Genomic DNA, 288,358 nt, shown 5'->3' on the forward strand with positions numbered 1-288,358 from the left:
TACGAACATCCTTTCTTCAAATGGGGCAAATGTTAAGTTGGTGTATTATGAAATGTAACAAATATTTAACATGTCTATTTCATTAGCCGTTCATTCAGGGCATTGAACATGTTTGATTATTGGGCTGAGGTTAACTGTGTAATTACCCTGGGATGAGAACGCACTAACAGGGGATCATTTGCAAATGATAAATTGGTATTCACTTTTTGGCAATGAAAACTCTACAAAACGACTTTAATTATGCAGCATCGTAAATAGTAAATGCTTTTCTTCACAGATGTGTTTTATCTGACACAAAAATTCCAGACACTCCTCCCTCTGGGACTTGGATTAACTCATCGTCTCTTCCAGATGCCAGTTTTCAGTGTCCGTCAAACTCGTAACAATGGCCATTTCCTTTCACCGTAGGTATTCTGGACAGGATGAATCACAGAGTCCCATTTGGCCCATTGAGTTTGCACCAACTCTGTCTGGCAAAGTACCTTACCCAGGCCTGCCCGTATCCTATCCCCGTAACCCCGCACATTTGCCATGGCTAACCTACACATCTTGGGATATTAAGGGGCAATTCAGCCTGACCAATCAACCCAACCCGCACACCCTTACAGTATGGGAGGGAACCAGAACCCCCGGAGGAAACCCACACAGACAGGGGGAGAACATGCAAGTCTCATACAGTCAGCCAAGACCGCAATTGATCCCTGGTCTCCGGCGCTGTGAGGCAGCAGTGCTAACTGTATAGGGCATTGGTGAGGCCGCAGCTGGAGTACTGTGTGCAGTTTTGGGCGCCGCACCTGCGCAAAGATATTTTGGCCTTGGAGGGAGTGCAGAGGAGGTTTACTAGGCTGATACCGGAGTTGAGGGGGTTGAGCTATGAGGAGAGGCTGAATAAACTGGGCTTGTACTCATTGGAGTTTAGAAGAATGAGGGGAGATCTCATTGAGACGTATAAGATGATGAATGGGATGGATAGGATAGAGGTGGAGAGACTCTTCCCGCTCAAAAAAGACAGTAGGACTAGGGGGCACAGCCTCAAGATAAAAGGGGGGCGGTTTAGAACGGAGCTGAGGAGGAACTTCTTCACTCAAAGGGTGGTGAATCTCTGGAATTCTCTGCCCGTTGAAGTGGTGGAGGCTGCCTCGCTAAATATTTTTAAGACGCGGGTTGATGGGTTTTTGATAAGAGAGGGGATTAAGGGTTATGGGGAGAAAGCGGGAAAGTGGAACTGAGCCACGACAGATCAGCCATGATCTTATTGAATGGCAGGGCAGGCTCGAAGGGCTAGATGGCCTACTCCTGCTCCTATTTCTTATGTTCTTATGTTCTTATGTTCTTAACTGCTGTGCCACTCTGCTGTATGAGTTAAACTGAAGTACAATAAAGTACAGGGTGATATGAAGAATACTGATGTGGATAATAACAGCTTTGTGATTCCAATACAATCTAACATAACTGGGAAAGAAAGGCTGCCTGTGGTGTAAAAAAGGTTCATGCCATCCATAACCTTACTGTGGACGGTTGCATTGATATGTTATTGGCTCATGGATGTTAAGACTTTTCCCCTTACTGACGGCTCCTGGTTTTGCTATGCTTTCCAGGAACTGCCCCACCCAAACCGCCATAGCGATGAAGTGATCCTTGTACCTAAACCTCACTTTGGGTTTTTCCCCTTATTCCTCCAATGCCCTCTCCTCCTGTCAGATCTCATCTTAGCCTGTTCCTGATCTCTCCTTTATCTCCCAAACCCTTCTGTTTCTCACCAAATTATCCTTTCTCCTGTCCTCTCACTGAGTGCCTCCTCATTTCCAGTCAGTTCAACCTCCACCTCATCCTCTTCTCCTCTATGTTTACTTTCCTCCTATCCTCCTATATCCTCTCCCTCCAAATGAACCCCATCATTCACAAGGCTCTCTGTCTCCATGATACATTGTGCAATCCTTTCACCGTTGCCTTCACTTCTCCAAGTCCAAAGCTGGGGCTTTCCAAATTGTGGATCATGACCCCTGAGTGGGGTCACAGAATAGGGATTCCAAATGTGATTAAATGTATTCCTGTAGGTTTCACCATGTGAATTGTCCCTTCCGACGCCAATTGGAAAACAAAAGGACTCACTGACCAATTGGATGATATTTGATTGTCAGTCCACACAGCTTTTATTTCCTAATTTCAATGTTTTTATATCTGGTGAAGCAAAATGTTTAAGGATGTTTTTTAAATGTCGGAATGATGTTTCTCCAGGAATACCACACAGCAGGATCCTGGGGATTTGTCTTCAATTCTTGGAGATTCCAGGCCAATCCTGGAGGGTTGGCAGTGCTCCTGTGTGATGATGGGAGGCAATGGCCTAGTGGTATTATCGCTAGACTTTGAATCCAGAAACTCAGCTAAAGTTCTGGAGACCCAGGTTCGAATCCTGCCACAGCAGAACACCATGAAACCATTGTCGGAAAAACCCATCTGGTTCACTCATGTCCTTTAGGGAAGGAAATCTGCCATCTTTACCTGGTCTGGTCTACACGTGACCCCAGATCCACAGCAATGTGGTTGACTCGCAACTGCCCTCCAAAGGGATGGGCAATAAATGCTGGCCAGCCAGTGACACCCCATGTCCCAAATGAAAAAAACGGTTTTGGGGTTGTGAGCCCTGAGGCAGCAATGGCTGCTGGAAAGCTGGGGAGGCCCCTTTAAATCTTCACATTGTGTTATTGGTGGGTGTGGCCCAATGGTCTGTTCTCTGAGGTTTGCTGTGACTAGGAAGGCGTCTGGGGAAACCCACCTCGTTTCATCACCTCCCTCAAAACGGAGACAGGGTGGAGTTTAAAGGAGAGAAGTGGATGTGGAGATTGGTGAAGTGGAGATAGGGAAGGCAGGATGAGGGAAGGGGAGATGGGGATCAAGGAGGGGAGGGGGGATTGGGCTGAGGGAGGGAGAGGGGGATGAAGGAGGAGAGAGATGGGGACGAAGGAGGGAGGGAGATGGGGACGAAGGAGGGAGGGAGATGGGGACGAAGGAGGGAGATGGGGATGAAGGAAGGAGGGAGATGGGGACGAAGGAGGGGGAGAGATGGGGACGAAGGAGGGAGGGAGATGGGGACGAAGGAGGGAGGGAGATGGGGACGAAGGAGGGAGGGAGATGGGGACGAAGGAGGGAGGGAGATGGGGACGAAGGAGGGAGGGAGATGGGGACGAAGGAGGGAGGGAGATGGGGACGAAGGAGGGAGGGAGATGGGGACGAAGGAGGGAGGGAGATGGGGACGAAGGAGGGAGGGAGATGGGGACGAAGGAGGGAGGGAGATGGGGACGAAGGAGGGAGGGAGATGGGGACGAAGGAGGGAGGGAGATGGGGACGAAGGAGGGAGGGAGATGGGGACGAAGGAGGGAGGGAGATGGGGACGAAGGAGGGAGGGAGATGGGGACGAAGGAGGGAGGGAGATGGGGACGAAGGAGGGAGGGAGATGGGGACGAAGGAGGGAGGGAGATGGGGACGAAGGAGGGAGGGAGATGGGGACGAAGGAGGGAGGGAGATGGGGACGAAGGAGGGAGGGAGATGGGGACGAAGGAGGGAGGGAGATGGGGACGAAGGAGGGAGGGAGATGGGGACGAAGGAGGGAGGGAGATGGGGACGAAGGAGGGAGATGGGGACGAAGGAGGGGGGGAGATGGGGACGAAGGAGGGGGGGAGATGGGGACGAAGGAGGGGGGGAGATGGGGACGAAGGAGGGGGGGAGATGGGGACGAAGGAGGGGGGGAGATGGGGACGAAGGAGGGGGGGAGATGGGGACGAAGGAGGGGGGAGATGGGGACGAAGGAGGGGGGGAGATGGGGACGAAGGAGGGGGGGAGATGGGGACGAAGGAGGGGGGGAGATGGGGACGAAGGAGGGGGGGAGATGGGGACGAAGGAGGGGGGGAGATGGGGACGAAGGAGGGGGGGAGATGGGGACGAAGGAGGGGGGGAGATGGGGACGAAGGAGGGGGGGAGATGGGGACGAAGGAGTGAGGGAGATGGGGACGAAGGAGGGAGGGAGATGGGGACGAAGGAGGGAGGGAGATGGGGACGAAGGAGGGGGGGAGATGGGGACGAAGGAGGGGGGGAGATGGGGACGAAGGAGGGGGGGAGATGGGGACGAAGGAGGGGGGGAGATGGGGACGAAGGAGGGGGAGAGATGGGGACGAAGGAGGGAGGGAGATGGGGACGAAGGAGGGGGGAGATGGGGATGGGGGATGAAGAATGGAGGGAGATGGGGATGAAGGAGGGAGGGAGATGGGGATGAAGGAGGGAGGGAGATGGGGATGAAGGAGGGGGGGAGATGGGGATGGGGGATGAAGAATGGAGGGAGATGGGACATGGTGCTCAACTCCTTTTCTGCCCAACACAACAGCTAAAACCTCCCAAACTTTCATATAGATTCTGAGACATAAATTGGGGTCACTGCAGGAATGATTTGCTGAAGCCCTATCTTAAGCTCTGAGGCTCTTCATCTCTGTCACAGTGAAGTGTAAGGTATCCTCTGATGCCATTTGATATCAGTGGTACATTGGGGATTGCACAGTGGTTGGTACTGTTGCCTCACTACAGCAGGGACTCAGGTTCAATTCTGGCCTTTGGTGTCTGTGTGGGGTTTGTACATTCTCCCCGTGTCTGCGTGGGTTTCCTCCAGGTGCTCCATTTTGCTCCCACACTCCAAAGATGTGACAATTAGGCAGATTGGCCATGTTAAATTGCCCCTTAGTGTCCAAAAATGAATAGGTAAGGTGGATTAGCCACAGCAAAGGGTGCAGGGTTACAGGGATAGGGTAGAGGGAAGGGTCTAGGTAAGATCGTCTGTCAGAGGGTCAGTGTAGACATGATGGGCCAAATGTTCTTCTTCTGCACTCTCGGAATTCTATGATTCAATTCCAGAATTTTACCATCCAGCTCGACATGGGAATTGGGGCGGGATTGAGCCGGGGGGGGGGGGGGGGGGGAGGCGGGGAGGGGCTGTCGGACCGTGCAGAGGTCTGTTGACCTTGACGGGGGGTGGATTTTCTGGTTTTGGGGTGAGCACGGCAGAAAACTCCTGGCCCATGTCTTCAGATGGAGAAGCAATGATTCATTATCATAAGATGTCTTGTGTATACTTTGTGAAAGAGCAAATTAGGTTCAGTGGTGGAAAATCAATACTGTGCCAATCTCCTTTAGTCTCTTAATTAGGTTTAAGACAAATTTTCTTTGCAAAGTAAAACTGATCTAGAGAAAGATCCATTGTAGCTCCAGAAAAGTAAAGGATCATGTAGTCTATTTCGGTCAACTGTTTCCCCCTCACGATAGTGAGGACCCCCATCCAGGGTGAGTCAGAGGACACAGAGTAAAAAAATGCTGCCTGTTTAATAAATACTAAAACTAAAACAACACACACACACACACACACACAGACACACACACACACACACACAGACACACACACAGACACAGACACAGACACACACACACACACACACAGACACACACACACACACACACACACACAGACACACACACAGACACAGACACAGACACACACACACACACACACAGACACACAGACACATACACACACACACACAGACACACACACACACACACACAGACACATACACAGACACACACACACACACAGACACACACACACACACACACAGACACATACACAGACACACACAGACACACACACACACACACACACACACACACAGACACACACACACAGACACACAGACACATACACACACACACACACACACACAGACACATACACAGACACACACACACAGACACACACACACACACACACAGACACATACACAGACACACACAGACACACACACACACACACACAGACACATACACAGACACACACAGACACACACACACACAGACACACAGACACAGACACAGACACACACACACAGACACACACAGACACACACACACAGACACACACACAGACACACACACACACAGACACACACACACAGACACAGACACACACACACACACAGACACACACACACACACACACACACAGACACACACACACACACACAGACACACACAGACACACACACAGACACAGACACACACACACACAGACACACACACACACACACACAGACACACACACACACACACACACACAGACACACAGACACACACACAGACAGACAGACACACACACACACACACACAGACACACAGACACACACACAGACAGACAGACACACACACACACACACACAGACACACAGACACACACACACACAGACACACACAGACACACACAAACACAGACACACACACACACACATACACAGACAGACACACACACACACACACAGACACACACACACACACACACACAGACACACACACACACACACACACACAGACACACACACACACACACACAGACACACACACACACACACACACACAGACACACACACACACACACACACAGACACACACACACACAGTCACAGACACACACACCAGACAGACACACACACACAAGCACACACACATAGACACACACACAGACACACACACACAGACACAGACAAACACACACAGACCCACACACACGCGCACACACAGACACACACACACACAGACACACACACAGACACACACACAGACACACACACACACAGACACACACACATACACACACATAGAGATATATATTACCAAGCAGAATTCTCCTCTCCTTATCGAGCAGGATGTGCTTCTGGCTTTAAAGGATTATTTCAAAATATAATTGGAGAACTTTGACAGGCAGCTCTCAATACCGAGTCACTGGTTTGAGAAAGTGGCAACTTGAAAAGAAATTTGGTCTTTAATTTTGTTTTCTCATGAAACTAAACACTCTGCTGAGGGACGGGGTGTTTGGGGTGGGGTTTTATCTTGGCACATGCCCCGCCGGTCAGTGGGTGGGGTGAGTCGGTAAGATTGCGGGAGAGGCGCAAATTCAAGTCCGCACCGGATTTCTCGCCTCTCGTGATCTTACCGCACCCAGATTTCCGGTAAGATCCACCTTGTGCTCGGGGAGGGTACGAGGCTGATTATAATATTTAGATCAATTTAAATGTTGATTTGTATATTATTAACCAGCCTGAGACGCAATCGTCCAGGCCCACTTACCTTCACAGACTCGCTGGTCCCCTTCAACAGGGACTTCACATGATCACATGATGGCCTCGCCAGTCAGACTGGAGGGTGGTTAGGGGTGGCTAGGGCAGTGCCAGCCTGGCACCCTGGCGCTGCCAGCCTAGCACTACCCACCAGACACCCAGTGGGTCAGAGTGAAGGAGGCATGGCCTAAGGGAGCAGGGCAGTAACCCTTGGGCAGTGCCAGTGAACAGTGTCAAACTGGCAGGGCCTAAGAGGGCGGAATGGGGGAGCTGCACACTCCGCAACCAGAGATCGGCAGGGGCGGACGTGCCAACTGTGAACTCTGCAACTGGTAATGACTGGGGTGGCGATCAACAAGCCTGGGCTGGAGTCAGCGACTGACTGAGTGGCAATCGACTGGACCAGGGGTTCAGTAGTATATGATTATTCAGTGGTGGGTGGGGAATGGCATCCGGAGGAGGGAGGTGGATGCGGGGAGGGGAGCGATTGGTTGGTAAAGCCAGCAATCACTGGGGGACGGTGGGTGATATCTTGGCCAGGGGGTAGGGGGAGGTGTGGGGAGGTGACTGATGGATCAGACCGACAGCTGCACGAAATAGAGAGATCAGCGCATGCACAATTGCGCACTCTAGTGTGAGTAGTTGGCTTTCCAACAAGCTTAGGCCCCGCCCTCTCCTCCTAGGGCCGGGATTTAGATTGTGCAAACAATGTGCCATAAGATTTAATTTGTGGCCTCACCGAGATAATTGTTCTGAAACTTTCCCGTTTTCATACTCATTCAGCACTTAGAGCTTTTAGATAAGATCGCTCCCTCTCTAAATAAAAATGTTAAAGGAAGTGACATTTTATCCCCTACCCGCACTGATCCTGTCCGAGTCAAAGACATAAGGCTGAATTTTCCTGGTACGCGGTGCGAAGGGAGGAGGGAGTACCCCTTTGAGATTCGGAGGTCAGTAACTCGATGGAGGCAACCACCTTGCGCCAGGCTGAGGGACTGCTTTTGGAACCAGAGGCTTCATGCCCCAAAGTGGGGGCCATCAGCAGGAAAAGAGGCACCCAGTGCCCAAGCGATACCCCCAGAGGCGGTTCCTCTCCGCGGACATGATGTCGACAATTTTCATTTTCAACGCATGCTTCTGAGCTTGTCTCTGGGTCAAAGTGGCAGCGTGGTGCCCAGCTGCCTCCCTGGGATAATCCAGGCTGTGCCAGCCTTCTGACTGGGCTGGCAGCTTGAGAGGTCACCCGCCATCCTTAACAGGACTACAAGGAGGGTGCCAAGGGGAAGATTGCGCTGCCAGTCACACTGGCGGCAAGTTTGATCCTGGCACCACAGTTGGTGCTGATGCCAGATCGCAAAGAAATTCCAGCAAGATCTAAAAACATCAAGTGTCAGCGGAGTTAGCCAGAAACAACGTTTAATATCAGGCCAGTTCACTACTTCAATGGCTGGATAAATATCGGAAAAGTAGGAGGTTTGGCCCTTTGCACTCTCTAAACTTTACCTCGTCAATTCCTCTCTCTCTCTGCTGATGAAAGAAGAAACCACAGATAACCTCGAAAATATATAACTTTCTGCAAAACGTTATCCAGTTTTCCCCGCTGGGCAGCACTCTCAGCTCTGAGTCAGAGGGTTGTGGGTGAAAGCCCCACTCCAGAGACTGGAGCTCAAATAAGCCATATTCCAACCCACATCATTCAAACCCAGCAACCTACATTGAGATGGCTGATGTGTGGTTTCGGCACAAGGAAAGGCTTGTGCGAAGGACATATATGTGGTTATTTTAATTGTTTCTGGTTTTCTCTCTGTCTTGAGGATCTCAATGTCTGTGGGGGGATAGCAGCAATGCTGTATTCATCTGTCTTCATTGCTGCCAACAGCAGACACAGTCTGGAGCGCCATTCCTGGACAATAAGGATGGACAGGATGGGTACACGGAAGGATTCTTCCAAGATTTATGTTGTGGTTTCTTGTTGGGCCTTGGTCTGGGTCTGCTGGCAATTGATATTGGCTGACTTTGACCTGGGGGTTGTAATGTTGCTGGAAACTTCGCAAATTCACCAATCAAACACACCGGCCACAATTTTGGCTCGCAGAACAGAATTCTCCATTGGCTTTGGGTGGGATGGCTTCACCAGAGCGAGGTTGTAAAGTAGCGGCAACCAGCTCGGTAAACTATAAATAGGTTTGATTTATTTGAAGACTCCAACTGATATATATATATGACAGGTTAGTTTAACAAACAAGTATCCTCTAGGGATTCAGCAACCCAACATTACACACAGTAGCAGCCAATGCACAGTAATATTACACACGGCTAACTGATATCTGGTCACATGCTGTTTTATATCCTGGTCTCATCATCATTTGCTTATCCTCTTAAAGTGATAATACAACAGGAAAGCCCAATACTGTTGGTGTGAGGAGCACTGTTAAGACATCATTGCTGTCACCACGGACCCAATATAGAGGGTCATATTTTTGGGGAAGCGTTGAGAAGACACTGGAGGGGATTTTCCTGTCCTGCCACCATGGGAATTGGGGGGTAGGTGGGGTGGGAGATTGTTGGGAGGGGGCAGGGGAGGGTAGGGTGGGGACAGACCATGCAAGGGTCCATTGACCTCAGGTGAGATTTTTCATTTTTGGAGCGAGTGTGGCCAGAAAATCCTGCCCTCTGTGTTAAAATGGTGGCCAGGGCAGAGTACAGAGGTTATGGCACAAATTGCCCACATATCCTCTTTTTGCTGGTAGCGGATAAGTAGGGTGGGGTGGATGTGATTCCTACACGGGGAAACTGAAGTCAACAGGGCCATTTGAACTCAGTATTGAGTTAAACAAAGCCTGTTTTGGCTGGTCCTGGGCCTCAACCCACAGTGTGGGAGTCATTATTTGAAGGAGTCTATGAAAATATCCTGACATGTATATTTAAATACCCAGGTCTTTAAACATTTAAAAAAGAACAGGCTATATCTGTCAGTAAGGGGTTAGAAATATCTTCTGGCAACTGCTTCAATTGACAGGCCTAGTTTACAAACAAGAAGTAGCATCTGGTTTTGCATTTTTAGGTTTTTTAAACATTTCCCCAAGCCTGATATCATTATGAATGCTCGGCTGAATTTCAAATGCTACAACTATCTCAATGGTAATGGGTCAGAGTTGGTGCAGTTGAGTTCACAATTTAATTGACAGTTTAAGGAAGTTATTAAAAGATTAACTTTTTTGATGTGGGCATATTTTGATAAGAATTTTGTTTTTATAGGAGATTAACCATTTAGGGAGACTCAGGTGCTTTTGAATGGATTTTATGAACGGTAGGAAGTTTTTTTTCATTATCAAGTGTGTAGGCTTGAGAGCTTTACTTGATTGTTAGTTTAATTTATTTCCAATCTCCACATAGTTCCTGAGATCTATCCACAATGGGTACTGAGTGAGTGGCTATTGGAGATGATATGAGCGGCCGGGGTGATGGAGGGGGGCTGAGGGAGGTGTGGAAGTTGAGGACTAGTGGGCCTGAAAATTTCTGTAACAACTAGGAGTATAGTCTGCTTCTGGGCCTGATTCCATCCCTCACCCCTGCCACCCCACCCCACTGATTGGAACTCGTATATTCAGGATGAGGTAGGTTTGGTGAGCCAAGCCATTTCCTGACTTGAGCGACCCACATCTGCAGCTAAAATCTGGCCCAATGTATTTTTGACAATGGGCTGGATTTTCTGGGGCCAATGGAGGTCCTTCCCACCACATAGAGAACTGATGGCACCCAATGGAATCAAGGTGCCCTTCAATCATTTAAATAGCCGACCATTCAATCTCCCCCGTAACTGAGGCCTCTAGGGGCGGAGATCCCGCCCACCAAGAGCTTTCTGCCAATCAGAGATGAGCAGCTACTTATGACCACCACAAGTGCGTCCCCCACCCCCACCCCACTTCAGGGTAACTGTCACCTTCCTCAGGGAGTCCCTTAACACTTTGGCCAATTACACATTCTGATCACTTAATGGACACTTTTAGCACCATTCTTAGCCTTTATCATCACTATTTACATTTCCTTCGTCCAATTACTTTGTTCCCTCCCCCCTCCCCCCCCACCTCACTCCCCACCCTCCCCTCCCCACCCTCATAGTACAAATCTCTGCTGATTTTCTTTGCTCTCACGCAAGGTCATCCGGACGCGAAACATTGGCTCTATTCTCTCTCCACAGACGCTGTCAGACCTGCTGAGATTTTCCAGCATTCCCTGTTTTCGTTTCAGATTCTGACATCCACAGTGTTTTGCCGTTATCCAACACACCCCGTTTAGAAGTGTCGAGGTACCCTACAATTAGGAGCGGTGCCGGTCATTGAAAAACACAGCACAGCTTGGCGGTCACTAGTTTCCTTGAGAATTGTTCTTCCTTCTACTTTCTTGCTGTACCCTAAAAGCCCCCTAAACTAAAAAGGAAGGTGGGAGGGGAGTTGATTTAACATCAGCAGGGTAGCATCATTAACCCAGGAGAACTCAGTGGCTTGGAGATATTGGAGTTGCATGTGAGGCTTAACCCCAGTACACTACAGGAGATTAACAACCCCATCAAAACTTCTCTGTTATTCTGGAAAAGAAAGAACAAACAACTAAAACAAAAACATTTGGAGCAACAGCTGAAGACAGAATCACTTGTAAATATATAAATTTTTAAAGGAGCGCTGGTGTTTTTGTCTCTCTGTCCTGGATAGAAGAATGATTGGTTTGAACTGTGCAGGACACAATGGTTCTTTGTTATCGGGTGAATGGAAATCTATTGAGCAGACATTTACCAGCTGGTTGTGAAGTGCTTCCATTTCCAAAAGTAAAACCAATTGTATTTTCCAGCTTGCAGAATATACTTTCAATTCCCCAGAAGACATGAGCAAGGGCAATGAAGGTAACACCCTCACTTGACGCGGACTGTTCGTTCATTAGTGCAGTTGGTGCAATGTAACTATCCCACCTGACTTTTGTTCAATTATGCTATTTATTTGAAAACTCATCAGACAGAAATACAGTATTTTTATTATTAAAGACATATGCGCAAGTCTGATGAAAGTTAATGCAGTAATTCCCACAATCTAATATTGCTGCTATTTGATGTGGTTTATTCCAGGCGCAAAGAAAAAGGACTTCCGCAGAATCCCCCATACAGTATGGAAGGAGGCCATTTGGCCCATCAATTCTGCACCAACTCTCCCAAAGAGCATCTTACCTAGGTCCTCTCCCTTGCCCTATCTCTGTAATTCCGCTATTTACCCAAGGCTAATCCCCCTAAACCTACACATCTTTGTACACTAAGGGGCAATTTAACATGGCTAATCTACCTAACCTGCATATCTTTCAGACTGTGGGAGGAAACCGGAGCACCCAAGGAAACCCACACAGACACGGGGGGAACTTGTAGATTCCGCACAGACAGTGACCCGAGCCAGGAATCGAACTCAGGTCCCTGGCGCTGTGAAGCAGCAGTGCTAACCACTGTGCTTCAATCAGAGCAACTGAGTATTCTTATTATTTCACCATTCCAGTCCAGAATTTCTTTTTGTGTTTTTGAAGCCATTTGCCTGTCTTGCTAATCCTCAAAATATACATTAGCTAATGACAAAATGCTTCTTTTAAGAGCTTGACTTTCAGTCGGGAAAGAATGCAGGCATGATGCCCACACAATACACTTCTCGTCAAACTGGAAGGTAGAGGGCAGATGGGGGCAAGGGGGATAATGTGGACCTGGGAGGGCTGCAGTGGGAGGAAACAAGAGGCTGGAATTAAACGGTGGTATTTAATCCAGGCGATGGGGGTCTTTCCCATTGGCTGGGGGGCTGGCGAGAGCCTTGTGTCACCTCCTTTCAGGAAAGTCTGACAATCAGACACCTAAGTGGCGAGCAGTGGGCCTTCCCCAGGATTAAGGAAACTGGGGGTAGAAGTCCCACCTTTCCCCGCCACCCCCACCACCCCCAATCCCGAGAGCTGCTGACCAGCCCATTTCACTGGGGGTGCTGGCAATGTGCCCAACTGAAGCCCAGAATTAGTGAGGGACGCACGCCAGGTGAGTGAGTGTGAGATGGGGGTTTACAGGAGAGGGGGGTTTGCAGAAAGGGAAGGAGGTGGCTTTCATTGCCTCCCCCTTGCTTCATGATGGCAGGCTGTTTGACTAGGCACCAAGTATCTGACAACAGGCGATCGAGGACCAGACCCCCAGAGTCCACAGGTAAACTACAGGCTCCCTGCAATGGTGACTTCCCTGCCTGCAGCTGGTGAGAAGGTTGTCCAGAAGTCTTCACATTCCAGACTTAATCAGGGCAGAGGCAGGAAGGTGGTCGGAGTCCTTTGCAACAGCCTCTCACCACAGTGGCATGGTGGTTAGCTCTGCTGCCTCACAGCGCCAGGGACCTGGGTTTGATGCCCAACTTGGGTCACTGTGTGGAACCTGCACATTCTCCTTGTGCCAGTGTGGGTTTCCTCCGGGTGTTCCCATTTCCTCTCACAGTCTGAAAGACGTACTGGTTAGGGTGCATTGGTCATGCTAAATTCTCCCTCAGTGTACCTGAACAGGCGCTGGAGTGTGGTGACTCAGGGATTTTGATTTTCACAGTAACTTCATTGCAGTGTTAATGTAAGCCTACTTGTGACACTAATAAATGAGCTTTAAAAACTGATTAATTACCCCCCACATCTCCAAACTCACCTCAGGAAGGAGCATTAAATCTCACCCAGAGTATGGAAAATGGACAGAACAGGCTGCAGGGAGGGGGGGAAATCTTAGATTTGGGAATAATTGTGGGAGCACTGGGATTGACATTCCCAACAATTGGTTGTAGATTGAGCCTGGAAGCTGGTTAAGGTTCAGCAAGTATCTGGCAGTGATCACGAGGAGAGGTGGTGTGACCACACAGGATTACTCATTGGGTTGGTGCAAGGTTTTGTAACACTGAGATAGAGAGAGATAATGGTATTTTATTATTTGGCATCCAGGTAAATCGTATGATTCAATGCATCCCGCTTGGGAATCAGGGAATCCCTACAGTGCAGAAGGCGGCCATTTGGCCCATCAAGTCTGCACTGACCACAATCCCACCAAGTCCCATTCCTATAACCTCACATATTTACCCTGTTAACCTCCTGACACTAGGATTAATTTAGTGTGGCCAATCAACCTCACCTGCACACCTTTAGACTGGGAAGACTATGATTGCTAAACTGGCCTAACCCTTTCATTAGCCACAAAAGTAGAATTTTAAGATTAAGCATGGAAATTATCATTGATGCTGTATTTGCACATTATGGAATGATGAGTAATAGGATTACGCACAACACAATGAATTATTCATGATCTCATTCAGCCTTGGTTAATAACACATTAGTCTTTACAAGCCTTGGTTTAGACTAATCTGGACACATAATGTTTCACATTAAACTGACCTCTAACTCGTGAAGGTTTTAGTTCAAGATCTGAAATGTCAAACGCATTTAATAGAAATTCCAACAGCTGCAGGAGATTAAGAAACTTGGAAACTATCAAGCCCTGTGGTCCAGTCGATGCACTCGGAGACACCACTGCACTCAAAGGCAAATATCGGTCCTTTATAAGGAATGTTAAAATGACTATTGTGTATCAACTGGGCAGTGAGTGTTTAAATAGCAGATTAATCTGTTGGCAATAATAATGCATCATGCCAAATTCGTAAGTGCTTTTCCGATCTGAATTTAGATGACTGAATAGTTACATTTTTTTTATCCTATGCAACATTGCTAAACCTTTTAACAGCCTTTACCTAAGATTAAACGCTCATAGTTATACACAATTTTTAATCATTAACATCAGGGCACTTTCTGCTCACCAGCCTTAGGAAGTAAATTAGTGATTCTGAGCAGAGGGCGGCTGAGTTAACGAAACAAAAAAAATCCCTTCCATTTCAGCACCAGTTAATCCTAAACCTCGCCACATTCCTGCTCGTGACTCATTGCCATGCCCCAATCATCACATCTACATCAGATAGCAAATATCCATTAGACCGAACAAGTTGTTTCTCATTTTGTCAGACAATCATCTTTAGGATCAGCGGGGCATGGCAAAGCTAAAGTGCATTCGTAGCAGGATTTGCAGAGAATGTTCAGGATCCAAGTAAAATACAATTGGGGCAAGAAAAGCCACAAAGACTGACGAAGAATAATCACATAATGAACCCTTGATTAACAAAAGGGAGAATAATTTTGGAAAATTGAAATGTTCTTTGCCAAACTCTTCCTAAGATCATTTTCTGGTAAAGATACAGATGCAGATCGCTGGCCTTTGACGGGCAAAACAACTGCTCTATTGTAGAATGCTTGCTGAGGCACAGTTTGTTGCACTGGGAGTGGTTTTTGTTCTGTCTAAACAACAGCTAACAGTATTTCAATTTTAATTCCATTTGATGTATGTTAGCATTAGTAATAGCTCAAGATTAGTTAATAGAGTAAAAGGTAGCGCTGGAATAAGGGTCGCAAGGTGCAACCCAAAGCCAAATCCTAGTCCAACAGTTAACCCTTGCATTTCCAAAATATCTGCAGTGAATCAGGTGAAACAGGAGGAAGCTCTCCAGGTGGAAGCGGCCAATGGCAACAGCATGAAGCAAATACCCCCAGTGTGATTTTTTAAAGGGGAGTCTTGAAAAATACATGAATAGGATGGGAATTGAGGGATACAGTTCCCGGAAGGGTAGGGGGTTTTAGTTCAGTCAGCAGAATGGTCAGTGCAGTCTTGGAGGGCTGAAGGTCCTGTTCCTTTGCTGTCACTTTCCTTTGTTCTTTGAAGTAGCCTCAGGGCAGAATTGGCAGCTGAAATTTCACCACACCTGCTCTTCTTTCCACTGATATTGATAGGAAGATAGTTCAGACTCTTTTCAGAGAATCATTTTCTAGTCTTACTGCCACTTTTACTTGGTTTGAAATTGTCTCACAGAGCCAGGGATCCGAGTTTGATTCCCGGCTTGGGTCACTGTCTGTGTGGAGTTTGCATGTTCTCCCCCTGCCTGCGTGGGTTTCCTCCGGGTGCTCCGATTTCCTCCCACAGTCTGAAGGATGTGCTGGCTGAGTGCATTGGCCATGCTAAATTCTCCCTCAGTGTAACCGCACAGGTGCCGGAGTGGTGACTAGGGGATTTTCATAATAACTTTATTGCAGTGTTAATGTAAGACTACTTGTGACAAATAAAAAAAATTTCAATTCCAATAAAAACTGTAGTGAAAATGGGCTGCAGATTGGCTACAAGCCTGCATTAATGGTGTGGACCAATTTCACCCCCACACACCCACACAGGGCTCACAATTTCCTCTAATCTCACTCCTTCAAACTAGAACTACATAGCTCAGGGAGGGTGGGGATTTCATCTGGCCCACCAGCCTCTGGCAGGAATCGCGACAGCCCAGTCAACCGGACATCAGGATTAAAATGGGAATCTCGCCAGACGTCAGACCATCATGATTCTCTTACTCTGCTCTGTCCCACCAGCTCCAATAGTCATTAAAACACATTTAAATGTCATTATTGGGTTTTGTAACGATTTGAATCAGACAGTTGAGATTGGCCTGTTTGAATATAAACTGCCTGATTAAGGGCCAAATTGATGGTCCAATCAGACAGCCCCATGCTCTATACTTAAACAGGAGTGTCTGTTCTTCTGGACTCTGGATGTAGACTGTGTACTGAGAGCACTCTGCATAGTGTTGTTGGATCTTATAGATAAAGGAATTTTGGTGAAGGGACTTCCGCCTCTGAGGACTCATTACAGGTTTGAAGAGGAACCTTCCAGACTCTCAGTATGCTGCCCACCACTTCTCAATTCCCCACCACCCCCCATTCTTCCCCATGCAGGTTCTGACAAACCAGATCTTGTGCCTTGGACTCAGAGTGGAGGGGGCTGCTGTTCCCATGTACCTCTCTGGCTATTGCCAGGCTGAGGGTTAGCTCAGTGGAAGGGCAAGGCATTGATCTCAAGACTCTTCCCCAGGATGGGGATCTTGTGGCTGGACTTTCTCCGAGCCCTGGGAAAAGTGGAAATCACTCTTAGCATGGTGAACTCAATCCATTCAAAATCTTCAATCCTGTCAATGAAACCTTTGAGGTGCCCTGGTCACTTTAATGTCCATGCCCCATGGACACCTGGAAGCATTCAAAATCACAGCAGCACTCTACTCTGCAAAGGATTGTCCTTTCTATCCGTCAGAAACCCCAGTTAAGAAGGTTTTTCCAAAGTCTTCAGACTAACAGGGTATGTCAGTTTCAGTTGGTTGTTCCCTTTTGTAACCTGAATGAGAGAAGGTGCAGCACAAGCTGAGTCACCTCCTGGACAGTCTCATCCCACCAACTCTGTCAATCCGCCACATTCTTTCTTCAGGTCCTTGAGCCGTTCCGGAAAGCTCAAAAGCCTTGAAAAGTTTTATGTTCATTCAATTTCGTGCTCCAATACCTTTAACTGGCCTTTGATTGACAGCTCAGATAAATTACCCACTGGCCAGAAGCTTTGTTTCTTTTCCCTTCATGGTTGATTGCATTCTAAACAATGCGGTTAAGAAAGAGAACTGAAACCTCATGGCTAGTAGGTAATTGATTTAACCTGTCAATCAAAGACAGGATGTTTAAAAACATTGTGGTTAGGAACAAAACACGCACTTGAGATGCATTCAATCCAATCCTGAAAAATTCATCCCGGGGAAGAGTCCCAAAGTCAACCCTTTGCTCCCCAGCCCACTGCCCATCCAACCTCCCAGGTCCCTGGGGGGACCCTCCATCTGAAGCCTGGCAGTGGCAGAGGGGCACATAGGCACAGCACTTAGCTCCCTGTCCCCCTCAGAGTCCAAGGCACAAGGACAGGGTGGTGGGTGCCAGTGCCAGGGGAAGTGCCAGGTTGGGACTGCCCAAGAGGGAGGGCCTGAATTGACAGCCTGAGAGAATCCCATCTCGCAGTGTTTCTCCTGTGGGGGGAGGGTGGGGTCAGGTCACCCTCACGTCTGTGTGGTGTATTGGGGGGTGGGTAACCTATTCTTTCAGTGGTCGGGGGGTGGGGTGGGGTAGAAGATGCCCCTCTGTGCTGAGGGTTTCGGAGTGCTCCTCTTGTCAGCGGGTTAGCCATCTCCATGGTGAGAGGTGGAGGGGAGGGGGAGAGGGGAGCTTGTCTCTTAGTGCCAAGATTGGGACGCCCTTTAAAAATGTGAAGCTGGGCTGGCCAGCATGTTTTGTATAAATTTAAATGGTTATCCCACCTGACTGGCGCTGTTAATGCCAGGGGAAACAGTCTGATTTTCCTGCTCGCGAGAGTACTTAAAGAGTGCAGTTGGGAGAGTCGTGCCCTATAATGATTCCCTCAGAGCAGGCACTGTCTCACTTTTATCATTGAAAGACCCATGTGGGTTACAGAGGGTCCGCAGAGCTGTCTGGCCCCAGGCAATCCATGTTGCTACATAACACTGCATTGAAATGGTGCCACACAAGTGACATTTTGGCCCATAGTGGTCTTATCACAGATGTCCTACAAAGTGCTGCAAACTTATTAAAAAATACTTAGTTGCCAAATATTTAGACCTGAATTTAATTACTCAAATACACTGTTTTTTGAGGAAGGTGAATAGCTGATATTTTATGAGTTGGCTTTAACCTTTTTTTTATTGCACACTCTTGCACAGTATAAGGTAGTCTTCACTGCGAGACTTTTTACAATTCCTCATTAACAAAGAAGCTATACATAACATTTCTAAAATGCGCTGCTATTTAATTCCCCACTCTCCTTTTGTGGGCTCTTTACAATGTGTTGCATTCCGTACTGAGGGGGCAGGAAGGAAACTTGTTTCCAGCTCCCTGCCAACACTCTGTGACCATCTGCTGGAAGGTGCTTGAGAGCAACTCGCAGGGACTCTCTTTCCAGTTTTATTTCCCCCCCTGTGGAGAGGCTCCTGGGTTCTACTCAACTTTTTTTTACAATGGCGTTGCCAATTTAATAATTTACTATATAAGGAATTGTGGGCAGAAATAAGCACTTTGCCATACTGAAATTCTTTGCTCGAACATGAATCTGTATGTCTCCAAAACACAGGATAAAGGAGATCAATCAAAGCTGTTCTTATTTTTTTTCCTCCTTATTCTGTTTTGCATTATATTCCACTAATGCAATCTACTATTCAAACTGAATGTCAAGAAACTCTCCACATTAAGTATCAATACTTGAATGGATTCATAGATGGGATAGTAGATACAACATCCTTGGAATCATTTAAGAAACAATTAGATAATGTGATGGGGGACAGTAAAGTTTTTCTGGATGGAAGACCTAAGTTGGTTCAAATAGCCTTTCCCATCTGTATCCATCTAATAATCTTGGAGGACTAATTCTGGGGGACAGCTTGACATCTGTAGTGGATGAAATTGCAACCGTCATGCCAAGAGGAAATACACTTTCACTTTTTCATATTTTACCTTGTATCTAGAATTTTGGTTTTATTTTTGTTCATGCGATGTGGGTGTCGCTGGCTGGGCCAGTACTCATTGCCCATCCCTGAGGACATTTAAATGTCACTCATATTGCGGTGAACCTGGAGTCACATGTAGGCTAGACCAGTTAAGGACAGTAGATTTCATTCCCTGAAGAATATTAGTGAACCAGATGGGTTTTTACGACAATCAACAATGGTTTTATGACCAACATTAGACATACAATTCCAGATTTTTTTATTGATTTCAAATTTCACCATCTGCCATGTTGGGATTCAAACCCAGGTCCCTGGGTCTCTGGATGACTTACTAATCCAGCGACAATACCGTACACTACTGCCTCCGCTTCCCTTAATAAATATAACTTCCATCTTCCATTAATTGATATACAGCTTTATTTTACACAATTGTATAATATGACAAAAGATCATACATTTTTAAAAATTTACAACAAATCCCTTTACAACAGCATATGAAAAATAGACATGAACAGAACACAGTCCTATCAAGTCGGCACAAACACCACCTGCAATTACTTACAAAAGTCAAATGGTACAACCAGCAGTACAAGCTTTGTTCCTTTAGTAAAACAGTGAGGTAGATATACTTTAAAGATAAAGCTGAACAAAGTACAGTATTAAGGACAGAAAATTTACAATCTCAAAATGAATTGTTACTCCAACAGCAATATAATATACAAATATCTAGATTTGCAGAAGGTATATACCCTCTGAAATTTAGATGTACCCAGAGCTGCCAATGTTCACACTAAGCCATCAGAGTGAACCTACCATTGTGTTTAAGGTAATCCAACTGCTACCTATTATTTCAGAAGTCTTTCTTACACAACAGTTAAAAATCACTCGAATACTTGAACCAATGGTAGAGTGAAAAAGCAAAGATAAAAAAGTTGCTGTCGGGCATTACATTCAATGATTTCCTTTATGCATCATTATGCTGCTAGGGCAAAATGTATTTATATATATATGCATATAATTCCATTACACAAAAGATTTTACATGCAATTTAAAAGTAGGTTAACATGAACTTTGAAAGCATAAAGTGGAAGGCACAATGTCACCCCTTTAGAGGCGGTCAGTCTAACCCTTAAATATTTTCAACTTATATCATGAAAAGAGGAAATATATCCCTGCTGGGTATTTTTTCAATTTGGAAAAAGATAAAAAAGCAAAATAATACAGTGACAGCGGCCTAAAAAAAATGTTAACTGTAATTACCACTCAATATCAGGCCATCAAAACAATCTGTACTTTTAAAAAGTAGTCAATAGGATATGCCAGAAGCTACTTTATGATGTGATATAGAGAGAGTAGTAATATATGAATGATGTCACCTTACACACCCTTTATCCAATTGCCTAACATAATGTTAAGGTGTGGGGGAAATTTTCCAACCCACCCAATAGAGGCGCAAATTCCATTATGGCCAGAAACTCTCTCTAGGGCTATAACAGGATTTTTAAAAAATTCATTTGTGGGACGTGGGCATCGCTGGATGGCCAGCATTTATTGCCCATCCCTATGGGCCCTAGTTCAGAGGGCAGTCGAGAGTCAACCATTTTGCTGTGGCTCTGGAGTCACATATAGGCCAGACTGGGTAAGAACGGCAGATTTCCTTCCCTCAAGGACATTAGTGAACCAGATGGGCTTTTCCAACAATCGAAAATGATTTCATGGTCATTAGTAGATTCTTAATTCCAGATTTTTTTATTACTGAATTCAAATTCCACCATCTCCTGTGGCAGGATTCGAATGCCAGGTCCCCGGAGTATTAGCTGGGTTTCTGGGTTAATAGTTGGGCGATAATACCATTAGGCCATTGTCTCCCTGGGTGACTGGATGATCTCAGAATGAGATCTTCACCACCTCCGGCTGGTGATGTCATCGGTGGGTGGGGGGGAGCGGTTAAACCTGATTGCTTTACATTTAAATATACTGACATCATGCTGTACCTACTGGATAGATCAGGTGTTCCCACCTGCTGGCATGACATAACGCTGGCAGTAATCACTGCTGGTCTCAAAAACAGAGACGAGACGTGATGACTACGCCAGGGGTTCAGAGGCCAATGTTGCCCCAGGTGCTCAGGAGCATGGCTAAGCAGTGCCCTTGCAATGGCACTGCTAGGGAGTGGGGTTTGAAGGGGATGGGGCCTATAGGTAACCCCATAGCAGCAGTGCATTCACATGAAGGGAGGCGTGATGTTGATAATGGTGGGCGGGCTGCAATGATGCAAGTGATGGGGGAGCGGCGGGAGTCTTTAACATTGAGACTGGATTGTACTTTAAGAACGGCGTCCCAATCTCTGAGGAGCCAGTGGGAATCACACCACATTTCCCATCCGAGATGACAACTTGTCATTTTTTTCGGATAATTCCATCCAGAGAGACTGTTTACAAAATGAGTAAATTGCCCTGGTATTTGAAAAGTTAAGAGAATTAAAGTGCTAATTTGCTCATTTATCGACATTTCTCTCAGAAATATACTGAATAAGGGAATAAAAATGAGTTGTTTAATAGCAACCAATGTTCCTGCTTTAGGGAAGTGCATTGGTCACTTTGTCTGAGCTTTCAGTGGCATTACATCCATAATGATTGGGCACACAATGGATTTTGTTAAGTTTAATCATACAATTCTGCTGGTACTCTTTAAAAATCAACTTTGAAGTCACATCTACTTCTAAAGTCCTTCAGTTACCAGCCTTGGAAAAATGCACAGACTTGCTGCAGTCTCTTCAGCTGTCAATGATGTCAGAAAAATAAAATTAAAATATGCCCTTAGTATCTCATCAAAATATAAAATGGGCCTTCCCAATTACTTTCAACAGGATTGACTCTCATTAAACAAATCAACTGCTATTACCCAAACAGAATACCTGAGGGGAATGAGTAAAAAGCTGATAGCAAAGTAGCAAAAGTACATTATAAAATTCAATGGAAAATTCACAGTTAGCAAAATTTATACACTCCTGTATAAATGAATTTAATTTACGCAATTTTGACATTAAAGGATAAATTCGGTAATCCTGCAATCCGAGTGGGAAACCACCTTCAAAGGAGATGCAGGTCAGAAATTGGGCACCAACTTCATAATTAACACCGATTATCCCACCTGTACTCACTTTGAACTTTACTCCCCATTGGCAGCAAGGGATCACTGATTCTGCCCTTAGAACACTTGCACAGAAATTCAAAATACAATAAAAAATATAGCTTATATGTTACTAAAATACTCTGTACTCTGCTCTAGAGAATTCTATAAATGTTTATATACAAGGAATACATTATTAATTCATGATGTAAAATACATTCAACTGTACATTATGCAATAATCAGTACCGTGAAAAACACAGTTTGCTGACTTTACAAAACTGGACATTCATGATACAGGACAAGTCAGGGGCACCTTCACTAACAAACACCTGCTTTAAAAAATACATACGAATAAAGTCAGGAAAGGAATTCAGAGTGTGCTTAAAATGTCCCAATTGTGTCTTAAAATATTAACTGCTGCCAAATACTTGAAAAATAATCAATTTATATATTTAAAAAACACCTGTCCAACTCATTTGAGGAAAAAAACAGCAGCAAACTTTGGCCTACATTTTTAATTCTAGATCAATTTTCTTAAAAGCAAGATTACCTTAACAACACTGCTAATATTCCTGGAAATCATGTGTCATAGTAGGCAGAATATCATAATGGGCGGGGGGGAGGGGGGCGCTCACTGGTGTTTTCACATACATATATTTACAATATTTCACTGGAATTTGTTTAACTCATACAGACTTGATCTCTATGTGATGTTTTTCTCTTATTGGAGGTTAGGTTTTTGTCTTGTTAGTCAGTACATGATGTTGCCATTTCTGCACTCAACAAGTTGCTGGTGTTTACATAAATCCCAGAAAAAAATAAATAGCTGCATTCTAGAAATAGAGCAGCATTGAAAAAGAAATCTGGTACAAATTTCACATTAAGAACCCATAAATGGTTAGCAAGTTCCCAACTCAGGGTAATTAGTAGTTTTGTCACATATAGTGTTATGCACTCGAGTTAAGTCAGTTTGCCTAAAGTATAAAGCAACTTAGATGATTTCTTGTCTTGAAAATAGATCTCTGGCTTTCAAAGAAAGATCCTCCTTTTATCCTCAGGATACTAACATCAACAATTAGCCACTTTGAACTTTGCTTCTATACTCCATTTCCTCATGACTATTTCCCTCCGGATTAGGCCGTACTGCTGCTTGAACAGGGAGTGCTTTGTGTGCTGCCAATGCTGTGAGCAGTGCTGCTGTTCTCTGATGCTGGAGGAGATGTGGGAACCTGCTGCCTCCCAGCTGCCTCACCTGCAGAAGGTAGACAATTGTCAATTTTGTTGACCAATTCACCAGACGCAAAAACCCTATATAAATTTAGTCATGCATTCATGGGACAAATAACAAGTGAACAAGAGTAAAATATTTCTCTTGAAAAGGATCATTTTGTTATGCACAGCAACAATAATTCATCAATGGTTATTATGTGAGATACAGGCTTTATGTTCATAATCATCTCCTGTATATGATTCCTTCCTCTGCAGGACCAGTCAACACTTCAACATATTAACAATTTATAAATGGATATAGCTTTTGAAAGCCATGAAGCTGTTTTTCTCTCCATCCCACTAGTGGAGGTGCTTTTGTTTAATCAGAATCCCTTTTCGAGGCCCCTCTGCTCTGAAACTCACTGCCAAGTAAAAATAATTCATCACAGATCCATGCGAAAATCAGAACAGGCCACAAACCCCTGCTGTTATCCCAGATTGGTAACTTAATTCTACATTTAACCATTTCCCAAGCTATGTATTGATGAATATTTTATTTAGAGAGGAAAATGGCTTTCAGGACTTTCACTAACTGTAAGAGATAAATTCACAGGGTGCATTACAATATATGAAAACAGCTGAGTAATACTCGAACTGTCTCCAAAACCAACCAGAATCATTGTGTTAAAAATCAAAATTAAATTTGGAAACGGCCTGGTTAACAGAGTGAAATGAACAGACCATTGAGAGTCTTTAAAAATAATCTGCACACTTTTAAATTGAAACAAATCCAACTCGGAGCTGTAAACTGCTTTTGTTTTGTCAGTATCTGACTTGAGGTATATCCTTCTCTGTTACAATTCCCTCTCCAGGAAATCTGACTGTTATTTTTCCATCTGCTTCAGTATGACTTGAATTTGCTTTGTCAGAGTATTTTAATCAGGACACGTTGAAAATTTGATAGTCGACAATTCTTCAAGGATTTAATCAACATTTCATTTTCTGCTCGTGGTGAATAAGGAATAACCAGTGCTAACAATTATTACTGAAAGAAAAAGTGTTTTTGCAGGTGTAATTTAGCACCAAAAACCTGAAGCTAGGTGCAGATAATAGATATCGAACAGATATTTACTGCCATATGTTAATACAATGAATCAGAAACATTTCACAAATGAGGTTCCAGGTCATGCAGGAAGCTGAACTCTTAATCCTAAAGATTTAGGGGAAAATGCTCACTTTTTTGAGATGAACGCATTTGGATCTTTGGTCATAATTCATAACACGCACACAGAGATGGAGGAAAACATGAATTAAATGGAACAATGTGCACTCAGTGAGTTATACTAAATGACACTGAACTGAGTTTCCACCTCCAGGGCTGAATAATAGTAATTCAGACAGCTGTTGTATCTTCTGCTGAATTTCAATGGATGTTTTAAAGGCAATGGGCTATGTTCAGTACAACTGCATTACTGTGGAATATTTTGCTATTTTCACCCTCCAGGACTTTTAAGCTTTATAAGTAAGAGAAAGTGATAACTTGCCAGCGTCATTCTCTCTTTAGGGAAACAAATATTTTTCCTCCGGTGCAGGTTTGTACATGCCTCACTGTTCCTTGTAACTTAAGAAATATTTCCGACCTACAGTCACACAGCTGTTTTGTAAAATTAGTGTCAAGAGATGTGGTATAGTTCTTACAAACTTTTGAACAAGTAACTTAATTTTGTTGTACACTTGAAGCAGAATATGGACTTGCTCTTTGCCCTGAAACAGCAGGTCAACAATGTGACCTGCTAGTTGCTCAATTATTTCCCTAAATACTAATTAATGAACAATTCAGTGTTTCCAGCCACCCTTGATAAATATGGACTTGTGCATGTAACTTTTACAAAAAAACACTGTTGAATTAATTGATTGATTACCAGCTGCACCAAGAAGAGCCAATTGAGCAGTTTTCCAGTGCTATTTGCAGAGCTTTGAATACTTTAGAGCTGAACAAGTCCCCACGTGGACAAACAAATATTCAGCCTTCCCTCAGAAAACTAATATCAATCCATCAATAGCAACACAATCAGCCCAACTCCAGGAACTGGGGAGCAATAGCAAAGGAACAGAATTTGTAGTACAGGGATACAGCCATTCTTACTCAACCATTTCATTTTAATTAATCTTGCAGATAGCATTTTCATATTTAATTGCATCTTCAGCAAGCATCTAAAACAATGGCTTAGTTATGTGCAACACATCAAGCATATGAATGAAATAGAACTTGCCCTGAATATTTGCATTTTACAGTATGGGGAACAGACATTCAACTGATTGCAATCTACTTGGTTCCATTCCACTACTCTTTTCCCAGACCCTTTAAGCTTTGTTTTCCCCTTTAACAGCTATAGTGGATTTTGGCTACAGCTCTGGCATTTCTAACAAAGCTCATTGTAACTTAAAAAAATAAAAATTATTCTAACCTCTTTTTTTGTTCTTTTGGTGGCGATCTTAAATGTAGCCTCACTAAATTGCTATTGCAGCGTCCAGTGGAACTAGTTTCTCCTGACTTACCTCCTCAAAACCCTTCACAAACCTGAACACCTCATCATCTCTTAGCCTTCTTTGAACAAAACTAAGAGAAAATAATACCAGAGATAAAAACACATCATCAGTGAATGAATTTCATGAAGAGATGTGCTTGGAAAATTCTCAAATCAATACAGGACCTCTTGTCTTTGAATACGTTGATCAATCAGGGTAACCAACACTGAATGCCACCAAAACTGGACATCTTCACAACGTGGTGTGGGTGATACCATCATATCTGCATATCCCACCTCATTTGGAAACCATGGCGGGTTTGGGGGTTGGAGGGAAGGTTGGACAACCATGAGGGAGGAAGAAAAGAAACAATTCTTTACACCTCTGTCTCATCAAGACTGAAAGAAATAAGCACAGGTCCCTCCCGGCGCTTTACTAAGGTAATTGGAGTAAGGATCAAAATATTCGATATAAGAACATAGAAAAGAGGAACAGGAGAAGGCCATTCAGCCCCTGCTCCACTATTCAACTGGGTGGCACGGTGGCGCCACTGCTGTCTCACAGCACCAGCAACTTGGATTCAATTCCTGGCTTGGGTCACTGTCTGTGCGGAATTTGCACATTCTCCCCATGTCTGTGTGGGTTTCCTCCAGGTGCTCCAGTTTCCTCTCACAGTCCAAAGATTTATCGGTTAAGTGGATTGTCTATACTAAATTGCCCCTTAGTGTCAGGAAGATTAGCAGGATAAATATGTGGGGTTATGGAGATAGAGCCTGGGTAGGAGTGTGGTTGGTGCAGACTCAATGGGCTGAATGGCCTCCTTCTGCTCTGTAAGGATTCTATGAACTAGGTCATGGTTAATCTTCTACCTCATGCCATTTTCCTGCACTATCCCTGTATCCCTTGATGTCTTTAGTATCTAGAAATCAATTAATTTCTGCCTTGAACATACAAAATGACTGAGCTTCCATAGTCTTTTCAGGTAGAGTATTCCAAAGATTCACCAACCTTTGAGTGAAGAAATTCCTCCTCATCTCAATAGCAAATGGGCACCACCACATTGTGTCACATAGCGACTCATCATCACTCTTCTGTATGCAACAGTAACTCGCCAACACGGCCTACACCAGCCCATCATCCTGGTGTCACCATAGCATGGGAGATTTCCTAGAGTTATGGTGGGGTGGGAGGGGTGGTGGGGAAACTTGTTTCCACCTGCTGCAACTCCCAGCTCAAGTGTGAATATCTGGTTGCGATTAGGGCCTGCCTCGCTGTCCTGGCATGCTGTACCCTTGCTGCCATCTGTCCTACACGGCTTGGATTGTCCTCCTCCTCCACATCCTCCTGGGCCACTTCCTACCCAATGACACGTGTGTGGTTGCCCTCCACCTCCTCCTCCTCCAGAAAGTTTCCATGTTGTTGTGTCAGTGCACGGCAAACCAGCACAATACAGGACACTTTAATGGGGTTATACTGCAGGACTGCACCAGAGTGCTCAGGGCACCGGAATCACAGCTTGAGGACCCGGTGCACTGTTCCACGATTGACCCTGTGGCAGTGTGGGCCTCAATATTATTGCGTCTTTGCCTCAGTCATTGTTTCCGCACTGGCATCATCGGCTCTCTTCTCAGTGGGCATCCCATGTTCCCCACGAGCCATCCCTGTATCTTGGGCTGTTATGATGTGGAGATGCCAGCGTTGGACTGGCATAAACACAGTAAGAAGTCTCACAACACCAGGTTAAAAGTCCAACAGGTTTACTTGTAGCAAACGCCACTAGCTTTCAGAACTGGCTGTTCCTTCATCAGGCGTTTGATAAGGTCCCCCATGCAAGACATCTTGAGAAAGTGAGAGGGCATGGGATCCAAGGGGCTGTTGCCTTGTGGATCCAGAACTGGCTTGCCTGCAGAAGGCAGAGAGTGGTTGTAGATGGGTCTTTTTCTGCATGGAGGTCGGTCACCAGTGGAGTGCCCCAGGGATCTGTTCTGGGACCTTTGCTGTTTGTAATTTTCATAAATGACCTGGATGAGGAAGTGGAGGGATGGGTTGGTAAGTTTGCTGATGACACAAAGGTTGGTGGTGTTGTAAATAGTTTGGAGGGATGTCAGAAGTTGCAGCATGACATAGATAGGATGCAAGGCTGGGCGGAGAAGTGGCAGATGGACTTCAACCCGGATAAATGTGTAGTGGTCCATTTTGGCAGGTCAAATGGGATGAAGGAGTATAATATCAAGGGTAAGACTCTTAGCAGTGTAGAGGATCAGAAGGACCTTGGGGTCCGGGTCCACAGGACTCTTAAATTGGCCTCGCAGGTAGAGGATGTGGTTAAGAAGGCGTGTGGTGTACTGGCCTTTATTAATCGAGGGATTGAGTTTAGGAGTCGGGAGATGATGTTGCAGCTTTATAAGACCCTAGTCAGACCTCACTTGGTGTACTGTGCTCAGTTCTGGTCGCCTCATTACAGGAAGGATGTGGAAGCCTTAGAAAGGGTGCAGAGGAGATTTACAAGGAAGTTGCCTGGATTGGGTGGCATGCCTTATGAGGGTAGGGTGAGGGATCCCGGTCTTTTCTCCTTGGAGAGACGAAGGACGAGAGGTGACCTGATAGAAGTGTATAAGATGTTGAGAGGTATAGATCGGGTGGATTCTCAGAGGCTTTTTCCAAGGGCTGGAATGGTTGCTACGAGGGGACACATGTTTAAGATGTTGGGGAGTAGGATCAGGGGTAAGTTTTTCACTCAGGGTGGTGAGCGAGTGGAATCGGCTGCCGTCGGTGGTGGTGGAGGCAAATTCGATAGAGTCTTTCAAGAGACTTCTGGATGAGTACATGGAACTTATTAGAATTGAGGGTTATAGGTAAGCCTAGTAAGTATGGATATCATCGGCGCAACTTGTGGGCTGAAGGGCCTGTTTGTGTAGTTTTTCTATGTTCTATGTTCAAATGGTCTACCCCTTCTATAGGAAGCCATCAAGTAACAAGAGTGGCCAGATCAAGCGAAAAGCCAGATTGCCTGGTACTAAACTAGATGTCTGGGAACCATGTTACCAGTAGAGTACTTATAAATAAATGCAGTGACAGAGTGAGTAAACTCCACTAAGTACTTTAAAGTTGCTTTTCTAACACTTCATGCTAGCTATAATTTAACTGAGTCAATGTTTGATTCAGATACTACTGAAAGATCTTTCTTACAACTGGAAACATTTTTATAATACAGATCTTGCCATTTCCTGGAGAACTTACATTGCCCAGAAGGGAGTACATTACACCAGGGGACACTGCCAATGGAACTTGTAATAAAGCAAAATAAAAGAATCTTGGATTTATATTTGGTCTGTGAACAATGTTTACATTCCCACTGTTTAGATCTCTGCTTCTGTGGTCTAATACCACAATTCAACCAGGTGGAAATGTCAATACCACTGGCCTTCTCCATAATCACCATTAATTCCAGTCCAAGACCAGATATCAGGAGCTGAATTTCCGCTGTGACTGTTTACATCAGTTTTGTAAATCTTCTCTCACTCCTGACTTTTACGAGAATTCTTTTGAAAAAAATTCTAAATCCACTTTTTAAAGGTTGGCTTCACTAAATTTAAACTTAGTGATGGAAGTCATTTTGCCTGTGGAATCAGATTTGCAGCCACATTGAGTGAAACACCAGCATCATTTTCTCCACTGCTTTTAAGGTCTTTCTTTTCCATCAACAGAGGTTCCCTGCACCTTACGCTTTGCAGGATCAGTGACCGTGTGTGTTCTATTTCACACACTTCTGCTCTCACCTCTTTGTTTCCGTCTCAAAACCACCTTTATCCTCATCTTCCACCTTACCAGTCTCTGTATTCACATTTCCACCATGTCCAGCACGATACCTCCACCAAACTTATTTTCCTCTTCCCTTTCAACAGTCAGAAGGGACTTTTCCGGCTGCAACACCCTGTTCAACACTTCAATCACCCCAACACTTTTACTATTTTCTTTAGCACCTTTCCATGTAAGGAACTTTATCGCCAACGTTTTGAGTCTGGATGATCCTTCATCAGAGCTGGACGAAGGGTCATCCAGACTCAAAATGTTGGCTCTATTCTCTCTTCACAGATGCTGTCAGACCTGCGGAGATTTGCCAGCATTTTCTGTTTCTGTTTCAGGTTCCAGCATCCGCAGTATTTTGCACTTACCTTAAGGAAGTTTATCATCAGGCAATGATTCTTATATAATAGAGTCCACCCTATCTATTCTTCATAGGCCATTTGATTTCAGCAGTTCCACAGCATTTAATTACTTGCACTTTCAATGTTTTATATTTTAAAATGTAAATGGTTTGATTAATGCACTAACGTTTTTTCTTGACAGGAAATTATTCCTTTAGTTACTTATTTCTACTTGCTCCTGAAATTCTAACAAAATGATTTATGTTTTGGATTAATTCAAGCTATGAGTGCATTGTTCTACAAATTCAGAAAAGGGATTAAAACTGTGATTTGTACACTCATTAATACTTCAAGCAAAGTTGGTTTTTACTGATTCTTCCCATCTGCATCTGAGAAAATGAACCTGCTGCAGGGCGATAACTAAGTTAAATAATTGACAAGGAACATACCTGTGTGTGAGTAAATGTACCACAAGGCTCCTGTCAGCAGTGCACCAATTACAAATGCTGCAAACGCAATTCCCACAACTGTTGGGGTATCCAGGCCATAAATTATATCTGAAATTTAAAAAGATGAGATGACACATATTTACTATGTAGAAACTAAGATAAAAAGTCCTCTAACAGGATTATCATTTAAGAAAATTAGGGGTCAGCTCTGTGTATGAATCATGCTATCATGTCTGGTGTTTAATGCAACACCTATATGTGAACAGTGGTGCAATCAATTTGATTTCAGGCTTGATTTAACTTTCTTGCGTTTTGCTGAATATTTTAAACATCTTCAAATACTTGATCATTGATACGGAAGAAGAAAAATGAAGCTTTTTCTTTATTTGCTTTGGTCAGCAAATCCAAAAAAGAATGAAACTCACAAATTTATTCCCCAAGTACTGTGTTTCCCAACATAAAGTTGCAAGTAAAATAATCTTTACAATATCACAAATGCAAGTTTTCAAATGCTGATTTATGCACGTTTTTTTTTCAATACATCAGTCTTTGTGTTTTAGAGAAGACTGTAACTTAGAAAATGCATGTAGCATAAATAATTTTCTGGTTTCCGTCGTGGAATACAGGTTGATAATCTTATTACCGATTCCTGAAAGGTTGCCTGGAGGTTTTAGCAGTTACCTCGTCTCTATATAATAAACTGATTGGATTCAGCGCTTAGTCAACTTAAATAAAATTAGGTCAAAAAATGTATTTGATTGCAAACTTATATCTCCTAACATAATGCATCAATATTGTTTTTGAAAATGCTTTACCTAAACAAATCCAGTCATCAGAGTGCAGTTCACATTAGCAGGACTTATTCAAAAGAAATAACGTAACAAATGAGACAGCCATACCAAATCAAAGTAAATCACTAGAAAACTCATATTCGCTTAAACATGTGTCGATTGTGAAGCTAAAGTAACATTTAAATCAACCAACTTACAAGGCCGGGGTCTCTCTACATTAATCTTGCTGTCAGGTGTCACTGAAAAGAACACATATAAATGTATTTAATAGAACTATTAATCAAGACCTTTACTTTTTATGAGCTAAGTATAATACAGTATTAAAATATATAATTCTATAAAGCAGTAAATAATATGTGACTCAGTGGCTATACTTCTGTACTGCATGATGGTTTTTTTCTACATTTCCATGCAATGTTTAAACACTTCACCTAGATAGATGTCGACAAAGAAGTTTATCTGCTTTATTGGAGAATAATGAGGGGAGTGAAGGACTTTGACACATCTATGCAGTAAACAATAACCTTTTGCTAATTTGAAGACATTGCGTTTCTGTTCATCTTGTTGTGAGCTCTTATTCCATTGTATAACATATAATTAGATGATGGGTTACTTCAAGATGCTCTTTAATTTTAAAGCACCTACTGTTCCTGCATCCTGCAGAACTTAACCAAACTGAGTTATTGAGATCATAACGTTTTCTCAATCAATTTAAGTTATTCAGCTCAAGCCCCCATTTATTTATATAGAATTACTCACGATGGGGCGGTGGGGGTGTGGGGGAGGGTGGGGGGTGGTGGGAAGGGAAGGAGAGAAAACTGAGAACTATAGACCTATTAGTTTGACATCAGTAGTAGGGAAATGTGAGAATCTATTACAAAGAATGTGATAAATAGACATTTAGAAAATAATAATATGACTGGGCAGAGTCAATGTGCATTTATGAAAGGGAGATCATGTTTGGAGATTTTTGAGGATGTTACTTGTAAAACAACCAGTGATGTGGTGTATTTGGATTTTTTAATTTATTTTTTAATTTATTCAGGGATGTGGACATTTATTGCCCATCCCTGAGGGCATTTAAGATCTGAAGTTACCTGAAGGCCAGATCAGGTGAGGATGGCAGAATTCCTTCCCTAAAGGACAGTAATGAACTAGATGGGTTTTTACAACAATTGACATTGGTTTCCTCATTAGACTTTTAATTCCAGATTTTTACTGAATTCAAATTTCACCATATGCCATGGCAGGATTTGATCCCAGGTTCCCAAAGCACTACTCTGGGTCTCTGGATTACTAATCTAGTGACAATACCATTACACCACTGCCTCCCCATTTTCAGTAGGCTTACAATAAGGTCCCATACAGGAGGCACGTAAACACAATTGATTGGAACACATGAGGTGGGGATAATGTACTGCTGTGGATTGAGAGTTGGTTTCAGATAGAAAACAGAAAATAGGAATAAATGGGTCATCCTCAGGATGGAGGCTGTTTCTAGTGGGGTACTGCAAGGATCAGTGCTTGGACCACAGTTGTCCATAAGCTATATAAATGATTTGGATGTGGGGACCAAATGTAATATTTCCAAATTTCCGATGACAACAAAACTAGGTGGAAATGTAAGTTGTGAGGAGGATGCAAGGGGGCTTCAAGAGAATTTGGACAGGCAAATGGATATGTTGGCATTCATATTGTGAGGATTTCAGTTCAGGAGTAATGATGTATTGCTGGAATTGTATAGAGTCTTGGAGAGACTGCATCTGGAGTACTGTGTACAGTTTTGCTCTCCATATCTAAGGAAGGACGCATTTGCCAGAGAGGGAGTACATCAGAGATATACCAGAGTAATCCTGGGATGGTGGGATTGTCTCATGAAGAGCTGAGTAGAATGGCCTGTATTCTCTAGAGTTTTGAAGCATGAAAGGTGAAATCGTTGAAGCCTATTAAATTCTTACAGGGTGTGACAGGGTGGATGTGAATAAAACATCTCACCTGACTGGTGAGACTAGAACCCGGGCACACAGTCTCAAAATAAGGGGCAGACAATTTAGGACTGAGATGAGCAGTAATTTCTTTGCTCAGTGGTGAATATTTGGGACTCTGCATCCCAGGGGTTGTGGAAGCTCAAACATTGGACATGTTCAAGACAGCAGTCAATAGTTTTCTGGATACTAAGGTCACCAAGGTATATTTGGATAGTGGGGAAAAATGGTGTGGAGACAGGTGACCAGCCATGACCTGTTCGAAATTTGGAGCACTTCCACCTAGTTTTGTTGTCATCGGAAATTTGGAAATATTACATTTGGTCCCCGACAGGCCAAATTTAAAAATAATAGAAGCATAGAAAATAGGTGCAGGAGTAGGCATTTCAGCCCATCAAGCCTGCACCATCATTCTGGTCGCCTCACTATAGGAAAGATGTAGAAGCTATTGAGAGGGTACAGAGGAGATTTACAAGGATGTTGCCTGGACTGGGAGGCATGCCTTATGAAGTTAGGTTGAGGGAGCTGGGACTCTTTTCCCTGGAGAGACGAAGGTTGAGAGGCGACCTGATAGAAGTTTACAAAATGTTGAGAGGAATAGATAGGGTGGACTCTCAGAGGCTATTTCCCCGGGTTGAAATGGTTGCTACGAGAGGACACAGATTTAAGGTGCAAGGAGGGAAGTTCAGAAGTGATGTTAGGGGTAAGTTTTTCACTCAGAGGGTGGTGAGTGAATGGAATCGACTGCCGTCAGTGGCGGTGGAGGCGAACTCGCTGGGGTCTTTTAAAAGACTTCTGGATGAGTATATGGGGTTTAATGAGATTGAGGGTTATAGATAGGTCTGTAGGTTGGTAGGTGTTGATGTGATCGGCGCAATTCGTGGGCCGAAGGGCCTGTTTGTGCTGTAGTGTTCTATGTTCTATGTTCTATCATTCAATATGATCATGGCTGATCATGCACTTTCAGTATCCCACTTCCATTATCTCTCTGTACCCCTTGATCCATTTAGCCACAAGGGCCACGCCCAGCTCCCTCTTGAACATATCTAATGAACTGGCCTCAACAAAATTCTGTGGTAGAGAATTCCACAGATATACGACTCTCTGAGTGAAGAAGCTCTTCCTTATCTCAGTCCCAAATGGCTTACCCATTATTCTTAGACTGTGACCTAGTTTTGCATATCCCCAACATTGGGAACATTCTTCCCACATCTAGCCTGACCAGCACCATAAGGATTTTATACATTGCTATGAGATCCCCTCTCATTGTTCTAAATTCCAGTGAGTACATGCCCTGTCGATCCAGTCTCTCCTCATATGTCAAATGGCCTATTCCTGGTCCTATGTTACTCTGCTCACGGTATAATCAGATGAAAGCAAAGTGCATTCGATCTTCCTCTCTTACTTCCCCTTTTTAATGTTTAAACAGCACAAACACATCAGTAAGTAGTTAAGAAGATGTTTTCCACACTAAAAAGATGCTTATTTTGCTTAGAAAACAAAGGATAAACCAAATCCATGTGTTCCAAAAAGCTGTTGCTTATAAAGGGGTGGGGTTAATCATTCCAGATGATGCTCATATGTTGTCATCGTAACAATATACTGACAAACAGATTAACTATATAGGCACTGTAATTCTCTTCATAGGATACAGAGTTTAGGACGAAACGGAGTTTAGGAGGGTTCAGGTTGGGAGGCTGGCTCGGAAACCTTTGAAAGACAGGTAGAGAATCCGATCCTATCAGTACCCCATCATACAGGCATGGTTAAAATTATCCGGAGAGGCTCTGGAATCAGAAGCTAAGCTGAGCTCGTGAACGGACCGTTCAACAGTGGTTGGTAGCAAGGTTGGAGAGTTTGCAGAGGGACAAAGGACAAATGCTTTGTTCTTCTCACTGATTACCTAGTGATAAGTATGACTCACCTAAGGCTGAACATCGGATCAGTAATCTGACATTGCAGAGGCAGTGGAGATATAATGAAGCATTAGAGATTGGGTGGTGTCAGCATAGATTTGGAAGCCAAGTCTTTACTGCAGATGATATTGTCATGGTAGAAAAGAACATCAAAAAGATGGGTTGGTGGGGTGGGTGTGTTTATCTATATTCAGCTAGGTAAGAGTGGAATCAAACAAGGAATATTTTGGACTTCCAATTGCAGGTAATTTTTGCTTCCAAGGTAAAGACCCACGTCTTACACAGTGATTTTTTTTTAACTGTCTTCACAGATTTTACTGAAAAAAATTGCTCTTTGATATCCAAATAATTTTTTATGGAGCAGATTTAAATAATAACCTTGTCCATGTCCATGTGGTTTTCACCATTAATCTTCATTTCATCGGTCCTTTTAAGCAAAGCATGCATTGCTATTACAAACTAATGAAGTCCAAATGTCAGTTAAAAAGCAGATCTAAACTTCAAACCAAAATGTTAAAATTTTCACTGAGGGGTCAATAATTTTACTTGTAAAAAAATCCTATGCACTGCTTCTAATTGTATCTTGGTATTAAGCTAAAATAACAAAGCAATTACTGTTTAATTTGTACAAATACAAATTTACCACATTGGAATTAGCTCTCATTTGAGTGGAAAATGGCCTTGGTCGTTATTATAAGATGTTTTATGTGGTCCTCTGTCTCATGAGACCATGGTTTGCGGCATGGTGGTCAACTGTGCTAATCACTGCCTGCTCAGGAGCCCCATTCTGGGTGGAAGTTTCTGCTGTATTTGCTGTAACACAGTGGGCTGAGAAGCTGCATGGTTTGCTAGCCCCTGGTTTCTCTTGGTCCTTACTTGGCCAGTTGGGCTTTTAATTTCTGAGCTGTTGTCTATCTTGTGTTAATGCTCTACAGCAAAACTGGAGTGTCCTCTCCAAGGCGCAAGCCTGGGAAATACTTATGGAGACTATGAGCTGCACATACATTAGGGACTCCCTCACAACCTCCCTGGTTAAGTTCAAAGGAATGCAAAGCACCACGTTTGACACCAGATTGGTTGCAGGAGTTGTCAGAAGGATGACGGGCTAGATTCTCTGCAGCTGGGATTCTCTGGTCCTGCTGCAATGAACGGAGATTTGGCTGAGTACCAAATTCTCTGTTCTTGTTGGCAGTGGTGGTGGGGGTTGAATAGCCGGAGAATTCCGGCTGATATGTCTGGATATCAGTCTGCCTTCGTGCTCCACTCCAGAAAATTTTTGGTCAGAGTTTGCTCCCTTAGCCATTCAATGTTTCATATGCATGAATTAAGAAATTATGTTAAAATAGGGGCAGTTCGGGTTGAAAACGCAAGAGTTCAACCCACTCAAATACATGAGTTCAACTCTCTTGCCTGTGATTCCATTCCTCTTCCTCAAAATTTACTCAAGATGCACAAAATTCTGTAACGTTGATGTCATTGTCAACCCCAAATAATGAAAGCATTATGCAAGCTGTAACCACCTCCATACTCAACTGTACCAATGCTTTCCTTGTTGGCCTTCTATCATTCACCCTCTACAAACTGTAACTTGTTTCATGTTAAGACCCATTCACCAATGTCCTTGCTGTCCTCCGATGCTGCCCTGTTCCATATACCCAATGTAAAACTCTCATCTTCACCTTCAAACCATTACATGGCTTTTATTCCTGCTTTTTTCTACAAACTTCACAAGACTTACACCATTTGACTCTTGCCTTGAAGCATTCCCCTCATCATAGTCACCTACTTTTCAGTCACCGCAGTCCAACAATCTGCAACTCGCTCCTGAATTCCCTGTCGTTCCTTTAAAACTTTCTGGAAACCCCTTGTTTTCCCCTGTCACTTCACCTACCAGCTCTAATTTGCACTTGTTCCTTGCTATTTTTCTTGGGATGTTTTGAATGCTGAAAATACTATAATTGCAATTTGTTGTCGCCAGAAACTACCTTGCAATGAAGACTACATATACTTATTCATATCAAATTGGGACAACTGAAGAATAGTTTCTATTTAAAAACAAATACAAATTGTTAAAGCAGGTTACATCTCTTTACCAGAAGGACTACTACTGCGTGCTTAGATTGTTGAGAATAATTACCTAAATCATGGTTCTTGTGCCTTACACCACAAGGAATAGCAAAAATAGCTTTCCTACCAGTCAATTTAATTATCTGTCTCAATGCAAAAATAAGAACACATCTAGTTAATGACTGGCCATAACTCCAATATATGGGAAAGATTACATATCCTTTACTGAGCATGTTTAATTTCTGTAGATTTCATTCATGTCCTTAAGACACTAGGCACGAAACTGAAAATATTGAGGACAATCTGCATTTATATAACCTATTTAATGTTGTAAAATTTTCTTAGGTGCTTCACAGGAACAGTTTGGTTTAAGGTTTGATGGAATGTCTTACAGGAGGAGAGAGACACGGTGAGGTGGGAAGGTTTAGGGAGGGAAATACAACCTTAGGGTCAAGATTGCTGAAGCCATAGCTGCTAATGGTGAGGCAAAGGGAATGGGGGTTGTATAAGGGGTCTGGACTGGAGAAATGCAATTACTGATTGCATAATTCAATGTACATTTCTGATTATGAGAATCAATAGACAGGAATTGCATGCTACATCTATACTACTTTCAGATTTTTATTGTTGGCTCACCTTGTGTGTTGGGTATTCTCCCACGAATAACAGCCAATGGCTTGGTAAAAGATTGTCTGTTTCTCATCATAGCCATTATTATTTGCAAATTCACATTGATACAAGCTTCATCAGGAGGAATGCACTGCAGCATGGAATAAACAAAACCAGTGAGGTGAAAGAAATGCAAAGCCAACAGCTGAAATGCCAATGTGCTATAATGAGCTATTTGTCTGCGCAATTCTGTACAGATGAATTGCATGCTTTACATGTGTTTAGTTAATATTTTTGATATATAGTCATATTGTAAAATAAAAATTTAATAAATCAGACCATAATCTAAACTAAACACTGTAAAGTTTCTTGGTGGTAAGGAGCCTGAGTATTGCTGAAAAAAGAAACATGCTGTCAAACTTTTCATCTTGCACTCATCAGGACAGATGCAAGAATGCCAAATTTCAAAAGGGTCATCAATTTATACTGCGTGAGAAAAGGGGTGCTGATTGATTGTCAGATCGACTCTGATTGGCTGAGATGTTGCCACAGTAAATACACCAGGGAGCTATTGCACCCCCTATGCTTGCAAACCAATCAGCAAACATACAGTAATTTGTTTAGGTTTGGCCAGGATTTTCTACTTCTGTTTGCGTTGGCCTGGTTCAGTGATGGGAGTAAAAAATATAGTGAGAAGTGCAAAGTTGCATTTATGTCGGCATTTGCACATGACGTGATTGTCCCTTCCCTGGCAGTGATGGGGCTCATCTCCATACATTGAACATCGGGAACTTTATTTGAATACATTACCATGTAATTATCAGGCCAGTGTGCCAGAACCATCCCCCAATCCGTCAAATAATCCAGCCACAGCAGTGTGATGGCAGAATGGCGCGAAGCCTGACTTGTGTCTGAAGGTATGCACCTGGTGAGCAGACCTCCCAAGGGAGCTCAGATGAATGCAATGCTCAGAGGGGAGAGGATCATGCCCAGGTACTCCCAGCACTGCCAGGCACCTTCAGACACTACCCAAGCACTCTCTTACACAACCCAGTTAGTGCTGGGATGCCCAGGTAGTGTCAGGAGAGTACCTGGATGAGAGAGGTGGGTTTTCCAGGGAGGAGTTCCAGAGTTAAATAGTTTGGTCGCTTTCTGCTACGGCAGTCTTTAAAAATGGTGCCCTGATCCTTGTTTTTTTAAGTTGCTGGCAGGGCAAATGAATCAGAGGCCATCCTTTAAGATTTTTTTTTAAACTCCTAAACTATATGGCAGAAAAAGCCATCAGCAGCTTCAAACCGCTTTTCCCACCCACCATCGGGCATTGCCAATTTCCAGAAAAATCTCGCCAGAAGGATGTATTAGTTTCAACTGGATAAGTGCTGAAAACCTTCTAACTTAGGTGTTACTGAATACAGATAAGTAAATTTGATTATTCTGACACTAATGAAACATCTAGCTTATGTAAGTAGCTTTCATTTTGCACCTTGCTTGAGTATTATATTTCAAATTCAAGAGCTGAAGTAATTTTATATTCAAAAAAATGACGAACCTTAGGAAGATTGGGAAATCCTTCGCTCTCGGTTTCCTTTTTGCTGCACAATGTAATTTCACAATGAAGAAAGACTAAGGACATGTTGTAGACCGGCTTAAACACAAAGCTGAATCTCTTTTTTTCCATCTCTGCATGAGGCACTAGGAAATCAAGCTTCTGAGAACTGTAGAATTTTACAGATTCCTCCTTTGGACAAATGTTTTCAATAATGCTGTAGTCGGAATCGGCAGCAGGGTCCGATGATGGAGAAATGTAGCAGGTCTGGATAACAAAACTAATTTCTGGGTCAGATTTGGTAACAGACACCTGGATCCATGTAATGGGAAAATAAATAATAATTTCTTATTAGAATACTTTTAAGTCACACTACAACCTCTTCTAATTAACAAGTCTGCCTTAAAGAGAAAGATAATTCCAGGGGCAAAGTCTTTCCCCACTGGTGAAAAAAAAAAGCACCCTTATCCTAATTCTCTCTTTTGCAGAAACATTAATTTTATTGTCATCATGGAGATCCTCTAGATGAATATCCCACACTGCTTGTCTGCTCCCATAATGTTACTGCTGAGAGGAGTTCGTGGAGCACCTCACAGATAACAAGGCACAACTTAAGATTGATCTTTGGGCCATTTTCATATCATCAGTTGGAGACGCAGATCAAAAGTATAATGCTTTATGCAAAGAGAGAACGTGCGAGGAATGGTGGCAGATCTCAATCATGTCTAACTCAGAAAATGACTGAAAAAAATTAATTCTACTTAAAAATTGGTGGAACAATTTGGCTGTCATAATTCTGTCGTTGATTGGAAAAAATAAATTTAAAGTCTATTTATGAGTGTCACAAGTAGGCTTACATTAACCCGGCAATGAATTATTGTGAAAATCCCCGAGTCACCACACTCTGGCGTACGTTTGGGCTCACTGAGCGAGAATTTAGCATGGCTGATGCACCAGACCAGCCCATCTTTCAGACTGTGGGAGGAAATCGGAGCATCTGGAGGAAACCCATGCAGACAAAGGGGAGAATGTGCAGACTCCACACAGTTACCTCAAATCGGGAATCGAACCCGAGTCCCTTGCACTGTGAGACAGCAATGCCAACCGCTGTACCGCTATACATACAAAGTGTGATGAACAACGTATCATTTTTAAGTTGAATAGATATATAATTTTGTGTTAAGGTAAAATTATTTCAGTTTCATTTAAGTGGTTTGTGAGCCCTGGTGTCTGGGAATCTGGCTAGACACCTGACTAAAAGGTCAGTTTTTTTGGGTTTGTTGTATATATGCATTTTAATGAGGTTTTGCAACCCTTGAAGTTAATGAGGTGAGTTAAAAGGGGTGAAAAGTTTAGTGATTCTGGAAAAAAAATTACAAAGTAGAAAATCATTTCTGTAGCCTTGTGACAATAATCAAATGGTACAGGCACAAAGAAAAGACAGGAAAAAGAATTCAGTGTGTATCAGAGAGGGGACAGGAACTTTAGGTTTGCTAATAAGAAAAACTACAAAGCCTTTGGGATAGTAGTTAACTGAATAATCAATTATAGAACTCAGTAAAATGATCAGTTTAGGAGAGGGGCTACTGGGCGACTGAGTTTGGGAAACTAATTTTGTTTGCTTTGCAGTTGAAGAAACAATAGGCAGAATTCTCCCATCTCAGACTTAGTCTCATTTTGGAGGCAGGAACGTGGAATGTTTCCTGCTGGGGGGGTGCTGGTGGGAAACCACATCATATCTTCTGGCACCGACTTCACTAATTATGCATCAGGGGCTTTAATGCCATATTCTATAGCGGGACGGGCATGATGGCATGGTACTGCCATCATATCTGGGTGCTTTATGGAAAAGGCACCCAACATCATTGACACACTATTGAATCAAGATGGGTTTCCAGGAACACTGAGACTATAAGATGGCATTGAATGACATTGAATCTGGAAGGTCCATCTGTAGATGCTCCCCCATCCATTGCTGTGGTGTTCTCATGTCTAGGGCTGCTGGCAACCTCCATCCCAAATACTAGAAGCAACCTCAAATATTGTTCAGGTGACTTCTGCATGCTACATTGTTCCAGACTGGTGTGTTTTTCCACTGCCCTCGCTGAGGAACAGGCATTGGTGGAAGATTCCGGTTGGGCCTGTGATGCAAGTCAGTTCCACGCCGGCCACCAGCAAGTTTCCTGATTTGCCACGGTAGCCGTTAGCAGAAAATCCCATGGGAAATAAAAACAATTTTTGGACTCCCACTGAATTCCACCCCCCTCTCCCCACTACCCCATCCCTTCACCACTGAACCCAGTGGTGAGGCTATAGGAGAACTCACCCCAGTGAGTTTAGCTAACTGCCCATTGATGCTCAGTTTTGGTTCTGCCAGAGTCACTCAGCGCCTGATCCCATTTCAGCCTTAGTCCAACATGGACAAAACAGCTGAACCGAACAGGTGAGGTGAGGGTAACTGCCCTGGAACTCTCTCCCAAACAGCACTGTGGGTGTACTGACACCACATGAACTGCAGCAGTTCAAGAAGGCAGCTCACTGTTATCTTTTCAAGGGCAATTAGGTATGGATAAGAAATGCTGGCCTAGCTGTGAAAGAATAAAAGAAATTGCTACTGAGCCTGTTCAGTATTTCCAGCATCTTTTGTTTTTATTTAATATCCTAAATTTTTAAAATCATTTAAGTGTAAACAAAGTATTCAGTTCAATATCATTAAATTGTAGATAATTTTGATATTTTTATAGTCTGAATACAACAGTCCAAAAAGGTGATATTTACTGTTTTTCAAAACAGACAGAGGAATGTGGTGGGCAATGCACATGGTCCCCTGTGCAAAACGTTATGCTAAACTCATAACTGTACTCCTGCACCATAATGTGCCATGCATTAACCTGCAAGTTTTAGTTCACTGGCGATGCTTATACAAATTGCCATTTGTTGTAAATGCAGATTAGACCATTGGGAGAAAGTGTGTATTATAAGTGGCTTTCATTCTCAACTCCTAGAAGCAGATAATCATTGGAACAAAAGAAAGTAAGCACATTACACTAGCAGTATTGAAATTAACCCTTCAGCAGTTTGTGGGGAAAAGTTATTTTCTCAAATACAGCATCTCAAATAGATCGTTAAGCAACTGAATGTTCAACTATTGCATTAATGTTGTTGAACATAAACTTGGTGAATTTGGGTGTTAATTGTAGCACTATTTCACACCAATCAGCAATGCTGCAAATGAGCAGAATGTAAATAATCTATAAACTGAGTATTGTATTAACAGGATAATGTAACATTTGTGGGAAAAGTCGCTAGTTTTAAAACACACTTGGAATGAAATTATAGTCAGTGTTATACTAAGAAGAAGCCTTTTGGTCAATCTCCCAATGTATTTCTGGACTTACTATTCCTACGATTTTCTTTAACAAACCAAAAAAATCTAAACCACAAGTTAACCATCTGTTCACTCAAATCGATGCATCAGTGCCAAAAGAAGAACTGAACAGTTCAGCTAAAACCACAGCCTACACAATTATTTAGCTCATTGACAAGCATGCCAAAATGATTACCTCAACAAATAATGGGCGATTCTCTGAAACAGTGTGCACTCCTTGTGAAGGCGTACGGAACAGATCGGTATTGTAAAGCTCCATGTTCAAAGTTGCATTGTTGACTTGTGTCAAAGAAGGAAAACCAGGATAGAAAGGAATTTCAGACTTCTTGCTAGGTGTGAAGTATGTGCAGTTAAACTGAAACAGAAAGGAAATTATTCCTGAAATACTCATACCAGATGCCATCAACAATTAAACTGTTTCCACAAATTCTAATATACCACAAATTCTCTCAGGTAGTTTAGCAACAAATGAAATATGATTCAAATGCTCAATTAAGTGAATAATCAAATTTGAAAGTTCCACAAAATTCTAACTGCTTCAACTTCTTTAATGTTTCTGGACTGAGAGAATTAAACACTTCTCAGGAAACACTGCTGAAGGTTCATATGCGCATATCATTGCAAGGAGGCTGGGAACAGAGGAAGCAATTGTGGAATACAAGGAAAGTGGAGAGAAACTTAAGCAAGGAATCAGGAGGGCTAAAAGGGGTCAGAAAAAGCATTGGCCAGCAGGATTAAGGAAAATCCCAAGGCTTTTTATACATATGTAAAGAGCAAGAGGGTAGCCAGGGAGAGGATTGGCCCACTCAAAGACAAGGGAGGGAATCTATGTGTAGAGCCAGAGGAAATGGGCAAGATAGTAAATGAGTACTTTGCGTCAGTATTCACCAAAGAGAAGGACTTGGTGGATGATGGGTCTGGGAAAGGGCGTGTAGATAGTTTGAGCCATGTTGAGATCAAAAAGGAGAAGGTATTGGGCTTCTTGAGAAACATTAAGGTAGACAAGTCCCCAGGGCCTATTGGGATATATCCCAGAATACTGAGAGAAACAAGGGAGGAAATTGCTGGAGCCTTGAGAGAAATCTTTGTATCCTCACTAGATAAAGGGAAGGTCCCAGAGGATTGGAGAATAGCTGATGTTATTCCTTTCTTTAAGGAGGGTAGCAAGAATAATCCTGGTAATTACAGGCCGGTGAACCTTACATTAGTGGTAAGGAAAATATTGGTGAGGATTCTTCAAGACAGGATTTATTCCCACTTGGAAATAATTGGACATATTAGTGAGAGGCAACATGGTTTTGTGAAAAGGAGGTCGTGTCTCGCAAACTTGATCGAGTTTTTCGAGGAAGTGACGAAGATGATTCATGAGGGTAGGGCAGTGGATGTTGATTACATGGACTTCAGTAAGGCCTTTGACAAGGTCGCTCATGGCAGACTGGTGCAGAAGGTAAAGTCACATGGGATCAGAAGTAAGCTGGCAAGGTGGATACAAAACTGGCTCAGTCAAAGAAGTCATGATGTGGGTATGCCGGCGTTGGACTCACGTAAACACAGTAAAAAGTCTGACAACACCAGGTTTTAGACAACACCAGGTTGGACTAAAACCTGGTGTTGTCAGACTTTTTACTCAGTCAAAGAAGACAGAGGATAGCAGTGGGTGTGTTTCTGAATGGAGTGCTGTTACAAGTGGTGTTCCTCTGGGATCTTCTTGAGAAGGTGAGATGGCATGGGATCCAAGGGGCTTTGGCCTTGGGGATCCAGAACTGGCTTGCCTGCAGAAGGCAGAGAGTGGTTGTGGATGGGTCTTTTTCTGCATGGAGGTTGGTCAACAATGGTGTGCCCCAGGAATCTGTTCTAGGACCCTTGCTGTTTGTCATTTTCATAAATGATCTGGATGAGGAAGTGGAGGGATGGGTTAGTAAGTTCGCTGACGATACGAAGGTTGGTGGTGTTGTGGATAGTTTGGAGGGATGTCAGAGGTTGCAGCATGACAATAGATAGGATGCAAGACTGGGCGGAGAAGTAGCAGATGGACTTCAACGCGGATAAATGTGCAGTGGTCCATTTTGGCAGGACCAACAGGATGCAGGAGTACAATATCAAGGGTAGGAGTCTTAGCTGGGTTGAAGAGCAGAAGGATCTTGGGCTCCGGGTCCATAGGACTCTTAAATCAGTCTCGTAGGTGGAGGGTGTGGTCAAGAAGGCGTATAGTGTACTGGCCTTCATTAATCGAGGGAGTGAGTTTAGGAGTCGGGAGGTAATGCTGCAAGTTTATAGGACCTTTGTCAGGCCCCACTTGGAGTACTGTGCGCAGTTCTGGTCGCCTCACTACAGGAAGTGGAAGCTATTGAGAGGGTGCAGAGGAGATTTACAAGGATGTTGCCTGGATTGGGAGGCATGCCTTATGAAGATAGGTTGATGGAGGTAGGTCTCCTCCCTGGAGAGACGAAGGTTGAGAGGCGACCTGGTAGAGGTTTATAAAATGTTGAGAGGAATAGGTTCACAGGTTTTAGTCAGTCCACCTCGTGTCCAACGAGGGGCATACACGCGATGGGTCGTACTGGGGCTGCTCTTGGTTGTTTGAGATTGGCCTAGTGCTTCATGTCGTTAGTGTGTGCCTAAACTGGACAAGATACTGGGCAAGATGACAGCTCAGTGACTATCGCTGATTGCTGTGCAGACACATGGATTTGGGCCGGTGTCTGTGGGAGTTTGTGCATTCTTCCCGTGCTTGCGTGGGTTTTCTCTGAGTGCTCCGGTTTCCTCCCACACCCCAAAGACGTGCTGTTAGGCTGATTGGCAGGAATAAACAAATAAATTGTCCCTAAATCAGTTTCCCTCAATCTAGATGGCCATAAAACATCAGACAGGGGTCGTGGGTAGAGAGGTGGACTGGTGGTGTTGAGATGGCGGCACAGGCTCGTTGGGCCGAAGGGCCTGTTTCCCGGGCTGATTTTGTTCTTTTGGGTGGATTCTCGGAGGCTATTTCCCAAGGCTGAAATGGTTGCTACGAGAGGACACAGGTTTAAGGTGCTGGGAAGCAAGTACAGAGGAGATGTTAGGGGAAAGTTTTTCACTCAGAGGGTGGTGAGTGAGTGGAATCGGCTGCCATCGGTGGTGGTAGAGGCGAACTTGCTGGGGTCTTTTAAAAGACCTCTGGATGAGTATATGGGATCTAATGGCATTGGGAGTTACAGATAGTTCTATGGCTTGGTAGGTATAGATGTGATCGGCGCAACTTGTGGGCCGAAGGGCCTGTTTGTGCTGTAGTGTTCTATGTTCTAACTTCATGCTGCAGGTCTAAAGTGTGGAAATTAACGTTTTAATATTAGAATTTAATAATAGAAAAAGGGAAGAAACTAATCTATTAGATTTTATTATTTTGATTCTTCAACACTATTTATGTTAGTAATAACAGCAAAAAGAAAATGGTCACATTAAATCTCACTCTGTTCCATAACCAGACTGCTTAAAGTTAGAAAAGATTCTGTGACCAGCAAGTGCAAGGTTAACGATATTATCAATTCTTATTTGTAGGAATGTGAATTTGAGAAGGCTGTTGTCCTTGCAAATATGCACATTTCTATGACCTCTAACCTGTACTGCTTGCACAAAATACTTCAGAATGTAAATAAAAATTACTTTATGCATTAGACAGCGTACCAGAACAGTTTTCAGCCTGCCTCCTACTGAGTCATCACCATCTCCAGGGAAGCCGTTGTCTCCGGATTCTTCATTATCACTATACCATCCACTTCCTTCAACAGGATTCTCTAGCTCAATCAAAATCTGTCAGGGAAAATTTCAATGGTTAGAAAAACCTTTTTTTAATTGTTGATGTCCCACAGCATTGTTCATAATCAACAAGCAAAAGATGTTTTCTTTTCCTATATCTGTACACTCTGTTCTTGCAATACGTTGCTTACTACTTATTTCACACTTTCCATCAGTAATCACTGTCATTAAGCCCTGCCAACTGTAACTTGTACCATCAATCATTTTGCCTTATCAGCTCCATAAATCCTTTCTCTCTCTCTCAACTTTTTAAAGTCCTCTTTTTACCTCCATCCTGTGTCCCCTATTTTGTTAAAAGTATTGAGATGCAACTTTACGTGCAGAATGTAAAATTATTGCTTTTCACTCTCCTCTCCTGGGGTGGCACGGTGGCAAGAGTGGTTAGCACTTATGCCTCTCAATGCAGGGACACAGGTTTGATTCCCGGCTTGGGTTACTGTGTAGAGTTTGCACGTTGTCTGCACGGTTTTCCTCTGGTAGTCCGGCTTCCTTCTACAATCTGAAAGATGTACTGGTTAGGTACATTGACCCAAACAGGCGCCGGAGTGTGGCAACTAGGGGAATTTCACAGTAACTTAATTGCAGTATTAATGTAAGCCTTACTTATGGCTAATAAATAAACATTTTTTAACTTTCTGCTTGTTTTATTTCACTCCCTATAGACCATTAACACTTTCTCTCATCTTCTTTGTAATCATTTGTCTCTCATTCTTTTACAGTATGCCTGGCAATCTCTTTCTGAGCTGAGCAGGAACAGCTGGAAAGAAAAGAGAAATAGCTTTACCATGTAACATAGTAAGCTTTGGTGAAGAGAAATGCCTTGGTTCATCTTGGTCACCATTCAGATTTCTCATCAGTTTCCTGCTGTGATTATAGAATTAATAACCCTGAATCCTAATCCTAACAAAAAACTGATCAATCCTTTTAATAAAAATAAGAGGGAGAGAGAAAATTAGCCAGTGAAAAGGGGAGAAAAGAACTCTGACACTAGTTTTCACAGGTAAAATCGAACCATTTTAATTTATATTATTATATTTTAAGAAATTAATTGTTTACAATTCTTCTATGTCGCTAAATCATTTGAAAAACAGCAGATATTTATCAGGGAAAATGCAAAAGCAAAGTAAGTTTTTTTTAAAATGTAATTATATTTCCCCAAATACAAACACTGGACATCTTTTTCTTTAGTGGAAGCTAATAACCATTAGAAGAACAAGGTAAAGAATTAATTCCACTTCAGTGATCTGAAACAAATTTTAAAAGAGCATTATCTATTGTTTTGCTTACTGAGTTCAAATACATGACGAGACCATCTGGACCAGAGTATTTAGTAGTCTTGCAGCCCGTGAGGGAAGACTCCAGAATGTAATGTGTAGAGTTTTCCTTTGCTTTGCATTTTGGATCCGAAAGAGAAACTTGTGTTACTGCAGTTGCATCAATCTAGAGAAAAGGTCACAAGATATGTTAATAATACACAACAGTCCATAATATCCTTCTCCCTCCAAATAAACATGTTCATGTTATGAATATAGACCAATCCCTTTGCATTGGTGCTTGAACAATGGCCCTTTGCACCTGTTAACTAATGCATCTTTGATTTTTATAGTGTTGGCAGTTCTAGTCTCGTGTTGTGGTGTGGTTGATGTTATAGACACTACTGGTGTTGCAGGCAGTAAATTCTGGAACACAGCATAACTCTTCTTCTCACAGATGAGACCGAATGACAAATGGCACAGCAAATGTGTTATTTAATACTTTTATAGTAAAAAAAATTAACTGATTCTTCCCAGAACTAACATTCCTTTGAGAGAGTGAAGCTGAAAATCAAAATCACATTTTCTCCTTTAAAAAAAAAGTACAAAAAACCAGAAATGACTAAAATATTAATCAGGAGTGAAAATTAGAGTACAAGAGAAAACTAGCTACAAATATAAAAATAGATAGTAAAATATAGACATTTAAAGAAGAAGATTTAACAAAGTGAATGGAGGCGATTCTTCCAGCCCGCTGCGGTCCAGGGAACTCAAGCAGAGGCCGTTTCATATGTCTCCAGCGCTGGATTTCCAGCACCGTCAGCTCTGCACCTGAAATCAGTGCCCCCCCCCACCACCCCAGAAGTACTTCACTCCAGCAGGGTTCAGTACAGCTCTCCACTTGCAGGGAACTGGTGGCCCAATCCTGCTGGAGTGAAGGGGAGCCATCGAGGCCTCCACATGGTCGGGTGCCAGATTGGGGTCAACATCAGGCAGTCCCAAGGAGTCGGGGTCTCCAGGGGAGTGGTCTGTGGGGGTGCGGGGTCCCGTTGCACTCTGCACTTGGGCTGAGTGACAGAGGGAGGGAGACCAGCAATCGGGGCTGGGCAAAGGGGAGGGGGAGATCAGCCTGCTTAGGGCATTGGTGGGGGGGGGCGGGGGGAAGGTTGGAGGGAGGGCTGCCGGTGGGGAGGTGGGGATTTGGTAGATTGGGGCTGCAGGGGTGGTCAAGGCTAGCCCAGGTGTGTTTGGGGTGTCAGCAATTGGGGGGAGGGGGAAATGCACGGCCTGCGATATGGGGTTCGTGGGGCTGGCCAGTGATCAAGCTGGCCAGCAATTGGGAGCCTGGCAAGTAGGGGCCACTGTGCATACACTGATCTCGGCACTGAAAGATCGGCACATGCGTAGTGGCCTGTTCAGCGGGAATAGGCCCTGCCCACAGCTTTTTGGACTGATTCACGCTTGTGCACTCAGCAGTGCATCGCATGGGAAACTGATTTTGAAACTCCGACTGAAAAAACCAGCATGATTTACTCCAGTTTTTACACAAATTCGATACTTAGAACTTTTTGGGGAGAATCACCCCCATCATTGGTCCTGTAGGAAGTGAGTGTGGGAAATTAATAATGGCAGCGGGCCTTGAACGACTGGAGAATTCTGGCCCTTGTATAATTAACACTATAAATGTGAAGCGACAAACATTTCTCAAATTATCATAGTGGAAAAAACATGCAATGGATTTAAACGAACCTGCAAACTGGTCTTTTCAATTGAGGCTATCATTCTTTCATTCTCACATTGAACAGATAGGACCACATTGTCAATGGTTTGAATCTCTTCTGCCTCAGATAATCCATTCATCAGTTTTTCAAATGTACTATCCTGGGATCTCTGAGGCAGCTTGTGAGGCGTATCCACCCCGTCGTAATCTTCCGGATCAAAGGGAAACGGAAAGCGAGAGACTTCTGGTAGTCGAGGAAAGGCCTGATCAGATGATTGCAATGGTTCTCTCAGAATTGAAAGTTCTGGTGGAAGAAAAGATTCTGTCGCCTCTTCTTCAGCTATGGCAGGGAGAGAAAGGAGACAATAAATAATCTTGACCTCTTTTAAATCAGGATTACATTTTCAAGATCTAATTTACTGCCAAATTATTATAAACTTGCATCTTATTATTTCACTCAGGGCACAGATGGAACTGAGCAAAATAAGATTGAACTCATTTGATTGATTTTTTTAAGGTGACTCTGTGCTGATTTTCAAATGACAAGCAGCAGTGCTACGTAATAAATAAAGATTCTGAACAGTTGGAACATAACACTATGGTACTATTTAATATTATAGTATGAAACAGTAACAGTAGTATTGCTGTACTATTATAATGCAATTCATAATGCAAAAATGCAATCTGAACAATACAGGCTTTCTCTTAGACTTAAATGAACCTATGTGAGTTTGCATCACAGATGTAGATTAAAACTTAAGAATCTAACATTTATAATTATTTTAAATCATATTTCAGTCTACTTTAGCCCATTCCTCTTTCAAACCTTTATCTGCCTGAGATAGGAACATGAGATGGTCTGGCTTGAAACTTTTTCTATGGATGGTAGTAATGATGCCTTGGGCAACATATCATTAAGATGTGACGAAGAATTGCCTGCTTCCCTCCGCAGTTGGCTTGACCAATGAGAGGCTCATCGCTAGGAAAATGCCAAGTACATGGGTCAATCCAAGGATCCAAATAAGTATTCCAGCTAAATGTCAATGATTTGCTAGCAAAAATAATGGTGTCGATCTTACCAAAAGATTTTAAGTGCTGAACAAGTGTGAAAATGGGACAGAATTGTATCCATTTTTTACGCAAACTCCCATATGCTATCTTATGGCACATAGAAAATAAGTGATCCCAAATGTGATTCTCGCCAGTAGGTGGAGTGGACAGAGTCTATTCACGCCAGGCAGCTGGCTGCTGATTTCTAGAGGATGCTATTGTTCATGCGCCCTGATCTCCCAGTGCAATATGTACAATAGCACACTGGGAATCTGTCATAACATCCCCCACAAAAACGTCACACCCACATATCCCTGATCGCGCCCCCGGCGAAACATACCAGTAAGATAGTCCCAATGTATCTTTATGTATAGAAATTCCACTATTTCACAAAATGATACTTGTTGAATCCATTAAAGCATGTACTGATATCCTCAGGAATAAGGAAATACAAAATAGCAAATTTTATATATTGTTCTTGTTATACTGTTAAAAAAATTGTTCCTCGTTTTATTACTGCTAGGACTCTTGTGTTGATTTACAGATGATTAACAAGTCATTGCCATTTGTGATATGTAATTTATCTGTAAGTGCCTTCTGCAATAGACTTGCGTCTGCAATATATTTTGAGTTGTACCATAGGTGAACTAGATGATACCACTAGGGAGACTGGAGTGTTTCTTGAACAGACTTAGGGAAAATGTGCGCAGCTGTCCAGATTCCAAAATTTCAAAATTCCCTATTGAGCAATTCCTGTGGAACAAACTCTTGTCTAAGACACGAGATGCTGATGAACTCAATCAGTCTGTCTTTTAAAAGTGAACTGAGCCTTGAATATTGCTTCAGCTCTTCGAAGGGTCATCCAGACTCAAAACATTAGCTCTATTCTTTCTCCAAAGATGCTGTCAGACTTGCTGAGATTTTCCTGTTTTTATCTCTAATATTGGAATATTTACAAGCAAATTCCTTCAGTTAATTTACCTTATTGGTCTTACTGTTTTAGCAGTTAGTTATTTTTTAAAATAATTACATTTTACAATGGATTAGGTTGTATCATAGACCTTCCAGGCACGCCTTTGTCAATTTTTTTTGACAGAACCTTCTATGTCCACAGCCGCTACCAGCTAGAAGTTCAAATGCAGGACACACATTGGAGCGCTATCACTAGCACTATCACAGGGCAGATGGTGGTGAGGGGAAATGTCATGAACTAGTAATCCCAAGACTCAGATTAATGCTCTCAGGAATGGTTCAAATTCTACTATGGCAGCTCAATAATGTGACCATGAAACTATCATCAATTATTGTAAAAACCCATCTGGTTCACAAATGTCCTTGAGGGAGGGAAATCTAGCATCCTTACCTGGTCTGGCCTACATGTGACTCTAGATCCACAGCAATATGGTTGGCTCTTAACTGCCCCCTGAAGGCAGTTCAATGGAAGTTAGGGCTGGCCAATAGAAGCTAGCCTTGCTAGGGTGTCTATATCCCATCAAAAAAATTTTAAAAACCCTCCAATTTTTTCTCTCCAAGTCACCGGCCATTCTGACTTTAACCTCTTGCTATTCCTTCATTGTTGGTCAAAAGTCAGGTTCTCTCTAGATGAATATTGTGGGCGCACCTTTACCAGATGGACTGTAGTGTTTTAAGAACGTGGCCCATCACCACCTTCTCAAAGCATTTTGACATAGGTAATCGATAAATGCCAGCCTTGCCAGTATCCCACAAATAAAGAAATAGCCAACATTTCCAAGGATGATGTTTTATCTCTCAATAAAAAGCAATGTTTGCCTTTACTGCCATTAAGCTTATTCCTGATTCATTCCCCACTTAATAATTTTCTGCATAAATTTAATACCCAGGATCTTGACACTAATTCCTCACTGTGGAGTTGCACAGAAAGTATTTCTCTTACTTTATTTGAAAAAGTAAAGGGAAAGGAAGAGCATATGTACTGTGACAGAAAGAAGCAATCGATAGAAGTGAAATGGCTGCAGGAAGAAAAACTGAAGTTGAACATCAAATTAAGATGAAAATAACAGAATGAAGTGCAAAGTCTTAGGCAGCAAAATGTGGCCTTTTAGCACCAGATTTTTCAGCACTCTGAGTGTGACACGCTTTTGGTTTGAGCCATGCAGGCTGCATTTTGGGGAGGGCTTTAATACATGTGCAGGGTGCATTAATATGCAGAGCAAGCAGTTAATAATGCCAATCACTGTTGTTACACATGCTTGTAGTCATCCAGGCACCGCCCTTATCACCAGCAACCAGTTGATTAGAAGGAGGAGGAGAAAGGGAGAAGGCAAATAATACAGCATCTTTTCAATTGAATTATTCATGAACAATTCATCCACCTATGATATCAGTCAAGTCAACCCCAATTCCCCATTCATCAAGTCCCACAACTCATTTTCTCCTCAGTTACTGACTATCCTCTTGGTCGAACTGCAAAAATAAAATTCAACACAAAACGAACATCTGAAGCCAAACTTAGAAATCAAACCATGCCATATTGCATGTAATATCAATTAATCACCCATGTACATATCCTTAGGGCCTTTCTTCCATGTGCCTTTGCCTGTCCTAGTATGCTTACACAGGTTAACCCAGTGGTTTCAGCATGGCTGATGGAAGGCTGACGATTTTAAGAATATGGGAACAAAGAATAGGAGTAAGCCATTCAGCCCCTCCAGTCTTCTCTGCCATTTAATAAGATCATGGCTGATGTGACGGTAACCTCAAATCTGCACTCCACGTACTCCCAGAAACCTATCTCCCCCTCACTTACAAAGAATCTATCCATCTCTGCCTTAAAAATACTCAAAGATGGCTCCCACAACCATTTCAGGAAGAGTTCCAAACACTCATGACTGAATGAAAAAATGTCACATCATCTCCTTTTTAAATGGGACATTTCTTATTCTGAAATAGTGACCCCTTGTACTAGACTCTCCACATCTACTCCCTAAAGAGCCCTCAAGATCATATGTGTTTCAATTAAGTTGCCTATTACTCTCCTAAACTCCAATGGATACAATCCTAGCCTGTTTAACCTTGCCTCAAAAGACAATCCATCCATTCCAATTCTAGTTTGGTAAACCTTCCCTGAACTGCATCCAATACATCTAAAATTTTCATTAAATAAGGTAACCTATACTGTTCACAGTACTCCAAATGTGGGTCTTCCTAGTATTCTGTATTACTGAAGCATAGCATCCCTACTTTTCTATTCAGTTTCTCTCGCAATAAATGATAACACTCTATTAGCTTGCCTAACTACTTGCTATACTTATATAATGACCTTTTGTGATTCATGCACTGACACCCAGATCACTCTGTACCTCAGAGCTCTGCAATCTCTCACCATTTTGATAATAAGCTTCATTTTTGTTCTTCCTGTTGAAATAGACAATTTCAAAGCCTTTCCCACATTGTCGGACCCCTCCATCCTCCTGGATGCTACTCACAGGCTTTCTAGTTCAGTTGTCAAAGCATCAGGTGTTTTGCTATGTATACCCTTCCATCATGACATGCTGGCACAGTAGTTAGCACTGCTACCTCACTGCCCCAGAGGCCAGGGTTCAATTCTGGCCTGGGTGACGATCTGTGTGGAGTTTGCACAACCTCCTTGTATCTGCATGGGTTTCCTCCAGGAGCTCCTCCCACAGTCCAGAAATGAACAAGTTCGGTGGATTGGACATGCTTAATTGCCCCTTAGTATCCCAAGATATACAGCTAAAATGGATTAACCATGGTAAATGTGTGAGGTTATGGAGAAAGGGCAGGGGAGAGGGGCTAGGTAAGATTCTCTGTCAGAGCATCAATGCAGATTTGATGGGCCAAATGGCCTCTTCTGCACCATAGGGATCCTATGACCTATGATCTGCCTTCTTCTGTAGCCTGCACATCAAAACCCCAGGCCTCATTTCAGTACCCTGCAACTGAATGCAAATGCAATCTCACCCACAGCAAGCTGGTACCTGAACTACTCTGTCTCACTGCTCTGACTGCAGGCCACTCATGTCCAGTGTTACACCCTGTGCTATGCTATCTTCTAAACTACACGCAGTGCCAGCAGCTTAGCTAGTGACAGTAAGTGACGGTAGATCTTGTGATGGATAGTGTATATGAGCTACACGGGTGTGCTGCATTGAGCTGTTTGTGAGGTTCGTGGTGCAAATGATGAGATACAGCAACTGAAGAAAAATCCACTTTCTGTCACCATTCATGTGAAATCATTGAACTTCTTGCAGCACCACTGCATTAAGGTCGGCAGGACTTGGCTGCTGGCATGGACTGCCATGGACATCTGCTCCTGTGGCCTTCACACATTTCATTTAGAATTCCCACAGCAAGAAAGTAGAGAGACTTTTACATGATCAGTTTCGGCTGAATGTAAACTCATTTTCCAGAAGTTAAAGAAATGTGCGTAATTTACTGTGGCAGGGTCCTCCTTCAAAATAACTTGGTGAACCAGAAAACACACTTCCATTCTCACAATTATCTTACACTCTCGGCTATTTAACAATTCTCTTTTTAATTACTTCCAGAGAGAATCAGGGAAATGTGATGATCAATTAAGAAAATTAAATAATACAAACAGCTTCAGTCCTTGTAATTAACAACTTAGTCCCAGAGACATAATTTACTCTGATGAACTGTGCTTTTCAACAAGCTGACCTATAATTTAATTTTGTACGACTCATAGTAGAAACAACAGAATTTTTGAATATCTTCAGAGGCCAGTTATATTCTGGCCAGCATTTGTTGCAGCAATTAGTGTCTCTCGCCAACTTAATGTTGATTTCCTATTGAGACCCAAAGACCTTTTTTCCCTGATGCTATGGTTAGAAACGACTTGTCCTCTTCTTTGTGAAGGTCTTGCACCTGTTAGGCAGCCACTTGTTCTACAACATTCTACAGCCAAATTCCCCCCCATAGCAGCTGCCATGTGTCTCTTGTCTCCATGAAGAATTTCTGAATCACTTCCAGCATTTCAGTTTCAAAAAGACCACAAACTTTATATAACTTCAACTTTCAAAAAAGAATTTACAACTGTTGAAGTAGGTAGTGCCAAACTATCAAACTCGGTTGGGAAATTATCAAAGTCACCTTCAGTACAAGGGTGTTACAATTCCATTAATGGGTAGAGTTACAGTCTGTCGCAGCTGTAGTCTCCTTCTCCATTCTTCATCTTATTCCCTCAACCACACTCTGCAGGATTGACAACCTAACTTCACTCAGAAACACTAGAATGAATTTTACAGGGCACAGTGGTCCCTGCACCTCTCCTGCAGCTAAGAAGTCAGCATGTTGGGGTTGAGCCCACCCATGATCTCAATGGCTGCCCCACAGCAATTTAAAACAAGGAGGAGTGTTTTTTTTTAAAGTGAGACTTCCACATTAATCGCCCACTCAAAGGCCTCAAATGGTGGGGGGGTAGGAAGGCCGTTCACTCCCACCTGATTAAACGTACCTCTGTAACAAAACTCAAACTGGGGAGGGCACAAGATTACTACCAATGAAATGGTCTAAAGCAGGCCCTGGAAACACATGCAGGCTTCAGCTGACAAACGGCAGGTAACATTTGTATCACATGTCTTAGACAATGAGCATCCCTAAGAAGCTGTATGGTAAAGTCGCTGTGGTCCTAGTGACCATAGGCTGCCTATGAAGGGGAGAGCTGACCTCAGGCAATGGGCAAGGTTGGGAAGGTGGGGCTTTCATGAATAACCTCATCTGCTATGGGAATTAAACTCATACTGATGGCGTCACTCTGTATCATTAACCAGCTGTCTAGCCAACTGAGCTAAGCAGACCCCAAGAAGAAAAGGTGCAACTATCTACCACTGACCACCAATGTGTCTTCCCTACTAAAGTTCTAGGTATTGCGTACCTTGAAAGGAACACTATATCAACACTGTGGCTGCTGGGGTGATGCAGAGGCTGGGCACCCTGCAACATGGTGCCTGGCCACTTCAATGTCTCACCCCTATCTTCAAAATTCATCAGGAGCATGACAGAATGCTCTTGCATCTACATGGGTGCAGCCACAACTGAACTCAATTAGCACAACAGCAGCCAAGGCAGGGTGCTTACAATGCTTTATTGATGTCTCTGCCATGGAACTAACACAGGAACAAAGTAAATGTTGCTTGTTTTACCTTGTTTGCCCCATGCACAAAGTTGGTAGTCTGCTGTTTCATCACATATACAAAAGCAAACTGAGTGTTACTTATTGCAGGAACAGGAAATGTGATTACAATGAAGTGTACTGAGTCAATTATTTATAACTAAACCTAAAGTTGATTTTCACATTAACTTCACTGCAGATTAATGTAAGTCTACTTGTGACACTAATAAATAAACTTTTAACTTTAAAATATTTTACAGTCTCATCCATGCAGAAGAATATTCATTAACCAGAATTATTACAGATTTATTTTGAATGCTCAGGGATGAGACTGTTAACAGCAGCTGATTCTAACTTGTTTTAATTCAATGTTTGTATAATGTGAATGTTTAGTTTCGATGGTGAGATTCCAGGTGCTCAGAGTACAATTCCTGGTAAATACGCTCATCAACACTTACCAGCTTCCTGAAGACTTAAATGAATTCTGTTAGCAACTGAGGCTTTCGTATATGAAGTAATTGGACTATATCCATGTTCTCGAGCCCAGCGCAAAAGATCAATCTGGGCGGACATCAGATCAGGTGATGTCTTTTTTGACACAGTCATAGACGCTTCTGTGTCTCGACTAAAGTTAATGCTGTCTCGATCCGCGATCTGGATTCAATGGAAACAAATGTTAACATAACACTAATCAAATTAATTAAGAGTGATTACTTCACATTTTTTTGCTTATGTGAATCTATTCCAGAATTCCATGCAATCAAAATTAAATGTTACAGGAAATCAAATATTTCAAAATGAATTCAACTTTTGAACAACCGTTATACACGTTTATCTTCATCTAGACCAAATGTTTATATGCTAGAATACATTTTCAGATTTCCAGAATGTGCTACTGGAAAATCATAGGACAAAATCCCAATTTTATCTACAGTTTTAGTCTTGCTGAATAATTTTGTACAGATCAATAGTTTGCTATGATAACAAAAGCATTACAGTCACCACTATAGGCTTAAATATCTATTAAATGTATTCCTGGGGTATAAGTATAAATGCAATCACCATAGCTAAAGCAAAATCTGTAGGCACTTTATTTTACCCCAATCCGAGCTCATTCCCTAATAAACAGAGTATTTGGCATTGTTCCCATTATAGTTTTTCATCCTCAAAAGACAACAGATAGCATCTCTGCAGCTGTGCACAGAGGATGTGAAATGTAGCAAATATCATAATGGCAGTGTGAAGTGAGTAACAACTTTACTGTATTTATTTTTTAAAGTTAATTTATTAGTGTCACAAGTAGACTTGCATTAACACTGCAACGTAGTTACTGTGAAAATCCCCTAGTCGCCACACTCTGGCACCTGTTCGGGTACACTGAGGCAGAATTTAGCATGGCCAGTGCACCTAACCAGCAGGTCATTTGGACTGTGGGAGGAAACCAGAGCAAGTGGAGGAAACCCACGTGACACAGTGTGAACTTTGCACAGACAGTGACCTAAGCCAGGAATCGAATCCGGGTCCCTGGCACTGTGAGGCAGCAGTACGAACCACTGTGCCACCATGCCACCACCCTGTTAGTGTATAAACCTGGTTTTCTGCATTATTCTAAAACTACACATTTACAACCAAAATATATTTCACTGTATCAATTTATATCTTTGGGATTACTAACCAAATCACACATAATATCTTCCTTTCTATATTAAAACAAATAGGCATACTGGTTTGCATTCTGCTTTGAGTCATCTAAAATTGTAGTTTCATCATTTAGTCACTTTATACAAAATAGCAGCACCACTCCACAGTTAATGTATACTAAGCCATTTTCAGCTGTACATGCAAACCAACTGACAGAGATATCAACATTTGAAGTGCAGTATACAGCTTATAATTGTATTTCTGGCAACTATATATTTTACTGATCATGAACTGGATTTTACGGCCTCTGGCTGGGAATGTTTTCAGTGGTGTAGAGGTAAGGGTGGAACACATAAAACATAAGGCGCGGCAAACCCACAGCCTTACAGCTCTCCCTCGATTCAGTCCTCATATTTGGCAGCAGGACGGGCACCAAAGTTGGCAACTGTCCCACCATTTTTAAATAAATAATAAAGATTTGAGCTTGTTAGCAATCCAATGGACGCAGCACATCGTGGAACACCAGCCCCCTCCCATTCAACAAGGTCCCCCAGCTTTGAACCTTCCCTCCTGGCCTAAAACCTGTATCCATCATGACCCCTGCCTTGGCTGTCTTGATCTCTCTCCACCCAGAAAAGCCCAACGTACTAGGCTCTAGTATCCATCTTCTCTTCTTCGTGGAGATGCTTCCAGTTCCATCATGATCCACTGCTAGGACAACAGGTTAGTTGGCAGTTCACGAGTCCAGGAGTTCCCTTCACTAAGGGGCAGAATTCCCAATCACAGCCTGTAAATCTACCAGCCAGCAGTGTGTTCATGCTGTGAGGTGGGCCTATAATGGGTCTGTTGGCTGCTGGCTGCTTCTTGCAACTTTTGAATTGTTACGGTGTTTTACACAAACGTTCTTAGTACCCCAGAGCCTTACCCTTTTATTCACTCATCTGCTGTGGAAAGGTAACACTGTTCATGAGAAAATGATACTCCCTAACATTTTTGATATTAATATTAAAAATCATGTTAAACTATGATGAGGATCATTTGAAAACTATTTCAGCAGCTTGCCAGCCATGCCCACATCCCATGACAGAATAAATTAAATATTTATCCCTCTATCAACATCACTAAAAAAACTGATTATCTGTCATTATCATATTTCTTTTTTGTCAGAGCTGTCACGTTTCCTTCATTTTTCACATTGACTATGATATAAATGTGTTTTATCAGTTGCAAAGCACTTCAGGACATCCTGAGGACGTGAAAGGCCAAACTCCTTCTTGTTGATTTCATAAATTTAGCCATCTCTTTTTGCTTCTTATACTTTTTATTTGAAAGTCTCAGCCTCTCCTAATAGCCTTTGCCTTGACCTGATATTTGCTCTCAAGCTTGTCATTCAGAGAGCTGATTCGGACTGAGCAGTCTGGCATGTGCAGTGTGCCCCATTTCCTGGTCCACTGCAGCGACTGATGAAAATGTAACACCATCCAGCACTTTCTACTCAGTAGTATTTCCATAAATAAGGCAAGAGGACAAATGTGAAAGTTTATATTGAATTACGTTTTTGAATAGAAATTGAGGTTGTGCGCGTGAAAATCAGAAAAAGCAGCAGTTTAGAAAGTTGATTAAGTTGAGGTGAAGAGAAATTGCAGCAGAATTGCAGTAGAAATACACAGAGATGCAGGGTAGGATTTTTCCCACCCCTCCTCCCAAAGAGTTGGCAGGGAACGCATCCCTGCCGATTACAGCAGTCCCAAAGCCAGTTAATGCCAAACTGATTGGCTGTCAGCTCTGTCATTCCAGCAGCACCAGTAGCCAGGACTGGGGCTACAAGCAGTGCTCAGATCCTAATGCTCCTGCCAGGGGTTTAATGGCAGGCAGGAGAAAAAAAATTCGGCGTAAGACCCAAAAATCGGTTTCTCACCATCATGAAATTCCCGCGGGATTTTTAATTCATGCTTGCAATGAAGTATCAAAAAACCCACTTTAGGTTGGCATGAAATTGACTTGCTTCCCAAGATGAAGCCCAACCGGAATCCTCTCCTCGCCCCCCCACCCAGGCTCGATACTCCTGGATACCAGCAGGAAATACACCAATGCAAAACACATCTGGAATAATGTGGCATGCAGATGTTTGGATTCACTTGAATAGTGCCTAGGTTAGCTCCAGAATTCAGAATGGAGGCTGCCAGCAACCCCTAGAACAGGGAAAACCACAGCAGTGGCTTGTGGGGGAGGGGAGAGCATCTACAAATGGATCTTCCAGATTCAGTGTCCTGCAGGGGTCCAATCTCACAATGTTCCTGGAGATCCACCTTCTTCCTCATGAAGTCCATCTTCTGGTCTCAGTACTCCCAGAGATCCATCTCAATTTTCAGAAGGTCCATCTTCTTTTTTCAATAGAGGGTCAGTGATGCTTGGCGTTTTTTCAAGATGGCACTTGGATATGATAGCAGGCTACGCATCATCAACCTGCCCTGCCACAGAACATGGTGTAATACACCCAGCTGCAAAACTAATGACTTTGGGACCTAAAGGTATGGCTCATTTGCCACAGTTCTCTGCAGTGGGAAACATTCCACATTCCCAAGCCCGTCACAGGCCCTCATCCCAGAGGAGAGAATTCTGCCCAAAATCCCTGGGTCCAGAACTGCATAACTGCAGAGAAAAGACTCATGGACTGCAGGGGAAATGAGGCCTGGGGCTGGAGGTCTTGATGGAGAGACTGGAGGAGGGGACATTTGAAGGGGGCAGACCTTGGCTTGGGGCACTGCTGTAGAAGGGGGATCCATGAGCAAGGTGTCCTTCTAGTAAGGTGACTTGGCCATTTAAGAGCCTCAATTGGGCTGCCCCAGGCCTTGCCCGCACAAGTAAAATTATGGACGGTACTGAGGAGTATTTAATGGCCACCCCAGTCACCAGCAAATCCGCTGGTGGGGGGAGTGTAAAATCCTGTCCACCAAGTGAGAGAAAGGCTGACCTATTTTCTTCTCCTTCTAATTTTTGCGTGAAAAGCATGAATTTTCAAAGGAAGAGCTCTTTCTGGGAGTTGGTGCAGGCATTAAAAGCTAAATAGCCATATCTTTGCTGCAAAATTCTGATTATATATACTGTATACCAAGTATGACTGGATGGACGCCAACATAAAGCTGATTGTAGAACTAACCATGATTTCCCAAATGATCAGAAATGACTGTTATGAACTGTTGACATTGGTAATTACTCATAGAAACATAGAAATTAGAAGCAGGAGTTGGCCATTCAGCTCTTCAAGCCTGCTCCGCCATTTATCTTGATCATGGCTGATCATCAAATTCAATATCCCTCCCCACCTCCCCGCCCCCCAACATATCCCTTGATCCCTTTAGCCCCAAGGGCTATATCTATTTTCTTCTTGAAATCAGACAACATTTAGGCCTCAACTACAATCTGTGGTAGTGAATTCTACACATTCACTACTCTCTGGGTGAAGACGTTTCTCCTCACCTCAGTTCTAAAAAGTTTACCCCTTATCCTCAAACTATAACCCTGAGTTCTGGACTCCCCCACCATCGGGAATATTGTTCCTGAATCTAGCCTGTTTAACCCTGTTAGAATTTTATAAGTTGCTATGCAATCTCCTCTCACTCTCCAAAACTCCAGAGAATAGAATTCTAACCGATTTAGTGTGTCCTCATATGACAGACTTGCCACCCCAGCAATCAGCCTGGTAAACCTTTGCCATTCTCCCTCTGTAGTAAGGATATCCTTCCTCAGATAAGGACACCAAAACTGCACACAATACTCCAGGTATGGTCTCACCAATACCCTATACAATTGTAGCAAAATACGTCTATCCCTATACTCAAATCCTTTTGCTATGAAGACCAACATACCACTTGCTTTCTTTACTGCTGTTGTACCTGTGTGCTTATCTTCAGTGACTGATGCATGAGAACTCGAAGGTCGCATTGAGTATTCAATTCTCTCAATTTACACCCATTCAAGTAATAATCTGTCTTTCTATTATTGCTACCAAAGTGGATAACCCCATATTTATACACTTAATATTGCATCTGCCAGACTGCTGCAGGAAGCTTTACAGGACGGGGGGAGGGGAAAATGCAGTTTACTGAGTTTATATTCCTTTTCAAGGAGAAATAGACAGCAAGATTTTTCAGCCATTCTGGATCTTCTGCTCTTGCCAATGGTGACCTCTGGTTGCAGGTTCTCCAACAGCGGATGGTGGGAACAACTGGAAATCCCATTGAGAGCAGTGGGACCAAAGAGATCCCGCCACCGGCCAATGGCTAGCTGCCTCTGCTACTGCAAAACTTGCTGGGGCGGGGGTGCGGGAAATCCCATGCAGTGTGTCATTGGACACAAAAGTAGGAGGCAAGAAAACAACTTATAAAATGGAGGGAAGGATTTAGAGGCCATATTGACATTACAGAGGACCAGCTTTTGTGAAGCACCTTTCTGATGCAACATAACATAACCGGTGGAACCAGAAGAAATGGCAGAGGTGCTTAATGAGTACTTTGCTTCGGTATTCATGGTGGAAAGTGATCTGGGAGGTTGTACTACAGGTTTGCAGCAGACTGAAAAGATTGAGTATGTGGATATTAAGAAAGAGGATGTGTTGGAACTTTTAAATTCTATCAAGATAGATAAGTCGCCGGGATAAGTCGCCAAGAAGGTGAATGGGATGCTGGCCTTCATAGCGAGGGGGATAGGATATAAAAGGAGGGAGGTCTTGCTGCAACTGTACAGGGCACTTGTGAGGCTGCAGCTGGAGTACTGTGTGCAGTTTTGGTCGCCGCACTTGCGCAAGGATATTTTGGCCTTGGAGGGAGTGCAGAGGAGGTTCGCTAGGCTGATGCCGGAGTTGAGGGGGTTGAGCTATGAAGAGAGGCTGAATAGACTGGGTCTGTACTTGTTGGAGTTTAGAAGGATGAGGGGGGATCTTATAGAGACGTATAAGATAATGAAGGGGATGGATAGGGTAGAGGTAGAGAGATTCTTCCCGCTCAGAAAGGACAGCAGGACTAGAGGGCACAGCCTCAAGATAAGGGGGGCGCAGTTTAGAACGGAGTTGAGGAGGAACTTCTTCACTCAAAGGGTGGTGAATCTCTGGAATTCTCTGCCCGTTGAAGTGGTGGAGGCTATCTTGCTAAATATATTTAAGACATCGGTAGATAGGTTTTTGGTAGGCAAGGGAATTAAGGGTTATGAGGAGAAAGCGGGAAAGTGGAACTGATCCACTTCAGATCAGCCATGATCTTATTGAATGATGGGGTAGGCTCGAAGGGCTAGATGGCCTACTCCTGCTCCTATTTCTTATGTTCTTAGGTTCTTATGGCCAGATGGGATGTACCCCAGGTTATTGTGGGAGGTGAGGGAAGTGATTGCAGAGCCCCTGGCGATGATCTTTGCATCGTCTATGGAGACAGAAGAGGTTCCGGAGGATTGGAGGGTTGCGGGATTGCGGATGCGGTTCCTATTTTCAAGAAAGGGAACAGGGATAGCCCAGGAAATTACCGACTGGTGAGACTGACCTCAGTGGTTGGTAAGTTGTAGGAGAGGATTCTGAGGGGCAAGATTTATGAGCATTTAGAGAAGTTTAGAATGATCAGGAATAGTCAGCATAGCTTTGACAAGGGCAGGTCGTGCCTCACGAGCCTCGTTGAGTCCTTTGAAAATGTGACTGAACACATTGACGAAGGAAGATCGGTGGACGTGGTTTACATGGACTTCAGCAAGGTGTTTGATAAGGTCCTCCATGCAAGACTTCGAGAAGTTGAGAGGGCATGGGATCCAAGGGGCTTGTGGATCCAGAACTGGCTTGCCTGCAGAAGACTCACTAGCTTTCGAGGTTTCCCTGAGGGAAACCTCGAAAGCTAGTGAGTTTACTATCAAATAAATCAGTTGGACTTAAACCTGGTGTTGTCAGACTTTTTACTGTGTTTACCCCAGTCCAATGCTGGCATAGCCACATCTTGCCTGCAGAAGGCAGAGAGTGGTTGTGGATGGGTCTTTTCTGCATGGAGGTCAGTCACCAGTGGAGTGCACCAGGGATCTGTTCTAGGACCCTTGCTGTTTGTTATTTTCATAAATGATCTGGATGAGGAAGTGGAGGGATGGGTTAGTAAGTTCGCCGACGATACGAAGGTTGGTGGTGTTGTGGATAGTCTGGAGGGATGTCAGAAGTTGCAGCGCGACGTAGATAGGATGCAAGGCTGGGCGGAGAAGTGGCAGATGGACTTCAACGCAGATAATTGTGTAGTGGTCCATTTTGGCAGGACCAACAGGATGCAGGAGTACAATATCAAGGATAGGAGTCTTGGCTGGGTTGCTGATGACACCAAGATTGGGGGAAAGGCAAATTGTGCGGAGGGTGTGGAGAGTCTGCAGAAGGATCTAGATAGGCTGGGCGAATGGGCCAGGAAATGGCAAATGGAATTTAATGTTGGCAAGTGTGAGGTGGTCCACTTTGGTAGGAAGAATGGTAGGAAGGACTATTACTTACGTGGCGAAAAACTGCAGCAGGCGACGGTGCAGAGGGACCTCGGGGTCCTTGTGCATGAGTCGCAAAAACCCAGCTTGCAGGTGCAGCAGGTGGTCAGGAAGGCGAATGGGATGCTGGCCTTCATAGCGAGGGGGATTGAATATAAAAGTAGGGAGGTCTTGCTGCAGCTGTATAGGGCATTGGTGAGGCCGCAGCTGGAGTACTGTGTGCAGTTTTGGGCGCCGCACCTGTGCAAGGATATTTTGGCCCTGGAGGGAGTGCAGAGGAGGTTTACTAGGCTGATACCGGAGTTGAGGGGGTTGAGCTATGAGGAGAGGCTGAATAAACTAGGCTTGTACTCGCTAGAGTTTAGAAGAATGAGGGGAGATCTCATTGAGACGTATAAGATGATGAATGGGATGGATAGGATAGAGGTGGAGAGACTCTTCCCGCTCAAAAAAGACAGTAGGACTAGGGGGCACAGCCTCAAGATAAAGGGGAGGCGGTTTAGAACGGAGTTGAGGAGGAACTTCTTCACTCAAAGGGTGGTGAATCTCTGGAATTCTCTGCCCGTTGAAGTGGTGGAGGCTGCCTCGCTAAATATTTTTAAGAAGCGGGTTGATGGGTTTTTGATAAGAGAGGGGATTAAGGGTTATGGGGAGAGGGCGGGAAAGTGGAACTGAGCCACAACAGATCAGCCATGATCTTATTGAATGGCGGGGCAGGCTCGTAGGGCTAGATGGCCTACTCCTGCTCCTATTTCTTATGTTCTTATGTTCTTATGTAAGAGCAGAAGGATCTTGGGGTCCGGGTCCATAGGACTCTTAAATCGGCCTCGCAGGTGGAGGATGTGGTCAAGAAGGTGTATGGTTTACTGGCCTTCATTAATCGAGGGATTGAGTTTAGGAGTCAGGAGGTAATGCTGCAAGTTTATAGGACCCTTGTCAGACCCCACTTGGAGTACTGTGCGCAGTTCTGGTCGCCTCACTACAGGAAGGATGTGGAAGCTATTGCGAGGGTGCAGAGGAGATTTACAAGGATGTTGCCTGGATTGGGAGGCATGCCTTATGAAGATAGGTTGAGGGAGCTAGGTCTCTTCTCCCTGGAGAGAAGAAGGTTGAGAGGCGACCTGATAGAGGTTTATAAAGTGTTGAGAGGAATAGATAGGGTGGATTCTCGGAGGCTATTTCCCAGGGCTAAAATGGTAGCTACAAGAGGACACAGGTTTAAGGTGCTGGGAAACAAGTCCAGAGGAGATGTTAGGGGAAAGTTTTTCACTCAGAGGGTGGTGAGTGAGTGGAGTCAGCTGCTGTCGGTACGCACTTGCAATAAAGGACTTTTTTCTGTATCAAGTGTTTTTGGAAGACAATACATTTGCCATCCTTCAAAGTTCCCTCAAGAAACCTCCATTCCAAGTTCTCACTTTTAAAATTTATTTATTAGTGTCACAAGTAAGCTTACGTTAACGTGGCAATGGAGTTACTGTGAAAATCCCCTAGCTGCCACTCTCTGGCACCTGTTCAGGTACATCGAGGGAGAATTTAGCACTGCCAATGCACCTAACCAGCATGTCTTTCAGATTGTGGGAGGAAGTCAATAGAATAAATGTTTTTAGACTGATGATATATATTTCCCTGTTTTTTTCAAAACAATCTTGCAGCTGATTTCTTCCACAATCAGTCTTCTTTAAACCCTCATGCTGGAATAGCACGCCTGCATTGGAGGTGGCTTTAAAGCCATAGAGGAGGCTGGCACTACTCCCCTTCCCACCTTATCACTGCCACAGTGACAGTGCCAAAGTGTCAGTGTCAGGGGGCAGTGCAGGGTTGGCATTGCCAAGGAGCAGGGTCTGAAGAGACCCAATATCGGAGTGTATCTTTTGTGTGTGTTTGGTGGGGGGGGGGGGGGGGCAGTAGCAGAATTGGGTCACCCGTGCCTACATGGTATTCATTTAGTGGGTGGTGGAGGGGGCCCCTCGGGTACTGTAGGGTTGGGGGTGTTCCCATTGTCACCAGGAAGGTCACTGTGTCCATAGTGAGGGGAGAGGGGAGGAGGAGAGCCTGTTTCTGAACACAGTAATCGAGGCACCCTTTTAATCCCTGTGAAGCCAGGCTGGCCAGCGTGTGTTGTGTTTTGAATACATTTACATTGTAAAGGTGGCTAAATGCCACCTGATAGGCGCTGCCAGTGGGAAACACTTAGAACAAAAATAGGAGAATCCACCCATCCATTTTCTATTCGAAGATGACTATGTTAATGGCTGCTAAAAGTAAAATGTTTTCTAAACTACTACCAATTGATGGCATTTGGTACAATAAACTTGACCATGGGAATATTACATCAAGCAAATCCTTTATAGACTGTTCTGTAGTTTATCCATTTTCAGACAAGAATACACACATTATATAAATTTCATGGTCAAAATAATTTTTCCATCGAAACGTCTGATCATTTCACAGGCATAATGAAGTGTATCTCGGCTAAATTCCCCATTTGTTCCTCATTCTGTTCCCCCTTATTGTGACCAAATTTTAATCCTTTCCCACTGAAAATTCCCACGAAATCATCAATACTCAATTCAGAGTTGCATTGTTTTAGGAACATTGCTTTTGTGCTGTGCTGTACTTTGGGAAACAAAATTACACAACTATTCAATTCAATTGCATATTTTCTATTAGAAACCTGTAAAATATCATGCTGTTACATTTCACGCCAATGTAATGTCTATCCACCAGCCCTCACTACTTCTTTCAGACACTAACTCTTCTAATTTTTAATTCATTTTTAATTAGCTATCAATTAGTATCCCGCAGGTTTGATTTCTGTATTTTGCATCTTTGTTTGCCTGCTTTGATAAATATTATGTTTGATACCTCTATACATTAATTTTACTATCAACAGCTGAAGTTATAAAAAAACTTTTTAAAAATTATTTTACAAGATAGCATTGCATTAATGTAATAACTATTTATTTTCCATCTATGTTAACGTTTCTTGCAAATAGTCAATTTCATAGATGGTATAAAGAAAATAATTTACATTTATGATGCAGGAAAAGTCTCTGCTTTCAGTGTTTTAAAATTCTTTGCCAATATAAGAAAAACATCTGTTATCACAAATAACAGCTTGGATGACAACTGTCGTAACTCGTTCAAGAGATCAGCCAAATTCCCTTAACATTGTTTAAAATATATAATTGTGACTCTAAATCAGGTTTATCTGATTTACTCTTCTGCGTGATCTTATTGATTTCACACTGTGGACTGACAGCTGAACCAATACCATTTCATAACTGCACTGTCATTACTAACACATAGAACTATTGAATCCCTACAGTGCTCAAGGAGGCTGTTTGGCCCATCAAGTCAGCACCAAAAGAGCATCTTACCTAGACCCACCCCTTTCCCATAACCCCATGCATTTAACCCGGCTAATCCACTAACCTACTCACCTTTGAACACTGAGGGGCAATTTAGCATGGCCAATCCACCTCCCCTGCACACCTTTGAACTATGGGAGGGAATCAGAGCACCTAGAGAAAAACTACTCAGGTACAGGGAGAAGATGCAAACTCTACACAGTCAACCAGTGTCAGAATCAAACCTTGAGCTCTGGCACTGTGAGGCAGCAGTGCTAACTATGCCACCATGTGGTCCCATTATAATTTTTCAAAAGTATTATACTCAGCTTCAGGCTGAATAGTTATAAACATGCTTTGATGAAACTTTTCAGAAACAAATTAATTTAAATAATTATTCAACAAGAAACCATCTATATTTTGCAAACAAACTTCAATACCAAGGAAGATGTGTAATAGGAATACAAATAATTATAAAAGCCGACCAACGACCCTACTTTCTCAGGAGGCTAAAGAAATTTGGCATGTCCACTATAACTCTCACCAATTTTTACAGATGTACCATTGAAAGCATCCTTTCCACATATTTCACAGCTTGATATGGCTCCTACTCTGACCAAGACCACAAGGATCTATAAAGGGCTGTGAACAAAGCCCAGTCCATCTCACAAACCAGCCTCCCATCCACTGACACCGTCTACTCTTCCCACTGCCTTGGAAAAGCAGCCAGCATAATTAAGGACTCCATGCATCCCGGACATACTGTCTTCCATCTTCTTCTGTCGGGAAAAAGATACAAAAGTCTGAGATCAACTCAAGAACAGCTTTTTCCCTGCTGTCATCAGAGTTTTGAATGGACCAACCTCATATTAAGCCGATTTTGCTCTATACCCTAGCTATGACTCGGGTATAGAGCAACACTATAGGGTATAGGGTACACTATATTTTGCACCCTCTCCTTTCTTTGCCCCCTATGTACTCTATGAACGGTACGCTTTCTCTGTATAGCGCACAAGAAACAAAACTTTTCACTGTATCCCAATACGTGTGACAATATAAATCAAATATATATATTTATATTTTAAATGCTGTTGAGGGAATTTGGCTATCCACTGGAACAAGTTACAACAGTTGTCATCCAGGCTGTTATTTGTGATAACAGATTTTTTTCTTCTATTGGTAAAGATTTTCTTAAAAATGAAAGAAGACATTTCCTGCATCATAAAGTACAGCTCTTGTCAGCTCAGACAAACTATAAAGATAATGATGGTAAAGATTTGGTTGGAATTTTCTGGCCATTCATGCCAATTGGGATTTTCCAATTCTGCTGATGGGGCACCCCACCCAATGGTGTGGTATTCATTCAACAAGAAACCCTATTGACCAAGAGGGGACCAGAAGATCCTGCTGCCAACCAATGGCAGGTTGTGTGGTAAATCCCCCCAAGTGTCATCTGCCAGCTGATGGTAATGGCAAATTTAAAAGTGGCACTATAGAGGGAAATCCAGAGCTTACGAATACGGGAGGCGTAATGACACCTTGAACCATTAAATCTTCAACTGAAAAGAAAATACATATTCCAAAATGCTCAACTGAAAACTGTGTTTGCAGCTTTCATGTCAAAATATTTGCATCTAAGATTATACACCTTCGAAGTGTGTAGAATCAAGTTTCACATATGTAAAATAGGATGATATAATCTGCCCAGAGATGGTAATCACTGTTTCGTGCATAGGAAAAAAATGAGACATTAAGGCCTTTCTTATTTATTCCACTGCTAATCTTGACTTGTTAATTCAAAAACTGGGCATTCTAGCTAAACAAAATTATCAAATAAAGTTCTTTTTTAAAAAATAGACAGAATTAAAACTTAAAGAAAAGCCATAAAATTTGACTTCATAGAACCCACATTTTCGATTCTTTTGGTGTTATTTTGGGTGCACACTGTTGGTGTGGCCTGTGTTGGATGCCATTTTGGTGACATCATTAGTGTGGGTGTCACAAACATGTACTGCAAATATTCAGAGTAAGCATAGTGTGACTTAGATCAGCAAATAACACTGATTTGAGGCCACCAGTGCCATTTTTGACCTCGCTGTTCCAGCTATGTGCTGGTTAGGTGCATTGGCCATGCTAAATTCTCCCTCAGTGTACCCAAACAGGTGCCGGAGTGTGACAATTAGGGGATTTTCACAGTAACTTCATTGTAGTGTTAATGTCAGCCTACTTGTGAGACTAATAAGTAACACTCCCTCTTAAACATGCACAGCTAAACATTCAATCAGCAGAGAAAGAGCCATCCATTGCCATTTAAAGAAATTATCAACTACATTCGGATTATCTTCTGATTGATTTCTACTGGCTTATGTTGAATTTGTGGCAGTGCTATGTTTTTACTGCTGTTTAAAGTTGGTGAAGTCTGCAAGGAGTCATCTTACACTTGGTGAACGTCTTGGTTCTGACTTCTGAGAAGACCACTTGCTCCCAGTTAAAAGTGCTGCAATTATCGTCCCCTTTTGCCTGCAGCCTGACAGGGAGATTGAGCAAAGGCAATACCATGCTCGCATAGTAAGAAATACTCTCATAACGAAGCCTCATCCACTCATCATCATCAGGTAACAGTTTGCTCACCTCAAGCTTGCCAAGGAACAGTGTACAACATCTGCCTTTCATAAAGGAGATGGTCACTGAAATGCACCACTTGGTGCAGCAGACCTGAAGGTTCACAGCAGGACAAGAACAATGCCACCAACAGATGTGACCATGGCCATGAGTTTCTTTGCATTGGAATCCTTCAGGGTGACATTCATAATATCTCCCAGTTTTCTATCCACTGGCATCATAGAATCTTTACAGTACAGAAGGCGATTCAGCCCATCGAGACTGCACCAACTAGCATCCCACCCATGCCTTATCCCTATAATCCCATGTATTTACCCTATTAATCCCTCTGATATTAAGAGGCAATTTAGCATGGCCAATCGACCTAACCTAACTTACGGACTGTGGGAGTAAACTGCAGCACCAGGAGGAAATCCACGCAAACAGGGGAAGAATGTGCAAGCTCCACACAGACAGTCACCTGAGGCTGGAATTGAACTCAGGTCCCTGGTGCTGTGGGGCATCAGTGCTAACCGCTGTGCCAAGACTGACATTTTATATGCCAACAGAGGAGTTCTTTCTGAGCAGAAAGAAGCTGGAGTGTTCATGTGGCTTGGCCAAGAGGGCAATCTTTCATATGCTAGCCTATCAAGAGTGTGCAACCCATACTCAGGCATTCACCCATGCAGTAGCACACTAAGCATTATTATGAGCGGGCAGCATGAAGTTTATGTGCAGCCTGTATTATTTCACAAACCCTGCATCATTTTTGGACTTTATCCAACTTCTTCCCTAGAAAGTTTTGCAACAGCTAATCTGCACATAGCAAGTTTCAAACAACAGCAAAGTGATAATGACCGCATAATTTGTTTTTATTCACTTGTGGAATGAGCTTGTTGCTGAAAAGTCCAACATTTATTGCCCATCTCTAATTACCCTTGAGAAGATGGTAGCGAACCACCTTCTTGAACCATTCCAGGTTGCATAGCACAGGTACACCCAGAGTGCATTTAGTTCCAGTGAAATTCCAGAATGGGGATGAAGAAATAGCAATAGCTTTCCAAGTTGGTCTTGGAGGAGAACTTGGAATGGGTATATGTCCGTGTGCCTGCTACCTTTCTCTTCCAAGGGCTAGAGGCCACAAGATTTGGGATGTGCTATTAAAGTCTTAGCTAGTTGCTGCAGTGCATTTTGTGAATCACACAACACTGTGGCCACTGTACCTAGAAGTGGATGGGGTGTCAATCGAGTGGTCGCCTTGTCCTGGATCATATTGGGGTTTTTGAATGTTGGAGCGGCATCTTGGCAAGTGCATAGCATTCCGTCATACTCTTGCCTTGTAGATGGTGGAAAAGTTTTTGTGAAGAGGGGATTGCTCAGTTGCCTCAGAATACCTAACCTCTGTTCTGCTTCTCTGGCCACAGTATTTATGTGTTTCTTTAGTGAAATTGATTAAGGGATAAATATTGGTCAAGATACCAGGAATACTCCCCCTGCTTTTCTTTGAACTAGTACCATGCAGTCTTTCACATCAACTTAAAAAGCAGGTGGCATCCCCAATAATGAAGTACTTTCTCAGTACTGCAATGGAATGTTAACCTCAGTGTTTGTGTTCAAATCCCTGGAAACACTGAGCGAAGGCTTACCAAAGAATGGCAGTGTCGTTTCTGGAGAGAAAACCACTTGTTTCTCTCCAGAGAAATCGGTCGATTTTCTCTCCAGATCTTACGACACACTGCCAAAAAATCAAGGGAGCATGTTTCACACTGTCATAGAGGGGAGCGGGGTCTCAACACACCGGCAAAACCCAGATGCTTAGATATTGGGGCACAATCTTGGAAGGGCATCCCGATCAGAACCTGAGTAAACCTCCCACTCAGCCCATCATGGAAGTCTCAGGGGCCTCCAACCCAGATTAGTCGAAACTTTTCTCACTCACCCAGGCATGATCTGAACTCGGAAACTCTCCGGTACAAATCACGCTCTCTGGATTTTGAGTATGTGCTGCCATTCCCATAGATGGAGAGTGTGGACTCAAAATCACTCCCATTATGTTGTAAACATGCAATTCCATCATCCCTTGCAGGAACAAATAGATGTCTCTTCAAATTTAACTTTAGAATGCAAAGAAAAACTCTCATTGATTTCAACACCAAGAAAGTTCTTAAATGTGCTAATACTTGACGAAGATACTCCAAAAGACCAGCTTTACAACAACACTTAACATTTTGACAAAAAAATCTTGATAATTAGACTGGTGTACATGAAATAAATTTGAAGTGAAAGAGACAATGTGAGTTTATTCCACAATTATTGCCCATAAAGGCAGAGCTTTTTCTTTTATCTTTAGCCAGTTTCACCTTTTAATTAAATGAATCAATTTATCTTTGATCTTACTGGGAGAATTAATTATACTTTCATATCTGAATATTTACAAAATTTTTCTAATGCTGACAGTGAATCTATGCTCAAGCAGTATTTGAATGTATGGTACTAAAACAAAACAAAGGAAAATATGTTCAACTATAGTTCATAGTATATATTCAAATGTTACCTTCTCGCTATATTATTCTGGAATATAAAAACTATGTGGACTTGTTATTTCCCAGGAAAAGTATTCATGTGTCACTTTATCTACTGCAACTCTTTTCAGCCTTGATGGATCACTGATGTGCATGGTAATGGAATACATCACAGAACTTGAGGATGTAGTAAAATGGGAAAAAAAAGTTCCTGAAGCTAATGATACGGGACACTAAAATACTCCCAAATCTGAAAGGGCCCCAGGCGCACGATTGCAAAAAAACAGTCGAAGAAAGGGATGGAAACATACTTCAGCAAGAATGGAAAGCTGTGGGGAACTGAGAAAAGAAACAACTTTACTTGCCCTTGAGTGCAAGCCCCAATAAACTGTAGAATTACCTTTTGAAGATTTGATGCTAGTACAGAACTCAACAGCCAACAGCCTGAGGGAATCAACTGCTCACAACTAACAGAAAAATGCATTTCAGTATTCCATGTCTCATATTACACTCTTCAGTGCCTTAACCTGTTTTGCTAAGTAAAGCTGAGGAAGATAATGCTTTTTCAAAGAATTAACTTCTTTTGATGATGATCTGTAGTCATCAAACAAAAAGTATCAACTATTACATTCTTTCAATGAACACTTACTTATCTGGAAGGAGAAACAAGCATTCTTAGAATCCCTATATAGTGCAGAAGCAGGCCATTCTGCCCAACAAGCCTGCACTATCCCTCAGAAACAGCACTCCAGCTACGCCTACTCTGACACCTTATCCGGCCAATCAATTAACTTGTACATCTTTGGTCATGAAGGGGCAATTTACCATGGCCAATCCACCTAACACAGGTTGACGTTTGTCATAAGCTTTCAGAAGTTCATTTCTTGACAGTCATCATTTTTAAAGGTTGTCTGTTACTTAAAATGTTACATTCTTTCAATGGACACTTACATATCATAGAGTTCGAAGAATCCCTATCGTAGAGAAGGAGACCATTCAGCCCAACAGATCTGCACTGAAGGGTATGCCTGACGCTAAAATGCTGCCCCTATTACCTTCGTAAGAAGTCTTACAACACCAGGTTAAAGTCCAACAGGTTTATTTGGTAGCAAACGCCACTAGTCCAATTTGGTAGTTTATTTGGTAGCAAACGCCACACCAGTCCAACACGGGCATCTCCACATCATCCTATTACCTTCCACAGGAGTTCACTTCTGTTATCCTGACAGCAGTTTACATCCCACCCCATTCAGACATGAAGACCGCGCTGGACTAAATACACACCACTACAAATAGCCTTGAGGCAAAACAAAAGTCTTGTTCATTGTGGTTGGGGACTCCAATCATGCCAAGCTCAAGAACGTCCTACCAAGATACCACCAACATGTCTTCTGTTCCACCAGAGGGCCAAATCATTGCTACACAAATATCAAACATGCCTCCTGCACCATTGCCCACCCCACTTTGGCAAATCAGATCACAAGGTTGTGAACCTTCTCCCAGCTTACGACCAAAAACTGAAACGGGAGAATCCATTAAAGGAAGTCGTGCAATGTTGGTCTAAGGAAGCGGATGATCTCCTATGAGACTGCTTAGAATCAGTAGACTGGCCAGTATTTAAAAACTCTGCAACTAGCATGAACAAGTACGCCACTGCAGTAACTGACTTCATTAGAAGTTGTAGAAGACTGTGTGCCAAAGAAGCAAATCCACCTGTTACCAAACCAGAAACCATGAATGAACTGGGTTATCCACAGCTTGCTGAAGTCCAAGTTTGAGACGTTCCAGTCACGATCATCCTCAACATTGGTGCCCCACAATGCTGTCCTCAGCCCCTTACTATACTCCTTATACACCGAAACTGTGTGGCCAAATTGCCCTCCAACTCGATTTTCAAATATTGTAATGGGTCAGATTTCAAAACAATAACAGGAAAGAGTACAGGAGTACAGGAAAGAGGTTGAGAATCTGGTCAACTGGTGATAATAATTTTCCCTCAATGTCAACATCAGTTTTCAGATCACTAACAACCTGTCCTGGTCCCCCCATGCTGATACTATAGTTAAGAAAACTCACCAAGCCCATCAGAAGACTCAGGAAATGTGGCATGTCCACTATGACTCACACTAACTTTTACAGATGCACCATAGAAAGCATTCTTTCTGGTTCTATTACAGCTCAGTATGGTTCCTGCTCTGTCTAAGACTGCAAGAAACTACGAAGGTCTGTGAACAAAGCCCAGTCCACCATTCAAACCAGACTCCCATCCAGTGACACTGTTTACACTTCCTGCTGCATTGGAAAAGATACAAATGTATCTTTTCCACCTTCTTCTGTCAGGAAAAAGATACAAATGTTTGAACACACGCACCAACCAAGAACAGCTTCTTCCCTGCTGCCATCAGACCTTTGAATGGGTCTACCTCACATTAAGCTGTAACACTACATTCTACACTCTCTCCTTTCCTTCTCTATGTATGGTATGCTTTGTCTGTGTTGTGCGCAAGAAACAATACTTTTCACTGTATACTTATAAAGGACAATAATAAATCAAATTAAATCAAAATAATACATCACAATTTTAGAAAGCTACTCACAAGCTAATCCAATGCTAAACTCAGTTTAATTAGTTTGATTTTTGATTAAGAAAGATTGGTTTACTGAACAGTATTTTATGCGTAAACACTTACAACTGCTTCCAGCTTTCCGTAGACATCATGTGAGTTGATTACCCAATTGACTGCTTTCCCACACTTGAGGATCAGCAAAATATTTCTGGAAGGCATGGTGTCTGCATGCACAGGTCGTATGTCAATAACTACGTCCACCTTGAAAATCCTGCTGTGGAAGAGGGTAAAAAAAAAGTTAAGCAAATGTGCCAGAAATTTTACTTACCCTGAATCTTTTCCAAGTGAACGTGTCTCTAGTGTCTGGCCAGTTGATTAAGAAGTTGGATTTAATCCCAGACAATAGAACATGTGCAAAACAGCCTACAACGCAATATGCATTATAAAATGATTCACAATAACATTCACTGAAAATAATTCTACACATTTTTTCCAGTAGTAGTTAAAGAGTCAGACTTTGCAGAGGGTGAAACTTGACTATAAATGCATTCCTCTTAACTACAAGTTTAACTTGCATGTAAAAACAATATGTTTTGTTTTTTGACCCAGCTGAATGCCAGTCACAATTTGGTTTTCTTTTTTAAGGTAGAGAGGAACTGCTAGTTCCTCTTCTATTGATTATACCTGGTCCATGCATCAAATATGACTGAGAGTGAACCTGCTTCTAAACCTCTGCCACTAGCACAGCTGATCTTCTGCTTTTTGGGTTTGTATATCTAAAAAGTACCCTGGCAACTTTGTCATAGCTGGCACAGTGGTAGCACTGCTGCCTCACAGCATCAGGGACCCGGGTTCAATTCTGGCCTTGGGTGAATGTGCAAGTTGCACACAAACATTCTCCCTGTGACTGTGTGGGCTTCCTCTGGTTTTCTCTCACAGTCCAAAATATGAGCAAGCTAAGTGGATTGGCCATGGTAAATTGTCCCTTAGTATATGGGATAAGGTAGGGGAAAAGGGCCTGGATAAGATACTCTATTAGATAGTCGTGCAGATTCGATGAGCCGAATGGCCTCCAACTGCACTGCAGGGATTCTATGATTCTATAGCTGATTACCACATTGAATATTAGAGTGAGCATTTTAGACCATATGTAAACATAAACAGGATAATAAAATGTTGCATTCCTATCTTCTGCTTGTATTATTGGGTTAAACTGTGGAAGGCTGAGCAAGGGTTATTAAAATGGGAATCCATAAGAGGAATTTTGAAAGTCTGTTGTATATCTGACGTAACAAAGTGAGCTTGTTAAATTGTGTGCCAACTGAGATTCTGGCAATGGTTTCACAACACTGATGCACTACATTTAGATATTATCTGACTGTTATTGCTGAGAGGTGCTTGCAAGATGATCTGGAAATTTATTCTGCCTCCAAATGAGTAAAATCTGATTCTGTTATTTGGTGTAACAGTCAGATGGTAAGGCCAGAGACTTTGTTGGTATTGATTTTGTCCTGGAGACTGAGGAGCAGAGTAGCAAAGGAACAAAGGAGCATTTCCATGAAAATACAATGGTACAATGGAAGGGAAATAATTTCTCAATTACGTACATAAATTAGAGGGCTTGCAGAGACAGTATTAATACTGGAAAGTATAGTTACCACAGTTGGTGACTGAACTCTGCAGGTTAAAACAGCTTATTCAAACTATGCCTCTAACTACTGCAAATAGAGGTTTTCATTTTAAAGTCTTGTGCACATTTTTCATGCCATTTATTTTTTCCACAACGGTGATCTTTCCTTCAGAAATGTAATATTCATGCTTTCAATTAGAAAATGTGAATTTGATATTTAATACTTGACAAATTGTTGCAAAAGAGAGAAAATCGTGGAAACTATTGTATCCTAGTTCAGATGGCACAGTGCGTGATCATGAACTGTTCACTGAAGCTGGAAGGGCCAATTCCAAGAATCCTGCAAGATAGCACGTACTTCCACAATTAAATAATGGTCATCAGGGAGCCCTCTAGGAGTATATTAGTTCTATCCAAGTGATGAAAAGTTTAACCAAGACTGTAGTTCTACTTTATAAACCTAATTGCAACATGCCAAAAATATTAAAGACACTTACAAATATATTATGTACAGGGAATGACAAAATAGGTTGCAATATTAGTTTTCAATTTATAAATAACCTTCTACTTATAAAAACGAATTAGTTCATTTTCTGTTTCTGTGCCATAAACTAAAAAGAATGCTTTAATGACAAAATAATGAATTTTACTACGCTGCAATTAAATTGAAAACTTTGAATATGTTCATAAATTCTGATATTAATTACAGTTTCAAATATAACCCCTAGTTGGGAATATGATCCATAAACAAATTTAAAATATTTTATTTAAATGTAGTTTTAAAGTTTTGGAATGCCTGCAGCTCGTGACATCACTCCAGATCCTAGGCATGCCTAGGGTCCAAGGTGAGCTTGTATGTCATAAGGGCTCTGAAGTGAGCTTGTAAGATGGATATAAAATTGGCTTGAGCATAGAAAGCAGAGAGTAGCAGTGAAAGATTACTTTTCTAACTGGAGGCCCGTGACAAGCGGTGTTCCACAACATCAGTGCTGGGGCGTCTGTTGTTTGTAATATACATAAATTATTTGGAGGAAAAATGTAGGTGGTCTGATTCGTAAATTTGCAGATAATAAAAAAATTGGGCAAGTAGCAGATAGTGAGGAGGATTGTCAGAGGATACAGCAGGATATAAATCAGCTGGAGACCTGGTTCGAAGGATGGCAGATGGAATTTAACCTGGACAAATGTGAGGTGATGCGATTTGGAAGGTCTACTGCAGAAGGAACGTATATAATAAATGGTGGAGCCCTTAGAAATATTAGCATACAGAGGGGTCTAGGCGTGCAGGTCCACAGTTGCCTAAAGGTGGACAAGGTGATCAAGAAGAAATATAGCAAGCTGGCCTTCATTGGTTGGGGCATTGAGAATAGGAATTGGAAAATCATGTTGTAGCTGTATAAGATTTTGGTTAGGCCACATTTGGAGTATTGTGTACAATTCTGGTTGCCACATTACAGAAAAATGTTGATGCTTTGGAAAGGGTGCAGAAGAGATTTACCAGATGTTGCCTGGTTCAGAGCATATGGACCATGAGGAAAGGTTCAACAAACGTGGATTGTTTTCATTGGAGCACTGGAGGATGAGGAGGGACCTGATAGAAGTTTACAAGATTATGATACGCTTGGATAGAGTGGATAGTCAGAGTGTTTTTCCCAGAGTTGAAGGGTCAATTACTTGGGACGTAGGTTGACAGTGAGAGGGGGAAAGTTTGAAAGAGATGTAAGGGACAAGTTTTTCACACAGCGGGTGCCGAATGCCTGGAACACGCTTCTGGCGGAGGTGGTGGAAGCAGATTCGAGAGCAACGTTCAAGAGGCATCTGGATAGATACATGAAGAGGCAGGGAATAGAGGGATATGGACCACGTAAAGGCAAGAAAATATTAGAGAGGCATCCATCTCACCACAAACTTGGTGTTCTGTATTGTTCTTTGTTCTCTTTGCGTGACAAATGATGTTTATAAAGCATATTTATGTGTTATCAGAGCGTAACTCAGCATCTAAATTGTCCAAGAACAGAAAACAAACACAAATAGTAATTTACCTGTAAGGATTGGTACTTGGAGATTCAAGTTCAATGATATGAACCTCCTCTTCCTCTGTTGGCTCGGATAGTAAACAGCCTTGTGCAGATTGGGTATTTAGATATGCTGCAAGATAATTCTGGGATAGAAAGTTCTTTTCTACGATGCATGTTGGTGGTAACAGGGGATCTATAAGAGAGGTCAGAAATGTTGACTATGATTTTCTCAGCATCGCTATAGTTATGTGTTTATTAAAGTGTCAATTTTACTAAATGTTATGAAAAACTATGGCTGGAGCTCTCTGACCGTTCACACTGGTGGGATTCTCTGATCCCACCGGCAGCACACCTTTTGTTGCAGGTTTCCCGGGGGATTGGCTTGGTTTTAATGACTGCAGTAGGATCAGGGGATCATGCTGCCAGCAAACGGTGCGCTGACTCCTGCCACAGAGGGGAGGCCAGAGAATATAAGCCTATAAATATTTCAGACAGCATCTGCACCATGTAAGCACCCACCAATGATCACCTTCAACAAAAGAGAATCTAACCATCTTTCCTTGACATTCAATGGCATTACCGTTGCTAAAACCTATACTATCAACATTGGGGGGAGCATAGCAGTGGCCAGAAATTGAACTAGACAAACCAGATAAATACTGTAGCAACACAAGCAAGTCAGAGATTGGGAACTCTGAAGCAAATAACTCACCTCAAGACTCCCTAAAACCTGTCTGCCATCTATAAGGCACAAGACAGGACTCTGATGGAATACTGTCCACTTGTCTTTTGAGTGCAGCTCCAACAACACTCAATGCCTGCAAGTTTCCCACAATCCACACAATATCCTGATTGGAATTATATCACCGTTTTTTCATTGATCCTGGGTCAAAATCCTGGAACTCTCTTCCTAACAGCACTGTGGGTGTACCTACACCACATGGACTGCTGCAGCTCAAGATGGCAACTCACCAGCATCTTCTCAATTGGGCAATTAGGGTTGGGTAACAAATGATGTACTTGCCAGTAATGCCTACATCCCATGAAATTAAAATAAATATACATTTGGGAGATAACAAGCCTGAAACTTAACATTAAACCTCTACAGCCTATCTCATCTATGACAAGTTCTGACAGCATGAAATGGTCAAATGCTTAGGTGAATTGTTATAACCAATTTTGAACCAGTTTCCAGGATTCCAGACACATTTGTGAAGGCCACATAGTACGTGCATATCCTTAGCAATGCTGTGTCCATGTGAACATTTAATATTGCAAACCTATTCACCAATGTTGTTCTTGAGGAAGCCACAGATATTTGCATTGCAGCACTTCATCATGGCGGTCTGGAACCAACACCATTGCAAAAATCAGCATTCACTGACCTTATGAACTCAGCAACTTGCGCAGTTGAACTCATCGGGATCACCTCTGCACTCAGTTCTCACAAGCATCGATATTAGATACCATGAGAAACACATCTTCGATGAAATGACATCTAACCTCCTACTCCTTGCTTTCCTTGACATTGCCAGTCTTGTATTTTGTCCTAGAGTCATAGAGGTTTAAGCATGGAAACAGGCCCTTCAGCTCAATTTGTCCGAGCCGCCCTTTTTTTAAACCCCAAAGTTAGTCCCAATTTCCCATTTGGCCCATATCCTTTGATACCCACCTTACTATGTAACTGTCTAAATGCTGTTTAAAAGACAAAATTGTACCCGCCTCTACCACTGCCTCTGGCAGCTTGTTCCAGACACTCACCACCCTCTGGACCCTTTTGTATCTCTCCCCTCTCATCTTAAACTTATGGCCTCTGGTTTTAGACTCCCCTAACTTTGGGAAAAGATATTGACTATCTAGCTGATCTGGGCCCCTCATTGTTTTATAGACCTCTATAAAATCACCCTGAAGCCTTCTGCACTCCAGAGAAAAAAAGTCCCAGTCTATCCAACCTCTCCTTATAACTCAGACTATAGAAGCCATTATTATTAAAGATTTTAAAACAGGAGATGTGGAAAATTTAAGGTAATCAGGTAGGGGAAACATGGTTTTGTGAAAGAAAACCGTGATCAGCCAATTTATTGGAGGTCTTTGAAGGAAACCTGTGCTGTGGATAAAGGGGAACCAGTGGATGTATTGTATTTAGGTTTCCAAAAAGCATTTGATAAAATACCACATCAAAGGTCATTGCAGAAAATAAAAGCATGTGGTATAGGAGTAACATATTAGCAAGCTAACAGGGAACAGACAGTGGGTGTAAATGGGCCATCTTCTGGTTAGCAGGATGTAACAAGTAGCGTGCCACAGGGATCAGGTCTCACAAATGCACATCTAAATGCTTCTTAAATGTTATGAGAGTTCCAGACTCCCACCACCCTTTCAGGCAGTGAGTTCCAGACTCCCATCACACTCTGGGTAAAAAAGTTTTTCTTCACATCACCTTGAAACCTCCTGCCACTTAACTTAAATCTTTACCCTCTGATCACTGATCCCTCCAACAAGGGGTAAGTTTTTTCCTGTCTACTCTATCTATGCCCCTCATAATTTTGTATATCTCATTTTGACCCCCTCAACCTCTGTTCCAAGAAAAACAGTGCCAATCTATCCAATCTCTCTTTGTAACTAAATGGCCCCTCTGTAATGTATCAGGGTAAATACATGGGTTTATGATGTGTACAAGGAGTCCTGATGTGTACAAGATGCAAAGCTTCGACAAAAATGTTTCTTCTCAGCAATACTCAAGTTCTATAGGACTTAATGACTGTAAATACTGAACTGCTTAAAAGAAAAAAAAATCAAAAGGACTACTATTCTGCATCCAATTCATTGCTTAAGAAATATCCTTAGTTATGAGTAAGCCACAGTGATTAATATAGCTTGGACTATTGGGCACAAACATTCATAATTATCAAGTAAGATTGACCCACCTTCACCCACTTTGATGTAGATGTTATTAGCCTTATTCAGTTCAGTGAAAGAAGTCACAGATCCATATTTTCTTTTGGTCCACTGCAGTAAATGTTTGCTGTCTTGGGGAAGAGAATTTTCTTCCAATGACTTTGATGAGGTGAAGTTTACTACTGGAAACCGAACTGTAGAATTCTCAGATACCTGAGGGAAGGAAGAACAATAGCAGTTCTTAAACCTACACCTCGTCAGCAAATCAAAATACATCTTTTTTTTACATTATCAAGTAGCAAGTAATATTGTTAGGCTTCAGTGCATTCTGTGTGTATTAAATGCCTAATTTTTTTTTTCTTTTTGGTTTAGTTGCAGAAATGGAGGTCTAGCTATTTTACATACAATTGTTAAAACTAAAAGAAAGAACGATTTGAATTAATGAGGCATCTTTCAAAACCTCAGGATGTTCAAAAGTGCTTCGCTATCACTGGATCATGTCGGAAATGCAGAACTGAACAGAAAAATACTACAAATGATGTGTAGAATTTATAATCCCCACCTCCACTAGTTGGTTTGGAGGTGGTGGGGATGGGGGTGGGGGTGGGGAGGTGGGGGGGTTGCAGCAGCATTGAATCGGGTGGGGACCCTGCTGCCTTCCCATCTCTACCCAATTATGTCCTTTCTGTTAAAGGCACCTAAGGATCTCATACCACCACCGCTGGTATTCAGCCAGTGATGCCAGATGATTGGCCACACAGGAAACAGAGAAAGCAAACACTTGCTGAGTTTGCTGTAGCTCCCCGAGGAGGGGTGGTGTCTCTCCAAGTGCAATGCATGCCTGATCTAGGGCCCCACCATCATCAGAGGGTGGATGCTGAAAGATCTGTGATTGGCTGAGAGCTATCGGTGAGGGCTGAGTTTCTGACCTGGGGTTCTAAATCCAAGAGAAATGCTGCTGCTGGTCAGTTAACACAGGGGGGCTCTCACTGACTCTCCAGCCATTTCCCCCTTCATATAACACCCAAATAATAGAAACCAATTGCTAATCTGAAAAATCAATCTCTAGCACAGGAAATTAGCTTTTAATAGTGTGAAGTCTCATTCCTGCACATGATAATTATTGTTGGAGTTTGAAATTTTTCAAATAGCCTTTTCTGCCTCTTTTATCTCTCCCCTATCTGTTTCCTATCTGTTCTGTTTGCTGTACATGATTTGGCATTGAATTTAGTTTTCAAATGCACACTACCCTTTTCAGACTCTGCGACCCTCAGTAAGAATTTTTCAAACTGATCTGTTAAGGAGATACATGGTTGCATGCCCTGTTCCAGATACTCTGTTGAGTGTGCCACACAAAAGTATACTTCTAATCATTGCCAAGTTCCAGTGCAAAAGTCCACAGAATGCCTAATGGCAATTGCAAATTTAATGAACAGCTGCCCACAAAATCTAGGTCCAAATTTTCACTATTACTAAGCAGCCTTGGCTATTTAGTTACAGTTTTTAAAATGTGAAAATAATTGAGAAATACAAACAACTGCATGTTAGTGAATGAATGTACAACTTTTACTCACTTAAAAATACAACAACGATTAACATTTGGCAGCAGACACCAGCTCACAGTAACTGGCTTTATTGTAGCAAGTCCAATGCATTTTATGTGATAAACAACATGTGCCCAGCAATCTGTATTTTGATATGTCTACATCTGGTCTAGACAGTCTAGCTGCAACCTTTTACTTCTCCAAAATAACATGCCGAGTTGTGTAAAAGGTAGAAAATAAGCTAACAATAGAATTTATTTCATCTATTTATTACTATTCTTTTCACAAGCCACCTCTCGAAGCATTGTGCAACTTATACTTTTTCCATCTCCAGTTCCCTTAGTGTGCAGTCTATTGTTTTCACGGGACTGTAGTTTTTTTCCACTAGTTTCCTGAAATGTACATCCCACTACACAAATTTAATGCAGATGGATTGGAGTCCAACATTCCATTGCTCAGTGCCAAAAAGTTAAAACGTGGAGACAACCAGCTGTTTAACCTTTAGACATTATCCTTAGGAAATCTGGCTATGTTAGTGTGATCGCAATAAAACAAAATAATAAATGCAAGGTTCAGTATAGTACAAAGTAAAATAAATCATAATTATGGCAACAACAATCTGCATTTATATAGGAATTTTAACAATAAGATGTTCCAACGCATTTCTTAGGAGTATTATCAAACAAAGTTTGATACCAAGCCAGATAAAGCAGTATTAGGAGAGATGTAAGTTTTGAGGAGAGGTAGAGAGATGGAGAAGGTTCTAGAGCTTATAATCTCAACAGCTGGAAGCACAGCAATCAATGATGGGGTGAATGGAGTCAGGGAGGGTGGTAGTGGAGGCCAGAATTGGAGGAGTGCAGAGGTTTGGGAAGGTGGTATGGCTGGATGAGGTTACAGAAATAGGAAAGGATGAGCAACGGAGGAATACCATTCTGCAGATTTACAAACTGAGATGCAACAACAGGAGGTTATTCAGCCTCTCAAACGTGTCTCACCATTCAATTACTTCATTTAGTTCCCTTTGATATCTTTAACTGTCAATATCAAGTCTTGAAAGTTTCAGTTCACCCAGCATCCACAGCTTTGAGGGAAGAGATTTCCTGGAAAACTGTAGTTGAATTACTCATACTAACAGCAACACCAGTCTTCTGGTCTGCATCCAAGTTCAAGATAGTTGAAACCATAATACAAATGGTCCAGCAAAATAGGTGGAAAATTACCTACCCACTCAGCTTTACTGCGCCAACACTTACGCTTCAATTCGTATCTTGCACTGATCATGCTTAGTGTAAAAGTGATACAGTAATGTCAACACATTCAACTTATTGGCAGACACCATCGATTAAGGTATGTGCACAAGTAGCACCTGCTGTAAATAATAGCTGCCAGTGGTCTCCAATCTTTTTTAAACACAAGATCACTTTAAGCATTAAAACGCGGTACGAGATCTAATCTTAAAAATTTGCCTTTACTAAAACCCCACGAAATGTACTTTTGTATAACATTAGCGTATTCTTAGTGTGACATCTGTGCTTGCATACTGAGTGCTGTGAAGTCTGGGTCAGAGTTTGAGATGGCCAGTCTCATACAGTCCATCAGATTTGTGAGACAAGTGTAATTCCTGGACTTGATGATTTTCATCAGGGAAAAAGCCATCTCAAAAAAGGTACGAGGAACCAAAGTAGGCCTTCACCTTGAGTGCACACAATGTCAGAAGAGGGTATTTCTCTCTGTTTACAAGTCCCCCAAAGTCTTTGTCCCTGCACCTAGCTTTCTGCTCTATGTCATTTTGCATGGTGATTATTTTCCTGTCAAGTCCACTGCTTTGTTCGAACACCTGCTGAGATTTTGCTGCCAGTTCTCCAATGTCCACTTGAAGAAAAGAATTTGAGACAAGCATAATGATTTGTTTCATCTTGTCTAGCTTCCAAAATCCAATTTGTTCAGGTGGTCACAGAATTTGTTTGCATGGAACCCTTTCTGTTTGACCTCCAGATTTAGGAAGTGCTCAGTAATTTTGTTCTTTAATTGAGAAGACCACAGGTCCAGTTTCAGCTTGAACACCTTCACTGCACTGAAGAAGGGTCATCTAGACTCAAAACGTTGGCTCTATTCTTTCCCTACAGATGCTGTCAGAGCTGCTGACAGTTTCCAGGTTTTCTGCTTTTGTTTCAGATTCCAGCGTCCGCAGCTTTTATTTCACTGCACTGATCATGTGTGACAAGTCTCTATCTCTTCCCTAAAGTTCAGTTCATTCAATTTTGCACTAATGAACATAATTAACACCAAGTCTAATAACAATCATTATCTGTCAGCTCATTGTACACCTCATTTCTTGATTTAAGAAATGTGATAATTTCAGAAAGCAGATTTTAAAATCTCTGGAGGACTTTTCCTCGACTTAACCACCTCACATCTACATGAAGGATTGGCTCACCATAAGTGCATTGAGTGATGATTTGAACAAGTGACGTTGCAGAGCTCTGGCACAAATTGAGTTGATGGTCTTGACAACAGGAGAAACTTTGCTTGCTAACACTTGTTGGTGGATAACAGAGTGGTAATTGACAAAGGAGGGGAATTTAGCAACAATTTCTGCACACTGTAATAAAGCCTGTATTGACATCCAACACTGATGGTGCACCATCAGTTGTGATTGAAACCAGTTCTTGGTTGGAATGTTTTTCACATGCACGTACCTTTTAAACTCATTGTAAACATCCTCGCCTCTTGTCTTTACTCAGAGTGGCAAAACAGTGAGGAAATTCTCCCTTATTGTTCCGTCTTTTAATGCCATGCGAATAAAAATAATAAGTTGGGCCCTTTCTGTCACGGCTACTGCCCCATCAAACCGCAGTGAGAAACATTCATAGCCTGATAATTCTTGGTGTATTTGCTGAGACACATCCTTGGACAACAATTTCACCCTTCTGGCTACTGTTAAAGCACCAAGTGGCATGCTGTTGATGGCTGTCACAATTTCATCTTTGTTCTTAAAGTGTTTGAACAAGATTTCGGCAGCAACTTTGCCATTGGTGAACAGTTTATGTTTTGCCAGCAGATGGCTAATGCAAAAAGATACCTTTTTGCTAGCCTTGCCTTTAGCCACAGGTTTTGAAAAGAGTGACTATTGAGCTTGTAATTTTCCCTTTAACTCCCCAACAGTCTTCGTCCAAATGGCGCTGTTCAAAGGGAAACTTCCTTGAAATTTTGCATGCGTTTTCTTGTGATGCCATTTCGAATGACCTCTTTTATCATTGATGATTGATCTTGCTTTTGACATTTTACCCTTTTGGAGGTCCCTGGCTCCTCGGTCATTTTGTCTTCACCCAGCTAAGTCCACATTTTGAAACCTGTGATTTAGCAATCAATGAGCTGATTCACTCGTCATCACAAGAAGCTCGAGTTCCACGCGCTCTCAGCTGTGATTTGACAGCCAATGACAACTGACTTTGAGACTCCAGGATTGACGTGTTGATTGTGATCAACTATTTGGGGACCATGGAGCTAATCAATCTTTACTCTCAGCTCTTGAGTTTTACAGATTTCAGTAAACAACATATACGAGTAAAAAGATACTTGATGCACTTCATTTACGTGATTATTGTGGACACAGGAATGACAATTAAGCTTGTTAATACATTAAAGCTTATGCGCTGAATGAAACCATACTTCTTAAAGAAATAAACTTTTGAATGCAAAAATAATTTCAGTAATCTGTAGTCTGCATTTTTTAAATTGGTACTTTTATTAGAGCAACAGAGATAAGCTAAAAGATCTAGTTAAAATTTCAGCAGCAGAAAATGGTTCTTTCCACACAAGGTTGTGTTTAACAGTGATGTTACATCTTATGGTTATCTTTAATCTAAATGAAGAAGAAAATAGGACTGAACTTAATATACTGTGACTAGATTGCATCCACTCTAAACACAAATACTGTTTTGATGGTTGGATGCTTCATTGTGGTTTGCTAATGCATAAAAGTTTACTAACATAGCTACAACTGCACATTAGTATCAGAGACCAAATTCCGTGAACCCAGCAGAAAAACCATGTTTAAAGAGAATGTGGGCGAAAGATGGGCTACAACTCCTGTAGTCTTGATTCTGTGACCTGTGTTCAGAGTGTGACTTCCTATTGCAACAGCGGAATCATCAAATTTAATCCCATGTGTATTACACATGGAAAATAAAGCATGTGCATTTGTTATTATCTAATTATTACAGGTTTTCCATAAATTAGACTGTGCAAACCTTGGTGCCAAATTCAGTAAAAAACAAGAAAGCAATCCTATGTATGAGGCACCATAGCTGATTCCAGAAATGCAAGGGTATATGTATCAGGAATGAAAAAGGCTGAGAAATGACCTAATAGGTCTTTAAAATTAAGGAAGGATTTGAATTATGAAGGTTTTCTTGATGGTGAAAGATCGGTCCTTAGTTTTAGCAAGGGAAGAAAAAAAGTAAAAAATTATATGGCTCAATTGTCCTTTGATGGTCCTTGAGGCATTGCATAGTGATTAACTGTGATCAGTTGTGAAACATGTTGCAATTATTATGGGACCTTGGTTTACTAGTAGATCTGATAAGACTTCTTGCAATGGATGACACACTAATTCTAAGAAAGAAAGTGAGGGAGAGAAAGAAAGCCCTCAGCTGTTTCCTTTGCTGAATACTTTTTTTGACACTGTCTGTGTCACTGTATTCTCTCTTTAGTGACTGGCAGCCTTGCCTTCAAATACTACACCCATGAGGTACTTCCAAGAGGGTTTGAACCATCTGCAGCAGTTTTGCTTCAGCATCCACTACTTTGCATTTTCAATGTCTCTTCCTTAGACAGTTCTAAGTTTCAATGGGTGTCTGAATTTTGGAAAACATCTCTCTCTTCACATTTCATGAGGCTGATTCATTTGTTTCACACTTCCACTTTGAAATATGGCCTTGCATCTTTAAGCAGTTTGTTCTGTCTCAGTTCAATTTGAAAAATTATATTTTCAAAATGAAGGGTATAACATCTTAACACAACTCAATGTTCAGCAGCACCCAACTTTTTATTTCCTATGTATTTCATTATCTCTTCATTTATGTATTCATCTTTGTAATTCACCCCAATCCGTATGGAATGTGATGCATCAGTCTTAGTGTAATGCTCTTGAATGCACTGCATCCATTAGGTGAATACTTGACTTTCACTTAGGTCTCAGTTTTATCGCCTCATGCAGAGAAGTGTGCAAAATACAAGGAAGCAGACAGAGGATTGGAGGTGGGTCTCTGCAAAGACTCCACCTAACAGATGGCAAGGAGGTGCCCTGGAGATAAGTGGCACATCTGCAGCCACCTCGTCAGTCAGGGATAGAAAAACAGAGAATTTGCAGATAGCTGGTGACAGAATTGAAAGTATCTCTGACAAAAATTTATTTCATCATTGATTGAAGTATGACAAGGCAATTATGGTAATTGTACAGATTGTGACTTTGCCGCAACTAAATCATGTCATTTCCTTTTATCTTCCAGGGGATTCACAGGCATAACAAGTGTTGCAGGAAATATATGAGGGCAGTTACTTCTGAGGGTGCATCATCACAGGATGTGCAAACATACATAATGCAAATCACAAAAGGTTGCTACATAAGATAAAGGTACACGGAGTTGGGGGTAATGTGTTAGCGTGGATTGAGGATTGGCTATCTAACAGAAAGCAGAGAGTCGGAATAAATGGGTGCTTTTCCAGTTAGCAATCAGTGACTAGTGGCATGTTGTAGGGATCAGTGCTGAGGCCTCAACTATTTACCATATACATAGACAATCTGGAGGAGGGGACCGAGTGTAGGGGAATGAAGTTTGCGGATGACGCAAAGATGAGAGGGAAAGCAAATTGCGTGGAGGACACAGAAAGTCTGCAGAGAGATTTGGATAGGCTAAGTGAGTGGGCAAGGATCTGGCAGATGGAGTATAACATTGGTAAGCACGAGGTTATCCACGTTGGAAGGAATAATAGTAAAATGGACTATTATTTAAACGGTGAACAATTACAACATGCTACTGTGCAGATGGACCTGGGAGTCCTTGTACATGAATCGCAAAAACTCAGTTTGCAGAAGCAGCAGGTAATCAAGAAGGCAAATGGAATGTTGGCCTTTATCGTGAGGGGGATGGAGTTTAAAGGCAGGGAGGTTGTGCTGCAACTGTACAAGGTACTGGTGAGGCCGCACGCGGAGTACTGTGTACAATTTTGGTCCCCTTATTTAAGAAAGGATATATTGGCTTTGGAGAGGGTACAGAGGTTCACCAGATTGATTCCGGAGTTGAGGGGGTTAGCTTATGAGGCGAGATTGAGCAGACTGGGCCTGTACTCATTGGAGTTTAGAAGGTTGAGGGGAGATATTATAGAAACACATAAGATAATGAAGGGTCTAGACAGCGTAGAAGCAGCGAGGTTATTTCCATTTACAGTGGGAACAAGAACTAGGGGGCATAGCCTCAAAATACGGGGGAGGCAATTTAGAACAGAGTTGAGGAGGAACTTCTTCTCCCAGAGGGTAGTGAATCTTTGGAATTCTCTGCCCAATGAAGCAGTAGAGGCTACCTCGTTATCCGTGTTTAAAATCACAGATAGATTTTTAACCAATGAGGGAATTAAGGGTTATGGGGAGTGGGCGGGTAAGTGGAACTGAACCCACTAGCAGATCAGCCATGATCTTATTGGGTGGTGAAGCAGGCTCAAGGGGCTAAATGGCCTGTTCCTGCTCCTATTTCTTATGTTCAAATACTCACACTTTGTGGGTTCAATTGGATGGTTAGCAAGGTGGTAATTCAGAACACTCAAGCATGAGCAGGCACTGATGGCAGGGGCAGCTGTGATCATGTAATGAGGCGGGTAGAATTAGGGACCTTGTGGTGAAGGATCCTCTTGGGGAGAGTGATCATTGTATGGTGGAGTTTCTGGTGCAGATGGAGGAGGAGAAAGTGGGTTCCCGGACACGGGTCCTTTGTTTGAATAGAGGGGAGTATGGTAGGATGAGAGAAGAATTGGCGAATGTGGACTGGGGGAGCGCGTTGGAGGGAGGGTCTGTTGAGGAGCAGTGGAGGATCTTTAAGGAGATCTTTCTTGGTGCTCAACGGAAATTTATTCCGATGGTCAAAAAGGATAGTAGGAGGAGAGGTAATAAGCCGTGGATAACGAAGGAGGTGAAGGAAAGTGTTAAACTAAAAGCGGAGGAATTTAGAGTAGCTAAGAGTAGTGGGCGAGAAGAGGATTGGGAGAGGTTTAAATGTCAACAAAGATTGACAAAGAAGTTGATAAAGAAGGGTAGGAGAAACTATGAAGCTGGGCTAGCGCTTAATATAAAAAAGGATAGCAAGAGTTTTTATAAATATATAAAAAGGAAGAGGCTGGCTAGGGTGAACGTTGGTCCTTTAGAGGATGAGAAAGGGGACCTAGTGGTAGGGGATGGGGATATGGCTAAGGTATTGAATAACTTTTTTGTTTCTGTCTTCACGGAGGAGGACGTGAATAATTTGCCGGGTGTTAGCGATGGAAAGGTGGTAGGACTGGAGGGTCTTAATGACATTACTGTTACTAGAGAGGCGGTGCTCGACAGACTGGAGGGGCTGATTGTGGACAAGTCCCCAGGACCGGATGGAATGCATCCGAGGGTTCTGAAAGAAATGGCGGAGGTGATAGTGGATGCCTTGGTGGTTATTTTCCAGACGTCGCTGGATTCCGGGGAAGTGCCGGATGATTGGAAAACGGCTAATGTTACGCCGTTGTTTAAGAAGGGTGCCAGGCAAAAGGCGGGGAATTATAGGCCGGTTAGTTTAACGTCTGTGGTAGGTAAAATGTTAGAATCTGTCATTAAGGAGGAAATTGCGAGGCATCTTGAAGGGAATTGCTTGATAGAGCAGACGCAGCACGGTTTCATTAAAGGGAAGTCGTGTCTGACAAATTTACTGGAGTTCTATGAGGATGTGTCTAGGGCGGTGGATAGAGGAGAGCCGGTGGATGTGGTCTTTCTAGATTTTCAGAAGGCGTTTGACAAAGTGCCTCACAAGAGGTTATTGCAGAAGGTTGAGGGACATGGAGTTGGGGGTAGGGTGTTAGCGTGGATAGAGGATTGGTTGTCAAATAGGAGGCAGAGAGTGGGAGTCAACGGGTGCTATTCAGATTGGCGGATGGTGACTAGTGGAGTGCCCCAGGGGTCGGTGCTGGGGCCTCAGCTTTTTACCATTTATATAGATGATCTGGAGGAGGGAACCGAGTGTAGAGTGTCGAAATTTGCTGATGACACCAAGATTGGGGGAACGGCAAATTGTGCGGAGGGTGTGGAGAGTCTGCAGAAGGATCTAGATAGGCTGGGCGAATGGGCCAGGAAATGGCAAATGGAATTTAATGTTGGCAAGTGTGAGGTGGTCCACTTTGGTAGGAATAATGGTAGGAAGGACTATTACTTACGGGGCGAAAAACTGCAGCAGGCGACGGTGCAGAGGGACCTCGGGGTCCTTGTGCATGAGTCGCAAAAACCCAGCTTGCAGGTGCAGCAGGTGGTCAGGAAGGCGAATGGGATGCTGGCCTTCATAGCGAGGGGGATTGAATATAAAAGTAGGGAGGTCTTGCTGCAGCTGTATAGGGCATTGGTGAGGCCGCAGCTGGAGTACTGTGTGCAATTTTGGGCGCCGCACCTGCGCAAAGATATTTTGGCCTTGGAGGGAGTGCAGAGGAGGTTTACTAGGCTGATACCGGAATTGAGGGGGTTGAGCTATGAGGAGAGGCTGAATAAACTGGGCTTGTACTCGTTAGAGTTTAGAAGAATGAGGGGAGATCTCATTGAGACGTATAAGATGATGAATGGGATGGATAGGATAGAGGTGGAGAGACTCTTCCCGCTCAAAAAAAGACAGTAGGACTAGGGGGCACAGCCCCAAGATAAAAGGGGGGCGGTTTAGAACAGAGTTGAGGAGGAACTTCTCCACTCAAAGGGTGGTGAATCTCTGGAATTCTCTGCCCGTTGAAGTGGTGGAGGCTGCCTCGCTAAATATTTTTAAGACGCGGGTTGATGGGTTTTTGATAGGAGAGGGGATTAAGGGTTATGGGGAGAGGGCGGGAAAGTGGAACTGAGCAGTGACAGATCAGCCATGATCTTATTGAATGGCGGGGCAGGCTCGAAGGGCTGAATGGCCTACTCCTGCTCCTATTTCTTATGTTCTTTATGTTCATTGAATGACAGCCTCCTGGCTACGACCATGGTCATGCAGGCAATGTATGTTGCCTTAAACAGAATGACAGATACCATATATTTATGACCTTATAATGCATCACTGTTTGTCACCAAACTGGGATAACAGTGCTAGAGTGATATAGTGGACTAGGAAATGGACAATAGTGAAAGGAGATGAAGGAATGGGAACTCCAGCACAGCACTCTCCAATTTGCATACATTTACCTCCCTCACCCATTACCTGATCTCATTCCCTAAAAACTGGGTCTGCCTTTACACAGTCACAGATTGAGCAGACCAGGCTAGGTGTTCAGAGGATCAAAAACCCAGAAGTGTGATTAAAAGCATCACAGCAAATCAGGGATTGGGCAGCTTGTCGCAACCACCATTGAAACTGGAAAGAATGCACCAAATAGAAATGCAGGTTAAATAAACTGTAATTTACCAAGAGTGTTTACATTATGTTTATCACTGCGTTGCTGTTTCCTTTGTTTTATACAAAAAATGGTGACGGTGTCATTTCCATATCTTTCTTCTTACTGCATCTCACACTTTCATAAGTGCCAGTACAGAATGTTACTTGTTGAGTAAATGTTGAATGGGTGGATGAGCAATTTGAGGACTGCTTAGTGCAAGGACAGGGCATGTAAGGGCACAGGCAGTTTTGCCAAAACTGCAGGATTTGAGATCTTACATTTCAGTCGTTGAATCTTCACAATATTAGGACATGTTAGGCAGCAATTTAAGTGGTCGATTTGCTAACAGGTGTCCCATCTATGTCTTCCTTCTTGTCCTCTATATTCTCCTCATCCCAAAATTACTGCTGTGTCCCTTCATCCTCCTCCACCTGCAATCTTCTCAGCTGTACAATGTTTTGCAGGATACAGCATTGTTAGCCAGTTTACAGCCAGAATTGAAAAGAATCAATCATTTTAACTGAACATCTGCCCCCACCCACCTGTTCTTGGGGTGTTAAAATTCTGCCCCCCATCCCCCCAAGTCTCGGCTAACAATAGCAATTTAGTTAAAATTAAAAGAGAAAATACAGATACAGCATTCTAAAGGATGTAATTTAATGTTAATAGCATTACCTCATTAGGCTACAGAGTGCTGCAAATTATTAAGATTGCAATTCGAAACACACTTCAGTACGCAATGTTCATGTTTGAATTCAGGTTCAGGAGAGATTAAAATGATCTATCTCCTATTACATGCAGTTATTGCACAAGGTTTGCTGAAAGCAATTCAGTTTCCACACTGCCAAAGACTTAACTTGGCTCAGATACCATAATATCTGCACGCATACACACAGTGCTTAACAAAGGTACCAATCCTGTGAGTAAGGTTGATCACTCACACCACATAACTCCCGACAGATAGATTGCTGTGACAATCCAACATGTTTGCTGTCAATACTGCTCTGCAATTACTTAGCAGGAGTTGTAACTCAATAGAATAAAATCAAGTTGCATTCAAATTCTCAGATTTCACCAAGTGCTTACCAATGCAGTCACTGTTGTTATACATTGCAATGCCCCACAAATAGCAATGAGGTAAATCATTTATTAAGAACATAAGAACATAAGAAATAGGAGCAGGAGTAGGCCATCTAGCCCTTCGAGCCTGCCCCGCCATTCAATAAGATCATGGCTGATCTGTCGCTGCTCAGTTCCACTTTACCGCTTTCTCCCCATAACCCTTAATCCCCTCTCTTATCAAAAACCCATCAACCCGCGTCTTAAAAATATTTAGCGAGGCAGCCTCCACCACTTCAACAGGCAGAGAATTCCAGAGATTCACCACCCTTTGAGTGAAGAAGTTCCTCCTCAACTCCGTTCTAAACCGCCCCCCTTTTATCTTGGGGCTGTGCCCCCTAGTCCTACTGTCTTTTTTGAGCGGGAAGAGTCTCTCCACCTCTATCCTATCCATCCCATTCATCATCTTATACGTCTCAATGAGATCTCCCCTCATTCTTCTAAACTCTAACGAGTACAAGCCCAGTTTATTCAGCCTCTCCTCATAGCTCAACCCCCTCAACTCCGGTATCAGCCTAGTAAACCTCCTCTGCACTCCCTCCAAGGCCAAAATATCTTTGCGCAGGTGCGGCGCCCAAAACTGCACACAGTACTCCAGCTGCGGCCTCACCAATGCCCTATACAGCTGCAGCAAGACCTCCTTACTTTTATATTCATTCCCGCTCGCTATGAAGGCCAGCATCCCATTCGCCTTCCTGACCACCTGCTGCACCTGCAAGCTGGGTTTTTGCGACTCATGCACAAGGACCCCGAGGTCCCTCTGCACCGTCGCCTGCTGCAGTTTTTCGTCCCGTAAGTAATAGTCGTTCCTACCATTATTCCTACCAAAGTGGACCACCTCACACTTGCCAACATTAAATTCCATTTGCCATTTCCTGGCCCATTCGCCCAGCCTATCTAGATCCTTCTGCAGACTCTCCACACCCTCCGCACAATTTGCCGTTCCCCCAATCTTGGTGTCATCAGCAAATTTCGACACCCTACACTCGGTTCCCTCCTCCAGATCATCTATATAAATGGTAAAAAGCTGAGGCCCCAGCACCGACCCCTGGGGCACTCCACTAGTCACCATCCGCCAATCCGAATAGCACCCGTTGACTCCCACTCTCTGCCTCCTATTTGACAACCAATCCTCTATCCACGCTAACACCCTACCCCCAACTCCATGTCCCTCGACCTTCTGCAATAACCTCTTGTGAGGCACTTTGTCAAACGCCTTCTGAAAATCTAGAAAGACCACATCCACCGGCTCTCCTCTATCCACCGCCCTAGACACATCCTCATAGAACTCCAGTAAATTTGTCAGACACGACTTCCCTTGAATGAAACTGTGCTGCGTCTTAGAGGTGTTCGTTGAGTGTTAAGTATTGACCATTGAACTGGGGTGTACAAATAGTCTGTTAACCCTCTCTTTTCCCCTTGTCAATCTGGTTATATCCATTTTTCAGAATTTCAAATACATAATACAAGTTCGACCTAAACGCTGGGGCTAAATGTTAAAGTGATTAAAATTATCACACTAAGTTATTATACAAACAGTTCAAAAATACTGAATTATATTACTATTAAATCATCATTAGAAACAAGATAAGGAGCAAATAACAGCTGTTCCATTTAGCCCTCTTTTATAACTTTGTCAATAAGATATGGGAGGCATTAATAGAGATCAGACTAAACATAATAGGTGAAATTTTCCACTCTGGAGACAAAGTATGAAGGTGGGCAGGATTAGTGGCGAGTTTCCAGCTTAATTGGGGCCCGACCTTCTGCTTGAAACCTCACTAATTATGCATAAGCTTGCTTCATCTTGTGACAGGACATATCGGTTTTCTGTCGGTGGGATAGTCTGCTCCTGTCCACCAAGAAACCCACTGGTGGTTTGGACGGGAAAATTCCACCCATCATTTTTTATTGAATTCAAATTAAAGGCCAAATAGATACCATGAAACAAAGAACAAAGAACAACCCAGCACGGGAAACAGGCCCTTCGGCCCAACAAGCCCGCGCCGCCGCATCACCCTACACCTATTCTACCCTGCGTATCTACAATTAGAACCCCTGACTTAGCCAGATTCAGGGGAGAATAGTGTCAATTTGGTAAAAAGATGCCAGATAAGCGCCAGATAAGTTTATCAATGTTCATGTAGGCCAGATAATAAGTTACTCAACTTTAATCTACTAATAATGTTAGTAACGTCCTTAGGGAAGGAAATCTGCCGTCCTACCTGGTCTGACTTACATGTGACTCCAGAGCCACAGCAATGTGGTTGACTCTCAACTGCCCTTGGACAACTAAGGATGGACAATAAATGCCAGTCCATGTCCCTCGAATGAATAAGTTGATAATATATTTACTTTGTATTGTTGTGGATGCAAAGAAAAATACGTAGTTCACCTAAAGCTGATCTGAACAATTTGGCAGATTTACAGTTATTCAATGTCAATGACAAAGTTAGATTCGCCAACTAGTCAGAAATGCATTTGGCATTTAGAAACAGCTCTGCAAGGGACCTGTTAATTCCCAAATAATCTGGAGCAAAAGATATTAATGAAATAATATAAAACCCAGTGGTAGCACTTGAGAATTAAAACAGAGCAAACACACAGGAAAAAGCATGATGTTGTCACCAAATCTATTAAAGACTTTTAACTCTGAGCCAATGGTGAAAGAGGATGAAGGACTTTTTAATACCCAGCATGCTTTCTCCATTGATGCTTTTGCATTTCACAGAACGTCTATGGTTTTCATTAAAAGTTTTTCCTTCTTCACGCAACTCAACGTAATTGTTTAACTTGTCATGCATTCATTTTAATGGTCTGATGGCTACTTTAATTATTTCAATTGTATGTTTATTCAAAGTTGCTTCATTTCTGAAAGAATTCATGAAATAATAATATAAAACGTGCCAAAAACAGGTCAGCCGTCTAAAAATGAAAATCAAAAATCCAAGTTGTAAGATCAAGTTCAGGGCACCGTTAAGTTGAAAAGAATAAAACAGAAAGAAAAAGTCACAAAGTGAGATTAATAGCTCAACATGACTGTATTTAAGCTTTGGTGCCACTGAGTACATTAATTATTTGTTTTTAAGGGAAAAAAGACAAGATGTTAAACATCTGGAGATGTTTAATTAGTTTACTTTTCTTTGACACTGTAAACTTGAATCATAAATTCAATTGAATGTCTGTACATATTTCCATAAATTGGGGAACCAACTGTCATTGAAGTTCACTCATTTAACTCACCCGCACTGCCAACTACTGCATTATAAAATTTAGTCTTTATGTATCAATGTGGAAAAAACAAAACAATCTTAATCAGAGCATGCTGAGTAATTTTGAGTTACCACTCCACATTTTTCCACAATGACACACTATGGAAACTTGATGTACTATGACTTTATATAAATAAATTTTTTAAACACAATTTTAACAAACTATCTATCATTAATGGCAATGGAGTCTTTACAGTGGCACCCACTGACAAAGGGCAGTACAGTGGTACAGTGGTTAGCATTGCTGCATCACAACACCAGGGACGCAGGTTCAATTCCTGGCTTGCGTCAATGTCTATGTGGAGTTTGCATGTTCTCCCCATGTCTGCGTGGGTTTCCTCCAGGTGCTCCGGTTCTCTGCCACAATTCAAAAAATGTGCTGGTTAGATGCATTGGCCATGCTAAATTCTCCCTCTGTGTACCCAAACTGGAGCTGAAGTGTGGCAACTCAGAGATTTTCACAGTGACTTCATTACAGTGTTAATGTAAGCCTATTTGTGACATTAATAAAAAAACTTTAGAGGCAGGAGAACATGAAATGGAAGTCTACAGCAATTGCTTTGCTTCAGATACTCATCAAATGAGTAGAAAAGAAAATAAGGTGATGGAATATGTGGCAAGTTGGTTTTTGGTATAAAGATGTACAATCAGAGTCCCCTTCTCTGCTAAATGGTTTGTCTGATGTCACTGACAGGGAGCCTCCCCAGGCACCCTGGAGTGATTGTATCAGAAACAGTGGGAATATGAATTTAATCAAAGAACTCATTCTCAATCCCACAAACCATGTTAAAAGCAGGGAAACTTTCAGCTGCAGATAATAACGAGGTTTACTGGGTTTTAAAACAGCTCCTAGGGTTAGTATTATGATATTTATAAACATCATTAAAACGGTCACAAAAAGCAATGGCGAAATTTGAGGTCCTCCTAAAAGAAAATTATGTTTTTTGTTTAAAAATGCACAAAACAAAATTGTGTTGCTGTTTTCCAAGGTTGAGGTCTCCCTGGCTTCAAGAAAAATGAAAAATGGAAAAGAGAGGGTTTTTTCTACTTTCCCCGTAGGCCAAGATATCCATGAAAGTATGAAGTACTCAAAGTACTCTCAAAAAAGTTTCCCTTTAACAATAAAACGTATATTTTGTTACTCTGCAACACCCAAAGCTACTTTCCAACATTTGCTCTTAGAACATGGAAGAAACACAATGTTGTTACCAAATCAATTTCAAACTTTCAACTTTGCACCGTTGGTGAAAGCAGATGAATGCTCTGACCACATAAACACAGTTGCTACAAGTGCAGGTTAGAGGCTTGGAATACTGCGGTGAGTAACTCACCTCCTGACTCTCCAAAGCCTGTCCACCATCTGGCAGCATCTGTACGGAGAGAAAATAGCTGATGTTTTGAGTCCAGATGACTCTTTGTCAAAGCTAAAAGGCATAGACAGTGGTAGATATTTATACAGTAAGGTGAGGGGATGAAAGATGAATCACAGCCACAAAAACAAGGGGAAAGGCCAAGAAGTACTAATGGCAGTCCACAGAGAGAATAAAACGTGTGAATGGTCAAAAAGCAGACAGACTGAAATCAAAGGGTGAGCTGTGACAGATGAAGATGTTGGGGGAAGGGGGAGATGAGTGGGAGAGAGAGGTAAAATTGAGAAAAGGGGTCGAAGGGAAGAAAAGGGGAGGAAAGGTAGGAAAAGAGCAGATAAAAATGGGGAAGGAATGGGGGGAGGAAAAATAATGAAAGGCAATAAAGACATAAAAGGTAGAGAATAGTTAAAAATTAAATAAAATGAAAACAATGGGGTCAAGGTGGGGTAGAGCTAATCACCTAAGTCATTAAATTCACTGTTGAGACCAGAAAGCTGTAATGTGCCGAGCCAGAAGATGGGATCTGTTCCTCCAGTTTGCGTTGAGCTTCACTAGAACATTGCAGTAGGCCAAGGACAGACATGAGAGCAGGATTGTGTGTTAAAATAGCAAGCAGCAGGATGGTCAGGGCCCTGATTGCATACAGACCAAAGGTGCTCAGCAAAGCAATCACCCTGTCTACGTTTGGTTTCTCCGATATAGGAGAGACGTTGGAAGCAGCAAATGCAATAAACCAAACTAAAAGGTGCAAGTGAAACACTGCTTAAACTGGAATATGTATTTTGGACCTTGGAGAGTAAGCATAGAAGAGATAAAGGGTAGGTGTTACATCTTCTGCGATTACATGGGAAGGTGCCACTCTTTGCACTTTTGCAGGAAATGATGGTGCACAACTGAGGTAACAGGAACTAATTGAAAGGAGAGAAGTCACACTTGCAGGTGTTAAACCCCACAGAGAAGATGAAGCTGACCATTATTGGGATGAGTGTTGCTGAGACTGTGGCCAGCAGCGCAGCTGAAACCATCTCTTTGTACCTGATTGTCCTTTTCAAATTCCACCTATACCTCTCCCCAACTCTCTTCAAATTTACAATCTGCAGATGGTGTAAAAAGTACCTCTTATTTTCTCTCCTACCTACACCACAATTTTACTCTCTTTTCTTTTCTATACCCAAAATGTACAACATGGCCAGGCAATGGAGGGACAGCAAGAAAAATGATGAAGATGACAAAGCACTGTCATCTGATTTCATACATGCAGTCACCAAATCAGATCCTGACATTGCTTGGATCTTAAAGGATAGATTAAAGATGAGATCTGCATGTGATGAGGCATTGGGCATGAGTGGGCCGACGCCAGAGCAGGGAATGAGGGCAATACATGTGCCAGTTTGCAGGAGGGCGTGGTCTAGGTCACCTTCTCCCTTCCTTGTGCTTATGCCCTTGCTCTTCAGCTGCTTGCTTTGGAGCTGGTGGCAAAGGGTTTCTCCTCCAACTGACAAGATTGTGCAACTTTGAGACCGCCATAAAACTTGTCAACCAGCAAACAGTCTCTGTATAGTTGCTGATCGCTTGAAATAGCACTGGTAGGGTTTTTTCCTGCTGTTGAATCAGTGTTCAGCGGTGTCAGGTCAATGTAGGACATTATCTGGAGTGTTGAGCGCCAAACTTGCACACCAGCATCAAATTAGCATGACACACAGACTGACATAATTATCTGCCGATTCTGCAAGCTTCTTGTGGATCTCCACTGCCTGCACTGCTCACCAAAATAGCAATTGGCACGATTCACCACCCAAGCGTATTTGTGTGCCACAGATGCCGATGTGAAGTTCCATATACTCTTGTAGCACCCAAAATGTCTCACATATCTGTCATAGGATTACATATCATGAAATAATACTCATTAGTTTTAAGTAATAGCTGTTACTAAGCTCATGCATAACGTGCAAAGCAGACATTTATTTGTGTGGGTGTTCAGCTTGCATGTCTGAAATATAACAGGCTTAATATAAATTTTGACTTTGGTTAAACAGATCTGCTATTCATCCTAAGACCACATTGAACAAATTCCAACTACTTCCCACTTGTTTACTGTATCAATTTATGGGTTCAACATAGTAGTACTTCTGAAATAAAACTGCAGTCTAAAAAATACTCAAACTCTATCAGGTAATTTCTGTATTATATTTATCTCATTCTACGAATCAATTGACATCTGGATCTATTTAAGTACAATCAGAAAGTTCACCTTCTGATCTGCAGATAAATGCTATGCAGCAGAAACAAACAACACTTGTTTTTCAGAAAATTTTGTCAGCTGGCCAAAAATCTGGTGTGAAGCATCAGGATGCAGTGGTTTAATAGTGTTGACTCAGTTTAATGAAGGCCGGTTTTGGCAGTCTTGTGCTAGAGTCTGGCAAATTGAAAAAAACAGGGGAGTATTTTAAAGCTGTAGATAATGAAACAGTCCATGCCATATGCAGCAAGACGTGCATAGCTTGGACTGAGAAGTGCAAGTGACATTTACAACTTGCAAGTGCCAGGCAATGACTATTTCCAACAAGACAGTGTTGAACCACTTCCCTTGATATTCAATGACATTACCCCTGCTGACCCCCTCGCCATGAATATCCTGGAAGCTGCCATTTACAAGAAACTCAACTGATCCAACTGACAACTAGAGCAGGTGAGAGGTCCATCTTACGTTGAATAGCAACTCCCTCCACCACCAGCTTACCGTGGTTGCATATCTACAGGATGGACTGCAACTTGCCATGGTTTCTTTGACAGCACTTCCCAAACCTGCAACCTCACTGCCTTGTAGAACAACGGCATCCAACCCACAGATCATTCCTAACTTGGATATACATCACCTTTTCTTCGTTGTCACAGGGTCACACTCCTTGAACAATCTTCCAGAACAATTATGTGGGCATACTTTCATGAACTGAACTTCAGTAATTGAAGAGGAAAACTCACCACCTCCTTCTCAAGGACAGCTGGAAATAGTCAATAAATACTGGCCTTGCTAGCAATGTCAGTGCATGAATTTTGAAAAAAAAGCATATACAAGATTTTTTAAAATATAGGGCACTTGCTGCAAAAACAAACCACCACTACATACTATGATTTGGTTTCTTACTACTTTGGTAATTTATTAAGGATAATCAATCACAATATCCTTTTGTACTTAAACAGTACATGAAATGGCACCACTAAGCAAGTACAGAGATGCAATGGGCAATCGATGGAGTGAAGAATCTGATCAAATGCTACAAGTTTGAATACATTCTTTCCACAAAAGAGTGCAGAAGTGAAAAGTTAATACGGTCAACACAGCAATAGGAAAGACATGGGGCCAGATTATCCATGACCCTCTCCCATGCAGCACGTTCCGTGGCGGTGGAGGTGGCCCACCATTGACTGGTGGCAAGATTTTTTGGTCCCACCACTTTCAACATGGTTTCTCGTTTGCATCCCCAGTGGCTGGGGAACACGCAGCATGAGGCCACCATTGGCAGAACTGGAAAATCCTGCAGGTGTGAACTGTGGGAAGATTCCAGTCAAAATTTGCAAACTAACATATTTGTTAAATGGAAATATCTACAAATCTAAGCTCTTTCAAACATCTTATTACGACAGCTGGAATTTCAGTTCATTTAAAGACGAGGAGGAGGTGCGATTCTCCCAACAAAAAGGCTAAATGCCAAATTCGTGTAAAAACGGGAGTAAATCCCACTCTTGTTTCAGCAGGATTTTCAAAATGATTCTCCTACACTCTGAGCACTGCACAGTGCCCTAGCGAGATTCACATTGAAAATCAGGGGGTGGGGCATGTTCCCATTGGAGAGGCCGGCAGCATCGCACTGATTTGGCCACTGCACGTGCACTGATCTGTTGGTGTGGAGATCGGTGCATGCGCAGTGGCCCCACATTGTCAGCCTCCCGATCGCTGGCCAGCCTGATTGTTGGCCAGTGCCACGACTCTCCATCGCTGACCCTCTGAACCGCTCACGACCTGATCGCTTGTTTCCTGGACCTCTCAGGCAGCACCATATCAGCCATCCCCTAGCCCGCCCCGAATCTATCCAACCCTCCATAACCAGCAGTCCTGACCACCCCCTCCACCTGAAACGTCAGCCTCAATCACTCCCTTCCCTCCCTCTACCTGTGATCCCTATGCAGAGTCGCAGCGGAAACCCGGCACCTTAACTGATCATCCCCTATAGGCCTCTCCCCAAAAGGCTCCCTCTGTCCTCTCTTGGCACTGCCCAATGCCTGATGGGCAATGCCAAGGTGTTCCTTGGGCATTGCCAGTTTGCCCCTTGGGCAGTGCCAGATGGGCAGGCTGGACTGCCAGGTTGGCAATGCTCAGGGGGCACCCCCCTCTTTACCCTGACCTTTTTGGGAGGGGGCCTCTAAGGCCTCTGTTCCATCCAGCAGGATCAGGCCGCCAATTCCCCGTTCATGAGGAGCTGTTGTAAACCCAACTGGAGTGAATCACTCCTGCAAAGGGAGGCGGGGCGGGGCGGGGGGGGGGAGAGAGGAGAGTGGAGACGCTAGCTCGCCCGGAGACCTCAGTACCAGGTCCACTAATGATATTTAAACACAAATTTAAATATGGAAATCAGCTCCGTGCTGATTTGCTGAGCAAACCTGATTACTCTAAAATACTGAGCCCCGGAGACACGCGGAGGCCATGACGCCCTGTGGGGAGCCTGCTAAATGGCCTCTGCTGATGTCTCCCAGCTCATTACGCTGCAAGTTGCATCCTAATCACAGGGGATCTCTTTGATAAAATGGCAACAATTTGTATTCAAAAAGCACTGTTAATGTTATGAACCAAAGTGCTTCACAGGAGCAGCATCCAAAATCTGACATATTAGGTGATACTAGGGCAGATGGCCAAAGGTTTGGTCAAAAGGTAGGTTGAAGGAGTGCTCTTAAAAGGAGCAAAGAAAGGTGGAGAGGAAGAGGGTGTGAATTCTAGAGCTCGGGTCCCAGGCAGCTAAAGGCATAGCCACTAATGCTGGAGCAATTAAAAGTAGTGTAGGAGCAGAAAGGGAAGTAATTGCAAGTGATTCTGTAGCTATTATTATGTAGATAAGAACGGAATCGGCATATGCCATCCATCCAGCTGAATAATAGTGACAAGGCACTGAAGGATGATGGTGCAATGAACCCAGGTCAAAGGCTGCAGGTACACTGAGAAGGACAAGGAAGGATAGTTTATCTTTGTCACAGTCACACAGGATGTCATTTGCGTATTTGAGAAGAGCAGTTTCAACGCTGCAGCAGAAGTGGAAACATCATTAGTAGGATTCAAATATGGAATTCTGAGAAAAGTGAGCATGGATTTGGAAGGTGTGAAGATCAAGGTAACATCAACCAGTGGGGTCATGGTGGTATGGATTACTCGGAAACTGGATGGGAAGCATGATGGTGAGACAACTAAGCATCTGATACATTGCAATCAAATATTCGAGTCTCTTGAAGGAAAAAGGCAGGTTAGAGTTAAGGTAATCATTTACAAGGACAGAAAAGGTTGAGAGTAACAAGGATAACTTCCACCAACCGCTCAAGGACTGAGATAGGCAGAATGTGTAATCCTACAAATATGACGATATAGATGCCAGCTGCTGCTGCATGCCAAGCAAGCATTTCTCTGGCTGAGAAGCTAGTGCTGAAACTGTCTGGATCCTGACTCTTACTGAGGAGATGTACTGAGGAAGGATCAATTTAGAAATTTTCCATGTTTACCAAAAGGCTCAAAAAGTCTGAAAATGGAGCTTATGACATAGCCGTTTTGGCTCATTTCTGTGTGTTCTCATCAGCTGGTTGTCTAGAAAGGGTTGAGATGCAGCCCTTTAGACACAGGTGGCCCACTTCTGAGAAAACTAAAGAACTATTGGAAACCAAAGATCAATATTCTCTGCAAGTATAATATGCTTACTATCTGGAATTTACTTTTTAAGGGTCTTCCATATACCTAACTGAAAGGGCTAGTCTTCTATATCTTTGATTCCTTGCCAGTGCTTTGGGCATACTGCCTGAATGCTGTGGGCAAGAAGTCTGCCGTGAATTTTCCTTTCCGAGAAACTTGTCCAGAATATGCTGAAGACAAAATAGCACGAATAGAGACATTTCTAATACTGACTTAGCTGAACCTCATCTATATCCCAACGTAAAAAAACCCCTTAATATACTGCAATGAGTGTAGAAAATACTGATCAAGATGACCATCAGGAAAATAATTTACATTTTTTAAAAATATCATTCATTTACAGGATTCAGTTACTGCCCATTCCTAATTGCTTACTGGTATACCTACAATGCTGTTTGGAAAGGAAGTTCCAGGATTTTAATCAACAATGAAGAAACAGCAATATAGTTCCAAGACAAGATAATGTGCGGCTTGGAGTCAATTAGCTGGTGATGGTATTCCCATGCATCTGCTGTCCTTATCCTCCCAGGTGGTAGAGATTATGAGCTTGAAAAGGTGTTGTCGAAGGAGCCTTCCTGCAGTACACCTTGTAGATGGTACGCATGGCTGCCTCTGTGCGTTGATGATGGGGGCACTGGATTTGAGGGTGCTGGATATGCTGTCAATAAAGCATGCTTCTTTGTCCTGGATGATGTCAAGCTTCTTGAGTGTTGTTGCAGCTGCATTCATCCAGACAAATGGACAGTATTCCATCACATTTCTGTACCTTGTGGATGGAGGATAGGCTTTGGGGAGTCAGGAGATGAGTTACTCATCTCAGAGTTCCAAGCCTCTTACCTACTCTTGCAGCCTCATTATTTATGTGCTGGTGCAGTTCAGCTTCTGGTCGAAGGTAACCCAAGGATGTTGACTGTGGGGATTTAGTGATGATAATGGCATTGAATGTTAAGAGGAGATGATTAGATTCTCTCTTGTTGGAGATAGTCATAAAACTTCTTACAGGGATATCATTCTTTATTTGATGCCATATAAAGTATACTTAATGAAGTTGCTAAATTAAATGGGAATCTGCAAATTGTATTCCTTTCCTGCACAAAGTGACGCTGTGATTACTAGAAAGTTTCTACTTCTGTATTTTAGGTACTCAATTTCATCACATAACTCAATCACATAACTGCCAGATGCTTTCCAAGCCTCTGAAGAACACATTGTCAACTTGGCTCAATTGACAGCATTCTTGTTTCTTGAAATCATAAGGCTGTAGGTTCCAGTCTCACTTCTGTTCTTGAGCACAGAGTCTAGACTTACATTTCAATGCAATACTGTCTTTGGATAGACACTGGAGATCCTACAGCACCATATTACAGATGAGTAGATCATTTCCATTGTCATGGCGAATACCTTTAACCAGCACCAGCAAAACCAAAAATATTTATCCCATTGTTGGGTGTAGAGCATTTCAAAATAATCACCAGATTCACCTGCATAGCAACAGTGAATACATTCCAAAGCATTCATTTAATTGAAGTGTTTATAACATATGAGATGTGATGAGGTGCTGTATTTCTATTTCTCTTATCATTTGTCTTTAATTAACTTGTGTAATTAACCATTGTATCTCAAATTTATTTCACACAGAAATCTTGCAGAAGGGAGAGATTAAAAAAAATACTACTTTGCATTGGATTTAAATCAAGGACTCCAAATTGAAAAGACCCAATTCTCCAAAGGATTTTGTTTTGGGTATACGGTGCCCCAAAAAATTCACTCATACATCTGAACTTCTCTTTTGAAATGATTTACCAGTCTGGTTTGAGCACCACAAGATCATGAACTCAGCCTTGAGGTTGGTAAATACCTGAGAATTAAACCATTGCCACTTGCAGGGTTGGATTTTTTCAGGAATTCTTTTTAATGTCCAAAACGATTATACTGTGATAACATAACATAGATATACTTCACAGATAAAGAAAGTCAAAGCTTCAAGAACAGTTTCAAATTAATATTGAAGTAATGAAAAACAGGTAAAAATCGTTACTTGGAACTGATCTTGTCCATTCTATAACTTTGGAAACAACGGAGACAATCTTTTCCCCCCTCCCCCCAAGTTCAGATCAGCAACAGATGACATTGGACAGGACAAGATTTTGAATTTGTGGCTGGATTGCCCAGTAACATCTGTTGGGTAAAGTTTCCACCACTAGCACATGTCATACATTCAAATCCAACATTGAACACCTGCAAAATTTTCTATCACATTAACCTGACACCAAAAGGTTATTTATGGCGGCTGTGGAACTAAAGTCAAAATAATTTCTATTTAGATAATCACTAACAGTATAAGCGTTTTTTTCTATTAATTGTTCTGCATCATACAAGTATCTACTTTCTTTTTGTTACATGGAATGGTTTTCTGTGTTTGCTTTAAAAATTCATTTTCATGTCAAATTACAGGAATCTTTCAACTTACATGGAACAAACGTTGTACTCCTGGTGCCAGTCTTTCAGCCTTTATGATCCACAGCACAGGCCTGGGAGAATTCAGCACAAAAACCAAAGGCTTTTGATGGATTTTTACAGAGAAAATGGGTCTCAAATTCAGTGTCACCTTTGGAGAAGAGAAAAAGAAATGCCATCACTTATTTTGCACCCAAATATTGCACAGATACTCTTTCATGTAGCCATTCATTACACAGTTTTATACTACTTCCAATACTCATGCCATAGTGCACATTTTGTAAACCAGAACTACCCTATATCTGCTGTCAGCCCAATTGTTGAATATCTTTGTGAATGGTTAATAACTATACACGACTTGATCCAGATTTTTGTAAGCTCAATAGTGCCTTCAGCCAGCATTGTCTCCTACAAGAACTAAGGTATAGCATTTAGCTTCAGCGTTATATTTTGAGAAAGCTTTCTGCTCCCAGTTCAAAAGGTAAAGGGGCATAAAGGTTAGGTACAAAACTGAAAAGATATTCTTGATTCAGTTACTTTAATTACAAATCAGAATAATGCTAAGGTGGTTTCACAAAATCACAGCACTTTTACAGTACAGGAGTTTCTTCATGTCTGCAGCACTTCTTTAGATAAGCAATTTACTTAGTGCCATTCTCCCACCTTCACCCCTTAACCCTGCATACCGTTCCTTCTCAGATAACAGCCTTTTGATTGCCTTGATTGAACTGGCCTCTATCATGCTCTCAGACAGTGCATTCCAGACCTTTAACCATTTGCTGAATGAAAATTTTTTTCAAATAGTGTCCTGGTTCATAGAAATCATAGAAACTCTACAGTGCCCATATCCCTACATATTTACCCACTAATCCCTCTAACCCACACATCTCAGAACACTAAGGGGCAATTTTTAAGCACGGCCAATCAACCTAACCCGCACATCTTTGGACTGTGGGAGGAAGCCGGAGCACACAGAGGAAACCCACGCAGACATGAGGAGAATGTGCAAACTCCACACAGACAGTGACCCAAGCCAGGAGTTGAACCCAGGTCCCTGGAGCTGTGAAGCAGTAATGCTAACCACTGTGCTACCGTGCCTTCGTGGTTCTTTTACAAAATAATTTAAATCTGCACACTCTCGTTCTCAATCCTTTCACGAGTGGGAACATTTTTCTCCTATGTACTCTGTCTGGATCCCTCATGATTTTGAGCACCTCATTCAAATTGCTTCTGAGCTTTCTTTTCTCACCAGTGGCCAATGGCAGACAGTCTCCCACAGTCACGAAACTTATGGTGGGTTGGGTGGTAAATTCCTTCCATAGTCCCCTTAGTGCAAAAAAACTCCCAAAATGCTTCACAGGGGTAAATTCAAAGAGAAATGGATGCCCAGCAGGAGGTAAAAGTAGGAGGAGGGACCAGAAGTTTTGGATTTTAAGCAGAACCTTAAAAAGGACGATCTGAATGTTTATGCAGGGAAGTTTAAGGAGGTGACCTCAGAGTGCAGGACTTTGAGGACTGAAAGCACAAGCATGATTTATAGATTAAAGGGAGGAAAAATGCGTAAAAGACTAGGGTCGGAAAAATAGAGAAGTTGAGGGTGAAGGTGCTGGGGAGTTGTATGGCTAGAGGAAGCTTCAGGGGCAGGAAGACATCAAGGGAGTAGAACTTGTGAAACCCGATATTGGCAGTTGAGTTTTGGATGATCTGAATATTGGAGAACAGGAAGTGGGCCATGAGAGCATTGATGTAATCAAGTATAGAGGTGATAAAGGTATAATTGAGCATTTCAGCAGTAGATAAGCTGAGGCAGTGGTTGAGGGGAGGTGAACTGTCATGGTGAGGAACAACATATGGAGTCCAACCTCAGAAAAATCTAGCAACAGACATTTAAGAGGTTGGAAATAGAATTCTAAGCTTTATTTTTCATATATTGCAGCCCTCATTTATGATTTGCGCAAATCAAGATACTATTAAAGCCATTATAGTACTTCTGCCCAATTTTTTAGCAGGATCGTAAGATAGTTGTGCAGTGACTCTTTTCACACAGCTGTGCTACATGAACTAGCCAAATCTTCTGCAAAAAACATCCTATTTTAAATTTTAATTGCTTTTAAGAAGCCACATATAAATGATCAAGAATGTTACTGATTCAGTATTATATTGCAAATGAAGTTTACCATCCTTCTCGTTGTAAGGATGCTCAACCCTTCACATGATTCACAAACCAAAATGGATGTCACTACTCCCAGGTTTCTTGCCATGGCAATGTGATTCTTTCAGAAATGTTACTGCATTATGGAGATGTTTACTACATTGGTGGCCAACCCACCAGGAAGGGAATCCATTATGTGGCACAGAATCAATGTGAATTGTATTCTATGGGTGGAATTTCCCTGACCTCGTCCATGGCTGTGATTCTCGGGTCCCACTGCAGTGACTGGAGTTTTGGCTAAGCACCAAATTCTCTGTTCGCACTGGCAGTGGTGGCGGGGCACATGAGATTGGTGAATTCTGGCCTATTACTCTATGGTGCATTCTTAACATATAAAACCACTTGAGTGTAGTTGCAAGATATGGTAATTGAATAATTACTATTTAGGAGTTTTAACATGCAATTATAGTACTAGCATACAATAACTGTCATAGGCAAATGTCCAAGTTTTGAATTAACAACTGCGTTCAGGAAAGCTATGCTCTCAAGCTAATATGTTGAAAATTATACACTATAGTGCTGGTCATCTGGCATTGGCTGCATTAATCTGCTGCTTTGAGTTTTCAAAGCTGTCCCAAAGGGAACTGTCTGAAAAGCCTCCATTCATCCAGACAAGGTCTGTCTTCTCAGCTAACCATTTTCACTGCCAGCTAAATAGTATTTTCGTGAATCAGTGAAGAGTGTATTATGCAATGCAAATTAAGGGCCACAACAAAATCAAATTCTGTAGTGCTTTCACTCCCAAGAGGTACACCCCGAATATGAACTTTTTGTTTGTTTGATCATAAAGTTACAACCATTTAGGCAAAATGGTTTAGGTTCACAATACTAATTATGATTTTAAATTGCATAGTCCCAAGGATTAGAGATGTGGTAAGCATTACAGAGCATATGTGTGCTTACTGGCGAAATCAAAAGATCAGGAAATATAAAAGACCATGTAAACATTTTGAGGATATTTTAAAATATTTACTCACTCTGTGTTTGACTGAAGGGGAAACAACATTAACAAGCTTTTTTAAAAGTAGTGTATGACAATTCTACAAAGACATTAGTGCTAATCACTTAAAGATTTATGGTCATTTTCTGTTATTTCCTATACTCAGTAAAGATTCTGTTTGTTCATTCTACTCAGATAATGGCAACAAAATCAGAAGAAACTTTTCTTCAGAGGCCCCTCAATAGACATACTTGATGTCAATAGGCCAAAGACAGCTGCACAAGTTTCTGTTTCCCAGGAGATGATGGTTTCATGGAAGGCTGAGAATTGCCACAGCAACAGGGCTATAAAAACAATTCTCTGATTCAGGCCTCCAGATTCTGTTAAAGCAATTCGTAATGTATCATAAGAGCAGAACAGAAATGTTGAAAATGATCAAAGTTAACAAGGCCATTAAAATGTCATTTTGTTTCCACCTTAAAGGTGACAAGTCACAACCTTGAATTGAGTTACAATGGATGAAAGCAAGTGCAACCAATCTGTAAGCTGACTGAACAGTGTCTAGTGATAAACCCCTTGGTAGATTATTCATAACAACTATTCCAAATTTACATTAATCGCTGGCTTGGAAACGTTCTTAGTTATATCAAGTTTCGCTGCAACATAAGCTGTCTACACTTCAACAGCTGTTGTATGCTGAACTACAAAAACTTATTTTCAGACAAATATTCCTTAGAAGTCACAGAGAAATAAAATATTTTCGCCATGCGGTAATGATACAAAATATCTTGCATGTGAAAACAGTAAGGTAGATTGATTGATGGAGCAAAAATGGTAAAATGAATTTTCCTAATTGTGTAATTCTACTATTTAAAGGTATCTGACAAATCATGACACCAACAGGAAAGCCACAAATCAAAGTTTAATGTAGAGTGAAGATCCATAAGGATCCAAACCTATTACAACCTCTTACATACGTATACACAATAATCTAATTTTACAATCTGAAGTTGTGCTGCAGCCCTGACATATGTTCAAATATATGTGATGGCATATTTGAAATAACATATTTTCAAACTAACATTGCCTACTGTTTAACCCATTTTGATAGATTTTCTTGCCGTTTCAGGATCTGGTTTCTTTTCATCTTCCTTCCAGCATTCTGCCTTGCTCTCTTTTTTAATGTCATATTTCCTCACACTCCCCTGAGATAACTCCTCTCCAGTCTTTCCCTCCCCCTAGTGAGTCTCCTTCCTATTACTGTTTAATATTGGTTCTCTTTGAGTAGACAAACAGAGCAAGGAAAGACAACCGACAACAAAGGCACTGGATTAAATTTGTAGCTGATTGGAAACTAGATTCCCTTCTGCTGATTGCGTCCCAAAAAAGCTTTTTCAAAGGCGGTCGGGAAGGCGCTGTCTTAAACTGAGCTTGATCCACTGTGGACAATAAAGGGTTTATTAGGGGTATATTTGACTTGGGAGAGACGTGGCCACAATATCTTTTCACCAAGGGTGAAGGGTGGGAGGACCATTCTTCACATGCTTCAAAGGTTACTTCACCCCCAATCACCACTGACCACTCAACTCCCTGCTAATCCCCATAGCCACTCAATTATCCCCAAACGCCACTGATTACCTGACTAACTCCCCACCACTGAAGCACCCAACTACTCCCGATTACTCCTCTCTCACCCCTGCGCCTGCCTGACTACTGTACATCTCCCCTGAATCCTCAATTACCCTAACTCCTCACTTGCTTATTTTACACATTTAACTTTCCCAGATTGTCAAATGATGGAGGCATTTAAACAAATTGAAATATGGCAGCTAGTGCTATAATAAGAAGGCATGGCTTCACATGCCCCAACGTTTCTACACTGTACTGAAGTCCTCCTGGAGCAGCTACGCTCCACATTTCTTAGCAGGCCTGGGTTGAGAAATGTGGAGCTCCAGCCTAAGATAAGAAAATAGGATTGGATTGGCAATCTCTTGGTGATTGCCTCTGCATGGAAGATTTGGTCCATTATGCATTTGTCTGTTATATCACCAGTCACTTTTACGCTAAAATTCTTTCCTAATTCTTCTAGTGATCACTTTTCTTCCAACACTGAACAATTTTATGGGGGATATGCTAATAGTAGTTCATTGTAAAAGGTAATGTTCCTCTCGAGTTCAACTAAAATTTATCTTATAACACAGAGTTTGAACTATGAATTGAAACTATGCTGTTTAGAAGGAAATAAATGCTTTAATTGAAATACCAGTTCTTTAGAAAGTTACAAAATTAGAATTTTTATACAATTATGAAGAAAAAGTGAAACCTCAGTTGCGAACTTAAAATTTTCTTGGTGGTCATCTCCTCTACTACTTTGAATATTCTCTGGCCAAACTCAACTCAGGCTACAGAGCAGAATGACCTTCCTTCCTGTTTGTCAACTTTTAAATTTCATTTCCTTTGAGGCCTAGATGCAGAAAGCAAAACTGTTGGCATTTAAAAAAAACCAATAGGTTTTCAGCACCGACTTTCCATGCTTTCCTGTTTAGGAAAAGATTGGAAGTCTGATTTTGCAACATGGTGTGAGTGTTTGGGCCCACATTTAGAAAATTACAGGCTTATAGCCTCTAATCCTCCACCTACTTCCACAGAAAGTCAGGAAGTGCACATCTTTGATTACCCAAGGTAGATAACCTGGAAGCACCAAATCACATAGCCATCCTAATGTTATGTTTGGCAATAGTTACAACCAATAATATCGGTACATTTTCCTATTTTCTTTTCTATTTTCCGCATAAAATGTACACTCTTCAAAATTCGCTATGCTTGATCAAAATAGCCATCCATTTACCTATCTATGAGCATCAAAGTCAGATCTCAAGAGTCCGAGAGTCCTTACATATTACTGCCAATTATCTCAAGAGACATGGAAAAAATCAGTTAACCAATTTTCTCCTTCCCTCTTCAGGAACAGAACAATGCTTTTTTAATTTATGTGCACAGGTTCAAATCAGCAATTACAAAAGACAATAATGTCTTTTTAGTCTCTCAACTTTCAAATTTCAGTTGTAGACAAACTGTGATGGAAACATAGAAGCATGGAAAATAGGTACAGGAGTAGGCCACTTGGCCCTTTGAGCCTCCACCACCATTCAATATGATCATAGTTGATCATACACTTTCAGTATCCCACTTTGTCTCCATACCCCTTGATCCCTTTAGCCACAAGGGCCACATCCAACTCCCTCTTGGAACATATCTAACGAACTGGCCCTAATAGCTTTCTGTGGTAGAGGATTCCACAGATTCACAATAACAATAAAACTGGAATTCCCTCAGGTAATCTTCACATCCAAATAATTGCTTAAAAAATATTAATTGATTCCAATGTAGAATTCCAAGTAGAATAAGTAGACTTCAGAAATACAAATGAAATTGTGCATTTCATAGTAAGCAAGTAAAAAAAATCATATACTTATGATGATTTCCACATTAGATCCCAATTTTTTATCATATATAGCATAGCAAGATAATCTCATGGTTTAAGGACATCTTTACATTAAATGATGCCTCAACATGAAACACCACCCCTTAAGACTCCAAGTTAAAACGTTTACATTTAATCCATATGTTACAACTTCTTCTTCATTCAAATAGACAAACTGTTTTAGACTATTAGAATAAAGGGCAATCAACCTGAAACACTGGGCAGTATTTAATGGAGATAACAGAGGTCAGACACTTAACCGGGCAGCAGTGGACCTCCACTAGGGTCAAGGGCCCCCGGGGTGGAAGTCTCACCCACATGAGATGCCTGCTTTTTGCTGCTAGCAATCAAAGACCAGCAGCTTTGCTTTGTTCAGCAGCGCCCTTGGGGAGCAGGATCATTGACAGATCCTGGTCACAGGTGAGTGCTGGCGGAAGGGGTTTAAGGGATGTGGTTTGTGGGAGAATGGTGGATGACAGCAAGAACAGCTGAGTGGCTCTCAATGGGCTTCCCTCTTATGATACCTTGAAATTAAAAATACTCAAAATAAAAGTAGAAACTGAAATCACATGTAGCTTCCTTCAGGCTCTTATGTTGCCAGAAGCCTTTGTATGTATACAAAGCTGGGGTGTATTCAGTTGTCACCCTCCCCATCTGCTTTGCACTGTCTGGCTATCTGTCACCCTGCACCTCACTGCGCAGGCAATGAATGACTTCGAACTGTAGGTGAATACCAATGACAGTGGGATGAAATCTTCAAATGGGCATTGATTGAACGGCGGGAAGGCCATTTACAGGCCTTTTCACCCAGGATTTAATTGGGACAGAGGCAGAAAGATGTCAGGATTCTCACACATCAACTTCCTTCCCAATTAAATGCCTTCTATGACCAAATCTTCGGCAGTATTTTACTTTTGTATTATTAACAATTTTGGACCATTTGATATGTGCTATTCAGCTGAGATAGGGCCAGGATTTTCCAGCCCTCTTGAGGCATGTTTTCCGGCTGCAGCGGCTTGCCACTGGCTTACAATTGCACCAAAGTCAATGGCCATTTCCGTTGCTTGTCAGCCAGGGAACCCACCATGAGGGGATTGCCTTCAACAGGACTGGTCGGTCCCTCTGGCAGGAAAAGACCATAAACATAAGAACATAAGAAATAGGAGCAGAAGTAGGCCATCAAGCCCTTCGAGCCTGCCCTGCCATTCAATAAGATCATGGCTGATCTGAAGTGGATGAGTTCCACTTTCCCACTCTCTCCCCATAACCCTTAATTCCCTAGTCTGTCAAAAACCTATCTACCCGTGACTTAAATATATTTAGCGAGGTAGCCTCCACCACTTCAACGGGCAGAGAATTCCAGATATTCACCACCCTTTGAGTGAAGAAGTTCCTCCTCAACTACGTTCTAAACTGCTCTCCCCCCCCTTATCTTGAGGCTGTGTCCTCTAGTCCTACTATCCTTTCGAAGCAGGAAGAATCTCTCTACCTCAACCCTATCCATCCCTTTCATTATCTTATACGTCTCTATAAGATCCCCCCTCATCCTTCTAAACTCCAATGAGTACAGACCCAGTCTATTTAATCTCTCTTCATAGTCTAACCCCCTCATCTCCGGTATCAGCCTAGTGAACCTCCTCTGCACTCCCTCCAAGGCCAAAATATCCTTGCGTAAGTGCGGCGACCAAAACTACACACAGTACTCCAGCTGCGGCCTCACCAGTGCCCTGTACAGTTGCAGCAAGACCTCCCTGCTTTTATATTCTATCCCCTTCGCTATAAAGGCCAGCATTCCATTCGCCTTCTTGATCACCTGCTGCTCCTGCAGAGTGGGTTTTTGCGACTCATGCACATGGACCCCCAGGTCCCTCTGCACCGTAGCATGCTGCAGCTTTTTGCCCTTTAAATAGTAATCCCTCCTACTATTATTCCTGCCAAAGTGGATAACCTCACACTTGCTAACATTGTAATCCATCTGCCAGGTCCTCAGCCACTCGCTCAGCCTATCCAGATCCCTCTGCAGACTTTCCACACCCTCCGCACAATTTGCTTTTCCACTCATCTTTGTGTCATCAGCAAATTTTGACACCCTACACTCAGCCCCCTCATAGAACATAGAACATAACAGCGCAGAACAGGCCCTTCGGCCTACGATGTTGCGCCGACCAGTTAAAAAAAAACAATGACCCACTAATCTAAACCAATCCCTTTTCGTCCCTTTTCTCCTCCAGATCGTCTATATAAATGGTAAATAGCTGAGACCCCAGCACCGATCCCTGCGGCACTCCACTAGTCACCAACCGCCAATCAGAATAGCACCCACTGTTACCAACTCTCTGCCTCCTATTAGGCAACCAATCCTCTATCCACACTAACACCTCACCCCCAACTCCATGCCCCCTAACCTTCTGAAGCAACCTTTTGTGCGGCACCTTATCAAATGCCTTTTGAAAATCTAAAAACACCACATCCACTGGTTCCCTTCTGTCTACCGCACTAGTCACATCCTCATAGAATTCCAATAAATTCGTCAAACAAGACTTCCCCTTAACGAATCTGTGCTGCGTCTGCTCTATCAAACAATTCTTTTCTAGGTGCCTCGTCATTTGTTCTTTGATGACGGATTCAAGCATTTTTCCAACAACAGACGTTAAACTAACCGGCCTATAATTCCCTGCCTTTTGTCTGCTATCTTTTTTCAACAGCAGCATAACATTAGCCATTTTCCAATCTTCCGGCACTTCCCTGGAATCCAGCTAAGTTTGGTAAATAATCACTAAGGCATCTACTATCACCTCTGCCGTTTCCTTCAGAACCCTGGGATGCATTCCATCTGGTCCTGGGGACTCGTCCACCATCAGTCCCGTTAGTCTATCAAGCACTACCTCTCTAGTGACAGTAATCGCATTCAGGCCCTCAACTCCTACCATCCTTCCATCTTTAATATCCGGCAAACTATTTGCTTCCTCCTCCGTGAAGACCGAGGCAAAAAACTTATTTAAGGCCTCAGCCATTTCCTCATCTCCCACCACTAAATCCCCCCTCTCATCCTCTAAGGGTCCAACATTCTCACCCTATGTCACCAAACCTATACATGATAGCAGCTAGGTCAATGCAATTTAAATAAGGTACTATACGTCTGTGTAGCTTCAAAACAACAGTAAGTAATATTGTTAATAACAATAACATGCAAATATTTTCAGAGTCATTGTCCTAACTTCATTAACAAAGGGTTAATGCAATAAATATTTTAAAATGAATTAAAACTTATTCATTCAAACAAAACGAAATCTGTTACAAAACAATTACTTTGGACAGCCACAATTTAGCCTATTCATGTTCCCAAAAACTATTTAACTGCAATCAATCTGCCAACCTCTGTGTATTTTCAGTGGAGTAGGTAAAAGGTTATCAGAAATATGTAATTTTTGAAAATTTACTGTAAGTTGAAGTCATCACCTTTGTCATGCTGACGCATGTTTTAGTCCATTCAGAGTACATCAATCCACACAAAGAAAGCTCCACTGACCAATGAATGACAAGATCTACAGTTTAAACTAATATTGAGATTTATCAGCTGCTTTTTCCTGCCTTACATTAACAAAGGAAGAAACAAACATCAATGATTTTCATGTACAGAACAAAAGTGTGGAAAGAAATCTGTCAGCACAATTAGTTCAACGATATACAAGTTCAAAGAAAAGAATTATATTTGGAACAGATCCATCAAAGGAATTTTACTGGCATTAAATGCTGTGCAAGTTGGTAAAGAAAGCCTTTCCTGAGTGCCGGACATCCCGACTGCTTTACAGCCAACACGTTACTTTGGAAGTGTAGTTACTAATGTAGGAGACATGGCAGTCAATTTGCATATAGCAAACTCCCACTGGCAGCAATGTGATAATGACCACAATCTGTTTTCATGATGTTGACTGAGGGATTGGCCAGGAAAGGGGAAATACTCCTCCACTCTTCTTCAAAGTAGTATCATGGGATCTTTTTCATTCACTTGAGAGAACAGACAGGGCCTTGGTTTAACATCTCATCTGAAAGATGACCCACGCGTTGGAATGTCAACTTAGATTGTTGTGGACATTCCTGAAATGGGATTCTGTAATAACTCCTGTTCATCAGTTGCAGAAATAACAACTGCAACATTTATTTACAAACAACCATAACACAGAGGTCTGCAGGCAGCAGCAGTAGGTGGTTTCCTTGCTCATTTTTGACTTGATGCCACAAGGTGTCACGGGGTCAGGAGTCAACGTTGAGGACTCCCAGGGCTATTTCTTCCTAAATTATATCACTATGCCACCATCACGTCTGCTAGGTCCATCCTATCAGTGGTATGGACCTATGGATAATGATGGTGGTGTCTAAGACGTTGTCTGTAAGGGTATGATTCCACTAGTATGACTAGTTGCTTAGCTATTCTGTGGGACTGCTCTTCCAATATTGGCACAAGCTGTGAGATGTGAGTATGGAGGACTTTGCAGGGTTGATAGGGTAGATGCGCACTGCCTAGGTCTATACTGGATGGTCCACCCAGTTTCATTAACTTCAATAGACTTTCTAGTAGTTTCATTTATATAGATGATCTGGAGGAGGGGGCTGAGTGTAGGGTGACGAAATTTGCTGATGACACGAAGATGAGTGGACAAGCAAATTGCGCGGAGGGTGTGGAAAGTCTGCAGAGGGATCTGCTTAGGCTGAGCGAGTGGCCGAGGACCTGTTCATCCAACTGAGTGGTTAGCTAGGCCACTTGAGGGGGCATTTAGAGTCAACCATATTGGTGTGGGTCTGGAATCACATGTAGGCTAGACCACGAAAGGATAGTAGATTTCCTTCCCTAAAGGATATTAATGAACCAGATGGATTTTTACAACAACCAACAATGATTTCATCGTCACTGTAACAAAGACTAGTGTTTAATTGCAGATTTTAAAAATTATTTACGGAATTTAAATTCCACCAGCTGCCATGGGCAGATTTGAACCCATGTCCCCATAACATTAGATTTTGCCTCTGGGCTACAACAGCGTTAGTGTAATACTATACTTCACAACAGAGGATGACCTTACTACAAAGATAAGGTGAGAGAGGATACTGCCTTGTATTGGTTGTATCTAATAACTGTGTCTGTCAATGTTCAGCAGAATTCACAAACCAATTTGAAAAATTCTAAGCTACGTAATCTATATCAAATAAACAGAATAAATGTGGCAATTTTGACTAATCTTAATACAAGACATTTCTATATTCTAAACTCTACTGAAGCTAAAGGTATCTTTGAAAAAGTGAATGTCCCTTTCATTTTGAAGTGACCTTGGCAGGCTACCGACCATACTGCACCATGCAGTACCCGCAACTCCCCACACAGTAAACAGGATTGCAGGAAGCCAAAGTCTGACCAATGTATGACTGTTTCCTCCAAAAAAGCTAATGCATATAGCCAGATAGCTGCCAAACTAAGCTAAATCCAGAGACTGGCAACTTCTGAAATGACTTTGAAAACAAGCTCTTAGGATTCCAGAACGAACACTGACAGATTAAAAGCGACTGAATCAAGCTGTGGCTGAGCTGTCTTTAAAAGTTAACTGTACTATGAACTAAAAGATTCTATTTACAGTGTGCAATGTATTCTGGGATCTTGAAAATACTGAGAAAGCATTAAGAGCCATTTCCATTTAATGGTGCATCCAGATTAATTTACCACAAATGTGTGATTCTTAAAGCTGGTAAAGCAGGCTAAATGCTGTTCAAATTCTTACAAAGTAGACTGAAAACACTAATTGTATCACTTTTGCTTGAGTTCAAGCTGCAGATGAGGAAGTTATGTGATAGACAGTCCAATCATAAATTAAAAAGTCTGCTAAATTCCTGTACACATTAACCATATCTCTGGTGTCATGATTTTATCATGGAAGACATTAACATCAAAATGACACAAGGGGCGGAATTTTCTCACCCCTCCCGCCACGGGGATCATAACGGATGGGACACAGACCATGCAAAGGCCGATTGACCTCGGGCGGAATTTTCCTGCCTTGGAGCAAGCGTGGCTGGAAAATCCCGCCAATGTATTTTTATAATAGTAAGAAATAAAACTTCACTAGAAAACTTGTTGATAAATCAATGGAATAATTCAAAATGCTACTTAGAAAAAAAAAATCACTTTTTCTTTCGTTATTGAAATTGCCGAAGGGCAAAATAAGGTAGCAATCAAAATACATAATTCCAAAAGTACACATTCCAAAATAAGATGACCAAATTTACCAACTCAATTACGTCGCTTTTTTTAGTACTTTAATGAAAGTTCTTACTTGGACTCTCAAACCTCTCTCAAAAATCAGTCGCGCATCTGATATATTTGTCCAGAGCAGTAACCTTGTTCGCTGAAGGCCAGTTCTGCAGCCCATCCAGCTTCAGTGTACAATTATCCCAAATGTGAGCAGCATGTCAGGTAGCTAAATAAGTTAAGGTTCTTTGAAGAAATGTTAGGGAAATATTTCAAGTACTCAGGTAAAAATTACATTGAATGAAAACCAGAATGGTTGTGGTATGCAGGTAAGAGAATAAATGAGTAAATACATATGGACCGCACTGATCTATGGAACTCCCCATAGCTTTAGTCATTTGAATAGAATGCATGAATGTTTAGAAAGTGTTTTAAATTGGGGGAAAATGACAGAGAAAGACCCAAAGACAAATCACAAACAAAAATGTTTGCAGAGATCTCTTGGAAAATTACAACCAATGTCGCTGATCTGGGACTCCATCCAAGTATCATAAACTCACGCCTTCCAGAACCCAGCAATAAGCCCCAACATTCAGCCACTTCGGTGGATCAGTGAAAACGATTTTTGAAAAAAAATTTAGACATCATTGTGCAAATATTGCATGCTTAATGCCATGCATGTCATCATGTCCTCACCCCCCACCCGCCCCCACAGGGAATTTACTTACCTTTGCACCCTCATGGGCGTTTTTTTTCCGACTAGTATAGCCATAGGCTTGCACCCTCATGGGATCCCTCAACAGATTCAGGTCTTCAAATTGCTGTTGTAAACCTCGCTGACATGATGTGGGCGAGGTGTGAATTTTCAATGAGAGGGATCATGTGGTGAGGGGGTTCAGTAAGTATATTAAAACACATTCAAATGTATTTAAATAAGAAGTCCCCCCCTCCAGTCCGCCTTGATGTCCCCCCCCCCCAACCCCTGGTCTCCCGATCCCCCTTACTTCATACACTCCCCCCACCCACGGCAGCCTGATTCACACCCCTGCAGCCCCAACCACCCCTCCCCCAGCAGGCTGATCTTCTCCCTCCCACCACCACCACCAAACCACCCCCCCCACCCTCCACCCACCCACCCAAATGGCTAGCCCCAATCGCTGGCCTCCCTCCATCTGTCACTCAGCCCAAACTCAAAAACTGGAAGATCCCTCAATGGGAAGGGCAGGAAAATCCTGCCCAGCAGCCAAAATTTCCAGCCAATCCCGCTGGTGGGATCCTTTGGCCCCGTCGACAGTAAAACCCCACAGTGGGTTCTCCGACCGCTGCGAGTGTATTCAACAGGAAACCCCATTAACAGTGGCAGGATCAGAAAACCCCAGGGCTGGTCAATGGTGGGCCACCCCCTCCACCATGAATCACAACATGGGGGGCACAAAATCCCCCCAATAATTTTTTTTTATAAAATGATTGCTTATCAAAAGTAGATTTTATTCAGCCATGTCTTTAGTTTGATTGTACATTCAGTGAAGAAATGTCTCATTAATCACTGGAGATGTGCTGCTTGTTTGTGGAAATTCATATTTAGAAGACTGTACAAGTCAGCAGACTTACTAAAGCTGTACTTGTTCTGTTTCTGCAGTCCTGGGGTAGATTGAAAACTCCTATGGCAGACTGTAACTCACCAGCCTGGGAATTTCTGTCCAGTGAATTTAAGGACATTTGCTGTAGACTGATGCCAGACTTCTTTAAATATGTAAAATGAACTCAGATGTTGACATTTGGGGTATTTTAAACAGAGGCCTAAATGGAAAAAACATGTGTGGCTTTCCTCTTCCCAATTCAACACATTTCAGTATAATTAGACTTTCTTCTAATTGCCATCAAAAACACCAACTTGTGCGGTTTTCAGTCTAACTCTAGTATTACCAAGAATACTTTAGGTTCCATCTCCAATTTATGCTGAACAATTTTACTTCAGCAGAGGCTGTGGTAGGGCCAGTAGAATAGGGGTCAGAACCTCCAAGGAGTGGCAAACACTCCTGAATGCCACTCCGCTTCTTTTGTCTTAACTTAGTCAGGAACTGTACATTTCTCACCCAAGTTTCCAACTTAGGCCTGTTAAGAAATGGACAGTACAGGCTCTTCTGTGCAGTGAAACCACACTGTTTTTAGTTAGTTGCTGTAAAGTAGGCAAATTTAAAGGTCCAAGCCAGGGAGAAATGTGGAAGAAAAGGGAGAGAGTGGGGTAGAACCATTGGAAAATTTTTCTTCTCAGACAAACAGCAATCAGAGCTCTGCACATTAAACTGTAGTAACAATATTAATAACCACGTGGGAGGTGTAATGCATGGCAAAGTTTGTTTTTTATTAATTATGAATATCATCTTATCTATAAGGAAAGCTCATTAGTTCCACAGAATATAAGATAGGTTGCTTCCTGTGCTGTGGTGCAATTGGAGGAAATGGATACTTGTGCAGTTAAAGGGCTTCGTTCTCCCTTTACTCCACATCAATTGAATGCCTTTGGAATTCCTCCTTTGGAGCAAGAATAGAGGTGGTTTCACTCTCTCTTCTCCCTAATGAGCACACTAACCATCTCTTTCCTTCAAACCACTTCCCCATCCAATCAGTGGTATGAATGTGGGAAGCGGGGAAAGAAATATCATGGTATATATCTCTCGTAATGGGCTATGTGCATAGTTAATACTACACTAGGTCATGCTTTGCTAATTGTACCAGTACAGCCTGTTTGGGAGAGGCACACACAGGGCAGAAAATTCCCCAGGTGGCCTTCCTGCTACCGTCTGACCAGCCCCTGACCTATCCACAATTTTACATGAGACAGGCAAAGCCTACGGCAGCCCACCTGTCCTCTCCCCAATTTGGATCCCTAAATGCCACCCCCCCCCCGCTCTCTCGGGCCTAGAATCAGGACACTGTTTGCAGCCCCGGTCCTGGCCAATGCTGCCAGTCAGCTTGGCCTCTCTGAGGAGGATTTTCACCCAAATGCTGAACGCTTTTGATCAGTGGGGACGCACTGACTCTTTAGTGGGCAGGGCAGAAAACCCCAGTATCTGAAAAATCCTGCCCATGGATCAGCAAACATATTGAAAGTGAGAAGAATGGGGAAGAAAATGGTATGAACAAAAACTATGGGGAGAAAGGAGCAGGGATGAATACAAACCTGCAGAAACACATTTAAAAGATTAATATGGAGACAGATAGATCTGGAGAAATGAACAAAAGCTTTCCATAGTTTGAAAATAACTGAAGTCATAGATTTGGTTAAGCACTATCAAGTTTGCAGACTAGTTTTCCAAATGCATTGCAAACTAGATCATCAACTTTCATTAATTTTTGGAGCACTGAAAGATTTTTGTTTAATTTCCAAGAACAAAATTCTGACCAAGAACTGCACTTTTCCCCAAAGAGTGCTGCTGAAAAGGCAAGAGACAACAGCCACCATATACTATCAGCATTTCAATCTGTTTGGGGAACAGGTTGGTCATATCATCCATTTGTCACTTTCGTTCTCAAACATTTTAATGCTAGCTTCATCTGGTGTTAATTTTGCCTAATATGAGTTTCCATTGCAGAATCAATATGTTATTATATTGGATAAACCAAATCACAAAAGATGAGGGGGAGAACCAGTCTTTTCGAAGCACAGATAGTTCCAGATTTCTGTCTTTCTAAGACCATTATTTAAATTCATAGCAGTAAGTTATAAAGTTTTGTTTCTATTGTGAACAGATGGATTGTAAAAACTTGGCTCATCATCAATGGGTCTGTTAAGTTTTCCTCATTAGTTAAGTTTCTAAAAGCTTTATTAGTAAGAGCTTGGATGAGTGGACACAGACTTTTTAGGTCAGTTAAGTATAAATCTCAGCAGATTTCCCCACAATCTTTAACCATTACAACACTTATAAAAATTATAAAGGCAATTTCAAGGCATGATAACCATCAAAACATGCCACTTAACTGAAAAACTATGTTTACCAAATCTTCGTGTTTGTGGAGCAAGAACTGTAAGCACCACTTATTTGCAAGTCACCATACAGTGACAAAATGATAATACAAAAATGAATTCCAGTATTATTTATATTACTTCTTGCATGATGATTTTAAATATTTGTGTTTTTTTAAACCCAATCATATTGGTACTAATAAATATTTGAAATGTAGATTATTTATAAAAGCTGATACTAAGCAAGAAATAGGAGCACAGATTGACATTTGGTTCCTTGAGTCCACTTGACCATTCAATAAGGTCAGCTGTGATCCAATCTGGTTTTAGCTCCAGTTTCCTGCCTATCCCCCATAACCCTTGACTTCCCTGTAACTCAAAAAACTCTAACTCAACCTTGGATGCAGCCTCCACCTAGCCTCCACTGCTCTGTGAGGTAGAGAGTTGCAAATATTAATGTCCTTCTGAGAGAAGAAATTCTTTCTAATAGGAACATAGAAACTAGGAGCAGGAGTAGCCATTAGGCCCTTCGAGCCTGCTCCACCATTCATTTTGATCAGAGCTGATCATCTCCATTTTAAGTGTTCTTTTGAACAAGATTAAGTGGTGTCCAATTAAGATTAAGGTCAGGATTTTCCAGCCGCGCCCATCCCAAGGCCTGAAATTCCCACCCGAGGTAAATGGATCTTTGCTTGGTCCGCCCCCACCTGCTACGATTCCCATGGTGGGGTGCAGGACAGGAACAGGAAAATTCCACTGTAACAGCGAGATTCTAAGATGAGCAGTTTTTCCAAAGGAGATTTTCAAAGCCTGTATATTGTGTGTCTGGTTCAGAAACATTTCAAATACTTGCCAGAATTGCCAATGGCTCACTGGCTCTGTACAAATTGGATACCATTAGAGTGGGTATGGAGGATTCATGGAAGGAATATGAGGGGAATGGGTGGGGATTGAGGGATGTGGAAGGCAAGTGGGCCTAACCATGTACAGGACATGGATAATGTCCCAGTGAACCAAGGTGAATCTTCCAATTAGCCTGCTTTGATATCTGCGGGTTTCATTTGTGGCCTCACCCTGCTTCAGAGGACAACGGCCCCAACTCCAGTCTAATCTTGAGTTTTAGAGTTCAGAAGAAAGCCCTTTTGGCTCACTGTGTCTGTGCCTGTCAAAGACAAACCACCCAATTATTTTAATCCCATTTTCCAGCACTTGGTCCATAGCCTTGTAGGCCTTAACATTGCAACTGCACATCTAACTACTTCTTAAATGTTACGAATCTTTGGCTCCTGGAAACCAAAATCTTGTGGGTGTTCCTCACTTTCAAAAGTCAGGATATTGTCCTATTCATGGTTTCTAACTCTAAGCGGAATATGCAGCCTTCATTCACCTGCTGCTGGTGTTAACATAGTAGTGGATGATGTCTCACCATAGGAGGAGCATCAGAAGCAAACTTGTAACAAATTTGCACGCAATCTCCCACACAGTACTCAGTGCCTGATTGTGGACCTGGCATGGGGGAGAGGGTGGGCCCAGTAAGAGCCAACTCCAGCCCTTGCTGCCAATCCCCCAATGCTATAGTTCGAGCACAATCACTTACTTGTGGCCTGGGATCTAGCGATGATACTAAGCCTCAGCTGGGTGTCGCACAGGCTGCAACCACTAGTGGTGGCGCTTTTGTTCAACAGGGTTGCCAGCCTCTGACTGGCTGTTAGCTTTCCTTCCACCCCGCTACAGCTCCTTGATCCCAGGGAAGTGCCTCAGTGGCACTTAATTTGGCCGGCCTCCCCCACAGGAGGCATCGCACGGCTCCCATCAACTCTCCAGCCAGCTGGCGAGATCCTCCCCATCACTCCTGTTAAATCCAGACCCATTATGGGGAAAAGGAAACCATGTTGGTATCCCTGGGGAGATTTAACAACATTAGTGTAATGAGGGAAGCATGCAGAAGGTATGTGCCAAGTTGAAACTTGTTTTTTAACATCACCAAATTCCAGGGTTATATTACAGATGAAATCTAGTTACATGATCTGGCAGGGGAAAAAAAGATATGCACATAATGAGTGGCATATGGCAGTTCAATGTCACATATAAACCTGAAATTTAGGAGAAAATTTACAAAAAGATGGCTTTTCATTATCTTAATTTTGTTAACCACTGCCAATCATGAAGGTAAACATGAAAATGTATTTTATCACAGGAAGCTTTGCTTTGAGTCTGCAGAAGGATCTAGATAGGCTGGGCGAATGGGCCAGGAGCTGGCAAATGGAATTTAATGTTGGCAAGTGCGAGGTGGTCCACTTTGGTAGGAATAATGGTAGGAAGGATTATTACTTACGTGGCGAAAAACTGCAGCAGGCGACGGTGCAGAGGGACCTCGGGGTCCTTGTGCATGAGTCGCAAAAACCCAGCTTGCAGGTGCAGCAGGTGGTCAGGAAGGCGAATGGGATGCTGGCCTTCATCGCGAGGGGAATTGAATATAAAAGTAGGGAGGTCTTGCTGCAGCTGTATAGGGCATTGGTGAGGCCGCAGCTGGAGTACTGTGTGCAGTTTTGGGCGCCGTACTTACGCAAGGATATTTTGGCCTTGGAGGGAGTGCAGAGGAGGTTTACTAGGCTGATGCCGGAGTTGAGGGGGTTGAGCTATGAGGAGAGGCTGAATAAACTAGGCTTGTACTCGTTAGAGTTTAGAAGAATGAGGGGAGATCTCATTGAGACGTATAAGATGATGAATGGGATGGATAGGATAGAGGTGGAGAGACTCTTCCCACTCAGAAAGGGCAGTAGGACTAGGGGGCACAGCCTCAAGATAAAGGGGGGGCGGTTTACAACGGAGTTGAGGAAGAACTTCTTCACTCAAAGGGTGGTGAATCTCTGGAATTCTCTGCCCGTTGAAGTGGTGGAGGATACCTCGCTAAATATTTTTAAGATGCGGGTTGATGGGTTTTTGAAGAGAGGGGATTAAGGGTTATGGGGAGAGGGCGGGAATGTGGAACTGAGCCACAACAGATCAGCCATGATCTTATTGAATGGCGGGGCAGGCTCGAAGGGCTAGATGGCCTACTCCTGCTCCTATTTCTTATGTTCTTATGTTATGTTCTTTGCATTTTCACGTATTTTACAAGAATTTGCTTTTATTAGTCAGCAACTCTCTTTGAACTGACTGGTCCAAACTTAAGCAAAAAATAGATATTTGGGATGTCAGTCGATCTTGGGCGCATCCTGTTATGACCCAGTTAGGTATTTTTGCTTCCATTTGCACAGATTTGTGTTAGAAGCTTTTGGGATCTAATATTATTAAGCACTAATCCAGAAAGCTCATCCACAGGCTCAATGGACGGAATTTAGTCTTGGCTCTCAAAGGGTCTCAAAGAGCCCTATGTCACCTCCTTGAGAAGGGCCACCCTATTAAGTGTCAATCAGGCACGGATGTAGCCAGCAGCGAGTCTCCTGCAATTTCCAGGACCTCAGGGGTAGAAATCCCCACCCGAGAGCTGCCAGATATTCAGAGGCCGGCGGCTCTTGATTGCTGACTTTGGAAGAAATGGTAACTGCCGGAAACACACCCACCAGAGGCCCAGAATTAGCAAGGGTTCAAGACCTCAGGTGAATAAGGGCAGGGTTGGGGTTGTGGGAAGGTGCGCAGGAGCAGAATGTGGATAGGAAGCAAGGACAGAGGTTATTTCTTACAGTCCCCATCCCCTTCCTGATGCCAGTCATTGATCAGGCATTGTGGCTGATAATGATGGACTTCCACCTCCAACTGGGAGACTGACGCAAACCCACTAGGGTTTCCTGTGTTTGCTATGTGGTGTGGTGTGGTGAATGCACTGGCCACCATCGGTAGAATACCAGTGGTGGTGTGATGAGGCTTGGACAATAATTTGTTGTCCAATTAACAGCCTCAACTGGCAGCCAGGCAGGAAGGATTCCCATGAACCTTCCACCTCCAGATCTAATCAGGACAGAGACAAGAAGATGACAGACTATCCATTCAGCACTCTCCCACTCAATTAAATGCCCCTGTCTTGGAAGGGCATTAAATTCTGCCTGGTATGTGGGAACTAGACATATTTTAAAGATTCAGGGATTAAGATTGCTGTATATCTAATTTCAATCTAAGCACTCTGGGATTTTTTTTGACAGAGCTACTCAAACACTTCTAAAATATTTAACTCAGGTATAAAATGTCTGACTTTAACCTAGAAGTAAAATTGACCTTATAATGTGTGGAAATTGGTACTAAATTTACTAATGAAGTTTTTTTTAAGCAGCAATACAAAAATCAGAGTCCAGAACATGATTCTAACCATCTATACCCTTTCTGATCTGGTCATGCCATTAAATGGAAATCCTAACTACAAGGGAGTTATTGAGAAAATTAATTGAAGGCATAGCTTGTAATAGTTTATTAATCTATTCCATTTGGTGTTACAACCTGTCTATTTTCATAAAGAATTCTGTGACATCAGCCGTAGATTTGCCTTTCATTAAATCTAGCAATGTAGAAAACACTGAACAGAATAGTAGCAGACTTCAGATGGACATTGACGAGTGGATAGGATATGGAATGCACTGTCTAGAGTGATGTAATGGGACCTGTGATTGCAAAGCTTGTACTTTTTGAAACGGACCCTAATTGAAAATGGAAATTGAAAAGGGAAACTAAGAAAGAAAACTGACCCTGCCAGTTTCTAATGAAACTAAGACTGAAACTGAGATTCAAAACTAAAACCTCTGGGGAGACTAAAGCAGGTGAAAACTATATGAAAGGACATAGAGCCATCAAACTTAGATAATGGTGCTATACAGACAGGATGAAGAAGACATTGGCTAGAGGATACAACATAGTTGCTTGTTAATTTGATTTATTTAAAGGGTGTCAATGAGTAACAAAACCTAGGAGAACTTCCAACTTGAAATATTTACACTGCTATAAAAAAAGTACTTCTGCAGTTTCCCAAGGACCTGGTATTTCAGATTGATATTTACGCTTCCCAGGTTGCGGACAATAGCCACGTCCAACAAAAAAAAACCCAAACATGTCAGCCTACTTTCAATGGCATCACCATTTTTGAGAGTTACCTCAATTTGGTGACCAGAAGCTTGATGCCACTCATAACATCAACACCATGGCTAGAATAACAACAAGTGCTGAATATTCTGACTAAGGTATACCTCTTTAAACATCAAGGTATTCCATAAGAACACAATCATGGCTGATCTTAGGAATCAAATCCATTTTACCACCCACTCTTCACATCTCTTAATTCCCTGAGAGACAAAAAAATCTGCCTACCTCAGCATTAAATATAGCCAGGAGCATCAACAACCCAAAAATTCCCAATCCTTTGAATGAAGAAATTTCTCATCTCAATTCTAAATTATCCACTCTTATCCTGAGATTGTGTCCCTCAATCTCTCAACCCTATCAAGCCTCTTCAGAATTTAAATAGCAAACTACAGGCCAGCACTGACCATCTGTCACTTGTTCTTAAGTTTTGCTACATCTTAGTTGCAATTTTTCCCAGCTCCCACGAACCACTATCCCAGCCATTCCACCCCCTCTTATATATAATCACGTTTCATTCTCTAGTTCTGAAGAAGGGTCACACGGACTTGAAACATTAACTCTATTTTCTCCCCCTAAGGATGCTGCAAGACTTGCTGAAGTTTTCCCTTCAGAATTTTTTTGGTTGCAATGAGATCACCATTCATCCTTCTAAACTCCAGACAATACAAGCTCAATTTACTCAGCTTCTCATCATAGGACAACCCCCTGATTTCAGGGACTAATTTAGTGAAGCAGACTGCTTCCAATGCAAGCACATCCAGCTTAGCTTTCAATATAGTTTTGTATCATCAGCAACTTGAGATGATTACTTTCTGTCCTCTCTAAACATTGGTTTGGCCAACACAGCATCCAGTATTTTCCATGCTTCAGGAAGAATATGAGGGTCCTTGAGTGGGTGCAGAGGAGATTTACCAGAATGTCTCTATGGATGGGGATTTTAGTTACAAGGTTAGATTGAAGAAGTTAATGTTGGTCTCCTTGCAACAAAGCAGATTGAGGGGAGATTTGATAGAGGTAAACATGATTATGATAGATATAGATAAGATGGACAAAGACGCACTGTTCCCACCAACTGGCTGTACAAGAACGAGGGAGCACAGACTTAAGGTTTTGGGAAAGAGATGTGGCCAGGGGATCTGAGGAAGAACTTTTTTATGCAACTTAGAACTCATTGCCCATGAGGTGGAAGCAGAGGCGATCAATGATTTCAAAATGAAATTGGTTGGGCATGTGAAGGATTGAGTGGGGGAATGGAATTGGGTGGACTGCTCCATGGAGACCTGGCACAGGCTCAAACAGGCCAAATGACAGCCTTCTGTTCTATAAATAACAGAAGACATCTTTACTTCCCATAAACTCCATCACCAAAAAGGACACAAGCAGCAACATCCTGAAGGGACTAAGGGGTACACTGCTGGCCTGGCTGCTGATCCTCCTGCACCCCTGTCCCTGTGACTTCCGTCCTTTGAAATGTGCCCCCTCCTACATTACTTATTTGTGGCCAGGGTCCCTCTGCGATCCAGAGACTCTGGTGCCTGTCCTTCTGGCAGCATCCACCGCCTTCCCAGTGGCGCTGCTGTGCACAAGAACTGATTTCCATCTCCCCTTCCTTGGGGTCTTAATCCAAGGGGCTGCTGCCTAATTGTCTTGTAGTTCAGTGAGCCTTCCACCAAGAGGTGGCATGGATTTGTTGCAGGCTCTGCAGCTGCCGGGGAGGACCCCCAACGCCCTCAACAAGTTTGGCACAATAGTTCTAATTCCGTACAAAAGTGTCAACACAATGTAACCCAATATAAATACAATCAGAAATATGACATCAGCCTTAGTTGTGCAATACTCAGGAATCACTCTCTGATCATTCTGAGGTTACTGTTTATTTAAGCATCTAATAGACTTCTTTACAATTTTAAACTAATTTATATTATGTTTGTATCTTGATAGTGTAACATTTTTAGTGACTTAATTATCCCAAAGTCTGTTAATTTTTTCATGTTAGGGAGATTTTAATTACACAAGGCAAAAGCAAACTCTAGATGTTGAGGGTGATTCTCCCAGGAGACTCAAGTGGAGGTCGTGTAACGGGTTTCCCGCTGGGCGCCATGGCCTCTGCGTGTCTCCAGCCACTGGATTTCCGGTGTCATCAGCTCCATGCCAGAAATCAGCGCGGAACTAAATAAATTATTCAAATGGCTATTTCCATGTAATTCGTGGGCTCAGGACTGAAGTCTCCAGACCCGCCAGCCTCTCCCCCACACCAGAAGTGTTCCCCGCTTCCCTTCCCTAATGGGGAGCTGGTGGCCCGACCCTGCTGGACTGGCAGGGGGCCATGAAGACCCCGAAGAGATCGGGGGTAAAGGAGGGTGTCCCTAGGTCATTGTCAGCTTGGCACTGTCAGCCTGGCCCTCTGCACTGCCCAAGGGGCAAAGTGGCAATACCCAGGGGGTACCTTGGCACTGGCCACTGAGGGGGGAGGGGCCTAATGGGGGCAGAGCCTCTGGTGGGGGAGGGGGGGAAAATCACTGACAATGGGGGGCTTGCTATCACTTTGCACTTGATGATGAGAGGGATGGAGGCCAACGATCATGGATAGCCATTGAGGTGGTGGGGACAGGAGGGACTGCAGGTGGTGGGGACAGGAGGGACTGCAGGGGTTGGGGGGGGAGAGATATTGAGGCAGACGAATGGGGGGGGAGGGTTCGAGGCTGGCCTGGACTCATCCAGGAGGCCAGTGATCAGCTGGGGAGGAGGTGGGGGGGGGGGGGGAGTTGCACAGCCAGGGATGCGGGGTAGCAGGACTGGCCAGAGATTGGGAGGCCGGCAGTGCAGGCTACAGCGCATGCACTGATGTTGGTGATGACAGATCGGCACATGCAGTGGCCTGCTCAGCACAATGGTGCCGGCCTCTCCAGTGGGAATAGGCCCACTGATTTTCTGCGAAATTCACACTAGGGCACTCTGTAATGCACAGAGTGTGGAAGATTCGATTTGAAAATCCCGCTAAAAAAAAAGGCAGGATTTACTCCAGTTTTTACACAAATTCAGCACTTGTACCACCCCTCCATGTTTTAAATTTCCACATGTTAAGTTTTAAATAACTACAAAAAAATTTAAACTTTTAAACTTTAAAGTTCTTTGTAGTAATGAAATCCAAACTACTAATTACACAGGTTTCAATTCAGATACAGAAAAAGCATATAGCTTTCTTGCATCAGTCCTTTTGTAACAACCATTTTAGATCAGAAAAAATCCATAGTGTATGCTGCAATTGAAAGTCCCTCTGATTTCAGGAGGGAAAAACAAGTCTGTAAGTCTGTATAGCCCTGAATTCCAAACTCATTGGGTTTTAAACCAAGTTCTGAGGTGGATCTTGGATCAGGTTTAATGTTTAGTTTGTAAAGTACAGTCTGCATTCAGTGGAATTAAACATCCTCTTTGGGTTTAAACAAGGTGTTCCACATTTGGTTTGAGTTCTAATCCACTTCAATCACAACAAAATTAGAACCAATATCTTTGTTTATGTAGACTTATATTAAGTATGCAAATATTACAAAGTATTTGACTGCATTGTCATTCCTCCAACTTGGATACAGTCTGAAACAAAGATATGCTTCAAAATGATACAAAACCTTGCATTATATTTTGAATAAAAATATCCTTGGAATATAAGCAAAGTCGTAGGAGATGCTATTTTTGGGACAGGGTGGAATGAATTTAGCTGGCAAATCAGCATTCCTGGTCGGCATCATTCAATTACTTGCCACAATGACTTAAGTTTTTATTGGTCTTGTGTTCCTATTATCAAGATAAACTTTCTACATTTAGGAATACTGACAAATATTGACATTGTTTAAACAAATCAATTTCAAATGAGCTTCAGCCCTTTTGTACTTTTGCAATAATCTCAAAAATTTTCCAGATTATCATGTGCAACTTTATGTTCACGGTTTTAAAGTTTATTTATTAATGTCACAAGTAGGCTTGCATTAACACTGCAATGAAGTTACTGTGCGAATCCCCTAGTTGCTACACTCCAGCGCCTGTTTAGGTACACTGAGGAGGAATTCAGCATGGCCAATGCACCTACCAACACATCTTTTGGACTGTGGGAGGAAATCGGAGCATCCAGAGGAAACCCACTAGGGAGAATGTGCAAACTCCACATAGACAGTGACCCAAGCTGGGAATAAAACCCAGATCATTGCCGTTGTGAGGCAGCAGCACTAACCACTGTGCCACAATGCTGCCCTACTATACTGCTAAACATTTACAGATGAATTTCAAACCATATATCCTATAGCATTGTTCATTTACAAAGATACCTAATTTAAGCTCAGATCTGACCCTAGATTAAGCATTGTGAACATTATTTTCCAATGGTAAACATGTGGAACAAACAAATCTGCCACCAGCCCATCAATCCCCTCTTCGCAACTGTCTCATTTCTTCCTAATAATTTATGTGCACTTTTTGTGCATTAGGTTCCTCTTACCTCCTAATGGGGTGGTTAAGAAAAGAATTTATATTATCAAAACTGCATTCATTTAACAGCATGACTAAGCACACAGTTTTAAAAACCACATGTATTGCAGAGTGAGGAAAGGGTGATCTTACCAAAAAAATTCTAAATGCCAAACAAGATGAAAACGGGAGAGAATTGCACTGTTTTTCTTGGATGAGTTAAAAATCGAATCTTACCTCATTTAGAGGAAAATATGAAGCAAGATATGTTTCCCACCAGCAGGTGGGGGGTGGTGCCCAAGCTCACCCAACATGGTCAGATCATGGGGACAATGAACTTACAGACCGGCCAATTGCTGATTGCAGAGTTGCGGTCTTAGCTTCCCATCTCAGTTCCAAAGTGTGCAAAGTGCCCCCGGCCCGCCTCCACCTTAGACCCTGCCCCCTTCAGGCCCTTTCCCTCACAGGAGGCCGCATCTCTTCAGGCCTTATCCCCTTGGTCAAGGCCAGGCTGCCCTGGTGGCAGTGCCGGGGGGCCTCAATGGCCTCTGGTCCTACGGGTGAGGCCATTACAAAAGGTCCCCATTAAAGGGGATCATACCTGATCCTCGCCGGTGAGAACCTTTGCTGGTGAGGACTTCCACCTCAGGGCCACAAAGGCAAGCAAGCCCAGACGATTATGTCCCGCGCTCACTTGCAATACTGAAATTCTACTTGGAATAGGATCACAATATTACAATCAGCCACATGCCCTTTTCAGGCACGAGTGTGATCTCAGCGGATATCTGGTGCCAGTAAGATCGCGAGAAATGAGAAATTGGACGCAAACCCAATTTTTCAACTCTCTCAGGATCTTACCAGCTCAACCTGCGCATCAACTGGCAGGATGAGATGGTAAGAACGACCTCTAGGATTTTAGACATTTAGTACTAAATGGGTCAGCAGGAATGGCAGGAAATATATGGGAAGCAAGGAACCATTTAAATCAAAACTCAAGTTATACTGTTCATCATTGCCCAGAGTTGCAAGAAGAGAACTTTCAATTCACTGGAGTCAAGCAAATGATGCTTTTGTATGGTGAATTGATAAAACACGTGTGGTAGATAAAGGAATCTAAACCAATTTTTATGTACTATTGTAAGTACATTCTGTAATCAAGAAAGATCCTCACAAGCAACATTTCAAAATCCTGCACCAGCAACCTGAAAAGAGAACTGAATTTGTAAAACGAATGAAACGTTACTCTGCAGTTCACTGACATAGTATTAATATGTTTAACTCAGGATTGCAGTCTGTTACTAACCAAGTTAAATTCTATAAATGGAAACAGCACTTTTATAACGCTTATATCTGTCTTCAATTTCAGATATTTGTGTATATTTTCTATGAAAATGGATACAAGTAGTTTAAAGGTGTCCAAAACAAAGAGCATTTCTGCGTATAAGATACAGTTGCTCAAGAAAAAATCTGAAATTAAGTCTAATGTTTTAAGTCAATATAGTTGGCATTTAGAACATTGTTGATGTTAAAGATAAGAAGTGTAAAACTCTGTTTACCACTCAAGCCTTAAAGCAAAATCTGATCTCTGTACTTTGTTTACAATCCTCAGTTCTGTACAGTTGCCAACATCCAGCCCCACTGTTTCCTGTTCATTCTAAGGGCAGGAACACCAAGCATTGCAAACAATGTTATTACAACGGTGAAACAAAGGAAGCAGACAAGTGACGCCGAGTATCACAATACGTTACAATGAAGAAGAGAACCATGTTACGAAGTGGCACTGCCCAATCTCAAATACAATAGACATTTTACATTATCAGCTTTGTTTGGCTGCAAATAGTCAGAAGGACTAAATATATGTCCTGCTAAATTTAGAAGAGAAAACAATTTCAATTATATTTAAGGCCGCTTAAAAGAACAAGTATACAAGCAAGTATATGTAGAATACGAAGCAAGCAGTCATTAATAAATCCAATACAGAATTCAGAAGAAACATTTTTTCCCAGAAAGCAGAGAAAACATGGAACTTGAAATGAACATCATAGATGAATTCAAGGCAAAGTTAGAACATTACGGAGCAAAGATTAGAAGGCATAGAACAGCATGGTGACACAATGGTAAGCATTGCTGCCTCACTGCAACAAGGACCCAGGTTCACTTCGGATCTTGGATGACTCTATGGAGTTTGTACGTTCTCCCCGTGTCTGTGTGGGTTTCCTCCCACACCCCAAAGATGTCCAGGTTATGCTCATTGGCAGTGCTAAATTACCCCTTAGGCTCCCAAAATACGTAGATTAGGGAGATTAATGGGGTAAATACATGGGGTTACAGGGATAGGATCTGGGTAAGATGCTCCATCGGAAGGTCAGTGCAAACTCAATGGGCCAAATGGTTTCATGCTGCAATGTACCGAATCTATGGTGTGCTGATGGGATTAGATTAATTAAAATGGGAAGAGGCTTCTGTGGAGCATTAACAAAGGCACAGACCAGTTTGGCTAAATATCCTGTTTTTGGGCTGTAAATTTTATGTCTGTACTGTGAATCTGATTGACATGTATTAAAATCATCTTATTTTCCAACTGTTAACATTGTACCATCTAAAATCCTCATTCAGGGATAAGATGGCACAAACACTGGGAAATAACCTACATTTAGGGTGCATTACTGAAAATGCTGTTATATCATTACCAACTTAAATGTAATCTATGAAATTACAAAGTACTGAAGAAAAATGACAGGATATAATTTTTATTTTAATACAAAATTATATATTTTTTAATTCATTCATGCAACATGGGCGTCGCTGGCTGGCCAGCATCTAATGCCCATCCCTAGTCAGCCCTGAACCAAGTGGGTTGCTAGTTCATTTCAGAGGGCAGTTGAGAGTCAACCAAATTGTTGTGGCCCTAGAGTCACATGTAGGTCAGACCAGGTAAGGATGATAGATTTCCTTCCTGAAAGGACATTGGTGAACCAGATGGATTTTTCCAACAATCGACAATGGTTTCGTGGTCATCAGTAGATTATTAATTCGAGATTTTTTTTTACTGAATTCAAATTCCACCATCTGCCACGGTGGGATTCAAACCCCAGAACATTAGCTGAGTTTCTGGATTAACAATCTAGCGATAAAACCACTAGGCCATCGCCTCACCTAATAAATGAAGACAAATGTGGCCTGGCACAAACTTAATATTTGGTCCTTGTTCAGCAAATCAAGTACTTTTAAGTATTTAGTTAAATTACTCTCACTGTGCTCCACTCTTCATAGACTTGTTACAGGAGGGAAAAAGATAGCTAAATCATGAATTGTTGAACTTATCTCAAATCTATGTATCTTCAAATGATCTGTTGAAGTTAAAAATAGCATTTGTTAATGTGAAATGGAAAACCATTTGTGAACAAATGAATGCACAAACATGTTTTTTTTTGTTAAATTGTGACTTGCATTTATCTACTTTTTGCAGACGTGTTCTACACAGGACAGAAAAAATCACAATAGTGCACTCAAAATTGTATGAAATTTGTCTTGCGTTATAGTTCACATCAACCTACTATTGCACACTCTGCAAAATAATCCATTCTACTGAAGTCAATGGAACTATTGAGAGTGAAATATAACAGGCAACCCAAACATTTTTACCGATTTTGTTCTATTGTCCTGGAAATTGAATTTCCACCCCGATTCTCTCCAGCTCTTACTGCATTTTCCTTCTGCTCACACAACAAACTAACGAAAACTAACATCAAAAGAGATAACACAACCCAGTGAGAAAGCTATTTTTTGATCATGTTTCCATGGAAAATATTTAAAAAGAGAATATATATCTCAGCTTTCATGATGTTCAGGAAGGAAAGTGATAATTTGCCACTCCAAAAATTTTAAAAAGCTAAATGTGCATGGGAAAGTCTAACCAACAGCAGATGCCATCAGTTAAGCTTTTACAGCATGTTGTCACCCATCATTAAAATATCTGTTTCATTTAAATAGTTCCTTTACCATACAGGGTAATTAAACATCCCAAGGTGTTTCATGGGAGTGGTATCAATCAAAATTTGACACAAAAACATATGGAAATACTTGGACAAATTACCAAAAGCTTGGTTGAGAAGGTAAATTTTAAGGAGCATCTTAAAAAGAAATAGAATTAGAGGTGCAGCAGCTGAGGGAAGGAATTCAGAGATTAAAACTAGAAATCTGAAGGCATGGCTGCCATTGATAGAGCAAATGAAATTGGGGATGCTCAAAGGACCAGAAATGGAGAAGCACAAAAACCTCAGAAGGTTGTATGGTTGTAGGAGTTTACATAGTTTGAGAGGGATGAAGTTACAGAAGGGGATTTGAAAACATTGAGCATTTAAAATATCAGGACATGTTGGACTGGAGACTTACGTAGTGATGGGTTTATTTATTAATTAGTGTCACAAGTGGGCTTACATTAACACTGCAATGGAGTTGCTGGGAAAATCCCCTAGTCGCCATACTTGAGCGCCTGTTCGGATACACTGAGGGAGAATTTAGCATGGCCAATGCACCTAACCAGCACATCTTTTGGACTTGTGGGAGGAAACCAGAGCAGCTGGAAGAAACCCATGCAGACATGAGGAGAACATGTAGACTCCACGCAGACATTGACCCAAGCTGGAAATCAAACCCAGGTCCCTGGTGCTGTAAGGCAGCAGTGCTAACCACTGTGCCACCATGCTGTCCATGATGGGTGATGGTGAATGGATCTAGCACAAGTAGGGAACAAAATTTTGGATGATCCAGATTCAAGGAGAGTAGAAAGTGGGAGGCTGGCTGGGAGAGCACTGGGATGGTCAAGTCTAGTGGTAACATAGAGAAGGATGAGGATTTCAGCAGCAGTTAAACTGAGGAAGCTTATCTGACATCTTGCACATGCACACTAAAAGTTATGTTACTGGCACATCCTTTATAATACATTTATTACACAAACAGAAACTGGGGCATAAATTGAAACATATTAGAATGAAAAGTATAGATATTTATCACTTTTCCTTTAGTAACTCTGACAATATTATAGTTTACCTCATCATGATGGTTAATGTCTACTCTGGTACTTGTTGCTTTGTCACGGTTGTTGTGGTCTGATCCAGTACTTTTTAAATTGATAATGTGCACCTCTTGAGGGAGACCTGTTGTTCCTCCACTCGCACAGCCTGATGACACAGTGAAGGTCTCCAGCAAAGTTTTAACTGGGTGGGATTCACCTACTGGTCCAAGTACACAGCCGCTTCTTGCTACAGGACCTGCAGATAATGTCAATAAAACAAGTTTACCATCAAAAATAACTGCATATTTTCTAATTATTCTTGCAACATGCACTTGGATGAGGAACAGAGCTTGCTGCAAATCTACCACTTCTTTCCGCACCAGTTTAAAAAGCTGGAATAGCAAGCACTTCTTGCTTACATGGCTATACAATAAAAAAGTGTCATGATTAATCCAACAATATTTGAGAATCTACATAGAAGTCAATTATCAAAATATACAATCACATTTAAAATAACTACTATAACTCTGAAGATTCACTAAAGGAGGCAGCATGGGGAGGGCAAGATCTCATCCCTAAATACTGCCCTCAGTTGTAGATTACACTTTCACCTCTATCCTGGGTCTGAAGTCAAGGTTATCAAGGCAACTTAAGTATATTTTTACCGATAACTGGAAAACAATAAATTATTTGGTAAGTTTCAGTGTTAGTTGGCAAGAATTCAAAAAGCAGTGCTGATTTCATACTCTGCTTTTTATCACAAGAACCGATGTCAGTAATGTCACGCTCATTATAGTTAGAAGTGTTCATTTATAGGTTGTAATAAGTACATTTTGTGGGAGTAATGAGTGAATGAGAGAAGACAGTTTGATATTGCATATTTCATTTGTGACCTAAATGCATTTGATGCATCACAAGATGAAAGAGAGAGGGAAAATTGCATCCTTCATCATGAATCTAGTTACCTAATTTATAGTAAAGAAAACGACAATATACAATTTACTTCCAGAGGTTAAATTTCTAGGTGCTATTTTGTTATGGGGAGGGTAAAAGCAGATATGTGGAAGGGACATTTATTTTAATCAATGCCTGTTCATGTATCCTTAACAGACTGAAAAACAGGGAATCTGATTTCATGTCATAAGTTTTGGTTGGCGATTTGTCTTTCTTCACCAAAATATAGTAATAATCAAGTAAATATGCATCTGCATTTACATTTGATTGATAGTGAGACAACTTAATGGCTTCACAATTGTTGCTGTATAAATGCAGCTGAGGAGACAATTCCCAAACAGCATCATATTTTAGAAATTATTGCATACCATAATCATGCCATGATTACTTCCGAATTAACTGAAAATCAATTCAGTGCAGCTTTTCAAAGGAACGAGAGCATTCAGCCTATTCTTTTGGTGCTGTTTCAAGTTTAGGTCGGGATTAATCCTTGTTTATTTCATCTTTCTCCTAGAAGGCCTCAATCAGTTCAGATCATAAAGCCATAACCCCAATTTCCTTTGGATAAACAAAAACAAAAAATGCTGGAAAAATCTCAGCAGGTCTGACAGCATCTATGGAGAGAGAATAGAGCCAACGTTTCGAGTCAAGATGACCCCATTCTACAGAGAATCTGCTCATGACACCCTCATGTTGCTGTTGAAAGGGAATTTGTGGAAGAGGTTGCGCAAATCTCGCTGCGGTTTTGGCAATTAACTTCCTCAAAAAAAAAGAGACCTAGATAAATATCTGTTTGGAAATGGGATTGAAAGTCATCAGAATAAGTAAACCAAGTAACATATTAGACGTGGTATGCATCTACCTTGGGTTTGGAAAGGTAGGCGCCATATAAGGAAGGCACCAAGTTAATAATGGATAGTGGAGCTCCTGGATGGGCATATAGTCTGGAGTTAAGTTCAATTATTTTTGGAGCCTCGGTGAACTGGAAGATTTACACCGAACTTTAACTTTCTAAAGGCAATTCAAGAGATACAAACACAAGATGCACAGTACGGTCAGAGGAGCGAGTGGAATTTTAATGTGCTGACTTGCTTTTTCTGGATCACTGTTTTCCTAAGACATTGCATGCAAATGATAAATAAATAAATTTGCATGATAAAATATAATTGTACTTTGTCGCTTTCTTTAACATGGAGGTCAATTCATTACGTTTCCACAAAGAACTGAAAATCACTGCTGATCCACCTGCAATAGTTCTATTAGGCAATATGTCATTTAAGTAAAGGAGGATTCTGAATTTCCTCCATTATTTCTTATAATCCAAACCTATCTTGAATACTATTTTTTCTAAACAAAATAAAACAAATATTAAGATTTATCTTGCATTATTGTGAGTCAACTAATTGTAATATTCCCACACTACTTCGGAATCTAGCCAACTGGAAGGGCTATAAAAAAGAACAAAAGATACAAAAGAAAGTAAGTGCAAAAAGGGAATACAAAAAAGATTTGTAAGAGATTTTACATCAAAGCTAACTGCAAAAGATTGTGGGCCCATTAGAGACAGATGAAGGCAAAGCTATCGTTTTTAAAAATTTATTCTTTCACGGTTTGTGGGGATCACTCGCCACTATTTATTGCCCACGCCTAACTGCCTTTAAGATAGTGACCCACCTTCATTACTATGACAGTACATGAGGAGTCTGTTGTTAGGAAGTTCCAAGATTTTGACTTAGGGACAATGAAGGAATGGCAATACAGTTCCAAGTCGGAAAGATGTGTGGAATTTAAGTAGAACTTGCAGGTAGTGGTGTTGCCATGCATCTGCAGCCCTTGTCCTTCCAGATGGTAGCGGTAATGGGTTTGGAAGGTGCTTCTGAAGAAGCCTTGGTGATTTGCAGGAGAGCATTTTGTAGATGGTACACCCTGTTACCACTGAGCATCAGTGGTGGAGGGAGTGAATGTTTAGCATGGTGGATGGATATGAATCAAGGGTAGCAAGGTTCCAGAGTGTTGTTGGAGCTGCATTCATCCAGTGGAAAGTATTCCATCAAACTTCTGACTTGTACTTTGAAAATGGTAGACAGGTTTTGGGGAGTCAGGAGGTGAGTTACTTGCCTCAGAATTCTCAGTTTCTGACCTGCTCTTGTAACCACAGTATTTATATGGCTGATCCAATTAAGTTTCTGGGGAAATAGGTTTCCTCTTGTTGGAGAGGGTCACTGGCACTTGTGTTGCACAAATGATATTTGACTCTTATCAGCCCAAGATTGAATGTTCAGGCCTTGCTGCATATGGGCATGAAATGTTTCAGTAGATGAGGAGATGTGAATGGACTGAACATTGTACAATTAGCAAGCATCCCCATTTCTGACATTATGATAGAAGAAAAGCAGCTGAAGATGTTTGCACCTATGACATTACCTGAGGAACTCTTGAAGCAATGTCCTGGGACTGAAATGATTGACCTCCAACAACCACAATCATCTTCCTTTGTACTAGACATAATGCCAACCAATGGAGAGTTGGAAAGTTTTCCCCCTGATCCCCACTGACTCTAGGACTGCTTGATGCCACACTTGGTCTCCTGTTGTCTTAATGTCAATCACCGTCATCTCATCTCTTTTGCCTCTCTTTGGTCCAGGCTGTAATGAGGTCAGGAGTTGAGTGGCCCTGGCAGAACCCAAACTGAGCAGCAGTGAATAGGTCACTGCTGAGCAAATGCTTTCTAGCACTTCACTTTCCTGATGATCAAGGGTAAACTGATGGAGCCATAATTAGTCCGGTTGGATTGGTCTTGCTTTCTGCCGGCAGCAATTCTCCACATTGCTGGTTGATGTTAAATATTGAAGACCTAATAGAATATCTTAGCTAGAGGCACGGAAGATGGGTCCAACAGCTCTCTGCCTGAGACCAGTGAGGGGGAGGAGGGGGTCCAACAGCTCTCTGCCTGAGATCAGTGAGGGGAAGGGGGAGTTCACTGCCACTTTGTTTGAGATCAGCGAAGGGGAAATGCACTGCCACTCTGCCTGAGATCAGTGAGGGGGATGGGAGGTCCGCTACCACTCTGCCTGAGATCAGTGAGGGGGGATGGGGGATCCGCTACCACTCTGCCTGAAATCAGTGATGGGGAGGGGGTTCCACTGCCACTCTGCCTGAGATCAGTGGGGGAGAATTTGGGGGTAGGGGCCCACAATTGGACTGGGTGGCAACAGGTGTGGGGGGTTAAGGGATCAGTAATATTGTGGGGGTGGGGCAATGTCTGTGGGGGCCAAGGGAAGGAATTATCCAGCCTGGGAGGGATGTGGTAGGGGAGCCGCATTTTATGGTTTTTTTTCTGTGAATGCGCAGTTGGAAGCGCTGATCGGAACTGCAGGGTTTTGGGCACGTTGAGCCCCGCCCACAGGTTTGTGCAGCGCAATTCGGAATTGCTGATATGTTTTCAGGCAGAGTGCATATGAGGGCACCTGAGAACGGGTCTAAAAGTTGAATCTGAAACACTCCTAGTTTCAAGTCCACCCAGCATCTGGAATTAAAATGGTAAATTAGGGCCCTGGGTCTCTGGTTTTTGAAATATAACAATTACAGTAATACATGAAAAGTGCTAACGGAATCTTTGCATTTATCTCATAATGGATTGGAATTCAAAATAAGGAATTAGTACTTCATTTGTACAGAATTAGTGCGATGCAATTTTGCTCATAAAGGATAAGTGGATATCTTCAAACTGCTTCCCAAAGCTTAAACTTGTGGATGCTGGATCAGTTGAAATTTTCAAGTCTAAAATTCATAGATTTTTCTCAAGTAAGAGTACTGTGGGAGGTAAAGGCAGGAAAATGTAATTCAGGTACAGATCAGCCACAAATCGAATAGTGGAATAGACTTCTTGTTTAGGGTGGCACGGTGGCACAGTGGTTAGGGCTGCTGCCTCATAGCGCCAGGGACCCGGGTACAATTCCCGGTTTGGGTGACTGTGTGGAGTTTGCACATTCTCCCTGTGTCTGCATGGGTTTCCTCTGGATGCTCCAGTTTCCTCCCACAGTCCAAAGATGTGCAGGTTAGGTGGATTTGCCATGCTAACTTGTCCCTTAGTATCGGGGGACTAGCTAGAGTAAATGCATGGGGTTTTGGGGACGGGACCTGGGTGGGATTGTGTTCAGTGCAGACTCGATGAGCCAAATGGCCTCCTTTTGCTCTGTAGGGACCCTATGATTTCTATGTCTTATTGTATTTTAACTCTTATCAATCCCATTGCATTTTTTTGGATCCAATAGAGATTAGTTTACCAAATCTTTAGTGTAACAAAAATAATGTCCTTTACAATAAATCAACCGCATTTACAGCTCAGCACCTTTTGATGTAATCATTCCAACCAGATTTCCTTCTACAGCACAATTGTTTGCAAACATCAATTCTGCTTCTTAAGCAGAAGGTGTTCTACTGTTGGACAGGCCCAGTCCTGCCAAGTATTCTCCCCTTGAGATAAAGCGCTCTAATGAGTTAGTTAAGCGCTGCCCAAACTTGTCCAATAAAGACAAGTTTGAATGTTGGTGAAATTAGGTTTGTAGGAAGCTTATTAACTTATCACCTCAGATATCAAGCCACAACTCTTAAAGTTAAAGAAAATCACCAGTAGCTGTACAATATGACTTTTAGGTGGGATAAGCATAGCACTGTGGTTTCTGATGACATGAAAAATTGTCTGCAAAAGGTCAATGGAAATTTAATCAAAAAGTATTTAATAAGGTTATAAACTAATGCTATCACAAGAACATGAAGTACAGATACATGTTAACATGGTTTACAAGGTTGTGTATTTTTAAAATCTTTTTGCATGTAACACAAAAGAAAAATAGAATGTTCCAGTGCAAGCAGCTGTAAAGGGCACAATAACCTTGAATTACAATCAGACGAGAATGAAGCAGTAAGAACTCTTAATATCAAAAGCAGCAGGTTAACCTGACTTTTTGCACTCAACTAGTGAAAAATTCTCTCAATAAGCAGAGTTCAAAATTTGCTATGGCAACTGTGCATGTTTGCTTCTAAGCAAGTTAATTTACTTCACAATATCAGTCTCTTGAGCGAAAAATAATAATTTGTATTTCTTATCATAGTACAAGATAACTAGATCCAATATTAAAATTCGAGTACAGTATTTTAACATACAAAAATAAGAGCTGATTACCATCAAAAACCATGTCCTGCAGGATAACATCCAGTATATGTTTTCACTTTTTAACTGTTATGAATTAAAAACTCTAAATAACAGTGCAATAATTCACTTTAAAGCTGATTTGTAGTTGTCAACTTTAACATATGGACAGGACTCTGACAAAATCAAAAGTAACCTGAATTCAAACCTTCTGCCGTTGCCTTGGACCATTGTGCCACCACACTCTCCAACTTCCTTCCCAAGTATTCTCTTAGCAAATCTTGTTCCATTTTCAAAGGTTTCAACAAAACCTGTTTTTTCATTGCATCTTCAGTCACCTTTCAAAACTTTCCTTCCAAGCCTCTGCTCAAAAGCCTTTTCAATATCTTGGTGAAAGAACTCTAAGATATTTTTCTTTATGAAAAAGAAGTGCAAATTATTTTTGCCAAAAATTGCACTCTTCATTTAAAAAAAACAAGAAACACAGAATTACGTAGCACTACAGCACAAAAAGGACATTAGACCCAACTGACCAATACTAATGTTTACACATAAACCTACTCTAGCTGCCAATTCCCATCCAGTCCTCAAATCCTCAACCATTGCTCTGTCATTTGTCTATCAAGCCTATCCTTAAATACGTCAACACTGAACTTAAGTCACTCCATGTGGCAAGGAGTTTGAAATTCTCCCAATTCCGTGTAAATAAATTCCTCTTAAAATATCTTATTTTATCTGTTAATGACTGTCTTATAGTTACGACCCCTGTTCTGAGTTAGTAACAGGTGGAATCAGTCTCTCCACATGTGGCACATCAAATTTTTTCATAATTTTGAAGACATTTATTCAATCCCTTCTTTTCTCTAGACAAAAAGAGACTAATTTGCTTAGCCTTTCCTGAGAGCTACACCTTCTCAAATTTGGCAACATCCTTGTAAATGTTTACTGCATTTTCGCAAATGCATCATTATTCTTTTGTGTACAGTACTGTCAGTGCGGTCTAACCAAAGTTCTGCATAAATTTAACATTATCTTCCTGATTTTGGATTCTACTCCCCTAGAATTAAACTCCAATGTTTTGCACTCCTCCTAATCTTACCAACTTGGATTGCTGCTTTTAGTGATTTGTGCATCTGTATTCCAAGATCTTCCCATCATTTGGTCAGTTTTGCTACTTTTATTTTTCTATCTTGGAAACATAGGAAATAAGAGCAGGAGTAGGCCTTTCGGCACTTCAAGCCTGTTCTACCATTCGTTATGATCATGGCTGATCATCCAATTCAGTAACTTGTTCCCACTTTCCCTCCCTGCATATCCATTGAATCCTTTAACCCCAGAGGTATATCTAACTCCCTCATGAAAACATACAATGTTTGGTCTTTATGGTAGCGAATTCCACAGGCTCACCACTCTGGGTGAAGAAACATCTCCTCATCTCAGTCCTAAATGGTTTACCCTATATCTTTGGACTGTGGCCCGGTTTGGGATGCCACTGCCATCTGCAACATCCTTCCTCCATCTATCCTGTCTAGTCCCATTCGAATTTCATAGGTTTCTATGAAATCTCCCCTCATTCTTCTAAACTCCAGCGAATATAATCCTAACAATTCAATCTCTCCTCATATGTCAGTCCTGCTATCATAGGAATCAGGCTGGTAAGCTTTTGCTATACCCCCTCAATAGCAAGAATATCCTTCCTCAGATAAGGAGACCAAAACTTCACACAATATTCCAGGTGTGGTCTCACCAAGGTCCTGTATAACTGCAGCAAGACATCCCCACTCCTGTACTTGAATCCTCTCACTGTGAAGGCCAACATATTATTTGCATTCTTTACCACCTGCTGCACCTACATGCTTACTTACATGCTGTCCTTGTACTGGTGTACGAGGACACACAGGTCTCGGTGCACATTCTCCACTCTCAATATATAGCCATTCAAATAATAATCTGCTTTCCTGTTTTTGCCACCACATGGGTGACTTCACATTTATTCACATTTTATTGCATCTGCCATAGATATGTCCACTTACTTAACATGTCTAAATCAACTGAAGGATCTCTGCACCCTCCTCACATCAAATTCGGAGCTATTACATTTAGTTTGCCCAACTAACTAATTAATATATATTATGAATAGCTGAGGTCCTAGCACTGATCCCTATGGTACCCCACAAGTCACTACTTGCCATTCAGAAAAGGGCATGTTTATTCCTACTCTTTGTTCAGCATCATAGACTCCCTACCATGCAAAAAGAGGCCATTGGACCCATCAAGCCTGCACCAACAACAGTCCCACCCTGGTCCTCTACCCATAATCCTGCAATATTTACCCTGCTAATCTCCTTGACATTAAGGGGCAATTTAGCATGGCCAATCAACCTAACTTGCACATGTTTGGACTGTGGGAGGACACCAGAGCACCTGGAGGAAACCCACGCCGAGATGGAGAGAACGTGCAAACCCCACACAGTCACCCAAGGCCAGAATCGAACCCAGGTCCCTGGCGCTGTGAGGCAGCAGTGCAGTGCTAACCACTGTGCCACCATGCCACTCATTTTTTTGTCTACTAACCAGCTTTCTGTATACTACCCCAATTACACCCCCCCCCCTCAATCCCATGCACTTTAATTTTGCACATTAATCACTCATGCGGGACTTTGTTGAAAATCTTCTGAAAGACCAAATAAACCATAAACTGGCTCCACCTCATCTTTGAAGAAATCCAGTAGATTTGTTAATCATGATTTCCTTTCCATTAATCCACATCGACTCTGTCTGATTCTGCCACTATTTTCCAAGTACTCTGCTATTAAATCTTCTATAATGAACTCTAGCATTTTCCCCACTACCAATGTCAGGCCGACTGGTCTACAATTCTCTGTTTTCTCTCCATCTCTCTTTTTAAATACTGGGGTTACATTAGCTACCCTCCAATGTGTAGGAACTGTTCCAGAGTCTATAGAAACTTGGAAGTTGACCACCAATGCATCCACTATTTCCAGGGCCGCTTCCATAACTACTCTGGGATGTAGGCTATTAGACCCTAGGAATTTATTGGCCTTCAATCTTATCAATTTCCACATTACCATTTCCTTCAGTTCTTCTCTCACAGCAAATCCTTTGTTCCCCAAAATTTCTGGTATTTTGTTTGCATCCTTCTTTGTGAAGACATAACCAAAGTCTGTATTTACTTGGTCGGCCATTTCTTTGTTCCTGTTCATGACTCTCTAGGGGACCTACATTGGACTTCACCAATCTTTTTCTCTTCACATACATTTTTATGTTATCCACCATCTTTCTCTCATTCTCTGTTTTCCCTTTCTTAATCAATCTCTTTGTCCTCCTTTGCTGAATTCTAAACTTCTCCTAATCTTCAGACTGCTGTTTTTCTTCTAGCCAATTTGTCTGCCTCTTCATTGGATCCAATACTATCTCTAATTTCTTCGTAGGCCTTGATTTGGACACCTTTCTGGTTTTACTTTTGCGCCAGACAAGAATGAACAATTGTTGTAGTTTACCTATACACTCTGAATGTTTGCCATTGCCAATTCACCGTCATCCTTTAACATTCCCCAATCCATTTTAGTCAACTTGCACCTCAATACCATTGTAGTTTCATTCATTTAGATGCAGGACCCTTGTCACAGAATCAACTACATCAATATCCATCTCGATGATGAATTCTATCATATTATGGTCACTTATCCCAAGCAGCCTTACATAACTAAATTGACAATTATTCCTTTCTCAGCTCTACCCATACAGATTCCACATCATCAGGGCTAATATCTTCCCTCACTATTGTGTTAATTTCCTCTTTAACCAGTAATACAACCTCACCAACTTTTCCTTTTTGTCTGTCCTTCCTAAATACTGAATATCCCTGGATGTTCAGTTCCTAACCCTGGTCACCCTGTAGCCAAGTCTTCGTAATCCTGACTATATCATAATCATTTACGTCTGTGTGTGCAATTAATTCATCCACTTTATTGCATTATGGCACAAATTTTAATTCTTGTGTTTTTTAACATTCCTTGTCCCGTTCCCATTCTTTTTCATTGTGGCTCCATTTGATTCTGGCCCTTTACTTCTCTGTCTTACTTTTTTTATTCCCCTTCCAGTCTTTTATTCTTGTCTGTGTTTCCCCTTCTTCTGACCCCTTGCATCAGTTCCCAACCCCCTGGCATTTTAGTTTAAACCCTCCCCAACAGCTCCAGCAAATACTCTCCGTAGGATGTCAGTCCGAGCCCTGCCCAGATGTAACACATCCAGTTATACTGGTCCCACCTTTCCCAGAATTGGTGCCAATGTCCCAGAAATCTGAAAAGGGAGAAGGGTCTAACTTCCTATATTCTGCTTTTAAGACCAAATCCCCTTGTTTACCTACGTTGATTGTACCAATGTGTACCATGACTACTGGCTATTCACCCTCTCTCTTCAGAATATCCTGTAGCCTTTCTGAGATATTTTTGACCCTAGCACCAGGGCAGCAACAAACATCCTGAAGTTTTGCTTGCAGCCACAGAAATACTTAACTATTCCCTTTACAATTAATCCCCAATAACTATTGCATCCCCACACTTCTTATTTCTCCCCAATGCAGCAGAGTCAACCTTGCCCAGTGCAACAACTTTGGTCGCTGCTGTTTTCCCGAGGGGCCATTCCCCCGCAACAGTATCCAAAGTGGTATATCTGTTTTGCAAGGGAATGGCCACAGGAGATTCCTGCACTGCCTGGTCCTCTTGCTCACCCATTAACCTTCCTCACTCTGAAATTTTGAAGTAATTTCAATTTTAATAATCTCACTTCAAAAAAAGCCTACTGATAAATCATATTCTTCCCAACAGATGAATTACTTGAAGCTATGAATAAAGACAAACAATTCTGTTACAGGAAAAAAACATTTATTATTTATCCAAGAACTGTCATATCTGACACCAGTTTTACCCTCATTACTGAATGTTCAATTTCCATTTCCCTCACCCAGGGTTAATAAAGTCAATTGTAGTGTCCCTACCATGTTTTTAGCCATGGGCATTTCCAACATATTGCTCGCTGAATTAAGCCACTGAGCAATCAGGTGAAAATCAGAACTTATTTTTACTCATAAGATTACTTATTTTAATTTTTGAAGGGTCCTGTGACCACTGTGGAAGATCAAAGTGTCAGACTTGCTTTGGGACAAAGATGGCAAGCCACTTTTCATCCTTGTTAACAATGGTTTCAACTATATTTAAATCCAGAAGGTAACTTCCTTCAGTCCCACTACCAGCTGCTAATCTGATCACAACCTTGGAAAAGACCCAATAATTAGTAAGTCATGCTCCAAAATCCACATTCATTAATCATATTAGTTTTTTTCCAACTGATCGAGTACGCCTTCCAAAAATCAAGTACAGTCATTCCTTAAAAGACAAGCTATCTGGATATAATCCTGATGTTAAATTATCTGTCACAATGCCAGTTTGCATGTATGCACAATCATATACAGTCAATCATTTGGTAGGAAATTGCTCCATAATTCATCCGGCAAAGGTTACAGTGATTGCATGCTAGTTATGACCCAACTATAATGGTGACTTTTGAGGTCACTTCATTTTAGTTTATTATTGCCATGTTAAGTTACTCAATAGCACATGTTCACACTTCTCAATTAAAAGTTTAAGGGATAACATTTTTAAAACACATTTTGGTAGTTACGATAAAACAGTGCTACAGAAAAACCACTATTACTGTGTACTTCAATTGCACCACATCTCCTGAGTAACTGACCACTTCTTCACATCAATTAATTGTTTCCACTTTTCCCAGAGTTGTTATAGCTTCTGCACAAGAATGAAAGAACACTGGCACAATAGTTTTAATAATAACTCCAAACAGGCTAGCAGTTTGATAGAGACGGTATTTGAAAAGTGTTACTAAGATTTATGTCAGAGACTTAATACCACCCTGTTCTGGCATAGTTGTTGGCACTGTTGTCTCACAGTGCCAAGAACCCAGGTTCAATTCTGAGCCTGGGTCCCTGTTGGTGCAGAGTTTACACATTCTCCCTGTATTTGCGTGGGTTTCCTCTGGGTGTTGCGGTTTCCTCCCACAGTCTTAAAGATGCGCCGGTTAAGTGCATTGGCCATGCTAAATTCTCCCTCAGTGTGCCTGCACTGACACTGGAGTGTGGCGACTAGGGGATTTTTCCAGTAACTTCATTGCAGTGCTAAGTCTACTTGTGACACTAACAAAATAAACTTTAAACTATTTTAGGTAATGAGATCCAAAACAATGAAAATAGTAAAAAAATCATGAAAGCATAAAAGACAATTCTGACACCTGAGGATGTTTGCAACAGTATCAAGTGCTTGTGTTAAGAATAAGTTCTCATGAAACTTATGCAGTGATAAATATTGAACATAAGAACATAAGAAATAGGAGCAGGAGTAGGCCATCTAGCCCTTCGAGCCTGCCCCACCATTTAATAAGATCATGGCTGATCTGAAGTGGATCAGTTCCACTTTCCCGCCTGCTCCCCATAACCCTTAATTCCCTTGTCTATCAGAAACCTATCTACCCGTGACTTAAATATATTCAATGAGGTAGCCTCCATCACTTCAATGGGCAGAGAATTCCAGAGATTCACCACCCTTTGAGTGAAGAAGTTCCTCCTCAACTCTGTTCTAAACTGCACCCCCCCCCCCTTATTTTGAGGCTGTGCCCTCTAGTTCTGCTTTCCTTTCTAAGCAGAAAGAATCTCTCTACCTCTACCCTATCTAGTCCTTTCATTATCTTGTAAGTCTCTATAAGAGCCCTCCTCAGCCTTCTAAACTCCAACGAGTACAGGCCCAGTCTATTTAATCTCTCCTCATAAGCTAACCCCCTCATCTCCGGTATCAGCCTGGTGAACCTTCTCTGTACTCCCTCCAAGGCCAATATATCCTTACGCAAATAAGGAGACCAAAACGGCACACAGTACTCCAGTTGTGGCCTCACCAGTGCCTTGTACAGTTGCAGCAAGACCTCCCTGCTTTTATATTCTATCCCCCTCGCGATAAAGGCCAACATTCCATTTGCCTTCTTGATCACCTGCTGTACCTGCAGACTGAGTTTTTGGGAGTTTAACACATGACAGAATGAGAAATATTAATATATCAGCCTGGATTTTGCGGTCAGTGATGAACAAACTGCGCTCACCATTCATTACTTTTGCAGTTGCATGCAGTTACAGTTTTCAAGTGACAACTTATGGTCATTAAGTGTTTGATGCAGCGTGTTAGTGGGACCTGCTTGAAGTGGCAAGCAACACTGTACCCCATTAATCAGTTAGACTGAAGAATCTTACCGGCACATCTGCCCGAGGTTCATATGAGCCAGCCCGAGGCCAACGGAGAATGCCATTCTCCGAGCCTTGCCCACCTCTGGAATTGGGATGGGCGTGCTGGTAAAATTCCAGCCGCAGTCTCAATCAGGGTATGGAAGTTGAAGTGTTTAATTCAATGTAAAATCATGTACTGAAAGAAAATTAAAGTTAAGATTAAGAGAGCTAAGAAGTAAAAATGTTCCACCAATAACTAAAATCTGAAGGAATGAGAATTAAAATTTGTAGAAGTTAATTTTCTGTACTAGAGAAGGTATTTGGCAGCAATAAACACTTAATTATTTTCTCAAAGGTCTTTATATTTGAAAGAGCAAGCCCATTTTTTGCCACGTTTAGTGGGCAGCTATAATTGGGGTGACACTTCCATCCCGCTGCGCTAATTTTTAAGAGAATCCCATGACAGATGATGCGCAGGATTCGGGCATGCATTCCTGCTGCGACAGTGTCTCCCAGTGCCGAATTTCCGGCGGCAACTAATTTTAATATAATTTAAAGCTATTAGTGGGCCCGGAACTGAAGTCTCCAGGCCCGCTAGCATCTTCCCCCACCACCCACCAGATTGTTTCACTCCAGTGGGGTTTAGAGTAGCTCCCCACTTTGGGGAACTAGTGGCCCGATCCTTCTGGAGTGGAGGGGAGGGTCAATCAGGGCCTCCCCAGACAGTAGGGTGGTGGCTGGGAGTGGGGGGAGTGGGGGAGGGGATTGCCCCCTGGGCATTGGTACCCTGGGCTCCCTGGCACTGCCCAAAGGGCAAAGTGCCAATGCCAAGGGGGATCCTTGACAGTGCCCACCAGGCATGAGGCTGTGTCAAGGGGCGGGGCATAAGAACATAACATAAGAACATAAGAAATAGGAGCAGGAGTAGGCCAACTAGCCCTTCGAGCCTGCCACGCCATTCAATAAGATCATGGCTGATCTGTCGTGGCTCAGTTCCACATTCCCGCCCTCTCCCCATAACCCTTAATCCCCTCTCTTATCAAAAACCTATCAACCCGTGTCTTAAAAATATTTAGCGAGGCAGCGTCCACCACTTCAACGGGCAGAGAATTCCAGAGATTCACCACCCTTTGAGTGAAGAAGTTCCTCCTCAACTCTGTTCTAAACCGCCCCCCCTTTATCTTGAGGCTGTGCCCCCTAGTCCTACTATCCTTTCTGAGCGGGAAGAGTCTCTCCATCTCTATCCTATCCATCCCATTCATCATCTTATACGTCTCAATGAGATCTCCCCTCATTCTTCTAAACTCTAACGAGTACAAGCCTAATTTATTCAGCCTCTCCTCATAGCTCAACCCCCTCAACTCCGGCATCAGCCTAGTAAACCTCCTCTGCACTCCCTCCAAGGCCAAAATATCCTTGCGTAAGTACGGCGCCCAAAACTGCACACAGTACTCCAGCTGCAGCCTCACCAATGCCCTATACAGCTGCAGCAAGACCTCCCTACTTTTATATTCAATCCCCCTCGCGATAAAGGCCAGCATCCCATTCGCCTTCCTGACCACCTGCTGCACCTGCAAGCTGGGTTTTTGCAACTTATGCACAAGGACCCCGAGGTCCCTCTGCACCGTCGCCTGCTGCAGTTTTTCTCCACGTAAGTAATAATCCTTCCTACCATTATTCCTACCAAAGTGGACCACCTCACACTTGCCAACATTAAATTCCATTTGCAATTCTTTGTCAAACGCCTTCTGAAAATCAAGAAAGACCACATCCACCAGCTCTCCTCTATCCACCGCCCTAGACACATCCTCATAGAACTCCAGTAAATTTGTCAGACACGACTTCCCTTTAACAAAACCGTGCTGCGTCTGCTCTATCAAGCAGTTCCCCTCAAGATGCCTCGCTATTTCCTCCTTGATGACGGAGTCTAACATTTTACCTACAACAGACGTTAAACTAACAGGCCTATAATTCCCCGCCTTTTGCCTGGCACCCTTCTTAAACAATGGCGTAACATTAGCCTTTTTCCAATCTTCCGGCACTTCCCCGGAATCCAGCGACGTCTGGAAAGTAACCACCAAGGCATCCACTATCACCTCCGCCATTTCTTTCAGGACCCTCGGATGCATTCCATCCGGTCCTGGGGACTTGTCCACAATCAGCCCCTCCAGTCTGTCGAGCACCACCTCTCTAGTAACATTAATGTCATCGAGACCCTCCAGTCCTACCACCTTTCCATCTCTAACATCCGGCAAATTATTCACCTCCTCCTCCGTGAAGACCGAAACAAAAAAGTTATTCAAGACCTCAGCCATATCCCCATCCCCTACCACTACCATTTGGAGGTGGGGCCAAGCGGGGGCCTGATGGGGGAGGGCCTGGTGGCCCAATCAGTGGGGGTAGTAGGGTCCCACTGCCACTCTGCATAGGGATCATTGGGGGGAAGAAGGGAGGACAGGACTGCGGAGAGGTGGGTCAGGAATGTGGGGGACTGCGGGGGTGTCAGCACTGCTTCACCTGCTGAAGGAGCAGCGCTCTGAAAGCTCGTGATTCCAAATAAAGCTGTTGGACTTTAAGCTGGTGTTGTGAGACTTCTTACTATCTCCTTAGAATGCAACTGACATTTTAGGCAGTGGAACTGAGCAAATGGATGTGTGCTAAAACTGATAAGTAGCCTTAACTGAGGGTACAGTGACATGAGAAAAGAAAATACTGGACATCTGAGATAAAAACAGAAATTGCTGGAAGTACTCAGTTCATCATGCAGCATCTGTAGAGAAAAACAGAGTTAGCATTCTAGGTTGATAATGACACTTCAGCAGAAATTGAGGAAAGATTGAAACACAATAGATTTTGAGCAAGTGAAAGGGAATGAGGCAGGAGGAAGAACAAAAGGGAACGTTGTTAATAGAGTGCGTGGCAAGAAAAAATAAATGACAAAAGATTTCATGGGAATGGCTAAAATGAGAAGATTTGGCAGGGTGGGGAAGCACTTTTTTTGCCAAGTGACTGGGGCAGATGAGAGGCCTTATGCAATGCATTAACCAGAAAATAAAATCCTTTAATTCTATGCAAAAATACAATTTGGCGGAAATCTGAAGATTTCTGAGCAAAAAAAGTGTGTAACTTTGAAATAAAGGGAATGGCAAAGAAAGAATGCAGGAGACTTCCAGAAGAGCACAGAGAAGTTTGTTGAGTGGCAGCTAGGTAGCAGATGCTGTTCAATGTAAAGATGTGTGTGTGTGTGTGTGTAAATATATAAATAATTTACGTGAAGAAAATTAATAAAAGTAGTATAATTTGGCCAATGGTATTCGCTAGAATGGAGAAATAAAGAAAGGTTGAGGACGGCACAGTTGCTTAGATTTAAAAAGATGGACACGTAGGCAGAAAAGGTTATACAGAGGGAAAAAGGATCCAGGTGACAGATAATGGAGATGAACATGAAAGCATGAAAGTGATATTGGTTGATTTTGTACAAGATATTGGTTGGACAATTTGGGATATTACATGTACTTTTACACATCCTAATCCTTTAATAGTCTGACGTGTTAATATTGGAAGATTATTAGCACAGCAAAGGCGTATGAGGATTAATTAAAATATTAAAAATAAGAGATTATAATTATGAATAAAGTTTCAAAGTAGGGTGAGAGGACAGCCACAGGAAGAAACATGGTCAAGAGCAAAATGTGAAACATTTAGCGATTATGACAGCGTCTGAGTGTGTATATCATTAATACACTTTCCACTGGCTGAGAATTAGGTAACAAAACACTCAATTCCACGATTGCCAAAAGGACAACAAAGGGAAAAATTAGAAGAAAGGTTTGCATGCAAAGAGCTGATAGAACATGATTTTTTTAAAATCACAACTAGCTATTGAGGAAGAACTACATTATTGAAAAGTAATTGGATAAGTACTTACAAATTATAATACAAACACTACAGAAGAATGCCTCAATTGAAGAATTACCAATGATGATACAGTCATGTAAGGATGGATTTCTCTGCAGAGGCAGAAGGCTCAAGCTAGGGGAACTCCTGATTCAGCAGGCCTGTGAACGAGACAACCCTGCCTCCAGACAAAGTTCAGAGGCAGCCACAGAGGCAGGCGAGTGCTGACATGGGCTAGTTAGTAGACCCTCAGTTTTCTGGGGCCACAGAATCTTTTTTATAAAAGATTCTTAGCCCTGTTAGCCCTCACTCCTCTCCCCGCAACCAATTCATATGCCATCTCATACTGCCCCATGCTTCCTCCATGTCACCTTATACCCTCATGCAACTTCACAGCAACAACCTCCAAAGCCACTAACCTAGTATCTACTAGGCACAGACCTTAGGAGCCATATCACCTCACACTTGTGCCACCTCCAAAGCAACTCAATTTTCACTATGAACAGACTTGAGGAACCATATGGAGCTGAAAAAAAAGCTTCTAACAAACAAATAGAAGATCTAAAAAATTTTAATAATCTCTCATTCATAAAACTTATTCAAAGTTTTAAAAACCTTCAAGTGGTCAATCAGTTATGAAAAAAAGCAAGCTTTGATACAGTCACCACATCAAAGACAGCTAACCCTTTACTATTCTTATAACTGTCAATCAAATTTGAATTCAACACCTCCCACACTGAGATGAATGTTTCTGAAGCCTCTGAAAATCAGCCAAGCATTCACAATGGGCTCAGCTTAATAAGTGCCTTTGGGAAATGTCAACAATGATGTCTATTGAAACTCAAGGAACAGTTTTTTTTCTAAGCTACATCAGATGGCACGTTAATCACAACACTCCAGCAGTATGTCTTTTTTTTCTACTTTACCTAACAGCTGCAGCGCGTTTTTTTAATGTTCAAAGTATTGGGGATTTAAATAGCTTAAGCAGATCTGATCTGCCCTTTGAAAGTATACACGTCTACTCCATCCATCTGTGACTCCCATATTGCCAGTTAAGGCCTTTCAAGGGGTCTGTTTGAACATCTCATTAATTTCAAATAGTTCTGCTGCTTTTGGGTTTCATACGCATGCCACTCCTCCATATGGCAAAAATGGGACCTGCCTGAAATGGAGGTGACATTTCTGCATCTGTGTCCCATCCACCAGTTTTCTAGGCCTGACTCCATAAAAATCCATAGATTCTTCCTTTGCTGTCATTTCTAAATCTCTGCATTATGAAGAAATGGCTACTTTATAATTTAGAACTATTTACCCTGTCTTTGGACTGGAAGAGAGTGAAAGAAAATTGAAGTTCTCATTCACTTATATCGTCAGCATACTTCCAAAAATAGTGATGGAAATGCTGCAAATCAAATTCGTTAGGGTTGGGGTAGCTTCATATGGTGCACTTTTGTATTGGTTTACAAGGATAAAACATTTTACAGCACAGATGTTCGTCATCTAAACACCATGACAAACAAGCTACATGAAGTGCTGTTCTATTGAACATCTGAATAAACCAGACTATTTATCTGGTTATTTTCTGTAAACAGCCCACCAACGAAGAATATTACTGTTCCAGATTGTCATATTTCTGTGCATTCACGTAGGAAGTTTGTTTTAAATGTTTTTAAGGGGATGTAATTAAAATTTTCAAAATTCACCTTGTTTCAGTTAATGGGAGATTTAAGTTTATTATATAAACATAGAAAGGTTTTTTGAATGATCTCTTTCTTATGCTTTTTGTGAAGGTAGCAGCACACATTGGAGGATCATAGCAGTGGCAATAATGGGTTGAACAAGATATCTGAGTAATGTACATAAGTTATTGCCAGCATATCTTTTGGATGTGGGCAGATCACATCAGTCCACATCCAAAAGATCTACCGGACAGAAATCAAAGAATTCAAAGGATTAATTTTTCATTCATTCATTATTGTAGAATGTAAGAGAGAAAAAGACAACTGAAATAATCTGAAGCCTTTTTTCTGGTTAGATCCTTGAAGAAAATGTATTTCCAGTATCCAACAAAAGATGAAGATTGATTTTGCAATGATCAGCCATGATTCGACCACAGTAGTATACAAAATGATTTTAACAAAATCACACACCCCCACATGAAAAACATCTTTAAAGGGACGGTGCAAGAAACACCTGGAAAAATAGTTGGTTTGAGGACACAAATATATAATCAGAAAAGCAAGTTGGCTAATTTACTAGATTAGTTTTTGAAGACAATACAGGGCTGATCAAAAAAAAATGCAAAGGATACTCTATACTTAATTTGTCTGGACTCATTTGTGATTTGAAGTACATTGTTCCAATTGAATCTTATGAAAATTTTTAACAAAATTTAATGTAGCTTACCTCTGTTTCAGGTGATCTGCATTTTATATAATGAAATGACTTTTTAAACTTTTCTGCGGGTCTTTTGCTTTAATGACTTCACAAACAGATATAGTTATATTCTATTGTCCAGACACCCCAGTTGGACTATGTAACAAAAAGCCCCACCTATTTCTAAAATAGTCTACATTGAACATATACCAAATTTAACCAAAGTAAAATTTGCTTCTTTACAAAATGTTCTGTTGAAATATTTTTGCTTTCTAGTTCGTTCAAATCATGGATCATATTGCAAAAGCAAAATTAATCTTTAGTTTGATGTCAAAAATATCAGTAATTTTTGCTTAGAATGTAGTAAAATTTTTTTTTTAACTTTTGATATTTAACTTGTGGTGTCCCTTTTAATGGTTCTTTCAACTATTGGAGTGGAATAATTCTGTGGAACTACATGGTGGGCAATGACAACTAATGTTTGTCTTGTATGGTTATGGAACCCTAGGGAGTTCAGTTTCCATGAAGACTTGCAAAATAGACAAGCCCATATTCACTACTGTTCCTAGTACTCCAGCAGAAATGTTCAATGAGACAGAAAAAGTTAATCTGCCCATTTTACAACTCTTTCTTGCACATCTTTACAAAGGATGTCCAGAAAATAATTGTCTTCATGATGCTGACTCTTGTGAAAAATTATAGGCTATGATAAGTAGCCATGCACTTTGATCTGCCACATAAAATTTACATAACAAAAACTATTGTCCCTGCATACCCTGTGGAAAATGGCTGGATAGAAGGTATGGGAGGCTGTTTCTTATCTATGCAAGCTCAATTGCCTGAGACAAGCTGCAACGGCTCGAAGCATTTCTGGGGTGGAGAAGAGCGCAGTTTTGAACCCAAACAGAATCAGAATCGCATAATTGTTATGATGCAGCCATTCAGCCCATCAAGTCTGCATCAGATCTCCAAGTAAACATTATGACTTTGTGCAATTCCCCTGCCTTTTCTTTACTTCCTTGCACATCTATTCAAATATTCATCTATTGCTCCTTGAATGCCTCCACTACACTTGTACCAGGTATTACATTCCAGATCTGAACCACTCACGGTTTGAAAAAGTTTTTCACACTTCACATTTGATCTTTTTTTACAAATCTCTTCAAATCTACACCTCTCATTCTCAATCCTTTTATGAGCATGAACAGTTTCTTCCTATCAACTTTGCTCAGCCCCCTCATGATTTTAAACATATTTATCAAATCTCCTCTTAGCCTTCTTCTGTCAAAGGAAAATAGTCCCAAGTTCTCCAATCTATCCTTGTTACTTAAGCTTCCCGTCCCTGAAATCATTCCTGTAATCCTCTTCTGCACTCTCTCCAATGCACTCACATCCTTCTTATTGCATGACACCCAAAACTGTACACAATACACCAGCTAATGTCTTGTATACGTTCAACATAATTTCCTTGCTCTTGTACTTGCTCTTGTACTCTTCTTCTGAAAGAAATGGCGGAGGTGATAGTGGATGCCTTGGTGGTTATTTTCCAGACGTCGCTGGATTCCGGGGAAGTGCCAGAAGATTGGAAAACGGCTAATGTTACGCCATTGTTTAAGAAGGGTGCCAGGCAAAAGGCGGGGAATTATAGGCCGGTTAGTTTAACGTCTGTGGTAGGTAAAATGCTAGAATCCGTCATTAAGGAGGAAATTGCGAGACATCTTGAAGGGAATTGTTTGATAGAGCAGACGCAGCACGGTTTCATTAAAGGGAAGTCGTGTCTGACAAATTTACTGGAGTTCTATGAGGATGTGTCTAGGGCGGTGGATAGAGGAGAGCCGGTGGATGTGGTCTTTCTGGATTTTCAGAAGGCGTTTGACAAAGTACCTCACAAGAGGTTATTGCAGAAGGTCGAGGGACATGGAGTTGGGGGTAGGGTGTTAGCGTGGATAGAGGATTGGTTGTCAAATAGGAGGCAGAGAGTGGGGGTCAATGGGTGCTATTCGGATTGGCGGATGGTGACTAGTGGAGTGCCCCAGGGGTCGGTGCTGGGGCCTCAGCTTTTTACCATTTATATAGATGATCTGGAGGAGGGAACCGAGTGTAGGGTGTCGAAATTTGCTGATGACACCAAGATTGGGGGAACGGCAAATTGTGCGGAGGGTGTGGAGAGTCTGCAGAAGGATCTAGATAGGCTGGGCGAATGGGCCAGGAAATGGCAAATGGAATTTAATGTTGGTAAGTGTGAGGTGGTCCACTTTGGTAGGAAGAATGGTAGGAAGGACTATTACTTATGTGGCGAAAAACTGTAGCAGGCGACGGTGCAGAGGGACCTCGGGGTCCTTGTGCATGAGTCGCAAAAACCCAGCTTGCAGGTGCAGCAGGTGGTCAGGAAGGCGAATGGGATGCTGGCCTTCATAGCGAGGGGGATTGAATATAAAAGTAGGGAGGTCTTGCTGCAGCTGTATAGGGCATTGGTGAGGCCGCAGCTGGAGTACTGTGTGCAGTTTTGGGCACCGCACCTGCGCAAAGATATTTTGGCCTTGGAGGGAGTGCAGAGGAGGTTTACTAGGCTGATACCGGAGTTGAGGGGGTTGAGCTATGAGGAGAGGCTGAATAAATTAGGCTTGTACTCGTTAGAGTTTAGAAGAATGAGGGGAGATCTCATTGAGACGTATAAGATGATGAATGGGATGGATAGGATAGAGGTGGAAAGACTCTTCCCGCTCAAAAAAGACAGTAGGACTAGGGGGCACAGCCTCAAGATAAAGGGGGGGGTGGTTTAGAACGGAGTTGAGGAGGAACTTCTTCACTCAAAGGGTGATGAATCTCTGGAATTCTCGCCCGTTGAAGTGGTGGAGGCTGCCTCGCTAAATATTTTTAAGACGCGGGTTGATGAGTTTTTGATAAGAGAGGGGATTAAGGGTTATGGGGAGAGGGCGGGAAAGTGGAACTGAGCCACAACAGATCAGCCATGATCTTATTGAATGGCGGGGCAGGCTCGAAGGGCTAGATGGCCTACTCCTGCTCCTATTTCTTATGTTTCTTATGTTTCTTATGTACCCTATGCTCCTATTATTGAAGCCCAGTGTACTGTATGCTTTAATTACTGCTCTCTCCACTGCTCCTGTTGCCTTCAATGATCTATGCACATACATACATATATAAATGTGATTCTGAAAGACACCTGTGCTGACTGGTCTGAATGTCCTTCAAAGGCATCCTTAAAATTCATTCTGGCAAGCCAGTACCTTGGCACAGTCTTTGAATGAAATGAAGTATTATTACACCTTGCAATTCTAAGTTTTACTTGGAATCTATTCAACTCTGGGAAATCAAAAATGGAACAGAAGCTTCACAATCTTAAAAATTGGGAAACGCAAAACACCATAAGCTAAATATATTCTTCTTTAAATCCATTCAATCACCACAGATGTTTGCATATCTCAGTTGTCATCATATCAACCAGTCAATGGACCCCACAGATGATCTGACAGCAATTTCAAGAGCAGGAAGGTGCATCTTTCAGCTCATTACCCTTCCTACCAAGTTGGCCAAATCTAGCTCTTAATCATTCTCTCTCTGCACCCAACCACCCAATCAGGGAACCCTAGTGCTGCCATCGTTGCAAACCATCCAGGCACATTGTGGAATGGAAAACAAGCTACTGAAAAGGGAGGCATTGCAAACAAATCTGCAAGTAGTAGCAAGAGTGTTACTGGTCTTGAAAGAGAGCTGTAAAAGCTGAAGTAAAGGTCGCATAAAGGGACTGGAATCCTACACCTAGCAACAACACTGAATTGTGATATGATTAATTTGCTCAATACTACTTAATTCTGAAAGCTTGTGTGCTGGTGAGATTGAGAATGAAGAAATAGACCTTGGATAAACAACCTCTATCTGATGCTTCCAAATGTATACAATCAGGATATATACAGAGGTAAGTACCAGGTGATGATTGTGATTAACTCTAGAATTAATTTTTTTACATAAGAACATAAGAAATAGGAGCAGGAGTAGGCCATCCAGCCCTTCGAGCCTGCCCTACCATTCAATAAGATCATGGCTGATCTGTTGTGGCTCAGTTCCACTTTCCTGCCTTCTCCCCATAACCCTTAATCCCCTTGCCCATCAAAAACCTATCTACCCGCGTCTTAAATATATTTAGCGAGACCGTCTCCACCACTTCAACGGGCAGAGAATTCCAGAGATTCACCACCCTTTGAGTGAAGAAGTTCCTCCTCAACTCCGTTCTAAACTGCCCCCCCCCCCCCCCACTTATCTTGAGGCTGTGTCCTCTAGTCCTGCTGTCCTTTCTGAGCGGGAAGAGCCTCTCCACCTCTAACCTATCCATCCCATTCATCATTTTATATGTCTCAATGAGATCTCCCCTCATTCTTCTAAACTCTAACGAGTAGAAGCCTAGTTTATTCAGCCTCTCCTCATAGTTCATAGTTTTCTGGGGCAAAACTAACAGCAGATCAATTTAATGGCTCAGTCTTACCATATGTGTGCCTTAGCGTCCTTCTTAACTAGGACATTGCACACGAAAACAAAATACTGCAGCTGTTGAATATTCTGAAACTCTAAAGTGCCTGCAAATACTCAACAGGTCAGACAGCACTTGTGGAGAGAAACAGAGTCAATGGGCAGATTTTTCTCTTCTTTTCACTGTGGCTGGGATTCATCGAGCACCTGATGGACAACCCAGTGCCCCATTGGATTGTGTGTTAGACCTAAAATGGGATTCCCAGTAGGTGGCAAATCCATTGCAGTGCTCCCAGCTTGCCTTATTAGCCTCAATCAGGTTGCCGTTCAAAGCAGGCAGAAATAAGGTGAATATGTAAAAATCCTAATAGTCATGTAATTTGCGGGCTGGAAGCCTGATTCAATAGCCTGCAGCCATTGCAGGCTGCGCCCCCTCTTCTCAACCAGCGGGGTGGGCTTTGGCACAGGTCCTGATAAGCCTGCATCTGGCACTTTGTACTCAGTACTCCGGTGGTGGTGCTGGTGATGGTGATGTTGGGGGTGAGGGGGGGAGTGGGGGGGCACGGGTGCTGCTGTCAGACTGCAGAAGGAGGGTCCCCCAAGAGACCTGCGGTTGTTGAGTGGGCTGGAGCTAGCGGAAAGGGCTTGACCTTGGGACTCTCCCCCTCGATGGGGGTCTAGTGGCTTCACTTGTCCTTGTTGCTCCAGGAAAGGCGTTGTTCAGTTTCAGGATGGTGAATTCTGATACCATTCTGGGGTAAGATATTCATTCTTGTCCCTGTCCTCTGAAATCTTTGAAGTGCTCTGGTCACTTTGACATCCATGCTACTTGGACACCTGGAAGCCTTCAAAATCATCACAGCATTTACAATAGGGATTGTCCCAGATGTTAAAAACGCTCTTTAAAATGCTGTTATAGAAATAACCTGTCAGGATTTCGTTGAACCTGAGTCAGAACAAAAGAATCATCAAAAGGGAACAGTAAATATCTTAATTTCAAACTTTAATAAATGGTCTATTGCATTTATGCTAGCACTAGCTCTTCAACTAGAGCAAACTATTTGATTTCAATTTCATTGCTCTATCATCTTTTAGATTTTTTTTCAAACATGAATCCAATTCCTTTCTAAATAACCTGACAAATTTTACATCAATGGTCACTGTGGCAAATCATTCTGCGTTCCAACAGCCATCTGTGTAAAATTATTTCTTGCAACTTTCGACTTTGTCTGCTAAAGGAAATCTGCCCACTCATCAGCAATTCACCAACCAGTGAGAACAATCTATTTAACTTCTCAAGAATGTTGAAAGTCAGCAAGAGATAGCCCTTAGACTTGCTTCTGTTCCTGCTGAAAAACTGCTTTTCATGACAGCTATAAACTCACATTACTGTGAATAAAAGATAACTATAAGACAAAAAGAATGGTTCACATTAGAAGTCGGAATTACAAGGAAATGTAAAGGAAGTTGTAGTTTTGTTCATAGAACTTGCTTTCACCTGACTCAATTTTTTGGATTTAAAAATGACAAAGCCGATCAAAAGCAACAAAAAAAAACAAATATACTGCAGATACTGGAAACCAGAAGTTAAACAGAAAATACTGTGAATATTCAACAAGTCTGGCAGCATTTGTAGATTAGTCAAAAGTAAAAGATATCACAGGACTGAAATGGGATTATGAAATACACTAAGAATGCAAGCAGGTAAGGGTTGCAATTCTCACAAAGAGACACATGTCATTTTCAGTTTCTAAAAATCATGAATTTGCACTAATATGAAAGGTAGGATTAAAATTCAAATATAGCTCTGTGAATCAAGAAATTAACAAAGCATACAAGAAGTTTGCCTCTCTTTAGCTGTAGATTTTAGAGAGTTGGGTAGCATAGCACATGAACTCAAGCTCTACTTCCAAAAGTTGGAATAAAGGGTATTACCACAGCAACAGACTATGAACCTTACTCCACATGCGGCCTATATCTATTGCCCTGATGCGCTTAACTTGATAAGCACAACTCAAACTCACTATATATTTTTTTAAAGTGTCCCAATGTAACACTCTTACGAGTCTTCTTCGATTCATTATCCCTCGCTGTAATGGTGTTCACAGGCACTTCACTTTCAACAATAAAACAAGACATAAATTCTTTCTTTATATGGGATTTGTTTTAGCATTTTAGTTTAACCTAACAAGCCACTCAAATACATCAAACCTCGGCTAACTAGGGATGGACAATAAATATAGTCTTGCCAGTGACACCCACATCCCATGAACAAAAAGAAATACCTCAACGCAATTTTCTCGCAGGCAGTATTTTAAACTGTAGAAAAGCATTGCTTTCATTTTGCCTCCACATTTTATTACAATTCTGCAGTTCATCACACAAACATAAAAACACTGGAAACAAACTCGTATCAAGTGAATCACATCCATCTTACATGAATGGTTAATACAAGCAGTGACTCTAAAAATGGCACTCTTCCAAAATGTAGCTGAGACCTTCTGTGTGGAGTTTGCACATTCGTCTAGTGTCTGTGTGGGTTTCCTCCCACATGCCAAAGATGTGCAGGTTAGGTGAATTAGCCATGCCAAATTGTCCCTCTGTGTCAAAAGATGTGTAGGTTGGATGGATTAGCCATGGTAAAGGTGTGGGGTTATGGGGATAGAGTGGGCCTGGGTAAAATACTCTGTCAGAGAGTTGGTGCAGACTCGATGGGCCAAATGGCCTCCTTCTGCACTATAGGGATTCTATGATTCTATGATCACCGACATCTACACTGCAGACTCTGACAGCTTCCTCTAATTATTATTAATGAAAATATAAAACATTTTCAGCATTCAATTTAACTAATTTAATAGTGCTTGTGTGCTTAGAGACCTTTTAAAACTAGTAAATGATCTTTGCAAGAAGTTAAACTGGCAAAAAAAATCAAAGAATTCACCTGAATTGATCATTTTTACTTCGAAAATACACGAGGCCAGTGCAAATGAAAGGCAATTTCAGAATTTTGCAACTCACTCATCAAACCTTACTCTCTCTTTGAATTCCATTGCAAACAATATAGATTTCCAGTCAAAAACATAAATCAAACATTGTTGATTCTTTTAAAAAGCAAGGTTAAAATTTGGAAGATGGTCACACTTCATTCCTAAAACTACGAGGGAAGGATGAACTCAACGAAGCCAAATTCTTCTAAAGCCTTCTGATGACAAATTTTATCACAACGTGATAAACATTTTAATTATTTGTAACAAAACAAAGAACAAAGAAAATTACAGCACAGTAACAGGCCCTTCGGATCTCCATGCCTGCACCAACAATGCTACCCGACTGAACTAAAACCCTCTACCCTTCCAGGAACCATATTCCTCTATTCCCATCCTATTCATGTATTTGTCAAGGTGCCCCTTAAAAGTGACCATCATATCCGCTTCCGTTACCTCCCCTGGCAGTGAGTTCCAGGCACCCATCACCCTCTGTGTAAAAAACTTGTCTCGTACATCTTCTTTAAACATTGCCCCGCGCACCTAAAACCTATGCCCCCTGGTAATTGACTCTTCCACTCTGGAAAAAAGCTTCTGAATGTCTACTTTGTACACGCCCCTCATAATCTTGGAGACTTCTATCAGGTCGCCTCTCAACCTCCAGTGTTTCAGTGGGGACAAACCAAATTTCTCCAACCTCTCCTTTGTATCAGGCACCATCCTGGTAAATACCCTCTCTAAAGCCTCAACATCCTTCTGGTAGTGTGGCAACCAGAATTGAACACTATATTCCAAGTGTGGCCTAACTAAGGTTCTATAAAGCTGCAACAACTATAATCATGGATGCTATTCTGTTTAAAAGAAAAATTGCCCGATTTTCAGTCTACCTTAAAAAGGAACTGGAACCCAAGTGATTGAAAAACAGTGGTATAGACACTGATGTCATCCTACTGGAAAACTTAGCACGTTATTGATGAACGAGATATGAAGAACCTCATCAACAGTGTAATGATTGTGGCAGAGCATTTTATTTTAAACAGATGTTGCAAGTTAACTATTTTCTAACAATCCCCAACTTGAATCAATGTTTTGAACTCCGTGGGAATAATTTCAAAATCAGACCTTAAACTCAACTGAGGAATACCAAGGCTTAACTGTCAAATAGAACTCGTTTCCCTCTTGTAATTTATGCTTTTTTTTATTTAAAGATGTACAGGTTATGTGGATTGGTCATTTGAAATGCACGGTACTCTGGATAGGACGGAATGGAGAGCCTGGGTGGGATGCTCTTTTGGTGAGTCAGTGCAGACCAATGGGCCAGATGGTGTCTTTCTGCACTGAATTCTATGGTTCTATAGTACCATGCATGTTTTATCTGAAACTAAACATTAGCACTTTAATCTGGGTGTAAAAATCACTGGTTTACTTTTACATGCAAAATGCATTTATATTGAGGGGCAAAGCCTGAGCTCAGAATCCTACTACCCAAATTTTGATATATTCAGCCATTTTGAAGAATTTGCTTTCTTTTTAAAGAACTTTGTTCATTTTGAAAAATTTGCTTTCTTTTGGCCCCATCCTATGCCCCTCATCCAATCTTTTCATAAAGTACCTCACTCTCATCCTTATTATCCAATCTCTGAGCACTGCCGTTTTATTCAACTGCCTGCATCAATGCTGAAAACCACAGATGCATCTGAAACAAATTCAGCATTCACTGCTTAACATTTTACAGTATTTACAACAGTGGCAAATATAACTTTTCATTAGCATACAAATCAAAGCAGTATTCTTACAATTATGACATGGACCCTTCCTGGGCCCCATGCTAGCTGGCATTATCAATTATTCGTTCTGTTCATGCAAATTTATTCCCTTCTTCAAAGCCACCACAGTCAGCGCATTTTCAACAAGGGTCACAGCCATCATCATTGTCTTCTGCAGCTGCTGCAAACTCTGCTCCCTTACCACTGATTTATTCTATGCCTCGGCCATTCTTAAGCTCAGCCAGATCATTTTCCTCCTTGTCATCCTATTTAACTTCGAGCTGAGCTTGAGATCCAATATGATCTCCATCACCAAAAAATGTATGTTTTTGTTGCTAATTTTCAAGCCATACTACTTTCCCACCTCTTCTAGTGAAACCCCCATGTCAACTACAAGTTTGTTCTCTCCTTAATGGTTGCTCATTCTTTACCTATCATAAAGTCTATCTTATCCAAAACAGGACCTCATTATCTGTTCCCATCCTAATGGCTTGATTTTCTGGCCACATTTGCCCCAAGACCAGTAAACCCTGCCCAAGGTCAATGGACCTTTGCATCAAAGAATCCGACAGTGCAGAAGGAGGCCATTCAGCCCATCAAGTCTACACCAACCACAATCCCACCCAGGTGCTATCCTCATAATCCCATGCATTTAACCAAGCTAATCTCCCTGACACTAAGGGGCAATTTAGCATGGCCAATCTACCTAAGCCACACATCTTTGGAATGTGGGGGGAAACCGGAGCGCCCAGAGGAAACCCATGCTGACATGGGGAGAATGTGCAAACTCCATACAAACAGTGATCCAAGCCGGGAATCAAACCCGGGTTCCCTGGCACTAGTGCTAACCACAGTGTCACTGTGCCACCCTGTGCGTGGTCCTCCCCCAGCCACTACAGTTATCGTGGTGGACAGGACAGCAAAATTCCCTCTAAATCTCACTCAATGATCACCCTCTAAACCTGGAAGTGGCATTCTAAACTAATTTGTTCTCTGTTTCTCCTTTTTGATGCCCAATTTCCCCAAGTTTAAAATCCTGGTTTTGGTACTCTCATTCCAACTTCATTTTTCTGTAATTTAGGCAAAACCGGTTTAGGACCAATTCGATTCATTTGATGTGTTGGTCCAGATACAAAAACCCAGCTCTAGTCTTAAGCTGTTTTTTTTTGACTGCATGATTTTTATCATCAATGTGGCACTATGACTGCAATCAGGAACTGGCCTACTTAAAACCACAAGCAAGGAGCTGCACAGTAGCATAACACATTTAATATGCTCTATGCCATAGAGTAGACACTAGAATTCAAATCCAAATCTCTGCTAACATCTGTAAATGTGTTTGATTATTTTGGCATCTGGGCCAGGACAGTACCAAGGTGCCTTGTGACTGCAGTGGAAAGAAGTGGGTGAGAGGAATTACTAAAATAAATAAAAGTCAGCACTTCAGCAGGCTCTATTAACTTGTAACTTAAGACTCAATGCACCAATTCATCCACAAAAATATCCAGATCAACTTATGATGGAGCTAGGTTCTAAACACAGTACCCATAATGAAAATGATACAAGCAAGTGAATTATATATGTTATGGTTATTACAATGAAAATAATCGCAAGCAACAATCGACAAATATGCCCACGTGGTTGGAAATGATGGGGCAGAAGTTGGGTGGGATCACCCACACAGTAACCTTTTAAAAAAAAAATTGACTGGTTCTGGAAAGGGAAAAAAGAAAACCACACAATGTTTGTTACAGATATTTTTGTGATTGTGCATTTTAAAGTTGAGAAGAAAAATTGCAAACTTGCAAACTCACAAAAAAATGCCTAGAATATGCAAAAGGCTTTGAACACGTACCATTTAATTGTGGCTAAAAGTTTGTAAGCTCAGTGCTTGGAACAGAAACAAATACACTACTTCACTTAAATATCTACCATTTTAAAAAGAAAGGGGCCCTGTGACAATGGGCCAGATTTTGGCTGCAGAAGTGGGTAGAAATTGAGAAATTTCCTGAACCACCTAAAGCAACTCAGTAAAAGTACCCTGCTCGAGGGGTGGATGCAGGATAGAAATTCAGAGCGTAGGCAGCCATGGGGACTGGTAGGAGTCAAAACGAGCTTGTTAGATTGCCCCCCTCAGTTCTCTGGGTCTTTCAGAAGTTGGTAGCCCTCTGTTCCTCATGCCTCCTTAGCCATAGCACCTATACGTCAACTCAATGTTAACTCATGCCCCACATCATACACACCCCCATGGTCCCTCATACCATCCATATCAACTCAATGCCAATCCATGCCCTCATCCGCCTTGGTTCCTCATATTATCTATGTCAAATGATGTTCTCCATCTACACCTCACCTCCCCCCATCCCTCATACCTTCCATGCCACCTCCATAGCCACTCATCCAGTGTTAACTATCACAAACCCCTGAAGCCATTTGGAAATGAGAAAAAATGAACTTCTAAGAATCTAATACAGCTCTTACTCCTACACATCTGATAGGAAATAAAACATACCATTCATGAAATCCATTCAAAGTTTTTAAATTTCAAATGGCTTATCTCTTACAAAAACACACTTCTATTCAGTAGCCACATCAAAGACAGCTAATCCTTTAAGAATCTATTTAAGCAGTCAATCAAACTGTGAACTCAGAAATGCTTGCTGAGATAACTGTAGTTCCTGAAACATAGCCAAGCATTCATAACGATACAATTATAAGCACTGGGGAAATGTCAGCAAAGTATTGAAACTATAAGACCTAAAGCTACTAATTTCCTAACCTATACCTGTCAATCAAAGCAGTCAAGCAGAATATTTTTAAAACTCTGACAGCTGCAGCCTTTTTTTAAGTTTAAGTCACCTTTGAGGAGCCTTTACATCTACTCCATCAATTTGCAATACCCACAGAGTAGGTAAAGGACCACCAAAAGTGAGGTGTGTGTTCGAATGACCTAACTGAATTCAGGTTTCCTGCCTCGATGAATCACATCTCCTCCCCTTTCACTGACTGTCAGAAAAGTGGATCTATCAGAAATGAGGTTAAGAATTCCACACCTGCATCTTTTTTAAAGATACATGGACTCTTACTGACTCCATGAAAATTGACCCATTGTCTTCAAAAAGTTTAATTCTAAACATATTTGTTCTCTGTTTTTCCCTTTTCATCTCTTTCATATTTCACTGTTTGTTTTAATCTGTTGTTTTCTTTTAAGTCAATTCTTTTTCCTTGGTACTTTCTTTTCAATCGTCTTTTCTATTTCATCACTTCCACTTGTTCAGTGCCTTCAGTTAGTATTTTCCTTAGCTTATGCCGTTCTTTTCTTTCAACTGTCAGTGAAATTCTAAAATTTCATTCATTTCCAATATTCATTACATTCTGTAGCCTTGTTCCAACTCACTCAAAAACAGCTTCGTCCCTGCTGCCATCAGACGTTTGAAAGGACCTACCTCACATTAAGTTGATCTTTCGCTACACCCTATGACTGTAACACTAAATCTTGCACTCTCGTTTCTTTCTCTATGTACAATACCTTTTGTATAGTGCGCAAGAAGCAATACTTTCCTATATTTACTGTATATTAATACGTGTGACAATAACAACATGACAAGTGCATCCATTAGTCAGCAATGATAAATTAACAATTTGAATTTTGAAGTACCCCTAGAATACAGCATACAGATGTATCAAACAGCAAGTTTTTAAAACTGATCCATTTGACAAACTAGTCAGCTTTAAAGAAAACATAATAAATATTTGAAGAAGAGGAAGGAGCATACAAGGCCATAGTGAGAAAATGAGAGTAGGATAGCTCTGCATTGTTCTGGAAGAAAGCAGACATAGGCAAGATGGGCCAAATGCCTCCTTGTGTGCTGGAAATTTCTATAGGTCTATCTGGAAGTAGTGACACCAAGATAAGGTTTTTAAAACCTACAGACTGTGGGAGGAAGAAAGGTCTAAGGGAGGAAGACGTTCACACCTTTGAGGTTATGCAGGAACAATAGATCCTGTGCTGAATCTTAAAATGCAATAGCGAAAACTAGGTTTTAAAACAGTTTTCAAAACATCTGCCACAATGCACTCACCTGCAGATACTCTGCAGAGCAACATGATGAGCAATGTTGTTTGAATTCCATTTGAAGTCATCTTTAGGATACAATGCAGTAGCGTGTACTGTGCTTGACAATTACTGCAGATCGCTTTTATCTTCCAGTACAGCCAAAGACGCCGACTACAGATGGTAAGATTTCAGCCACAGTAACTGTATGTCTCAGCAAGACTTAATGATTGTGACTTGTGATCTTCCTTCCTTCACAAATCTAAAAAGGAAAATGTAGAGAATAAAATGTAAATGATTAGCTCCACTTTATGAGTAGAATGTGGCTGTATACAACAACAAGTGCTACTCAGGCCTTGTTCTGGGATAAACACAGCATGTATACATCATGCATAAAAATTTATAAGATTGGGCAGCATTTTAAAAGGATCAATCAAAGACCCTATGGACATGAATCCTTCAACATTCCAATGTAACAGATAGTTAAGATAATTAAAACTATTATATCGTCTGACTAAAATGCTTTGCTGCTCACTAATGGAGTGTCATGTCTCTGAAAATCAGAGGCCAATGAAATTAGAAAGTATAAGTTCCAATTTCACCCTGAAATCAGGTATTTCATAAATAAATTTAGAATAAGCCATAATAATACAAATATTTAGTAATTTTCTAAATATTTCCCTTCCAACAATTTCAAACATTACACTTTTCTTTCATTTCTAGAATGCTGGAACCATAGACTGTATACTCCCAAGACCTTCAAATGTGGATAACATTAGTAACAAAACAGAATGCATTCAACTAGCTAATAATATATTTTTTACATTAACTCCGACCCAAAAACCAGAATGAAAAGTAAAAGAAAGGAGACCAAAAGCTTCAAAGATATTTCATAAGAACTCATGTCAAACATGCTTTTACAGATAGTAGTTAACAGAAAGAAAAATATTATTTAATAAGATGGAGAACAGATTACTGTATGATAGTATGGGTTTCTGAAAGAAAGAATTCTAAACTCCTAATAGCTTCAGGACAGTTTAATCCAATATCTCCACACTGAGTAAGAGTGCAGGATTATAGTGAACCACTTCCTTAGAGAACTGAAATAGAAGATTTGATTCCATACCACCCAACACAGGATCACCATCAATCCCCGATCCCACGTCAAATAGTCAGAAACGTTAAACGGTAAACAAAGTTCTTCATTGGGCAGAAATAGCCAAGTGTGAATCACAGCCATCTCAAATCAAGATCTCTAGACATATGGCCACCAACACACATGCATCAATCTTCTCATACCACCCATCTCCCCCCACTACACACTGCAACCTCGAATCCATCAAAGAGAGAGGCCTGGAAGCCAGCCCCCACCTTTCATCCCAATGACGATGTGCAAGTTTGGAAATTTAATGCACTGCCCATCCACTCCCCCACGCTCACCACCTCCCCCACCAGCCCACCATACCCCCCACTATTCTCACCCATTCAGCATGAACGCCTTGAAGAGGTTTTACAGAAGCATCTACGTTCCTCCACTCCTCCCTCACCAATAAGCAGAGATCCCTTTTCCACCACTGAACTAATGTATTATGACTATTATAAGTTCATAAGAGAAGCAGTAGTCTATTTGGCCTATCAAGTGTGTTCTGCCATTCAATAATATTATAGCTGATTTGATTGTGGCCTGTACAACACTTTCTTTTCTATCCTCCATAACCCACAACTCCCTTTTCAAACATAAATCTGTCTGACTTAGCCTTTCTGTTAAAGAAGAGAATTCCAAAGATTAACGAACTTTTTAGGAAAAATTATTGCGCGTCACCATCTTAAATAGGAGACCACTTATCTTTAAATTGTGCCTCAATTCTACATTCCCCATAGGAAGAATTATCTGACTTCCATCCCTAGGTTATGCCCCCAGTAATGAACACATACATAGAAAAAACCCCAAAGCTCCCCTTCAGAAAGCAAAATTATATACAAGCTCTAACACATCGGCCGGAATTTTACAGGCATGCCCACCCCAGAATCGGGGCGGATGAGGCTCGCAGAATGGTGATCTCCATCGGCTTCAAGTGGGATCTTACAAATCTTAGGTTGAGCGAGGCATTAAAATTCCGGCAATCGTCTTTCTCATATTCACTTGCCTTTTCTCCCCTCCCTTTATCTTCTCCCTTCATTTGTCTTCCTCACTATACCTACCTATCTACCTCTATGACCAGGCTTTTTGTCACCTGTTATAGTATCTACTTCTTTGACCTACCATCAATTTTTGTCTGAATCCTCTCCTGATTTTTCGCTTTAAAATGTTATACTATGTTAAGTGTGCTAAATAAAAGGAAATTGTAGTTTTACCTCTACCTCACCCCATTCTCTTCCACCCTCAGCCTCCCAATCGCTTCTGAACCGCCTCTCCTTTTTCATGGGATTCAATCATCCCCATCCTCTATCCCTGCTTGATGCAAATACTTGGTTATTTTTCATTTAGATTAGTTCATCTTATGTCAATTTGATAGATGGGATTTTCCGCATTCCCCCGCCACCCCCCCAACACCCTCCCCCCCCCCCCCCCCCCCCCACCACCACCACCACCCCCCCGCCCCCGGCCGCTGACAATTGGCCAGCAGTGGGATATTCCAGTCCCACCACTGTCAGTGGGTTTTCCAGTTGTTTGCACCCTCCATTGCTGGTGAACCTGCAGCAGATTATCAAATCTATCACAATACTGCAATCCAATGAACAACTTTTTGAAGTATAGTCACTGCAGCCAAATTGAGCAAAGCTCAGTTCCAGAGTTAATTTGTTTTTGGTACTGCTCATTGAGAATGGAATGTTTCCCTGCACACCAAGAGAATTTACTGCTCTTTTTCCAAGTAGTATTGGATTTTTTACATCTACTTGATCAACCAGAACAGGCAGAAACAGCCACACATCTTTTTTTTATTCATGGGATGTGGACATCACTCGCTCAGCCACCATTTATTGCCCATCCCTTGAACTCAGTGTCAATCACATTGCTGTGAATCTCCAGTCACAAAGCTGGGAGTAAATTATCTGGTCTCACCTACCATGGGAACTGTCGCAGGCGAGATGGGCAATATGACGGACTATTAAAAGGATTAAAGTTAAAAGTAAAGTTTATTCATTAGTCACAAGTAAGGCTTACATTAACGCTGCAATGAAGTTACTGTGAAATTCCCCGAGTCGCCACAGTCCAGCGCCTGTTTGGGTCAATGCATCTAACCAGCACGTCTTTCAGAGATGGGAGGAAACTGGAGCACCCAGAGGAAACCCACGTAGATACGGGGAAAACATGCAAACTCCACAAGACAGTGACCCATGCCAGAAATCGAACCTGGATCCCTGGTGCTGTGAAGCAGCAGTACTAACCACTGTGCTATCGTGCCACCCCAGGTTTGTTGACTTTGAGTGGGAATTTCCGACCTAGGGGTGGGCAGGACTGGAAACTCCTGCCCTGGAGCAGATTTCCTTCCCTAAACGGCAGTACTGCACCAGATGGATTTTTACAATGATCATTTCACAGCTATCATTAGGTTTCAAATTTCACTATCTGCTGTGGTGGGATTCAATTCAGGTCCCCACAACATTATCCTGGGTCTCTTGATTACTAGTCCTGTGGCAATACCACAATGCTACAAGCTCCCCACTTAAGGGCAGCATGTCTCATAAGAACTGCATGAAGGTGTTAGCCTAGTTTATAAATGCAAGTCCTGGAACAAGACTCCAATCAAGAAAACTGAGTTCTACCAACATAGCAGAGCTCAAGTTTATTTTACACCAAATCAGGGCTTGTACGAGCTGAATAAAATATATGAAACATACATTTGACATGATTGTCAAATTAAAACCAAGAAAAAAATTGAACAATGAGTCAGAAAGCCACACAGATCAAAGAAGCCCAAATTCAACATTTAGTTGGTCTCAAGTTCTCACTCCTAGATCACTAACCAGTGACTCGCACTGCAATTTGCACACATATGCAACATCGGATGAAAACAAGATTTGCCTCAGCCGCCCACCATGCCAAGCTGATTATCCAGAATAGATGCCTACCAGCAGAATGACTTGCCCACAGAACTTTACCCTTGCAAAAATCAACACCTTCTTGACAGGAAAGAGGAAAAATATAGAAATATTTTAACAAGGTGCACATTTGAAAATGAACACCATTAGGAATTGCTAGAATGTTGGTCAGAATCATCCCAATAAAACAAACTAAATGAGGTAAAAAAAAACTTAGCCATATTGTTAACCTAGAATTTTGTGATTTATTTGCTTTGGAGAACAGATTACAGCAGTTCCCTATACTAAGTTTCAAACAAACAAAGCTTAAAAATCTATATTACTTGTAATTCACCCCATCAAATGAGTGCTAACAAAGAAATTAAACATATCAAAAACAATCCAGAACTATAACCTCAACAATTCAGTATTTGTTCTTCGAAACTAAATCTTAGTTCTACTGTTACAAAAATTATTCATCAGTATTTTGTCACAAGTCCAACCGTATTGTTCGTTCAATATCTAATTCTAAGAAGCAAATAAGAAAAGACTTCTCCCAATTAAAATGCCACTTCTAATGTTTAAAGTTTCACTGGTGAAAAATATTAATTTTCAACTGAAGCACTGTGGCAATGAAATGAAGAAAATTGGTTGCCCAAGGGAGACAGAATTAACTAGTTGGCCCAGAGAGAAAGGAATATTTTGAGGTATTTCCTACTTAAATTTCTGCATGAATATAATAATGACTATGCAAGCTTGAAGCTGGTTACTACTTTTTCTTTCCAAAAGATTTCTCTGGCTCTCGAATTACAAAATTATTTTAATTGCTTCATGCTTACAAAGCAATGAAGCATCTTCAAATAATGCAAATTATGAATTTGAAATGCACATTTTGCATACAGAATTGCAATTTCGTTACCAAATAATGGCAGATGCTTCACCCATGTTATTTCAAGTTATTAATTATTGAAACCTTATTATGCATGTCTCATTGGTTAAGTATTTTTTTAAAAAACTGTTCCCACTTGCTTTTATTAACTGATGATAAACTATGATATTTAGTGGCCAAAAATAATTGCTTTAGATAAATAGATGGACAGATAGATACAGATCATGCATTGAATTAATTAAGATTTACCTCCAATGCCTATTGAGTTAAGTTTCTACTCTTCTATTTTTCAATGTTGGTGCCAAACATACGATATCTAAATTACTACGCATTCTCTGAATCATTCCTTCATCTACAAACTATTTACTACTATTAAGGACAATTTTGAAAGTCCTATTGTTCAGCTGAAAAACAGAGTCAAAAGTTTGGTTTAATCAGTACGAAACACTGCAAAATGAAAACAAAAAAATCACCATGCACATCAAAACAAACAAAAATTGTAAAAAAAAACATTGTGAGCTATCGTACTTTATTTTCTCCAAATCTGCACTAACCCACATCTGCCACAGAGCTAATCTAAAACATATGTCTGACCAGTGAAAACAAAAAAACACGGTCTGAATCCCTGATGTGTTGTTACATCATGACTAAGTGTGAGTAGCAGTTTCTTAAAAGGGAAAGTCCGCTGACCAACATTTCAAAAGTGTGACAAGTTTTACTGGAACCACTCTTTTTCTGAATACAATTGATTTTCCTAATAAAACAACACACGAATCGTGAAAATTTGAAATAAATACATAATTATAAGCTCTTCACTGTTTCCAATTATAACATTGCAAATTGCACATTTCTACAAGAACCTTTCAAATGTATTCACATAAATATAACAGTGGATGCCGGGGAGATATTTTTACATATAAAATGACTTTGCATTCAAAGTGCTGATTAGTAACATGCAAATGCTTATCACCAATTTCATCAGTTTCACTTAAAATTTCCAGCCAGCATTTATCAATTTCACTACCAGCAGGTGGCATCCATATTAATCTAGCTTTTTTTGGTACCTTTCGGTACTTCATTTCTAATCAGAAATACCAATTCAAATTAAGTCCAATCATGGGGCGGCACAGTTTAAGTTTAAGTTTTAAGTTTATTTGTCAGTGTCACAAGCAGATTGCCTCACAGCACCAGGGATCTGGATTCAATACCAGCTTTGGGTGACTGTCCGTATGGAGTTTGCACATTCTCCCTGTGACTGCGTGGGTTTCTTCTGAGTGCTCCATTTTCTTCCCACAGTCCAAAAATGCGTAACTTAGTTTGACTGGCTATGCTAAATTGTCCTTTAATGTCAGGCAAGTTTGCAGGATAAATTTATGGAGTAATGGGGATAGGGCCTGGGTGGGATTGCTGTCGGCGCAGTTTCAATGGGCATAATTGCCTCCTTCTGCACTGTAGAGATTCTATGACCAATGGTCCCCACAGGAACAAACAAGATCAAAGCTGGCAAGACAAGACCCAGCATCCCATCAAACAATATCCAAGCTGGCATCAGATGAGGCATTGTACCCCTCCTCTTGGACTTGATTTTACGCTTCATCTCAGCCAAAAGGCCAAGACGGCTTTTAAAAATTGCATCAGGTAAAGCCTTGGTTTTACCTCCACTGGCTACCCTGATCTTTTACTCTAGCCTAGCATAGGAAAACCACGACCGCAGGTGTCAGCATACCCCCCAATACGATGGGCTAGCCTGATCGAGATTTCATCCCTGCAACCTAATTGCTGACTAGCTTAAGGTTAGTATTTAAACAGGCTTGTCTTTATACAACAAATTGTTTCATGCTCATCATTAGTTTCTTAATTCCAGACTTTTTAGTGAATTCAAATTCCCCCATTTAGATTTGAACCCAAGTCCCCAGACATTCCCCAAAGTCTCTGGATCACTTGTCCTGCGACAGTAGCATTAAGTCACCACCTCCTAAACCCTAGGCCCAACCATCTTCAGCTGCTTCATCAGTGACCGTCTTTCCATCATACGGTTAGGTGTGGCTCCTTAGACAATGCCTTCCAAATGCACGACTACTACCACCTGGGAGGGTAAGGGCAGCAGATACATGGGAACATCTTGAAAAGGTCCACTCCAAGCCACTTATTATCCTGACTTGGAAATATATCATTATTCCTTTACTGTCATTGAGTCAAAATCTTTGAACTTCCTCCCTAAAAGCACTGCAAACGTACCTACACCACATAGACTGCAGCGGTTCAAGATGGCGACTTACCACCAACTTCTTAAAGGCAATTAGTGATGGGCAATAAATGTTGGCTTAGCCAGCGAAGCCCACATCCTTCAAATGAATAAAAAAGGAAACTATTTTCTTGATACAGGAAGATAAACCAGAACAGCCCTGTAGCATTTTGCAACAATGACATACTGGAGTGACAAATATTAAATTTGTATCAGTGCTTTCACTGTAAAACAAAGATATTATTGAATCCTTTTGCCCAGCTGGTGCCCTTTTAAGAACCTCATCTCAGGGAGCCAAGAAAGAGGTATCCAGTGTACCTTCACATAAGCAGCTAGCTGAGTATTGGCATATGTATGAGATATATGATAATACTCCAATCCTTATTCACACATTCTTATGCTGAATTTTGATTTTATGCCTATTACTCTTTTAAATCACATCCACCCATTGCAGCTTTATAGAGCATCATAAATTGAAACCGTTTTAGGTGCAGACGCCGATATGGTGAAGAACTGACTCCCAACTATATCAAAATGTTTCCCAACTAACATAAAGAAATGACTTCCCAGGGCAGCTTTGCATATTTCCATGTACAGGTCTCTTTACATCGATCTTAGTACTATCTACATTGCTCTGCAGTTGACATCATGACTCACAGATGCCACCCTAGGGCCAGTAGCTGCAGTATAACTGCAGGCCACAATTCTCCTAAGATTATGGCAGAATCTCATTTCTATTACTGCATGGAACAGTTCCAAGAAATATGCTTTTGGTACCTGAGTTACATTACATAGAGTCATAGAGGTTTACAGCATGGAAATAGGCCCTTTGGCCCAACTTGTCCAAGCCGCCCTTTTTTTAAACCCCTACGTTACTGCCAATTGCCCACATTTGGTCCATATCTCTCTATACCCATCTTACCCATATAACTGTCTAAATGCTTTTTAAAAGACAAAATTGTACCCACCTCTACTACTACCTCTGGCAGCTTGTTCCAGACACTCACCATCCTGTGTGAAAAAATTGTCCCTCAGGACACTTCTGTATCTCCCCTCTCATCTTCTAATTTTAGACTTCCTTACCTTTGGGAAAAGATATTGACTATCTGGCTGATCTATGCCCCTCATTATTTTATAGACCTCTACAAGATCATCCCTCAGCCTTCTACCCTCCAGAGAAAAAAGTTTCAGTCTATCCGGCCTCTTCTTATAACTCAAACCATCAAATCCTGGTAGCATTTTGGTAAATCTTTTCTGCACTCTTTTCTGGTTTAGTAATATCCTTTCTATAATAGGTTGACCAGAACTGTTCACAGTATTCCAAGTGTGATCTTAGCAATGTCTTGTACAACTTCACTCAAAGGGTGGTGAATCTCTGGAATTCTCTGCCCGTTGAAGTGGTGGAGGCTGCCTCGCTAAATATTTTTAAGAAGCGGGTTGATGGGTTCTTGATAAGAGAGGGGATTAAGGGTTATGGGGAGAGGGCGGGAAAGTGGAACTGAGCCACAACAGATCAGCCATGATCTTATTGAATGGCGGGGCAGGCTCGAAGGGCTAGATGGCCTACTCCTGCTCCTATTTCTTATGTAACTTCAACAATATGTTCCAACTCCTGTATTCAGTGTTCTGACCAATGAAACCAAACATGTTGAATGCATTCTTCACCACTCTGTCCACTTGTGATTCCACTTTCGAAGAGCTATGAACGTGTACCCCCCGATCTCTTCGTTCTGTAACTCTCCCCAGTGCCCTACCATTAACTGAGTAAGTCCTGCCCTGGTTCGATCTATCAAAATGCATCACCTCGCATTTATACATTCAGTGTCACAAAGCTTTAACCAAACAAATATTGATAAAGACACTTCAAATCTTTTCTAAAGCACTCCTGCAATGGGGTACCAGAATAGTTACAAGCCATCATTATTTCCTATCACTGTATATTTCTATCCTCAATAGCCAAAGTCCTATGCCATATCATTCTCCTTTCCCCATTCTGATCAGGTTCTGATCCCAGACATAATTTCTTTCTTGGGTTTCTGTCACACAAAGCATGACGAATCTCTCTCTTCCTCTCAAGATCTGATTTCACCACCTTTCTTTCCGAATGATGCTCACTTGCAGGCCTGAGTCAGACACAGCAGTGTCTCTACAACTGAACTCCAACATTGATTATCAAGTAGTTTCTACTTAAACATGTACCTAATTAACATCAACACAAAATAAAGTGTAACTGAAGGAAAGTGAAATCAAATGAACACTTGCATCCGGTAGACTGCACGGATTTCAGTACCGTGCACTGTTTTACCTTTCTACTTGTTGCAGATTAATTGTAACCTTTGCAACACTAACAACATTTACAAAGAGTCCAGATGATCTGCTAGGTTTTAGTTTAATACTTCAGTCCTTTTCAAAAGGTTAAAAGTTTCACTAGCAGTTACAAGTCACTGAGTAAGAGTTCCGTTTGTATGTTTAAGAGTGTAGGCGTAGGAAACTTCATTTTGAGAGTCTCTTGGTTCAGTGAGCGCACTCACATATCAGTCTGACGGTTACCTTCAATCCCCACCCCAGAGACTTCAGCACATAATCTAGCAGGACACTTCAGTGCAACACTCACTGTTGGAGATGCTGTCTTTAGGATGAAATAATTAAACCAAGGCTCTGCTTGTTGCTGCGGATGTGTTCTCGAGGAGTTCTGATCAATATTTATATCCGCTGTTTGTGAGCGCTCGTTGCGTGCAAATTTGCTGCCACAGTTTCCCACATTACCACAGCCACTACACTTCGAAATGGATTTCACTGCCTGTGAAGTTTTGAATATCTTAAGGTCCTGGAAGGTATTATATAACTTCAAATACAATTTCAAATGGCGGAGCACAGTAATAACGCGTCACTATTTGCTTGCATTTCAGTTAAGACATCATATAAATGCTAAACAAATAGGTAGAATATAACCACACCATCTGTCGCTACAGCTGGCTGGTGTTCCTCCCTCATTTGTTGCTTAGTTCCGTCATCGCCATGTCTCTCTAGGTCAGATAAGATAATATAACTGACATCTATGGTAATTAGGGTCGTTTGACAATTCCAGGACTTATAGCAGAGCTTCTTAAAAATATAAACTCACCAGCTGCATTTGAATAAAGTGAAAGCAGCAATTCTTACTAACGATACACGATCCAAGTGGGTAACACAAACTGATACCCAACAACAGTCAGATTCCGTGGCTGATGCATTTAATTCGAATTCATAACTATACAGCTCGCAAAGCCCAATAATACGACTATAAACATAAAACAAACTGCAATACTTTTGGCTGTTCTTTGAAAAAGCAATTAACTACTCATCAGCCGCTACTCCACGTGTCCCAGTCCCTAAAATGAAACGATGTGATTCCGATTTCTCGCAGTATTCTGAAAATGGACAACTTAACGTGTTTCTTGGTTATAATACGGTATGTTCTATCTATTCCCTCCACTTAATAACAACATCGAAGAAAATAACTCGGGAAGCTGTTCTCTTGTACCAGTGACAGCGGGTTAAGAAGTCATTTCAGAGATATAAACTACTATAAACCACCTGCAGGAACGATTTCCACGGCTGAAATTACAACCTGACAAGATTATCGATGCAAAAAGATGCTGGAAGATCTTACATGCAAGGGGCCAACATTAAAAATATATATCATTTTGCGCACTGTCTTCCTCGACCATATTCAGCTCCTGTGTCTCAGAAGCGATGCCAGAAAAGCTTGCCTCCACAAATGATGAAAAATATGCAACGGATTTCATCCCATCCCCTAAGATCGGGAGATGAGCCACGTGAAGGATGCAACTCATCAAAAGCAGCACAGAAAACTCACACGATGGTACCTAACATGAAGAAATAATCAGCAACATTCCCCCCCCCCGCCTCACACACACACACCCTGCAGATTCAGTCAGTGTCCCGATAACAGAGCTCTCTGCAACTTTCCTGCAGTGTGCAGACAAGTTCAGATCCAGCCTCTCCATCTCCAAGTTGAGGGAACATGCACACCTACCTCCAGCTGTCAAAGGGGCGCAGCGGAAAACACACTCAGCAGGCCCCAGTCTGAAGCCCCCCCCCCCCCCGAGTTAACACTGACAGTCCGGCTGACGGGAGCGTCTCAAATGGAGATAGAAGTATGCGAGCAGAGTTGTCCGCTCCCTACACACGACGTGAGGTTGTCACTTTGACCCCCCTGGTGGCTGCAGCAACGGGATCTCTCTCTCTCTCTCTCTCACACTCTCACTTCCCAAAACTCCGGCAACCACAGCCACTCAAACCCCACTGCGCATGCTCCGCCCATGGCACGGCGGCCCCGCCTCCTGCTGATGGCCCCGCCCCGATTTCCCTGTCTCCGCCCCCGAATGCCCCGCCCCGGCACTTTTCAACTCCCGCGCCTCGCCTCCAGCAAATGGTCACGCCCTCCCCTTCCCGCCTCCGGCGCCACGCCCCCCAGTATGTGCGCCCGCCCCGCCTCCTCGCCACCACGGCTCCCTCCCCCGCAACTTCCAGCAGATGGTCACGCCCCCTTCCCGACTCCCGCGCGCGGCTCCCCTGCCCCGCCCCCTACCCTCTAGTCCCGCCCCCAGATTGTAGACACGCCCCTTCCCCGCCCCCCCCCCCCCCCCGGTTCCCTCGCCCCGCCCCCTAAGGGAATGCTACACAGAATGGAGGCTGAGGATCAGAGCTGCAGGAAGGAAACTTTGGGCTTTGAAGTTAATCCTCTGCAATATCTTTTTTTGTGGGAGGACAGGGAAGAACATAGTTTAGAGTTAAGCAATTGGGTTGGAGATTCATTGCAGCGTTAATGTAAGCGTACTTGTGACTAATAAATAAAACTTTGCTTCAGATAGAAGCGAAGGGGCCATGTTAGTGTTTAACTTAGTTCTGTCGAAGGGTCATCTAGACTCGAAACGTTGGCTCTACTCTCCCTCCACAGACGCTATCAAACCTGCTGAGATTTTCCAGCATTTTCTGTTTTTGTTTACTTGTGACACTAATATAAGACTACAGGTGAGAAGGGGAGGGAGTTGGGATCCAGATAAATAGCCACAGGAAAGGGGCTAGAGAAAGGTAAACAAAATTCTTCAAGCCCGCAGCTTGCTCTCTGTTGGAAGAACGTGTTCCATCCTGTAAAAAAAAGCACGAAAAATGAGCTCCTTGAAGCTTGTGTCTAATGATTGATGTTCTTGTCAGTTCTGGGGCAAGAGATTTCATCCCAGGATAGATCTGGTATTTCCACACAAGGAACAATCAGTAATTATCAGTTTGCTCCAGTGTCAAAGAAGGAACACTGGCAAATAATTTAGTATGTTAACATTTTTAAATAGAGGAATGAATTACTTCTCCTCCACCCAGACGGGCTGAAGCACTTGCAACAAAAACAGAAAATGCTGCAAAAATTCAACAGGCCTAACAACATCTGTGGACAGAGAACAGAACCAACTTTTCGAGTTGGGATTCATTTGCAACCATCTTCAGTCTCAGCCTCCTTGTGAAGATCCCATCATTGCAGTCTTCAACCAATTCAATTTATTCTGCGTGAAATCAAGAAATGGCTCACTGCCCCTGGATACAGCAAACACTTACTGCCCTGGCAACATTCTGGCAAAAGGACTGAAGACTTGGTGCTCCAGAACTAACTGTATCCCTGTAGACAACCTGTTTTAGTGCAGCTACAACCCTGGCATCTACTTGATAGTAGAAAGTTCCCCGAATGTCCTGTCCACGAAAACCAGGATAAATTTAATCCAGCCAATTACTGCCCAATCAGTCTATTCTCAAGTATCAGCAAAGTGATCACCAGCAAATGTGTCATTGGCTGTACTATCAAAAGCAGCACTTACACAGCAATAATGACCTCATTACAGCCTTGGTCCAAACATGGACAAATTTAGAGCTGAACTTGAGATGAGGTGAAAGTGACTGCTAATGACATCATGGCAGCATTTGACTGGGGATAGCATCAAGGAGCCCTATCAGAACTGGTTAATGGGAATCAGAGGAAATCTCTATTATACCTAACACAAAGGAAGATGATTGCTGTTGTTGGAACTCAATTATCTCAGTCCAAGAACATCACTGCAGGAGTCCTTCAAGATAGTATCCTAAGCTCAACCATCTTCAGCTGTGTCATCAATAATGTTCCCTCCATCATAAAGTCAGAAGTGGTGATGTTCACTGATGATTATACAATGATCAGTAAGATTCATAACTCCTTAGATACTGAGGTGATCCATATCTATATATAGCAAGACCTGAATAACTTCAATCAGCTGGTAAGTGTCAAGTACATTCGTGCCACAAATCCAGTCCATGACCAGGCTTTACCATTACTGAATCTTCCACTATTAACATTTTGTGGTTACTTTTGATCAGAAACTGAACTGGACCAAGCATATAAATACTGTGGCTACAGGAACAGGTCAGAGGTTGGGAATTCTGCAGCAAGTAACTTCCCTCATGACTCCCCAAAGCCTGACTGCCATTTATAAAGTATTGTGGGTGTATTTACTGCATACAGACTGCAGCAGATCAAGAGGCAGTTCCATCATCACCACCTTGTCAAGCAGAAGTTAAGAATGAGCAACAAGTGTTGGACTAGCCAGCGATGGCTACATCCTGTGAAAGAATAAAAAGAGGGTGGAGAAAAATGTTGAATTAAGATTTTGAAGAGTAAAGAGATTGCTTAAGCAATAGATAATGAATCAACTTCTCAATTTGGTGTGAGATTGACTCATTTTGGTATATAACTATCACCTAAATTCAAAATAGTAGTCCCAACACTCAAACCTTACCACCACGCTCTATCACCTTGACATAACTTCTTTGATCTTCTGTTTTCCACCCTTCAGCTAATTTCTTATCCATTTCTAAGATCGTGAATGCCAGAGTTTTAAATTTAACTGATAGCTTTCTGTGTCCTTCAATTTTTTATTTGCAAATTCTTGTATATCACATCATAAATATGGTAACTACTTTAGTTGCCTTTTCTTTGAAACCAAGGAGATTTATCATCCAGGAACTTTAGCTTCTGAATCCACAATGGTAACGGTTTACTGAATTAAGATAATCCTTATTTACACTTGATAACTGATCCTATTAAAATAAAACCGGTTTCCCATCTGTCTTTTGTTATTCTTTATAAATATGGACCATTACATGTGCTGATTTCTATTGAGCCTGCTTTATTAAGGGTTTATGAATCTGCTCCAAATATACAAAGTAATTTATCTGTTTTAAGCATTGTTATGTAATCTAGGATTTATATCTCACTTTTAAAGCATTGTCTTTGCAGAGTGCACGTTACTCATGTTTTGTGTTGTGTATACTGGGAGGAAGTATCAGCAGTGGCTGAGTCAGATTCAAGTTGCACACCAGAGACATGAGCACAAAGTCCAAGCTGATCTCTAATGAATACTGAGGGAACACTATCTTGTCACCTTTCAGATGAGGGGTCCATCTGCCATCTTGAGTGGAACTGAAATAATCTACAGTGGTATTTTAAAGAATACAAGTTCTCCCAGTCATTCTGACCAATATATTTTCCTCAATCAAATTGCCAAACAGATTAATTTGGTATGTACCACATTCTAGTTTTCTGTGCACAAATAGGCCGCCACCTTTCCTACACTAGAACAGTGACCACTCTTTTAAAGCATTTCATTGACCATAAGGTGATTTGGGAGGTTCTGAGATCATGAAAGGCACTGATTAAATGCAGATTCATCTTTCTTTATATAATATCCAATATCTTATGTTCATCCTCTGTTTCAAGTCTTTCTATGGCTTTCATGGCTCCTGCTTCTTTTGTTTCAGTTGGAGTACTGTAGTACTATTAAATTTTGTCTTTACAATGCTGTTGATAGGGTATAGGTGCATTATCCTGACATTTCTTCTGGAGTTTGGGCTTTCCAATCAGCCAAAATGCTGTTTGTTTTCAAATATAAGGCTCATCAAGGATAAGAATACAAGATTAAAACATATATCTTCAAGGAGGCTTTTTTAAAACGATCAATTCGGGAGAAATATATAACAAAGAAAGTACTTCTCATTGACCAGACCCCCATCACACCTTTTATAATAAAAGGGAAAGTACAGTCAGTTCGCTTATGTGATCTAGTGAGTTTAAAAGTCGATAACCCATTAGCATTAAGACTATAAGACATAGGAGCAGAAGTAGGCGATTCAGCCCATTGAATCTACAATTCAATAACTGATGTGATATAATAATCCTCAATTCCACTTTCCCGCCTTCTTCTCAGAATTCTTAATCCACATATTAATTAAAAACCTGTCAATTTCAGCCTTGCATATATTTACTCAACCAGCTTCTACAGCCCTACTGCATAAAGAATTTCATAGATTCACAGAGAAGAAATTCCTCCTCACTTACATAGGCAACCCCATACTCTGAGATTATGGCCTCTGGTCTTAGACTCTCCCACAAGGGGAACCAACCTTTCAGCATCTACCCTGTCAAACCCCCTGGTAATCCTGTGTGCCTCAATAAGGTTGTTTCAACATAGCCATCACAATATTATACTTTTTTTAGGACTGGTCCAAATGATGATCGGTGATTTATGGAGTGCCAGTGCAACCTCATTAGTCTGGAGCAGTACACTTTACAATCCAACATTTGATAATTGCTGGCATGCCATAGCACAGGGGATTTCAACATCTGGTTTAGGGGGACCCTGAATATGTTTCTCCAGTTTAGTCTATTGAACTATAATGAGTAATTCATGATGTAGTAATGGGATGAATGTTAAGATTTTAAAGGTAGATGTATTTTGCTGAAAATTAAACATATATTGCAGGATAAATTTTTGTTCCCTTTGAGATTTGGTACTCTTGCAAGTCTGTCCTGATGAGTGCAGGACAAAAAGCTTGGGCAGTATTTTTTTTACATCAATACCAAGGAACCAATAGATGGATACATTTATTTAATTGGAAAACAAGATGCTCCTCTGCCACAGAATGAGTGTTAAAGACATGTGCTAAAATAACACATTCTGCTCAAGAAGTAAGGTAAAGCATATATATTGTCATAACATATGCTCTTTTTGATGGAATTTATGATGCCACCAAAGTATAATGAGCAGGGCATATCTCTCCCTAGATCTTAAATGAAAGTGGATTGAAGAAAAATGCAAGAGTAGAGTTGATGGCACAACTGGAGCAGAGCCTACAATGTAACTGTTCTGATTGTTAAAAAAAAATCGCAAGTCACGTGGCAAATACTAATATCAAGAGCAGAAGGATACTTAACTGATTTCTGTAAATACAAATTGAGCAGAGTATTCCCCCCAAAATTTCTAAGTGTCATAAAAGTCTGAAAGGGGGAGTGTCCCAGAGTTTTTTTTGGGCCAGTTCAATATTGCAATCTTCCCACACTCTTGTCAGTTTTTCGGACAGGAGGGATATTTGCATCAGTAGCAGGGGGAGTGGGGCCCAAGAACACCGATGGAGCTGGCTACAGAGTGCTCAAGCGCCATTGCACAGGACGCCTCAATCTCTCGGTGAACTGAGAGACCTCCTCCCACCCCTTTGAGTACATCAGACATCCTCCTCCTCATCATTAGCAATATGTTCTCCCCTCCCACCCAACATGGAATGCCAGCACTGCGGCATCAGAACCCTCCTGATGAACCCCCTGGCGGACCACTGGTGGCACCTACCCCCTCATTGCACAGCCCTTTCTTGCAGAAACCCTCCTTGCAGAGCCCACCTTGCTGAGCTCCCCCTGCATAAGCCCCCCCTCATCATTGTGAATAACACCACTCCCCCAGTCATAACCCCACTACCACAGGCCCCATCTCAACTCAAGCCCCACCCCATTTAGGCCACACACCCTGGCAGTCCCCCAACACACTTATTGTGCCCAACTGGGCACTGTCAGGTTGGGAAGTGCAAGGATACCAGGTTGGCACTGCCAATGGACACTGCTGAATGGGCACTGCCTAGCCATGCCCCGACCACCTGGGAGTTTCATTGGTCTCCAATCCCATCCCCCCCTCCACCCTGTGCGGCCATGATCTCCACTGCAGGGGACCAGGAGTGATTCTTGCTTGCGAAACCTCACACCGATGAGGCGGGAAGCATCTGGGAGTGTGGAAGCAGCTATCCCCGACATCCTAATGGGATTGAAATGCATTCAGTACAAGGTTGCAAAGCTGTTCTTGCAGCAAAGTAGGGCCAGGTGATTGCGTGCTGCAGTTTTTCGCCATGTAATGGCGAAAAACTGCAGCATCCAACAGTGCAGAGGGACCTGGGGGTCCTTGTGCATGAGTCGCAAAAACCCAGCCTGCAGGTGCAGCAGGTGGTCAGGAAGGCAAATGGGATGCTGGCCTTCATAGCGAGGGGGATTGAATATAAAAGTTGGGAGGTCTTGCTGCAACAGTACCGGGCACTGGTGAGGCTGCAGCTGGAGTACTGTGTGCAGTTTTGGTCGCTGCACTTACGCAAGGATATTTTGGCCTTGGAGGGAGTGCAGAGGAGGTTTACTAGGCTGATACTGGAGTTGAGGGGGTCGAACTATGAGGAGAGGCTGAATAAACTAGGCTTGTACTCGTTAGAGTTTAGAAGAATGAGGGGAGATCTCATTGAGACATATAAGATGATGAATGGGATGGATAGGATAGAGGTGGAGAGGCTCTTCCCGCTCAGAAAGGACAGTAGGACTAGAGGGCACAGCCTCAAGATAAAGGGGGGGGGGGCGGTTTAGAACAGAGTTGAGGAGGAACTTCTTCACTCAAAGGGTGGTGAATCTCTGGAATTCTCTGCCCGTTGAAGTGGTGGAGGCTGCCTCGCTAAATATATTTAAGACGCGGGTTGATAGGTTTTTGATAGGCAAGGGGATTAAGGGTTATGGGGAGAGGGCGGGAATGTGGAACTGAGCCACGACAGATCAGCCATGATCTTATTGAATGGGGGGGCAGGCTCGAAGGGCTAGATGGCCTACTCCTGATCCTATTTCTTATGTTCTTATTGCATGCAATGTTTTGGCCTCTCACACAATCTTCCCATCTCACAACACCGATCAACCAGAGTCATGAGCCGATTTTCTGTAATTTCCATGATGGGTGAATGTGCTAATGGTCTGCCTACTAAAACATTCAGAATACATCGAACATCACCCTGCATTTTGGAACATGAACTCCGGTTTGTTATCAACCTTTCAGATTAATTAATTAATTAATTAATAGTCAACACTTTTGAGCAGTGCATTTTCTACAACTCAATATAACCTATTCAAAATAAAAACAGCAAGGGCTGGAAAAACTCAGCAGGTCTGGCGGCATCTGTGGAGACAGGAAAGAGAATTAACATGTTGAGTCCAATGTGACCCATCTCCTGAGTTGAGCAGAGGTAGAAATGTGACGGGTTCGATGCTGTTGAAAAAGGGGGGAGCGGCAGGTCGAGCCCAAGAGAAGGTCAGGGATAGATTAAAGAATGGAGAAAATTAAATAACAAATCCAGCCGCGCTCTCCCCAAAAACCGGAAAGTCCCACCCGAGGTCAACGGTCTGCCCCTCACCTGTTCCGATTCCAGTGGTGGGCAGAAAAGGAAAATTTGCCCCTTTGTCTATTTTCCATGACATTTTATCTCTCCCTCACCACACCCCGTCCCCCCGCCTCTGATCGTCACCCTTGACCATCTCTTTCGCTCCACTGGAAGCATTCACTTGCTCTCTCCACAAATGCTGCAACACCTGCTGAGTTTATTTTCCAGCGTTTCTGTTTTTATTTCAGATTTCCAGCATCCGCAGTGTTTTACTTTGTTTCATTATGCAACACATTCAATCTTGCTTTTAAGTGGGTCCCACCAAATATTTTCCAATGCAATTAAGAATTCCACGCTGTAAACCTCTATGGCTCTAAATAATACGTAAGTTAGCCGCCGGGGAAAATATTTGTTAAAAGCAGACGTATTCTGGAAATTTAGGGATTTTGGAAAGTTCTTCACATGCTAAATTGTGAGATTATTTTCTCTCTCTTAAGCACATTTCACGAAAAAGTGGGTTAGTTCTATTCTGCGTCCCCAAGAGCTGATGGATGTGTTTCTGAAATTAACCAAGCAAAGAGTGCGCCCAAACAAACTGAAAACACAAACTGATTGAAACGCTCACTGAAGACAGTTGCAAAAAGAATGAGCCAAATGACGTTAACAAAATGTACTGTCGAAACAAATGGAAAGCATCAACTAAAAATAATCTCAAGCTGTACACGGATAAACGATTATACAATTTTCCTAACTTGCTAGCCGAGTAGCTGGGTAAAAGATAGAAAAATCCTAAACTTCTGGCGATTATAAACTTGGTACATGTTACCGGGTCTTCGTTCACTCCGTATTAAACCATATCTAAACAGTATTAATGCAACTTGAATAGGTTCAGATACGTAAAATATAGAAAATTGAAACTGGAAAAGAAAAGCAAAACGTATCAACACAAACATAAATCATGATTTAAGAATGAACTAATGTCCCAGCAATTAAGTTTGTCGCAATTCGTTTTTAAAGTATGAATTACCTATAAACAGTTGTGAAATCCAGGTTCCGGTTGTAGCTATTGAGCCTATATTTATGTTTCAAATTTTAAGCTGATCTTTATAGAGAGCGGCTAGAAGAAAACACATCCCACATTTGATGTCACTTGGTGGTTTGGACAAATCAGTGCAATCAAACAACCGCTGCACCGGACTGCGAAGATACGGGAGCGTGGGTATGGTGAAGGGTAGTGCTTAGCTGCCATCTCCTGGAAAACAAATGCAGTGCAAGCGCCAAGTCCTTTGCCCGATTGCTACAATCCTCTGGGCGCTAACTATTTTAAGAACCCTGCCGAATTTGATTTGATTTGATTTATCATTGTTACATGTATTACCATACAGTGAAAAGTATTATTTCTTGCAACTATACAAACAAAGCATACGGTTCATAGAGAAGGAAACGAGAGAGCAGAATGTAGTCCTACCCTCATAGCTAGTGTGTAGAGAAAGATCAACTTGATGCAATTTTATTACTTTATTTGGGTTTTAATCTTATTTATGTTTGGCATGAAAACAATTAACTGGTCAGTAATTTATCCAAGCAACCCTCCCCGTTCGACGACAATGCAGAGCTTGAAGATTACCCCTGTTCTAAAAGAAAACTTTCACCAGTTTATCAATGTCAATATTAGTAATTAGGCTACATTTCTTGTTTTGTGGCATTATGTAACAAATGTTCTTGAGACCGGGAGAAGACAATTATTGTTGTGCACCAGTTAAACACAAGCATTACAAATATTACAATTGTTAGTAATACTCCTTTAATTAACATTTTGTTCAAAATCCATCCGTTAAGTGGTTAATTTTATCAATACTGCGAGATAATGCCACAAAAGAAGAAAGACGATGTTATGAATATTGATGTTTATATGATGTCTTTTCTTAATGACTATCATGGTTGATAGAGGTCTAGTTTACTTTCAAAATAAGGGAAAAGTAGAAGCCAGAGTAAATATTTTTTGCAGGTACTTAGAAGGATGGGTGCATTTGTTTCATCACAGAATCATTATAATGCAGGAGGCCATTCAGCCCATCATATCTGCACCAGCTCTCCAAATGAGTATCATGACTTAGTGCCATCCCCTTGCCTTTTTCTCATACCCCTGCAAGTTGTCTCTCTTCAAGTAATCATCTAATGCCTTCTTGAATGCCTCGATTAAACCTGCCTCCACCAGACTTCCACACAGTGCATTCCAAACTTGAATGATTTTTTTCACACTGCATTTGCTTCTCCCTGTCTACTTTGTCCAACCCCCTCTTGGTTTTGAACATCCCCTTAGCCTTCTCCACTCCAAGGAGAATGTTCCCAACCTCTCTAATCTATCCTTATAACTGAATTTTCTCATCCTTGGAACTGTTTTTGCAAACCTCTTCCACACTCACTCCAGTGAGTTCACATATTTTCTATAGCATGATGCTCAGAACTGTACACAATATTTCAACTGAGGTCTAACTAGTGTCTTATATCAGTTCAGCCTTAGCTCTTTGCTCTTGTACTCTATGCCCCTATTAATAAAGCCCAGGATACCATATGCTTCATTTCCTGCTTTTGCCATCTGTCCTACCACCTTCAACAATCTATGCACATATACACTCAGGTCCCTCTGCTTCTGCACCCTCTTTAAGAATTTTACAGCTTATCTTATATTGTCTCACCATGTTTTTCCAACAAAAATGCATCACAGCACACTTCTCCACATTGAACTTCATCTGCTTTCTTTCTGCCTACTCCACCAAATTGTCTATGTCCTTCGGAAGTTCTATACTGTTCTCATCAAAGTCTACAATATTTCCAAATTTTGTATCACCCACAAACTTTGAAATTGTCCGCTGCACACAAGGTCAAGATCATTAATATATATCAGGAAAAGCGTGAGTTCCAATAACAACACAGTTTAACAAATGAATTAGCTTCACCTGTAACAATTGAACAAATACTTAATCTTTTGATTTCATTTGATTTATTATTGTCACATGTGTTAACATATAGTGAAAAGTGTTGTTTCTTGTGTTCTATACAGACAAAACATAACGTTCACAGAGAAGGAAATGAGAGAGTGCAGAATGTAATGTTACAGTCATAGCTAGGGTATAGAGAAAGATTAACATAGTGCAAAGTAAGTCTGTTCAAAAATCTGACAGCAGCAGGGAAAAAGCTGTTCTTGAGTCGTGACAATCATGACAAGATGTATGTTTTAACTGCTAGTCTATTACTATGATTTCAAATTCAAGCAATATTCCTCTTATAGACTTAAACTCCCTTTTAAAATTAGTTAAACACAGGCATACTTGTTTGTCTTAGGTTATCTGCTTTTGGAGTTTTCACAAAATCTTTGGGGAGAGAGAGAGACACACACACACACACACACACACACACATAAAGACACCTGTTTCTTCTGGCAGCTCATATGACTCCTTATATCTAGTCTGAAATCCCATGAGAACCTAAATAAGCAAAAAGTCCATTAACTCAACAAAGAAACACATTCCTTCTTAGCCTGCATTCTTAGCATCTGCTGCATGTTTACCAGACAAATCGACTCTTGTAACAAAACACTGACTCTTAAAGCTACTGTACCTTACACATAAAATATATCAAAATAGCACAGTCTCAGCACACAAGACCATAAAGTTCTTATACACAAGAATGAAATTAAAATTAGAACTGGAGGAGTCAAAGTATGTCTGCCAGTACCAGAGTGGTGAGCAAGTAAATATGGATAGCAGTATTTCAATGAGACAATGCTTATAGGAGATGGGAAATGAAGATTACCAAAAAAGCATCGGAATAGTCAAAATTGAAGGTAACAAATGAGGAATGCACTGAGGAAGAGTCAAATCCAGAGTTGACAGTCTTTGTGATGGAGCAGATACTTATCAGAAACTTATCTTAGAATTAAATCTGAAATGTAGGAACATAAAAACGAGTGTTGGCCATTCAGCCTCTAAAACCTGTCCTGGCATTCAATTATATCGCAACTGATCTGTATCTCAATTCCATTTACTTGCATGTGTTCTCTTGGTACCCTTATCTAACTAAATGTATCAATTTCAAATCCTGAAGCTTTCAAATCAGCCATTGTCAACAACATTTTCAGTGAAAGTTCCAGATTTATCCTACCCTTTGTGTAACAAAGTGCTTCCTGATTTTACTCCTCGCTCTAAGTTTAAAATTTTAATCTTTTGTTCTGTATTTCCTCACCAGAGGAAATACCTTTTTGTTATTTTAAATATCTCAATTACATCACCCCTCAACTATTTAAACACAAGGCTAAACAAAACAAAGTTATATAATCTGTCTTCATAATTTAACCCTTTAAGCCCTGACAAATCTGATGAATCTGAATGCCTTTTAAGATCAATATATCTTTCCTGATGTTTGCTGTCCAAAATGAGATGCAGTACTCCAGATGGACAGAAGGCATGAGAGGGGATAGGAGAGAAACAAAAGAAAAATACAGATCAGGGATAGGGGATGTGGGAAAATAGGGGAAGGATGGTGCAGCTAAAGATTGGTCTCAATCTTAGTGACAAAGAAATCTATGAGTTCCTCCCATATTATTAGACAAAATGGTAAATTGAGTAGGAGAGAGCGATTAAGGTGGATGGTAAATGAAACAAAAAGAATGCTGCAATTATCCATGTTTCCCAGATGATGCTGGGGTGCTGAGAGATTTTGGCAGAAGAGTGTGAGGCCCAATTGCATTTCGTGTCATCCAGCCAAATCTGGAAATGTGGAAATGTTAAACTAGCTGTGTGCCAGATACAATCAACTTTGTGCCCGTTAATATGAGAATGGAAAATGAGGGCTAACAAGCTGTATTTGAGAGAGAGTCTTCTAGAGGATAAAAGTATGAAAGATGTAAGCAAGGGAAATAGTAGGAGCATGACAACAACTTATACAGAGTATAAACCCGGAATGCTGGTAACCCTGACAATCCACATTATGTACACATGCAGGGCTCCCTGATTAGACAAGCCATTACTGCCTTAATCTGGGAGCTCATATTCTAAGAGGTCCACATCATGGGCTGCATTAAAGTCATTATAAAAGGAAAGGTAGCACAACAGTGACAGGAAAGGACAGAGAGCCCAGACGATAAATCACAGATATCACAGAAAATTTAGGAAACAGAGGAAGCCAGTCATCCCATCACATCCATGCTGGTTGACTAAGCGCTACGCAGCTAAACCCACCTTCTTCACTAGGTTTGGAGATTTAGGAGAATTGTATTTGATTTCAATCCAGAGCAGCAGTCAAAATACACACATGAATAGACACAGAAGGGATGCAAGTGACATGGACACGACAAATAATAGGAGATGTGTGTCCTGAACATAAACAGGGCATGGGGGGGAGACAATATGACATAGTCCATAGGCCCCCACTAATCAGACACTCCCGCCATGTCCAGACCCCACCCAATACTCCATCCCTCCCAACCCAACAGCATCAAACGTCTGGACCTGCTACCCAGACCCAACACACTGAACCGACAAATTCCCCATAACCGGACATGATCCAAGAACAACCCACCCCAACCTGAAGACCCCTGCACTCTAAGCTGACAAATCATTTACTACAGCTTAGCCTTCAAAATTATAATTCCACAATACTCATCTCCAAACTCCGTGGCCTGGGCCTTGGCACCTCCCTCTCCGACTGGATCCTGAACCTCCTAACTCACAGACCACAATCAGTAAGGATAGGCAACAACATCTCCTCCACGATCATCCTCAACAGTGCCCCACAAGGCTGTGTTCTCAGCCCCCTACTATACTCCTTATATACATGACTGGATGGCCAAATTCCCCATCAATTCAATTTTCAAGCTTGCTAATGACACCACTGTAGTGGACCAGATCTCAAACAATGTTGAGACAGAGTACAGGAGTGAGATAAAGAATCTGGTGAACTGGTGCAGCAACAATAATCTCTCCCTCAATGTCAACAAAATGAAGGAGATTGTCATTGACTTCAGGAAGCGTAAAGGAGAACATGCCCCTGTTTACAGCAATGGGGGCGAAGTAGAAAGGGTAGAGAGCTTCCTGTTTTTAGGTGTCCAGATCACCAACAACCTGTCCTGGTCCCCCCATGCTGACACTATAGTTAAGAAAGCCCACCAACGCCTCTACTTTCTCAGAAGACCAAGGAAATTTGGCATGACAGCTACAACTCTCAACAACTTTTACAGATGCACCATAGAAAGCATTCTTTCTGGTTGTAACACAGCTTGGTATGGCTCCTGCTTGCCCAAGACTGCAAGGAACTACAAAAGGTTGTGAATGTAGCCCAATCCATCACACAAACCAGCTTCCCATCCATTGACTCTGTCTACACTTCCTGCTGCCTCAGCAAAACAGCCAGCATAATTAAGAACCCCACGCACCCTGGACATCTCTCTTCCACCTTCTTCTTTTGGGAAAAAGATACAAAAGTCTGAAGTCACATGCCAACCAACTTCTTCCCTGCTGCTGTCAGACTTTTGAATGGACTTGCCTTGCATTAAGTTGATCTTTCTCTACACCCTAGTTATGACAGTAGCATTACATTCTGAACTCTCTCGTTTCCTTCTCAATGAACGGTATATTTTGTTGGTACAGTGCACAAGAAACAATACTTTTCACTGGATGTTAATACATATGACAATGATAAATCAAATCAAATCCCACCTGACTGAACAACTGTCTAATCCGATAGCACCCCACCTCCCCTCAATGTCTTTATGATCCAACCTCCCACCCCATTTACTGAATTTAGAAACTTACCTCCTCCCTGTCAATGGTTTCTTTACACATCGCTTTACACATCGCTATCTCAATTTCTTCACAAAGGAAGCTATTGCCAAATTCCGAATGTAAGATTTTGATAATTCTATTAATTTGTATGGTTTATTGTTGGTCTGTAACATCTTACGGATTTTATGCCTTAATCATTTTTGAAATGTTTTACTTTGAATTTCTGTTTATAAGACAATGGGCAGTCAAGGCCATTGGGATGTTTTGCAGTTGTTGTTTGTGAAAGACAGACTTTTACATCCTTTATGATATAAGTTACCTGAAGACCATATTCATCCAAGCTGTTTGAAGAAATGTCCACAGCTTTATGGAAGCTGAAGCTGTAAAAAGATGGTGAGTTCTCCTTCGTTCAACTCCTTTTCTCGCTTTGCTGCTGGAGCCACTGACCTGCTTCACTTGTTCTGTCTCACCCAGTCTGAGGCAGGAAGGTCAGGCAAGGCAGATGGTTTCCATTTCCAGCCTCAGTAAGTCACTACAGGTGGCAATCCACACTAATTGTTACTCTGAAAAAGTTACAGGCCAAGGTGTCATTCTAAGAACAAACTACTTTTAGACATTTCTTCAAACAGCTTGGACGAATATGGTCTTCAGGTAACTTATATCATAAAGGATTTAAAAGTCTGTCTTTCACAAACAACAACTGCAAAACATCCCAATGGCCTTGACTGCCCATTGCCTTATAAACAGAAATTCAAAGTAAAACATTTAAAAAATGATTAAGGCATAAAATCCATAAGATGTTACAGACCAACAATAAACCATACAAATTAATAGAATTATCAAAATCTTACATTCAGAATTTGGCAATAGCTTCCTTTGTGAAGAAATTGAGATAGCGATCCACAGGGAAGTTCATCTAGAATAGGGTTTCTTAACCTTTCTGCTTCTGAGGTCCTCCTTCCAAACACCCATAATACAACATGAGTATTCTTCCATTTGTATTAAAATTAGAGCTACATTTGCTATTTCCCAAACTGATGAGATCTTTCCAGAAACTAGGCAATTTATGGTGAGTGCATCTATCAACTCCCTAGCTACTCTTGTTAGGATCCTAGGATGAAGTCCATTGGGTTCTGGTGACCTGTTGGGCTTTAGTTTTAAGTTTATTTATTCTTATCACAAGTAGGCTTACATTAACACTGTAATGAAGTTACTGTGAAAATCTCTAGTTGCCACACTTCACCGCCTGTTCAGGTACACTGAGGGAGAATTTAGCATGGTCAATGCACCTAACCAACACGTCTTTTGGACCATGGCAGGAAACTGGAGCACCCAAAGGAAACCCATGCAGACACGGTGAGAATGTGCAGACCCCGCACAAAGAGTGACCCAAGCCGATAATTGAGCCAAGATCCCTGGCATGATGAGGCAGCAGTGCTGATCACAGTGCCACTGTGCCACGTATATTAATAGTTTACTTAGTACCCTTTCCCTGGTGATAGTAATTGTTTTAAGTTCCCCCTCCTTTATTTACAAGTATTTTTGGGATGTTATTTGTGGATTCTACAGTGAAGACGGATACAAGACATCTGTTCAACGCCTCTGCCAATTCCTTATTCCCATTATTAATTCCCCACACTTTCTCTCTAGTGAACCCACGCTCACTTTAGTTACTCTTTTCCTTTTCAAATATTTGTAAAAACTCCTCCTATTCGTTTTTATATTTAAAGCTAGCCTTCTCTAAATCTAATGTCTTCCTCTGTATTACTTCTTTAGTCATTCTTTACTGTTTTTTATAATTGTTGCAAGATCCAAACTTATCTTATCGCTGACCAGGGGCCAAAAATTCCAAGTTTCGACAGATCTCAGGAGTTTCCACACATATGCTAACGCGTTCTGGATGGCGCATGCTGAATCCGGCATTTGTACTGTTCTAGTTCTTCAGCTGAGACCAATATGCCTGTGTGAAGAAGAAAAATGTTGTGAAAACCCCAAGCATATGACCCAGTTGCAGAATACTGTAATTAGAGAAGAGTTCCAAGCAGGGGATAGGGAGAGGTTCTAAAGCGAGTTCCAGACAGGGATCTGGGACAGGAAGAGGTCCCAGTTAAGAGACAGGAGCAGAGAAAGAGGCTCCATGCAGGAATGAAGTGCTACAGTTGGCTGACTTTACGTAATTAAGACTCAGGGGAAGTCCTGGAGATTGAAGAAGTCAACAGGAGGTTAGTACTTCTGTGCTGCAGGCCACTGGGGCAAAGATAGCCTTTTTGTGCACTAGTTTTGTGTTTGGTGCAGTCAAAGAGCTGAAGTTGTGTTTGTGAGTTAGTGTTGTTGCTGGAGTGTAGACTCAGGAATCCAGGGGACTGGGGACTCAGGAGACAAGATTTAACCCTGTGAGGGGGACCATCATTGAGGCTACCTGAGCTGGAGTAACTTTTACAGAGAATTTCAAGGTGAGATCTTTGAAGGTGAAGACTGACATCTGTGAGTATTGTTGAGAAATCTGTGGGATCTGTCTTGGTCGAATCTGCCATTTATTGTACAGTGTAGTGTTTGACCACATGTACCTATAATTCACGTTACCCCATTTTAACTCTGAATGTTAGAGTATAAGATAGGTATTATAAATTATTTAAACTTTCTGTCCTTGTAACATTTATTTTTGTTTGTTCAAAACCCATGTATTTTTATGGATCTATTCACTTAGCAAGTTTCTTGGACCTCAAACTTTGTCCACTTTAAACAGTAACCGGTTCCTAACTAGATCATATCAAAAACCTGGGGTTTGGTCCAGGATCATAACAAAATTACATATGATCTTCTGACCTACCACTAATCTTTGCAGAATTATTTGCTTTTCTTTTCAATTTGATATTATTTTAAACTTCCTTAGCCACAGATGGTACATCTGTGGGCATGCCAGCATTAGACTGGGGTGGGCACAACCTGGTGTGAGATTACTTACAGATGGTGCATTCATCTCTGACAGTCTTTCTTTGTTACGGGAATGTAATTTTGCTGAGGACATGGAATATCTCCTTAAATGTTTACTACTGCATCTCTACATAAGTACAAACATACAAATTAGATACAGGCGTAGGTCATTGGGCCCCTCAAGCCTGCTCCACCATTCAGTAAGTGATTGTGGCCTCAAATCCACATTCCCACCTAACCTTGATAACTTTTAACTCCATTGTTAGTCAAAAGTTTATCTTAGAATCTGCCTTAAAAATGTTCAATGACCCTGTCTCCACAGCTCTCTGGGGAAGAGAGTTCCAAAGGCTCATCACCTTCTGAAAGAAAAAAGACCTACCCCTTAACTTTCTTAGGTTGAGGGAGCTAGGTCTTTTCTCCCTGGAGAGACGAAGGATGAGAGGTGACCTGATAGAGGTTTATAAGATGTTGAGAGGTATAGATAGGGTGGATTCCCGGAGGCTATTTCCCAGGGCTGAAATGGTCGCTACAAGAGGACACAGGTTTAAGGTGCTGGGGAGGAGGTACAGAGGAGATGTCAGGGGTAAGTTTTTCACTCAGAGAGTGGTGAGTGAGTGGAATTGGCTGCCATCCGTGGTTGTGGAGGCAAACTCGTTGGGGTCTTTTATGAGACTTCTGGATGAGTACATGGGATTTAATGGGATTGAGGGTTATAGATAGGCCTGGTAGGTAGGAATATGATCGGCGCAACTTGTGGGTCGAATGGCCTGTTTATGCTGTAGTGTTCTATGTTCTATGTTAACCTAAATACCTTACTTTCAGTGATGTCATTGCTGAAACCCCAACTTTGCCTAAGTAGGTTGCACTAAATACCTTCAGTGTCACAATAGGAACATTGTTATATTCAATGGAGCAGTTATACCAAAATATCTCCAGAGACATTTCATTGAACTTGTTTCTGTGGGGACTGTGTATGAAATGTCAATGAGCTCTTCTAATAGTTTTGATGGCACAGAACGTGACAGTTTACCTTCAATATTCTCACCAAAGCAATCTGTATTCCATAATGTACAGCAGATTGTTTCATTGATAGTTCTGGGAAATAAGTATTAAATTTGTTGTGTGAACCCGAAAGACGTGTTTTTAGCTGTTGTTTGATTACTGTTAAGACCCAGGCTAAAGACTCCAAAGTGTTTTGTGAAGTTAGCCTAGACCCTAAGTTTTAAATTTGATCTGGTGAGTGTAAGATGTTTCACTAGGAAGCTTTTATCAAATAAAGTTTATTTAAGAACATAGTTAAAATATAACAAAATGAATTAGCATAACTTTTACCAATTTCAAGACTTAAACATGACACAGTATTATTCCTAACAGCTAGCTTTCTCTGTTGTTCCAAGTTAAACACTATCCCACAGGCATACACCCTTCTTCAGACTTGGCATAGAAACAAGTATGCTCAAGGATTTTCAACTTTGTAACATCTATGCACAGAAATCCAGGTCAGCTGTTTGTAAAGGATATATCCTCAAAATAGCCAAACTTCAGAGAGGTAAACTTAATCTCTGGCGATTTCCAGTCTTCAGACTTCAGAGAGGAGAAAAACTTGAAGCTGCCTCGGAAAATAAAACCTAAACTGAAATACTCTGTGAAAAATAGCTTTCACTCAGTCACATGACATGACCTGTCCATTACCCCCAAATCAAACTCTATTCAGCAATCCCAAGGGACCATTAAAACCACAGAACACTGTATTAGTTCAAGTTCAAATCAACATGTTATCAACTGCCTCAGTAACAATAAAAGACACTGGCTACAGACAACACGGTGCCGACAAAACATCCTGCAGAGAAACATGATTAAAATACATTTCTTAAAGGTATAGTACCATTACATTACATCAAAATCAAATTTTATTCTTGAATAAGAAGCTGTAAGAGCTGAAACATATCTGTATTCCCCTCACAAATATAAACTTTTCAGACTTGTAGTTCATTTTCCAATGCATCAATTTTTCCAAAAAAGAGTTCTCTCATCTTGCATTGTTTTACTCAGCTTATGCATTTCCAGTTTGGCCTTCCACAAATCATCATCCTGTACTATAGCTGGTTCAGGTGTCTTATCAGTAAGTAAGCACATCTTCCTTGAAATTAAATATGTGGGTAAGCATTCTACCTCAAGATGGGCATTCTGCCTTTGTATGCATAAGCCTAGAATTATGCTCTGCATCCACTTCCTCACAATGTATTGCAAAACACACAGAAATTTGTTGCTCTGGATTTAATAAAATTAGCAAGACCCCTGCCACCTCCACAAAATTCCAATAGATGTGTCCAAATACCACAGATGCAATGCTTCTATTTTTTGCACAACACAAGAATGCTGTTAATTTTTGAACACCAGAATGCTTTCTGGTCCATGTTGCAGCCTCATCAAATTGTCCAGCTGACATCTGTTGATGTCATGATTTCAATCAACAATTTGAACATATTGCCTAACTTTGTTAAATTAAGTTCCTTATAAAGTAAAAAGTTTTCTTTCATTTCTTATTCCACACATATAGGTATATGGGATATTTTCCAAATGTCTGTAGAATTGTCAAGTTGTATAGTAGTCATTGTCATGCAGTCATTCAATACAATGAATCGCAAAAACCCAGCTTGCAGGTGCAGCAGGTGGTCAGGAAGGCAAATGGGATGCTGGCCTTCATAGCGAGGGGGATTGAATATAAAAGTAGGGAGGTCTTGCTGCAGCTGTATAGGGCATTGGTGAGGCCGCAGCTGGAGTACTGTGTGCAGTTTTGGGCGCCGCACCTGCGCAAGGATATTTTGGCCCTGGAGGGAGTGCAGAGGAGGTTTACTAGGCTGATACCGGAGTTGAGGGGATTGAGCTATGAGGAGAGGCTGAATAAACTAGGCTTGTACTCGTTAGAGTTTAGAAGAATGAGGGGAGATCTCATTGAGACGTATAAGATGATGAATGGGATGGATAGGATAGAGGTGGAGAGACTCTTCCCGCTCAAAAAAGACAGTAGGACTAGGGGGCACAGCCTCAAGATAAAGGGGAGGCGGTTTAGAACGGAGTTGAGGAGGAACTTCTTCACTCAAAGGGTGGTGAATCTCTGGAATTCTCTGCCCGTTGAAGTGGTGGAGGCTGCCTCGCTAAATATTTTTAAGAAGCGGGTTGATGGGTTTTTGATAAGAGAAGGGATTAAGGGTTATGGGGAGAGGGCGGGAAAGTGGAACTGAGCCACGACAGATCAGCCATGATCTTATTGAATGGCGGGGCAGGCTCAAAGGGCTAGATGGCCTACTCCTGCTCCTATTTCTTATGTTCTTATGTACATTGTAAAATTGCCGACTGATACCATCTACTGACTGTGATTTACGCATTGGTGTTTTTTCCAGCTCCCCGGACTTCTGTTCTCCAGATATTTTCCTTACAATTTTCCATTGTATAATCAATTCGTCCACAATTATACGTAACTATCTTGCTTCAGCAATTTCCTGCACCACTAAATGGGCTGAGAATATAAGTTTTTTATCTATGTTCATTATGAATTTAATGTCTGCTTGAATACCAGGGAAATGGTAAGTGTGTAAGGTAACTGAAAGTGGGAGTGACGCAGTTTGGATGGTCAGCATAAGTTCAAGTGGTCGTATGTGGGTCAGGTGGCTGAGACAGTGGGGGGAGGGGGAGCAAGGGTGGGGGGCTCAGAAGGATCGTCTGTCAGAAGGGTAGTTCGGGGTAGTGTGGGGTCAGGAGGGTTTTTTTGAATGGGGAATATTAGGTTCAGGGGATTATCAGGAATGGGAGGGTAGATGGGATGGTGGGGAAGTAGTTTGGGGGTCAGGTGGGTAATCAGGATGTGTTTGGGTAATGTGTTGAGGGAGGAAGTCAGTAGTATAGTCATCCTTCTAACCTCTCCTAGGTAACTATTCCACTGGGATCCTGAACTTTTAAAACAGAGCATTGGATGGTTCCCAGTGCAAGGTACTTGTTCATAGTAAGTTTGAACACCAGTTAATCTGCGGTTACTGCTTGGGGACATCTGGGGGAAGAGGAGGCAGAGCTTATTTTCTGGGGTATCTCTGGTGTACAAACAACCCTCCAGAGACCAGAAGTTCTGAACCATGACTTACTAGGAGCCAATATAGGTCAACAAGCACAAGGCTGAGACGGGAACCCGGCCCCCCTGCCAGTTGACATAAGATGTGGAAATGCCTTTATTGGACTGGGGTAAACACAGTAATAAGTCTCACAACACCAGAGTTCAAGTCCAACAGGTTTATTTGGAATCACGAACTTTCGGAGCTCTGCCCCTTCAGCAGGTAATTATATGTACACGTGAGTCCTCCTGGTGAAGGAGCAGCAGCTCCGAAAGCTCGTGATTCCAAACAACCCTGTTGGTGTTTAACCCGGCAGTTGTGAAATTTCTCACTGAGTTGAGTCAAGAGCAGCAAAGTTTTAGATGACCTGAAATCGATGAGAGGAAGGTCGAAACAAGCCCAGGAGCTGCGGATGCTGGAGAAACTCAACAGGTCTGGCATCATTGTGACAATAACCTGCCCGAAACTTCTGGAAAAGGCGCTGGCATCTGTTGCAGGGGGCGGGCCCGGGGACGGGGAGGGGGAGGGGGCGGGACTGGGGAGGGGAGACGAGCGGGGCAGGGGGCGGGGACGGGGCGGGGCCTGGGAAACGCCCCCAATATAAAGCGACTGGTGACGTAACTGGCGCTCTATGGCCAGTGCGCGAGGCGCTGGTTTGAAAAGCGCGAGCGGTTAACGGTCTCTGCGCGCGCCTGGCGGCACCGCTTTAACTATAAGGTCAGTGCACAGCTGGCAGGAGGAGGACAAGGGCCCTTGTGGAGGGGAGAGAGTCAGACAGTGCGAGAATTAAAACATAAACACGTGCAAAATCAATTTAACTACTTCTTTCATGTTTCTTTTCGGTTAAAGATCTTTAACCTGGTGTTGTGAGACTTCTTATTTTGTTTATCCCAGTCCAATGCCGGCATCTCCACATCATTCTTTAGATTCATGAGTAATGATGGGGTAACGGGAGTTTAACGCGGGTAGAAGGCAGTTGCGGGGTTTTTTTTCTCTTTTCACTCGATGCAGAGAATGCTAAAGTTTTACGGGGAAGTCAGTGGGTACACTGCTGAACAATTCCAGATTCTTTCCCTACATCCCTCCTTTTCCCTTTTCCAGAAAATAACGAAGTTAACTAGAGACTGCTTCTTGCTGACATTTTCCTGGAGAATCTTCCTGATTTTACTAATAAACAAAATACAACAAGCAATTCATCTAGTTGTTGCTTTTGGGTTGTAAGGTTTAGAAAATCAACCGAAAGTGATTGTTTAGTTTGCACGGACCGAAGCAAACTTGTGTACCCGACAACTTGGTTGCGTAAATATAGGTGAAAGCACCTGCCCGTCGTTAATAACATTTTGGTAGTAGCCACCGGCCAATTCCTAAAGCTTTAATTTGAAAGGCGTGTTCTGCCGGAAATAATTGGGGCACCAGTCTGAATCAAGTCAAAAAACTGATATTACCAACCCTTCAATACCCCAGACTCGCATTGTTGCATTCGACAGTCATGTCCAAAACATTGCACGTGTTTTAGTTTATTTGGGCGCCTCTGGTGAACACAACGTTAGTCATAATCGTTTCTAATTCAAAATCACCAATCTGAATTATGTGGGGCTAATAGCACGGTTCCATTGGCAGACATAACTTACTGTGGATTACATTTTCCTACACTTCCTGCAACTCCAATTGTCCTCTTTCTACAATAAATCTCTCAACACCAGGTTAAAGTCCAACAGGTTTATTTGGATTCGGAGCTTTTGGAGCACTGCTCCTTCATCGGGTGTGGCTTTCTGTAAAGTCGCTCATTGTAGCCCCATGTTATTCCTTGGTACAACTTTATATTTTGTGGGTGCACCTGACAAACAATCCTGTTTCTCAATTGGATTAAAAATCAGCCATTACTGCACCTCTATCTTTGGCTGAACTTGGAGGACCAAAATGATTCAAAATGGCCCCTCTTTTAAATGTTTCCTCAAACACAATTCCTATCTGTAATTAGAAGTCTTCAGAATGTTGAGCTGCATCTGTGGAGAGAAAACTGGTTAATTGTACTGGCCTGTGATTTTTCCCCAGAACTGAGGAAAAAGTGATGAAAGGTCAGAGCCCTGCAAAGTTAGCGTTATTTTTCTCTCAGCAGATGCTGCCTGAACAGATTTCCAGTATCTATAGTATTTTGCTTGTGTATTTGTAATTTCTGTATGCTATCTTGTGGGCTTCTTGGAAGTTGTTTACTAGGTCTTGCCTCTGCTGTTTCCAATCCCCTCTAAAACCTGCAGTCCCCTCACCACTTCTAACGTTGCCTCTTTATTTTCCTTCACCCACTACCTGCCTCTGTTAATGAACTCCATTTCTTCATCTTTTCTCCCATTCTCTAAGCAAAATTTCATACCACTCAACTGATACCATGCTTTTTTAAAGCTTCCTTCAGCCACTTGTCATTCGATTCAAAATTGGGATCATTGGTTTATTTCCTTAGCGTGACTTGTTAACCAAGGACCTTGAATATGTTATTTCTGTTGCAGCTCTCCTTTTAAGAGCCCTTGAGATTAGTTTCCACGTGGCCCTCAACTCTGTTTTACATAGAGCTCACTACAGCTACCTGTCTCTCTTCCACAGTTGTGTGCATATCCCAGTGAGGGACTCTATACCCTGATTTTTGTTTTGAGAAATGAAACTAGTTCTTTTTTTCATTTGATTTGATTGGACCATTTGTAAATATAACATGGATGCCCTCTTTAGATCAAGGGAGTATTTGTTTATTTGTGTTTGTGACATTGGGTTAATCAGTACTTTTTTTAGTCTAGTTAAAACATTGCCCAAAGACACACTGCTGACTAATTTTCTCTAGAGCTGTTCTTTAATGTTAAAGGTGTAATTTAAACAAATTCAATTGCTATCCTACTTGACTTTGTACAATTTTACTCAGTTGCATAATTTGTTACAAGTGTTAGTAAATCTGATTTTTCAATAAACATGCATTCCATTTTTCCTCAACTGTAAACAACCATGAATAATTGACTTCTGGCCAATTGGCAGATGTTCATAACTTTAGCAAGTTTGTTCATTTAAAAAATCATCCTGTTGTTTAAAATGTATTTTTAGGTTTCCACCTTTTCAATGTAAAGGAAATGTTGCTTATTGTGTTGGCTGAATGTAACCTTCGATTTAGGAAAAAAGTTTACATGACTTAATGTGGCATTGTTGCACAGTTTTCCTACTGTGAGCCATGATTACTCTTTATGTACAAAATCAACTGCATTTGTACTATCACTCTTCTCCAGGCTGCTTTGTTTGGACCCAGCAGTATGCAGTACAGTGACTGCAATCTTGTACCTTAAGAAACCTATCAATTCACTCATTACTGAAATTCAAATCCATTATATCTTGAACAGCAGGGCCTGTTTTTAAACATCTGCATTATTAATTGTTAGTTACTATTTCACTTCTAATGAGCATCTGCTGCCTTAAAACTGGTACTTGGCTATTACTGATTACAGGCTAGCAATATTCTGTAAAGTGCAAAATTTGTCCACAAATATCATTGAACGTCTCAAAGTAATTTATTTTTGGGTCTTAAAATGGTTGGGTGGAGAAAAAGGAATCAAATATTCAGGGGTACATCTCAGACATTTAATCTTATCATTGTCTGCTGAGAGGTGATTTTAAACATGACTGTATTCATATCGCTTTTGATACAAATGTTCATGTTAAGTTTATCCAGAACTTAATAAAGACCTTTGCTCATTCAAACAGGAGTTGGTATCAAATTCCTTAACTCTGTAGTTCATATACAGTTGTTTCTCAATTCATCTATTGGTTAATTGTAGTTTTTGATAAATAATTGGAACTGCTTGAACAAGAATTACCTGGTCTGACCTGGAAGCTGAATAAGCAGTTGTGACTGGAGTGAATCAATTAATCATGGAATGCAACAGCAAGTGGATCGTCAAAACAAAATTTGCTAAGTTGTGGAAATCCAGTATGGAGAAAGGAAGGGCTTTTTAACATTAAAACTTAGGATTTATAGAAGCTTAAGTACTTAATTTTGTCACTATTGAAGCACTGCTGCAAGTATGGTAATGGAAAACTTGAAATGAGCTAAAATACATATGTAAACAGTGGTGTAAACTAGGAACTTCTAGGAACATGTATCATCTTCAGCAGAAACATTTTAGTGATGTTCTCAAAGGATCCCTGGAGTTCAAATAAACCCGCCTACTCAAGAGTCCCTAGCTTGTGCTGACTTCCAGACTCTTGTAGAATGCCATAATTCAATTGGCATCTTCAGCAGCTAACAACACTGAAACCATGATGGGATGGACATGTGGGCCACTTCTGAAGCCAACTTCTGGCAGACTCCTCCTTCTGCCTTAGCCATTGAAACCAAAAGCTGCATTGTCCCACCACAGACATGGAACTATCTTGTTGAGGCTGGTACATACTTGAAATAGGGAACACTTGTCACCTAAAGTTGGCTCCAGTCTCTTGCGTAAATGGTCAACATGCTTCTTACCCCTGACGCTGTGCCTCCACCACATGACTGGCCTTGTCTTTGCCCAGACACTCCTTGACAGGTCTGCCACGATAATTCTGTACCAACATGGGGTCATCCACATTGAACAACCTCATGATACTCTTTCTGGGGGACTTGCCTAGTCTCCATGCGCCTTAGCAAATTTGGGAACATACGCCCCAACAGTAAGCAGGCATTAATCCATTAGCAGTTCTGCAGGTATAACCCCAGTGGTGGCATGGGATGTAATGTTGTAGGAGGGCAAAAAAATTGCTAATTGCAGTTGCAACAGTCTGAAGTTGCTTCTTCATTGAAGCATTGAATGGTTACACTGCTTGCTCTGCCATCCCTTTTGAGGCTGGATGGTAAGGGCTGACCTAGCATAGTGAATGCCATTTGACTTGAGAAGAAAAGTCCAAAATTCATCTGTGAATAACATTCCATTATTTAATGCTAATACATAGGGAAGACCATGAATTGCAAAGATTTGCCTCACTTTCTCAATAGTGACTGTGATGGATCTCATGAGCTTTGTCAATGCCAGGTGACCAGACATGATGTCTGGCCAAAGTGGGAGCAGTGGCTGTTGCCCCAGGTAAAATGACACACGGGTCCCCCACGCTAGTACTCCATCTTCACATTTTGTCCCTGAATACAACTTCATTTGCTCTGCCTTGTCAAAATGCCATCCTGCCAGTACCATTTTCTTGACCATTTTGGCTAACACCAGCTGCTCATCTGACCACGACTTAATGTGGACTACTGAAACGGTGTGAAAAAAATTGAGCCAATACTATCTCTTGTGGGATGGGTGATAATGATATGGGCTGTGGTAGAGGAGGTGTTGGCAAAAAATGGAGTTTCAAGAGTTAAGTAGTGATTAAACTTAATTTCAAGCTAAAGTAGTTTAATCTAACTTTGGGTGTCATTTAGTTGCATTTCTGAAACAGTCAGCTGAGTCACTCTCAGCTGGAGCTTGTTAACTGAGTGACTGGTTTAATCCAGTTTCAAAAGCATAGATTTTGGGGCCCATGAAAGGGAAGCCATCCTCTTGGCTAAATGAGTGCTTTGGAGTTGGGTGAAAACAGAGTTAAAAGAGAGAACATGAAGCTGAAAGAGCAGATCTCAAGCCTGTTTGGGCAGGAGCAGAGTTCCATGAACACAGAACTAATTTGTTGAGTAAATATTACTGGATTATTGCTTGTATTGGTAAGATCGCAGTTGAGGAAACAGCAGGATGAAGCAAATCCCTCCAGAACACACCACAAGGTGAGTCAGTGGCAGAGTTCAAAGTGACATGTGGCAGCAGAGGCAGCTGATTGTTCAGGTGGGTATTTCTTCCTTTTTAACTTTTTCAAGGATGGTTAGTTTGGAGTTAAGTAGTGTTTTAAAGTAGAAGGTCCCTTGTGTAATCAGTACTCTAAAGGAAAAATTAAGAGCTTAGTTCTTGGCAGGGGAATTCAGCCCCATGGGATGCTCTCCCTACATTGGGGGAAATCAGGAATACTTCCAGTGTCTCTGACCATCTGTACTGGAGGTGTGTTCAGCTACAGATCCTGAATGGCTGGCTGCATTGTGCAACTGGAGCTATAGATGGAATCATTATGGAGCACCTGTGATGCTGAGAATTGTTGTAAAAAGCACATTTAGCGAGCTTGTCACACAGTAAGCAATCATTGTAGAGGTGGAAAAGGGTTGGGCGATCACTAGGAAGAATAGTGCACCAGTCCTCTGTAGTAATTCCCTTCCCCTCTTTCCCCCCCCACCCTTCCTGGCCGTTGGACTACATGGACATCTCCTGGGGTGGGCTGGGGAGGGGAAAAACAGCATGGTTGACTCTGCTGCACAGATGGGGAGGAAAAAGACGGAGAGCATTAGTGATTGGGGCTCAATTTGTAAGGGGTGTCAACAAGTGTTTCTGTGGCTGTGGACAAAACTCAAATGGTATGTTGCCCTAGTGCCAGGGTGGCTACAGGAGCATTCTGAAGGGAAAGGGTGAATAGCAGGTCATCATAGTACATGTCAGTACCATGGACATAGAAAACATGATGAGATCCTACAACACAAATTTAGGGAATGAAGTAGTAAAGAAGAGGACTTCTAAGGTTGAATTCTCTGGATTACTCCTGGCCACATACTAGTGAGTATAGGACTAGGAAGATAGGTCAGATGAATGTTTGGCTAATGGGCTGGTGTAGGAGGGAGGGCTTTAAATTTTTGGATCATTCAGATAGTTTCTAGGGTGGTGGGACTTATACAAGCTGGACAGGTTGCATCTGAGGCAGAATAGGTCCAACGTTATCCAGGGGTTTGCTTGTGCTGTTCGAGAGCTTTTAAACTAATTTGGCAGGGAATGGTTGGAGCAAAGTTCAGTCAAATATAGAAAAAAAGTTATGTCAGTCCAGCAGGTAGAGAAGGCATGGGTGTGATAAAGTACATGGGAGGATTGGAAGACTAAATTGCAACCATTTCAATATGAGGAACTTGTCTGGTCAGGCAGATTAACGTCAGTGTTCTAATCAGCATGTGGAAATATATTGTTGCAATTACGGAAACATGGTTAGAAGGTTAGGACTGGCATCTCAATGTTCCACAGTGTAGAAGCTTTAGCATGATTTGGGGTGAGGTGTCAGAGAAGGGGGCAGTGCAGTATTGATAAGAGACCATCATTGCAGTAATGAGGCAGGATGTCTTAGACTTTTCAAATGAGGCTATGTGTGTATAGCTTAGAAATAAAAAAAGGGAGACCAAATTGGGATTATACAAGAGGCTTCCCAACAATCAGAGGGAGATGGAAGAGCAGATATGTAGGCAAATCATGTGGTGTCAGTGGAATAGAGTTATAGTAGCAGGGGATATTAACTGGAATCACTTTAGTGTGAAAGGATTAGGCTGGAATTTTTAAAGTGCATCCAAGATAGCTTTCTGTGGTGTATGTGGATAGTTCTATGAAGGATGGGCAGTGTTGGACCTAATCCTAGGGAATGAAGCTGGGCAAGTGGTTGAAGTATCAGTGGGCAAGTACTTTAGGGGTAGTGACCATAACTCATATTTCAAAAGGAATATTCCAATCTGTGGGTTACATACAAATATTAGTCAATAGTGATTTTAGTTTTTGTTACAGTAAGTCTTGATATGAAATCATGTCATGTCATCCTTTCAGCTACCAACAGGAAATTTGAATTTTTTAATCATCTCTATGGGGATCATAGCATGCATTGAATATAAATTGACAAGTAGGAATTAACAGACCATTTTCAGAATGGCAGTATGTAACTGTAGAGTGCCGTAGGAGTAGAGGCTCAGCTATTTAATATGCTCAAAACAGCAATAGATGTCTACGCATTAAAGAATGGGAAAAATGGCATGGTGGTAGAAGATCAGCCATGATCTAGTTGAATGGGGAGCAGGCATGAGGGACTGAATGGCCTCTTATTTACTATGTTCCACTTGAGTCTTGATTATTTATAATCTTTACTGATGATCGTCAAAGTTTGCTGATGATGTAGAGACTGCAAAAGGACATAGAGCTGTTAAGTGATAGAAGAGAAGGTGGTAGATGGAATATAATATAGAGAAGCATGAAATTCAGAAACTGGTAATCACTGGATTCAGAGGATTGGATATTCCTGTACATGAATCACAAATTGTACATGGAGAAACAGCAATCAGGAAGGCAAATCTTGTGTTTGTCCTCATTTCAGTATGACACTTTTAGTGTCGTTATATAAGGTTCTGCTGTCCTTATTTAAGGATGGGTGTTCTTGCCTTAGGGGGTGCATAGAAGGTGTTTATATTCTCTGGACATAAGAGTGAGAGGTAATCTCACAAATGTTACCATGATGAGAGCTTGATTCAGCAAGTATGGAGAAGTTGTTTCTGCTGACTGCACAGCCTAGAAATAGGGGTCGTAGTCTCAGGATAAGGGGTTTGTTATATAGGACTTGGTTTGAGGAAAAATTCCGTTACTGAGAGTCTTTGTGGATTTTCTATCACAGAGGGCTGTGGAGGCTTGGTCATTGAAGATATTAAAGAGAGAGATTTTTGTACAGTTAAGAGAATCAAGGGATATGACAGAGTGAAGTTAAGATTGAAGATCATTCATGATCTAATTGAATGACAGCATGCTTGACGGGTATGCTCCTATTTTTGTATACTGTTATTGGAGAAATATATTCATCCTGTTGCAACCATCCTAGGAAATGTAAATTGGAAACTCATTGAATGAAGAACACTTCAATTGCAAGAATTATTTTCAAATTCTCAAAAGCTATGTTGTGCCCCAAATGGAAGTTTTTATTGTTATTCTTTGAAGGCTGGGACGGTATTCTGCCACCCTCTAAATTAGTAAATTTACGTTTGAAATGACAAGCTCTTAACTTATTGTGACTCATTTCACAGATCTAATCTGTAACAGTTGAATAAAACAATGAGTCATTCAATCTTGATCCTCTTCATTTTTTTCACATTTTGACTAATGGATTTTATTTCTGGGATTTGTGATCCTTTCTGAAATGTTGAGCAATTTGGTTTATATAAAACTTTAATTGTAGGATTTTGTATGAATTTATAATTCAAAGGAAATTTAATTTGGGACAAACAGTATGTTAAATCAGAAGGTGCAGACATCAAGCGGTGGCGGTGAAATAAATGTGTCATTGAGCATCACTGGTGCACATGTCGAAACTGAAGTTTTTGGATATTGCCACAATGGGGCAATATGTAAAAGAGAAATAGGGGGGCCTAGAATAGATGCTTAGGGACTCTAATTGTATGAGTGTGGGAAGAGAAGCCATTGCTGGCTGATTTTTCTGGCACTATTTGATGTAACCTGGCAAGAATTGTTGCAACCTGCTAGAAAGCAGAGGATGGTATGGTCAGCGACGTTGAAAGCTGCAGATAAATTTGGAGGATGAAGAGGGATGACCACCATCATGTGGTACGTCATTTGTGAATTTTGCAAGATCTGTTTCAATATGGCAAGGCAGATGGACAATTCAATTTGGAATTATGGAAAAGATGGCAATTTTCAGAGGCATCATGTTGAAGGACTAAAATTCAGTGTTACTGTTCAATTGGAGACAGTGATGATCAGAATTAGGAACACACAACCATGGATATACTGATGAGATTTCAACTTGAGCTTGATAGCTGACTGGCAGTTGAATATTACTGCGGCAGTCCTTGAATCATTTGTTACATCGTACTTTTCTTTGTAGACACCAACCATGCATAAGAATTGGTGAACAAATAATGTAGGTTCTTCATTTGTAAACTACATATGGTTGCCTGGGAAATTTAAGTATTATACATCTAATCTGTAACTCCAGCTGCATATAGGCTGACTGAGTATGTTGCAAGGCTAATATATTGCATTCTTATGAATGCACTGAATTATTTTTCTCCAAGGATTCCTAATCTGTTCCCAAGGCTATTTGAACTGGGAAGCATATGACCAATGGGTATTGCGCAATGTTTGAACACTTGAGTAGGGTCCATTAGGGTGTAAGACTGTTGGAGTAGTTCAGAGGGGGTTTACTAGATTGATACTTGGAATAATTGCATGTATTAGCCTCAATTGACAGTAGCTCAGGATGTGCTTCCTCAAGGATGCATGCATGTTTGTCTCAACTTTGGTGTGGTGAGAGATTTTGGCATGATCATGATCAGTTTACATGTTGAAGATCCCATGCAAGCGGAATTTGCTGTTGAAAAATAAGTAGGAATCAGAATGGATTGTCCTCATGCATACCAGAAATTTAGAAACTGGAAACTTATAATAATTGTATTGGGATCACTAAAGATAGAATAGAATGATATTAATGCCATGGTGAAGCACCATATATGTTAAATGTTCGACAGTGTATAAGACAAAAAATAAATTGAAAATGCAGGGGAGGGCATTGAGGTTTGAAGACAGCTACAATGTTATTGATGATTTGTTGAATTGAAAACAAGATAGCAGGGATGGTCATCAAAAATTGACGCATTGGGTGGCATGATGCATTCAGGAATTTGGCCAAAGATGGGTTAAAGATTTTATGGAGCATAGGAGTAGGTCATCAGTCCCTTGAGTATGCTCCACCATTTATCAAGATCGTGGATCCTCATGTACCTCAACACCTTCTTGCTGTGCTATTTCCATATCCCTTAATGTTACTTATCTAGAAATTTATTGACTTCTGCTTTGAATATACTCAATTACCAAGCCTCCGTTGGCTCCTGGGATAGAGAATTCCAAAGATTTATCATACTCTGAAGAAATTCCTCTTTACTCCAGTCCTAAATGATCTACCTCTGTATGGTGTTTATATAGTGGTTGTGGATAAACTTTTCAATCATGGGATGCTGATTGGTTTTGAAAGGAGTAGATTTGTCCCTGAAGTTGGCGAGACGTTGATCACACCACAAAAAAGTTTATAATCTTTCCAGTGGTATCAAAAAAGTTGCTACTTCAGACAAACTATTGTAAACTTAATAACAAAAGAATAGCTAATATTGATGTCCATATTGGATACAAAAGAATAAATTTGTGAATCTCAGCATAATCTGTCTGCTGTCTTCATCACTATCTCTCCTCCTTCCCTGCCCTGAACCTAGTATTTTGCAATTGCTTGTCATTGCCTTCTGCAAACTTCTCTTCTATAGGACATGTTGTGCATCCTACTTTCTTTCCTCCATTCTGTTCCCCTTACTGATCATGTTAACTGATATCGGGTGGCTGCCTTTTCTCCAGCACCTTCTGCCTCTCTTTAGAACTGTTGTCATCCTTCCTCAAAGATCCTCTTCATAGTTCTGTACTTCAATCTCCAAACTTACTTTCCTTTGATTCCTATTTTTCTGTTCAGTGATCATCTTGCTCAAAATTGTGTTGTGGCCTCAACCTTTTACAATTTGCATCAATGACTTAGAGAAGGGGAGTGAAGGCCTGGTAGCTAAATTTGTAGACAACAAGATAGGTAGGAAAGCATGTTGCAAAAACGACAGTTTGCAGATGGCTATAGACAGGTTAGGTTAAATGAATGAGTAAAAATCTGGCAGATGGAGTATAATGTGAGTGTGAGAAATTGTTCATCTTGCTTTTGTTACTTAAATGGAGAATGGCTGCCGCGGGATATAGCTGTTGTCATGCATGAATCATAAAGTTATTATGCAGGTGCAGCATAGGAATGCTATTTATTAGAAGAAAAATTGAACATAAAAGTAAGGATGTTATGCTTTACTTTTGCAGAGCACTGGGGAGACTGCAGCTCGTATACTGGGCAATTTTGGTCTCCTTTTAAGGAAGGGTGTAAGACTGTTGGAGTAGTTCAGAGGAGGTTTATTAGATTGATACTTGGAATAATTGGGTTGTCTTATGAATGTACTAAATTATTTTTCTGCAAGGGTTCCTAATCTGTTCCCAAGGCTATTTGAATTGGGAAACATATGACCAATAGGTATTGCGCAGTGTTTGAACACTTGAGTAGGTTGGACATTTGTAGAATGTTGAATGCTTCACATCTGTCTTAATCCAAGAGACTGAGGATGAGATAGAATTCGGGGAGAGAAAGTGATGTTCTTGAGTAAATTGGGAAGGAAAAAGTTTTGGCAGCCTTGGAGTGGATAAATCTCCAGGCCCAGATGAATTGTTCCCTCAGATGCTGTGAGGAAACAAGGGAGGAGATTTCAGATGCTATGACCCAAATTTTCAATTCCTCTCTGGCCACAGTGGAGGTGCCAAATGACTGGAGAACAGCTAATGTGTTTCTGCTATTTAAGAAGGGATGTAGAGATAAAACCAGAGAACTACGGACCAGAGAGTCTCAGGTCAGTGGTAGGGAAAGTATTAGAGGAATTTCTGAAGGAGAGCATCTATCTCCACTTGAAGAGGCAACATATGGCTTTGTCAGAGGGAGGTCATTCCTAACCAATTTGATTGAATTTTTTGAGGAGGTGACCAGGTATGTAGATAAGGGTAGTGCAGTCAAAGCCTTTGACAAGATTCCACATGGGAGACTTGTAAAGAAGATAAATTCATTAGGACACAGGGTAATTTGATAAAGTGGGTTCAAAATTGGCTTAGTTAGAGGGGGATGACAGAAAGCTGCTTTAGTGACTGGAAGCCAACATCTGGTGGAGTACCACAGGGGCCTGTGTTGGGCCCCCTATTATTTGTCATATATATAAATGATTATGTCAGGGTTAGAATTAATAAGTTTGCAGATGACACAAAGATTGGCTGTTTGGTTAACAGTGAGGCAGAGTGTCTTGGGCTACAAAAAAAAATACACAATGGTCAAATCAGCAGATAAGTGGCGGATCAAATTTAACCCTGAAAAGTGTGAGGTGATACACTTTGTAAGCAGTAATTTGACAAAGTACTCAATGAATGGTAGGACTCTAGAAAGTTCTGTGGAATAAAGGGAGCTGAGTGTTTGTCCACATATCTAAAAGCAGAAGGGCATGTTAGGGCGGTGAAAACAGCACATGGAACATTTGCCTTTATCAATTGAGGCATAAGTTACAAAAGCGGAGGAGTCACGTTGGAGTGGTGTAGAACTTTTTGGTGAGGCCACAGCTGCAGTACTGTGTGCAGTTCCAGTTGCCATATTATCGGAAGATTATGATTGCACTGGAAGGGGTGCAAAGGAGATTCTGGGGAGATGAAACATTTATGAAGAGAAGTTGTGCAAGCTTGGATTGTTTTCATTAGAGCAGAGAAGACAAGAGGTGACCTGATCGAGGTGTACAAGATTGAGAAACATGGACAAACATGGAGCAGCTGTTCCCCTTTGTTGAAGTGTTAATCATGAGGGGACATAAGCTGAAGGTGAGGGGCAGGAGGTTTGGGGGGGGGTGATATGAGAGAAAACTTTTTTACCCAGAGGGCGGTATCTGTCTGGAATGCGCTATCTGAAATTGGTGGAGGCAAATTGCTTCATATCCTTCATAAGTGTGTAGATGAGCACTTGGCACATCATAACATTCAGGCTATAGGCCAAGTTCCAACAGATGGGATTAGGTGCAGATTCAATGGGCCAAAGGGCCTCTTCTGCAGCGTATGATTCTATAATTTAATGATGCATGCAGTTTCTTGAGCAATATCCCAGTTCTACCAAGATAAAACGTAGAATGGAAGTTCATCTTTTGAGGAGAAGATGTCATTCATCATCTCTGGATCAGGTCTGAGCCTACGGAGCAATTTATTTGGGTAAATAAGGTTGCTTTGTTCATTGGGCCGCTAATAACTTGTTTCAGTATAGGAACTTACCTGGGCCAGTGCTACTTTATTTATCACCTTTTGCTTTGTGTTTGTGGATGTATTGTGCCTTTATTCACAAATCTGAGAATCTGATGTATATCTTTGTCTACCTCTGTAATTTTTGTGTTGGTTCATGTTGTGAATTCAACTGCTGCTTTATATTTTTCTGTTTTTTGTGTACGTTCCTTTTTGAGTGAGTTGCAAGATGTGCCATGTTTTTGAACAGTCGGATATTTTCTTCTGCCAAGGAGATTTGATGTTGACATGCTTTGGCTTGCATGATTTTTTTTCTTGTGATACTGTGTAATTTTGAATTCTAAATCTTCTCTATTTGGTTGGCTGTGGAACCTTATTTGCTCTCAATCACCCCTCATCCAAAAACATTTGCATATCCAAATTGGGATCGTTTTTGTAACCTTTTCAGTCAATGTTGATGAACATAAACTCTGTGAATTATTTGTTGTTTGATTGAAATTCACTTTTGCTTTTAATTTTGTTAGCAGCTTTGAATACTGCCCCCTGCCAATAATGTCGGAAAACTGACATTTTTAATTTAAATTTCTGTTGTCAGCATTGAATTCTGCTTCAAGGACAGGAGAAAGAAAATTGTCCATTACATTCAGTATCACATCCCACTCAAGATGAAAAAGTAGCTGAAGAGGGTACACCCCCAACATGAATAGAGAAAATAGCAAAATCCTCATGATGTGGATAGAAGTTGTTGAATCTTCAGAAGTCAAGCCAGGCCAGCAACAGAAAGCAGTATGTACTGCTCCATAAACCCATCAAAAATATCAGCCAGAACTGTGGGTGCAACAATCGGGGTTGTTGCTAGGGAGGTAAACCAGAAACAAAGCAAAGGTAGACCAGTGTGAGTGAAAATGGGACCTGATGATATATACAAGTGAAGCAGGGTGTAGAGCACTAGTAAGCGGCATCGTGTATTTGGTGGGAAAGCCAGTCCAGAAGTTTTAGTTGGCAATACCGGGCTGTCCTTACACCTTGGAGCTAGTTGGAGCCTCGCTTCAAGCAAGACCACAGTTGGAAGCAGGAACAGAATCATATGTCATTACAGAAATAAGAATATTAACTTCTGTTTGCTTTTAGTAACAGACCAGTCTGAAACCAGTAGTTTCATAAAACACCAAGAGATTTTTACTTTCAGTAGGTTAATAAAATATTCTCTTAACAGATGGAGCAGAGGAAGATATGGTAGTGAATGAGTACGATTTACACCAGATGGTGCAGTGACAGATTATCATTGGAACTGATATAAAAGCATTTAAATTAAAATTATTTTTAAAGTGGAAATACGGGGAAAAGTGGTGGGGGAGGGGGGTGGTGCTGTGAAGCAGATTCCAGCAAGACCATGGAAGGATTAAAAGCAAGGATGCTATTTTTGAAATCAAATGAGCATTTAAGTCAGAGTCGATATAGGGAGTAGAGATGATGAATGAATATGACCTGATGCAGGTCATGGGCAGCAGAGTTTTGCATAAACCCAAGTTTGCAGAAAGATTAATATGGAGATCAGCAAGGGGTATGTTGGAACACTTGGAGGCAACTGGAATGAATGAGGGCTTCAGTGGTAGATGAGTTGAGTCAGGGTCAAAGTCCTGGGAAACATTCACAGAAAATATTTACGTACCAGTTTTCAGTTGAGTCAGTGACTTGTACAAGTATTTTAGTCATTGGACATTCACCAAATACTCGACTTCACTACAACAGTATTAAAGATGTTGACCTAAAAATAGATCCCAAATTCTAGCCTTTTTCTAAATATGGCAATTTCATTAATTGATAGTGATGGTCAGATTGGAAACAGCATGAGGAGGCAAAGCGTTATATCAACATTGTCGAGGATTAAACAGTAATAGGGGTTCTAATTCCCATGTAACTGTAGAACACTGCTAAATTTATTATTCCAAAGACGCAAAATCAAGTGGCCTTTTAAAAAATTCAATAGAGCTTAAAAATAAGAAGGAAGTGAAAATGTATAAGAACAGCAAATGTAGTAAAACACTAGAAAGCAATGGCAACACAGCTAGTGGAAGTGTTGAAACGTATGACTTGAATAATTGGTTCAAACCCCACACAAGTCACTTGAGACACATTCTAACCTGGCATTCCAGTGCAGTATTGAGAATGAGTACTGTAGTGTCAGAAATGTTGTCTTTCAGTGAGGCACAATCTGCACTCGAGTCCCAAGACACTATTTTGAAGAGCAGGAGTGCTGTCTCTGGTATCTTAAGTAATTTCTCACCCAGCATGTTAATGCAAACAATCTGGTCATGATTCCCATGCGAGCTTGCTGCATACAATTTGGTGGTTGTTTGTCCTACTTGCCACAAATGACTACACTTCAAAAGCACTTAAATGACTGTAAAGCACTGGAAAATTGAGGTGGTGAAATCTACTGGATGAATGAGTTTTTTGTTTACTTGGGATAGTGTCTAAAAGAGGGTGCCAGGATTGTTCTCTGGGGGATTCTAATTGTGGTATGTGGGCAGGATGTAAAGCTGCTGCTGGAGATGCTCTGGTACAATTGGAAATGTAATAGTGCAGCCACTGGAGCATAGACTTTGGAATGTGATGTGGTGGACCTGCTCAAAGACCACAGACAGCAAGAAGGGAAATGCTCTGTGGTTACATCAGTGAGGTAGTACTTTGAACTTGTCATTCACTACAGTGGTGAGGAAAGATCTCTAGAAAAGAGGTGACAGTGAATTCAAGAAGTTTGGAGAGATTGGAGATGAGGTGTTTGTGTGGATGAAAGATGAGTTTTCTTTGAGAGAGGATGTAATTATGGTTGTTTTGAAAGAGTACAATTTCTGATCAGAAGGAAAATATTTACAATGTTGGCTAACATTGGGGTTGTAAAGAGAGAGTTTATAAAGTTTATTTATTTATTAGTCACAACTATGTTTACATTAACACTGCAATAAAGTTACTGTGAAAATCCCCTAGTTGCTACACTCCAGTGCCTGTTCAGGTACACCGAGGGAGAATTTAGCATGGCCAATTCACCTAACCTGCAAGCCTCTGGACTGGGAGGAAACCCACACAGACACAGGGAGAATGTGCAGACTCCACACACTGACCTAAGCCCAGAATCAAACCTGGGTCCCTGGCACTGAGGCAGCAAGTGCTAACCACTCTGCCACTAGCTCGGTGGGAATAATTTTGAGGGAGCAAAAGGTGAGTCTGGTGAGCAAGTTGAGCTAGATATCATGAGGAAAATGATAGAGGAAGAGTTGGGGCAGCTTTGAAGGGAAATAAGCTACCGAGACAACTAATTAGCTTTGTTTGTCAGCAAGGAGACATTCCACAGCTGTTTTTGTTAAGGGTCAGTGAAGCAGCTTAACATGATGTTTGGTAGTGTAGAGAAAAGGTTGGGGCTTTACCAAATTATCCTTGAGTTCGTAGTTTTGGTATAACCAATAAAGCTGGGGGGGGGAGGGGGGGGATGGGGTGGGATGCGGTGGCATGGTGGCTTCTGTACAATTAGAAATCAGGGTGCATGTAACTAACTTATTTTAATGAGAGATTAATTCTCATAGATGGGAGAGGGGAAGCTGAACAGCTCAGGCAGTAAATAATTTATGTATGGGACAATTTTCTAGAGCAAATTTTAGAACAGACACAGGAAAAGGCCACACTAGATTTGGTGATGAGTAACCAACTAGAATTAATCATCTTAGTCATAAACCATGTTTTAAATTTAAATAAGGCTAACTTCAAAGAGAAGAAATAAGATAACTATAATAAAATGGGCCAAATCGTTAATTAAACTACAAAGGAATAGTGGAAAGTACTCAAATAACTATTTCATAGAATATAAAACCAAATAAAATGCTCATTAAGTCAAAGTGAGAGTCCAGTGTGCAGTTCTGTTTGCTGCACTGAGGAATGTGATTAACACTAGAGAAGGTACAGAGGAGATGTACCAGGATGCTGCCTGGGCTGGAGGCTTACGGCTCTGAAGAGAGACCAGTTAGGCTGGGACTGTTTCCCTTTGAGCAGAGAAGGCTGAGGGAGACCTGACTGAGGTGTACAAAATTGAGGGATATAGAGTAGATAGAAAGGAAGAGAGATCAATAACCAGGGGGGACAGAGATTTGGACAAAAAGCTTTTTTCACCCCGAGGGTGGCTGGAATCTGGAACACACTGCCTGAAAGGATGGTAGAGGCGGGAACCTTCACAACATTTAGGAAGCATTTAGATGAGCACTTGAAACACTAGCATACGAAGCAATGGACCGAGTGCTGGAAAATGGGATTAGAATAGATAGCTTTATGCACTATGGTGTTTCTATCTATTCTAATCCCATTTTCCAGCACTTGGTCCATAGCTTTACGCACTATGGTGTTTCTATGGACCAAGTGCTGGAAAATGGGATTAGAATAGATAGGTGTTTGATAGCCGGTGTAAACACGATGGGTTGAAGGGCCTCTGTGTTGTAAAATTCTGACTCTAAACTGTGTACCTCCTGAAAGGCAGTAGCTCCACTTGTGCAGTTAAATAGCCATCCTTAACAAATTAAGACTCTCTATATCCAGGCAAAGTAGAAAGTTTTAGAAATGAAAACCCAAAATTTGGAAATGATCTATAATTTAAAAATACAATAATGTAAAAAAGATGAATCTATTTGTTAATGTTTTTATTTGTAACAGGCATTTCAGAATTGGCTGGCAAGTGTTCTGAAAAATGTCCAAAAAAAGCAGATGTTCAAGGCTCTTCATTTTGTTTTATATTCATTTAAAGGATATGGGCTTCACAGACTAGGCCAGCATTCATTACCCATCCCTAATTGCCCTTGAAGGTGATGGTGTGCTGCCTTCTTGCACCACTGTAGTCCATGTGGTGTAGGTACACCCACAGCACTGTTAGGGAAGGGGTTCCAGGATTTTGACCCAGCAACAATCAAGGACTGGAGATATTTGCGTAGTGACGATTTACATAGATGATTTGGATTTGGGGACCGAGTGTAGTATGTCAAAATTTGCAGATGACACTAAGTTGGGTGAAAGAGTAAAGTGTGCAGAGGGTGCTGAAAGTCTGCAAAGGGATATTGATAATCTAAGTGAGTGAGCAAGGTTCTGGCAGATGGAGCACAACATTGGTCAATGTGTGGTCATCCATTTTGGTAGGAATAACAGCAAAATGGACTATTATTTAAATGGTAAAAAATAGCAGCATGCTGCTGTGCAGAGGAACCTGGGTGTCCTTGTGCAGGAATCTGAGTTGGTTTGCAAGCGCAGCATGTAATTAAGAAGGCAAATGGAATTTTGGGCTTCATTGCTAGAGGGATGGTGTTTAAAAACAGTGAGGTTATGTTGCAGCTGTATAAGGTGCTGGTGAGGCCATATCTGGGGTACTGTACAGTTTTGGTCTCCTTACTTGAGAAAGGATATACTGGTACTGGAGGGGGTGCAGAGGAGATTCACTAGGTTGATTCTGGAGTTGAGAGTGTTGACTTATGAGGAGAGACTGAGTAGAACTGGGGCTATACTCACTGGACTTCAGAAGAATGAGGGGAGATCTTATAGAAACACAAGATTATGAAGGGAATAGATAAGATAGAAGCAGGGAACTAGTGGGTGAAACTAGAACTAAGCAGCATAGCCTCAAAATAAGGGGAAGCAGATTTAGGACTGTGTTGAGGAGGAACAACTTCACACAAAGGATTGTGAATCTGTGGAATTCCCTGCCCAGTGAAGCAGTTGAGGCTACCTCATTGAATGTTTTTAAGGCAAGGAAAGAAAAATTTTTGAACAGCAAAGGAATTAAGGGTAATGGTGAGCAGGTGGCTAAGTGGAACTGAGTCTACAAAAAGATCAGCCATGATCTTATTGAATGGCGGAGCAGGCTCGAGGGGCCAGATAGCTTACTCCTGCTCCTGTTGTTATGTTATATTTCCAAGTCAGGATGGTGCGATCACTTGGAGGGGATCTTGCAGGCTGTGGTGTTCCTATATGTTAGCTGCCCTTGTCCTTCTAGATGGTAGTAGTCATGGGTTTGGAAGGTGCTATCTAACAAAGCTTGGTGAGTTCCTGCAGTGCATCTGTAGACAGAGTACACTGTTGCTACTGCGCATTGGTGATGAAGGGAGGGTGTGATTACTTTTGGAAGGGATGCCAATCAGGCTGCTTTGTCTTTGGATAATGTTTAACTTCTGGAGTGCTCTTGGAGCTGCATTGATCCAACCAAGGTGACAGCATTGCATTGCACTCCTGACTTGTGCCTTGTAGATTGCAAACAGGCTTTGGGGAGTCAGGAGGTGGGTTACTCGTGCAGGATTCCTAGCCCCTCTCGTAGCCACAGTATTTATATGGCCTGTCCAGTTCAGTTTCTGGTCTATGGTAACCCTCAGAATGCAGATGATCATGTTTGTGGCTAGTAGAAGAATCATGAAGTTTTTGTGATTTGAACAGCCCTGACCTTCTGGTAAATGTGCTCTGACAACTATACACAAGGTGTAGAGAAAAGATCCATGATAGATCTTGTCATTCTACAAGTTGATGTAAGCTAATGACTAGATAGCTGTGGAATAAAAGGTGAGACCATTTAACATAGGAAGTTGTGGTGATTACTTTGCTGCACCTCTCTTGCAGTCTTTGCATCATTGAGAGTATAACTCCTGAAAGAATTGATTGCTTGCAGATTTAACGTCTAAACTCTTCTTCCTGCCACAAAGAATAGCTTCAAGCTTGTCACTGTTTATACAGATCAACTGTGCAAAAGCAAACATGAAAGAGCTAGGACTATGAAAGCTAACAAATATTTATTTTAATAAAAAGGGACATTTAGACACAAAGGTGTATGTTGATATTGTTATAGACAATATGAAAATGAGATATTTATTAAATGTATAGTTTTAAATGTTCACATACCAGTTGTATAAAGGAACCATTTGAAAAGTTTAAAAATGGTAATGAAACAAATAATGGGACTTAAAGTACCACTGAAAACATTGCAAAAAATGTCTCCAGATTTGGGAATTGTTTTTTAATTGGAAAATTAATGTTTCTCCCACAGTTTAAGGAAGGAGAAACTGACCTGCCAGTTTAACATAGGCTGTAGGGAATGTACGGTACAGTAATGGAGCACAGAAACTGAGTATTTGCACTGACTAGTGTCATGTACACATTCAGCATGACCTCCTTGTTCTTGTTGTCTATCCCACTATAAATAAAGCCAAAGATACTATATGCTTTATTAACTTGCTCTCTCCACCTGTCCTGCCACCTTCAATGATCTAGGCATGTATACACCAAGGTGCCTCTGCTCCTATATCCCCTTAAACATTTTGCCCCTTATTTTGTACTGTCTCTAAGATCCTACTGGGTTGGGGGTAATATATTAGCTTGGATTGAGGATTGACTAACCAACAAAGCAGAGAGTGAGGATAAATAGGTCTTTTTCTGGTTGGCAATCTGTCATTGTCTGTATGGAATTGCATGTTCTCCCCATGTCTGTGTGGGTTTCCTCCGTGGGCTCTGATTTCCTCACTCGGTCCATAAAGATGTGGTTAGGTGCACTGGTGTGTTAAATTCTCCCTCAGTGTACTCAAACAGGCACTGGAGTGTGGCAACTATGGGGTTTTCACATGTGCCACGGGGGTCAGTCCATGAGCCCCAACTATTTACATTTTATATTAATGACCTGGATGCAGTTATAGAATGTGCAGTGGTCAATTTTGCAGGTGACAGGGAAGCATGTTGCAATGAGGCAATAGAGCAATTACAAATGGAAATGGATGTGCCTATGGTTAGTTGAGTGGGTCAAAATTCGCAGATGGAATTTAACATGGATAATTGAGGTTATCCATTTTGCTCAGAGGAATAAAAAGGCAACTTAAATATATAAATGGGGAGAAACTTAAAAATGCTTTGGTGTAGAGGAATCTGGGAGTCCTCATGCATGAATTGCAGAAAGTTAGTATGCAGGTGCAGCAGAAACTAAGGAAGACCAATGGAATTTTTGCATTTACTGCTAATGGAATAGAGTATGAAAGCAGGAATGTACTATTACAACTGTATAGTTGAGTTGGTAAGACTGCTTCTGGAGTACTGCACACAGTTTTGGTTTCCTCACATGAAGGATGTATTAAAGATGATTCAGAAAAATTCATTAGTTGATTCCAGGGATAAAGTTTATTTATTAATGTTACAAGTAGGCTTACATTAACAATGCAATGAAGTTACTATGAAAACCCCATAGTTGCCACACTCCGGTGCCTGTTTGAGTACACTGAGGGAGAATTTAACACGCCAGTGCACCTAACCACATCTTTATGGACCGAGTGAGGAAATCAGAGCGCACGGAGGAAACCCACACAGACATGGGGAGAACATGCAATTCCATGCAGACAATGACTCGAGGCAGGAATCAAATCCAGGTCCCTGGTGTTGTGAAGCAGTGGTGACTAGATTGATTCCAGGGATAAAGGACTTGTTGAGAGATTGACAGTTTAGGCCAATACTTTCTGGAGTTTATATCAATGAGAGGAGATCTAATTGAGGTTAAAAGATTATTTAGGGGGATGACAGGGATGTTTTTCCCTTGTTGGACATTGTAGGACATTATGCATTGTATTGGATGATCAAGCAGGCTCGAAGGGCTGAATTGCCTGCACTTTCTGCATAGTTTTGCAAATTGTTCCTTCTCCAGTATGTATTAAATTCCATTTTAACTGCTTTCACTGCATTTTAAGGTTGTGCATTTCACATATCCCACCCAGTTCTTTTAATTTTTTGGTTTGATTTATTATTGTCACATGTATTAGCATACAGCAAGAAGTACTGTTTTCTGTATATTATACAGACAAAGCATACCATTCAGAGAAGGAAAGGAGGGGATGCAGAATGTAGTTTCTTGCAGTCTTGGACAGAGCAGGAGCCATACCAAGCTGTGATACATAAAATGCTTTCGATGGTGCACCTGTAAAAGTTGGTGAGAATTGTAGCAAGTATGGCAAATTTCCTTGGCCTCCTGAAAAAATAGAGGCATTGGTGGGCTTTCTTAACCAAATCATTGGCATGAAGGGACCAGGACTGGTGGTTGATTATTACAGCCATAACTAGGTGTAGAGAAAGATGCAAAGTACCTTGGGGCAAGGTAGATCCATTCAAAAGTCTGACAGCAGGGAAGAAGCTGTTCTTGAATTGATTGGTATGTGACCTCAGACTTTTGTATCTTTTTTCGGATGGAAGAAGGTGGAAGATATGTCCAGGGTGCGTGGGGTCTTTGATTACGTTGGCCACTTTTCTGAGACAGCAGGAAGTGTAGACAGACTCAATGGTGGGGGAGGCTGGTTTGCGTGATGGACTAGGTTTCATTCTTGACCTTTTTGTAGTTTCTTGCGGGCTTGGACAGAGCAGGAGCCATACCAAGTTGTGATGCACAATGCTTTCTATGGTGCTTCTGTAAAAGTTGATGAGAGCTGTAGCAGACATGGCGAATTTCCTTAACCTCCTGAGAAAGTAGAGGCATTGGTGGGCCTTGTTAATTACAGCTTAATTAATTGATGTAGACAGGGGCTTGTCCTCCATTACCCCTCCTGAAGTCAATGACTATCTCCTTCGTTTTGCTGACATTGAGAGAGAGATTATTGTCACCACATCAGTTCACTAGATTCTCTCTTGTACTGTGTCTCATCATTGTTTGAGATCTGACCTACTGCAGTGGTGTGGTCAGAAAATCGAGTTGGAGGGGAATTTGACCACATAGTCATCGGTGTAGAAAGAGTATAGTAGGGGGCTGAGGACTCAGCCTTGTGGAGCGTCAGTGTTAAGGATGATTGTGGAGAAGGAATTGTTAAAACTGGTGTCCCCCAACATGACTTTCAGGTGCTTCATCCTTCTTACTATTCTGGTAAATATACCTTTGCACTCTGTCCAAAGTCTTGCCATTCTAAAGGTGCCATGCTTCAATAGTCATTACTCCAGCTAAAGTCTAATCGGTAATTTTATAATTTAGCATAACTTCTTTGCTTTTGTACTCTTGAACTTCTAACAATAAAGAGGGGGAATGACTCTATATTTTTTAAATGCCTTTCCCAGCATTGGGTGGCATAGTGACAGTAATTAGCACTGCTGTCTCAGAGCCAGGGATGGGTTTGATTCCCGGATTGGGGGTCTGTGCGGAGCCTGCACATTCTTCCCGTGTCTGTGTGTGTTTCTTCCGGGTGCTCCTGTTTCCAACCACAGTCTGAAAGACATACTGGTTAGGTGCATTGGCCATGCTAAATTCTCTCTCAATGTACCCAAAGACGCTGGAGTGTGGTGACTAATGGATTTTCACAGTAACTTCATTCTGGCCGTGCGGGGTTTTTCATTCAAGGTGTTTCACAGATGATGTTTTCTGTATGCACTGGATAGTCCTGTTACTTATCTCATTTTTTTTCTCTCCCTCATGTGTCTTCAGTGTTGCTTTACAGATTTTCACCTATGTTTATTTTACTTTATTTTATTTTAAATACTGAAAATAGGTCATGCAGCATCTGTGGTGAGTGAAACTGTGAATTGCAGTATTTGATGGCGATGACAGGGTCTTGGCTGCAGTGGGAGGTCCTGTGTTGTGTCTTAGGCTTGCGTCCCATCTTTGCTCGCTGTTCATTGCAACATTTGCAGTCTTGCATTCAGACAAGAAATGAGCTTAGATTTCAGAAAGGCAATTATTCAAACAGACGTATTTAAAAGCAGTAATCAATTTTAGTGTTTTCTTGGCTTGGACCTGCATGTTCATTTTCAGAGCAGTCCTCTGCCCTAGAAGATGGGCACAGAGCTTCATCATAAACTAAATCCACCACTGTTTCCACCACCACCACCTTCCTGGGCAGTGTGTTCCAGGTCACTACCACTTGCTGCAGAAAAGTTAAGTTCTACCCCTCCCATTCCCCTGCATCTCTTGCCCAAAATCTTAAACTGGTGTCACTTGTACCATCAGATAATGTGGAGAATTTTCCCTTAAGCCCTTAACAATTTTATTGAGCTTAATGTAGTGAATAGGCAGCCTGCTCCACCATTCACCACAATCTGGTTGTTTTTCTGCCTCAGTTCCTCCTGCCCACTCTCCTTCACATTCCTTGATTTTCTGAAACCAAAATCCTTTGTCAATCTCAAACCCTAAAAATACTCAAATGAGTATCCACAACCTTCTGGGGTAGAGAATTCCAATGGTGTGGACACAGAGTGAAGAAATTTTTGCAAATTTCAGTCCTAAATCATCATCCTGTTATCCCTTGACCAAGTCCCCATCTTGCAGATCAATCAGAATCTAAGTTCTGCTACTTTAGCCTAGTGAGGGCCAACATTGATGCAACATTGTAATTCACTGATTCATTTACAATGATGGAAAGTGAAAGTATTTCCTACCAGAGCTAGAATTCAGTTCTAACAAAACTGTCCGTCTTTTAATTCTGAATTTACAAATTTATTTTGGTTTTTGTCATGTGAATCACTTATTCTGCTGGTCTTGTTCTAGGTACAGATGAATAGTAAAGCAAATCTGCTAATGGTGTCAGTCCTGCCTCTGAATCACAAGGTTCTGGGTTTATTTCCCACTCTGTCTGGAGCACAAAATTTAAAAAGTTGACAGTGCAGTACAGATGAAATGTTGCACTCAGTGTTATCTGTCCCCTCGAGTGGATGTAAATGTTCCCATGGTATGGTTTCTAAGAACAGTCATCCCAAGTGTCCTGATTAGTAATTATCCTTCAATCAACATCCCAAAACAATGGTTACCTGGGTATTAATACATTGCAGCTTGTAGCTGTTTGCAGTGCCTCATGTTGGCTGCCAAATTTCCTGTTTTACAGCAGTGATTTTGTTTCAAAGGAATAATTCATTGGCAGTAAAGCGCTTTGAGATAACCGCTCAGGAAAAGAACTATATAAAGGTAAGTTTCTATACCGATTTCACTTTATAGAATACATATATTATTCGGCTTAAAAACTAAGTTTTAATCAGGTAATTAGTGCAGAAATTCTATCTGTCTGATTTATTTTTCTTTCAATGCAGTTGTGTTTTTTGGATAGATAGAATGAAGAAGCCTGTGTTGACTGAAACAGTTGTTTCCTTTTGGGAGAGGACTTACTCTGGACAAATTAAATTACATGATACAGTCATTGTCTTCCTCGGTGTAAAAATATATTGTAAACTGTATTGAATCGTAGGTTTACTTAGCTATTCTATCAGTTTCTATACTTTAGTGTATGCTTGTTTGTGTATGGATGCTCAACAAATGAGGGAGCGCTGTTGCTGTGAATGTGATCTTTTTATAAAAAGTTTTAAAAAAACAATTTTGTTATCAGAATGTATTGAGGCCCCAAGCAGTTACACATTTCAGTGAGTGCACCTCCCACAACTTTTTCCCAATTATTTGCTTATCGTTAAGGTTGACTTGGTCCATCCCTTCCTCACTTTTCAAATGGCGGCATACTGGTATTGCTGCTGGACTAGTAATCCAGCGACCCAGGGTAATGCTGTAGGCACCTGGATTCAAATCCTACCACAGTAGATACTGGAAAAATAAAATCAATAAAAAAACTTGGAATCAAATGTCTACTTATTGTTTTTTTAAAAAAAAAAGCTGTCCGGTTCACTAATGTCCTTTTAGAAAAGTAAATCTGTTAACCTTGCCTACTCTGTCCTAAATCACTGGAGATTCACAACCCTCCTCTCTCAAACCACTAAGAAGTCCTCAGGAATGAAACCAGATGGACCAACCTGGATCGACCAAGGCACTGGAAACAACCCCAAACTCAGCCCTGTCAACTCTGTCAAGTCCTTCCTAACATCTCAAAATTAGGAGAGCAGTGTCACAGATTAGTCCAGTAACAGCCTGATGTAACCATAATCACAATCATACATTGCAGATAATGTCCTGAACACCACCATCTCTGCGGAGCTAATGGAATAATGGTATGCAGTAGGGAGGGAGTTGCACTGGACTCCGAACCCTATAAAGTCTCATCATATCAGGTTTAACATGGAAACCCCTTGCTGATTATTATATACCACTGCTTCCCCATTCCTCCTAGTACTGAATCCCTACTCTTCCATTTGGAGGAAGCGTTGAGGATAGCTACCCAAATGTATTCTAGGTTATGGAATTTCAATGTCTGTCACATCAAGGGTAGCTCAGTAGCTCCACTGCTGACATTGCCGATGGACTGAGTCTGTGGCAATTGGTGAGGGAACGTACTTATTCCAATGCTCATCAACTTGTCAGCCACAGATGCATCTGTGATCTGTTGGGTAGAGGGATTGCTGCACAGTCCTTGTGAAGACGAAGTCCTGTTTTCACATTGAGGACACCATCCACAGTGTTGTGTGGCACTACCACCATGCTAAATGGAATAGATTTCAAACAGGTCCAGCAACTCGGGACTGGACAACTATGAGGCACTGTGGGCCATCAGTAGCAACGCAATTGTACTCAATCACAATCTGTAAACTCATATGACCTCACACCACCATTATCACCAATCCAGGGATCAATCCTGGTTTAATGAAGGAAGCATGATGTGGAGATGCTGGCGTTGGACTGGGGTAAACAGAGTAAGAAGTCTCGCAGCACAAAATGTTTGTCATCTATAACCAATGATCTGGATGATGATGTGGTAAATTGGATCAGCAAATTTGCTGATGATACAAAGATTGGAGGTGTAGTGGACAGTGAGGAAGGTTTTCAAAGCTTGTAGAGGGACTTGGATCAACTAGAAAAATGGGCTGAAAATGGCAAATGGAATTTAACGCAGACAAGTGTGAGGTATTGCACTTTGGAAGGACAAACCAAAGTAGAACGTACAGGCTAAATGGTAGGACTCTGAAGAGTGCAGTTGAACAGAGGGATCTGGGAATACAGTTACAGAATTCCCTAAAAGTGACGTCACAGGTGGATAGGGTCATAAAGAGTGCTTTTGGTACATTGGCCTTTACAAATCGGACTATCAAATCTAAACGTTGGAGTGTTATGGTAAGGTTATATAAGGCATTGGTGAGGCCGAATTTAGAGTATTATGTACAGTTTTGGTCACCTAGTTACAGGAAAGATGTAAATAAGGTTGAAAGAGTGCAGAGAAGGTTCACAAGGATGTTGCCGGGACTTGAGCTGAGTTACAGAGAGAGATTGAATAAGTTAGGACGTTATTCCCTGGAACATAGAAGAATGAGGGGAGATTTGATAGAGGTGTATAAGATTTTGATGGGTATAGATAGAGTGAATGCAAGCAGGCTTTTTCCACTGAAGCTAGGGGAGAAAAAAACCAGAGGGCATGGGGTAAGGGTGAAAGGAGAAAAGCTTAAAGGGAATATTAGGGGGGACTTCTTCACGCAGAGAGTGGTGGGAGTGTTGAATGAGCTGCCGGATAAGGTGGTAAATGCAGAGTCACTTTTAACATTTAAGAAAAACTTGGACGGGTTCATGGATGAGAGGGGTGTGGAGGGCTATGGTTCAAGTGCAGGTCAGTGGGACTAGGCAAAAAATGGTTGGCACAGACAAGAAGAGTCAAAAGGCCTGTTTCTGAGCTGTAATTTTCTATGGTTCTAACACCAGGTTAAAGGGCAATAGGTTTATTTGGTAGCAAATGCCATTAGCTTTCGAAAAGCCCTGAAAGCTAGTGGTATTTGCTAACAAATAAACCTGTTGCACTTTAACCTGGTGTTGTAAGACTTCTTGCTGTGTTTATGAAGGAGGGCATGCCAGAAGCAGCACCAAGTATATCTTGAAGCTACAACATGGGACTACTAGTGTGCCAAACAGCACAAGTAGCAAGTAATAAACAGAGCTAACTGATTCCACAACCAACAAATTGGGTCTAAGTTTTGCATTCTTGTCATGTCCAGCCATGAATAGTCCAGAACTTGCCACACCCATCCCTAGCCAAGCTGTTACAGTGCAGCTACAACATGGGCAATTTCCTATATTGCCAGGTAAATGCCAAAGTATTTCCTGTACACACAAAGCAGGACAAATCCCGCCAAGCCAATTACTGCCCCATCATCTACTCTCTAACACTGGTGAAGTGATGGAAGGGGTTGTCAACAATGCTAGCAAGTGGCATTTGTTTAGTAATAACCTGTTCACTGACTCAATTTATGTTTCATCAGGACCACTTGGCTCTTAGCCTCAGTGGGGGAAAAAAAGCTGAACTCCAGAGATGAGTGATAGTCCTTAACATCAAGGTTGCATTTGAGTGTAGTATCGAGGAGCCTGAGCAAAACAGGAATCAATGGGAACTGAGTCAAGTTAGCATCATACCTAGCACAAAGGAAGATGGTTGTGATTGTTGTAGATCAGTAATCTCAGCTCCAGGGCAATCACTTCAGGGGAGTCCCTCAGTAGTGTCAAGTCCAATTATGACCTTCCATCCATCATAAGGTTAGAAGTACAGGTGTTTGCTGATTGCATAATGTTCAGCACTATTTGCGACGACTCAAATACTGAAGCAATTCATGTTCCAACCGCAGCAAGACTGGGGCAATATCCAGGCCTGGGCTGATAAGTGGCAAGTAATATTCCCTGGCATTTGTGTTGAGCAAATGACCTCTCTGAGAGAAACTAACCATCATCCCTTGATATTCAGTGGCATTGCCATCATCAAATTGCCTACTGTTAAAATCCTGGAGTTACCATTAACCAGAGACTTAACTGAGCTAGCCAGATAAATATTGTGGCTATAAACACAGGTCAGAGGCTAGGAATTCTGCAGCAATCAGCTTGCCTCCTGATTCCCTAAAACCTGTCCACCCTCTAAGGCACAGGTCAAGAGTCTTCCGTGATGCTTATTTCTAGCATGCCTGCGCTGGTCTCCTTTTCCACTGCATTCTTGCATGGAGCTGATGTACTTCTGGCTATCCTTATCAGTCATCTGTATCAAACTATCCTTTGCAGCACTTGTAAAATCTCACTTTGAAAGTATGGCGCAATGTCTAGTCCCAAGATGTGATGATGCCAGGATAGTCACTCAATAGTATTTTTGCATTTTCATTGGTCTAAATTGAGCTTTTTGCTTGGGATTTGTTTGCACCCAATGACATTTCTTTCAGGGAATCATTTTTTTGATTGTCAAAGTCAAAGAATTATTATATAAATTAAAAAGAGCAATATTTTCTGAAGTGTATTATTTTTATTTAACAGATTCTATCATGAATCTACCATGAAGTAATGATAGGATTGAAGATCTGTCAAGAGCTTTGAAAGGAGAGTTCAAAAACCTGTTGGTTGAACACAAGAAATTCAAAATGACATCAACTGCGGATAAAAGACCCCCACATACGATTGTGAATCCACAGCCACCAGAATATCGCAATCCGAAGAAACCTGGTCGCGTGACAAATCAGCTGCAGTATTTGGAGAGAGTGGTGGTTAAAGCTCTGTGGAAGCACAATTTTGCATGGCCATTCCAACAACCTGTCGATGCTGTGAAACTGAACTTGCCTGTAAGAATTGTATCTCATCTGGTCGGAATATGTAGTGCTGTATTCAAATACATTCCCTTGGATTTTTTAGCAGCAGTAACTACAATGCAGAGCCAAATTATAAATCTGGTGTGAAGTTAGAGCCGGTATATACAGGTCGACTACCCTTTATCGAAACCCTCGGGACCAAGATTGCATCTGTTCTTCAGATCATTTTGGTACCACGCATAGACTTGCATTTTTAAGCTCGCTGTAGTCTATGAATAAAATGGCTAGAAAAGTAAGATGTATCTTTGCAGATACCCTCTATTTATTTATCAGTGAGTTCCTTTCTGACATGTGTTCATCCCATAAATTGCAAGGTAAAGAGTGACGGGAAACAACCAGACTCCTGCGCTGAAGATCAGTGAAATTCAGAATTATAGATTTTGGATGTTTGGTTTTTAGATGTTTTGGTTTATGGATAAAGGATACTCAACCAGAGTTGAACATAAGAACATAAGAAATAGGAGCAGGAGTAGGCCATCCAGCCCTTCGAGCCTGCCCCGCCATTCAATAAGATCATGGCTGATCTGTTGCTGCTCAGTTCCACTTTCCCGCCCTCTCCCCATAACCCTTAATCCCCTCTCCTATCAAAAACCCATCAACCCGCGTCTTAAAAATATTTAGCGAGGCAGCCTCCACCACTTCAATGGGCAGAGAATTCCAGAGATTCACCACCCTTTGAACTCTGCACTTAGAGCCATAGAATTCCTATGGTGCAGAAGGAGGCCATTCGGCCCAGAGTCAAGTCTGCACTGACTCTTTGAAAAAGCATTTTGTTCTCCGAGTCACCGAGTGAGGAGTATGATTATTTTAAATTGATAACCTCTTGTCATTGGCTCACCAGCCAGGATGTATGGTCTTTCCTGATGTACTTTATCAAACCTCTGTTTTCAAAAAACGTGGTTCGGTTTCCTCCCACAATGCAAAAATGTGCAGGTTATGTTGATTGGTCATGATAAATTGCCCCTTAGTGTCAGGGGATTAGTGGGGTAAATACGTGGGGTTATGGGGAAAGGGCCTGGGAGAGATTGTTGTTGGTGCAGACTCAATGGCCTCCCTCTGCACTGTAGGGATTCTGATTCTATGCTGTTTCCTTTTTAACCTTCTCTAATTCAGTAATAGTAGTCCTAGTATCTAAAGCCTCTCGTTGTAATTCTGGTTTCTTATGCTTAGTATGGGGAGAGGGTGGTATATTAATAATGTCATGTAATGCAAAGACTCAACTAATGTTCTGGGGACACTGATTCAAATTCCACCAAGGCAGTTGGTGGAATTTAAATTCAAATAAAATCTGTCTGGCCCACATGTGACTCCAGACTCCTAACTGTGCTCTGAAATAGCCTTGTAAGCCACTCATTTCTTGGGTAATTGGGGATGGGTAGTAATGCCCACATCCTGTGAAAGAACCAATTTAAAAAATCCTGGTCAATCTATAATGTCTCTGTAGATTAGTAACTTGCTCTGACCACTTTCTCTGACACCATAGAGCCAATGTCTACAAACCCCAAGCATCAGCTGGGACCAGCAAGTCTTGCTCATCGTCCCTCCGCCCAGCCAGCCTACAGGGATTTAACAGTGACCATTCAGACTGGAAGTACCCAGTATTTGTGACAGTGAAGTGCTTGCAGAGTGGGCATCCAGGAATGATACTTACAACCCCAAACAGTGAAAAATGATCCATTCAGCCAGATGGTGTAGGGATTACACCCCTGACCTGTGTCAGGTCAGTTCTCTTAATGTGACTCCCTATCCTGCATGGAGACTTATTTTAGGTGATTTCCCACAGAGGCAACACTGTCCTCTACTCACTCTCACAGACCTACATGTTCCAGTAGTCGACAGCCTCAAGAAGGTGTCATGGAGCTTCTGGAAGGCCAACTGGACAAAATACAGCGAAACTTTGGAACACAGCATCTCGACAATCCCACTACCATACATCACTGACTAAGTATACAACTATCTCTGTGTCGCCATCTATAAAGCAGCCTCCTTGGCAATTCCCCAAGGCTACCAACCCATCTACATTTCATGCTTAGATGAAAATGGTGCTGTTCTCCTCAAGGCATGTAAAGCATCTGGGGGCACAGAGTTAGGAGGCCATCTGGTTGAGTCACTCAATGTTGTTTGCCGCACTAATTGGGAGGAAGTTTCACACACTATAACAGGAAGTGTGGAGCCTAATTCATCACCTTCGAGCAATAGCCACCCACTCAAAACTGCACCTCAGATGTTCCTAATTGTCACAGCTAAGACACCCTGGATAAAAACTCAAAAAGAAGTATTTTAGGTGAATGAAGGCCATGCTGCCACCACCAACGCAGAAGATATCAGCCCCTCCCCACCCCCAGAGGTTGCAGAACTGAAGATGGTCCTGCAAGGCAGCAGGATATGACAATATCATCCAGAATTTGTGAAACTCTGGGAGTCCCAAGTTATTGCCTGGCTGACCTGGTTTTACATAGTCATATAGGTTTACAGCATGGAAATAGGCCTTTCAGCCCAACTTGTCCATGCTGCTCTTTTTTTGTTAAAACCCCTAAGCTAATCCCAATTGCCCACATTTGGCCCATACCCCTCTATACTCATACCCATGTAACTATCTAATGCTTTTTAAAAGACAAAATTGTAACAGCTTTTACTACCTCTGGCAGCTTGTTCCAAACACTCTCCACCCTCTGTGTGAAAAAAATTGCCTCTCTGGACACCTTTGTAACTCTCCCCTCAAACCTATACCCTCTAGTTTTAGACTCCCCTACCTTTGGGAGAAGATATTGACTATCTACCTTGTCTATGCCCCTCATTATTTTATAGACCTTTATCAGGTCACCCCTCAGCTTACTACACTCCAGAGAAAATCCCAATCTATCCAGCCTCCTCTTATAACTCAATCCATCAAGTCCCAGTAGCATCCTAGTAAATCTTTTCTGCACTCTTTCTAGTTTATTAATATTCTTTCTATATTAGGGTGACCAGAATTGCGCACAGTATTCCAAGTGTGGCCTTACCAATGTCCTGTATAACTTTAACAAGATGTCCCAACTCCTGTATTCAGTGTTCTGACCGATGAAACCAAGCATGCCGAATGCCTTTACCACTCTGTCCACCTGTGACTCCAATTTCAAGGAGCTATAAATATCTACCTCTCGATCGTTTTGTTCTGTAACTCTCCCCAATGCCCTACCATTAACTGAGTAAGTCCTGTCCTGGTTCAATCTCACAAAATGCATCACCTCACATTTGTCTAAACTAAACTCCATCTGCCGTTCATCAGCCCACTGACCCAATTGATCAAGATCCTGTTGCAATTGGAGATAACCTTCTTCACTGTCCACTATGATCCTTGGTGTGACCTGCAAACTTGCTAACCTATATTCTCATCCAAATCATTAATATAAATGACAAATAACGGTGGGCCCAGCACTGATCCCTGAGGCACACCGCTGGTCACAGGCCTCCAGTTTGAAAAACAACTCTTTACAACCACTCTTTGGTTTCTGTCAAGAAGCCAATTTTGTATCCATTTGGATACCTCGTCTCACCCTGGATCCCGTGAGATTTAACTTTGTGCTACATGTGTGTCATAAGTTCCAACATCATTCAAAGAAACAGTGGACAGAAAAGTTGTCATCATACCAAACCTGGAAAAGACCCCATACTTGAAAGCTAGCTACCATCTAATCTGTTCCTGTTAGTCTCGTACAAAATCATTGAACGTCACATCTTCAGCATGTGTCCCCAGTGGTAGAAGTTCTTGATGTCGACCAAGCTGGTTTTCACAAGGATCACAGCACGAGAACAGGTAGTGGTCCTTACCACTTACTTTGAAAATGGCTTTCAGAAAATCTTAAACAGGTGCTGTGTTTCCTGATGATCTCATACGTCTAAGGCACTGTTTGGCACACCAGCCGCCTTCTCCTGAAGCTGTCACAGGCCCTCTCCACCTAGGCAAATAAAAGCGTGGAACATTGAACAATTGAAGATTCAGAGTTCACCTTAGGTAAAAAGTAGATGGAAAGGGCAAACCAATGAGTTCCCCAAGGCTCCATAATGGCTCCAACTCTATTCAACTTGTACACAAATGATCTTCCAAAAAATACCTCCTGAAAATTCATATATACTGATGACATCTGCCTTGCAACTCAAGCCCCTGACTTTGACACTTTGGACTGGACCCTAAACGAGCACTTGTAAAAACTTGAAAAATACTGTGACATGGCGACACAATCCAAGACCTGAAAGAACAGTATCCAGTTTATTCCATCTTCACAATGCAAAATCCTATAAAGCGCTGAACATCTAAATGAATGGCAATGAGTTAAAGCACCACCCAACTCCAACATACCTCAGTGATCCTAGCTAGGACACTGACCTTCCAGTAAAACCTAAAAACAGCTTTGTTTCAAAACTAGCCAGCTCAACATGGGGTGCTGCTACCACCACTCTCTGAGCCTCCGTACTCACGCACTCATTCTCAGTAGCAGAATACTGCACCCCTGTTGGTTAAGATCATCAGAGTTTCTACCCAGCTGAATGCCCACGATGTGCATCATTACTGGAACGCTACTCTCAACACCACTCCCTTGGCTTACTATCCTGACAAACATCACTCCTCCACATAGCTACTGACTTGCAATAACCCACAACGATAGAAAAAGTTTGTATTCCCTCCCACTTGCCCCTTCGTGCTGATCTATTCAGCCCAGCCAATTTGCGGCTCCCATCAAGACAGCTGATCTGGAAATGCCCTCCCACACAGGACTTCAGCACAAACTCCACCTGGACAAATGAATGGAAATCACTGGACATGACGAACCGTACCTGGCTTCAAACCCAACCCAACCCAACAGCTGCCTAGTTTCAACCTTCCAAAGAAAGACTGGTGCACTCTCAACAGCTGGGGCCCCAGTTTGGCCCTCCACAGATGCCCTGTGTGTGACTGTGGGAGAGAGCAAACTGCATCAAAAGTGTTTCATCCACAGACTCAGCTGAGGCTTATTCACACTTGATAAAGTAGGATTAGAAGAAACTGCTTGGCCTAGGGCCTTTGCATTTGCTAAATAAATAGCTTTAAAATGTTATTGGTAAGGGCATTTATTATCCATTCCTAATTTTTCTGAAGCTGTTAGTGGCTTTGAATTGCTGCAGTAGGGTGTAGACCTTATTGTTGGTGAGTGACACCAGGCATTTCCATGTCAGATAGGTACAAATAGCAGGTTTCCTTCTTGAAAGGATATTCTTGAATCAGTTGGAATTTTATGACAATTTGATGGTTACTTTATTGCTACTACCAACTTTTTATTTCCACTTTTCTTTTAAAATTGAATTATAAGTTCTCTAAAAGGCATTGTGGGATTTGGATTCTCTGGTTTATCAATTCGGGTCTCTGATGGTGGGACATCAAATTCAATACATAGAGGGCAATTCTACCAAAAAAATTTTAAGCGTCGAATTTGTGTAAAAACTGGAGAAAATCCCACTTTTTTTGCAGTTGGAGTTTCAAAATGAATCTCCCACTATCTGCAGTGCACAGAGTGCCTCAGCGGGTGGGGTATGTTCCCGCTCAAGAGGCCAGCTGCATAGTGCTGAGCAGACCACAGCGCATGCACCGATATGTTAGCGCCAAGATCGGCGCATGTGCAGTGGCCCCACATTGTCAGCCTCCCAATCGTTGGTCACCCTGCATCACTGGCTGTGCACCACCACCCACTAACCCACACCACCCCCCCCCCCCCCCACCCCCACCCCCGCCCGCACATTCCAAAGGTCAGCCCTGATCACTGGCCTCCCTCTCAGCCCAAATGAGTGGCAGTGGGACTGCTCAGGGGCCCAGTCACCTTGATGATGCCTATGGGCAGTCAAGGTGCCCCTTGAGCAGTGCCAGGGGGTCCAAGCTGGCATTGCCATGGTGGCAATGCCCAGGCACCCGATCCACTAGGGGGGGCCTCAATTAACCCCCCATCACTCCAGTGGGGTTGGGCCATCAGCTCCCCACAAGTGGGGAGCTGTACAACATCCCGTGGGAGTGAATCACTCCTGGCCTGGTGGGGAGGTTGCGTGGGGAAGAGAGTAGCGAGCCTGGAGATTTCAGTCCTGGGCCCACTAATGCTATTTAAATTGAATACAAATTAGGATTTAAATCACTTATGCAGCTCCACGCCGATTTCCGGTGTGGAACGAATGGTGCTGGAAATCTGGTTGCCAAAGACACATGGGAACTATGGCACCCAGCACAGAGCTGGCGGAACGGCCTCAGGCTTGAGTCTCCTCTCCTGCTGCACTGCAAAAGCAGCACAACAGGTTCAGGGAATTGCACCTGATTGTTCTGCAGTTGAACCATTGTTTTGTACAGAGGTATCACCTTAGGTTATATAAGAATAAACCATGTTATAAACCCCCAAAGTTGTTGACCATTATTTTCTTTAACTTCCTGAGCTTTCAGGAATTTTAATCCTAATCTTCCCTTTATCTTTCCATTTGAGTACATTCCTTGCTTTTCCTTTCATAATGTGTAGCTTAACTCTACCCATATGAAATGCCTCTTCCCCCTTTGGTTTGCAAATTATGTTCCAATGATGTTTGCCTGTTCAGCCCCATTTTTGCATCATCAGCAAATGCCAAGATTGAACTTTGTAATGTTCAAGTGAAGGTCGGTTGTATATTCCAAGGACAAAAATAAATCCAGCCCTTCTAAAATGTGAGCAATGCACATTGATAGAAACTAAATATTTAGGGTTGATCAACTTTTTATTCATGCAGTTACATTTCTTCACACCATGCCACATGCCTGAATGTTAGCTTTATGCTTGCGATGCCACATTGACTACCATCTACATGTCTATGTACACTGCATCTACTGCATTCTATTTATCCAGCAAGTCCCTTTTTAAAAAATAAACATTGATTTGACTAAAATATACATTTTATATTCAAGTAACAGTTAATAAGCATCAAGACTCAGGAAGGGCAAGGTGTTTACTCAATGGCACGTCTGGGGTAATTTCAAGAGTGCAGTTTTTAAGAAATAAATTAATTACTCAAAGTGAAGAATTGAGTAATTAAAGCTCGTAAGTTGTGCAATTAGTTATCATGATTCTATGTTGCTCCTAAGCCTGGTAGCCTGGTTTCTCTTTTCACAGGATTATTATCAAATAACGAAAAACCCAATGGATTTGGGCACAATCAAAAAACGTTTGGAAAACAAATACTACTATAAAGCTATGGAGTGTATTGAAGACATCAATACAATGTTTACCAACTGTTACGTGTACAATCGGGTAAGTTGTTACACCTTTTATAAATTGCTGCGTGCTTCTTGTGTTATGTTGATAAAAGATATAACGATTGTCTGTTTATAGCCAGGGGATGACATAGTTGTAATGGCACAAACATTGGAGAAGCTTTTCCTACAGAAGGTGTCACAAATGCCACAAGAGGAAATAGAACTTCCTGTGGTTAACAAAAGAGGAGGGAATGGCAAAGGAAGAAAAGGACCAGGTAACCAACTGAACAAGCATCCCCTCCTTACTTCGAGGTGTTGGGGACAGAGGAGGAGGAGGAAGTATCCTCAATTTTCTCTAAAATCAACAATATTGGTGGGGATTGGGGGGTGTGTGTATGTGGGGAGGGGGGGGGTGGTCGGGGGGGGGGGGTGGTCAGGGGGGGAGGCAAGGGGAGGGGGAGAATCACTTTTTTTTTAAGCACCCTAACGTTGACGTCAAATGAAATTCTTACTCTATAATCCTTAAACATTAAAATCTTGAAGGGAATTGCTTGATAGAGCAGACGCAGCACGGTTTCATTAAAGGGAAGTCGTGTCTGACAAATTTACTGGAGTTCTATGAGGATGTGTCTAGGGCGGTGGATGTGGTCTTTCCAGATTTTCAGAAGGCGTTTGACAAAGTACCTCACAAGAGGTTATTGCAGAAGGTCGAGGGACATGGAGTTGGGGGTAGGGTGTTAGCGTGGATAGAGGATTGGTTGTCAAATAGGAGGCAGAGAGTGGGGGTCAACGGGTGCTATTCGGATTGGCGGTTGGTGACCAGTGGAGTGCCCCAGGATTCGGTGCTGGGGCCTCAGCTTTTTACCATTTATATAGATGATCTGGAGGAGGGAACCGAGTGTAGGGTGTCGAAATTTGCTGATGACACCAAGATTGGGGGAATGGCAAATTGTGCGGAGGGTGTGGAGAGTCTGCAGAAGGATCTAGATAGGCTGGGCAAATGGGCCAGGAAATGGCAAATGGAATTTAATGTTGGCAAGTGTGAGGTGGTCCACTTTGGAAGGAAGAATGGTAGGAAGGACTATTACTAAGAAGGACTAATGGTAGCGAAAAACTGCAGCAAGCGACGGTGCAGAGGGACCTCGGGGTCCTTGTGCATGAGTCGCAAAAACCCAGCTTGCAGGTGCAGCAGGTGGTCAGGAAGGCAAATGGGATGCTGGCCTTCATAGCGAGGGGGATTGAATATAAAAGTAGGGAGGTCTTGCTGCAGCTGTATAGGGCATTGGTGAGGCCGCAGCTGGAGTACTGTGTGCAGTTTTGGGCGCCGCACCTGCGCAAAGATATTTTGGCCTTGGAGGGAGTGCAGAGGAGGTTTACTAGGCTGATACCGGAGTTGAGGGGGTTGGGCTATGAGGAGAGGCTGAATGAACTAGGCTTGTACTCGTTGGAGTTTAGAAGAATGAGGGGAGATCTCATTGAGACTTATAAGATGATGAATGGGATGGATAGGATAGAGGTGGAGAGACTCTTCCCGCTCAAAAAAGACAGTAGGACTAGGGGGCACAGCCTCAAGATAAAGGGGGGGCGTTTTAGAACGGAGTTGAGGAGGAACTTCTTCACTCAAAGGGTGGTGAATCTCTGGAATTCTCTACCCGTTGAAGTGGTGGAGGCTGCCTCGCTAAATATTTTCAAGAAGCGGGTTGATGGGTTTTTGATAAGAGAGGGGATTGAGGGTTATGGGGAGAGGGCGGGAAAGTGGAACTGAGCCACGACAGATCAGCCATGATCTTATTGAATGGCGGGGCAGGCTCGAAGGGCCAGATGGCCTACTCCTGCTCCTATTTCTTATGTTTATCTCTTAAAAATACCGAAGGTTGGCTTTTGTTAGAAAAGTTCAAAGAAATTGGTAAGCGTATGAAACTTTTCATTTGAATAGTTAGAGTAAAAGACACCAGAAAGAAATGTAACTTAAAGCTGGATAGTAATAATTGTCCCTAAAATGTCATATGGAATGTAAATGCATTGTTTAGTTAACACAGGAGGAGTCTTGGTGTTTGTGGCCTTCTCTATTCTGCTCATCAGAAAATTGAGGACTGTTACGTGCATACGTTTGTATGTTCGGCGCTAGTTCCCAGAATCTTGTAGCTATAACAAAAACTCATGAGGATTTCTTGTGTGTTCACAAAGTAGAACAGAAATGGTAACAAGTCTGGAAAGTGGCAAATTATCAATTGACAAACTAACAGGGGACCAACAGATTTGGATTTATTAGAACATTCATAGTAAACTAATTAAAGGGGCGATGCAGCTAAAGAAATAAGTGTCTTTGTGTTTTGCTACCCATCATGTGGAAACAAGAGAGGGACAGGTGTGGGTACAGCCTCAATTGTAAGTGCTTCCTTTCAATTTGAAGCCCCAGAGCATCTTTCCTAACTGGAATGGAGGAGTGGGTCCATAGTTTTGTTCTATATGCATGGTATTAACTTGGAATTGAGAAAAGCATTAGTTTTGGGAAGGAGAAGATTGAAAAGATCACAAGCAAATAGTAAGACATTTTAATGCGGTGGACATTTCTGTGTGAAATACAAAGTTTTATACTGTACTTAACCACTGATGTCGTCTCCCTCCCTAGCAACTGTTAAGAGGTTGAACCAAACTTGTTTGGAGCCTCGGTGCCGTGTTTTCCGTTGATGAAACGCTGACCACGCATCACTAAACCTGACTAATTCCATGATATCACTGGGCTTTGCCCCTATCTCAGCTCATCTGCTGCTGAAACCCTCATCAATGCCTTTGTTACTTCTGGAGTTGACTATATCAGTGTATAACCTGATGAGTTTCCCACAACTTAAGCTTATCCTAAAACTCTGCTGTATCCTAATTCTTACAAAGCTCTGTTCAAACTTGTGTGCTCACTTGCTCTTTCTTAAGTACCACTGTTTAAAATGCTCATCCTAGTTTTCAAATCCCTCAATGACCTTTCCCCTCCCTGTCTCTTGCCCAGATTTAATCTAAACCCTCAAATTTGTCTCCAGCCCTGAACTCTTGGGCTTAGAACTCTTGAATGAAGGCCATCAAATCCAAGGGATTTTAGTCCCATACTTTTTATTCATTCATGGACATGAGTATTGCTGGCTGACCAGCATTTATTGCCCATCCCTAGTTTACCGAAGGGCCATTGAGAGTTAACAATTTGCTGTGGCTCTGGAGTCACATGTAGGCCAGACTGGATAAGGATGGCAAATTTCCTTCCCTAAAGGACATTAGAGAATTAGATGGGTTTTCTGACAATCAACAACAGTTTCATAGTCATCAGTCGATTCTTAATTCCAGATATTGTTTTTATTAAATTCAAATTCTACCATCTGCTGTGGAAGAACCTATGTCCCCAGTTTCTGAATTAATAGTCTAGCGATAATATCACTAGACCATCACCACCTCCGATCACAAGTATGTAGGCAAGTTTGATGATGAGTTGGGTAGGAAAGTAAACAGTGATGAAAATGCAGATCAGTTAAGCAATTGGCAAGAATGTGACAGGTGGAATATAGAGTGGAGTATGCTGTTGTTCGTTTTGATGGGAAGAACAGAAAAACAGAATGTTTTTTAAATTCACTTTTAAGTTAAAATCTATTAAATGTAGGTGCTCAAATGAATATGGCTGTCCTTAAAGTTAGGGAGGCAAGTGGTATGTTTGCCTTCATTGCATGGGGATTTGGAATACAAGAATTGCTGCAGATGTGTGGAACTTTACCCTATAGAGCCCTGTATCCCAGAGCACGATGCATGCCCAGTCATTGATACATTCAGGCTAAGATCAATAAATTTCAGGTGAGAAAGCTTCGCTGAGATGAAGATCAGGCATAACTTTATTAAATAATGAAGTTGCAATGGCTATTTTTATGTTCCCCTTGCTCCTTTTTGGTAATTTAAAATTCTTGGCCTCCTGTCACTAATCAGGGAAAATAGTCTGTGTCTATTCACTTCATCAAACTCCTTCATAACTTTATTAGCATTAAATCTCCTCTTGGTCACATCTGCTGAAAGTACGTAGAATTTGCAGCACAAACAGATCATTTGGCTCAACTGGTCTATGCTGATTATCTTTTGCATAGGTGTCCTTCAACCTTGCTTCATCTCATTCCATTCTATTTTTCTTCTTGTATTTAATATATTTATATAGCCTTCCTGTTATGCTGTTCACCCTTAACTATTCGGGATAGCAAATTCAATTTTTTTTAACAACTTTGTGGTAGTCCTATTATTATAAGAATCCACCCAGGCCCTATCCCCATAACCCCATGCCTTTATCCTAGCTAGTCCCCCTGACACTAAGGGGCAATTTATCATAGCCAATTTTTGGACTGTTGGAGGAAACTGGAGATCCAGAGGAAACCCACGCAGACACAGGGAGAATTTACAAACTCCCCACAGACAGTGACCCAAGCCGGGATTCAAACCCAGGTCCTTGTTGCTGTGAGGCAGCAATGCTAACCACTGTGCCACCATGCCACCTGGCTGTATGTGTGGTCTCAATGGCATTAAAGTGCGTTTTTTAAAACAAGGTACCCAAAAATGCAGATGGCATTCTTAACTGTGGTTTTATAAATGTTTTGAGCAAACTGGTATTTCCTGGTGTTTGGACCTGATGCCAGTTCCTGTTAAAGTATGTTTGTAATCCTATTTTAACATTTATATATTTTTGTTTGTATACTGTTGTGCCCATTGTATGAATATAGTGATATTCTTGCTATAGTGCCAGCAGTGTCTTCAACTGCACCATCAAAATTGTGTCCACCTACATCTGAAGTTGGGAATCAGAAAGCAGCGATTGTGGTAGCACCTCAGTCAAGAATAACTTCATTGCCAGCCACTCCAACATCCCCTTTAATACCAGCGGGAAAGCCTGTTACAAAAGTAAGTATTTCTATATCTGAACGGAGCAGTGATTTTAAAGTTCCCATACTTTCTAATGATTTCTTAGGTATAGTGATCAATTTGAAGGATTTGAATTTCCATTCCTGCACTCAATTTCTAATCTGTCAGACAGCATGATTGGGAGAAAGGAATCCATCTCATCCTCCTGTTCCCCTCTCCTGCAGTGGCTGGTGCTAGTTTGCCTGGTGTCATGTCCTCCACCCACTATTCCTGCAGACCCTATGCTTGGGGCCAAGCACTCTTTTTTTTTCCCTGGTGACTCTTATAAGATGGATTCTTATATTTGATGATTCCAATCATCAACTTCCCTGGCATGATGTACACTTTTCAGGTCAAGTTTTCAAAATTTTCCAGAATAATGATGACTGTGTCTTCACCAAATGTCCCAGAAAGTTTCCAGATGTGTTTCAAAAGATCAGTTAAAACCTTGACCAGCTAGTGAACACTAAAAGATAATGCTCAAATTTCTCAACAACAATTTTTTTACTCTAAGGTCGCTGTTGGGAGTGGACAACAAGTCTATCCACCAAAATGCTGTGAAGCTCCATTGGTAAGCGCTAGGATTTAATTTAACTGGTACTGAGTCCAATAACTCTCCTAGATAGATGTTCCAATCATCAACTTCCTTAGCATGATGATTCTAGATGGATGAAGCTACAAAAGGCCATGAACAAAGCCCAGTGCATCATGCAAGCCAGCCTCCCATCCATTGACTCTATCTATACTATCCACTGTCCCGAAAAACCAGCCAGCATAATTACGGACCCTAAGCACCCCAGACATACGCACTTTCACCTTCTTCCATTGGAGAAATGATACAAAAGTCCGAGGTCACTTAACAACTGACTCAAGAACAGCTCCTTCCCTGCTGCCATCAGACGTTTGAATGGACTCAACTGATCTTTCTCTAAACCCCAGCTATGACTGTAACACTACATTCTGCACTCTCTCCTTTCCTTCTCTGAATGGTATGCTTTGTCTGTATAGCATGCAAGAAACAATACTTTTCACTGTATATTAATACAGTGCAGAAGAAAACCAATAATAATAAATCAAATCAAATGTTCCAATCATCAACATCCTTAGCAAGATGATGGCTTGTGCCATGTGTGCTGAACTATCTTTTCAGTTTGCATCCCCACCTTTTTTTGATTTGACCTATTATTGTTACATGTATTAATAGTGAAAAATATTGTTTCTTGCATATTATACAGACAAAACATACCATTCATAGAGAAGGAAATGAGAGAGTGCAGAATGTAGTGCTACAGCTGTAACTAGGGTGTAGAGAAAGATCAACTTAATGCAAAGTAAGTCCATTCAAAAGTCTGACAGCAGCAAGGAAGAAGCTGTTCTTGAGTTGGTTGGTACGTGTCCTCAGACAACTTCTTCCTTCAGGAAAAAGATACAGGTGGAAGAAAGAATGTCTGGAGTGCGTGGAATCCTTAATTATGCTGGCTGCATTGCCAAGGCAGCAGCAAGTGTGGAGAGAGTCAATGGACAGGAGGCTAGTTTGCATGTTGGATTGAGCTACGCTTGTGGTTTTTGCGGTCTTGGCAGAGCAGGAGGCATATAAGCTGTGATACAACCAGAAAGAATACTTTCTATAGTGCATCTGTAAAAGTTGGTGAGAGTCGTAGCTGACATGCCAAATTTCCTTAGCCTTCCGAGAAAATAGTGGCGTTGGCGGGTTTTCTTAACTATAGTGTCGGCATGGGGGGACCAGGACAAATTTGGTGATCTGGACACCTAAAAACTTGGAGCTCTTGACCCTTGCTACTTTGTCCCCCACTGATGTAGACAGGGGCATGTTCTCCTTTACGCTTCCTGAAGTTGATGACAATCTCCATTTTGTTGACATTGAGGGAGAGATTATTGTTGCCACATCAGTTCATCGGATTCTCTATCTTATTCCTGTACTCTCTCGTCATTGTTTGAGATCCAACGCACTACGGTGGTGTCATCAGCAAACTTGAAAATCAAATTAATGGGGAATTTGGCATGTCAGTCATAGGTGTACAAGGAGTGTAGTAGGGGGCTGAGAACGTAGTCTTGTGGGACACTGGTGTTGAGGGTGATCGTGGAGGTGGTGTTGTTGCCTATCCTTACTGATTGTGGTCTGAGTTAGGAAGTTCAGGATCCAGTCACGTGGAGGTGCCAAGGCCCAGGCCATAGAGTTTGGAGATGAGTTTCGTGGGAATAAGTGTTGAAGGCTGAGCTGTAGTCAATAAATAGGAGTCTGACATGGGTGCCCTTGGCCACCTGAAAGGCTCTTTTGTACCTAAAGGAACTTTCAAAAGTTGGCTCTGACTTGTTTTAAGTGGAAATACAATCCAGATCAGGCCAGTTATTTAGACAAGCCTACTTGGGTGTTGAGAATGAATTGCAGCAGTAGGCTTGAGTGAATACATTTGCTTGCCCAGTGTGCTTTGCTGTGGATTTGAGGAGACTATTTAAAATATTCCCATATGGGGAAAATATTGAAATAACATTTATAAGGTGAGCAGATGAGTTGTATTTTTTAAAAAAGCTGGCTCTCGCCTCTTCTTATTCATGTTTCATTTTTTGCCTTTAAATTATTTCCTTTCAAGGTAAAGAAAGGTGTTAAAAGGAAGGCAGACACTACTACACCCACTACTTCAACTTTCACCACAAGTAGTGGGTCCTCGAAAAAACTCTCAGAACAGAAGCCTATAAAAAATTGTCCAGGGAGGGAAAACAGTCAATCAAACAAGCCGCCAGCAAAGGATTTACCAGATTCTCAACAACATTCAGCTACAAAAGAAAAGTTTGCGGCACATTTGCAATACTGCAATAACATTCTCAAAGAAATGTTGGCAAAGAAGCATGCAGCTTATGCTTGGCCTTTCTACCAGCCAGTGGATATTGAAGCACTGGGACTTCATGATTATCATGATATTATTAAACATCCCATGGACCTTAGTGTTGTGAAAGTAAGTTTTTTTTTTAAACATCTCTCTTCTTTCCTGCCCCCCCGATGTAATCAGCTACTTCAATTTTCCATAAACCGTATTTGGGTATGTTCTTTCAATCCTAAATGACGACGGTAAATATTTTTAAGTTTTGGAGCAGTCTTGCAAATGTCAACTTTACGTTGGAATGGGTTGATGCACTAACTAATGTCACTAAAACTTGATCCCTAGGGGTTGTGGAACATTCACACTGTCTTGTTTTGGGTACACTAATTTTGCATTTGGAATCTTTGTGGAAAAGAGGCTAATTGTACGCAATAGTAATGGAATCAATGTAGCAGAGAAAGGGAACCCCTAGAGAAGTCGGATCAGTGACTAGAAAATGAAACACAGTGGGAAGTTTCTGAGGGCGAAGATTAACACAAATTGCAAAGAAATACTGTCATAAAAGTGAGGTGGACAAAGTAAATATTGAAGTAGAATCTATAGATTAAAAAGACACTGGCTTTGAGAATTATTCTATCATTTGGCAAGTGAGAAATGCTGTCCAATATGAGCAGTTCGTTCTGACCACCACTTCATTGTTCTGCCATTTCTAGTCCACTCTCAAACCTTGGTATGTTCCACGAAATTTAGTGGAATGTTTCCCCACCTGTTTACATGCTCTTTGCTTAGAGTCATGAAAAAAAAGCTAATGGATATTGTACCCATTTGGATGTTCTTTCTCTGCAGCCACAGGAATGAAGATAGGACCCTACAGTGCAAAAGGAGGCCATTCAGCCTATCAAGTCTGCACTGACCACAATCCACTAAGGCCCTATCCCCACAACCCCATGCATTTACCCTAGCTAGTCCCCCTGATGGGGGCAGTTCAGCATGGCCAGTCCACCTAACCCATGCATCTTTGGACTGTGGGAGGAAACTGAAGCACCCAGAGGAAACCCACACAGTCGCAGGGAGAACTTGCAAACTCCGCTCAGACATGACCCAAGCCAAGAATCAAGCCTGGTTCCCTGGCATTGAGAGGCAGCTGTGCTAACTACTGTACCACTGTACCAAAGGTGCACTTTGTACTACTCTCTAGTGAAAGATCGCAAAAAGTTAAGGGTGTATTAAGATGTGTGCAATTTGTTCTAGCAAGCTTTGTTTTCTGGCTCCAGCAAAAACAGTGAGAGCCTTTTTCCTCGGATGGTGATGGCTAACATGAGGGGACATAGCTTTAAATTGAGGGGTGATAAATATAGAACAGATGTCAGAGGTAGGTTCTTTACTCAGGGTAGTAAGGGCGTGGAATGCCCTGCCTGCAGCAGTAGTGGACTCGCCAACTATAAGGGCATTCAAATGGTTATTGGATAGGCATATGGATAGTATTGGAATAGTTTAGGTTAGAGGGTCATTAGATTGGTTCCACTGGTTGGCGCAACATCGAGGGCCGAAGGGCCTGTACTGCGCTGTTGTGTTCTATGTTCTATAAAAGCTTTCAGGCTCTAGAGAGACCTGTACATGTTAATAAATCTATCTCTGTAACCTTCTCCAGTCCCACAGCCAACTGATATTTGGGAGGCGACTAATTCAGTCCTCCTATGCATCCCCAATTTTAATTGTACCATCATTGGTTGCCTAGACACCAAGCTCTGCAATATTTTCTTTACACCCCTCTGTCTCTTACTTCACTTTCTTCCTTTAAGGTATTTCTTAAAAACTACTCTTTGACCAAACCTTTGGTAATCTGAGCTAAATCTCCTTACATGGCTCATTGTCATGCTTGTTTAATAAGGCTTTTGTGAAGAGCCTTGGGATGTTGCAGTATCTGAAAAGTACTACAAAAATGCAAGTGGCTGCAAATAACTATTAGGTTCTCCTTTTACACATTTGAGAAAGAAGATTAGTTGGTGCTATTCTGATCTACATTGAGGGAATGCTGGCATCTAATTGACAGAATTAATAAAAATTCACATTGCTGAGATTTTGTTTGGGTGTACCATCTCTTTTATGCAACTTGAGGTTTTGTAGAATCTGTAAATTATCACATCTTTGATATTTTAGTAGTCTATGCATAATGACATTATGCATAACCCTTCAGCTTACTTAAATTGCACCTTGAGAAAAGAAGTATTTAATCTTTTGGAAACCAAGAAGAAAAGCTGTTCAACTTACTTGTATCTGGTAGTTGCCAACATTTGTTAGCACCTGGAATTTGACCAGTATTTGTAAATGTCTTGACAATAATTCATAACTTCCAGTTCTGCAAATAGAAATTTACATTGCAAGTTTATCCAAGTTTTCTATCAATGGGGAGCTACATAATTACTAATAATAATGTCATTCCATCATTCGATATCAAACTGTTTTAAACAAATGAGGATTAGTGAAGACTGACAGTGAAGATGAATATAGTTCTAGTGTTCAAATGTTATTCTTACCACTCTATCCCTACCCTGGGATAAACTTGCATGTCCCCCTCTGTGATCTGTTTAGAACCAGAGATCAGAGTGTGGTATTCTAATTGGGATTGACCATTTTTCTATTCATCCTAGAAGATTAATGAAGAGGACTATTTGGTAAATAAATATTTTACAGCTAGATGCATTTTTGAAGAAAATATTAATCTATTTAAAATTGTCGTGGCCTGTCTACCTTTTCGCTAAGGACTCCCCTGCGTGTAGCACAAGTTTCAATTTGCAATTGAGAGAATCAATTTTTCAATTCAACATAAGCATCACGTTGTATTTGTGCATGTATTTGGTGATTGGATTTTTCAATTATAACAATCTGTATTGTTTCTATTCTCAGGTTGGCAGTTAAGAATTTAGTCAAAAGACTTGAGACAACCAAATAAAGATATAAAAATCAACTACTTATTTTTGTTTATACTGATTGTTTCATTGTTCTTCCACATAACTGATGCATTCATTTTATTGTATTAAATTAATTTTAGGATGTTTTGCCCACTGTTGACACTTAGTCATTACTGCTTCACAGGACCAATGCATTTACCTTCTTGCTCTTGACGCTAGATATCAGAGGGCTAATATCATGGTCCAGGATATTGCTATCCTACCATCAATTATAATTGACATCAATGCAGAAGGTTGTTGATAGCTTCACATGTCTAGGCTCCACAGTCACCATTCTCACTTGATGCTGAAATCAACATGCCTTGTGTGTGACCTGAGTAACATGTGCTGTGTAAGAGAAAAGGTTGAACAGTTTCCACTGTCTCCGACATTTCCTCATCAGCCCTTGGCAGGACAGTCTCACCAACCCGGAGGTCCTGGAGCAAGCTAATTCCATCCTCACCCATTCATTACTAAGCCATGTTCATCAGATGAATGAAGGGTGTATAGACAATCACCTTCTGTGCAGGGAACTGACCATTGGGTTACAACCTGTTGGATGCCCTTCCCTGTGCTTTAGCAGACCTGTAAGCAAGATTGAAAATGATATTAATAGACCCAGTTGGGACATTGTTAGTAATTATGAAAAATGAGTTTGAAGTGTAAATTTCAATTTAGAGTTGGAAGACACAAAAATTGAAAAGAAATTTAGACATAGTGTCAAATTTCAGGTGGCATCAACTATTGGATACAAGAACTACCTAAAATTGAACAGCTTTTCACCTCTAATTTACAAAAAAAATCTCAATTTTATCAAGTAAATTTACGTAAACTGAATGTTTATGCATGGAGACAGTAGCTGATAGCTGTCACCTCTGGGGTTTGACTGCTGGAGAGATGAGAAAAAACAAAGCTAAGTTGGGGTCCAGAAGAGAACCCAGTGGAAATGGACACCAGTGAACCCTACATCTTTTCAACCCACTGCCTTCATCTGCAGAAAATCTGGCAGAGACTGCTGTGGCAGAGTGGGTTTTCTGAGGAACACTGAGAAGTTAAGCATCAAGGTGTAAGTCATCATCTGGAATTCTCTGCCCATTGAAATGGTGGAGGCTACCTCGCTAAATAAATTTAAGTCACGGATAGATAGGTTTTTGATAGGGGAATTAAGGGTTATGGGGAGGAAGCGGGAAAGTGGAACTGATCCACTTCAGATCAGCCATGATCTTATTGAATGGCAGGGCAGGCTCGAAGGGCTAGATGGCCTACTCCTGCTCCTATTTCTTATGTTCTTATGTTCTTATCCTCTCTTGGAAGAATGCCAAAGAAGGGATTCACAAGAAGACAGAAGTGCTAGTATGATTTGGAGTCCGGTTATAGTTCGACAGTAGTACATATTGATGAAAGACTTCCCAAGTGCACCACATGCTGTATATAACTTCACTGCAGTGTCAAGTTTGATGTCTGTTAAGCCTTCTGGGAATAAAATTAAAAGTATATTTTTAAATGCACTCCAAACGTTGCTGTCACCACATCACTAACGCTGTTAAAGAAGGGAGGGAGGCACCAGGTGGGAAACTATAAGCCAGTTAGCCTGACTTCGATCATTGGCAAGATTTTAGAGTCCATTATTAAAGATGAGATTGCAGACTGCATGATAAAGTAGGACTGAGCCAGCACGCCTTTGTCAAGTGCAGGTCATATCTGACAAATCTGTTAGCGTTCTTTGAGAAAGTGACAAGGAAGTTAGATAAAGGAGAACCAGTGGACCTGATTAATTTAGATTTCCAGAAGGCCTTTGACAAGGTGCCGCATAGAAGATTGTTAAGTGCCCATGGTGTTAAGGATAAGATCCTGGCATGGATAGAGGATTGGTTGACTGGCAGAAGGCAGAGAGTGGGGATAAAGGGTTCTTTCTCAAGATGGCAGCCAGTGACTAGTGGTGTGCCTCAAGGGTCAGTTCTGGGACCACAACTTTGCACATTATACATCCACCATTTGGAGGAAGGAGCTGAAGGCACTGTTGCTAAGTTTGCAGATGATACAAAGATATGTAGAAGGACAGGTAATATTGCGGAAGCAGGGGGGTTGCAAAAGGACTTGAACAGGTTAGGAGACTGGATAAAGAAGTGGCAGATGAAATACAATGTGGAAAAGTGAGGTTATGCACTTTGGAAGGAGGAATGGAGGCATAGACTATTTTCTAAAATGGAAAATGCTCAGGAAATCAGAAGCACAAAGAGACTTGAGGGTCATTGTTAAAAGATTCTCTTAGGATTAATGTGCAGGTTCAGTCGGCAGTTAGGAAGGCAAATGAAATGTTAGCATGCATGTTGAGAGGGCTAGAATACAAGAGCAGCAGTGTGTTTCTGAGGCCGTATAAGACTCTGGTCAGACCCCATTTGGAGTATTGTGAGCAGTTTTGGACCCCATATCTAAGGAAGGATGTGCTGGCCATGGAAAGGGTCCAGAGGAGGTTCACAAAAATGATCCCTGGAATGAAGAGCTTGTTACGGTTGAGGACACTGGATCGTTGGAGTTTAGAAAGATCGGGCGGGAGGGGGGAGGGATCTTATTGAAATTTACAGGATATTGCAAAGCCTGGATTGAGTGGACTTGGAGAAGATGTTTCCACTAGTAGGAAAAACTAGAATCAGAGGGCACAGCCTCAAGTCAATGGGACGATTCTTTAAAACAGAGACGAGGAGGAATTTCTTTGGCCAGAGAGTGGTGAATCTGTGCACACCTTTGCCGCAGAAGGCTGTGGAGGCCAGGTCATTGAGTGCCTTTAAGACAGAGATAGGCCCTTGATAAGAGGATCAGGGGTTATGGGGATGAGATAAAAATCAGCCATGATTGAATGGCGGAACAGACTCGATGGGCTGAGTGGCCTAATTCTGCTCCTATGTCTTATGGTCATTCACTGGAATGGAGCTCTGTACAGTATGAGTTTGTTCTTCACCTCAAGTCACTGCAGTCAGTATAAATGATGTGCGTCAAATTACTTAAAATTTGGGAAAAAATCAGCTCAATATAGAAGAACTGTTGTGGGATATGATGTGGCAAATACATTGTAAATCGTTGCTATTCTATTTTAAAAATGCCAAAAATTTTAATGAACACCAAAGCCCTTTTTCAGGTGTGAAAATCTAGGTAGTTATCTGGTGAAAGAGCCAAGTGTAATGTACTTGATATTTTAATCATTTTTATTTCAATCTTTTCTTGCAAGAAAAAATTGAACAACCAAGAATACAGCAATAGCCAGGAGTTTGCTGCAGATGTGAGATTAATGTTTTTGAATTGCTACAAGTATAATCCACCAGACCATGAAGTAGTAGCCATGGGTAAAAAACTTCAGGTAAGAGAATAATGTATCCATTCATGAAATATAAATATTTTGAATCAATAATTAAAATTTGGGTTGCAATAATTCATAGGATTTGCTAAATCCTATTTTCTGCTGTCTTAATAGAAAAATGCATTATAAAATCATTTCCTGCTCTGCCTGTCGTATCTGCAGATGATACCTGTAGGTGATATATATATCGAAAATTAACCGAGAACTGTTTTAATTCTGCATGCAAACGTAGGCCCTGTATGCAGAATACTGCTGTGAGGCAGTTTTATAGGCTTTTGTGGTTATGACCAGCAGATAAATTGTTGAAGGTAAGGAAAGACTTGAATTTAAAACTCCATTTAGAAAATTTAATATCTGTTTGGTTCTTTTACAAATTGCCCTTCTCAACTTGATGAATCCCTTTTTCAGTGTGTGACCTTCACTTACAGTCCCTTACATTTTTTACAAAATCCATTTTGACCAGTACAGGATACCCAAATGGATAGATCGTTATCTCCCTAGACAAAGTGGTTCTGGCTTGTTCCCCATTTTCCTTCCCTATCTCATACCTACTTAAAAGCAAGTTCAAGACTGGAAGCATTTTTACTCTGAGTAGGGCTATGATTAGAGTACCCTATTGCATTAACAGCTGAGCTTATCGGGGCTGGGAAGGGGGAAAAGTAGGATATTTCAGGCTTGCTGCTATGGTAGCTTTCATTGCCTTTTCACCTCATCCTCCTAATTCTGTAATCTTGCATCATACCTGCCATTTATTGCTCTGCAGTGTAATCCCCACCTCACTGCATCCCTCACATTATATTCACTCCTACTGGGGTAAATGAAGGTTGTCTCAGTTCCCAAACTGAGAATAAAACTAGGGCCAATGCAGATGGAAGGACAGTTAGATTTTTGCCATCTTCTCTTATTCCATCTTCCATCCACAGATGAATGCTGGGTTTGGTCGAGTCTCAACACGTAACAGGAAGATCAACCATTTTTAAATATAACTTTAAAACTGGACAAACCAAAAATCTGTGGATCTTAAATGCATTTAACACATTCAAAATCTGTCAAGAGAGAAGTATTTTTGATGTATAAATTCTGAAATCCCTCTGTACATAGTTTGAATTCAGACACATCTGGACCAAAATCTGAAATTTTCATTTGTTTCATTAGTTTCAAATTGTTCTTGGGGAGTGAATATTTTGTGTTATACAAGACACTATTGTTTCAAACTTTTTTCCTCAATGTAGATGATGCAATTAAGAACAGCCTTGGGAAAAGAATTGGGTACATGATATTAGAACATAAGAACATAAGAAATAGGAGCAGGAGTAGGCCATCTAGCCCTTCGAGCCTGCCCCGCCATTCAATAAGATCATGGCTGATCTGTTGTGGCTCAGTTCCACTTTCCCGCCCTCTCCCCATAACCCTTAATCCCCTCTCTTATCAAGGACCCATCAACCCGCTTCTTAAAAATATTTAGCGAGGCAGCCTCCACCACTTCAACGGGCAGAGAATTCCAGAGATTCACCACCCTTTGAGTGAAGAAGTTCCTCCTCAACTCCGTTCTAAACCGCCTCCCCTTTATCTTGAGGCTTTATATTGTATATTTCTCCCCCAAGAATATTAATTGGCTAATCTTTATGCAATATTTACAAAGTAATGTAGGAAGACAGTCAGTTGCACTAAATCCTACATAACTGGTTATCTAGTTAATCATGTAACCCATGTTTTTCTGTGTCCATCTTTTGTAACAGGATGTCTTTGAGATGCATTTTGCAAAAATACCTGAGCCTATTAAAGCTGAGCCATTACAACAATCCACCACTCAATTCACTGAATCATCAAGTGAAGATAGCGATGACACTTTGTCTGCTGAAAGTAGTTCCGACAGCTTGAGAAAAGAGCAGAAGGACCGCCTTGCCCAGCTTCAGGATCAGGTAAGGAAGAACGTGGAATTTTTAAAATAAGATTTCACTTTAACTTAAAGTGGCCCAGCCCATGGCTAGCCAAAGAAATTGAGAATATTAGATCCAAAGAGAAGGTACATAAAGTTGCTAGAACAAAATAGCAAGCCCAGAGACCAGGAGTGGTTTAGAATTCAGCAATGGAAACCCAAGAGATTTATTAAGAGGGAAAAGATAGAGTATGATTGAACTTGCAAGGAACAATAGTATATAAAAAGAAAAAAAAATTAGTGAAGACAAATGTAGATCCCTTACAATCAAATGGGAGAATTTATAACAGAACAAGGAAAAGGCAGAGCAATTAAAAACTACTTCAGTACTTTTTTACGGAAAAAGACACAACTTCCAGAAATTCTAGGGAATTAAACTCGTTAGAGTTTAGAAGAATGAGGGGAGATCTCATTGAGACGTATAAGATGATGAATGGGATGGATAGGATAGAGGTGGAGAGACTCTTCCCGCTCAAAAAAGACAGTAGGACTAGGGGGCACAGCCTCAAGATAAAGGGGAGGCGGTTTAGAACGGAGTTGAGGAGGAACTTCTTCACTCAAAGGGTGGTGAATCTCTGGAATTCTCTGCCCGTTGAAGTGGAGGAGGCTGCCTCGCTAAATATTTTTAAGAAGCGGGTTGATGGGTTCTTGATAAGAGAGGGGATTAAGGGTTATGGGGAGAGGGCGGGAAAGTGGAACTGAGCCACAACAGATCAGCCATGATCTTATTGAATGGCGGGGCAGGCTCGAAGGGCTAGATGGCCTACTCCTGCTCCTATTTCTTATGTTCTTATGTTCTTAAAGGAAATTAGCATCCGTTTTTTAAAAAAAAATTGGTGCTGGAAAATTGATGGGACTGAAAGCCGATGAATCTCCAGAGTTGCCTAATCTACATTTGAGTGCTAAAGGAGATGGCCATAGAAATAAATAAGGGATGCATTGCTTGCCATCTTCCAAAATTCTGTGGATTCTCGAACAGTCCCAACAGTTGGAAGGTGGGAAATATAATCCCACCATTTTAAAAAAGATAGGGAGAAAACTGAGTTACAGACTGGTTAGCTGATATCAGATTAGGGGAAATGCTAGTGTCTATTATAAAGGATATGATAACAGGACACTTGGGATTACGCAAAGTCTACATAGATTTATAAAGGGAAATCATGTTTGATAAACCTACTGGAGTTTTTTGAGGATGTAACTATAAGAATAAGAAGAATAGTGGATATGATGTATTTGGATTTTCAGAGAGCTTTTGGTAAAGTCCACAAAAGCACATTGGATTGGAGGTAAAATATTGGCATGGATTGGGAATTGGTTTACAGACAGGAAACAGTAGGAATAAATGGTTTTTTTTTGGAATGACAGATGGTGACTTGTGGAGTACCACAGAAATCAGTGCTTTACAATATGAGGAAACCAAATATAGTGTTTCTATGTCTGCTGACAGTGCAAAACTAGGTGGGAATGTGAGTGACAAGCATGATGTAAAGAGGTTTCATGGCAATTCAGTCAAGTAGAGTGAGTAGGCAAATACATGTATATAAAAAGGGAAGAGAGTGGCTTAAGTAAACATTGGTCCCTTATGTAATCAGAAGCAGAGACAGGAGAAATTATTCTGGGGAATGATGCAATGGCAGAGGTATTGAACATATCTTTTGTATCTATAAGTTACATACCAAAAGGGTAACTTAGATGCTTACAAGTGAGGAAATTGAGATAAATATTAAAGAAACTTAGGAGACTAAAATCCAACAAATCCTTAGAATCTGATGGGCTATCCCCTAGTGCTCTAGAGGAGATAGCTGTAATGATAATGGATGCACTGGTTATGATTTTCCAAATTTCCAGTAGATTAGCGAATGTGATGTTGCTATTCAAGAAAGGAGGTAGAGAGAAAACTGCAAGTCAGTTAGTCTGGATCAATCATGGAGAAAATGCTGGAACCTATTAGGCAAGTATTAACACTGCACATAGTTAATATAGTTTTATGAAAGGGAAATAGTGCTTGACAAATTTATCACAAATTTTTCAAGATTTAACTTGTATGGCAAACCAGTAGATATTACTATACACGTATTTACAAAAGGCAAGTTGTCAATGAGCAAGATGAGGACTCATTTTAGAAGGTAATATTAGGGAACATTAGAGCAGAGACTAGATAATGATTATGAAGCAAAGAGTAGGGGTAATTGGGGCATTTTCAAGTTGTCAGGCTGTGAAGGATCAGTGTTTGGACCTCATTTACTTGCAAATAATAACTTGAACAAAGAGGCAATGAGTAATGTATCTAAGTTTCCTGAGGATGCAAAGCTAGGTGGAAACTTAAGTTGTGAGGAGGACACGAAGCTCAGAGATAGGCATTTTGAGTGGGCAACAAGGTGTCAGATGGCGTGTAATAGGGGGAAGGTGAGTTTATTCATTTTTAACATAATAGAAAAGGAGATTATTTTTGAGAGGCACAACACTTGCAATTCGGAAAGACTTGGATGTGCTTGTACAAGGAGCACACATTAGCATGCAAGTACAGCAAATAATTAGGAAGGTAAATGCATGGTGACACAGTGGTTAGCATGACTGCCTCACAGCATCAGGGACCCGGGTTCAATTCCGACCTCTGTCTCTGTGTGGAGTTTGCACAAACTCCCTGTGTTTTCATGGATTTCCTCCATGTCTGCGTGGGTTTTTTCCCAAACTCCAGAAATGTGTGGGTTAGGTTGACTGGCCATGGAAAATTGTCCATTAGTGTCAGGGTAGGTTTGTGGGGTTACAAGGATAGGATCTGTGTGGGATCGTGGTTGGTATGGGCTAAATGACCAGTTTCGCACTATAGGGATTCTATGATTCTAAATGGCATATTAGTCTTTTTTGCGAAGAGATTGGAGTACAGGAATAAAGAAGTTTTGCTGCAATTGTACAGGGCTTTGGTGAGAGTTTACATGGAATACTGCATGCTGTTTTAGCTTCCAAATTTAAGAATGGATATATGTGCACTGGAAGCAATTTAGAAAAGGTTCACTTGGCTGATTCCTGGGATGAAGAGTCCTCCCCCTCCCCCACCCCACCAGAGAACAATCGTGTCTCCCTCTCTCTCCCACGCACCATCCCCCCCTCCCCCCCCCCCCCCCCGCATCAGAGAATGACCTACTCCTGCTCCTATGTCCCTGTGTTACTAGTGAACAACAATCATGATTTTTTTTTGGAATGATTATGCTGAGATTTACATTCAGCAATCAGAATAGTTTGATGTCAGAGTTTAGCCAATACCATTCTGTGTTTTATTTGAGTAGTCATCTAGACTAGCAAGATTTATTGCAAAATAGTGTGGAAGTTGATGCCACCATAACTAGGCTGCAGTTTTAATCATCAAGTCAACATTTCGGCAGGTCATACCTGGTTCAGCTGGCGTACCCACGTAAACATTGGCAAAATATGGATATTAGTTTGTTATGCCAACAGAACTGAAGCAGAAGCAGTGCTTCAATGCTGGATACATGCCCATTGCCTCACTGCTGTCAGCTCAGTGAGATAGAATATCTGCGCCGGTCAGCTACTGCTCATATATAATGCTGATTTTGCTGATATCCTATTAAATATTGCTGATACCCAATTAAATTCTCTGCCCGTTGAAGTGGTGGAGGCTACCTCGCTAAATATTTTTAAGACGCGGGTTGATGGGTTTTTGATAAGAGAGGGGATTAAGGGTTATGGGGAGAGGGCGGGAATGTGGAACTGAGCCACGACAGATCAGCCATGATCTTATTGAATGGCGGGGCAGGCTCGAAGGGCTAGATGGCCTACTCCTGCTCCTATTTCTTATGTTCTTATGTTCTTATGTTCAAAGTTCAACAGGTTGGGCCGAAAAGATTCTGAGGGGGTTTGATAGGATAGATGCTGAGATGAAGTTTCCCTATCGGGCAATCCAGAGCTAGGCACAGTGGAGTCTTCCATTTATGAGGAGACATTATTTCCTGCAGGTCATTGTCCTTGGAATTCTCTTCCACAGAAAACAGTGGGGGTGATCATTAAATATATTCAAGGCAAACTTGTAGATTGTTGACAAGGGAATTGTGTTATGGGGACAGGCAGGAAAATGGAGGTAATGCCACAATCCAATCAACCATGATCTTATTGAATGGCAGAACATGCTGGATGGGCTGGGTGCTTTTGCTCTTTTTTGGTATGGCCTTGAGAAAATAATTTGTTCTCCTATAACTTGAGTTTTCTCATTTGACCTCTATCAATATTATCCCTGACAGTTAAAAGCAGTACATGATCAGCTTAAAGCCTTAGCACGAGCTCCGTTGTCCAGGAAGAAGAAAAAGAGCAAAGTCAAAAAGGAAAAGAAGAGGAAAGATAAAAAGAAACTGAAGAAAAATTGTGAAAGGAAGAAACTCAAATCTAAGCAATTGCAGAAAAAGAAATTGAAGAAAGCCTTGATAGAAAAAAGGTACAATCACATTCTCTCATCACCTGAAGACATTGACTTGTCCTCGAGTGCAGAAAAGATGGAAAGGAATGTTGGTCCAAACTAAATTTCTTTTACTTTTAGTTGGTTAGATGTCTCTTTAAATCCAATGATAATTTTTTTTTACTTTTTTTTAAAGGCCGTATTTGTTGCCAAATGCCAGGCATGCGCAGTTGTACTGTTTTACTCTGACATCATTGAAAGTGATAGTCTATCAGCAACCAGCAGCAGAGATATTTATCAAATAACTATTAAAGACAGTTATTTTACAAAGCCTCATCTTTTCCAAATCAGTGGAGCTCTCCAGAATCCAGCAGATTTGAATGTTCAGACCTGTCTGATGCTTATTTTGAGTATTTTGTTTCTGATGTCCGTTTTTATTTGTCACTCCCCTGCCCTGAGCATTTTGTTTGTTTTTTCCCCCCTGGAATAGGTGTGAACTTAGGCTCAAGTTTTTGCATATTTTCCTACAGGCTGCAGAAATGGAGGATGCCTATTTAAAATAGAAATTTCCAATGATTGCTTAGTGTTTTTGAATGGAATTTTACAAAATGTAGAAGTACTTAGTTTAGAAGTATTTATTAATACAAACTTTCAGAAGTTAGAGGACTGTTTAGCTAATCTGTCAGTGGTTTGTAGGGAGAATGAGTCAATGGGAAGAATTATGGGTGACAGCGTTCTAATATTCAAAGACATTTCTTCCATATCCCACCTTTGCAGCTCCAGGGCTGCTCCAAGTTGGATCTTGCTGCTGTCCACCCAGTCTGAGTCTTGTGGCAGGTGAGCAGTCAGGTTGTAAGCTTCCCACAGTTTGTGTCTCCTGCTCTGGCCCTCTTTCCCCTTAACCTGGATGCATTAGCAAGCTGCAAACACTGGGAAAAATGAACAAATGCCGGTATTAATTACTTTGGTGATATGGAGGCTAAATTGAATTGATGTATTATTGTCACATGTATTGGGATACAGTGAAAAGGATTGTTTCTAGAGTGCTATACAGACAAAACATACCATTCATACAGTACATAGGAGAGAAGGAAAGGAGAGGATGCAGCATATAGTGTTGCATTTACTAATAGGGTGTAAAGAAAGATTAGCTTATTGTTTGGTAGGAGCTTTCAAAAGCCTGATGGCACCAGGAAAGAAGCTGTTCTTGAGTCTGTGTCAAAAGTTCCCCCTCCTTCCCATCCCTGAAACTATGGAGAGGCTGCACTCTGCCTGCCCATCTTAAGGCTCAAACTGGGTGAACAGCTTCAGGATTAGAATAAGATCCAACTGGCACTGTCTCCCTGCAAATGACGTCAATGATTTTCTGCACCTGCATGGACAAGTGGATGACTGTTTTGCATCATCAAGAGACAATGTGTTGAATTTTTGACCCAAAGCAATTAACATGAGCATCTGTTCACTTTCCTCAGCAGCATTAGCTTATCTCCTTGAACTTTTTAAAAATTGTATTCAGGCAACACCGATTACATTCTGCAGGACACACCCCAGCATGCGCCACAGCCAATTGATTATTTCTGAAATCTGCTTACTGTTAAGTAGGTAAACATGGCAGGTCACTTATGCTGAGCAAGACCAACAAATATTCATATTAACCATTGGTCTGTCATTGGTGGTGTTGGTTAAGAGATAAAGCTAGCACGAGGGGGCATGGCTTTAAATTAAGGGGGGGGTAGTTATAGGACGGATGTCAGGGGGTAGGTTCTTTACCCAGAGGGTGGTGAGGGATTGGAATGCCCTGCCTGCTGCGGTTGTAAATGCGCCTAGTTTGGGGGCGTTTAAGAGATCCGTGGATAGGTTTATGGACGAAAAGGGATTGGTTTAGGTTAGTGGGTCATTGTTTTTTAACTGGTCGGCGCAACATCGTGGGCCGAAGGGTCTGTTCTGCGCTGTAATGTTCTATGTTCTATGTTCTATAAATGTTGACTGAGACACCGAGAGACTGTCACTGTCCTTCCCAGGAAGGATCCTTTGAGATCAGGTAACTCCTCATTTTGACATCTATCAAAAGATGCACCTCCAACTATGTAGAAGTTCCCCAGTAATGCATCGTCATAATTCGTTATTTCCATAGTGGTTAAAGTGGTTTGACCATACACATGTAAGTAAAGAATGACCTAGGTGTTATGAGAGCCTATTCAAAATTAATTTCACTTGGAAAAATCCCAAGCTACTTGTGTGGGCATCCTTGCTTATCTCTTTTACTTAGCAACAAGTCTGTTTTATGTTTCTCAATATTCATATTCTAATTTCTGGATCGTCCCTTCCTGAATTCTAAAATGCTTCCAATTCTCAGGCTTAATACTTTATTTGTCAACTTTGTAAGCGATTTCCTTTGATCTGTTGTCAACCACAGTCAATTGACTTGTCCCCTGTAGGGTTCTTGGGCCTTGAAAGAATGTATATTTGTTGATAACCATGCATTAGCTCTTTAACTCTAGTCATTGCCTGTCTTCTGTCATACCATTCAGTATGTTTTCCCAATCCACCAGAGCCCACTTTGCTCATAGTTAACTTAGATTTAAGACCTTACTTTTGGACTGAACTGCAAGGTTTTCAAACTTAATGAAAGATTCCATCATATAATGGTCACCCTTCCCTAAAGGTTATTTAATTAACGCAGTTATTAGTTAATCCCCTCTCATTGCAAAATGCAACTAGATCTAAAATAATCTGTTCCCTGCTTAGTTCGTCAACATGCAGCTCCAGAAAACCATCTTGCAGACACACATTTGATATTTGCATTCATTCTTTACTGTTTAAGAGCATTCATTTTAATATCCAATATCTTGCGAAAAAGCCTTCATTACACTTCCAGATTTTTTTGGCTATCTGTGGCCTCATTCACTAGATAAATACCAAGAATATTTGCTACCCACTTGTGGGACTCTGATAATACTGCTGCCTTACAGCACCAAGGACACTGGATCAATTCCCACCTTGGGTCACTCTATGCGGAATCTGCATGTTCTCCCAATGTCTGCATGGGCTTCTTCCGGGTGCTCCAGTTTTCTCCCACAGTCCGAAAGACGTGCTGATTAGATGCATTGGCCATGCTAAATTCTCCTTCAGTATACTCGAACAGGTGCCGGAGTGTAGCAACTAGGGGATTTTCACAGTAACTTCATTGCAGTGTTAATGTAAGTTTAATTGCAACACTAATAAATAAACTTTAAACCCCAGAGTGCCCACAGCTACATACAATACTCCTGCTGCAATCTAACTTAAATCACTAAAATGTTTTAAGTGAACAACAGGTTTGTGGCTAAAGAAAAAAAGTAATTTGCTTTCTATTAATGATTCATGAGATTTGAGCAATGCTTGCATTGCCAACCCCAATAGCTCAAATGATGGTGATTGGCTGCAGCCTATCTGGTGTGGGTACAGCCACAGTGCAGTTAGGAAGGAAATGCTGGATTTTTCACCTTGCAACAGTGAACAAAGTGTCACAGTTCCAACTCAGGATGGTGTGAGACTGGGAATGGAAGTTGTGGATGGTGGTGTTCCCATGTTGTCTACTGCCCAGGTTTTTCCAGATGGTAAAGATTGTGGATTTGGCGGGTGCTGCTGAAGCAGACTTGACAGGTTGCTGCACTGTTTCTAGTTGGTTCACACAGCTGCTGTTGTGTTGGTGGTGGAAGGAATGAATGTTTAAGGTGGCGAATATAGTGCCAATAGAGAAGTCTGTGTTGTCCTTTTACGGTGTTGAGTTGAACATTAGAATTGCACACATCTAGGCAAGTGGAGAGTGGTCCACTCTCTGTTTAAACTAGTATATCCAGTTCTGCATCTCACTCTGTAACCAAAAAAAGAATTAAAATTGTGACTCGTCAGTTGATCTTAAATTGTGAAATCCAGAGTTAGGCTTCATCAACCCAAAGGACATCTATTTTTGGAATTCAGGAAACCTATAGGATCTAGTTCAGGTTTAAAGAGTCCAATACTTGTGCAATAGAGGGTAGTGTAATTTGATTCCACTGTATGGCTTGTAACATAACCAAACTATATATACCCCCTGAATGAATGATGTAGCATGCTGAGACCTTCCACTTTTTAGCAGTGCCATTTTTGTGATACCTCATGTAGCTGAACATTTGTCATCTGGTTGTGTTTTTGCTTTTGGCGTCGTTGCTTTTCAGTATGGCAATTGAATGGCTTATGTTATTTCAGAGAGCACTTAAAAACTTGCCAGTTGCTCATCAACTTGAAATACAATCCCTAGTTAGCCAGTCACTCTTAAGGACTAGTGCAGCAGTTCCAAAACACAACTGGATTGCCATGTCCTCCTCTTCCGTTTGTCTCTTGAAAGAGTTTTCCTTTTTCTTGTGTCTTTTGAACATAAGAACATAAGAAATAGGAGCAGGAGTAGGCCATCTAGCCCTTCGAGCCTGCCCCGCCATTCAATAAGATCATGGCTGATCTGTTGTGGCTCAGTTCCACTTTCCCGCCCTCTCCCCATACCCCTTAATCCCCTCTCTTATCAAGAACCCATCAACCCGCTTCTTAAAAATATTTAGCGAGGCAGCCTCCACCACTTCAACGGGCAGAGAATTCCAGAGATTCACCACCCTTTGAGTGAAGAAGTTCCTCCTCAACTCCGTTCTAAACCGCCTCCCCTTTATCTTGAGGCTGTGCCCCCTAGTCCTACTGTCTTTTTTGAGCGGGAAGAGTCTCTCCACCTCTATCCTATCCATCCCATTCATCATCTTATACGTCTCAATGAGATCTCCCCTCATTCTTCTAAACTCTAACGAGTACAAGCCTAGTTTATTCAGCCTCTCCTCATAGCTCAATCCCCTCAACTCCGGTATCAGCCTAGTAAACCTCCTCTGCACTCCCTCCAGGGCCAAAATATCCTTGCGCAGGTGCGGCGCCCAAAACTGCACACAGTACTCCAGCTGCGGCCTCACCAATGCCCTATACAGCTGCAGCAAGACCTCCCTACTTTTATATTCAATCCCCCTCGCTATGAAGGCCAGCATCCCATTTGCCTTCCTGACCACCTGCTGCACCTGCAAGCTGGGTTTTTGCGCTTCTTCCACAATTGACTCTAATCTCCCTTCTATCCTTTTCTCTCTCCACTCCTCATTCTATGTTTTGTTTGGCTCCAATTCACTCTGTTTTCTCCTCTGCCATTCATGTTACTTTTTCTCTATCCTTTTTATCATCTTGGCCAAAGAAAGAAGCCTTTTGATAAAATACTCATGATGTGACAGCAACATTAATGCATTATTATCTGGTTAACTTATGGTGCAAATATAGTGTGATGTCAATAGAAGACACCAAACAGTATCATAGAATCCCTACAGTGCAGAAGGAAGCCATTCAGCCCCTCAAGCCTGCATCAGCAACTATCCCACCCAGGCCCTATCTCTGTAACCCCACACATTTAACCTGCTAATCCCCTGACACTAAGGGGCAATTTAGCACGGCCAATCCACCTAACCTGCAGATCTTTAGACTATGGGAGGAAACCGGAGTACCTGGTTTGTGTCCAACTTGCGGTTGCAGCAATTTATGATCCAATATCTCTATTTTCGGCTCCCTTGCTCTACTGCACTCCGTAAAGCAAAAACTCCCAAGGATGTTGTTTGCAGTAAACAAAATAATACAAATTATAATGCTTTACCATGGTTCTGGATGCTGCAATTTCCAAATGAGATACTAAGGCAATTGATTACAAATTACATTGCTGTCAATTAGAGAGTGTGACATTCAGTATCTTGAGCACTTGTTCAAAAAAGCTTCATACACAAGATTTTTTTTGGCATTTTTAGTAATAACCTGAGGACACAAAATTGTTCTAATGCTATGAAGCCTTATTTTTCGTTGTGACTTGCATGCAAAACTTGATTCCATTGTCACTTCCTAGCATTGAAAATTTGACTTCACGTAGTAAGCAGAGTGGTGTTTGTGGCACCACTTTCATTGAACAGGACAATTTTAAATACTAATGCTAATAAGTGCACTTTACAATGCAGGGAATCAAAAAATAAACAGCAAGCACCTGAATGTGATTCAGAAGATGATGCCAAGCCCATGTCTTACGATGAAAAAAGACAATTAAGTCTAGATATAAACAAGCTTCCTGGTGACAAATTGGGACGCATTGTCCACATAATACAGACAAGAGAACCCTCCTTAAGAGACTCAAATCCAGATGAGATAGAAATTGACTTTGAAACTTTAAAACCCTCTACATTGAGAGACCTACAAAGGCATGTTATGACTTGTCTGAGGAAAAAACCAAGAAAGCCTTCATGTAAGTATGAAATTCTCTAGAACGTATTTTATCTCATTTAGAATGATGGCTAGCCTAATGCGTTTTTTTGGATGTCTGTGTCGTGTAGCTAAAAAATCTTTAGGAAAATCAAAGGAAGAAATTCAACTGGAGAAAAGGCAAGAGCTGGAAAAAAGATTACAGGATGTGAGTGGACATCTGAACTCTGGAAAGAAACAAAACAAAAACTGTATGTACTGGGATTGTTCAATCTGTAATAATCTGCTCTTTCCTTTTGTCTTCAAATTAAGTGTTCTAACATTTTTTACACAGCCCAGAAGAATAATCCAGTTCAAGAGATGAGCCAATGTTCCCGATTAAGTGAAAGCAGCAGCAGTTCCTCAGACTCAGGAAGTGACAGCACCAGTAGTGACTCTAGTTCTTCAGATAGCAGTGATACTGAATCAGGTTAGGTACCAATCTCTGTACATGACTTAAGACAGCTGAGTTAATATCAAATGCTACCATCTCCCACCTCTGCTGCTCAAACTATCTTTTCAATAACATTTGTCATGGATAATTACAGAAAACTGGTATAGTTATTAATAATGGGTCTTGTGTAATGCAATATTGGAAGCAGAAGTATTCTTTGAATCACTTCCTAATAACTTAGTAGTCACGTACATATTGATAGAGCAATGTATTTCATCTAAACGTACAAAGTTGGTAGCGAGAAGGGACTAGCTAGTCCATCCAGCCTGTCCCAGCAATTCTTCATTTTTTTAAGAAGTCTGAAAACACCAATCTGTTACAATACAAGTGTTTTGCTTAAGGTGGTAAATATCAAGCAAAATTATCTGCGAATTTAGGCCAATTGACCTGTAATGAAATCTGCAGATTATACCCAGCAAGTCAAGTCAGCATTAGTAGAGGAAAAAGAGCTTATATTTAACTTTGTCTGATCACATGATAAAAGGCTTATACGTACTTGACATTTCTTTGCAGGTGCTAGCTGACATGCTTTGTATTTCCAGGATTTGCTGCTTTTCCATTTATTTTCAAATTGTTTAGAGTTGGCTAAAACTTGGCTTGCAAGACTGATGTTTCATATTTTTAATTTACTGCATTACTGGAATTCACTATAAGCCCTTCACTAATGTAATGTTTCAAAGTGTTGTGATTTTCTATTTGGTGCATAATGCAGATTGAGACGCCAATTAACTATTTTCTGGTTTTGTGTTAGTGTAACTGATGTTTCTGATTTGGCTTTTGTAATACAGTTTTCACATAATTACAGTACAGTTTCTTACAGCTGTCAATGATTGGAGTAGGGTCAATGTTCGGAATTGAACACACTAGAAATGCTTTCCATGTTTTATTTATTAATTTTGTGATTGGAGAAATAATTTAACATGGCTTTTGAAATGTTAATTTGTCAGAAAATTTGTGTTTATGATTACATTATAGCATCATCTCAGTTGTCAGGCTGGTATGGGGTTGGCGGGTGGAAAGGGGTACTTTATTGCCTGGGTACAAATATTAATGGTCAGGCTGTCAGAAAGCTTTTGCCGTTTGAAGTTTCTCATAGGTGGTGAACTGAGCTAGAATTTACATCTCCTTGATCAGCTGTAGAAATTGCAATATGATATAGTTAATCTGTTTTGTAGCAGAATGTGGTATTCCTCATGTCTGTCAGCATCAATCCTTAATGTGTTATTAGGAAGCATTCTTTTCCCCAGGCTGAACTGTCTGCTACTTAATCTCTTTCACCTTTTCAACTGCTATTGGAATTTGGCTGACTCCAAGTCAATTCACTTGCATTCAGCAACTACAATTATTTCAAGAGTCTTACTCTGTCAGGATGAGTTCTTTCTGACTTGAATATATTGGCTAAAATTGAAGTTCTATTTTTGCGTTTTTACAATTGGACTGAATTAAAAATCAGAAATCTAACATGCCAAATAAAATTAAGGTGGTATGGTGGCACGGTGGTTAGCATGGTGCCTCACTGTACCAGGGACCTGGGTTCGATTCCCAGCTTGGGTCATTGTGCAGAGTCTGCAATTCTCCCCGTATCTGTGTGGGTTTCATCCAGGTGCTCCAGTTTCTTCCCACAGTCCAAAAGACGTGCTGGTTAGATGCATTGGCCATGCTAAATTCACCCTCAGTGTACCTGAAAAAGCGCCGGAGTGTAGCGACTAGGGGATTTTTACAATAGCTGTTAATGTAAGCCTACTTGTTGATTCTAATAAAAAAAAAGTTTTGTCGTGACTAAAGTGTGTTTATTTTGTCAAAAGTTTCCTAAATGCTTTTGGTATTTTGCATTGGAGGTTTAATCCCCTCCATTATTCAGTAATAGTTTATAAATGGGGCTTTTTATTGTTGCTACAGTGGAAAGTTTGTAGATTTCAATGGGACAGTTCTATATGTTGAACAAATCTATCTTGTATAACTTATCATATATCACTTTGAGACCTTTAATTTTTGTATAATGTACATCTAACAGAAATAGTATTTATTATGTAAGGCAATGCTTTTTCATCAATTGTTTACAATTTCATTTCTTTAAATACATGCATTTACATCACTTATCTTGTGCTAGATCTCATGTAAAAGTCACTCATGAAATAGATGATTCATTTTTGCCGCAAAGTTTCTGTGAAATCCTAGTTACATTAACATTCTGTTCCCTTTAAAGGAGCAAGGAGCATTTGTACCTGTTTTTGTTCGTTTTACTCTGCTTCCTTTCATGTTGAAGGAAATAAAAGGGAAGATGCAGATTTGTGAACTTTTATATGTGCAAGCTAAACATTCACTCTGTACCAATAGTCTTGTAAATTGTTATTTGCAGAACATTAAGCTAAATAGCAGCATGTTTTCATTATGACATTACAGAATTGTAGCTGTCTACTTGGAAAATACACAGCTGTTTTCTCTATCATACAAATCTTCCCATTAGAAGTTTTTTGATTTCAAGGTCAAATTTATTTTTAAATCTATTTAGATGAAATACTGTTGTCTGCTCCCCAAGTCCCTTTTCTCTCTCCTCCTGCATCTTGTACTTTGATCTTACAGAAACCAAAACAAAAGCCAACAGATGTGTAATCCTAAATCAATTTTCCTTTTTATCTCAACATTTCTCTTGTTCTCCCTTATTTTCACTCACTCACTCACCATTTTGCCACAAAAGTTCATCATTAATTTCATTATTTTTTAATACTTCTTCATGGGATGTGGGTGTCACTAGCTAGGCCAGCATTTGTTACCTATCCCTTCTTCCCTTGAACCTAGTGTCTTGCTCGGCTATTTCAGAGAGTCAACCATATTGCTGTGGACCTGCAGCCACATGGCTAGATCGGGTAAGGACGGCATATTTCAAAAGAGCAAATGAAATTACAGCACAGGAACAGGCTCTTCTGCCTTCCAAGCCTGCATCAACCATGCTGCCCAACTGAACTAAAACTCCCTACCGTTCCAGGGACCATATCTCTCCATTCCCATCCTATTCATGTATTTGTCCAGACGCCCCTTAAAAGTCACTATCGTATCTGCTTCCACTATCTCCCGCAGCAGCAAGTTCCAGGCACCTACCCCCCTCTCTTTCTTCCCTAAAGGACATTAATGAATGAGATGGGTTTTTATGATTTAATTGTTTTGTGGTCATTATTACTGCAACTAATTTTCAAGTACATTTTTATTAAGTGACTATTACTTGCAGTTGCTACCATGGTGGGAATTGAACCCATGTCCCCAGAGCATTAGCCTGGCCTTTGGGTTGCTGGTCAGTGACATTACTGCTGTACCTCACTACCATCTCCCTTAACTCTACTGTTCCTAAGTTATCAAATTACTTATTTGATGTCCAGTACTTGACGAGCAGGAATTTCCCCCAATTAAATATTGAGAAGACTGAAACCTTTGTTTTGTTCCCTTCTCCAAAGCTGGTCCCCTGAGTACCAATGACAGCCCTTGCCATGGCAACAGTCTGAAATTAGTCAGTATGTTTGCAAACTTGGTACCATATTTGACCCTGAGATTACATGATTGTGTCATCATTAAGACTGGCTATTTCCATCTTCATAATGTGGCTTGACCTCAGGCCTTGTCTCAACTCATCTGCTGCAGAAACCCGCATTCATATTTTCGTTGCCTCGCAACTTGACCTTCTAATATACTCCTAGCTAGATGTACAGATAAAAATGTCCAAAGAAACAAGGGCACCAAAATGTCCTTACAAACAGGTCCTTTTTTCTTTTAAAATGTTAATTCTCAGTGCCATGCTGGCTATCAGAGAAACCAACCTGAAGTTTGTTTGTCTCATTCTGTCCTTCATAAACTTGAGGTCAGATTTTTTTAAAAACTCACCGCTAATAGACATGAAGGAATGAGATGTTGCATCTGTAAAAATTTATGTTTGGGGCCAGAGAGATTTAGGAAGTAATTATTACGAACGGTATTAATTTTTTTGAACTCCTGTATACCCCAACCTACCTTTTATTTGACATCTTTACGGCGGGAGTTATTGAGTAAGTATTCCAATTCAATGCCATTGCATTGACTTCGGAGTGGTTACTGATTGTGGCAGTGCGCCTGTATAGGAGTGAAGTATCTCCAGCAACAACTTCTGATTTTATGTTCATGTACAGATGCTGGAATTTTCTATCCATTTACTAATGGTGAGCGTTGTTGTTCTCAACATTTAGTTATGTAAAACCCAGGCCAATAATTTGCCTAGCCTAGCAAATGTGTACGTTTATTGTTTTTAAGCTTGATAAATCTGTGGTTTTGCAACCAAATTGACTTCTTAAACCATTGAAGTTCCCCAGATGAGATTTCAAAATGTTATAGAATTGGGGAAACTGATGGTTTGACTCAAACAATTGATAGTTTTGAATCTGCACGTGAGCAAGTGTCTTAATCCCCTTGTGTTCATTTGTCCCTGTTGCCTTTGTGTCCCTTTTCTTCAATAAACCATCTAACTTATTCTGGCATGATCTCTGTTTTAATCACTAACTTTGATAGTGTAATGCAGTCCTGCAGCCTTCTCTGTAGTAGTAAAGTTTATCCAAATCTGAGTTAAATCACTTCTCATTTAGTCATGAGACTGAGTCCCCTTGTTCTCGATCTCTCAACTACATTAAATCATTTGGTTTCTACTTACTGTGTCCAATCCCTTCATACTTTTAAGCACTGCAATTAAATCATACACTCCTCTGTTCTAATGAAAACAACTTATTTTTTCTAGCAAGTCTTTTTAATTTGTATTTCTCTATACCAAGCAGCATCCTAATGAGTCTGCATTGTATCCCCTTACTGCTTTAACATCTTTTCGAATATCTGGAGGCAAAACTGCAGTGAAGTAATATATTCCATTGCAGAGTGGTGGCTCAGTGCTTAGCACTGCTGCCTCACAGCTCTAAAGACCCAGGTTTAGTTCCTGGCTTGGGTCACTCTGTGCAGATTCTGCACATTCTTCTCACGTCTGTGTGGGTTTTCTCTAGCTGCCTCCAGTTTCCTCCCACAGTCCGAAAGACATGCTGGTTAGGTGCATTGGCACCTAATGCACCTAAAATGATGTTCATTCTCCCTCAGTGTGCTCAAACAGGCGCCAAAGTATGACGACGAGAGGATTTTCACAGTACCTTTCGTTGTAGCGTTAATGTAAGCCTACTTGTGACACTAGTAAATAAACTTGAAACTAACTGCGTAACAATTTAGCTATTCAGAAGGGCTTTTTGGACTTGATTTGCAAAGTTATAAATGTAAGAGTGGCCGTCCATAATCTTTTGTTTTTCATTTCATAATTTTAATGTACAGTGTTATTTTTAACTTTATTTCTGCAGAGAGAGCACCAAAGCCAAAATGGAGCAAATGTAACAATATTCTTTCTAATGATGAGAGAAAGGTAACTATTAAACCTTTAATATCGATGGTGTGATATTCTGTCATTTCACTTTTGGTTTTCTTGAACCATTTCTTCCCTCCCCAAAGCGCAACCACCTGAATTACAAGATGTGTCAACCAGCGTGGAATGTTATTCCTCCAGTGCAGTCATTGCCGGGTAGTAAAGTACCACCATCACAACAGATGCATAATCAACCTATTTTGTTCAGTAATCACCAAAGAAAGATGCAGAATTCTGAGCCTTGCCAGTTTGGGCCATTAAAGGAACCAGCACGGATTATTATTTCACCTCCAGGTAATGATCACACTTGATTAAAACAGTTTGAGCTCAATCGCTGTATGATTTGACGTTTAAATAGGATGTCCTTGAAATTCATGTATTTTGAAGCATAGAAACATTATAGAGTCAGAGGTTTACAGCATAGAAGCAAGCCCTTTGGCCCAACTTGTCCATGCTGCCTATTTTTTACCACTAGGCTAGTCCCAATTGACCCTCTTTGGCCCATATCCCTCTTTACCCGTGTAACTAGCTGGATGTTTTTTAAGAGACAAAATTGTACTTCCCTCTACTACTACCTCTGGCAGCTTGTTTCAGACACTCACCACCTTCTGTGAAAAAAGTGCCTCTCCTGGACCCTTTTGTACCCCTCCCCCTCTGGACCCTTTTGTATCCCTCCCCCCTCACCTTCAACCTATGCCTTCTGGTTTTAGACTGCCCTACTTTTGGGAAAACTTGTTCACTATCTAGTTGATCTATGCCCCTTATTATTTTATAGACCTCTGTAAGATCACCCTTAAGTCTCCTACACTCCAGGTAAAAGTCCCAGTCTATCCATCCTCTCCTTATAACTCAATCCAACAAGTCCTGGTGGCATCCTAGTAAATCTTTTCTGCACTTTTTCTAGTTTAATAATGTCCTTTCTATAATATGGTGACCAGAACTGTACACAGTATTCAAGTGTGGCCTTAACAATGTCTTGTACAACTTCAACGAGACGTCCAACTCCTGTATTCAATGTTCTGACCAATGAAACCAACAATGCTGAATATTACTTTCACCCTGCCCACCTGTGACTCCACTTTGAAGGAGCCATGAATCTGTACCCCTCGATCTTTGTTCTGTAACTCTCCCCAGCGCCCTCCCATTAACTGAGTAAGTCCTGCCCTGGTTCAATCTGCCAAAATGGATCACCTTGCAGTTATCTAAATTAAACTCCATCTGTCATTCATCGGCCCATTGACCCAATTGATCAAGATCCCGTAGCAATCCTAGATAACTGCCTTCACTGTCCACTATGCCAGCAATCTTGGTGTCATCTGCAAATGTACTAACTATGCCTCCTAAATTCTCATTCAAATCATTATTGCCTGTCAGGTTTGCAAAACATAAACAAATGCAATTAAAGTGGTCTGAGAGCTAAGAATTTTAGTGCATGCGTAACCCTCTTTTTAATTTGCGAATGGTTAATGTTTAAACACAACCAGGAGCATAGATTTAATCTTAAACTGATGAAAGATTGGATTATTACAAAAACACTTCTATAAGTTACCCAAGTAAAAGCAATAAAGTTATGAGATAAATACAGAGATTAAGTGTAAATGAAAATAGAAGATATTTACAGATGAGATTCGGTTCGGCCCTTTAAAGTATCACTGGGGGCCTGTAGCTGCCAGGTAATTGTTGGCTGCCTGGAGTGAAAGCTGGAGAGCTGTTTTCATCAGCTGCAATGGCTTCTATGGTTGAATATTTGGAGGTTTGCCTTTGCAGACTCAGTAGGTCAGCAAGGTTTTGGATGAGAGAGACAGTTTCCTATTACTCTGTGACAATGACATTTGCAGATTGCCTAGACTGTTTCAGCAGAACAATTACTCATTTCTTAACACCTTCCTCTCTTGGCCAAGAAACCCCTCTGTTGCTGCCTGTTGGAGTTCCTACTTGAGGTTCCGCAACCTGCCATCCAAGATGGCATCTTACAGCCGCCTTTATCTAGTTCAAAACAACCAAAATGGCTGATATGTTAATTTTCAATTAGTCATTGATTCCAGCAAGGAATTAATTACATCAAAGTCCTTTTTTGAAGTCCCTTCCTATCACATGTTCCCTTGGAAGCCAAAGGATTTTCATACCTTTTTAAAAGATTAAATTGAGTCTTTAGATTTTAACAACTCTTCATAGTCAACACTAGAGATGAGAGTCTGACCTGATGTGAGCTAGGTTCTAGCACAGGTGCTAGGTTGTATGTCCATAGGTTTGAAAATGGACATGTACCTTTTTTAAAAATAAAGTCCTTAAAATCTGTAATACCTTAGTTACACATTTGTGATGTGACTTTGTTACAACAAAAGTGTTGATAATTCCAAATTTCAGAAGCCATGTTTGAAGCACTCAAGTACCAAAATTATGCATTTCTTCAACAATGGTAAAGCTCACGTAACTTATTTCTTAACATTAAAGGAGATGATGTTGCACAGTTTATTTGCATTTAGCACAGATTCATTTTAGCGGAGAAGTAGTTTGAAGACTATTGCCACCCATGCACAATTCCATCTGTTAATGGTTCCATTATTCCTGGTGTCCTGTCAAGCTTGCTATCTTGAGTATTGTACAGACCATGAAAGTATCCTTAGTTTTTTCAAACTTGTCCTGTTCACAGACTTAAGAGCCTTGGTTTATTCTGACTTGTGGGGTTGCAATTAGTGGATGCTGGTGCAATCCAATGACTTTTGCAGCTTTTCTTTTCTCCAGTGCCATCCTCCAAATTAATCACAGTCCCTTTATAGAACCCTCCAGTGCAGAAAGAGGCCCTTTGGCCCATCGAGTCTGCACCAGCTCCTATCCCATCCAGGTCCTACCCCCCATATCCCGATATATTTTTACCCACTAATCCCTCCAATGTAAGCATCTCAGGACCCTAAGGGCCAATATTAGCATGGCCAATCAACCTAACCCCCCAACATCTTTGGACTGTGGGAGGAAACCGGAGCATTCGGAGGAAACCCACGCAGACACGAGGAGAACATGCAAACTCCACATAGACAGTGACCCAAGCCGGGAATCGAACCCAGGTCCCTGGAGCTGTGAAGCAGCAGTGCTAACCACTGTGTTACCGTGCCGTCCCATCACCAGGGTATCATGTAGCATCATATTCTGTCATCTTCACAGGACTTGTCATGTAGAATTTTGTTTCTGTTGTGCGTCTGTATAGTATATCGCAGCTTTTTCAATCTAGTGGCAATTTCTAATAAGAATTGCAGATGAATAACCGTTCCTGATTTTGGAACAGTAACCTTCAGCTATGGTACAGCCCATACATAACCATAGAATCGCTACTGTGCAGAAAGAGGCCGGAGTCTGCACTGACGCTCAACATCCCACTCAAGCCCTACGGTCCACCTGTAACCCCATGCATTTACCACAGCTAATGCACCTAACCTACACACCTTTGGACTGTAGGAGGAAACTGGAGTACCCAGAACAAACCCATGCAGACACTGGGAGAAGATGCTAATCACTGTGTCACCATGCAGCCCATTTAAGAATATTATTTTATATTTATGGCTTCTTTTACTTAGACTTGCAGTCTTGCATTTTCCAAAAAAATTGCCTGTATAGCTTTAATCTTCAAGTAGCAATTTGCAGCCTGACTGTTTTAGGTGCTTATTTCTTAAAAGGTCATGTATGTTTTTCCCATATGTCAAATTAGTAATTTCTTTCACGGGATGGGTGTCACTGGTAAGGCCAGTATTTATTGCCCATCCCTAATAGCCCTTGCAAATGTTGTGGTGAGCCAGTAGTCCAGCTGGTGTAGGCATTCCTGCAGTGTCATTAAGAAGGAATATCTTTAGAATGAAGCATCTATTTTTAACAGCAATTGCAAATGGACATTTTTTTCCAACTGTAAATACAATGAATTGTAAATACAATTAACTGTAATGGTGCATTTGCTAGTGTTACTTGGGGGAAAGACACCAACGCAAATGAAGGAAGGAAAAGTAACTATATAAAAATCTGTTCTGCTCACTTGATATTGTTGAATATTTAAGTTATCTATAATCAAGAATGCTGTGTCCAATGTTAACCTTTCTGTTGAGCTTTCAAAAGGAAACCTACCAGACATGTCTGAATTAACACTTGGTTTCTTGTTTTGAAGGGCTTCCTGCAGTTGTGTCCCCATTGCATTCACCACCTCTGTCGAAACTTAAATTTCTGTCAGCCATCCACGTAAAGTAAAATCTATTCTGATTTTTAAAAAAACATAATTTGGACCAGTCTAAATCTTAAAGGAAAATAGTTTACTGAATGTTATTTCCTAGGAACCAAAGTCTCCACATAATGTAGAAGAAGAATGTAATAGCATCCCAATTAAACAAACCAAGGCACCTCTTGAAACATGCAGTGACCCAATGCCTGTCACGCTGCAACAAAGTAAGTCTACAGCATTCTAATTTAGAATTTTTAAATGTATATTTGAGCTCATCCACTCCATGAAATCTAAATATGGAAGGTTGGTCAGGAAACACTATTAAATTGTGGGGAGATCAGTGGCCGGATCTGGGCCAACCTACTGGCCCGGCCAGCATAGATCTGCATTCGCAACATAACAAAAATTGTGCATTTAGTGGGATTCAGCCCTTTGTATTTCTCTAACAGAACCATCTTAGACTGAATGGTGTGCAATGAGAAAGGATTAGTCAGCAATCTAGTTGTGAGAAAACCCTTGGGGAACGAGTGACCATAATATGTTAGAATTCTTCGTCAAGGTTGGATAGTGATGTAGTTGATTCTGAGACCAGGGTCCTGAATCTCAATAAAGGTAACAATGATGGTATGAGGTGTGAATTGGCCATGGTGGACTGGGAAACATTACTGAAAGAAAGACAGTGGACAGGTAATGGCAGGCATTTAAAAGAACAAATAGGTGAACTCCAGAAGTTGTTTATTCCTGTTTGGAGCAAGAGTGATCAGGGAATTGTGGCTTACAAGGGAAATTAGGGATAGTATCAGATTCTAGAAAGAAGCATGCAAATTGGCCAGAAAAAGGAAAAGGCCTGAGGATTGGGAGCAGCTTAAAATTCAGCAAAGGAGGACCAAAGGATTGATTAAGAATGGAAAAATGAAGTATGAAAGTAAGCTAGTGGGGAACATCAAAACTGAAGCTGTTTCTATGAATGTGTAAAGAGAAAAAGATTGACAAAATGACTGTAGACCCTCTACAGTCAGAAACAGGAGAACTTATAACAGGGAATAAAGAAATGGCTTTGTTTCAGTCTTCACAAAGGAAGACATGAATAATGTACTAGAAGTTCAGCAAGACATGTTTTAGTGAGGAGCTGAAGGAAATCAGCATTAGTAGAGAAATGGTTTTGGGAAGGTTGGTACTGGGGAATTGCTGGAGCCTACTAACAAGAATTTCATAACTCAGCATTTGGAAGGCAGTGGTATAATCAGACAAAGTCAGCATGGATTTACAAAAAGGAAATCATGCTTGATGAATCCATTGGAATTCTTTGTGGATGTAACTAGTAGAGTTGACCAAGGAGAACCAGTGGATGGGGTTTATTTGTTCTTTCAGAAGGCTTTCAACAAGGTCTCGCATAGCAGACTACTGTGTGAAGTTAAAGCACGTGGGATTGCAGGTGATGTTTTGAGATGGATAGAAAGCTGGCTAGCAGATGAGCAATGAGTTGGCATAAATTGGTCTTTTTCTAATTAGCAGTCAGTGAGTAGTAAAGTTCCACAGGAATATGTGCTAGGACCCCAACAGTTCACATTATACATTAATGATTTGGAAGAGGGAATCTCCAAATCTGCAGATGATACAAAGTTTGGTGGGAGGGTGAGCTGTGAGGAGGATGCAGAGATGTTTCACTGTGATTTGGACAGGCTGAGTGTTTGGGCATCTGCACGGCAGATGCAATATAATGTGAATAAATGTGAGGTTATCCACTTTGGTAGCAATAATAGGAAGACAGATTACTATTTGACTGCGTGTAAATTGAGGGAGTGGATACTCAATGAGATTTTGGAGCCCTCGTGTATCAGTCGCTGAAAGTAACCGCGCAGGTACAGCAGGCAGTAAAAAAGTAAATGGTATGTTGGCCTTCATAGTGAGAGGATTAGAGGATAGGGATGTTTTAATGCAATTGTATAGGATATTGGGAAGGCCACATCTTTTTGGTGTCCCTATCTAAGGAAGGGTGTCCTTGCTATAGAGGAAATACACTGAACTTTTACCAGGCTGATTCTTTGGATGGCAAATCTATCACATCAGGGTTAGACAGGGTAGATTCAGAAAGAATGTTCTCAATAGTGGAGGGGGTCATCGTTTGAGGATAAGGGGGTAAATCCTTTAGAATGGAGGTGACCACAAGACATGAGCAGAATTAGACCACTCAGCCCATCAAGTCTGCTCTGCCATTCAATCATGGCTGATGTTTTTCTCATTCCCATTCTCTTGCCTTTTCCCAAAACCCCTGATCCCCATATTAATCAATAACCTATTTATCTCTGTCTTAAAGACACTCAGTGATCTGGCTTCCATAGCCTTCTGTGGCAAAGAGTTCCATAGATTCGCCACTCTCTGGCTGAAGAAGTTCCTCCTCATCTCTGTTTTAAAGGATCATCCCTTCAGCCTGAGGTTGTGCCCTCTGGTTTCTAGTTTTACCTAGTAGTGGAAACATCCTCTCCATGTCCACGCTATCGAGCCACCTCAGTATCCTGTAAGTTTCCATAAGATCCCCCCTCATCCTTCTAAACTCCAGTGAGTCCAGACCCAGAGTCTTCAACCGTTCCTCATATGACGAGCTCTTCATTCCAGGGATCATTCTTGTGAACCTCCTCTGGACCCTTTCCAAGGCCAGCATATCCATCCTTAGATACGGGGCCCAAAACTGCTCACAAAACTCCAAATGGGACCAGAGCCTTATACAGCCTCAGAAGTTCATTCCTGCTCTTGTAGGTGAGGGGAAATTTCTTCACCCAGAGCATGGTGAATGTGTGGAATTCACTACTATGTAATATAGTTGAGGCCAAAATATTGTCTGATTTCTAGAAGAAATTAGATAAAGCTCTTGGGGCTGAAGCAATATGGGAGGAAAGGGGGAATCAGGATATTGAATTCGATGATCAGCCGTGATCAAAATGAATGGTGGAGAAAGCTTGAAGGGCCAAATGGCCGCCTCCTGCTTCTAGTTTCTATGAATCTAGAACGATTATCCAGAGTTTATCTTGCACAAATGCAAGTCAGGCATTGGGATTTAGAAACGGATTGAAATTTTGATAGAAAATTGTAAAATGCATACTAGAGTTCAATTTGCCTTTTTGAAAATCATAGAACCCCACAGTGTAGAAGAGGCCCTTCGGCCCATCGAGTCTGCACCGAACACAATCCCGCCCACGCCCTACCCCCATATCCCTACATGTTTTACCCACTAATCTCTCTAACCTACGCATCCCTGGACACTAAGGGGCAATTTCTTAGCATGGCCAATCAACCTAAACCACACATCTTTGGACTGTGGGAGGAAACCGGAGCACACGGAGGAAAACCCGTGCAGACGTGAGGAGAATGTGCAAACTCCACACAGACAGTGACCCAAGCCGGGAATTGAACGCAGGTCCCTGGAGCTGTGAAGCAGTAGTGCTAACCACTGTGCTACCGTGCTGCCCAAAGCTGCTGATGTGTGAAAGTTTTCATGGTGCCAGTGGATTCAGATGAGCTGTTTTTGTCTGGTGGAACATGGCAGTGCAAAAATGGCATTTAAAGTCATTTCGCACACTTTAGAAATCCTTCTCCTACTTTAAGAAATTGCCTTTGGAATGCTGCTGTTGGGCCAGTTCGAGAAGTGCCACCCAGTGTTGAACTGCAGTACTGTTTGTCTTTACATGATGTCATATCACACTGTTAATGTCTTGGCTTAATTCAAAGAATGACTTCAAAGTTTTGTTTTTGTTTTTATTCCAATTCAATCCAATCAAGTCCAATTCAGAGTCCCAACAAGTTGAGACATTCCCGATCCAAGCTGACAAGATAACGCTCTGTTTTGGGCTTGATCTTCGTGATCCAAGCTGATTGGAGTAGGCATAGCTCCTCCTCCAAGGCTTCATCTCATTTGCATCTTATCCAAAAGGCAGAGATGCCGCTTTAAAAAATTGCTTCAAATGAAGCTGAAATGTAACCTAATGACTCCAACCAAGTGCAGCACGTCAATACTGCACTTGATCTTAGCCAAAAGGCTGAGAATGACTTCAAAGTAACGCAAAGTTTTATATAGGTGCCTCCTCCCCACCGCTTGAACTTTCATTCTAATACTGCTCATCCTGCTGTAAAAGCTCCTAAGGTTACACTGTGTTTGCTAAGTTCATAATTACTTGTAAACACCCACATACGCCAAGAGAAGCTGATGTTTTATCTATATGGTGTCAGATTTCTCCATAATTAATTTCTTGTTGTAAAATATATTTTTTCAAAAGGTGATCTTTGTCTTATTCTAGTTTCTATGTTAATCCAATTCTTTTGAATCCAATCCTATCAGAAAATGTAAATTTTAAAGTGAAGAATATTAAGTATTTTCAACTTCCTACTTTGTTGTGTATGAGTACTCCAGGGTGTTGGCTGCTTGCTTGTTTATTGACATCACTGTAGCTGTATGTCAACTCATTCCCTGACTTGGTGACAGACTAGACTGCCATTAAGAAAGGGAGGAAGCATGCCACGGACATTGCCAGATTGGCAGCCGCCTTCTGGCCCATAGGCAAATGCATCACTTCAAAATCTTATGCGTCGGTGCAGACCCAATGGGTCGAAAGGCCTCTTCTGCACTGTATGATTCTGTGTAAATGTCCACTAAATCCTTATATTCTGTGTATTGCATATTTTGTTCCAATGGTATTGCTAATAGTTAAAACCATTCTAAACATTGCAGATGTGGAAGTCGCTCAGACTGATGAAATGAAAGCAAGTGGTGACAATAAACCAGCCCCAGAGGCTAAAGCGACACCTGGTCCAAAGAAGGTGAGATTTTTCATTTCTCGACTTACTATCTGTAACAAAAATGTTGTTAATTTTTCCCCTTCAAGTATGAAATTATAACTTCTCTTGGTATGCAGGCATTTTCTGTAGCGTAAAACTAAAATGCTTCTCTGACAAGTTTGTAAACAATAGCCTTTTGACGAAGAACTTGAAGTTCTTTCAAAGAAGCCTTCTTTATAAAGCCAGTGAGATGGTTGCACTAAGATCCATGAGCAGAGGGGGCCAATATTTAAAACTGAAAACAATAGACAAAAACTATATCTGACAAAGGTTCAAGTTCTGTCTTTTGTGTGTTAAGCTCCATTCAGTCATGAAAAAGCTCCCTCAAAATCGATTTTCCACAGTCATCAGCTCTGCAGAAATTGTCATTTGAGTTGAGGATTGCTATTGGTGTGGAAACCAGACAAACTAGGGTCAGATGTTCCATTCTTTAAATGATTTAATTTAAGGAGTTTGCTAAGGCAATAGAGATGATACCAGGAGATATTAATTATGCAGAGAAGGTATAAAACCTTGCATGTCTTTGCTACAACATTACGGGTTGCAGTGATCTAAAACAGATGTTCAACCTTCTCCAAATCTCTCATAATTTAAGTTGTGTGAAAGCAATTTCTGCTAGTCAGTTAGCAACTAGATGAGGGCCATACATTTAGAACAAGTAGCAAATGAACAAAAGGTGCAGTTAAGAGATTTTAATGTATTGTGTTCTTGTGCAAAAGTATTTTGCATCAAAATCCGGGATAATTTCAGCTCTGCAATTGTGTACTTCCATCAAGTGCTGAGAGTTTTGTTCTCCGTAAGAGGTTGTCCACCTACACGGTTATTTTTAAAAACCTAGTTTTGCCTATGCTAAGGGATTTGGACTCTGTGCACTGCACGTAAACATTTTTCTGCTTTTAGTCATCTTTATTTGATCCACTTTAATGATCTGTTTTTTTTTAAACTTCTCTTTGTCCCCAGACAATAATCTCCTATAAAGTTTTGGTTCTGATCGCATGTCCAGCCATTTGAGACATGAACTTGCAGGATTAGTTGAAGCCAAATGTTAAGAATCCCAAACCCCTGTGCAATGAATCAAGCTGACTGAATAATTGATAGTAACCTGCAAAATGCAGCACTTCCTAACTCGCTTGTTGGATTGCCAAGTTGACTTCCAGATCAGCATTAATATCCTAGGCAACCACGAATATTTAAAGCCACCTTCTGACTCCCACCTTATTTGGAACAAATGAGCTCTTTATGCTCTCAGGCTCGTTTACTGTGGCCACTTACTTTATTCCCATCAGAATGGGCAGCTTCCATGTCCAAAATGTTGTAACTAAAATAACAAATAATTCTTAAATAGAAAAAGAACTGTGCAACCTGATAAATTGAACTTTTAACTTTGAGCATCCACACCAAGCTTTTATCACGTAAATATGTGTTTGAATAAATTTGAAATATTTTGAACCACTCACCCCTCATCATCAACTCCTAAATTTAGTTCCAGTAATCCTACGACAAAATACATATTTGGATGGACTTACCTTGCATTAAGTTGATCTTTCTCTACATCCTAGCTATGACTGTAACACTACCTTCTGCACTCTCTTGTTCCCTTCTCTATGAACGGTATCTTTTGTCTGTATAGCACGTAAGAAACAATACTTTCACTATATGTTAATACATGTGACAATAATAAATCAAATCAAACGTTAAATAAGAATTTTCCAAGGGCAAGACTGTGTCCTCCCCCTTTTCCAAAGCCCAGATATTTGTTCTTAAGCTCTTCACTATCGCAGTGGTTAGTAGTGTTGCCCCCTCAGCACTAGAGACCTGGGTTCAATTCCCAGCTTGCGTTACTGTCTGTATGGAGTCTGCATGTTCTCCTGTGTCTGCTCCCACGGTTTTCTGTTTCCTCCCACAGTCCAAAAGGCAAGCTGGTCAGGCGCATTGGCCATGCTAAATTCTCCCTCAATGTACCCGATCTGGCACCGGAGTGTGGCGACTAGGAGATTTTCACAGTACCTTCATTGCAGTGTTAATGTTAGCCTACTTGTGACAATAAATAAAGTAAACTCTTTCGTGACTCCCTATATTCTGCGATTTACGCCCCCCCTGCCCACGCTCCTGTACAGTAAAAATGAAATCTGACATTATTAAAGACAAATTCTTGTTATTCTTGATCCAAAAAATGTCAATGTAACTATTGAATTCTGATTGACATGATTTAATTAGCATGCTGAAAATATCAAAATAAGACAATTTGTGTCAAAGCCAGTTGCTGTAAAGTTTTTTCTTTTATTGACCTGAAATTTCATAAGCTGCTTTAATTTTTGATATATTAGGAAATTGAGGTCAAGAATGCAAATTCTTGGGCAAGTTTGGGCAAAATGATGACGGTAACTCCAGTAATAAAATGTTCTACTGAGACCTTCAAGTTGTTCAGAAAAGCAGCAGTCGAGAAAGAACAAAGGGAAAAAGCTTTAAAAGCTCAGGAAGAATTGAAAAGATGCCACCTTGAGCAAGCTGAGAGCGATCAAAAGAAAATGGCATCAGAGCAGCAAAGGTAACAATTTTAAAGCAAAGGAGCGGGTTTGGACGCTAATAAAAAAGCAATCGTGAATTTTCTTTCCTCTCATGGAGGTGATTCATTGCACAGCTGTGCATCCAGACACACTAGCAGACTTAAAAATGCCTTTGTAAGTGACCATTCATTATGTTCAAAATTAAATGTCAAACATTGACCAGCTTCTCATTCATAAGAAATGGCAGAGTGAAGTTCAATTCCATCCCTAACCCAATGTCTACGTAAATGACTCCCATAAGCCTCAGGTAACATCTACTAACTGAACTGGAACTTTTCCCAGTGATTATGGTACAGGACCACATCACCTTGTATATTTGCTGGCTAAGCCACCAGGTACCCTTAGATAATCCCTTGGTCATTATACCAAACAACCAAGAACTTAGCATTCTTAGAATTCTGGCAATTTCATTTGAACCACAATGATGCAAAGATGGCTGTTAGATGTTGTACTTATTATTCTAATTAGAATTAAATTATTAGAAGAATAACATTTACGCCTTTTACCTTTTCCCTGCACACCATTCAAGGCCCCAAGCGCTCCTTTCAAGTAAAGCAACATTTCACCTGTACCTCTTCAGTTTGGTTTATTATACTCGCTGCTCCCAGTATAAGGTATGATTGATGAAGTTTGGAATACAATCGATGAGCGTCGGAGGAGAATCCAAGCACCGTTCACTTAGGGAATATAGGACATTTTACTCCAACACATCGTCTTTACAATTGCACAAAAGGACCCATCGAGATCATGAATGCAACATTTTTGGGTGATGTCACTGAGTGGCAACATGAGGATGAGAAACAAGAGGCCAAGTACAGAGCAAATACAAGGACAAAGAATTAGGGATACAGATTCAGATTTTTAAATTCACGATGCTGGTGTACCAAAATTAGTGCAAGAAACATTTGTGGGAGGTTCAGATACTTTAAGTGCAGCAAAGAATAAGCCAAGTTTCAAATAATAGATGTACAGTGGATCTATACAAAATGAAATCTTATGACTACTTTACAGAATAGATGACTAGCAGAATTTTGCTATAGGCTCAGATGATTTAAGCAGTCAAAGTACATTCCCCCCCGCCCTCTTAAAATTTCCCCTCACCATTGAAATTATTTTTTTAACCTGTTGCTACTTGGTCACAGTTATCAGACCTTCTAATCCTCAACATGATAAACGTAGAATCCCGACAGTGCAGAAGGAGGCCATTCAGCCCGTTGAGTCTGCACCAACCACAATCCCACCCAGGCCCTATTCCTGTACCCCTCATATTTACCCTGCTAATCGCCCTGACACTAGTCAATTTAGCATGGCCAATCCACCTGCACACCTTTGGACTATGGGAGGAAACCCACGCAGACACGGAGAGAATGTGCAAACTCCACAGTGATCCGAGGTCGGAATTGAACCCAGGTCCCTGGCTTTGTGAGGCAGCAGTGCTAACCACTGCGCCATACCAAGACCACCTACATCGAGCATCTCCTAAATTGTCAGCCAG

At 41.6% G+C, this 288,358-nt stretch overlaps 2 protein-coding genes across 4 annotated transcripts; one reads left to right on the top strand and one right to left on the bottom strand.

The window, feature by feature from the left end:
- Nucleotides 1-19,990: 19,990 nt before the first annotated feature.
- Nucleotides 19,991-192,560, bottom strand: tgfbr3 (transforming growth factor, beta receptor III). Of its 3 annotated transcripts, none has more exons than XM_080195203.1 (17): nt 192,445-192,560; nt 172,760-172,993; nt 139,793-140,013; nt 108,385-108,522; nt 83,059-83,242; nt 80,156-80,324; nt 76,607-76,754; nt 57,772-57,967; nt 50,160-50,470; nt 48,445-48,597; nt 47,026-47,151; nt 43,538-43,717; nt 39,978-40,286; nt 38,456-38,579; nt 32,049-32,090; nt 31,061-31,168; nt 19,991-23,977 (listed from the first exon to the last, which is right to left on the bottom strand). In XM_080195203.1, exons 2-17 carry the CDS (start codon nt 172,818-172,820, stop codon nt 23,859-23,861), a joined length of 2,589 nt encoding a protein of 862 aa, XP_080051329.1. In that variant the 5' UTR covers nt 172,821-172,993; nt 192,445-192,560; the 3' UTR covers nt 19,991-23,858. The 3 variants fall into 3 exon arrangements, with proteins under 3 accessions (XP_080051329.1, XP_080051327.1, XP_080051328.1); XM_080195201.1 differs by having other exon boundaries at nt 76,607-76,757; XM_080195202.1 differs by lacking the exon at nt 192,445-192,560 and adding an exon at nt 183,928-184,144 and having other exon boundaries at nt 76,607-76,757.
- A 42,669-nt stretch (nt 192,561-235,229) lies between these two features.
- brdt (bromodomain, testis-specific) lies at nt 235,230-269,833 on the top strand. The gene is made up of 13 exons (XM_080196462.1): nt 235,230-235,427; nt 242,588-242,725; nt 242,807-242,939; nt 245,276-245,342; nt 247,410-247,587; nt 248,102-248,158; nt 250,200-250,562; nt 256,605-256,733; nt 258,473-258,655; nt 262,929-263,119; nt 269,122-269,402; nt 269,491-269,610; nt 269,694-269,833. The coding sequence occupies exons 1-13, from the start codon at nt 235,230-235,232 to the stop codon at nt 269,831-269,833; spliced, it is 2,178 nt and encodes a 725-aa protein (XP_080052588.1).
- Nucleotides 269,834-288,358: the final 18,525 nt, after the last annotated feature.

The sequence above is a fragment of the Carcharhinus amblyrhynchos genome, chromosome 9 (genome assembly GCF_965287045.1).
Source record: "Carcharhinus amblyrhynchos chromosome 9, sCarAmb.v2.hapA, whole genome shotgun sequence".
In the NCBI taxonomy this organism is placed as follows: domain Eukaryota; kingdom Metazoa; phylum Chordata; class Chondrichthyes; order Carcharhiniformes; family Carcharhinidae; genus Carcharhinus; species Carcharhinus amblyrhynchos.

Coding starts and splice junctions, on each gene's coding strand:
- tgfbr3 (XM_080195201.1), bottom strand. CDS start 172,820: ATGACTTCAAATGGAATTCAAACAACATTGCTCATCATGTTGCTCTGC. Junction 50,471..57,771: donor TTTAAGTCTTCAGGAAGCTG/GTAAGTGTTGAT, acceptor TCCCTGCCATAG/CTGAAGAAGAGGCGACAGAA. Junction 23,978..31,060: donor GTACATTTACTCACACACAG/GTATGTTCCTTG, acceptor TACCTTCTGCAG/GTGAGGCAGCTGGGAGGCAG.
- brdt (XM_080196462.1), top strand. CDS start 235,230: ATGACATCAACTGCGGATAAAAGACCCCCACATACGATTGTGAATCCA. Junction 242,726..242,806: donor ACTGTTACGTGTACAATCGG/GTAAGTTGTTAC, acceptor GTCTGTTTATAG/CCAGGGGATGACATAGTTGT. Junction 256,734..258,472: donor CCATGGGTAAAAAACTTCAG/GTAAGAGAATAA, acceptor CTTTTGTAACAG/GATGTCTTTGAGATGCATTT.